Genomic DNA, 213,085 nt, shown 5'->3' with positions numbered 1-213,085 from the left:
TAAAATAGCTGTTTTTATTTGAATATTTCCTATTTCTGTGATACAAAGCTGCAATATCAGCAGCCATTATTTCATTTTGATTTTGTGCTGCATTTTCAGTTGTGCTGCTGATTATTTTTGTGGAAACTGTGATAAAAACTTTTTTTTTTTCCAGAATTCTTTGATGAATAGAAAGTAAAAAAAAACAAAAACATGCAATCACTTGAAATATATTTTTTTGTAGGTGGTTATTGCCCAGATTATCTTGATCTGACCAAACACAGATCCAGAATCCTCTGTTGCAGTCGCACGACAATAGTCGCTGTTGTATTTGCTTGACAGCTGGGACTGAAGGGCTTAGGCCACAAATTACCCAAAGTAAACGAACACCCCTTTCCCTCGCACACAATATTACAGAGCACATCTGTCCCACACAACTGCACTCCGGCTCTAGTCACGCTGTCCAGTGCCAAGGCCAAGATTCATGCCACTAAAGTGCTAGATTAAAAACTTATATAACACGTATTGGTTTCAGTGTATGGGATCCAAACATGAATTGTAGACTCGCAAAGAACAAAACTAGACTAAATCTGTGACGCTTTCACCCTTTCGGAACAAAGAAACATTTAAGAAAAACATGTGGTTGTAGAGAATAGAGAATAGGCATACAAGAATGCCTCCAGTATACTGAAAGAAGAGTATGATCGAAGAATGAACCAGCTGATGGACAGATGATGGATCTTTCATATGAAGAGAGCTGTAAGAGGGATACACGATGGGAAATGATGTAATGATTATGGCCTCTGGCCCATCATTTCAGTTTTATCCCTGAAACATCGCATGACAGGGTGTGTTATCCGCATAAATCTCTCTCTCTCTCTTATTCATGATACTGCGGCTTCTGCACAGCAGGTCAGACTGCAGCATTATTGGTTGATCGGGATCACGACCTCTCATTCTAATCAGCTTTTTCATAACACCATGTTTTTTAAAGTCACAAATCCCCAGAGACATGAATTTCCAGTAATTACTGTATGTAGCATTTATATATGAGAAAAGAATCACTTTAACAGCATAATACGTGAACCAGGGAGTATTTTAATTTAATTTAATTTAATTTAATTTAATTTAATTTAATTTAATTTAATTTAATTTAATTTAATTTAATTTAATTTAATTAATTTTTCACAATTGTTTAATTAATTGCAGTTTCTATGCTACATGTTTAAGAAAAAATATATTAAATAATCAAATTAAATATATATATAAAAAAACTGAAATCACAATAATATTATAACATTTATTATCAATCTACGTCTTTCTATAATTGCATGATCCTTCTATCAGTTTTATTTTTGAGGTTTTTCTTTTTTCTTTCTTTCTTTTTTCTTTATTGCATTCTCTTAAAAATAAGGTGGATAAGATGCTCTTGGCGTTCATTAAAAAAACTACAAGAACCAGAATAAAAAATGCGGATGAACGGATATGACGTGTCAAGCCATACTACGTTCTCACGTTCTATCGACTGACAGCTGCCGCTTTCATTCGCTCCAGGAAGTGACATTTCCAGTGAGTTCTATGTTTAATATAACACGTTGTTTAGTTTGCTTAGCGTAATCTCAATCTGCAGAGCGCTGCCGATCCTTCTGACTTGTGTTTTAAACAGTTTATTGCAGCGCAGTTAATCTGACAATCTTTTTCCGCGTGCAGCTTTTTGCTGTAGCAAGTTGTTAAATTACCTGATGATGGCAGTGCAGACTACAAACACATGTGGAAAAATGACCTATTATTTAATAAATTATCGTGATCAGTATACATTCAATGAAAAAATGCCAAGTATCACATGCATTATATTGATATGTGCTGAGTAAATATTTTTAAAAGTTGCAGTCGTGATTTTGACCCCATGAAAACACAGTTAGAGACTTGTGAAACATCCTGAATACAGACTCCTAAAAAGTCCTGTACTTGCATTGCATGTTTGATGTTAGACATAAGTTTCTAAATGTGACATTTATTCTTTCACAGGTTCCTCATGTTCACCAGATGTAGGGAATTTTCTGGAAAACTTCTCCATTTGAGCTGTATCATCTCCTTCAAAAACAGCAGATATCTCTGTAGTCCGCAGCTTTCTACATTCCATTTTTCATCCTCGCATTCATTTCTCGCTTCTCTTTTTGCATATTCCCCTGGCCCACGTTTGTCTCTTCAACACCCCCCTCCCTCAAGGTCTAGTTTTCCTGTACTCCTCCAGTCTGATAAAGTTATTCGTTATCTGTCTGGTTTCCCCCATTCTGCTGGACACATGGATTTACAGGGAGTCCTCGAGGTTCTCGAACAGCTTGCTCCACTGTCATTGGCTGAATTGTGGGATAATGTTGGCCTGTTGGTGGAGCCCAGCAAACCACGTCCAGTCAAAACAATCCTGCTAACCAATGACCTCACAACAACCGTCATGGATGAAGCTGTAGCGATGAACTGCGACCTCATCGTCTCATACCACCCGCCACTCTTTCGACCTTTCAAACGTCTGCTTCAGAAGGACTGGAAGCAGCGGTTGACTATCAGAGCAATAGAGGGCGGCATTGCCATTTTCTCCCCACACACTTCATGGGACAGTGTCGAAGGAGGCGTTAATGATTGGCTGGTTGGAGGAATGGGTAAGAAAGAACACTTTTTCTGTAGTCTGGGTCAAACAGTCAGAAAATCTTACTTGTGCCTCTATTCACAGGCAGCGGACAAGTGTCAGTATTAAGTCAAGCCCACTCCAGCGGCCCTCAGAAACACAGGCTTGAGTTCTCGTCCATGAATAAAGAAGAATTAAACCGCCTTTTGGAGCAGCTGAGACGCATAGAAGGCAGTGAAACTTTTCAGTGCTCTACAATAAGGTAAGTATACATTTGCAAGTAGTTTTGCGCATGATATGTACGTTAATACATTGATATTTATTCAAATACTGCTCCACATTCATCTTCAGAAATGAAAGTGGAGGGCAGCAGGTGAATCTAACTTGTAATAGTTCAGCCCTAACTCCTGCTGTGCAGATTCTGGTTTCAAATCCACATGCCAGCAAATCCCTGAACATCACACAAGTCCAGCAGGTGAGTAAATTTGATTCGTCAGAAAGATATTTTTAAAATAAATGAATTTTTTTATTCAGAAAAGATACTTTAAATTGATTAAAAGAGACAGTAAAGACATTTATAATGTTAAAAAAAAAATTATATTGCAAATAAATGTTGGTCTTTTGACCTTAATATTTATCAAAGAATCCTGAAAAAATGTTGCACTCTTTCTCTAACTCAAAAAATTCAACATTTATAAAAATAAGAAATGTTTCTCAAGCAGCAAATCTGCATATTAAAATGATTTCTGAAGGATCATGTGACACTGAAGACTGGAGTAATGATGCTGAAAATTCAGCTTTGATCACAGGAATAAATTATATTTCAAAATCTATTCAAATAGACAAGTCATTTTAAATTGTAATAATATTTCACAATATTATTTACTGTATTTTTTATCAAATAAATGCAGCCATGGTGAGTAGATGAGACTTCACAGTCAAATGGCACAAACATAACTGTGAACAGAAAATGCTAAAAACAGCCAGAAAAAAGCTAATATTATATATAATTGCACAGAGCATGTGATGATTCTTGTCCACTGATAATTATATATATATTTCTAGGACCATGTGTTATAAACACTTTTAATTGAATTTGATAATTGACATTGTGATATATCATTTTAATTTGACCTGTCTCTGTTTTCTCCTTTTCTTTCTCTTCTCTAGCCTCCCTTGTTGGGTTGTGGTCAAGGACGACTCAGTGTTCTGGATAAGCCAGTGTCTGTTTCCACAGCAGTGCAGAAAATGAAGACTCACTTGGGTTTGCCCCATTTGAGACTCGCCCTGGGGGACCAACAAACATTAGGTGGGGAATGAGAGTTATCCACCTTATTTGTAATGTAAAAGTAAATGTTTGAGTTTCAGGGGTGAGAAAGAATATTATGTAACATTGTTCTACATTACAGAGAAATATTAAACCATAGCAATAAGCCTTTAAGCGCTCAAGTGCACGCATAAAGCTGCTGCAGCGCAACGGCAAAAGTAATGATTAAGAATGTGTCCAAAAAACAGACGGGAGACTGTGAACATTTTAATAATTTAATAAATGTGTTTTCTGAGTCAGTGTCTGCTGCAAAGATGAAATTGACGCAGTATAGTGGATTTGTCTATTGAGAGAAATGCACGTTAAAGGGATAGTTCACTTTGAAATTAATTTTTGGTATGTTTTAGCTTACCTCAAGGGCATCCAAGATGTAGGTGTCTTTATTTCCCGCAGTAGTTTCAATTTTGATATTTTTAGGTCAAACCGTTCTTGTCTGTCAGTCATATAATGCAGGTCTATGGTCACCACCTCAAAGAGCATGCACAGAGAAGTCCAAATTAAACATGATTTAATGACTCGTAAATGTAAGTACACATTGATGGCCTAAGACACCAAACGAGCGGTTTGTGTGAGAAAACCAACAGTATTTATATCGTTTTTACCTCTTGTAACGCACAGACCGAAGCGCCGGCGCCCTCAGATCACTTGGACGTGGCTGTGGTTACAAGAGGTAAAAACGATATAAATACTGTTCGTTTTCTCACACAAACCGCTCGTTTCGTGTCTTAGGCCATCAATGTGTACGTACATTTACGAGTCATTAAATCATGTTTAATTTGGACTTCTCTGTGCATGCTCTTTGAGGTGGTGACCATAGACCTGCATTATATGACTGACAGACAAGAACGGTTTGACCTAAAAATATCAAAATTGAAACTACTGCGGAAACAAAGACACCTACATCTTGGATGCCCTTAAGGTAAGCTAAATCATATAAAAAATTAATTTCAAAGTGAACTATCCCTTTAAGTTAAACATGCCATGCTGTAAACTCGATACTAATTTAGCTTACACACTCCGCCCGAACACTTGTATATGCGCCTAATAATAGCGCACATTTATCTTCTTGGTTAATGTTAGAGCAGGCGGCCATGCAAAGTGGCTAACGTTAGGCTACTACTTGCATGTTTAAAATAATAAGCCATGTTTAATAATAAGCCAGGTCAATCAATGATAGGCGAACTTTTGGATTTCCTGGCTGACACAATTACCACATGGACCAGCCAACTGCAACCAACCAAGTCAAATTTGGACTGTCATCGACTAACATTTGGTCGACTATTAGGGGGCAGCCCAAGTAATCATATACAAACTGGTTTGTAGCACAAATAGTTTTACTGTTTACTGCACTTAGTTATTTCTCTAGTTATTTACCCGTAGACTGGCTAATGAATTGGAAGTCTCACATTCACAGAAAATAGCATTGAAAAATAAGAGTCAGACTGAACAGTGGATGTAACGTGTGCGGTTATCATCACCTAACGTCATTTTATATGATGTGCTAGACTCTATGGTGAAGACGGTTGCAGTATGTGCAGGTTCCGGAGCGTCTGTCATACAGGGAGTAAAAGCAGACCTCTACATCACTGGTACGTCACACACGGCACAGAAACAAACAAAAGCTGATGTTCATCAATTTATTGAAGTCCCAGAGTACAAATAATAACAGTACAAAAAATGTGCGATTAACCCAAGCTTATTTTTCACATGTTCAGGTGAGATGTCCCATCATGAGGTTCTAGATGCGGTTTCTAAAGGCACGAGTGTGATTCTCAGCGAGCACAGCAACAGCGAGAGAGGCTTCCTGACCGTATTCAGAAACAGACTGGCTGCACGACTGGGCGACACCATTACCGTATCCGTTTCTCAACGAGACCGAGATCCGCTACAGGTGATCTGATCTCAACCGATCACACAGCCATTTAGTCATGTTGGACTGAATATATGGATATCACAAGGAATATTCAGTTTCTGACCTTTAGTTTGGAAATGCAAATGTAACATTTTCCTATAAATAAGCAAAATAAACTGTCCTATCCAGCCTACTGTATCATATTTGATACGCACATTTCTATTGCACAGAGTACTACATGTTTTCTGTCGTCTGATTGATATTTTATGCGTTTTTAGTAAGTAAAAGGCCTTCAGATCATGGTTCATGTGTCTTTGCTGTAAGAACCTAAGAATAATGTTTACATTGTTAGTAATATTTCAAGATGAACACTTGCTGGACAGGACCTGGACTTAGGTTTGCTTGATTATCCTAACATCATTTTTTAGAAAAATCAATAAAATATGATACATCAGGCTTTTTAGGAATGTTTATGTGAAAAAAACCCTCAATCATCATTATTAGCGTTGCATTATATGCGTACCCCCTAAAACACAATTTTTTAATTCACTGGATTGAACTAACAATCTCCTCACTCACGTCTCATTCTCAGTTTGTTTTCACATGGCCTGTTAATCTTCACTGCAAATCAATATCAGTAGTGTTTACTGGAATGCTTCTATAGAACATAAATACAATTTGTAAATGACAGAAAGTGCTTTAATCCCATAATTCACGCAAAGCTTCATGGAGTGCAGGAAGAAGTTGGATAAAATTCTTATTCAAAGGTACATTTCATTATCTGTTTGGAAGGCACTGTTTATCATGGCCTTTGGAATAACTAATAAAAAGCTGGAGGTGGAGGTAGAGGGTGTTTTTTGAGGTAGTTTGACAGGAGGGTCGGGTAGTCTGTCAATACGCCTGTGGCTCCGACTGCAAATGCTGCTTCTATATCGCTCTCCTCATTGCACACAAACAGCTGCACCTGAGATGCCAAAATCAGATGAAATGAATGATTTTGCTTTGGGTTAGAACTGTTTTTAGATTGACACTACTGAGAAAATATTCACCTGCAAGCCCCTCTTGATCAAGTGGTCGAACAATGATTTCCGCATGGTCAACCTAAGCAAAGCATCGATAAACACAATCATACATCACAAGACACAAGCTGTTTGACTGCTCTATGTCAGATGAACGTCACTTACTTCTGAAGAAGATACACAACAAATCTGTTCTTCAGATAGGGTTCCTCTGGAAGATAAGTCCTGAGAGATCACAACTGCTGCATTAGTATTAGTCAAATGCAATGTATGGGAAAATGCTAACTTTACAACTAACAGTTACTAAAAATGCTCATTGGATTTGTTACTATATTTATAATAAAAACACATCTTTGTTACTTCATGTTAGCTCAGGTACATTAAATAATATTAACAAACTTTTGATTTTAATAATGTGCGGTATGTTGAAATGAGCATTAACTAAGATTAATTAATGTTTTGAAGTATTTTTCATTGTTAGTTAATCATAAACTAATGTAGTTAACTTGCGTTTACAAATGGAACCTTATTGTAAAGTATACCAAGAGTAGGCCTCATATTTATCAATAATTTTGGGTATTGAATTATGCTTATAATTAACAAATCTCTTTAAGATTAATAAATGTTTCAGAAGTATATTTCATAACAGATCAGGGGTCTCATTTACAAAACTGTGCGTAAAATCATTACTAAAAGTGTACGTGCGTCCGAAAGCAAAAAATGGCGTACGCAAACAAATACTCTGACTTCTAAAACCGTGCGTACGCCAGAACCTGCGCAGAATTCACTTTATAAATCCCAGTCAGCGGAAGATTGTGCGCACATGCGTCTCCACCCCGAAACAACCATATGTGGAGCTTACAACACCTAGTTTTACTATGCATATCCTCATCTGCATATCATTTGCATATGATTATTCATCCACGTGATAACATGATTAACGGTACAAGGCATTTGGAAAATATGAGATACGGATGTGCCGTCACATTAGTTACATTAATAAAAAATAATTTAGTAGCCTATATCCTTGCCTTGTTTTTGAATAAATAAATCAAATAGTGTAAAATACATTTCAGAGAAAGTTTTTCTCAATCTTTTCCACTTGCCAAAGAGTATTTTTAATTGATTTATATTTTTAATGGAAACAGATAGACCTTGTTGTGCATTATTTGCACGAAACTATTTTCTCAGACAATCTGCTATTATGATAAGCAATTATCTCTGTAGTTAAAAGATTAAAACACAGCATGCCAGAGGAAAAGTGTTTGAAAGCATTGCATCCACAACAAACATTTCTATTTATTGAATAGAAAAAAATGTTGTAACTTGTAATGATTTCATGCAATTTAAGTTAACTCCATTAATCGGAATGGCATATTTAATCTAAATGTTTATCAGAAGTAAAACATAGCTTTATTCATTTAAACTGTTATTGTGAACATATTTCACAGAACACTGTATTTATGATTATAATGAAGATTTACGGTTTTAGATAGGCTGCGTCAGTTTCACTAAAGAACAAAGGGATGGATATTTAAAAATGGATGGATGTTTGCTTCATGTGATAGGCTTGGTGAGTGAAATTATATTTTTATTATCTTTCTGTATACTGTATGTGTAATTTTCTTTAGATTTTCTGTCTAAAAGTGACCAAAAAGACATTTAGCTCCAGCTCACCATCGGTGTCCAAAGCGTGCGTGCGCACGGCTCAAAGTTTGCTTAAAGGTGCGCATATTCTCCCGTCAAGTTTTTTTTTTTTAGATCACAACCTTTGCGTGGAAACTGGCGTACGTACATTTCTAGGCCCGTTTTATGCGTACGCACGCTTTATAAATGAGACACCAGGTCTGTTAACTCTTTCCCCACCGCTGATGGAATTTCCGTTCATTTATGAGACGACTAAATAAAAAAGGTAATTGCGAGGTAATTTTTTATCGCACACTTTTGACTTTTTGTTCTCAGACTTGCGTGATATAAAAATTGTGTGATCTATGAAAATGACTTAGTAGTTGTAAACGCCGGAGGGGAAAGTGTTAAATATTATTAATAGATACAACTTTTGATATTATTATTGCATTGGTAAATACTGACATGGACATTGACGAAGATATATAAATGCTTTAGAAGCATTAGTAAATGTAGTTAACTAAAGTTATAAACGAAACCTTATTGTAAAGCGCTATCACAAAAACATACAGGAAGATTTCACTTCAAACCCACCAATAACTCTCAGAACGTTTTTAAAAAACGTAGATAGTTATGAAATTTCAATCCATCCCACTTTTAAAACTAGGCTATAGACTGACCTGTTGATGACCCTGGGCAGGTAGAACAGCAGGACACTTTCACCCAGAGGCACAAAGGGAAGGAGTCCAGTGTAAAAGAGCAATAAAAGCAGTATTCCACGCCTCATACTGAACAAATAGGGTATGGATGGGTTCTGCACACACACACAGAACAAAAAAATAAGATAAGCTTATAGCACTGTATAAAATGCTTGTAAATTTGTATGAAGACATCTCTGATTACTGACCACTGTAGGGACACATTACTGTACCTGCTTCTGACATTTAGCCATAACCTCCGACTCTTCAGAACCCCAAACTGTAATACTTTCTCTGCCATAGTGCTTCACAAGACAAGAGACCTACAGTCACATAAAAGGGATACCAAGTTATTATGAATTTCATTCGGTCAATTTTGATTCAGACAAGTAGGAGAACTAAATAAATCAATACAAATAAATATCACTGAAAGAACTTGCGATTCAGAAAGAGATTCATTGAGTTTATACTCGTGAGTTTCAAAGCCTTTTTGAAGGCTGCATTAAAATATCCAGCTTAGACAAACACCCGGATGACCTACTATTTCTGAAGTGTGCATATGATGGACACTTTACTATCCCATGAGGCCACAGGAGAGGATTTGAGAATGGTAGGGATAATAACTGATGCTGGTCACATGATAATGACAACATGGCGAATTTAGTACGTCCGGATTACATTCACACACACATTCATTCTATATAGAATGTCCTTTTTTTAGTGGTCTCGAATTAATTATTTATTCAAAATCAAGAGAGTGATTAATGTGATTTCTGACACAGCCATTGTCTCCGACTACACTTCTTGTGGTGTGTATTTCAACTTGTGAGTTTGAGAGACCGTTTCAACAAATCATTAAAAATACAAGTCATTTATTTGTGATGGATGATCTATATAAACATGCTTTATCAGCAATGTGAATGAACCAGTTATTAGACACTGAATATTGCAAAATCTATATCTCACCTTTTTAATGAGCAAGTCATTGTTTTCTTTGATCTCGATCATCATTGGCATGTTGGGAAATTTCTTGAAAACATCTTCCAGCAACACAAACTCTCTGTCTTTCCCTGTACTGTAGTGTCCTAATGTATTACAGATTTCAGATATTACTGTAAAGCACTTCATAGTGTAGAATCGTATTATAATCGACTTACCAACATAAAATGTGACCTCGAGTCGCTCTTTATAGAGAGGCAAATCCTGAAAGATACAAAGTAGGATTAAAAATCCATCACAAAGCATAGGGAGAAGAAAATAGGAAGTTGAATGTTAAAATGACTACCTGGAATCTAAGAGACGATATTGTTTTGTCACATCCTGTTTGTCTCAAAAGGTTTTTATCATGTGAAACCACAACGCAGCCATCCAGTGTAAGGTGACAGTCCATCTCCAGCATCTCAGTGCACGCAGCCACAGCACTATCACATCATCATACAAATACATGGTTAAAGTGGAGAAAAGGAGGAAGGAATAGAAGAAAAGCTGAGAGACTCACTGTGTAAATGCTTCCATTGTGTTTTCTATCTTCTCTCCAGACCCTATAGGCAAAAAGCATCAGTTTAGGTCAGTAATAGTGTTAAATGAATTACATTTCGTTCTGGGTCAATTTGACCCGAACACGTTTCTGAGTTACTCTCTGAGGGTGTTTGGATTTATGCATTTGGCAGACGCTTTTATTCGAAGAAATGTACACTGCATTGAAGGACTAAATTTGTATCAGTTTGAACATGAATCCACGATCTTGGCATTGCTAACGCCATGCTACGGTTTGAGCTTAAAAAAAAATAAAATATATATATATATATAATAAACGCATTGAATTTTAAAATACTATTTACTTTTATGAAAAAATAAATGTTTTAAAAATAGTTAAATATTGTTTTAAAAATCATTTTCACATAATTTTTTTTAAATGTGTGAAGTTTTAATGTTAAAGGTTTATGTTTTTTGTTTGTTTGATTTACACTTTACAAAAAGGTTTCAATAGTTAACATTACATTAATACACTGTAAAAAATGATCGTGATTTTAACGGTAAAAGACAGCTACAGTGAAAAACTGTTAATTGGTTAACAGAACCTTTCCTTACTATATACGGTAAATAACTGTGATAGATCTAATGGTACATTTCATGTAATTTTACTGTAAAATACCGTTAAATTTACAGTTTTTGAAAGTGAAAATGAACAACTCATTGTATAATTTACAGTGAAAAACCGTAAATTGACATTCCCACAATTTCCTGTGTGACACTTCGCATTTGATGTATTTTTGTTGAAATAACTGTTTCTTCGTAGTTTGCTTAGTCTTTTTCTAATCAGTTATGTACATTAGGGTTTTATGTGACTTAAAAAGGGATTTAATGTTGTTAAATTAATGTTTATTGCCTTTTTAAAATTTCATGTGTGTTACCACTTGATGGTACAAAACAGATATTAATACTTCAATAGGTCGGTAAATTAACATTATATCAAATAATGAAATACGGGTTATTACTGTAAATTTTAAGTTAAGTCTGTAAAACCTTGCTACCGTAAAATCTTGCTACCGTATTTTATACGGTAAATTTCTGGCAACCACAGCTGCCGGTATTTTACCGTAAATTGAACAGATTTTTTTTTTTACAGTGTACTATTAATGAACTGCACTTCTTTTCAACATTTACTAATACATCATTAAAATCAAAAGTTGTATTTGTTAACATTATTAGTTAATGAACTGTGAACTAACATGAACAAACAATGAACAGCTGTATTTTTATTAACTAACCTTAAAAAAGATTACTAAATACTGTAACAAATGTATTGCTAATGATTAGTTCATGTTAGTTAATACATAAAACATGGTTTTTGGTGAATTGTATTGAATCTAATTAGGGTCAATTTGACTCGAAACATAACGCTGGTACACATCATTTTAACAACACACTGGTTAAGTGTTATAATGTAAAAAGTTATAATCAATGAAGCTTAAATTCAGAAGACAGAAACTCCACTTGCCTCCTCTGTGTGAAATGTGTCTGCAGTGGAAGTCCAGCTTTTTCCTCTTATGAAGGATACATGGATTGTGTAGCAGGTACAGGGAACACACAACATACACTGCGACAGCCAAGCAGAAGAGAAGAATCCCACACAGTGCGTCCATTCTGAAACTACAGGTAATCCCTCACTATAACTGCACTTTGACTCCCAGAACCGGATATTATGAAGTTTGAGTATCTAGAAAGCAAATATCAGCAGCTCCTCAAAGTCTTCCACCTGTTTTATTGCTGCTCATGCTTGCTCTGTAGGTTTTATAGCGTTCATTCTGTCTAACTGAACACGTGATCATGCATGAGTATTGGGTGTGTGGTCAAGTTCAAGTGTTGATATCATAAAGTGCGGATTACTCAAAAAATGAAAGAAATGGGGTTTAACTGAGACCTAAGAAATCAAATCTCACATCTTATACTTCCGTTGAGATTGTGAAACTATGCTATTGAAAACCTTTTGTGTGATTCCATTAAAAGGCATATGTTTTATCCCTTATCTGAACTGTTGTGGTTTTTGTGGTCAGAGTTTCAGATAGTTTTAAAGACGCCACATGAATTGAACCTTCTGACTTGACAAAGTCCACACTTCTGCTTAGTAATACCAGGGCTGTTGGAGTAACACATGACAAACATTTTATAAGAACTTCATGAGACACATGTGAAGACATACAAAACCTAATCACATTTTTGTTTATGTCATGATGGCTGGAAAATTCCCCCCATGTCATAATGTTCAGTTATGGCCTGTCCCTTGTGAAAAATAACTTTTGAATAGGCTATATTATATTGAAAGAATACGTCAGTGCTTTACTTGTCGGACACTTAATTGCAAGTTATTTGTAATCAAATTAAAATGTATTATAGTTTAAAATGATATTAAATGAATAAGAGTGTTTTTATTTAAGTATGTTTATTTGTAATTCCATATCTACTGTGTATAGTTTTAACTAGTGTTGCTCAAAACTACATTTAATATTAATATTACATTAAACAAATTTCAAAGACAAATCTGTCTTTGACTAACATGCTAAAGCACATGTAAGTTATTGATTATAATTGTCATTGTATAGTGTGTATTTGATATTACAATTAAAGTTAATATATTTTAAGTTGCAACTTCATTACAAATGTTTAATTACATATTGTTTTAATAACAAACTACAGTTGAAATTGAAAGCAGGTCTTCATGTGCGTTAATCAACACTTCAAAATAATTGTACTTCTTTAAAGTATGACAAAAGATATTTAAACATGATGATTTCAATGTAGCCTAAGTTTTAATTTGGCATTAAAGTACAAAGTTTTTTTTTAAGAGGAACTGTCATCATGAAAGTGCACTACGAGTGTACATTCAATCAAAAATTAAGCACACTTCTTTACAAGGGATGTACAAGCTCTTTTAAGAATTTGATGTATTAAACACATAATTGCTTGGATATCTAAAATTAGCCTTTGTGTAATATGAAAGGTGGATCTGTAAGCATAGTTAAAGATATTTCAAACACCACACCTCTGACAAATATTTAACACAACACATTTCGACCTGAATATGAACTGAGCATATTGACTATCTTTTAGTTGGGTGATGTGTTGGACTGTACAAATTATGTTTTATAAATAAGCATTGAGGCTTTGGGCATTATCAAGTAAATGAAGTTTATGAAATGTCCCAGTATCATGTGTAAAATCAAACCTGGACATGTGATCTAATCACAGAAGAAAACTCAGACTGATCAGTTTACATGAAATCACAAAAGCTATGCTTTTCATCGTGTTGGCATTAAAGAAGTTACCAGGTCAAATTGACCAGATATTATAGATTGCAGCTCAATATTCTGTTAAATGTACAGTAAAAACCCGGCAACCGGTTTACAAAAAACTCAAATGTAATCATATGTGTCATGCTGAGACTTCTGGAAATGTGTTTTGACTGTTTTTCACTGTAAATTATATGGTAGTTCATGTTCATAGTTTTTCTTAAAAAAAAAAAAAAAAGTACATTATTTTAGAGTAAACCGATACCATGTGATGTTTAACCAGTTGTGACTGTATAGAGTAACAGGGTTTTACTGTAGCATTTTTGTAATTTATAGTTTTTTACAGTCATTTTTTTAACATAATTTCCACCAATTGATTATAAATCCAGTGAATACTATTTCCTATACTTCACTCATTCTACTGTAAGTTCAAAACAAGAACATCACAAGTCACATCATTTCAAACATTTTCATCAACACTGAGTTCGTTTTTTTTAACCAATGAACACAATGAAACAAGTTTGTCTGTGTAAGTGAAACTGAGGGACAATGTTTTCATATTTGAATATACTTTAAGCACTTTAGTTCAAAGTAACAATCAAGTCAAACAAGATACTTACCATAATCAACACTGGCCCGTTTCACCCCTTTATTGCTTCTATTTGTCAGTCACAACATTTCAAATATTTTCATAAACACTGACTTTTTAACAAATGAACACAATGAAAAGAGTTTGTGAGCGTGAAGTTAGACTAAGGGGCTTTCATATACCGCACACACGAATAATAGCATGTGTGTATATACAATTATGAGTGAACTTACCGTCTTTATATGAATTGTGAAGCTGCATATCAATGTCAAATTGACCTCCTGAAATCTAATGTAGGAATTAACAGGCACAGAAACTTTTTAATAACACGGTTAGCCGATTTAAACATGGTACAACTCACTCGTCTCCTTACACTAAAACGGCCTCGTTACGGCGAGTCTAGTTGTGCTACTGTTGCTTAAAGACACACACCTGGGCACTCATAAACACATTAGCTGCCATTAGGCCTTACAGTCCCTGTAAACTCTGAAACGGACACACACTGTGGACAGTAATGACATCCACCCCCCTCTGAGACACACACCTCCACTTCCCCTCGCTCTCACAGCCCTGCTTTATCACGTGCCTGCGAATGGACAACAAAAACAACAACTACAACAACAACGTTAAGGTGAAGCAGTCTGATCCGGATCTGTCAGAGTTTGGGACTGGCTGTGTAGATATTAAGACTCAGAATATGCCTTTTTATGGTACACTCTTAGAAAAATGGATCTAAAGATCACCAGATTAGGGTTCTTTGGCTTGTACCAATAGCAGAACCATTGTGGGGGGGGGGTTCAGTATTTTTTCTTAGCATTTTAATAATCTAAAGAACCTTTCGTACAATTGAGTTGTTAAACGTTCTTCATAGAACCATTGATTCCAATAACAAACCTTTATTTTTAGGTGTATGTGAGCCCTTTCACAATGTTACAAAGATGGAATAGATTTAATGTTTTTGTGACTAAGCATGTTTATTCATAAACCCAAGTAATAATTGCGAACTCTAACAATATGGATCATAAATTCAGTATCTCTGGTAATTTACGTGCTTAGTGGAGAGAAGTATATCCTCATCTTAACAGAGCTGCTCACATGTTCTGTTCAAATTCGAAAGAATACAAAACAATTTGAAAGCTTGAAACCAAACTTAACTTACAATATGAAAATTAAAATGTGTGGACATTTCAAGAAAGAATCAAGTACCTGTTGAGAGTGTGTTGATAGTCTAGGAAGGTTGAGCTCCAGAAAATCAATAATGAGGTGCTTTGAGAGGATTTGTTAGAGATTTAAAAACAAAAGGGCGGGAATTAAGAACCCTAAACTCAACACAAAAACGTTTCCTCAGGATGAAATGGTTTTAAATAGAACTATTATTATGTGTGAAGAACTATATCTTTTTAAAGAGGCAGTTTAGTAAAAATGTTTTCTTTAAAGAGTGTCATCGTCCAAAGCAGTTGTTTCTTTTTAAAAGACATGTGGATGGAGTGTCTGAACCCCAAGTGTTTACTTTAGAGACCAAACTGTAGCAGTAAGACCAAACTGTGTCGTACGCCTCCTCCACCTGCAACCCAGCCCTCACCACCAACTGAGCTGAGGTCAAAGGCCAACCTTAAACTGGACATCAAATCCTATAGTATTACATAACAATAAATCCAGTACTCCTCATCCGGTCAATGTTAAACCCATATATGGATAGCGGTAGTGGTAGACCGTCCATATGGTTGTGCCATTACATCATACATCATACAAGTTCTGGCATTCATTTTCATTTTGACCTTCCTCTTTCATTGTGGGAGAAAATCAGCTCAGTCAGCAGTTAAACCCATGAGGTCTTAGTTCTTCAAGAAAGACGAAATTCTGTTGTGAGCGCCTCACTCACATGCACTCTTAAATCATAACCAAAAATAAATGAATATAATATAAAACATAACATAATATACTAATATAATATACATTTTTCAAATGTATATAATACATGTATATTATACAAATATATTATGTATATTTACAGCATAGAATGTAATAGTTAACATGAAATAAAAATAAACAACAGTTTTACAGGATGTATTAGGTTTATGTTTATGTAAAATTTCTACACATACATTTTTAACATTTTAACAAGTTTTATAAATTAACATTAGTTTGCTTAATATGAATGAACATAAATTTAAAGTGAACAATAGTTTATTCATAAATTAACATTAACCAGATTAATAAACAATTTACATTCGTAGCATGATAGATACTGCATAACTAATCTGAATTAATTGAAAACAAATTTACTGTAAAGTGTACCATGACTGAATACAAATCTCCCCTATTTCCCTATTGTTTTTAATCATACTGTACTATCTCTGTTATAGCTCATAATTTTTACAAGCAATTTTGGAAAAAAAAAGTGCTGTACGAATATATCCTTGGGACGATTAGTTTTTCTCTGGAAAGATCTCTGGACAATTAGTTTTTCTACTTAGTTTATCTAAGCATTGAAAGACTTCAATGATCGTCTACATTTAATCCCTTTACTGTCTAGCAGAACTAGAAATATTATTTTTTGACTTTTCTTTGCTGTGGGCCAGTACAACGTGATGCAGAATCACAGATACCAGTCAATTCAGACACAACTCAATGACTAGAAACTTTGAATGATGAAGCAGGAATACTACATTGATGTTTTAGGTTTGATGTGCTAAGCAGTGTGTGTGTGTGTGTGACTAGTGTTTATTTAGCCATTGTGTTAAGACCAGAAGTGCTGGGCCCAAAAGATGGACCCTGAAGAAACAGAAGAGGGATGAAGTGTGAAGACCTCACCACCATTTGGTAAATGTGTGAAGGTGTGCTCACCTATATAATACACGAGGAGACAAACGCAGAGGCATTAGAAGAGAAGATACAGAAAGGAAAAGTCATCGGCGGCTCGAACAAAGACTTTGAAACAGTATTTCTGCATTATGAAAGCTCACTGAGCGAGGTGTTGATTTGATACTGACAAACTCAAAAGTGAAGCAAGGACAAAAGGACGTCTAGAAACATGCTGGGAGTGGAAATGTACCCTAGTTTGGCCCTGGGACCTCAGAGACTAAGCGACTGCTATTATAGAGGTAAGAGAGAGTTCAGATCTTTCAATGCAATGGAAAAAATCATAGAAGAAAGCAGAAATGTGCATGCATTTAAATTAGTAGCCTATGTGAGTGTTTGCAGAGATTTAATGGGAGAAAGTGAGTTGATTACAGCGCATCAGTTCAAGTAACAATCCTTCCAAAATGGGGTTTTCACAGCGATGCCATAGAAGAACTGTTTTGGGTTCACCAAACAGTTCTTAAAAGAGACATTTTTTCTTAGTGTAAGAAATATAAAGAACCTTTTGTGCATAGGAAAGTACGGAAGCGTATTGCATTCACTTGAAGAAAAAAATCTACTCTGTTTTTCTGAATTAACCAGTTAATTATCTCAGAATTACGAGATAATTTTTCATGGGAAAAAAGTTTTTGCTCTGTTTTTCTGAATTAACGAGTTAATTATCTCAGAATTACAAGATCATTTTTCATAGAATTTTTTTTTGCTTTTTTTTTCTGAATTAATGACTTGATTATCTCAAAAACTCAGAAATTCAGAAAAACAGAGCAAAAACTTTTTTCCATGAAAAATTATCTTGTAATTCTGAGATAATTAACTCGTTAATTCAGAAAAACAGACAAAAACTTTTTTTCCATGAAAAATTATCTCGTAATTCGGAGATAATTAACTTGTTAATTCAGAAAAACAGAGCAAAAAAATTTTTCCATGAAAAATGATCTTGTAATTCTGAGATAATTAACTCATTAATTCAGAAAAACAGAGTACATTTTTTTCTTCAAGTGAATGCAATACGCTTCCGTAGGAAAGGTATAAGGATGTTAAAATTTCTTCATGGAACCAAAGATGCCAATAAAGAACCTTTATTTTTGGTGCTTAGAACAATTAAGTCTCCAATATTTACCCCCGGTTTCACAGACAAGGCTTAAGCCTAGTCCCAGACAAAAATGCATGTTTAAGCTTTAACTGAAAGAAACTTGCACAGACATATCTTAAAATCAAGATGCACACCAGTAATATTTTTTCTAAGGCACGTTTATAAAAGCTATAAATGTCCTAATTGAACTAAGGCCTAATCCTGGCTCAATCTGAACCCTGACTGTGAAAATAGGACTTCTAGTTGAATGCCCAGATCCAGGCCACATCTGGTACATGTGGATTCCACGGGTACCAGATGTGGGCCGACACTATGGTACTGTCTGGGTAGAGATAATCAGTGCATTCGAAGAAATTTCCAGTATGTTTCCCTGATAAAACAATCATCAAGCCATTATCTAACACGTCTAGACTTCTGAGTCTAGCTCTTTAGGTTCCAAAATAGGCAATGCCACAGAAGAACCATTTTTGGATCCTCAAAAAAACTTTTAGTGAACAGTTTCTAAACTAACATTTTGTTCTCCTGTAAAAATACATTTTAATAATCTAAAGAACCATTTCCCACTATAAAGAATACAATGGATATTAAAAGCTTAGTTCTAACATACAGATATCACCCTCTGCTTGCTGTCTGCCCATCTCTCCTATAGATCGTGAACCCGCAGCACATGTGCCGCTGTATCCCACTACATGTGACATGGCGGCCCGTGGGCTTCCCGCTCGACTGCTGCCTCCTCCCGCCACTGCAGACACTCCTGGGACTCCACAGGATAATGTCAAAATGGAGCTTGAGAACGCATCACTGTGGAAGCAGTTCAGCACAGTTGGCACTGAGATGATTGTCACTAAGAAGGGCAGGTGAGCACATTGTGAGGAAGAATATATCCACCAGCAAACACTATGACACATTTGGTCAGTTTGGTAAAATGCCATAACCTTTCGCATCCTTCTCTGTTCCTCAGGAGAATGTTTCCACAGCTGCGAATGAAGCTGTCAGGGCTGAACCCAACTCTGCGTTACATTCTTCTTTTAGACATTGTACCTGTTGATTCCTCTCGCTATCGTTTCCAAGACAACAGCTGGCAGGTGGTTGGCGGCGCAGAGGCTCGGCTGCCAGACCGCGTCTTCATCCACCCAGACTCTCCTGCAACTGGAGAACACTGGCAGAATCGAAGCATATCCTTCCACCGGGCCAAACTCACCAATAACACTCTGGACGCACAAGGATATGTGAGTAAAAAGGCATCTTTCAATACCCGTTTTAAAATTCTCCATAAAGTTATCGATTCTATTATACTACTATTTTAAATTTTGGTAAAACTAACTTTTCAAAGGTGTTTAACAGTGTAATATGTCAGCAGTGTAATGAAATGGAATACTTTGTTACAATACTTTTGACACTTTCTATAATATACAGTGGCTCCAAAAACTATTTGTACACTTGAATGAATTTAATTGCATGGATAATAGGATATTAAACATAGATATCAGACCAGGTTTGTGAAAGGAAACAAATGAGGCAAGACTTTACTCAAATCTAACTTCCCTTTTCTGAGTGACAGTCACTAATGTTTTTAAACTAAATGTGCCACTAATGTTTGGCAACTGCTGAGTTTTCCAATGTTTCTGTATTCATTATTGAACTGCTTATCTATTTTATCATTTTAATAAAGTGCCATTTGGTGGTTTGATATTGTGTGACTTTAGTGCCCAAGTTCTTATTGAGCCACTGTATATTAACATTTGAACTGTTACGCACTTTAAAATGTTTGTTCATGACATAATGATAAATCTAATTATAAAGTGTTATTTACGTTTTGTTTTGGGTATCATGAGTTTATGTAAAACATAATTCCTCAGAACCTCAGGAATACCACAACTGTAACAGTGATTTCCCACACTCTTTGCCCTAAAGATCATTCTCCATTCCCTACATCGATACCAGCCACGAGTGCATGTGATCGAGGCCCGTGATGTGCTGATGTGGGGAAGAGCCCAGCACTCTTTCACCTTCCCAGAAACACAGTTTATCACGGTCACTGCATACCAGAACAACAAGGTGAAAGCAAAAATACATTTCTCAGATTAATATCAAATAATTTTAACACAATGAAAAAGCCACATATTTAAAATTGTTTTTCTTATTTTCTCCTAGATCACTGAACTGAAAATAAACTCAAATCCTTTTGCGAAAGGCTTTAGAGAGAATGGCATGAACTGCAAGAAGTTGGTTAAACACCACCAATATTAAATAATAATTCCCTAATAGTACACATTTCTTATTTAAACACAAAAACTTCTTAAGACATCTGGACTGAGAGCGGAATATTTTTCTGTTGTTTTCCTCAGACAAAGAGATGCAAGGCTGAAGAGGAAAATTACATGCAATCAAGAGGAATCTTTGGATATTGGTGAGGATAATTTACTTCAGAATCTATAATCTTTCAAAACCAAGACACAACTGAAACATAAAAAATACATGAGATTTATTCTGTTCTCTTCACAAATAAATACTTTATAAAAAAAAGTACTTGGTTTCTCAAATATTGCGTTCCTGCTTCCCTCTTTCAGAGTCATGTGACCCATGTGATTCCACTGAGCTCCTCCCACAATCAGTGGAACTCCCAAGCTCCGCCCTCTCCATTATAAACTCTGCCCTCCCAATTGCAGACTCAGGTTTTCACACAGAAGTACCATCCCTCCCAGATCAGACAGTCTCTGACCAACCACTTGTCCTTGGACAATCATTCTTGACCTCTGAGATTCCCTCTTCAATGGAAAGTCATCCACAGACAACCCCTGAGAATAATGTGAACAACACACTGATGGATGGGTAAGTCTATATGCTTATGTCTATCAAACACTTTTTCAATGTTTTTGAGCAGGGTTAAAGATAGTCTACTTTTTGTTACAGGTCTGGTCAAATGATGGACCTTCCTGGATACACATCAACTTTCCCAACTGCTCATCTCAGATCCTCATCACATGCCTCAGTGCCTTTGCATCAGTCACCTTCCATCTATTCCATGGTGTCCTCTACACAGAACTCTGGCCTTGAGCTCCCCCAGCCCTCCACAATTGCATCGCCACCCTCTATGTCCACATATTCCTCTATACCTTCATCAGACTATCCTGGTCTAAATTCCTCTACGACTATGCCCTCCTCTACGACCTCTCCCCCAGGCTCTTCGTACCCTCCCATCTCTCACTCCACCTCTCCACACCTTCTCTCCTCGTCATCCTACCACTCTATTCTTCCAACAGACCAATCCCAAGACAACCTAAGTCCCCATACACCTACAAATCCACCTTTCCAATCTATCCCCCCCTCTTCTTGTCAAGGTTCTGGGTTAACTATTGACCCTGGCCAAAATCAGGTGGACGACGGTGGATTGAGCTCATCCAATGAAACAACTCCTGCTATCCCAAACCCAACCCAAACAGCTTTTCCCTTCCCTCCAGTGCAGTCCTCAAATGACCCAGATCCAACATCCCCTCAATGTCAAAGTTTACCCCAATCTGCCCTAGCCTTCCAACCGGTGTCGCAGTGCAACCCTAATCAAATTCCCACCCCTTCTGACTCAAATATGACGCCAACTGCATTCCCCTTCCCTCCAGCAGCACAGTCCACCCCTAACTCTATGACAAACCCATCAGTCTTCCCATTCCCCCCTTTTCAACAGATCCCTAACCTCAACTTGAGTACCCCTGGATCTGCTCAAACTCCAACAACTTGTTCTTTTCCAGTTTCCCAATCCTCAGGTCTGTGCACTATTTCAGCAATTCCAAACCCAATTTATTCAACCGGATCCTTCTCCTTTCCTTCCACCAATGTTATCCATCAAGGCCCTATGCAGTCGGTTTCCAACACACTGCACCATACCACAGCATACCCGGTCCCCTCATTCCCTGCATCTCTGCCAAAACACACTACTCATGGCCCTCTCCAAAATCCTGCACCAACATCATCTCACACCTCTTACCCCTTCCCAACTTCTATCCCATCTGCTCAATATCCTCTTCAGAGTCTGACTCTGCCCTCATCTAACTCGATCTATAGTGTCCCTGCGATCCCAAACCCAACCCAAATTCAATCGACCTTTACCCAGTCATACCCTAATCCCTCCTTCCCTCATATTCAACCCCAAGTTGGAAACCCCACTCAAATCACCTCCCAGTCCTTTCACCCAATCCAAACCTCAAGTACCTCTCAATTAAATCCCCCACTTCCAATCTCAAACCATCCACAATGTCCTACCTCATCAAACGCATACCCTTCTGTAGCTCCTACTGAGATTGGCACCTTCTCACAGCTCAATTCTGCTGCCCCCTACTTGCCAGATATGGTACTGCACCCTTCCTTGCTCCCTCCTTTTGATCCCTCACTCTCCGCCCCTGCTCCCCCGTCTCTTTATAACGCTTTTCCTTCCTACTCACTCCGTCTTTGCCAGGATCCTCGATCCTCCCTGCATTTACCACTCAGGCATATTTATAGACAGCCACAGCATTCTCATGCTCAGGGGCCCTACTTTGACATTGGTGGAAGAGCAGTTTTCTGAAGATAAACAGAAAAATAACATGTATGGCAAAGTTTGCAAGGATACTGCATCAGTCAATTACTTTGCTCTGAAGATGATGGAAGCACTGCACATTATATAACTGCATTGGAGGCCATGTGAGACAAAAAGAGACAATCCCAAACATTGTAGTAGTTTAAAATGTAAAACTTATTGGTGTTTATGGTTGAAAAAGAAAATCTTAACTATGCTGCTCATGGGATTGTTAGAAATACATTTTATCCTAACCTTGATGAAGTTCAATAAAGCTGTATATTTCTAGTTCTTATTTCTCTTTGTATTCTTTAATTACAAAATAAAGTTTGAATGAGTTTAACTGTATTTTTTTTTATTATTATTTGCTTTTAAAATGTGTGTGTGTATACATCAAATACATATTCTATGGTGGTCAGGTTTAAGTTTTAAACACTTAAATGTTTGAATGTCATTGCATTAAAATGACAAAATGTGAAATCAGTTTGCATCCGCAAATGAACGCTGCAAGAACTTTCCAAGTCCCCTGGATATCCTAGCAAAGTAACCATAGATGTGGTTCATCACATTAACTATATGCATATCACACTAATATTCCTTACACTGTATACAGTATAAAGTCATTGCACATTAATTAACATACAATACAACATAACAGTGCTCTTTATTCCTGTCATGAAATAACATTTATTAGTAAATCTAATTTCATTGGTCAACTACCTGACTAATTCTTGAATGAGGCAAACTGTTACCAGGTTAGTTTGCTTTTGCAGATGCTCTATTCTTCAAATTGAAAAATAAAGAAACCTACTGAAACTCTTGGCAAAAAATTTGGATAAGGCTGCTGCATTTTGCCAGCCAACCACAAGTTACTTACATGCAATTGGGCGCAAAGAGTTTAGAAAGAAAGTAAATTGAAACATTCAAATTGGGACAGAACATGAAAGTGAGAATATCATTTAAAAATAAAAACAAATCAAACTGACATATCTGTGAAAACAATCCATCTCTCTCACACAGTATTTTAACCATCAGCTCTGAGTGTCAGTTGGCCTTCAGGGTTGATTCCAGTTCTGCACAACATTTGCTCATGGTCAGGTGTTGAGAGTGGGTGTGCGTTAGAAACTCAGGAACAGTCATTAAAGTCCAGGTGATAATTACCTCAACCCCCTCCTTCATTTTCCCACCTCCATTGATTTCTCTTTCCTCCTTTTCCATTTGGTGATAGACAAAGAGAGGGTTTAAAATAAGGTTAGGTAAACAGCGCTACACTCAAGCACAGGGTGCTGAGAGAGACACTTCAAATGAGTACATATTAGAAAATTGATATATTTTAATATATTTTATTTGAGTCTCACATTATCTTGAATTGACAACCGCGGCAAATACCACTGAATGTCCACAGAGATGAATAATGTGCTTCTGATGTGGATTTTAATGCAATATATGTTGCAAAGGAATATTTTGGACTGAGAAATTGTGCATTTTGATTCTAATGCAATTATATATAGTAAGAACAGAAACATGCATTAAGAAAGGGACAATTTTGTTTTTCATGCTCACTTCAATTCTAAATCATCATAAATGTCCACTAGAAGGCACTATTTTATATCCTAGAAGGATTTTCAAAGGCTAACGTGTCAAATGCATGGCAATCAGTCGAGTTAGGATGTATTAAAAGTCTTTTGCCACTTGCCCTTTACCCTGATTTTTCTCTCTCTCTTCTGACGTTTTTCTATCTGGCCCCTGTGATCTTTTCTTTGAGTCTGCGGCGGAGCTCCTGTCTGAGTAGATCTCTTTCTTTACGGATTCCCTGGAGCACAGTGCGGTTCTCCTGAGCCCTTCGCACCAGATATGGCAGTGTGTCGTCCACTGAGCCGTACGGCACTGACTTGTACACTGAGAAACCATGCTGGGCTGAGAAGAGAAGATGAATGTGAGGGTTGACGGGTGTTCCAGAGAGGCAAGGAAATGAATTCATTCAGTGCTACTGAATGAAATGAGACTCACCTAGAGTAAGAGAGACATGGTCACACATGCCCAGCAGCTGACCAAAACAGACAGAGTTTCCATCTCTGCGAAGCCCCAACTCTTCCATCCTGAAACAACATACAAATACACACTGATCTTCTTTACAATGCTGAAAATTGCCATTTTGCCATTTATGAAGGTGTACCGTGTCACTGCCCGTCTGACTGATTCTTCATTGTGAGTGGCCACGATAATCATATAGCGTTCAGGTTTCTCTGAAATGAGGTTCAGCATGATCTCCAGACATCCATTATAACTGCAAATAAATTAAGACATTTAAAAAAACTGTCCGTAAAATGACTTACAGGACTTGCGAAACACAAATTGCAAGGGGAAAAAGTAATTGTAGCCTATTAGATTAAAAAAATAAAATAAAATTGTGGCAATTATTTTCATTTATAAATAGTATACAGTGCACTCACAAAGAGTAATACACTGTAAAAAAAATCCCGTTGTTTTTACAGAAAAAAACTGGCAGCTGTGGTTACCAGAACTTTACCGTCAATCAAAAATACGGTACCAACGTTTTTGGTTTTACAGACTTAACTTAAAATTTACAGTAATAAACCATAATTCATTATCTGAGATAATGATCATTTACCAACCTATTGAAGTATTAATATCTGTTTCGTACCATTGTAATACACTGACAACCAACAATCATCAAAGCAGTGATGAGTCACATGATCAATCAAAGCTCATCACAAGCAATCTTCCACAAGAAAGTTAATACTATTATATTGAAGCTGCACAGTGTTATTCGCACACACATTAAACACCATCATGGTAACACACATGCAATAAACAGTCATTTAACAACATTAAATGTAACATAAAACTCTAATGTACATAACTGATTAGAAAACAACTAAGAAAACTAAGAAGAAACATTGTTATTTCAACAAAAATAAATCAAATGGGAAGTGTCACGCAGGGAATTGTGGGAATGTCAATTTACGGTTTTCACTGTAAATTATACAATGAGTTATTCTTTTCACTTTCAAAAACTGTAAATTTAACGGTATTTTACAGTAAATATAGTAAGGAAACTTTCTGTTACAGTTTTGCACTGTAGCATTTTTACAGTCTTTTACCGTTAAAATCACGATCATTTTTTACAGTGTATGGATCCAAAAAATCACTGTAAAAAAATGTTCATGACTGTTTCACAGTAAATCAGTCTCATATATTTCCAGGTTATTTATACCCATTGGCAATTCTCAATGATAATGTTTTTTCCATTTCTAATGTGATTTGGAGTCAAAGAATCACCTGTCGTTAGTGTGCTCCCATGATTCATGAATTGGATCTGTTCGCCCTTCTTTTTGGGCAAGTTTTCTCTCTTTGTCCATGTAAGCACCTCTTACGAGTTTAACCCCGATACAGAAACTCTGATCGATGGATGTCTGAATGGCATCAAGTAATAGATTCTTTGATTCCTGTGTGTGAAGAAACAAGTATATCTGTAAAGCTATTAGAGATAGACTGCTTTTTATACAGATTTTCTTTTCTTTTTTTTTTAACGACCACTAAATAATGAAGGTTCGTGGCAACCTTAAGGTAGCACTGATATGTGTTCCAGATCCAGGCGCTTTGTTGATTGAACTTCTTCATCATAGCCATGGTGATGAGTGACAGGGCAGGATTCATGTAAGTGTACTCAGCATCCACCAGGACACGGACTTTATTAACACTTGCCTAAACACATAGTATGTTCAGTCATTCCCAGCATTATCTTTCTTTTAGCTTTAACATGTTAACTTGTGCGTTTAAATTTGCACTCTAAACAATGCTGGGTTGTTTTAGCCCAAATTTTGGTCAAATATGGACAAACCCAAATGTTGGGTTAAAAAATGTAATTAAAAATTTTAACCCAACTTCAACTTTCACTTTCAACTGTACATTTTTTAATTACATTTTTAACCCAACATTTGGGTTTGTCCATATTTGACCCAAATTTGGGTTGAAATAACCCAGCATTTTTTAGAGTGTGGGTACCTCTCCTATTTTGTTGAGTCTCTGAAGGCTGAATAGTAAGTGTGTGTTTTCACTCTCAGTCAGACCAGGAAACACGACTTCCTATCGGTAAAAAATAAAACCAATAAGCAATAAGAATTAAATAAATAGCAGCAGAGTATAAGCTTGTGGTGTGCTGTACCTCTCCCTCCATGGCTCTCACAAGCAAGTTCAGATCATACTGTTCTGTCTTCAGCAGAGAAGTCAGCTTAACCTGAACAGGGTTTAATATAGTTAAATAATACTGCTAGCAATTTCTAATAAGAAGAAATGTTATTTGAGCATCAAATCAGCATATTAGAATGATTTCTGAAGGATCATGTGACACTAAAGACTGGAGTAATAATGCTGAAAATTCAGCTTTGATCACCAGACTAAAGTGCATTTTAAAATATATTCAAATAGAAAACAGTTCTTTTCAAATGTTATAATATTTCAAATTACTACTGTTCTTACATCTATTAAATAAATGCAGCCTTGGTGAGCATAGTAGACTTCTTTCAAAAACATAAAATAAAACTTTTGATTGGTAGTGTATCAGCCAAAGAACCTTAATCTTTGTTAATCCCAACTGATAAGAATCAATCTTTATATTGGGATGAGAGGAAACACCCACACACAGCTCAGGGCTGACTAGTGCTGTGATCTTCAGCTGCATCATGGGATTCTTGCTCCAGACATTAACGTGAGACATCAGGACACAATCCAGCATGGCTGCCAGGTTGTCTTCATATCGGTGTTCCCTGTAGATATAATGTGTGCCATAAATCAAAGTTAAAGTCAGTACTTGCTGAGAATGAAATGTTTTACAATCCCACCACTTAATAAATCAAACGATATTGCAAACTATATCGCATCACTGCAAATTCACCTAAAAAGTTATTGGTACAATAGGGCAAAAAAGCCTGAGAGATGTATAATGTGGAGCTCCAAGTGCAGGCTCACTGGGTCCCGTGATGCAGCTCAGCCTCTGGGCTTAGTGGGTCTCATGGTGCAGCTGCATATCTGGGCTCACTGGGCCATGTGGTGCAGCTCATCTTCTGAGTTCAGTAAAGCCCCACGTACGCTTCATTTTTTTACACGAATACATAGCATATGTGTAAAGCCGAGAGCAAAGGGCCAGGGCAGTGTTGCCATCTTGTGAACAAATTCAATTGTGCAAAAAATTCAAGGTGGAAGTTTAAAAATTTTTTTTTTATAAACATTAAACGATGATCTATGTTTTGTGTTTACAAAAAATATGCCCTCATAGAGGCAACAATACACTTGATCCACTCAATGCTATCCGATTTATTAAAGTGAGGTTATATTTTTATGGCAAAATCTGAATGTCTTACCCAGTGCTCTCTCCTAGGTCCTCTTCAATGGGGACGGCTAACATGGGGTGGAGCCCCAGCGAGCTCATCTTTTGCATGGAGTCCGCGATCTCACCTTCTGTTTCTCCGGCAACAAACTGAGCGTACACAGATGGGCGTATGACCATGGAGAAACCTCGCGTACCCAAAACCGTCCTCGTAAAGGTCATTAGCTTTGTCAGACAAGAGATAACGAGAAATGTTACCATGATGTTGTCCGTGGACCGTCCTCTTCAGGACTAAATGACCATAAGTACAATTTCAAACATCAATTACAAGTTATGATAACCATTCTAACCACTTAAATCATACTATGGCATATGTAGTCCATTCTATAGACTAGACCCGAATAGTGAGAACAAATAGTTTACGACAGGACTGAGAAAAAATTCACAAGTTTGTAATCATTGCCTAACATTGTTCATTATAGTTCTGCGTAACTATATACATGATGTTTACTAACCACATAACTTGTATTATCTTATTATCCGGCACCCGTGGCCGTGACAGCAAAAAATGCATTCTGGTCGCATATTATTGCCATATGCACATTACTTTGACAATCATTCTGTGAAGCTATACTTAGAAACTATGTATTGTGTAATGTGCTGTACAAATAACCTAGATTTAATTAGTAACTATGAGTGGTACTTAATAGCTTCACATTGATTCAGTAAGTGTGTTTCATTAGTGGTTAACACAAGGATCTAGATGTTGCCGATGTCCTCACCTTCCCACAGTTGTTAACCAGCACAGGGAACGAGCAAAGCCGGAAGACTCCGAGGGCTCGGATCAGCTCCCAGAAACTCTTGGCCTTGAATGCTTGAGGATCCTCAAAGGTCAGAAAGCCAGGTGATGAGGGCTTACAGAGGTCTAGATGATGTTTTGCCGTCAGGGACTGCGGGGAAGCCACACTCTTGAGCCGCACAGATGTGAAACGACTCAACACTGGAGGCCGAAGAAGAGAACACATCTCCACTGCTCTGATAATTGAGAGTTTTTTTTAATGAAACTTAAAGTGGTGAACAATTGATCCCAGCACAAATCTAATCTTAAGAGTTGCAGAAGAGGCACATTGCAGCTGTTCTTTCAGAAATCCTTTAATATTGTGCAATTTCAATGCGCATTCAGTTTAGATGCGTTGTATATGCCTGCACACAACCACATCTACCTATACAGACCAATACGATTTGGTTTCCACAGACAGACAGACACCTTTAAGCACATGGGAAAGAAGCAGAAAAATATTCCCTTTAGTGCACAACTCTACCACAGAAGTGGGGTGAAAAGGCTGAAATTGTCAGGAAATTGACAATATACTCACCTGTTATTATGGACGCCAAGACTAACATATGCAGGTTCTGTGCAATTTTCCAGTGCAAATAAACAGATAGGATGAGAGCAAATGAATGAGGCAGAGAGAGGGGAGGTTCGTTTTAGGCATGTTGGTTAATGACTGATGTGCCTTTTGAACTTTGGGACATTAAGATTGAGGGGGCAGATCAGCCTGATTTCATGAAAATGCGTCTCAATAGCACGCATTGTGTTTATCGTGCATATGATACGCACTTTATTGCGTGTAATACACACGCACCCCACAACACTAATCCTACCCAAACATATAATACACATCATACCAAACCTACCCATGCGTATCATATGCATGTGAAAACTCCATAAGTTGCATATAAATATATTCAATTTATAAATGATATTAAATATTGTGTTAAATTGCACGATTAACACAATATGACGCATTTAGTGTGACCGGGTTGACGTCGTGCCCTAACTTTGTGAAATATGACAAAATCAATAGCTACTTTTTAAATGTTTGACAAGTTTAAGAAGTTTTAAATCAAATTTGATAAACTGGATTTGGAACGACACTGATATAGACAGTTACTGGTTAATAACCACTTTTGAAGTCACAGCATGGTGAATTCATATTTTGAAAACGCACTGATGCTACAACTGATTGAATTAACAACTGCATAATTATTAGGATACATTAAAAAAAAAGCAGCAGAAATGAGAAGCAAGGGAACCGAGCAGATGTCAGACAGACCTTGGATCTTGGGAAGGAGAGGGATGTGTTAGACAAAAGACCGCTAGACTTTGTCCTGAGCAGTCGATACTTACAAACAAGAGCAAAAAATTAACTCCAAACACCCTTCAACTTAAATGAAAACATTCAGAAAACCAGATGCAGTTATGTGACTTTAACATCAGTCCTCTCTTTGTTTTACCCGCAATATATTAATACGCCTTAAGTCAAATTTTCTGTAACAAGTTGGAAGCATTGTCTGAAAGTATTGTTTTAGACTTTTTCTTCTGTGCGGTGAATTCATTTGACCTTAGATGTGTTCCATTAGTAATATTTTGTTTAGTGGTCACTGTGCTTACGGTCTTCTTTATTGGCTTAAAATGGTTTATCATATGGCTTGACATTTAGTAAATGTTTATATATAGGTCAAGAACTTGTGGATTTTGTGTGGGACAGTGTTTGTTTGAACACCTGCTTTCAGAAAACACATTTCCCACTCGGCCTGCCACGATCATGAGTTTTGTGCTGATGATTGTCATGCAAATAATTGCAATTCATTTCAATCCGTTGTAGTCACGTTGCTTGCAGTGTAAGCCTAAATCGAAATTGAGATAAAAAGTCCAAATTACAATAGCATAATTTTTTCTTGTGTCAGAAATGGACTCTCATAGACTGACGGGTGACTTTTTCAAGCAATGGTAGAGTAGTTTTTTCCATTACTTCATGTTTGCTTTATCAAAGCATTTAATGCAAATGAACGTTGTTAAACAGGTTTCCAGATCATTTTCATCTGAAACGGCACACAAGATGCTTGAAATATGCCAATGTTCTGAGAATATCTGCAGCCATTTCAATAGGAATCGCCATTGACCAACATTAAACTGCTTGGCTTGAAAGTGAATTCTGTGTGAGCTGCGCTTCATATATAGCTACACGTATACAAGGGACCTAGCCTGGTTAGAACCAGACCATTCTCAGTTGTAACTGAGTTATGGTCTGGCAAAGCGTCATAGACAAATCATTTCCAGAGGGGCGTCACCAACGGACGTCGCGGATAGACCTAAACCCAATCAGAGCGATGAAGGAGATGACGTATGCAGAGCGGCGGAGAAACATCTCCGAGTGTTGTTCTTTGCTGGGTTTTTAACAAAAAGGAAACGTTCAAATGGCTTAAAACAGACGCGATAGCTGATTCGAGCGAGTGATGTTCGACGGCGGCATCCATCTTTGTAATGTAGGCTACAAAATCTGCTTCAAAATCCCAGCGCTGTCATCATCGTATAAAGCCCGCCCCAACGCTTCTGATTGGTGCCTCGATTTCGGCGGATTGGAAATGGGCTGGAATGAGCTCTTTGCCAGACTAACTTTCAGAGCAAATCTAAATTTGCCGGAAGTTGTCTGGGTTTTCCCAGGCTACAAGCGACCTTTTATGCATGCAACATTTGACAGAAATTTTGCTTATGTGATGCACCTTAATTCAGCATACTGAAGAATGAAAGAAAATATTGTAGCCATAAACCAGTGCATGAGATTGAAACCTCAACACAAATGACTGATGGAAACTCTACTTCATTTTGACTGAATAATGTTTATTAATTCACCAGGTTGTAACACAAAAAACTTGATATTTCTTCCCAGCCCACTATATTATCTCCATAACTGCTACTCCAGAACCATTGACACTGTAATGGGCACAGGCTAATTGTGGTGCCACTTAATGCGTTAACAATTAAAGTTGGCTTATATGTTTTGGTGTTATCTGCAACTAAAGCACTGCAAAACAGAGGGTGAGGCTGATGTAATGCAACAGATCTGGAGTTGGTGGATGAAGAGCAAAGCAGAGGAACCCGCAGTCTGGTTCTGGAATGAAGCCGTGTTTGAACAGGTTGCACTGGGATCAGTATGAGCTCTGGTTCTGGTTCCTGTATCCTCCTCGCTGGTAGTTCTGTTTCTGCTGATAACCACCTTTCTGATCTATAGCAGTGACAGAGAACAGAAAGAGACGGCGATATTGAACTCCAGAAGTCATACATGTGGCATTTACTGTTCATATCACTGTTTACACTAAAGCTGGTTTGAGTTTCTCAAGGAAGAGAAAGATAGTGAGCAAGGAAAAGTAAAGGGGGCCTTAGAACAACCAGATGGAGAGTTGCCACCGCATTCATTGGTAAAGGTAGAAATGAGTGAACAGGTGAGTAAGATGAAGAGATGAATGAATGATTTAACATGTTCATAACCACCTCGTTGGTAACCACCTTGCTTCTGTTGGTAACCTCCCCTCTGGTCTCCAGCTGCATAGTGAAAAGTGTTTAGAGGACAAGCACTTTCACCAACAAAAGCACTTCAACACACACTTTTTCAGCAACATTTCACAGCAGCCGCGTCAAGTGACCACAAGCGACAAGCACACAAGTGTACAGTCTGAGTGTGTATGGATTGTCATTAGGGGTGTAACGGTACACAAGAGTCACGGTTCAGTACGTACCTCGCTTTTGGGGTCACGGTTTGATACGAGTTTGGTACAAGAAAAGGTTTCTTTTAATTTATTTTGAACTGACAGTAGTGTAAATTACAGTTTGTTCCAAATAGAGGCAATGGGTCTCATTCATGAAACACGAGCAGAACGAATTTGTGTAAATCGTGTGTAAAGTGGTTCTGGCGTAAATTTTCGGATTCATTAAAATGTTCGTATTTTCCAAATGTTAGTTGGTACACAAGAAATCTACACCTGTTCCCAGCCACGCGTAAATAGTGCGCATAACACCCGAACGTTTTGCTCATAAGGCTGCATTTTAATTCACCTTAATCGGGTACATATTTGCACAGCATTTTGAAAAAATATTATATATAGTAATTACATACGGTTTTTCTTATTATGAGAGCCAGTATAAAAGCATCTGCGATGGTGGTCCTTCTCCAGTTTGAATACTATTTTTCCGAAGTGAACTAATTCGTTTTTTGCTCTCAAGCTTAATGTCGAACCATTTTCTTCTCACTTCTGGGATGTTCGATTAACAGATGAAACTCCATTAACTGCATCTGTAATATGCTGCCAAGCTTCTTTTTTTTTTAGGACCCGATACGCCACTACGCTTGAAAATAAAATGTGGCGTTTTGAATGAACTTCTGATAATAAAACTTGAATTTCTGCATCTGAGAATTTTTTTTTTCATTCGCATTCATGTCATAATGGTGGTTGAGGAGATTCCCCCTTCCATGTGAAGCGCTTTGAGTGTCCAGAAAAGCGCTATATAAATGTGATGAATTATTATTATTATAATATATAGTTGTCAGTCGGATTTAATGGGTGGGATTTATGGTAATTGAGAATGAACGTGCAGGCGCATCCTATTTACGACTGATTGGAATTCATTAACACACACACACATTTCACTATCACATCTGACGTTTACGAAGTATTTGTGAATCAGGAGAAGAGTTTTTGGGAAGGTCTCTTTACGCGCAAATCACTCGCATATCTACTCGTATATTTACGAATGTTTCATGAATGAGACCCATTAAACGGTAGTTTTACCCTGAGGTAGTTGCTACTACAGCATCCTTTAGTGTATTAAGCACTAAGCAGTAAACACAATGTGCACTCTTGCGTAGGTCATTTTTTGTAGGGCTGATACAAATCAAGTTATTTGGTCACGATCAGCTACAAAACCGAAAAGCATTTTGTGTTATAAAAGTAAAAAAAAAAAAAAAATAGAATGAGAAAAAAAACTTGAAGAGTTTAGTTTTTGCACTCCTGTAGTCTTCTGCCTAGCTCCAGTGATCGGCACATTTGGATGATGTCCATTACCCCCCCTCATTATAACAGCAGAGATCAGTGTGTACACTACTAGCTAGCTCTTGCATGTCTTCTGAACTCTTGTTTTGGGTTGGTGCGTAGATCGTCCCTTCTTCTCCTGCTCTTTTTCTGTTGTGGCGGTTAGCAAACAGTCCAGAAACCCTTCAGGATTGTAGTGTGGATCACCTGTGACTGACTGTATTAGTCGTCAGACTGTATGCACCAAACTGTGACGATACCGTTACACCCCTAAATTGAAACATTCTTTCATGGTTGAGTGTTCAAATGGCTTCGTAAACGATAATTACCTCTCTGGTAGCCTTGTTTCTGTTGGTAACCACCTTTCTGATCTGTGTGAGAGAAAGAGGTTTAAGTCATGTGAAATCATGGTGGATATATATATATATATATATATATATATATATATATATATATATATATATATATATATATTTTTTTTTGATCACAAATGTTTCAACACTTAATATATTTTAAAAAGTAATTTATTTCTTTGATGGTGAAGCTGAATTTTTAGCATCATTACTCTATTAAATATATTCAATAGACTGATTATACTGAATTTTTAATCAAAGGTGAGCATAAGAGGCTTCTTTCAAAAACACAAAACAAATCTTAGTTATTTATTAAACCTGAATAAATCCTAATTAAATTATATAATATATAAAATACCCATTAAATATTATAGCATTTATATATAAAAAATAAATAAATCATCATTATAATTATCAGTAAATAATATATTATTTTTCTATTAATCATCGACTATGTTTACATGTGGACCATTAATGGGATTTTTTTTTTACAAATTTTTTTTTTTACAATAATCAGAGTAATTAAACTCTTCATTCCTGTTTACATGCAATTTTCATAATTCTGATTATTTGCCAAGAAGTGTGGTTATTTTTACCGCCGTTATTCACATACCCCAAAGCACAAAAGATACAGTAGGTGTTACTGGCCAGTTTTAATCCACTTAAATCAAATGCAAAACACATTTCAGCGCTGTGATAAACATGGCAAACATGGCGAATAACATAGGCGTACACCACATGGTTTGATGCGATTATCGATATACGATTATGAGCTTAATCACATTAGTGTTGCGTTTACACAAGGTAAAGTTTCATCTCAATATCTACAAAATCCCATTATAATCGCATTATGAGGGTGCATGTAAATGTAGTCGTTATTACCAATTAAATTATAATAAAATTACATTAAATTTAAAGAAATAAGTTGTCACTTATTCCTAACATATGGTTATTTTAACATTTACAAAACTAACATGTAAAATGATCTTTATATGAATGTCAAGTCTTGTTTTTCCTAACACCAGCATATCACGTACCTCTGTTGAAATAGCCTCCATAGACGCCCTGTTTGAGGTCGAAGACACGCTCGTTGTTCTCCACCAAGCCGCCCAGTTTCTCGGCGAGCTGCAGGGCCATGTTCTGCAGGGACGTGGGCTCCGTCCTGTGCATCACCACTGTCTGAGTCGGCTGGTCTAGAGATGCCTGACAGAGGAGACACAAATAAATAAAGCTACCAGTATGGATAGCGGATGGAATAGTTAACGTAAAAATGGTTGTTTTTCTTTTACCATGAGTTCTTCATTGATGATCATCTTGCTGATAATGCTGTGCACTGTTGGGATCTCTAACTCAAACATCTCTGACAGAGTCGCCATACTGTAGAACAGAGAGAAAGAAAGAAAGTGATGAAGAGCTGCAAAATCACTGGACTCCATTTAAAACATTCAAAAGGACAGTTCAGGCAGAAACAAAAATTGACATCTTTAGGAAATAAGGGATTTAGGTGAACTAAGAGTGAAATTATGCACCCAAATTCTGGCCATGAATATAGCACTAGGCTGTGTGTTGATCACATGTACCTGATTGAGTCATACACGCTACTGTAGGTGAAAAGGTAAGTGCGCAGCGACTCCTCCTGGATCTTCCTGTAGGTTCAAAAAACACAACCAAAAAGTTATTTGAATTTAAATGTAAATGATGCTAAAATGGTTTTAAGGAGAGTCTCTACCTGACGAGCATTTCCCGCACACACTGGGTTTCTGGGAACAGATCCCACACTTTGCTGTTCATCTTCTCGTTGATGATGAAGGAATGGCAGGTTCTCCAGTCGCCCATCTTCATGGCCTTGCTGGCGGCCACAACGTGCTCCCTCATGCTCTCAGGGGGACCTGAGGAGGACATGGGGGGAGAGAGAGAGAGAGATGATTTGTATTACTGAGATTAAAAGATCATTTGTATCTCCCATCTCTCCTCTCTTCTTTCTCTCACTCACCCAGCAGTGGCTGTCTCTCGCCCACCCTCAGCTGGTGGTGGAACTGTTTGCTGATCATCCTGCGGCGGGCATCAAACTCGTGGGCCGCCATGTAAGGGATCTCCAGCAGCATGGCCGACACCAGGTACACACACTCCAAGAGCTCCAGATTAATGTGCATGTGGAACGGCACCTAAAAAACAATGACAAATATTGAAGTCATAGCTCATCCAAAAACGAAAACTGCAATCACTTGGTAACCCTCATATCCGTTTACCATATTTGATGTGCTCTATTGCATGTGTATTGATGAATGTTTATTTGTGAATAAAACCTCAAATCTCTTCATCATATGAAGCGATTGCGTCTCTTTGGTTTAAATGGATTATTATTATTATTTTGCAAAGTCTTTAAGTACTTTTTGAAGACTGAATATATCGATTACTTGGACTTTCAATGGATGTACAAACATATCCTCCAACAAAAACTGTATTTAGTCAAATTTACCCAGCTACAAGCCTCAAAATTAGGGATGAATGATATTGGTAATCATATCATATCAATCAATAAGTTTGATTATTCTGACGAGTTTGGTTATAATGGAATTTTGACAATAAGTACTTACATAAATGTATACTTCAAGTGTTTTGCCATTTTAGGGCAGTGTTGTGGGCTTTTTAAGCAGGCAAAATGGTATATAATATAATATGTTCATAATATCAGCCACAACTAGAGAGCAACTATTTACTAAAGCTACTAAATTGAATTACTGGCTAAACTTTCTATATAGAACCTAGAGCTGGTTATTGACTGGTTTCAAAACCGATTTGATTTAGAAGATCTTGATTCGATTATATTCCAAACTTAATGCAATATTGATATGTTTTCTCAGGTAAGAGCACAATTTTTCTTAAGAAAAAAAAAAACTCCCAACTAATACTGTAAGCTATACAGGGTCAGTTGGTACATTATTATTAAATGTTAAAATTAACAGTCCAAACTATTGAATTAAAAATATAACAGCCCTTATAGAAACCCTTACAACTGTGACTAAAAAAAATGTCAGCCCTTCTTGGACGTCAGGCATTAAAGTGAACAAATTAAATCATATACAGTGTTTCCCCTACCATTGTTTTAGGGGGGCGGCCCGCCCCCCCCAAAACGACCCCCCGCCCCCCCTAAAATGCTGACAAAATCCAGTCATAAAAAAGGAATTTATGCGGAATTTCACGGAATTTGTCAATCTTTTGAGGAATAAATAGAAAGCAGTTCAGTACACTTGAAATCAAATCGCGATGTAGACAAGTGTGTGTGGATATTAAACCACAAAGACAATTTAAATACGAATCCTGCATGTTCTGTGTGAATGAATGGTGCAGCTGACGCGCAGTTTCATTTACCACACACACACACACACACTGAAGCACGTTTGACGCTTGCGCTGTTTTTTTGCCTAAATGAAGACTCAAATGCATGAACTTCCTCTCCAGGCTCTAGATCCACTCCGAAAGTCACTTCGTGATCATTTAACCGCTTCATTTGAGAAAAACTATCATCATGACAAACACACAGAAACTCAAAAGGTCTTCACGGCAACCCGTCAAAATAAAAGTTCGGTTTAACTTGACAGAAATATATTACCGTTGTACAGTAGAATTTAGATATGTCCCAATGTAATAATACTAACACTAATCCAAATAAATTATCATCAAAACTGAATTTAAGGAATTATCCATGTTTGAATTTTAACAGTAAAGCTCATTGTGCAGCACGTTATTTGACAAAAAGTTTATTTAATTTAATGTGATTAAAATTGATGATAAATGATTAAATTAGTGTTTTATGTCTTCATTTTATTACCAGAAAAAATCACAACACGGAGTTAGTGACATTTTTTTTCATATATTTTTTTTAAATGTTGTATAAGTTCAATGATTCATAATACATTATTTCAATTAATTAGACACTCTTTTTGATTGGCAAAAAATTTACACCATGTATCTGTAACACGCCCGCTCCGCAACACTAGCAGTTTCACCCCCCCCCCCCTGAAAAAAATCCTAGGGGAAACACTGATATATTGACCATGAGCCACTGCAATGATTGATTTCATAAGAGCGAACTGTCAGGTGTGTTGTGGCTGTACCTGTCGCCTCTTCTCGATCTTCTCCTGCTCAGCGTTTCTCTCCTGCATGTTCCTCATGAGGAGTCCCTGTCCCAGCAGCTCCTTGGCTCTGCCGCTGGACTGGATGTCCAGGAGAGCGTTGTGGGCGTCTTTGATCATGCCCTGACGGAAAGCACAGATGCCCAGCTGCACCATGGTCCTGTTGTACAGGATCTAAGAGATAAGAAAAGTTCAGTGAGGAAACTCAAATCACACAAACCAACTGTTCTTCAGAGAGAAAGTGTGTGTGAACCTGAACAGGAGGGTCGGCGTGCTGGATGTTGTCCTGTAAGTGGCTCATGAGCATGAGGTCTCTGGCCTGGTACCAGCGGCTGTGCAGTGCATGATGGTAGATGTGGCACAGGATGGCGCAGGTACGGATACGGTCCGTGCGGTCTTTGGAGTAGATAAACTTACACAAACGGTCCATGATGATTGCACTGTCCTCTCCCTCGCTCTCCTCCTGATCCTGCTCAGACTAATGGACAAAGAGACCTGAGGTTAGGAGTCTTAATGAGTGGACCAGTCAGCTGGAACCATCTGGTTCCTAGGGGTGTGTGATACTGACAAAATAAATCTCTATTTCTGGGCTTTTGTCGATAAGGAGGCGATTATTTCTGTCAGCGACAGCTGACTCCTGAAGCTGGTCATATTCTTCATATTCTTTGCGGTGGTCAGTTCCCAGCACTGACATAAACTTAGTTTTTTTTATTATTGTCACCTTACATTAATTTCCAGTGGCATTTTTATAAGGGCAATTTTTTCATAATGTTCTTAGACATATGCATGATCACCAATCAAACAAAACAAAATCCATTTTTGCACTGCAGAAGTGGCAGAGAAGCTGCTTCTAAAGCAGTATTTAGGTGCATTTACACTGCAAGTACAATACTATTCTGAATATTGAAAAGGATTTTTTTAAATGAAATGATCACTGTAATTTATTCAACCTATTAGTTCAAACTCCTGATTAATTCGAGAAACAAAGCAAGTGACTGGCTGAATTCGGAACCGCATACTAGCGTACTACTGCAATAGAAAGATAGGGTAAATGTACGTGAGTAGTATACTAATGCGGTTCCGAATTCAGGAACTGTGAATCATATGATTTGTTCAAAAACACTGATTCATTCTGTAACAATGATATGATAATGATAATAAGTAAATGCAATAAATACCAGTTTGCAATAAAAAGCAGCATAACAGTTTTTGCATGTTACATTAAAAATAAGGTGGATATCACATAGAAGTATTAACCCTCTGGGGACGGATTGGGCGGTACCGCCCAAAATGGCATACTTTTACAAATGTGTAATTATCTTAAAAACTATTAATAATAGAGAGGTGCGGTCTTTTTTGCCGTCTTCCTCAGATTCCGCTGAAAACAGTGATAACAGACTTACCCGGCTTGTATACACACTTCCTTGTTGCGCAATACCACTATGTCGAAGGCCAATGAAATCGATGTTGTTTGGCAGATTCACGAGCAACAACCAATGGAAAAATTGCCGATGGAGGAATATTTTTCTTACCCAATCAGAGGAAGGTTACCATGACGTATTCTAGCAAATCGGAGGACTCTGTAAGCCTTGCAAGGGGTGGTACTATATACGCAAACAGCGTTGAGTGGCAGGGACGACAGAAAGCGAACTGACGCGTCGAGTATAAACAATAGGGATGCACGATGATATCGGGACAACATCGGTATCGGCCGATAAAAGCTTAAAATGACCATCATCGGCATCGGCCGATATGAATATTTCTGCCGATGAGTCTTGCCGATAGGGTGGTGTGTTTCCTATGCGCACGTGACGACCGTGAACAAAGCATGAGCGCCAGCAACTTAAACTTCCAACGAGGGGTGTGCCGTGCGTCTCACGGTTTTTGATCGTGGACGATTAAAATGTCTCCACGATCTGCTTTTGAAGAAAAATCATAGTATCGTGCATTCTATCAGTTCAATTCTGGCGCCTTCATCTCAACATACTGTACAACGCGACGTACATTCACATCACATCACATGTAAACGCAGAGGTAGAGTTACACTCACGGGACACTGCAATTCACAAAAGTTCATTGTTTGCATGTGCGTCAAAGTCTTGCTTGGTAAACATGTCATTCACGTGCTGATGCGCTGTTCTAACATCCGCTTTTCTGAGCGCGTACACGCGACGCTCACAGGAACTAAAAGCCATCACAGCGCCTGCATACTGGACTAATCTTTCGAGTCTTATTGCGCTGATACTGTCAAATACACACAAGGTTTACATAAACAAAGTTGGTTATGTCTAAAGTGAAAGCAAACAGAGAAAATCTGCTTGTCAAATGCGTGTATATTAGACGCGTCGCGTTACTCGCGTGCAGTTCTTAAAGAGACAGTAATAATATTCTGCCGCTTGTCTTTAAAGAGATACTGCACCCAGAAATAAAAATTCTGTCTATCTAATGTTGTTTCAAACCTGTATTCATTTCTTTCTTGTGCTTAAATATACGATGGAAGTCACTGAAGTACAGCAACTGTTTGGTTAGCCACATTCTTCCAAATAACTTTTATAATTTCAACAGAAGAAAGAAACTTGAGAGAGTAAATGATGACAATTTAAATTTTTGGGAGAACTATCCCGTTAATGTTAATAAAACAACAAAACACAGAGGAAATCACTCACTGCTCTTGACTGAGAACATTAATAGAAGCTTTAATAAGCTTTTTTTGCACTTAAAAAAAATACAAATATATCGGTATCGGTATCGGCATCGGGCAAAATTAGTTTGAAAATATCGGCATATCGAATATCGGCCCAAATCCTATATCGTGCATCCCTAATAAACAAGGCTTTATGGAGCGAGAGCGGACAGAGATATGAGAGAGAGACAGAACAATTATAATATATATATATATATATATATATATATATATATATATATATATATATATATATATATATATATATATATATATATATATATATATATATATATATATATATATATACACATACAATTATAGCATTATTTATTGTTTTAGCACTTTTATGATGGCAAGCAGTAAACGATTTACGTTGGAACAAGCTCTGGAACAATTACTGGAGAGTGAGGAGGAGAAAGCTTTGCTTAGAAAATTCTAAGCATTCCTAAGAAAAACGCCTGGGACTATTTGTAAATAGTTACATTTTTCATTGTTCTTTACACATTTTATTTATCAATTACACATGTCTGTCAAGCAAAGGCTTTGACAAATATATTTTTTGTTCAAAAACTGTTCACTATTGTTGTGTGATTTTCAGAAATAAATGCCAAAAATTGAATTTCCGTTTTTGAAATTCTCTAGTCTATTGTACATTTTCACTCATACTTCCTTTTTTTAAACATATTACATGCGTGCTTATGTTAGCTTAGGGTCTTCTGAATCCATAGATGCCAAACACATAGTGTTCCATCTCCATTACATATAGTTTATAAGCCCAAATGTAAAAATAGAGAAAACTGACCAAAAAGAGCTTAGTCCCCAGAGGGTTAAACGAAAACTCATAAAGGGGCTTTTTTTTGCTGCCATCTCTTGAAATGCAGGGTCTTTGTAAAGGCATTCTGCTAGGCTACATAACGGTGTTTTTGTTTGTTTTTTTGCAAAGTGCGAGACATACACGACATTGTCATTTTCCACATTGTTAAAACAACAATTATGATATTATCTTAGATGATACATATCACACACCCCTACTGGGTCCACATCGATGGCGAGACACTCACTTTTGTCTCTCCCTGTAGGCCCAGGCTGCGACGGTGGGCTTTGTAGTCGAACTTGTAGTACGTGTGCATGATTCTGCGCAGGTAGACGCGACACACTTCCTCCGTGCTGCCTTTAGTCTCCAGATACTGCAGCAGGCGGTCAATGATGCCACACACATGGCTCTCATCCTTCAGGTTATCAACATACTCTGCAAGAGTGTGAGAGGAAGCTTTATCACGACACACGCTGTCCTAATGAGCTCAGAGGTTGAAATGTGTCTGTACTCACCCTGAGAGTGAGGGTCTGTGTTCTGCATGATTTTGGTGAACTCCTCATCCATCCGCTCCACCAGAGTCAGAATACAGCCACGTACTCGGAACGGCTGAAGAGAGGAAACGCAGTTCATAAACAGCCTTAACGGTCACATCAACTAAATTACACAAGCAAAAAAGGCCCATTGTCAAAAGTGTAGCAGTGTATAAAGCACTGCTGGAACATGTGAGGGGAAAACATTCTCCCTCATGGGAAACTCCCAATTAGGGCTGCAACATTAATCGAAATAAAACCGAAATCGCGACATGGCTAAGTGCAATTATCAAACCGCAAAGGCTGTGATAGATTGAAAATGAAGAAATTAAAGACTAAAAAATGATTACCGTATTTTCTGCACTATAAGGCGCACCGGATTATAAGGCGCACCTTCAATGAATGACATATTTTAGAAAATTTTTCATATATAGGGCGCACCGGATTATAAGGCGCATAAAATACTGCAGTCAAACGTTTGACTGGGTTTGCGTTATGCATCCACTAGATGTCAACAAATGTCAACAAAACAGTCAGATAAAGTCAAACTTTATTAAGCGTTCTGACAACTCCGTTCACTCCCATGGTAACGTTGTTCAAACGTTAAAGGAAAACTCCAGTCAATTTTAACATTGAGCTCATTTTTTGTAAATTTGGAGTGCTGTCAGTACAGAGAACAACGACACAAACCGGTGTTGCCTACACCGTGTTATCCTCTTTTTCAAATTTGCACCCTGTTGACTTAAACGGGAAAAGTTTTAAACCTGCTTTTAGCCTCTTAACAACCTTAATGTGTCATTACAAGTGCACAGCCATGTGAGTGAACACGGTGAATCTGACTCCAGTAAATGTGAAAGATATGAATAAAAATGATGTTTATTCAGCCAGCTCACATACCCGTATTTACTTCCTGTTTTCGGTCGAAGTCCACAGTAGGCGATTGTCGAGTGCGCGCGCGCGATCATTGGTAACTAAGCAACAGTGGAGACTCAGACTGTCAGCCGATGACGGTGCTGTGTGGTGTTCTCTATGTGAGAATATCAGCTCAAATGGATAGTTCGGATTCGGATAGTTCATCCGAATCAGATGTTGAACACGTGGAGGAGGTTTGATCGCGCGCTGCGCGCGCAAACTCGACAATCAACTACTGTGGACTTCGGCCGAAAACAGGAAGTAAATACGGGTATGTGAGCTGGCTGAATAAAGAGATTATTCCTGCCTTCGTGAAAGCTCGGATCACAGGAGACTGATATATCAGCCCAGGCATCCACGATCCATTGGCAGATAGTGGCGTAAGTCGCCCGGCGCTGTCTCCCCATCTTGGTGAACGTGTGTTCACCATCCATATATAAGGCTCTCCGCATTATAAGGCGCACTGACGTTTTTTGAGAAAATTAAAGGCTTTTAAGTGCGCCTTATAGTGCGGAAAATACGGTACATTTGTAATTGGTCAAAAGTTAGCATGAAATGCTGTTCACGTGACATGTAATACTAACCTGGTCAGAGATGGCCAGGTTCTCGCTGTCCTCGATGATGTTTTCTCCGATGAAGATGTTGTTGTTGTTGAACAGGATGTCCAGCAGCTCATCGATGCACTCCAGACACTTCTTCCACATATCCGCCTAAAAAAGGGTGAAACGGGGCATAATGTAAAGACTGGAATACACTAGAACACTTTTGCACATATTCTTGCCCCGATTTGCAGTCAGTCTGCAGATTTTGGCCAAATTTCGCATAAAATCGTGTAGTGTATGATGGGCACATACTGATTTTTTTTTTTTTGGGGCTTCGGGGTATGATTTTGTCCAGTCAAAGGATATTAAAGATATTTTTGAAGATTGTTAGTAACCGGACAGTGGACAGGCCTCACTGACACAATACTATGGAAGTCAATGGGGTCCATCAACTGTCCGCTTACTGACATTCTTCAAAATATCTTCTTTTGTGTTCAGCAGAAGAAAGAAATTCATACAGGTTTGAAACAACTTGAGTGTGAGTAAATGACAGAATTTTAATTTTTAAGTGAACTATTCCTTATTTTGAGCATTGTTTTCATCTGCCACGTGTCTCCTAACGAGGTGCATGTGTCTGCAATCAGTTCCTGGTGACTTTTGATAAAGTCTGTTAATGTGTGATTCTCAGTAATTTAGCAAATGATGCCCAGCTTTTCTCTGTAACAATATACAGAGCTAGCAAGTGCATGATGCCTAATCGGTTTCATTTCTGAAAGTTGTGTAGTGTATTACAGCCTTAAAGAGGACATATTATGCACTTTTAAAAAGTCTTGATTTTGTTTTTGGGGACTACTAGAATAGGTTTGCGGGTTTTAAAGGAGTAGTTTACTTTAAAATGAAAATTAGCCCATGATTTACTCACCCTCAAGCCATCCATGGTGTATGACTTTCTTCTTTCAGACGAATACAATCAGAGTTATATTAATAAAAACCCAGACGCTTTCGAGCTTTATAATGGGAGTGAATTGTAACCATCAGTTTGAAGCTCAAAAAAGCACATCCATCCATCATAAACAATCTCCACACGGCTCTGGGGGGTTAATAAAGGCCTTCTGAAGCAAAGCAACGAGTTTTGTGTAAGAAAAATATTAATATTTAAAACTTTATTAAGAAAAATAACTAGCATCCGGCCAAACGAACATATGGATTCGACTTGTGTAAAGCGCAACTTATGTGAGTGAAGCGACGTACTGCTGATATTTACGCTACACCATGATGCACTACGCTACTTCTGACTTCACAAGTTGCGCTTTAGGCGGAAGTAGACTGCGTATGTCCGCAAGTTTGAATTTTACTGTGTAACTTGTTAAATATGAATATTTTTCTTACACAAACTCATTGCTTTGCTTCAGAAGGCCTTTATTAACCCCCTGGAGCCGAGTGGATATTGTTTATGAAGGATGGATAAAATTTAAGAAATACCACGACCCTTTATTTTGCATACGCTTGGGCGGGAATTATTTAAATTAGGAAAATTGTGACTGGAAGAAAACTCAAGACTACAATGGAGGCGTTTCAGGGAGTTCAGAAACACTGACACTGATATAGAGAATAACTCCCGCTGGAGGGACTTTGTGTTTTGTAACTTTGCAGACCTTTTTCATGCTCAAACAGCAACATCACACACTAAAGAAAGCTGAAAATGCAAAAAAAAGCATAATAGGTCCTCTTTAAGCTGAAAATGCTTGATGACTAATGTAATACCACCAGCACGGCAGAGAGCTTCTCACCTTCATGAAGGCGGCTAGGTTGGGGTTGTAGTCGTATAGGGAGGCGATGATGTTGAACTTAATCTTGACGAGGATGCCTTCACCGAGGTTATTCTCATTAGAAATGCCAGCTAAAGCATGAAGGAGCTCGATCTGAGCAGCTCTGCATGACAAGAGAACAAATACATTTTTGTTGTGTTTATGCCTGTTAATTTTTTACCATGTAAAAACAAGCTGAGTAGCTAAACTATCTTTCAAATATTTGGGGTCGGTAAGAATTTCTTTTCAAAGAAAAAAAGACTTTTATGCAACAGGGACACATTCAATTGATCAGAAGTGAGAGTAAAACATTTATAATGTTATAAAAGATTTCTATATCAAATTAAAGCTATTCTTTTGAACTTTCTATTAAAAGAATCCTAAGGAAAAATGTTTTCTATAAAATTATGAAGCAGCACAACTGTTTTCAACATTGCTAATAAGAAGAAATGTTTCTTGAGCAACAAATCAGCATATTAATGAATTCTGAAGGATCACGTGACACTGAAGACTGGAGTAATTCAGTTTTGCATCACAGGAATAAATTACATTTTAAAATATATGAATATAAAAAATGGTTAAAATATTACTGTTTTTACTGTATTTTTGATAAAATCAATGCAGCCTCTGTGGGCATAAGACACTTTTTAAAAACACACACACAAAAAAAATCTTACCAGCCATCATTCTTTTGAACGGTCGTGTATATTAAAAATGATACATATTTAAAATGAGTTCTTATTAATACACTTTTCTTGTAAACATTCTATTTTCAAGTAGTGACTAAAAATATATATATTTCTCTTGCATAAACAAACTTTATAAAACTGTACTTTTCAGAAAATTATCATTTCATTAATCATGAGTATTGAGTGGTCCTACCATCTGCAAACTTTGGAGTCCATATAAAAGATTAAATTATATGATTGCTTTTGACATAAAATTATGACTGACCTGGACACTGACACGAGGGTCTAGCTGCTCAACACATTAAAAGACTGATGATGTTTTCATACCTGTCTGTTCCTTTCTTTCCTCTGGCCTGCAGGATCTCGCTGAGTTTCTTGACCACGACAGCAGTATTGATCTCTGTGCCTTTGGCGAACATCTTGGGCTTCTCCTTCACAAGCGGCGCGCCGCCCTTCACAGTCTCCCATCCTCCTTCCTCTCCATCTCCCTCCTCCTCTGCTCGCTCCTTATTCTTGTGTCTCTTCTTTCTTTCCTCTCTTTTGGTGTCGATCGGCTTGTCGCCGTCTTGAGCTCTGTGCGGGCAAAAGATTATGAAGTCTCAGTGGAGTTTAAAAGAGAAAAACAGTACAGGTGTGTGATATTGACAAATTTTTTTATTATATCTCGATTCCGTCAAGGACTTGGCAATAACTATAATTAGATGATACTTCGCTCAGTGCGTTAAGTGATATTAGAATAATAAGACACTGTTACCAATCAAATGAAATCAGTATTAACAGACAAGCTGAAAAAAATACGCGCTGCTCATGCTTGCGGTGTGAAACTGCTAGGCTACTTCTTGAGGTTCTACAGTAACCGTATACTATGGAAGAATAGCCAATTTGGTTTAGTCGATAATACGTGACAGATTAGACACATTTCGGTAACGCTTCCTTTTACAGTCCTGTTACCCATGTACATACTATGTACTTATTATAGTAATTACAATTACTGGGTAAATACTAAGTACTAACTCTGAACCTACCCCTAACCCATGTACTTACCTTATATTAGCCAGTACTTTCCAGGTAAGTACACCGTACGTACACGTAAGTACTGTAAAGGGAAGCGTTACCCAAATTTCTAATGAAAGTGCAGGTAGGCAGACACCGATTAAGTGCGTGACCATGCACTCGCACAAATGCGACCACTTCAAATTTAACTCGCACATTCTCAAAAAATGGTTGCATATGTCGGCAGTCTGGAAGCCTGCCCATTCATCATAAAGCTAATCCATACGACTCCAGTGGGTTAATACATTAAAATGCATTCAGAAGCTAAGAGACGGGTTTTTGTAAGAACAATATCAATATTTAAAAAGAATTGATGAACTCAGAAGCGCAAAGGATAGAGCAAAACAAAACACTGGTCACGCATTAGAAGTCTAAAACAAGATTGAAAGAAAAGTGTCAGAGGATTTCGAAATATGAGAAGAGGAGATATGTCCCACGCCGGGTCAGAGGTCACTCTTCTGCCGGAACTTGACTCTCTTGTGAATGCGCGTACGGCCGTTGCCGGAAGCCAGCGGTTATACTTTATAAAAGTTTTAAATATGGATATTTTTCCTTACAAAAATCCATCGCTTCACATCGGAAGGCATTTCTCAACCCACTGGAGTCGTATGGATTACTTTTATGAGGGATGGATTCGCTTTTTGGAGCTTCAAAAAATTGGCCACTATTCAATACCATTACATAGCTGGGAAGAGCCAGGATATTATTTGATATAACTGTGTTCGGCAGAGAGAAGAAAGTCATATAAACCTAGGATAGTCAATTATGGAATAATTTTAATTTTTGGGTAAGATATTACTTTAAAGAGTCTGTCATTCTTTGATTTGTTCAAATGGTTGATTTGTTCGGTCATTGAATCATTCCTTAAAACTCATTCAAACTGTTTAAAAAAAAGCAAAAACAGACAATATTGTGCATGAAATGCAAGTCAAACTGTCAACTTATTTATCTTTTTTTATAAAATCAATCGGACAGTCTCTATCGTGCTGATATTTGGGAAAAACAGCATTCGTAAATAGGCAAACTATAACAAAACTTGTAAGAGATGATGGCCCTGTATATTTAGAATTTCGAGCATTTTAAAAGGCCCCGAAATACTTGAAGTGAAATCAAAGAAAAAACTGGTGTGACGTCATTTAGAATAATATCAGGTTAAAATTAAGTTCGTTTGGAGTTTTTTTTTTCTGGAGTTTGAAACCGGAAAACTTTCCGGAAAAGTTTGCTCTGCGTGGTAAAAACCTTCAAACTACTATTTCAGTGAAAGATTGCACTCTCAAATCATTTTTGTTAGCTTCCTGCAAGGTGAGAGAAATACTTAAAGGGATACTTCACCCTGGAAAGATGAATGTGTATTTAAAATGGGTCATTTATGTAGAAGAAATGAGAAATTATTTTTTGAATTTGGAGCTTTTCTAGACTGAGAAAAGCCAGAAAATGTATTTTTGGCTTATGTGGATGAAAGACAACAACTCCCAGAATGCACTTGCTTCGCTGCCCCAGGAGGCCACGCCTACCGGTAACAGAGCGCAGTCTAGGCTACTAGTGAGTCTCCGTGATGAGTCTGCCCGGGATTTCGAGATCGCCCAAAATGTCCGGGATTCGGCTTTTACGTTCTACAGTCGTCATTCAGTATGTTTACTGTGGCGAGCAGGACGAGGCGAGGGTGTGATTACCGATGAGCGACACCTGTGAGACGCACCGGTCTCGTATCTCCCACGGAGGAGCGGGAATTTTCTTAGCAATGTTAAAACGGAACTAGGACTAGTTCGGCATCTAACAACTAGTCCAAGCTAGCTCAAAATCTGCGGACCAGCCCGGCATCCAACAACCAGCCAAGACGAGCTCACAATCTGTGGACCAGTGTGGCATATAACAACTAGCCCAAGTCAGCTTACGGTCTGTGGACCAATCTGGCATTTAACAACCATCATATGCCAGCTTACAATCGGCAGACCAGTCTAGTATCCAATAACCAGCCCAAGTCAGCTCATAATCTGCGGTCCAGTCCGGCATCCAAAAACTAGCCCAAGCCAGCTTACAAACTGTGGACCAGTCTGGCATTCAACAACCAGCTTAAGCCAGCTCACAGTTTGTGGACTAGATCTCAGTGGTCTGCGTGTAGCACAAACTGGCTACTAGTCTGTGGACCATCCTAGTGGCCTGCAGTCAGCATAAACCAGCTCTCAGTCTGTGTCCCAGCCCAGCAGTTTGCAATCAGCACATTCCCGTTACCAGTCTGTAGACCAGCTCAGTGGCCTGCACTCAGCACAAACTCGTTATCAGTTACCAGTCTAAAGTTTTAATTTTTTTTTTAAAAAATAAATAAAAATAAATAAATAAAGTTGCCCTCCGAAGAGGGGGGGTGGAGGTGAAAAACAAACAAAAAAACAATGTTAAAACGCACATCAACCAATCACTTGTTTAGCGTTCATGTAAACACTACATTCAGATTCACCAATCGGAATGAATTCAGTTAGATTGAAACAAAAGGTGTGCATGTAAACAATGAATGGCGACTGCAGAAAGCAAAAGCCGAATCCCGGACATTTTGTACGATCTCGACGGCCGGACATGTCCGGGAAAAAGAGGATGGTAACCCCTACTACTCAGCTTTCTCCACAGAACAAGAGCCTGCTAGCTTAGCCTCCAAAAAAGATGGCTGACACTATGTGTCCATTCTGTGAGTGAGATCCCACCCTCTATGGGCGGGTTGAGAAACATGCGGGACAGCCCCTACTACTGACTGCAGTCTTTAGCCTCTGGCCAAAAAATCCTCCGATGACGCAAAATGACGATTTTTGCGTCATCTGAGGATTTTTTCCAGACAAAAAATACATAAATCTCTCGTCTCAGGGGGATATAAGGGTGGAAAGCATGGTAATTTGAAAATACTACAGGTTTTCTACTAATACAAAGCTTAATGCTAAATCCTGAAGTATCCCTTTAATAATGTCAACATGCACACGTTAAAATAATTACGATATTGTCATGTAGACGATACATATCACACACCCCTACTCAACAGCTATGAAGCACATACTTTTTGAGGAAAACCGTAGCCAGTGATGCTGCAGTTCCTTCATTGTCTTCACTCTCACTGCCGCTGTCCACTGTATCAGAGGCCCAATCTTCACTCTCATTATCTTCACTGTCTGACTCTTCACCCTGACACAAAGACGAAGCGGTGAATCGTAAACACATGTTCATGGTAGTCACACAAAACATTTCAAAAAGTCGTTTTGGGGTAATTGATTGACAAACGTTGAGTGTTTGGACTTACAGCAGCACCCTTGAGAAACTTGCTGGCCTCTGGTGCTTTCTTCTCCTCTTCTTGAGGCTTCTTCTTCATAAAGCTCTTGGCAGTGACATCGTCGTCATCATCATCATCATCATCATCATCACTCTCCGAGGATCCTACACGTCACAGGAGCAAAGAAAGAGGAAATGAACAAGACATAAGACACACCATTACAATATTTCATAATACAACTATGGAAAATTGATAGCAGCTCAAAGATAAACAAGAAGGCTAACCACTGCCAATGTCATCCTTCTCCTCCTCTTCTTCAGCTGACTGCTCAGGGTTCTGCAATAAAAACAAAGCAAACATGAGACTGACAGCAAAACCAACAAAAAAAAAAAGACAATAAAACAAAAGCATATGGTATAAATTACTATTTTTTTAATTACACTAATGACAATTTAAGTACAAGACACTTAATTCTTATGAGAGAAAGGTTTCTTTGAAATTCTACAGGGTTTCTTAAGATCCTTTTTAAGAGCTACAGAAGTCAAATTATTATTTATTATATATAAACAATCTCAAAGTAAATCATATATCTCTTTTACTTAATTATATAGGCTGGTGCAAACATTCAACTGCAAAACAATAAGTTTCAAATACTCAAGAAGTTTTAGTCAATACATACATAAAATTGGGTTATGCACTAATATATTAATGAGTACCAATTAGAGGTTGATCAATACAGTATTTTGCTGATTCGAAAATAATGTGTTTAAAGAAAGGCATTGAAAAGATTATTGTGCTGATACTAGTCAAATCTACACTGAATGTCTTTTCTTCCTGTGACATTGCGGCCCAAAAAGCAATGTTGAAGTAAATGCCAGGTACAGTTTATCATGCAACCAAAATATCCAGAAAAAAACATTTTATGCATAATACAGAACTTTTAAATATAAACAAAACCGAAATTCATTAGGACTCTTATTATGACATGTCGATGCTTCCAGCTGCTCATTCAAAAAGATGGAGATAAAATATACCTTCTGGCGATCATCTACAACAAATGACAATATAATTAGGTTTGGTAAAACATGGTACTCGCGGTACATCAAAAAAGAAAGAAAGAAGAGATTTAGACCAAAAAACGAACGGTGTTGAGCTATAGAACAATGATTCGTTTTCTGCCGAATCGATGAATGTATCCAAACAGCTGCTCACGCGTCTAAAAAAACACAATATATTAAAGCGTCTCTGAACCAGAAATCGAGGGTAATGCAGGTATGATGTCATTGATCCGTGTCCTGGTTAAAACTGCTTATTTCTCTGGATTTAAACTTTCTTAGAAACATTTAGGATAATGCAAGTACACAAATCAACTAAATATATAACATTGTTCTAGCGGTTTTTGAAAATTTTGATCCAAAAATCATACTTTAAGACTTAAGGACCGGCTGAAACCCAGTAAAAATTCACAAACATGCTCATATACAAATAACATTTTGGCTACAGTTCAGTACCTCTTTATAGCTGACAATCTCTGTTTCAAAGTCCCTGTTGTATTTGCGGATCTTCTGGCGCAGTGTGCTCAAGGCTTTGGCGTTGTTTTTGTTCATCTTCTTCTTCCCCTCCTTGTCCTCCCATAGCTAAAATGAAAGCAAACACTGTTGAGTGCTCATGTAGAAGCAATTAAAGGGATACTCACTCCACCCAAAAATGAAAACTCTGTCATCATTTACTCATCCTCAAGTTGTTCCAAACCTGTATGAGTTTCTTTCTTCTGCTGAACACAAAAGATAATATTTTGAAGAATGTCTGTAACCAAACAGTAGATAGAGCCCATTAACTAGGGAAGTCAATGGAGCGCATCAACTTTTTGGTTACCAAAATTCTTTAAAATATCTTCCAGCAGAAGAGATAAATGTATACAGGTTTGCAACAAGTAAATGATGACTAGGGGTGTGCAAAGCAGCCGGTATTTGTATCTGTATTTGTATTTGTTGAGGGGGGAAAACTATTTGTATTTATATTTGTATTCGAGTAAAATTCAAAATAGGCCTAAAAATCCAGTTTGGAGTTGACTGGATTGTTGACGGGGGGGTGGGGGGTGACTAGCTTTCATAACGCACACACGCAAGGTCTCTCGCTCTCTCCCTCGCGCGCGCTACACGGTTTGAAATTGGAGCTCAGTATGTTCTGTATCGCATGCGCGTTAGATTCCGGGAGATTTTAACTAATTTCAGGGAGCCGCTATCAATAGAGACTTGGGATGTCTGCGTACCATATAACTCCCACAAGTGCATACAATTCGACACAACTACACAAGCATTTTTTAACCTTTTTAACCGAACATTAACGTTACTCTGTCAACAGCCTATTGTCTAAATTACCGAGCTAACAGAGCTACGTAAACAGAGCGAACATGAGAGCATCCGACTGCAGACGTCAATAACGCAGCGTAATGGAATAATCTCCTGATCAAACTCCGCTTCCCGAAAGTTATAAACTGCCTCCGGAACCCAGTTAAGGTACAAACATCTATTCAACCAAAATAGTGATGCAGTTAAGTGTTTTTTCTCGCTCAGCCGAGCCATCTCTGTTGCTGTGTCTGTGGAGCAGCCTGTGTCAGTCACCTCTTCCTGAACGTCACTCACTCATTCACGCACTGTGCTCTCGTGAGGAATCGCAGCTTTTTGATATAAAGTTTTTCAGGTTCCCGAATACAAATATTTTTTTTAAGTATTTGTTCGAAATAACTATTCGTAAAAAACACGTTATTTGTACCTTTCCGAATACCGTATTCGGGTTCGGCTCCACCCCTAATGATGACAAATGTAATCTTTGGGCAAACTATCCCTTTAATCATGTGACTTTCGATTTCCTGCTGGCTCCAGTATGATCTACGGACCTGGTTGAGATAGTCCTCCAGATCAGCTAACAGGCGGATGTAGAACTGCGGCACACCCTCTTTGTCCATGATGGCTTTGCTTTTGATAAATGCTCGACACAACTGCTCAAATTCCTCCAGACATTTGGATATGTCTCGGATCTTCATGGCATTGCGGATCGTCTTGATAAAGTTGGTGAGCTCCTCAAACCTGAAACGCAAAGGGCAGCGATGCGTTTATAAATGAGGTCAGTGTGAACGCTCCTTAATTCTCAAGTCCCGACGTTGTACGTTGGCATCCCGCACTCACCTCTTGTCCTTGGCACTGCGTACCACTCTTTTGGTGTCCTCCTCATCATCGCTCAGCAACAGGGACCTAAAGAGACACCAGCAGAGTTCACTACTGATCACATAATCACATAACGTCCCCTTTTCACATTTCCTTGCTTTTCAGACCCAGAAGACATCATTGATGGGTAAACAGGAGACGTACGACAAACTTGATTTTTCAATGCTATTTGCCCATTGTAATGAAAACATTCCATGATTGCGCATTAGAAGTCGACCAATGTATTGTTTTTTTTACCGATTAATCCGCACCAACAACAGTTGCTTTGTGGAACTATCAGCAATAGTTTTTAATATATCCAATGAAGACAATTACTTTGTTTATAACTAATTGTGGCACTTTACAATTGCAATGATGAATAGATTTTTTCTTCGAATTTTGTAAAATATAACAATTTATACTAAAAAAATAGGTCAACATGATTTACTTTAATGGTGTGAAATTATAGTGAATAATCATGTAATATATAAATATAATTTCCCTGATTTGGATAGCAAAATGTGGCTAAAATTTATACGGCACAATTATTGCAGTTCTCTCAAGTAATGAATAGATTGAATAACCGCAATCAGACGATTAATCAATAACTACGAAACCAAAACAAAATCATCCGTGTTATGATACTTAGCAATTTTTAATGCATTTTAATTCATTTTCATGTGCCACATTGTCTCAATATATGTTTTAAATGTAAAAAAAAAAAAAAAAAAAAAAATAGTCAAGTGGTCAGCAGTGATAAACCTTAGATAATGTTTTGTATTCTAATTTATTTTTTACAAAACATTCTTAAAGTTAAGTCAACACAGTTCATTTTCTAATAAAGTTAAGCACTATCAAATATTAAAGGGATACTCCACCAGTTTTTCTTATTAAACTATGTTATTCCCTTAACTAAGACGAGTTGATACATACCTCACTCGTCTCAGTGCGTGCACTATATCGCTCTGTATTGCCGCAAAACTATGTTAGCACTTAGCTTAGCCCATGCATTAAATATGGGCCAAGCAGAGAAGCGACCAAACACTTCCACGTTTTCCCTATGTAAACACAGTTACTCGAGTAGTGTAACTTGACCTGGGCTGGTGACACAAAATAAACCGTTGCGCTTTTCTAAGCGTTTAAAATTGATGACTATATTGTATGGCGGAATACCATAACAAGTGCTTTTGAGCAGTTCGACTTGGCGCAATAATATCTTCACTAGTGAAAAGTCCTCTTACCGGCTCCCGCTTCCTCTCCCCCTCCCTCTGACATTTCCGTCAATACAACCAACGTGACATGCGCCGGTAGTAGTAGTTCGAGCGGAGTTGACGAAGTAACAGGTTGTTGGAAGCTAGTTAGCATTCTAAACAGCACAGGCTCTCAATTTCGGTCGGCATCTGTTCGCAACAGTCACACTTGCACCACCAATTGCTGTTTGCCCGTGGTCTTTCGCCAGCTCCGGTCTGTTCTGGATCATATCTTTCTTTCCTCTCACGGTCCATAAGAGCTAATTCCTCCTCCGTGTACTCGGGTTCAAACAGATATGGCTCTGGGTCTTCTACAAAGAAGTCATAATCATCTACAAAGTCCGCCATTGCAAATGATCTGCAGTTTGCTAATAGCACAGGTAGTAAAAGCCACGTTGGTTGTATTGACGGAAATGTCAGAGGGAGGGGGAGAGGAAGCGGGAGCCGGGACTTTTCACTAGTGAAGATATTATTGCGCCAAGTCGAACTGCTCAAAAGCACTTGTTATGGTATTCCGCCATACAATATAGTCATCAATTTTAAACGCTTAGAAAAGCGCAACGGTTTATTTTGTGTCACCAGCCCAGGTCAAGTTACACTACTCGAGTAACTGTGTTTACATAGGGAAAACGTGGAAGTGTTTGGTCGCTTCTCTGCTTGGCCCATATTTAATGCATGGGCTAAGCTAAGTGCTAACATAGTTTTGCGGCAATACAGAGCGATATAGTGCACGCACTGAGACGAGAGAGGTATGTATCAACTCGTCTTAGTTAAGGGAATAACATAGTTTAATAAGAAAAACTGGTGGAGTATCCCTTTAAGAGATTTGTTTTATTTATTTATTCATATTTATTTTTTAAAGCTACCGGCCGAACAATTGGTTATCTGACATATTTGACCATTTTAGTTACTGGTATCAGCAAATCAAAAACAGACAATCTCTAGTTTCCACAACTTTACAAAAAGAAGAAGAAAAAAAAGAGATGGAAGTTAGAAGAGAGGAAGTAGTCAAATCTCAGTCGTTGTCTCAGAAACATGCTTGCATGCAAAGCAAAATACCGTAATAATAATATATATATGTATATAGTTTGCAGTGTGTGAAAAGGGTCCATAAAGAAACGCAGACTCACTGCTTATTGAAAGCAGTCCCGGTGGCTTTGGGGGTGATCTCATCGGCAGACGAGGATTCCTCCGACTCACTGTCGGATTTAGCGAAGAAACGGGACATAATAGATGGCTGCTAAAACTGAAATGAGAAATACAGAAATGAGAGTGGTCAATCTACAAGGCTTTGTTTAGAAGCAATTAGGCTAACCCTATAATAAAGCCTACAGTATCATATTTGATACATGAATTGCAAAGGGCTCTAAATGATCAAAACCGTGATGGTGAAAAACCTGTTGCAAACAATGTTACATGCCTTATTTAGTCTGAATGATAGTTTATACAAATAAAAGGCCTTTTAGTATAATTGTAAACATGTCTTTCAGCTTGGAAATCTTGACTGATTTTTCTAAAGTAAATGTAAGAATAACTATCTTTTATATTGTAATCAAAACTTGAGTTGACTTTTTTCTTTTTTAAATGCATCAAATTTGATCCATCAGGCTTTTGAGGAAGGTTTATTTGTACATGATCTCAATAATCCTTGTATTGCATTGAATAATGTAACTTAAACTACAGAGTTTTGATCATATAAAAACTAAGCATTTAAATAGAATCCTACTAAGACATATTGTTGACAGATATATAGTGACGACTGAAATGTATATGCAATATCTGCAAGTAGTTTGTTAACTTGTACACTTATTTCACTGACCTACATTACAAGTTATCAGAATTTCATCAACTTTTTGGGCATATACCATATTTTTACTGTATCATACAGTCGAGCCATAAAAGCCTGATGCATCAAATATAATACAAAACACATACAGAATTAAAGTTTCAATTCATTTCAATAAACTGTAAGAGAAAATAAATGTATCTTATTACTATTTATCATACTCCAGGCTTTACAGGTTTAAGGGCATACATGAGAAAATGACTAGGAAGTTTAAAACAAAGTCCTTATGTAGTTACTAAACTTAAAAAATTAATAAATATTTAAGAAAAACTCTAATCCAGAAACACATCAGATAACGCGAACGCTCCTGGCAGCCGCTCCATTTGCTGATGAATGAACTAACGTTAGACTCACCTCACTAGTTCACAACTGATAAAAGGCCAAATATCTGAGCATTCATGGATAAAAACTATAATCAATAGGCCATTTGGTGCGAATGGAAACATATGTGACGCATAATAAACGATTGCTCACTAGTTACATCAGTAATCGCGTAGACATCGACGAAAGCGTGCCGGCTGTGTGAGGCCTAACGGGACCGTGACTGCATGTGTACGCAAGTCCTACAGAACCGACAGGTAAAGTAAATGACAGAACGTACCTGTTATGTGCTGAAACGTAAGATTCCTCGTTTGTAATTTTCCCTTTGTGTAGATTTTAGATCCAGATTTGCAATTTTGTCAGCACAATTGACGGCGTGCGTCAAAGCCCTGTACTTCCAGAGAGAGAGGAAGCGAATCGATAAAAGCGCCAAACCTACAGGTCACGTGCTCTACCGCCACCGGGTGGCCTGGAGCAGAACTACACAAAATATACCAAATTATATATTTATAATATAAAACATTTTCTTATTGTCAAATAGTTTTATTACCTGACCCTTCAGAAATCGTTATAATACTATCATTCTATATATATGGTGATCAAGAAACATTTTAAAGTTGTGCTGCTTAATATTTGTGGAAACCTAGTGGAAAGGAAACAGATGCATTCCCCCCCCAGGATTCTTTGATCAATAAAAAAGGCCATGTTGATTCCAACTTGTAAAAAGCGTTCGCGTTCATGTCCTAGTCCTTCTTACAACTTGTAAATTTACAATTTTCTAAGAGCTCCGACTTGGTCCACGTGACCGCGGCAACATTAATTCCGAGTCCGTGAACAGCTCCGAGTAGAACGTCACGTGCTGTCATCTCGAAATTACGGTAATGATGGATGGCGTGTGAACACGTTTTAACGAACAGCATTTATTTAAAATTGAACTCTTTAGTAACATTATAAATGTATTTTCTGTCACATTTAATCAATTTTAATGCATCCTTGCTGATTAAAAGTAAATATTACTTACATTTTTACCAATCCCAAACTTAGTTTACTGAAAAATAGTATTGAATATGCTACACAAAAATGCATAAACTATATAGCATCTTTAAGGTTCATTAACTAATAGCAGAATAGCACAGAAGCCATTTAAAATAACTTGTCACTTTTGGTAGATGTAGATCAACAATAAGTCCTATATCAACAATAAGTCCTATAGAGAAAACAGTCAAGAGGGAAAAAGCAATTTGTAAGTCGCTTTGGATAAAAGCGTCTGCTAAATGAATAAATGTAAATGTAAATGGTATTTTAAATCACATTTGTGAAAGTTGTGTCCCAAAGTGATCTAATTATTTTTTTTACACACATTGTGTAACTCAAATTTTCAATTAGAAAAATATTTAATAGAGTGGATGAAATAACTGGACGGGTTGATCAGGCAGAACATCTGACAAATTGATGAGGAAAACCAGAAAAATCACATCTTAAATTCATACAAAAGTACATTTTATTTTCACAAATTAAAAATAAAAATCAACAATAAGTCCTATAGAGAAAACAGTCAAGAGGGAAAAAGCAAATTTTCTAAGTCCAGTTTGGTTTGTGTGTGTGTCGTGTTCATGTTTTCCAGTGTAGTTAATGTCCATATAGATTTATATATATCTTGCTGCAGTGTTTGGAGCTCTGCATCTGCAGTCGTTTCCTTCACAAAACTCAAAAGCTGTGAAACTGTGATGACTCGGTGAAAACAGATAACTGTAAACTATAATCAAAGCAGGAAATATGTCATACCCATTCTCTTACACATTTACAACTTGCGTGAGAAGAGAACGTACAGAAAGAAAATGAATAAAAATAATGTCAAACAACCTGTTTTAACCTGCCGTTTCAAAACGCAGCTTTCTGAGGAACACGTGAAACGCCACCTTCCCTTACTGCTATTCACATACATAATAAACTTCTACATCTACAGCATACAATGAGTCTGAGAGCAAGAGATTTCACAGCAGTGGGTGAGAATATAATGCCAATGTGTGTCTTGATGGCAAAGTTGAAGAATGTGAAAGTGGATGGAAAGTAGAAAAAAACTAAACGGAATATTATAGAGAAAGTAAAAAAAAAAAAGAAAGAAAAAAAAAGAAAGAAGCACAATTAAGACAGTTGGGCAGGGAAAGGGAAACAGAAAGAGAAATACAAGTACACACAGGGCACCACTTCCTGTTGAGAGTGCTTGCATCCTAAGGACACAGGAAGCTCACAGGAAGTAGTCAGCAACTGGCTTTTTGGAGGGAATGCCTCTCGTTTCTTGTGGAGCAGCTTCGAATATGATGAATTCTTTCTGCAGGTGCTCGTCAAGCTCCAAGATTGCCGCCACATTACCACATCTGTGACAAAGAAAAGGGGACATCACTATGTTAAATAATTACCAATAATAGAAAAAAAACCCGCCCAAAAACATAACTGTTGAAATAAAAAATAAAACCACAAAAAACATTGAAAGAAAACTACTCAAAAACATTACTCATATTCAAGGATTTCACTAATTTACTAAAAACTGATGTACCAAGTCAATAAAATAACACAAAACAAATCAATAGCGAAAAAGACATTAGGAAAAAAATTAAACAAAAACTATTGAATTAAAGGTGCTATATGTATTTTTTAGCGGCCTCTATCGGTGATGTTTCAGATTGCAACCAATTTTTACAAGAGTCGATCACTCATGGTACCGGCCACACTGAGACTTTCAACACACCGGAGAAAGCATCACACAACATGCTGGAAACTCATGTAAACTCCCACTGCAACGTTACAATAATAGGCTACTTTTATCAGCTTGACGTTGAACTAATACTCCATGCTCGTACCATGATAACGTTACATTGACTGCATTTAGCCGACATGTGGTGTTAGCACAAGGCATTTCACTAACTATTCGTGTAACTTTCACAATCAGGCAGCAATGTCAACATAGATGAATGTATAATATGATAACGAAAACGGTTAGTGACTAGACTGAACAATTTCAGTGTAACAGTAAGATCGTAGGAAGTAACATTACTGTACTGAACGTGTCTGGAAATGTGTATTATAAACAATATGATAGTAGTGGGATGAGTGTACATAAAATAAAAGTTACATCCTAAAGCACCTACTTTTTGTTATCCTGGAACAGTCTTTTGTATTCATTTCATGTCTCATGTATGTTGTAGTTTACCTTGCTATTTCATTACAGTTTACCATTATTTATTTCAGCATATCTGAAAACTTGTAATTTATCACAATAAAAATAGCGGAAGTCTCTCCATAATTCAAACGCTTTCCCGATGTTGATCCGTGTTTTCGTCCTAAGTCGATCCGATTCACGTTTGGGCCTGATGAGCTTCAGCATATACATTTTTGTTTTGTTTTGTTTTTTATATTAATGTGGAGTGTGTGTTGGAGTGTGTGTTGTGCTGGAGGCAGGAGTGTTTGGTGTTATCAGACTCCATGTCGTCAGCTGCAGTGCCGTCGCATAGACTGTATATAAAAAGGAGAGAGGCTCGGGAGCGCGCATGCACGTCACATCCGATGGATTTCGCAGAAAATCCGACCCGGAGACTTCACATAGAAATAGGAATACTGGCCTTCAGAGGTAATAGCAAAACCTGACAAGTGGATAATTGTAATGTGTGATTACAACCCCTTCACACACAGGCAATAAAAAAAGGATTCATTTTAGAAGAAAAGTTCCATATAGCACCTTTAAAAACAAAACAAAAACTTTTTCATTTCAGCAAGTTGCCAAAATTAAAACTATTAAAATGAAGACATAAAAAAAAAAAAACAAGATACAATTACTTAAACTTTAAAAGAAAAAACGAAGTCAAAATATTAATAAACACTATAATGGTAACTTGGATACTAAAACTAACGATAGTTCCAATAACAATGACTTTACTTTTCTTTTCTACATGGACACATCTCTAAACTCAGCAGCTGTGGGACATAACCCACCTGTAGCAGTAATTCGGAGCGGACCACACAGTGAGAACAGTCTCGTTGAAGTGCCACTTGTAACCTTCCATGACAAGCTGGTGCGCCCTGCAAATCATGTCGATGTCGTTGGCGGCATTGAACTGGGCCACGACGTCACTGCCGAACAGATATCCAGCACCTCGCGGACTAACGCCCCAGCCGGTGGTGTCTGAGTCAGACGGGGGATACATTCATATAATGAGATGCTGATGATGATGATGAAGAACATATCTGCGCTATTCCAGAAATCAGAATTACCTTCAGGATCAGACCACAAAAGATCACACATGGGCCCGTCATGAGGCACTTCCTGTTTCCTGTCGATGGTTCTGATCTGGTCCAGAGTCTGGATTGAGGGCGACAGGCCTCCGTGTACACAGAAGATCTGGGTGGGGGAGGGTCGCAAGATGAAAAACAAATCCAAGTCAGGCCAGTGTTAAGGAAACAAGAGATAAAGGGCTAGTTTACCCCAAAAAATTCAATTCTATGTAATTTTTTTTGGTTGAACTATCTCTTTAACAAACAAACAAACAAACAAACAAACAAACAGAAAGACTCACTTTTCCGTCAATGATGGCGGAGAGGGACAGGTAGTCGAAGATCTCTGTGCAGTACCTCCATACCGTGACCGAGCCGTATTTTCTCAAACACTCATCGTAAAAGCCGTACACCTGTGTGATCTGTCTGGACTCGTGATTTCCCCGAATCAGGGTGATTCTGTCTGGATAACGCACCTGCGAGGAGCCATTACCATACATGAATTATGTCCGATTATAACAGCGACAAGCATCACACTTCATTACAGACGTCCTATGAATAACACAATGACAGTACCTTGAGGGCAAGTAGCAGCAGAAAGGTCTCGACACTGTAAAACCCTCTGTCCACAAAATCTCCCATGAAGAGGTAGTTTGTTTCTGGAACATCGCCTCCCACCTGAAGGAGAACAGATTTTTAAACACTAATTTATTGATCAATTACTAATAGATTAGTCAGTATATTCCAGTTAAATAACCAGTACGCTTGTTTCCTAAATACGCAGCTCAATAACACATCTAGCATGCATTCAAGTAAATAACTGCACCACTGTTTTGATTCCAACTAAGGGTACATTTACACAACAACGATGTACTAAAAACTGAAAAAAAGTCATTTGTATTTTTTTGACAATGCTGTCAAAATGATCCCGTTCACACAGATCCGTGAAAACAACAACCGCTGTATTTTGCTGCCAGGCCAGTAGTCGGCGCTGTCCCTTTGTAAAGAAATGCTATGAAACACAGGCTGCATCTCGCCATGCAATGACTTTAGCCGAGTTTCCACCGCAGGAACTTTCCCCAGGAACTAGGGACTTTGTGTTGGTACTCGGTGTGTATCCATAAATATTTCCCCCTCAGAAAGTCCCTGCTTAGCCTGGTAATACCAAACTCTGCTACTTCGCTTTGCTTCGTAGACAGAGTCTGGCATGGCACAATTGAAAAGTGTTTTCTTTCTCCCGGGGTGGGGGGGGGGCGCTTGTCTGAAGTATAAAATCATTGGTTACCCATAAGCCAATCACACAACGTCTGGTTATGACGCGTGTTATTCGCCAGCTCAGCCGCATCGAACTTCCACTGTAAACACATGTATGATGCGAAAACGAAACCATCGAGCGAAATACCACAGTGATCATGGCTGACTGAGTTTTGCTGCCTCCTTAACCTGATCCTCCATGAGTGCAACCAAGGGGGACACAATCACAACTATCGCCGTGCCGGCCTTTGGCCTTCCCAGTTTCTCGCTGACGATCGGTAATAATTGATGAATTAAACTTTTCCCAAAACCTGTCGGGAGTAGCGCCACAACATCACCACCTCCATTCAAAATGTTTAACAAACACTCTTCTTGTTCGGGCTTCAGTTTGGAAATGCCGGGAATATTCTCCACAACAGAGCGAATTGCATCCCGTGTCTCCATATCCGCGGTCACAATCTTAAACTCGGTGCTTAGCGTCTACGTCACGGCTCTCAGCCCGCCCTCTGTTCGTTGATTGGCCGGCTGTTTTCAGGCCGGAGGAAAACTGAGACACATGTCGATGTCTCAGACTGAGTACAGAAGCGAACTGAAATAGAGCGGAAGTACGAAGTCTGACGCAGTAAGGCTAGTCCCTGCTTGCGAGACCGTACTTTTTCAAAGTTCAGGAACTTTCAGGGGTGGGACTTGGGCGCTAAACATGCTGATTGGTTGAGTCCACACAGCATTTCATCTGTTGCGGTGTGTGCAGTAACAGTTGTTTGCTATTCGAATCAACAATGGAGTTTAAAAAATACGACCGATGGACTGACGATGAGGTTCAGGCTTTATTAAGCTTAAATTCAGAGGATGAAATCCAGCGGGAACTGTAAAGTAGCGCGCAGTCCTACGTCACCGGACTATTCGCCTAATCTTCACAGTACTTTAGACCGCGGCGGAAACGCAGACAGCAACAGGTCTAGGGGAAAAAAAAAGTTCCTGGGACAAATCGTTTCGGGTCATTTTGGTGGGAACGCGGCTTTTGTAGGCAGCGTTTGCACACGGAGGTTCCTCACAAAACTGATTTTAGACAGACTGCTGAGGCAGCGTAACAGTTTAATGGTCTACAGCAAAATAGAGCGAGCTTTGATGAAAACTAAGCAAATATTTAATGAGATCATTAGTGGAAAACGTTGGTCAAAAACGTACAATTACACACAAACCGCAACTTTCAGATGCCATCTTTATTTTTCTAGCTCAACTGTCACAGAATGTGGGATATCAAAGACAGCGAAGGATACATCTCTGCTGCCTTCAAAAATCCATCAGATGAAGGCATCTCAGGAGGCAGGAAGAGTAGCTAACATTGGATTCAGACGTGTCTTGATGCCTTCCTACCTTGGAAGGCATCATTTGAAAGATTTGGACGCAGCCATAGTTGCGTGACTTGAGTTTCGTCTGTGTTTGATGACACTGCAGGGTGTTGCGAATAACACATTTTGAACTTTAACAGATATATCGTGCTTAGGGAGTAGTGAACACTTCATAGGGACCCTGTCAATTGGAAGGCACCCGGTTCACAGAGCTCTCGTCTAACAAGCTGATGATCTGAAACAGGCGTGTCAGATAAGAGACATACAAACTGTGCAGGGCAGGGAGACTTGAGGACTGGAATAGGGAACTTTAGAACTATATTATCACCCAACTCTAATCTGCTAAATCAATACAGGTCATTATTAACAATAACATCAGTATTTTCTGTAAAGCTGCTGTAAAATAATGTGAATTGTCAAAAGCGCTCTGCAAATAATACTGACTGGACATTCGGTGTGAAGCACTGCTAAATTTATTTAAAAAAAAAATCATTTCCATGCACCGCTTTACCAGTTTGTATTTACTTTTCATGAAAAATAACTTACCCTAAACAATTCTTTCAGGTCATAAAACTGCCCATGGATGTCACCACACACCTGAAGAGAAGAAAGCGCTTTTTACTTCTCATTTACATGATCACATCATTGAAGAAACGACTTGCTTTCTTGTGTGAAATATTAAAGATATTTTGAGAAATATCTCTGTGTTTGTTTTGTGGAAGTCAATAGTCACCAAAACAGTTAGGTTACTAACATTATTCAAAATATCTTCTTTTGCGTTTTGCAGAAGAAAGCTTGGTAACTACAATTAGGTCCCATTAGTTAATGCGTTAACTAACATTAATTATGAGCAATATATTTGTTATAGAATGCACCGTATTAAATCTTTTGATTTTAATAATGTATTAGTAAGTGTTGAAACTAACATTAAATATTGATAAATGCCTTAGAAGTACTTTTCATTGTTGGTTCATGTTAACTAATGTAGTTAAATAATGTTAACAAAAGGAAACCTGCTGTAAAGTGTTACGGGAAGCTCCTCTAAGCACCGATTGTGGACACTTACTGTTACAGGCGAGTCCACCCTCTGTACGTTACTCTCTTCTACAAGAATCTCTCTGGAACACACATACATTGGTGTTGTATGAGCTTATGATCAACATTAAAAGGCTTTTTAAAGCGACTGGTTTGTTTTCTACTGGTTGTAATCACCTGGCTTTGGCACACAGGGCTTTGACCTCATTTTCCTTGATGAGCTCACACCTCCTCAGCTGGTCGATCTGTCTGTCCAGATCACTCATGTCACCCATGGTGGATCACCGAGACCGTCTAGCTGTTTCCCCCTCACACGAAACCCGTGAATACAGCTACTGTAGGACTAACAGTGTCTCTCTGTGCAATCCAAACACAGACACATGCAAACAGACACACACACACACACACACACCAGATGAAGAGACGGTGAGAGGTGGCGGGACCAATCTGGGCACGGCAACCTGTTAGGAGTAAAGGAAACAGAACAGAAAAAAATGGTTTAATAAGGTCAATTTAACTATACCATATATACTAAGACTGATGTAGTGATGAAGTTAATTAAAAAATCTTGTAGATCTGTGACAATTTTAAAATATTGAAACAGCCCAAGAAGATTTTTCAATGGGCTTGGTTTCAGAAGTATTCATTTTAAAAGTTTTAAGAGTTGTAAGCCATGAACCAAACCAACCAGCTACGAGGAGGAGCACAACATTATAAACTTTGATTTAGGGATGTCCCGATCAGGTTTTTTTGCCCTTGAGTCCGAGTCCGAGTCATTTGATTTTGAGTATCTACCGATACCGAGTCCCGATCCGATACTTATATAATACATAAAAAAAGAATAAAGAAGAGAGAAAAAACAGATCCAGGATGTTCCTTATTTTTTATTTAATTCACCTTATTTTAACATTCAACAACTCTGTTAACAAACAGAGCACTTCTGTGAGGTAGCTTGAACAATCAAGTAATAACATCAAATCTTCACTTTTGGACTTCAGTGCAACAGTAAATATAGAAAAAGTCTAAAATAAAAACAAATAGCACCTCAACTTAAAATACCTGGCAGGCATGTAAACAAAAAATAAAAATGTTTTAAAAAAGTGTATAAAAAAAATAATGAGAATATATACATTAGGGGTGTAACAGTTCACAAAATTTGCGGTTTGGTTCGATACGATACAGCAAAAAGAAAGAAATGCCAGAGAAATTTCCTATTTATTAAAAGAAAAACTATTTTTAAATAAGTTTGAGTTTTCCTACATCTTGAAACTTTCAGGTTTATAAATGGGGGTAATCTTTGAAGGATGAACAAATAATGTTTTGGTAATCACATTAAGAACAACATTTAAATATATATTTATATAATATTTGAGTTTTGAAGTGCAACATTAAATCCATGTTCACTCACGGCACAATGTTTTTCCTGGTTCCCACGTCAGCGCTGTTTGATCTAATAGAGATCTACGGTTAATAACGGAGAAATGTGAATGCTTCTCACTAGATCTCACAGCAATGTTATTACTTCAGTGGCGAATTCAAATGTTTTCTTCACTTGATCTTAGCGCTGTGTAGTAACAGTGTCGTTTGATCAAGATCGGCTCGCGCTGCACAAATGTTGCTGGTCCGAACTGATAAATGGCCCGTTAAGCACAATATAATGAGAAGCGCAGTTTCGTTCCGCTTTCATTACGTTTGCCATTTGATGTTGCGCAACGTTGTGGTGATCGAGCCAGCGCGGATTTTGTCGGCAGGAAAAATGGTCCTAGGAATCGTTCGGTTTGTATGCGTACCGAACCGGAAGCCTCGTACCGAAACGGTTCAATAATTACGAATACATGCAGGCCTACCGTTACACCCCTAATTTACATATATCCGAGTCCTGATCGGGAGGTAACGTCCGATCGAGTCTGAAACCACGTGATCGGGCCCGATTTCCGATCGCGTGATCGGATCGGGACATCCCTACTTTGATTTGAAGCAAAAAAAGTTAGAAAATTGGACAAAAAGGCACAAGACTGTGAACTTAATGGATTTAATGAGGGGAAAGAACTACAATACCATGAAGCATGGCAAATTAAATTTAAAGATGTTGGTTGTGTATATTGAAACCTTTTTTTTTGTTGCAGAATCATGGGTAATATAGTTTTTACCAGATATTCTGCTGTCATGTGGTAGCCTAGTATTTGAGTTTATTGCCATATCAGCATCACCGGCTATTACATGGCAGATACATATTAAACATTTAACATAATGTCATAAATACAGTATAATGAAAACAAACATTTTATAAAATTCAACTAAGACAAAAAACAAACAAAAATAAGTACATGTACAAATTCTACATTCTATAAAATATTCTTTATATGTACTTGTGCACATTTTTTTAAAAGGTTTTTCTGGATCCATAAATAAGTCCTTTAAAGTTTGTCCTGATAAAAAGCGCCGTCTCATAACATTAAAAATTGGGCAGTCCAAAAGTATACGTTTTATAGACAAACTGCTTCTTCACCCTTCAATAAATGCCAATGGCCAATGGGTCAGTGGAGTATGACCTATCCCACACCTTGGTCGTGTGTGTCTTGATTTAAAGGGTAGACATCTTTTCCCCAACCAATTTATTTCAAATAATTTGTTATTTTGACATTCTTACCATTCTGCTCGCCATTTCTCTAATATATAGCCTATTAGTTGATTAAGGGATTTGTGTCCGAGGGTGGGGATTTAATTCTGCTGTCAGAAAATATTATTAAAAACCCCATGTTGAGGAAATAATGCGCACTGACGGCTTGAACAAAAGCTACACCATTGATTAACAAACTCGCAGCTCACAGTAGGTCGGGTTTTAACTGTTGCGATCTATTGCCTAAACCAATCGCGTGCGTTGGAGGCGGGACTAACTTGTTTGTTCGACCAATTGCAAACGGGGGACTGTTTGAAAACCTGTCAAGTTATTTTGCCATTCCGTGTGGGGATAGTAGTGACGCAGAAATTGCACTCGTTTTAGTTCTAACCGCGAGTAAGACATTATTCAACGCAAATGACGTCACAGTATGACGTCACGAAGAAGAGAGGCCAACAAAACGCTGTTTACAGTCATTTTAGGCTTTCTGAAAACAGTTACAAATGTTTAATGAGGGAGTAAAATCTGAATATCGTATGGTAGTAATCATCGTAATGAACAACGTCATGAGAGGATAAATAATTAGTGAATGAGGTCAATGGCCTTTGGTAAAGAAACCTGCTGACTATATGCAGCATAACTCAAGTTAAACAAGTTCTCATTTCACAGTCATACACGACCTTAATTTAAAAGTCAAACGAGTAAAACTAATCTAAAACGGGTAACGTTGCATTCAAATCACAATAGGATGACAGTTCAATTTGGTTTCTACTTTATCCGAGCGTTAACGTTAACACAGCTCTGTTTAAAATAAAAGCTAAAAGATCATTTTAAAAATCGAAAGCCTTTCTAATCATATACGTTGTCAAAATTATTATAGGGTCTGCATAACATGTAATAATAACTACTTGGTTTGGTTCGTTTAACTTACCCAATGTGACGGTGAATTAGACTGGCACAACTTTCCTGAAAACTCCCTGATGAATTAAATAACCTCTAGACAAATATGATAAACACACCACCGATAATTATTTATTTATCACGGCGTCCTAATGTCAAACTCGACCACAATTTCCAGCCTCCGACGAATCAATCCGGAATTAGCTGAGCTAACTAGCCTGAGCAGCTAACGTTAACGTTAAAGGCCTGAGAAAATGAGCTAATCTGCCTAGACATCTGCTCAAATACACGGCCAACTTATGCTTCTTTACCACGTAAACCACAACAGAGTTCAAGAAACATACGAGTGGGACCTACCTTTAATCACTCCGAACAGACCTGTAAAAAATAGAGCAATCAAAGGAATATAACGTCAGTTCGCTTTTTAGGGCTTCAGCCCGGCTCGTCGGTCTTTTTCTTCCACCACCCTCTCTCTACCGGCGTCAAGCGCCTCCCTTTTGGAAAGCCACACATATGTGACGTCTGCTGCTCCTAGTGGCGTACTTACATTACAGCTAATGACTCTCTGCTGCCTCCTTGTGGCGTATTTACATTTATTACAGCTGACTCTCTGCTGCTCCTAGTGGCGTACTTACAATATTACAGTTAATGACTCTCTGCTGCGCTCTAGTGGCGTACTTACATTACAGCTAATGACTCTCTGCTGCCTTCTTGGCATACTTACATATATTACAGCTAATGACTCTCTGCTGCCTTCTAGTGGCGTACTTACATATATTACAGCTAATGACTCTCTGCTGCGCTCTGGTGGCGTACTTACATATATTACAGCTAATGACTCTCTGCTGCGCTCTAGTGACGTACTTACATGTATTACAGCTAATGACTCTCTGCTGCTCTCTGGTGGCGTACTTACATGTATTACAGCTAATGACTCTCTGCTGCGCTCTGGTGGCGTACTTACATATATTACAGCTAATGACTCTCTGCTGCGCTCTAGTGGCGTACTTACATATATTACAGCTAATGACTCTCTGCTGCGCTCTGGTGGCGTACTTACATATATTACAGCTAATGACTTGTCTGCTGCGCTCTAGTGGCGTACTTACATGTATTACAGCTAATGACTCTCTGCTGCCTTCTAGTGGCGTACTTACATATATTACAGCTAATGACTCTCTGCTGCGCTCTAGTGGCGTACTTACATGTATTACAGCTAATGACTCTCTGCTGCGCTCTAGTGGCGTACTTACATATATTACAGCTAATGACTCTCTGCTGCCTTCTAGTGGCGTACTTACATATATTACAGCTAATGACTCTCTGCTGCGCTCTGGTGGCGTACTTACATATATTACAGCTAATGACTCTCTGCTGCGCTCTAGTGGCGTACTTACATGTATTACAGCTAATGACTCTCTGCTGCTCTCTAGTGGCGTACTTACATGTATTACAGCTAATGACTCTCTCCTGCCTTCTAGTGGCGTACTTACATGTATTACAGCTAATGACTCTCTGCTGCCTTCTAGTGGCGTACTTACATGTATTACAGCTAATGACTCTCTGCTGCCCTCTGGTGGCAGAGTGATATATGGCAGCTAATCAATGACTCTCTGCTGCCCTCGGGTGGCACACTGACATACTGTTTATGACAGCCAATGACTCTTCTTTTTATTAGAGCTTTCAACATTTAACAATAGCCAGGTGGTATATAAAGACAGTTTTAGAGAAAAAATACAAATACAATAAATAAATAAAAACTTTATTTTTAAAAAATCTTTTAAACAGATTTTAAACAGTCTTTTAGGTATTGCTAAACTTCTGATTCCAAAATTAAAAATAGTGGTTTATGACCACAATACTTACATTTATGTCAACGAAATTTTGCCATCCGAAGTAACAAATTAATCAAATAATATTTCTTATGGACAGACATGTCATAAGTAAAAAAATAAAATAAAAAGCCAAATAAAACATTTTCAAAACAAAGTTGAAAGCTGGGTATGACAGTATCTCTAACAAATGAGCAGAAATGTGTTTGAAAAAGCACAACTCCAAAATAAATGAAAAAATGTTTATGCATGTAGATCACAAAATGTACAAAGTATATCAATATCACAACTGAATCCAACAATGCCCTCTAGTGGCGGAGTGATCTATATAACAGCCAGCGACTTTCATTCCAGCAAAATTCATTTTTCAGCAACATACCCTCAAAAAACAACGTCTGCCTTAATTAATATAAGACCGTAACTGTACAAATATTAAAGCATTTTTTTCTTCATGTTATTATTATTTCATATTATATATATATATATATTAGATTTTTTAAATATTATTTTATTAATTACTTACCACCTTATTCTAATTCGATGTTTATTGTTATTTGTTATATTGTACATTCTGTCCCTCATTATTTGTTTTGTGTATAATGCTTTGGTAACGGTGCATGTAAACACAATCACGTTAAATAAAATTTTTTAAATGGACTCTTCTGCCCTCTAGTGGCGTTGTGATGTCTGTCACAGAAACTAAATACTGAAATGAAAAAGTGCAATGTTTTTTGTTTAAAACTTTTTTTGTATGCCTACAACATTTTTTTCCTCATACTTGTTTTTCTTCAAATATAAATAAATACAGACACAAATAAAGACGTACAAGCTCAGTTAAACGATTGAGAAAAAAAAAAACTTCAAACAACATAACTGAAACTGAACATAAATGAAACGTTGTGCTACAGCTGCGTACTTGTGCAATAGAATAATTTCATACAATATTTACCAGGCTGCATAGTGCTTGAATATGACAACAGCTGACAAATAAAGAATAGATGAAGAATGCCTTTGAAAATCATGATGTAATGAAATGTATCACTCCTTAACAGGCTTTTTGAGTTTGTTTCTGAGTTCCGCCATCATCAAGGGACTCCCCATGCTGCACAACACAAAATAAAGAAAAAACGTTAGTTCGGAACAAAATAAAATACAATTAAGAATTCAGATTGATATTTCAGGCCATACCCAGGATGCTTCGGGGGTGTCCATTTGGGTTTAGCTGACGCCGGCTCTTGTTTGACAGAATCCTCTGTTACTGCAACTGACTTTAGCTGAGACAGACACAGTTATAACACTACACATCAACACCTACAATAACTATACAAACATTTAAGGCCTAAATTTAAGATGTATGCAATTGTATATAAAATGTCCACTCATTTGGATACAAATGTAATGCACAATTCAAATACCAAACTAATAAACTAATATGACACATATTTGTCAGCCATACATAAATGAAACGGGTAAGATTTCTGTAATAGTACTAATAAATTGAATGCGTTTTAAATACACAATAACAGGTTTACATATTTATCTTCAATAAATCCAATTTCTTTCAATCTCATACATTTTAACTAACTAAATGTCGCTTGTAGCCATATTTTACCCATGTTCATACTTTTGAACTGAATAATTTGAATGAATGCATTTAGAAAATTTGATCATTTAAATAAAATAGATGCAAATAGTTAATTTAACAGAAATCTTGCTGTTTCGTACTCGCTTCATTTATCTACGACTGGCAAATATGCATCACATTAAGTTTCGCACTTTATGTTAAAATTGTATATGCAATTCAAATACATAAATCTTAAATATAGGCCTAAATATTTTTGAGAGTAATACTGTGCTTAGATCATGAGTTTCACACACGGTTTCTGTTATACCTGTGGACGTAGTGTGCGCTCTGATTCTCCTTCTTCTCTCGCTTTCTTCCCAAATTCAGTTTTTCTCAGAGCCGGCATCCCTGCGCCCAGGCCTAAAAATATATAATGGACTGATTTAATGTACTGATAAAATTGTAATGCACTTTTCATGAAGGTTTTATTGAGGTCAGTATACCTGGGAGTTTAAATCCGATCCCCCCTTTACTTGGAGCAGAGACTTCACATGCTGGAGGCTGTGGGAGACGCGGCTCGAGCGAGATCTTGTAAAGGAGCTTTCTGGGGTCTTTGGGTGGCCGAACTAGGGGATTCTTCACAGCGATTCGAGACTTCTGAACGCTAAAGTCCAAAGATGAGTCCTCAAATGCCTATGGATAAAAAGTCATGATAGGTTTAACTTTAGCCATGATGTAGGATCACACTTTAACTTCTATTATATAAATGCAGTAATCTTTAAAGGGTTAGTTCACCCAAAAATGATAATTCTGTCGGTAATTACTCTCCCTCATGTTGTTCCAACCCCGTAAGACTTTCGTTCATCTTCGGAACACAAATTAAGATATTTTTGATTAAATCTGAGAGCTGGATCACTCCTCCATAGGCTTCTTAAGGGATCGAAACTGACCGGCCCAAAAGTTATGAAAGACATCGTTAAAATAGTCCGAGTGACTACAGCGGCTCAATCTTAAGTTTATCACGCGACGAGAATACTTTTTGTGCGCAAAAAACAACAACAAAAATAACGACTTTATTCAACTATTCATTTCCTTCTCTGTGGGCCTTGAGATTTCACGTAGTGAAACTACGCAAAGGTTCTAGGTTGCACGTCACGCGCATCACACACATGACCAGCGTCGGCCAATAGTGAGCCTGCATGTGACGTGCAACCTAGAAGCGGTGCGTAGTTTCACTACGTGAAATCTCAAGGCCCACAGAGAAGGAAATGAATAGTTGAATAAAGTCGTTATTTATGTTTGTTTTTTTGCGCACAAAAAGTATTCTCGTCGCGTGAAAAACTTAAGATTGAGCCACTGTAGTCACTCGGACTATTTTAACGATGTCTTTCATTAGTTTTGGGCCGGTCAGTTTCGATCCCTTAAGAAGGCTATGGAGGAGTGATTCAGCTCTCAGATTTAATCAAAAATATCTTAATTTGTGTTCCGAAGATGAACGAAAGTCTTACGGGGTTGGAACAACATGAGGGTGAGTAATTACCGACAGAATTTTCATTTTTGGGTGAACTATCCCTTTAAGTCTGCTTAACTGAATAGATGATGTTTACTAACCATATAACATTATCTTTTAGCTGTATATAACTGGCATATGAACATTACTATTATGACTGATAACTGAATACCGCCTGATTGTAACATTGAAAACACAGATTTTCTGTAAAGCTGCATCGAAACAAAAAGCACTAGACAAATAAACTTGAATATATTAGTAGAGCTTTTACTCAAAATATTTAATATTACCTGTAGATCCAAATCAAATTGTCCTTCTATCTTCACCACTGGAATGTCTTTGTTCACTCTATCAAATCCTCTTTTCATCCCAGGTCTGCTGATTTCCATGAAGTCTTCATGACCGCTCGACTCTGTTTCCCCAGCAATGGCGTTCTGTATCTGGTCATGACGTCCATCAGCTTCATTTGTTTCACACTCTGGTGAACTTTGTGGCTCAATATGTTTAACAGCTCCACGACTTGCGTTTTCCACCTCCATTGTCTCACCTAATAACTTCCCTCCTTCTTCAAGGACAAATGCATCAGCTGGCACTTGTAATTCAGGTCCTTGGTCTTCATCAATCTCAGTTTTCTCGTGATCATTCTGGTCAACAATATTTTTCTCCTTTTCATCAATAAGATGTTCACCTGCATGTCTAAAACCTCCAGTGCTTTCTGTCTCTCCATGGTCCATCATGTTCATCTGCTTTTCCTGTTCTACATCTAGTCCATAAAGCTCAGATTGGACAGTTACTTCTGCGTTGTCTGGATCTTCGCTCTTCATTTCACACTTTTCATCCTCATGATTCTGATCACATTCTTCATCAATATCATCTTTTTGTTCAGTCTGCCCAGTTTTATCCAACTCTAGTGGCGTTTCACTCTCCTTACATTCACTGTCTGCATGTCCTCTTTCAGTCTGACCCTCATTGGATGAAACTTCTTCATTCTCAACATGTGTGTCGCTTTCTGTGTCACATGAACTGCTCCCTCCATGATCTGTCCCAGCACAAAGATAAGTTTGTTGATCAGCTTCAGTTGTTTTGCACTCTTGTGAAATAATATCTTGCTCATTTTGTTTAGCAACTTCCTTACTTGTGGTTTCCACCTCCATTATACTTCCTATCGTTTCACCCAATAACTTCCTTTCTTCTTCCAAAACAAATGCACCAAATGACACACATTCTTCGGGTCCTTGATATTCTGCATCACCAAGTTCTTCTGTTGAAAGTCCTTCCAAAGTTTCTGTTTCTTTTGCCAAGTTGTTTTCCATTTCTATCATTTCCTTCAAGACTTGATTCGTTATTTCTTCTACATACTCTAAAGCGATCTTCACCACATCTGTGTCCCGAGTCTCCTGCTCCTCAATGCATCGCTCAGATTCGCCTTGCAGATCTAGAGTTTCCTCCAGAAACTCTGCTGGGCTCAAAGTCCGTGTTAACACAGGTTTGGCATCTGTTTGGTCCTCTGCAACATGTTGTATCTCTGCAGTTCCAGTGATTTCAGAAACACTTGAATTTCCCAGTGATTCACTGAAAGTGTCCATTGTTTCTTGAGATGATTTGCTTTCTCTTTCTGTGAACTCAAGAAGCTCGCATATCTGTAAAGTGACATTTCTGGTGTTTGATGATTGACTTTGTGTCTCAAAAGGTTCTGCTTCCTCGTCTTCGGAACTGATCTTTATTTCTGTTGTTTCAACAATCAGCTCAGTTTTGAATTCAACATGCTTTTTAAGAGAGAACTTGGTGTTGTCTATTTCCTGATGTGTCTGACTTTCTGTTGCACCTGAGGATTCGATTGGAGTTTCAATGTCTTGGTCAATCTCCACAGCTTCCTCAACTGCTTTCGGTGTCTCGGGATGCTCAACAGAGCGAGCGACAAAAGTTTCTTTTTCTGGCTGCTCTTCTGCAAGACTTTGGGGCTCGGTTTTGATCTCTTCAAAACATCCCAAAGCAGTCTCTGGCCTTTTCCTCGATTCTCCAGGGAACTCACAAACAATCGGATTTGAAAACATGCCTTCAGTTTTTATGGCCATCACCACAGGCAATCCAGTTCCTGTTTCTGAAGTATTTTCTGGAGTATCCTGTTTTGAATCTAACTGCAGGGAGTCTTCTGATGTATTAACGGTTTCAAAAAACTCATCCAATACTGAAGTCATTTTCAGTTCTGTTTCAATGTTTAATATAGTTTTTTTCTTGGAAACTGTTTGCAGTGTTTCTGCTGACTCCTGGAACTCAGATTTAATCGTGTCTTGTTCACTCTCGGTTGCACCCCTATTTTCTGGAATCATCTCCTCAACCTCATTTTTACAGAATTCTGCAATTTCATCATAATATTTTTCCAATACTTTAAGCCTTTCAGGATTTGAAAGGCCATCAGCTTCCTCTGCAGAATAGTCCAACTCTGGTAGCAAATCTTGCACTGCAAGGACAAATGCATCAGCTGGCACTTGTAATTCAGGTCCTTGGTCTTCATCAATCTCAGTTTCCACCCGTTCCTTCAGGCCAACAGTTTTTTTCTCCATTTCATCAATAAAACCTGCATGTTCAAAACCTCCAATGCATTCAGTCTCTCCATGGTCCATCATGATCTGCTTTTCCTGTTCTACATCTTGTCTATAAAGCTCAGATTGGGCAGTTACATCCGAGTTATCTGGATCTTCTCTCTTCTTTGAACAGTTTTCATCCTCATATTTCTGGTCATATTCTTCATTGTTACCATCCTTTTGTTCAATCCGCCCAGTTTCATCCAACTCCTGAACAATTTCACTGTCCTTACTGTTTGCATACACTCTTTCAGCCTGACCCTCATCGGATGAAACTGCTTCTTTCTCAACATGCGTGCCACTCTTGCATCCTCGGCTTTCTGAATCACCTGAAATGCTCTCTTCATGATCGGTCTCAGCTGACCACATTGCACAACTGTAAGCTTGTTTTCTTGCGGTGTCAACATTAGGTTCATCATTCTTGTCGTCTTTGACCACATCAGTTTTTTCCCACTGTACCGAGGCCACTTGCACTTTGACTTCAGGCAGGGAACACTTGACCTCCCCTGTGCTTTTGTCATTATGATTAGATTTATTCTCTTCCTTCTCACTACTATTTGCCTTTACTTCTCTGTTAATCTTGTTTGCTGCAGTCAAGTCAATCTGATCTGATCTGGAACAAACATGTTGGTTTCCTTCATCTGTGACTTCCGGTCTCAGATATCTTGCCACAGCCCCTGACAGATAACCCTAAATCAGCAAAATATTAAAAAAATATGACTTATTGAAGATACCTTATGACTCATCAAGATACAAATATATATATAATTGTTTAATACATATAGACTAAGCATTATACAAACACACCAAGCGTAATCACACAGACTAGTCATAATTATTCACAACATAATCAATGAAACTCGTTGATTGTAAAAGGGTGCTGCATTTACTCACCCAAACAGTCCAAATAGTGCGACCAATGCGGTTCACCGAGGTTTCAGGCGCATCCATAGCCGATTAAATGAAAAAATATGAAGTGCTGACAGATCTATGAAGCTCCTTCGAAGTTCGATCTGATTGCGAATTCTTCACAACATTCAGACCATTACAAGCACATGTCCTTTTTGTAAGTTAAGTCTTTTAAAGGAAGTTGGTGACTGACTGACGGAGCTCGCATTTGTTCAGTTCGTGATGCTCATATGTCCGGCGTTTAAATGAGGAAGACGCGCAGTGTGAAGCTGCATTAACACCAGCCAACGCACAAGCACAAACACTCGCACGGAGTCGGTTTGTGGTGAGAAAAACATAAGAGTCATTGAGCCTGGCTGTCATGTCCAACCACACATCATTTCTGTCAACACTTCTCTAAAGTTTACCGGCTGTGTGTCAAATCCTAGTGAGCTGCCTAAATAGACGGCATTTTGGACAGGCGCGTTGTGCATTTTTGGGCGCTACAGGCGCGCAGTATTTTAGAAGCGTGCAGCATTCGGACGTCATGGTTGAAATCATAATATTTAAGCACCTTAGAGTCAGAAAGCACAAAAATGCTGTCTGGGAAGGAATCTCATTAGGTCTTGAAACACAAACACATTTTTTCTGCTGCAACAGTTACAGCTGCGCAACAAGTGCGAGCAGCTCCTAAAACTTCCGTCAAGATATTTCATCATATTATAGCTTTAAGATGTAGCAAATTATGCGTTTGGACAATTATCACTTTGTTTATGGTAGAAAACTAAAGCATTAAGTGGAGGTTTAATACAATTTCATGTGCACTGTTTGAATATGCACAAGTGTTGTGGTTGAGGTTTGACATCTAGGCTAGGCTATATGCTTCCTTGGACAAAATTAGTCACAGTTGTGCATTCATTCTTTCTTTCTCACATACAGTTTAAAAAAAACAAAAAAAAAAAAAACACATAGCTTAGGCCTAATTTTAAAGAGTTTATTTAATGAAAATGGATGGTAATTCAAAAGTGTGAAGTGAATGCTAAATATTCTGTTTCATGCATCATATTAGTGAAAAAAATACTTTTTTTTTTTTTTAAGACAAAATAAATATAACAGCAAAGGTATAAAGAATCAGGTGCTCAGAGTTGGGTGGACGTCCAGAAGGATGTAGATTTCTAAATAATCTTGATGGTCGTCAAGATGACACTTCCTCTGCAGGCTCTGCAAAACACAAATCTGACAAGTAAAGTTCACCTTCTAATCTCGGCCCCAGATTGCAGCCTTCATCTCATGTGAGTGTACATCATTTTAAACATATTTATCAACCCTATTGCACTGGAGTTCAAATGTTTAGAATAATTAATTATTTTTATGTTTTTCAAAGGAGTCTATTCAGTTTTTGCTGCATGCTTAGTATTATTTTTAGGATTCTTTGAGGAATAAAAAAATGTAAAAGATTTTAAAATAGAAATCTTTTGTAACATTATACATGTCTTTACTGTCACTTGAATCAGTTTAATGCATCCTTATTGAATACATTTAAAAAAAATCTTACCCCAAATTTTAAATACCACGGTTTCCACAAAACCTGTCTTAAACATTGATAATAATCATAAATGTTTCTTGAGCAGCAAATCATCATAATGATGTAGGATCATGTGACACTGAAGACTGGAGTAATGATGCTGAAAATTCAGCTTTGATCACAGGAATAAATTACATTTTAACATATATTCAAATAGGAAACAGTTATTTTATATTGTAAATGATATTTCACAATATTTTTACTGTATTTTTTATCAGATAAATGCAGCCTCAGTGAACATAAGAAACTTATTTGAAAAACATTTAATAAAAAGAGTTAATTATTCCAAACTTTTGACCAGTTTTGGCCCGTGTATATTTGAAAGAGTCTATACAAAACTGGAAATGCTAAATATATTTAGGATATTTGTGATTTAATTTGACAGTATCCTGTAAATGACTAACTTTACACATGCACAACATCTCGTACCTCAACAACAAGCAAGAGACACATTATTCACCTGTCCAGGTAAGGTACGCAGGCGAGCTCAGTGCAGGATGGCTAATCTCCACAGTAACTCTCAGACGCTCTCTCTTCTCTTTCCTCAATCTCACAGTGTTTATATATGATGGGTCTATGTCCTCATCCTCATCATTCTCTTCCACGTGCTCATTCGGCTCAGGCTGTTTGTCCTCTTGCACTGATTTCAGTCCTTCCACGCTTTCATTCATCTTTTCATATTCTGCATTATGGTCCACACTAGGTGGCCTGATTTCTGTAGAATAAGCCAAAACTTTGTTTTCAGGGTTGTTCTAGAATCCAGATGCTGAGAATTTTTCAGTCTACTCACCATATTATTCTAAGAAATATAGGCATACCAACGCATACTTACTGCGTGCATGTCCTCCTCTGCGACTGCCACTTTCCTGTCGTCCTGTAGTCCTCACCAAAGCACAAACGCTCTTGAGCACGAGTTTCCCCTCACTGTTTTTTCTCTCTCTCTCTTTTGACGAAAGCTTGGAGACAGTTGTGCCACCAGCCGCCCAGAGCAGTTCCGCCACAGGCTTTCCTCCAGAGAGGAGAACAGAGAATATTCCCACACCATCTCTGCTCCAGTGAACCGACAAAGAACGAGGGATTGAGGGAGCAACTGAGAAGAAAAAAAAACAGAGAAAGAAAGAGGTGTGAACATAAAATGTGTGCAGTGCTTGCATGTGCAATACTCCGATGCTCTAAGGCATTGTGGGTGATTGTCAGAGTGTTGCTTAATGGTTAAGGGGTTCTCAGTTGTTTTGAGTATGTTGCTTTGTGGTTGCTAGGCTTTGCTAGGTGATTGCGTCAAAAGAGCCTCTATGATATTCTGGTCTTTAGATATGGTCTTTCTTAGTTTTATCATCCAGAAGGTGAAAGTCTGATTATTCGAAAGTTAAAGGTGTAGTAAGAGATTTCTGAGAAACGTGGTTAAGAGCTGATTGGAATCAGCCAATCAGCAGTAGGGGGCATATCCACTTATGAGATAGACATATAAAAGAGAAAAGCTCAGAGGAAAATCACTGGAAAAAGAAGGGCTATGATCGGGCAAGAGGTTTAGCACCCACATTAATATTAGAAAAGCTTTCCAGCGCTGGAGAGAACTAAGCAGGAAGGCCTGAAAACAAAGATTGCGATGTTTCTACTCCATGCGGGAGTTACATTGGTTTTGCTGTGTTTCACAGAATCAAGCTTTGCTGTAATGTAAGCTATAGTAGCAGGACAGTTTTGAGTGCCATTGTTTGTCTGGAGCTGCTGGTGACTAACAACCAACTTCTTCTTGTATATACTCTTGTGTTCTGTTTGTTCATTTCTTGTCGTTCATTCGTCATCTTCGCTTTATTTTTCGTGAAGCATTATTTTGCTTTGCTTATGCTATGATAAAGGGACATCCACTCTTGCATTGTGTGTTCATGCATTTTGGGGGCGGGCAATGAAGGGAGGGGTGTTTTTGTTTGGGTTGGTTTCAAATATCAACAGCGTTTCTCAGAAATCGCTTACTGCACCTTTAATAACACTAGCAGTCCTTAACCTGTTAACTGTCACCCCCCTTTTTTTGCATAGACATAAAAATCACTATCCAAACTTAAATGGTTGTAATTCAGGAATGCTTTGGAATATAGACCTATGGCTGGTCTTGTTTTAAAGAAGACATTTTCCAGATTATTGTAGAAGTCTAGAAATTGTAAAAAATGAAACAGAAAAAAAGTTATATAAGTTTGAGTTTATGAAATTGTGTAATGTAAAAATATAATGATTAATATTTTATATAATATATATATATTACAAAATATATTTTTACTCTAAAACTGCAAGAAAATTAAAGACAAAAATCTGAACAAGTTGTATTCCAAATTTTAGGTTGATATCTCAAAAAATGAGCTTTCAGTAAGATTTTATTCGGGCACAGTACCCAACTTTTTCACTAGGTGAACACCAGACTCCATTACTGCCCATATAAGGGCGCCTCCATTTTCATATGTTTTGAGTGATCTGAACCATGTATTTCCATAATTTTCATATAATTTATGAAGTAGACATCCTATTCAGAAGTAGTATGGGTGGTTTGGCAGTATTTGATTTGAATTAAACCTCTAATAAATGCATAAAGACTACGTTATAGCGTTATAGCTCGCAGCCGCATAACAAATCGAGAATCCATACATTTTTCTTTATATTTAAAACATTTTCAGACCTTTTTGTCTCATAAAATGGAATTGGTGTTATGTTTTGAACTCATGGCATGAAAACAAACTGAGGTTTCTACCAATCTTTCATGATTTTTCATGTTTATTGTTATTTCAAAATAAAGGCCCAAATACTACTAATGAATATGAATTATTCTTGTTGCAAATTGATAAATTTCTGCTCCTCTGTAATTTATTTTAGATAACAGCCACCAAATATGAAAACTAGAGATTTTAAGCTTTCAAATGATATATAGTTTGGCAATATTACTTTAGGTTTTTACTAAGATATTATTGTTTTAAACATGCAATGGCAAGTGGTTAAGAGGTTAAAGTCCCTGTAAAGTCAAAATTAAGTATGTGTTCTGAGTTTGTCACACCACAGAAAAATGTGTTATTAGCCACCCAGCCAAATTTGACTGATAAAAAAAGCCGGCAAGTACATAAAATAAGCTATCAAAATCTTGAAAAAAAGCTCTCAAACGCTGGGGGCGTGTCCGCTGGCTGCGCTGAAACCACGCCCACTCGCGGGAAAGCTGCCGACGGTGATATTAACTGATAGTGCTTTCGGGACGGGGAGATGAAGGCCGAGGCGGGAGATAGTCGGTTTGGCCCCATTCACCAGTAACAGCGGATTATCATCGACGAAAGTTTATAAAACTATCCCATGTAAAATGATCGCTACAGAGGCGGGTGTTGGTGGTGATCCTCAGCTCTCCATCAAGGTGGCTCTTCAACAAAATTAATCCACCTCTTCTTGATGTGATCGTTTTTAGGAAATTTAAATAAAGACACCGATCTGTTTTGTACATGATCGCATCCAGGTAGCAGCCTACGCATTTCCTGTCGAAGGCATAGCTAGCTAGAAAACTGTAGGCTGTAGTAACTAATAGTACTGACAGTAACTCACGATTGAGCGCCGAACTGATGCCAATGTGCTCTATTGTTAGGGGAGGGGCCAGCCTCAGTGCGTCATCAAGTAGGGGCGTGTCCAGGAGCTCAGGGGCTCCAGTGCGTCATCGAGCCCCGTTTTAGCCCCGCCCAAAAAATCCGGAAAATAGCAATGGTGAAAAACTGTTTCACGGTCTAACTCCACAATTCAGTACTTCATAGTTCACAGTCTTTGTAATATGTTTTAGCAATACATTTCTAACATTTATAATGGGTTTAGACATTTTTTTTAGAATTGCCTTTACATGGGACTTTAACAAGCCGCACGATTGGCATACCTTAGCAAGTCATATTAAAATTAAGATGTATTAAACATAAAAATTGACATAAATCAATTTATCTCTATGTATGATATGCATTTACATTTCTTTTTAAAATTAGAAACTTTTTTTTTGTGATGGACAGTTAAATATTTACACACTACCGTTCAAACTTTGTGGTCAGTAAGATAAAAAAAGAAGAGATTATTACTTTTAAATTGATTAAAATGACAGTAAATACATTTATAATGTTCCAAAATATTTCTGTTTTAAATAAATGCCGTTCTTTTGAACTTTCTATTCATATATTTCTATTTAAAAAAAAATCACGGTTTCCTCAAAAATATGAAGTAGCGCAACTGTTCTCAACATTGCTAATGATAAGAAATGTTTCGGTAACACTTTACAATACGGGTGCACTAATAAGCATTAATTCATGCTTAACTAATGCACAGATAATACTGAATTAATGTGTAACTAATGATTATCTAAGCTATTAATTAATGATTACCACATTAGGAACTAATTACGAGTCTGTATGGTTAATGTATTATTTCATACATTCATTGTTATTAATTAAATATGTAATTCTGAATTAATTCCCTAATAACTCCTTTTTTAACTAATAGTGTTAATTAATATGTTAATTACCAGAATGAGCCAAAGCCTGGTATTTCAACTTCCAGATAATACAGGTACACTAATATGCATTAATACATGATTAATTACTTCATTGTTAGTGCAAATTCATGTGTAAATTACTACAATTACTAAATGACTAGTTAATAATGATGTGCCTCAACAAGTAAAGGCATAACATGATGATACCTTTGCAAATCAGACAACTGGAAGTTGAAGTGCATAGCTTTGACTAACTGTGGTAATTAACACATTAATTTACACTATTAGTTAATAAAATATGTTATTAAGGAATTAATACACAATGACACATTGAATTAATAGCAATTCATGTATTACTTAATCTATTAATCATATAGACTCTTTATTAGTTGCTGATGCAGTAATCATTAATTAATGGTTTAGTTCTTCATGAATCATACATTAACTCATGATTATCTATGCATTAGTTAAACATGAATTAATGCATATTAGTGCACCCGTATTGTAAAGTGTTACCAATGTTTCTTTAGCAGCAAATCCGCATATTACCGGTAGAATGATTTCTGAAGGATCATGTGACAGGAGTAATGGAATAAATGCATAAAAATGTTCAAACAAAGAACAGTTATTTTAAATTGTAATAATAATGATATACTGTATTTGATCAAATTAATGCACTGGTGAGCTGAGCATACAAGAGTTATTTTAAAACCATGAAAAAGATTATTCATTTTCAGAAATCGATTATTTTTGAGTGTGTCCTTTTACCCATATGAGCATTTCTCCAGAATCTCTCAACAGGCTTCAGGAGGGAGCAGTGTGCCACTCTGCAGACGATCTCCGCTCCCCTCGCTGTATCATCCAGCGCTTTAAGTAATGCTTTTGCTCGAAATGTCCTCGGCAGAGTTTGCAAAGGACCCCAAAGCTCAGCTCCCTCTCGGATTTCCCCTTCGCTGTCCTCTCCCTCCTCCATCTCATTCCCTTTTAGATGCAGCCATGTAACAGAGATTTCAGGGGGGTAGAAACCAGTTATGTCACAGGCCAGGGTCAAAGGTCCCTCCTCAGCAGATGGAAGGGGAGAGATGATTTCTGAAATGGTGGGCTTTTTTATGAATCCTAAAAAAGAGAAAAAAGTCAGTTATTTGATCAAACATTTGTTTTTGTTGTTAATGTATTTCCAGCATTGGAATGGACTGCTATGATACTGCTATGATACATACTTTACGTGATTGATTGTACTGTATGTTTGCAAATAAAGTTCGATATAATATATATCTAGGGTATTTTGCTTCAAGTTTGTTGTTTAAATGTCTCAACTCTGCATTCTGGATAAAATATTCCATACAGTGTGCTCTGGTTGTACTGTATACTGAACATTTTGGTGAACAATGAAGTAGGTCATCCAGCTATTTAAAAAAAATCACATACTGTGCAAAGTATATACTCTACTAAAGTGGGTGGGCACTAATGCACTCTATACTGAACACAGCCTTAAAGGGACAGTTCACCCAAAAATGAAAATTCTGTAATTAATTACTCATCCTCATGTCGTTTCAAACCCATAAGACTTTCGTTCAACTTCAGAACACAAATTAAGATTTTTTTTTTTGGATGAAATCTGAGAGCTTTCTGTCACTCCATTGACTGCTACACAACTACCACTTTCAAGCCCCAGAAAGGTAGTAAAGACATCATTAAAGTAATCCATGTGACGGTTTAACCTCATTTTTATGAAGCGACATGAGTGCTTTGTTCACGCAAAAAACACAATTTACCACGTTATTCACAAAATAACAATCTCCAACGCGCATTCTCGCAACAACGTCCGAAGATAAACAAAAGTCGTACAGGTTTGGAAAGACATGAGGGTGAGTAATTAATGACAGAATTTAAATTTTGTGTGAACTATCCCTTTAATCTTATTTACAAGAATTCAGTTATTTCATTCCAGTGCTCACCTCGGGTTTCCCGTGTGATGGGTTGTTTTAGGGCCATGTGGTGAACGGTGACCCACACCCTGGCTTCTCCTCTCTCCAGCTCTGCTTTGGGCAGCCTGCACTGGCTCATGGCTGAGAAGAAGCCTTCAGCATCAGGCCGAGGAGCTGCCAGCGCTGGCGGGACGGACACCGGGCTCAGCTCGCCTCCCTCACAGAACCAGCGGAAGGTGATGACGTCCGGATGAAAGTGAGAGGCCTGGGCTATCATTGTCACAACTCCTGGGGAGAGGGTCCGTTACTGACAACCTTTCATGATGCGTTTAAATAGTTTGAAATATTTGAATGTGTGTTCTGTATGTGATACCTCCTTCGTCGTTTGGCTCTGAGAACTGGATCTCTGAAACTTCCGGTGGTGCTAAACCAAAAAAAAAAAAAAAAGCTAATGTCCACAAATGTAAACATGATGAAATGAAAATATATGTAAACCTGCATCTTGTTTTATATGAGAGAACAAAAATGATTAACAGGAACCAGTAGCTGAAACCAACTGGAGGTGAACCTCGCCAAGCCTGGGTCAACATGTCTGGGTCATATTTCACTCTAAAATCAATCTACAAATAACTTTTTTAATCCAATTCTCATAACTGTAATGTAAAAACAAACAAACAAACAAATATATATATATATTGTTATATTTAATAGCCTATATATTTATAGACATATTGGTAACACTTTACTTGAAGGGGTGTGCATAAGACTGATATGGCACCTTCATAATCATGACATGACGTCATGAATATGAAGGAGGTCTTATGCATGTTTATGACAACTGTCATTAAGTGTCATTCGCTCAATTATGACATTTTGAATGCAAATATGACATTGTTTGAGATGTCTTTGTTATGACAACTTTGTTATGACAACTTGACATAAACCAATAGCCTACATCATAACCTGTCAGTGTCTTGGTAATGACAACTTGACATTAACAAGACAACATAAATTGTCATAAATATGTCATAAACATGACATAGCAGATTAATTATCAAACTTAAGAAACCACTTAGCTTTGTGGGTTAACATTACATTAAACTGTCATGTGGTTGGTTTTGACATTGGCTGTCATGAAGCCATTATAACTGTGTCATGAATATTTTTCTTGACCTCAACTACAGTGGTACAAATTGAATTTGTCATTGTTATAATGGCCTCATGACAGCCAATGTCAAAACCAACCACCTGACAGTTTAATGTAATGTTAACCCATAAAGCTAAGTGGTTTGTTAAGTTTGATAATTAATCTGCTATTTCATGTTTATGACATATTTATGACAAGTTGTGTTGTCTTAGTAATGTCAAGTTGTCATGACAAAGACACTGACAGGTTAGGATGTATTGGTTTATGTCAAGTTGTCATGACAAAGACATCTCAAACAATGTCATATTTGCATTAAAAATGTCATAATTGAGCGAATGACACGTAATGACAGTTGTCATAAACATGCATGAAACCTCCTTCATATTCATGACATATGTCATGTCATGATTATGAAGGTGTCATGTCAGTCTTATGCACACCCCTTCAAGTAAAGTGTTACCGAACTATTTATAATTCATTGTAGAATTTGCATTTATTATATTATATTTAAAAAAATATTGTAAGAAATCACCCTTTTAGAATAATTGGAGTTACAAAAAAAAGCGCATGTCTAAACACATTACAATAATGATATTGAGGGAAAATGTGATTAATTATCATGAAAATAATGTCTACTGTAAAAATCTTAACATTGATAAAAAGGCTTGAATTTCTTTGTGCAAAATATAATTTCTTCCATTTCTTTATTTTGGGGTGATATGAGACCTGGACATTTTTTTGAGAGATTTTTCCAATAGCTTCAAAGAAAATAAAGCAAGCTGCAGGTAAATCATGAGGTTAATGCATGGTGCGTTGAAGTCACAGGAAAGATCGTATTTATGAGTTGAACGCAAATTCAACGTCATCACAAAGTCGTAATTACGAGTGGGAAACTCAGAATTTTTGAGGTGGGGGTGTGTCAATGACAAAACATGTTGGATGCAATGGATGCAGCATCTATAATGGTAGATTTGTTCAAATTAATGTTTTTTTTTCTCTTCTCATTAACATAAAAAAAAAAAAAAAAAAAAAAAAAAAAAAACCTGATGCACTTTTTTATTCATCATTTAGTAGATGCAGATTTTTTAAATCTGTGAATTTTATGTAGAAAAGGTATCACTATATTTTAATACATTTAAACACACCTGACATCATAATTACGACTTCCAAACTTGTAAATACAAACTTCCCAGGAGATGCATCAATACACCTCAACATGCCCTCTGACCTAGAATAGTAAACTTGTCGGACACTCTCTCGGCCACAATCTTGTCTTTCTCCTTATACGAGATGTGGCATTTGAAGACTGCGCCCTTGTGAATGGACAGGTTGGGTATAAATGTGACCGAGGAGAACAGTTGTTTGTTTAGGCTGGAGGACGAGCGCGGCGGCATCTGTGTGTGTATCTTGTAATATCCCGAGGCAGTAGAGGGCAGCAGAGGGCCTTTCTCTGACATCACAGTCACACGAGAGTTACGAGGCGTGTAGGATGCTGAGTGAAAAGGACCATATTTTTTCTCTGTGTGTGAGAGAATGAGAGGATGAAACACATATACAGACAAACAGACGGTTTGAATTAATAATGCACGTTAATAATTTGAATAAGTTAAGAAATATCTCAACTTCATGTCAACAACTGCTTTTGTCCATTTGACTTAATGAAAGCAGTGTGAAAACAATTCATTTAAATGTCAGTTTCAAACATCATGGAGATAGTTTTGTTTCTACTATTCTGTGTTGACTAGTTCCAGATAACATGATTTCATTTGCAATTGTTTTATACAAATTCACAGCAAAATTCCTCTATCCATAATCAATTTATGTGTCATCAGATTTGATTAATAAACTGTAATGGCCAAATATATAATGGTCCTCTTAATAGTTAAGGATGAAGGTGAATACGTAGTGGTCTTAGTTGGCTGATACCTTTGTATGAAGTGTCTGTGATGGGCACATCATTCAGAAACCATGTCGTTTGTACCTTCTCTGCCAACCTGCCTTCCACACTGATAGTGACTCTGCCTTTCTTACCCACAATCACCCTGGGTGGCAGAACAATCGCTGAGATGTTCAGAGACTTCAGCTTCTCTGAGAAAAAGATATGCATGAGAAAAAAAAAATAGGTTTAAGTGTTAGCATTTCCATTCAGCTCACTAGCATTCTGCCATCATTTGTTCATAGTCACTAGTAACTATCCTGACCTGTCACATTAAAGATGAAATGGACTTATAAAAATATAAGCCCATTTCATGCTTTTAAGGGCTTGAACAAATCTACTATGATGAAATATTTGCAATTTATCCAGTATGTCGCTTTCCAATAATGTCATCAGAATGCACAGCTTCTTTTGAATACCTGCCAATGGAGAAAGATGCTTTTTTTTTTGCACCATAATAGTGCAGATTAAGCTTTTACATCCAGGGGTAGCACTAGCAGGGCCATACTAACAAAGAAAAGCTTGATACCTTGCTTCTAATAGAGTGACAAGTCACATTTACAGCTTATGTTATTGGCTCAAAATGTTTCCAGATTGGCAACGTTGTCACATACTTTTTAGGTATGAATCAAGCAACTCCCATTAAGATCAATGGAATTGCTAACAGAAAGCTTTGTGATAATATTTTATTAAGTCATTGGTGTGTAACCAGACTTACCATCCCTTCTCTTCCAAGAAAATCCCAAGCAGAGCAATAAAACAAGGGTGAGTGAAATGATCATCATCGCTACCGAAGCCTTGGCTGACTTATTCAGACCTTGGTTTTGCACTGAAAGAGATTAGAGCAGTAAATGTATAAAATATCCTTTTCTCCTGTACTTGTTTTCTATAACATTTAACACACTTCACCTTTAATCCAATTAAAACACAACACTAGTCGAATGATGCATTCAAGTCATGTCGGAAAGATTATATTTACGAGTTGAACACACATGAATGTCAACATTCTTTAAAGAATTAAAGGTTAAAGGTTTTCTTTAAAAGGTGCTCTAAGCGATGTCACGCGTTTTTTAGGCCCAAACATTTTTTGTCACATACAGCAAACATCTCCTCACTAACCGCTGGCTGCCTGTCCCCTGAACACACTGTAAAGAAACGTGATCTCTGTAGACAGCCCAGGCTCCACAAACAGCAACAAAAACAAACTGTGGCGACCCGCTCCACGAAACATAACAAACTGTTCCAGCCAATGACCGACAAGAAGGGTTTGGGGGGTTAGTGTGCGGATGAGGAGTAGGGAGGGTCTAGCTAGCCTCCGTTTTGTTTGACAATAGTTCGAACGTCAACAAGAAGTGACATCACCCATCGCTTAGAGAACCTTTAAGCCCAGAAGTTTTAATTTGTGTGTGAGTCAGAGTCAGTCATAATGGATGCATCATCTGTATTAATGGCAATTTAAAAAAATATATATATATTTTCTTGATTTATCATAAAAAACGCACCCAATGCACATTCTTCACCATTTTCTAGATGTAGAGTAGCCTGGGAAAACCCAGACAACTTTCGGCAAATTTAGATTTGCTCTGAAAGTTAGTCTGGCAAAGAGCTCATTCAAGCTCATTTCCAATCCGTCGAAAATCGAGGCACCAATCAGAAACGTTGGGGCGGGCTTTACACGATGACGACAGCGCTGGGATTTTGAAGCAGATTTTGTAGCCTACATTACAAAGATGGATGCCGCCGTCGAACATCACTCGTTCGAATCAGCTATCGCGTCTGTTTTAAGCCATTTGAACGTTTCCTTTTTGTTAAAAACCGAGCAAAGAACAACACTCGGAGATGTTTCTCCGCCGCTCTGCATACGTCATCTCCTTCATCGCTCTGATTTGTTTTAGGTCTATCCGCGACGTCTGTTGGTGACGCCCCTCTGGAAATGATTTGTCTATGACGCTTTGCCAGACCATAACTCAGATACAACTGAGAATGGTCTGGTTTTAACCAGGCTAGATGTAGAGTTAAAAAAAATCTTGTTGAATTTTATGTAGAAATGGTACATCGTCATATTGCTCTCACCAAAGTGATTTCAATACAGCTGACATCATAATTATGACTTTAACTTGCAAATAGAAACTTCCCATGAGAACTTGATTGCAACAAAAGTAAGCTAATAATGTCCAATCCTCCTCCTGAAGGGCCACATTCCAGCAGAAATCAGGTCTATCCCACCTTAACCAGCTGATCAAGCACACCTTAACCAACTAACCAAGGTATTCTAGATCACTAGAAACTTCCAGGCAGGTGTGTGGTGAGATATACTCTGCAGGAATGTAGTCCTCCAGGAGCAGTGAAGTGCAAGAAGGCAAGTGAAGTCCTTTCTCCCATACCACGTGGGTCATCAGTGGAAAGGTCAATGGTTCCATAGGCAGGTTCTTGCACATTGTGTTGCTGGGCCACACATTTCACCTCTCCTCCTCTGCTCCTCTCCTCCACACTCAAGGTGTGATACTGATGTCTCATATACATTCCATCCTCATTCTGGATGGACAAGGGAAGCTCAGGAAGAACCTTTCCATTCTGGATCCATAGAATGGATAGGTTGTTAGGGTAGAATCCACTGATGTCACAGGAGAGGGTGAGTGGGGATGAGTGGGAAGATGAGGGAACAGTTGAGAGAGTGACCATCGGGAGAACTAAAAAAAGAGAAAAAAAATAATGAAATATACTAAAAGTACCAGTAATAAATCTTAGCCACATATTACTAGTAGTCCATTAAAACCACATTATCTTTACATGAGTATGTTGATTTCCCTGATAAATAAATGACCATGAATAAGTAGTAGAATTTCAGCCTTGAATGGCCTGCAAGATTTTGGAAAGCAACTATTGCCTAGTTTAGGGGTGTCCAATCCTGCTCCTGAAGGGCCACTGTCCTGCAGAGTTAATCTCCAAACTTAATTAAACAGCCCTAATGATCCAATGGTTATTGTGTTCACGATTAGTACAAATTCCCAAGCAGGTAAGCTGGAGCAGGTTGGAGTCAAACTCGGCAGGACGTTGGTCCTCCAAAAGCAGGAGTGGACACTTCTGGCCTAGTCTGACTTCAGTCAATGAATATGTATTTGCAAAGTATTCTTAGACATCAGAAAATGAAACAACTGCTTCATAGGCATAAGTGCTAGCACAGACGAGTGAACCATCTTGAGACAGCATTGCATACTTGCATTCTGTCCCAAATGATTCCAATTGATGTTCATGTAGTCTACAATACAAATAGGGCAGGGTTCTTCAACTCTAGTCCTGTGGGCTTATGTCCTGCAGACTTTAGTACCAATCCCAATTTAACCCACCTGTAATTTGCAAGTAATTCTGAACATCTTGATTAGCTTATTTGAGTGTGTTTGGTTAGGGTAAGTGCTAAACTCAGCAAAAAACACTAACCCTCCAGGACTGGAGTTGAAGTGCCATATAGGGTGTCCCTGTGGCAAGGGGTGTGTGGTTCAGGACGGACTGTAACGGGAGAGAGAGAAAGGAGGCAAGGGTACGTAAGTAGGTCAAGGGCAAATGACGAACACCTGTCTTGTTGCAGTAATGGGCGTGGAGAGACCGGATATAAGCCGCTGTCGACTGAGAGACGAGAGAGAAGGACTGAGGACTCGTACGCCGCACGTGGTTTGAGTTTATCTGGAAAGAGTATTGGAGCTGATTGATTGTTTATTGTTCATGCTGTAGTTGAATGCAGCGGTGAATGTGCACTAAGGAAGAAGACAGGTTTGACTGGGACTCGTACGTTTATTCACAATAAAACAAACCCAATCAAAAGGCGCACACACAGCGCATTCACCAATGAATGAAGTGTTTAGGAATGATGTAGGAAGTTCATGTATGTCAAAGAAGAACAACCATAATCTATCCATTACATCCTGATAGTTTTCCCCCAATTCAGACTTGCAGAGCAAAACTGACAAGATGAAGAAGTTATTTCCTTCATCAATTGCAACTGATGCCTGAGACAAATCCCACAGCATAAGTTGCACAATTCTGCAAAAAACTTGCGACGTGAACTGATGAAGCCACTTGATTGAGTGGTGAAATGCATGCAACTGATGTTAAATAAGCTGAAAGAACTTGTACATGTTGTACTGTTACAGCAAAAGTTGCATCCTGTTTCAAATGAATGACATCTACCAATCAAATGTGTACATTCTGAATACCTATAATGTAAGGTGTGAACTCCTCAAGGATAGGTTTCACCAGGGCTGTATGTTGCACCTTACAGCCAAAGCTTGTGTTCTGGTCAGAGATTTCAGGGGTCAAGGTTAGCCAGCTGACTGCATCGTACAGCCCGTCCTCTGTACGGTTCACTTGCAGCTTTTGGGGTTCTTGGATCTTGTTTCCTGCTCGTGTCCAGGTAAACATGATTTGTGGAGGACTAAAGCTCCTTGCCCAACATTCGAACACACTTTTTCTTTTCAGGAATACTTCAGGTAAGATGAGGGAAACCAGTGGAGGAACTGTAAGAGATTTAGAATACAACTCTGAGGTTTAGCTTGTCTGGGATATGTATCTGATATTATATTTATTTATATGAATAAGTTGGACATTGGTCCAGTGTTTTTCAACAACAGCCACTATTTCATACAAGTGACCTATGTGAGATGCACTTGAGACTTACCAAGTATTGTCAGAGTCACATCTGTGAAGTAATCGGTTTCATTATAGTTCACCCTGCACTCATACACCCCTTGCTGATCTGGAGTGGCATTGTAAACAGTCAGTGGGAAGGAGCCAATGAAGGAAGCAGTTGTGTTCAAGAAGAAGCCCGGTTGAGTGTGATTCCTTGAGGCAATGACTAAACCACCGAAGGACCAGGTGATGTTTAAGAGTGAATCATCAACTAGAGGCGGCAGTGTAAAGGAGCAGTTGAGGAGAGCCGAGGAGCCCGGAGACACAGAGACATCTGCAGAGGAGCCTGAGTTTAAGAGAAGGCCAGAAAAAGATGAAAGGAAAAGCATTTAAATTTTCACTCTTAAAGTGGACCTATTACGTTTTTTTAACAAAAGTTTTAAAGATCAAAGTGCACAACAAATTATATTATTGTCTCTTAAAAGAAAGAATCGATTCTGAACTGCTGTCACAGTCTGAATTCTGAACAGTCTCAATTCCAGTCTCACTTCCTGTTGCATACCAATGTAACAATGTAACATATTAGCATATTTGCATAATGCCAGCCTATGGTCTTCATTGGGTGCCTGCGAACAAGGTCTACTTTGACCCGCCCTCAGACACTGTAGATGTAGCTGAGAAGACGCTGTTTTCAGTGCTGCGAATCTACTTTGCATGCACTTAAAAAGGATGGGGACTCGTGTTGGAATTGATTCAGTAAAACCCACGCCATTGTTAAAGTTCAGATCACTGTGTATAAAACTGCTGAGGAAGCCTCTGGAGCTGAAATTCAGATATGGTAGTAGTGATGTAAGCGGTAGACCAATCACAACAGACTGGGCCGTCTGACCAATCAGAGCAGAGTAGGCTCACGTTTAGACTGAATCTTTGAACGAGCCGTTTTCAGACTCTGAGAAATTAGGTGATGTGCAATGTATATTATGAGAACATTCATGTGTTTTTGACCTCGGATGCATGTAAACTTGTACGAGACCTCCAAAACAAAATTAGGAACCTTTAAAATAGCATAACAGGGGCACTTTAATAAAAAAACAAGAGGAGTAGCTCTAAGCCTGTGCTTGATTTAGGACTGCCTAAAAAATAAGGTGATAACACATTGATCAAACATCTGGATCAGACACTTAAAGGTTTTAAGAAAAGCACTTACGTTCAGGAGAACTGTCACTTGATTAAGCGCACTGCGAGTTGTTTTGGATCTGCTTTATAATAATTAACTAGGCATTCTTACTAGACCTCTCTATATGTGGACTACGCATGATATTATTATTCCCATGACTGGATAACACGAACTAATGCCTTTCTTGGCTTTTGTCTATCATTCTAAATTCAAACGTTCTTGCATTTCTGATTTAAAAGATGGCATGCTGTATTGACAACTAAGTGTGCTAAATAAACATGTACAATAAAAAGAGGAAATGAAAAAATAAAATTTTAATTAGGAGACAAAAACTTTAGAGGGCTATTTATAACAACAACAACAACAATAATAATAATTATTAATAAACACTTATGTGCCATTGTGAAATGTTTGTCAGTGTATTTAATGACTATTAATATTTTCCATTTATGAAAGGAGGCTGTGGAAACGAACAACTTGGACATTTCTGGTATAACATTTTTTGAATCACACAGTTATTGTTCTTCTTTGGGCAAATTTCCCCTTATCTTCAATCTTCAATAATGTAGAAAATACAAAGCATTCAAAACCACCAACACTGTCCTGCAAAATATTGTAAGCATAGTCTAGTTTTAAACTTTAAAATTCAGTTGAGGACAATTACAAAATATATAGCAAACATTAAATCACTTTTTGTCTTGGCAATGAGAACTTTAGAGAACCTTAACAATAGATGTAGTGTTGTTTGTGTAATGCGACGCATGGGCTATAGTACTCACCTGGCTTTATTAGGCCCAGCAGCCATAAATAGAACAGGACTTTAAACTTCATGCCGATTTACTGGAGTGCGAACATACTCCTTATCATTACTCTATTTCTTTCTTTCATTGCTTCTTGCTCTTTGTATTGCATACTGAAAAACACACTTATATAGGGACAGGGGACAGTAGGCGGGGATCAAGTGGGCAAAGGAAAAGATACTGAGTGCTTGTGAAAAAGGGGGTGTACCAACTTTATATCTACTGTTCAATGCAGTCATTCAGTTTGATCACTAAGAGAGAGAGAGAGAGAGAAAGTTAAATGGTGTGAAGAGGGTAAAGACGGGGTACTAAGAGAGGGAGAGAGAGAGAGATGTTCAAAGACACATTTAGGACAGTGGTCACTTAAAATTCAATCTGGCCTCCATCCAATGTTCTGGACTACTTTACATTCATGCTGTATAGTGACCCAACTCAAAATGGGGTTCACCAGTAATCTTGGGCCTCTGTTAAAATAACTGTACTTCCATTTGGAGGACACGGAGGAGACACCTTTTGCCATTCAACTTCATCTAGTTCTGTCCGTCTCCATCTGTGGTGAAACATTAACATAATAAAGAGTTTTAGAAGCTAGCACTGTACAATATTTACAGCTGTGACCACACGATAACCAGCTTTATTAGTGGATCGGAGTATTATTGTCCAGGAATGTGTATCTATAAAGATACAGTCATTTGTGTTCAGTTGAATCAGTGATATCAAAGCCTGTCGTATCTCAAAGGACAATGCCACAGATTAGATAAATATAGATATCACTGCATAACACAAAGCTTGCTTGTTGTCTTTTCAACTAATACTTTTCTCATTTACTTTTGAGATAATTTGTTTTATTCCAATGAAATTATGTGAAAGCCTGAATTTTGATAATTTTGTATTATGTTTTGGCAATATAATTAAACCATGCGAATAAAGCTCTGTTGATTCTGACTATCCATTCTCTTTCTCAGGTTCAGTTTAGAGAGTGTTTGACAATTTCTCTGTAAGAACCTTCGGAGAAACTAGAGGAAAACTAGAGAAAGTGAGGATGGATGATTGAGAAAGAGATATGGCAAAGAAAAAGAGTAAAAAGAAGATTTACAGTGACAGAAGGAATGAAAGAGAGAGAAAATAAGGAACACAGGGCCCCTCAGAAAGGAATAAAGGGGTCACTGTTTCAAAGCTTATTTTAACACTGTTGAATGTTAGTTCTCCTCTATGTAATATGAAGAATGAACACATTATTGCTGCAAGACAAACTTGTTTGACCAACTGAATTTTGGAAGACATTAATTACAGGGTTCGCGAAACTTAAAGCCTAAAAGATAAAATTTCTTATTAACTTGCTCGGAGTTCAAAACTTGGTCTTCCCCCCTTGCATCTATTTATCCACACTCAAAAAAATGATATGTTGGCTTTACTTAACTTTTTTATGTAAACAGGTTCCACCGGTTCCACATAACTATGTTTCGTTAAAGAAACATAATATGTTCATGTAACTTCAACATCATGGAATTTGGTCATTTTAAGCGACCCAATTAAACTCTGAGCTAATGAGTTAATTAAGTGAATAACTGAGTGATGATTGAGCATTATTGAAGACACCTGATGTTAACAAGCAGAATCTCTGAAGGAGAAAACCGGAATGTTTAAGTCACCATTATGGAGATAAGTATTTGTTTTAGTTGGGCTCTTGACCATTAACTTATTAACTTTAGATTTTGTTTGGTTGCTGTACATGAGTTATAACAGCCAGATGAACAATGAACTAAGGAGATCTGATGGTGTTGGTTGTGATTTAACATAATCATTATTTCACAATCATTTGACCTCAATCACTGAACTTATATTGAACCCAATTTCTGAGTTAATTTTACCTTACTGTCATTGTAGAGCATACTATTTTTAGCCTTTTCAATGAAATTCAAATGATCAAATCAAGAAATAAAAAATACACTTCTTAAAAAATATCCTGAGTAGGCACACACAGACATCAAGAATCAGCATATGAATCTCAGCAATGGTGACAAACAGATCATAAGCTCATTATTTATTCATGCAGCAATGCATGATGGGAGCCATGAATGAGTTTTGATTGGTGGCACCCAGAATGCACTGCAACATGCTTTAAATTGTCACCATTGTTGAGATTCACAGGCTGATTCTTGATGTCTGTGTGTGCCTACTCAAAATATTTTTTAGGAAGTTTCTTTTTTATTTATTGATTGGATCACTTAAATTTCATTGAAAAGTCTAAAAATAGTATGCTCTACAATGCTGCTATTATTCATAAGGTAAACTTAACTCAGAAATTCGGTTTAATATAAGTTCAGTGACTCAGGTCAAATGATTGTGAAATAATGATTATGTTAAAACACAACCAACACCATCAGATGACCTTTGTTTATTATTCATCCGGCTGTTATAACTCATGTACAGCAACCAAACAAAATCTAAAGTTAATACGTTAATGGTCAAGAGCCCAACTAAAACACACACTTATCTCCATAATGGTGACTTAAACATTCCGGTTTTCTCCTTCAGAGATCCTGCTTGTTAACATCAGGTGTCTTCAATAATGCTCAATCATCACTCAGTTATTCACTTAATTAACTCATTAGCTCAGAGTTTAATTGGGTCGCTTTAAATGACCAAATTCCATGATGTTGAAGTTACATGAACATATTATGTTTGTTTAACGAAACATAGTTATGTGGAACCGGTGGACCCTGTTTACATAAAAAAGTTAAGTAAAGCCAACATATCATTTTTTTGAGTGCCATAGATGCCTTTACATTGCAAAGACAGGGTCACGTTTATAAGTCGCATGCAAAAAGATTGATTTTACCACAATACATGGCTGGTTTTGATTGACCGTCAATGGAGAAAGATGCATTTACCCAAATAATACAGCATCTACCAGCAGGGGATATCAGCTAACCAGCCAAACCTTGACCTTGTTTGTACACTAAAAAAAAAAGGTGTAGGATTTACTTTAAAACTTTTTTCACTCAGAAATTGCTAGTAAATTGCACAAATAATTACAAAGAAATGGCAACTACCACATTAAATTAAATATTACATTATGATAGACTGAAATTGTAGGCTATTTTCTTTTTAAAACATACTCCAATCTTGGTTTTATTTACAACTTTGAAAAATCTTTTGTACAGTGTATGTTACTTTAATGCGTGGTTTAATAACACACGAGTGGTTTCATAACTCTGAATCACGTCCTGATTTTGCATATGCGTTCCTGGGTCAACATATTTTTTGTTGAACCAGGAACAACATTCCTTTCCGAAAATGTAATCACAACCAAATCCCTTCCCCTAAACCTAATGATAGGTGAAAGATAGTTGAATAACACTGATGTAGAAGCACCAAACCCTTGTTTTAAGTCTAAACTTGACATAAACTTGCCCCACAAATGTGATTTTGATGGTTGATTGGAATATTGTTCCAGGATCAACAAGGATGTTGATCCAGGAAAATGTATTAAGTGAAATCAGGTTCTGATAGCAAGTCACGTCTCCTTAAGATGCGGAAAGACTTGTGGAATCACATCCAGTCATTTATTAAATGTATTTATTTATTAGATGCTTTATCCAAAGCCATTTATGAATGAGAATAATACACACAGAAGCTAAAAGGTACACACAATACAACGATAGCTACTATACTGTATATATGTTCTTTTTAGAGGTACAAAGTATAAAATCTTTATGTTTCCAAATCAGACATCAAACACAAGCATTGCTATAATGTGACATCAAATTGCATTGACATTGTGTGCATAAACCTATCAAATATTCTTAAAAGAGTGAATGCACCGGACTCATAACACAACTTATAACTCATAAATATGGACAATATGTGTCATGATTCCTGTCTTGTGTTCCACTTGTCTTGTGTGTACTTTTGTCATTTCCTGTCTTGTGCTAAGTTTTGTAGTCCTATGTAGTTTTTCATGTTGATTCGTCTCTCCAGGTGTATCTTGTTTCCTCATTATCTAGTTTGTTTGCCCCTGTGTATTTATAGCCCTTGTGTTTCATTTGTTACTTTGTCAGTTGTTGGACATGTATGGTTGTTTCTAGTCCGGTCCTTCTTGTGGTTTTATTTCTTTGTCCCTGGAGTTCTTTATTATTTGTTCTATGTGTTATTTCGTTAAAACCTTGCAGATAGATCCTCGCCTTAGCCTGCTTTCTCCAGCACGTTACACTATGTCCCAGGGTTTGATTTTTAACTTCAACATAAAATCTAAATCTAAATGTTAAAATGAATCACAAAAATATTAAACTTTAAAACCTATTAAATCTAGACTAAGAGTGAAAGTAATATAAAACATTTAAATATTTGTTAAAATTATTTAGGCTAGCTATACAATGTTTTCCCCCACAAATTATAACTGATCTCGGATGTGGCTTCATTTTCATCACAAAATATAATATTACATAGAATATCATAAAATCATTTGAAATCAAACTCTAGTTGTGTCAAGTTGTGAAAGTATTAATTCTGTGTATTTAATGTAAGTTTGAGCTATTACAAGCATCACTATGCATTCTTATATTTACAGGAAGTAATGAGACGAGTCAAACCTGTTTTGAGATGTTTGTCATTGACGTCGTACACGTCAAACTGGGGATTTAAAGATAATAAAAGAGGCAAGGCACCTCTCTTTCACAACACTTCCCTTCAGCCATGGAGTTGTCAGTGATCTTGATCAGCTCTTTCGCCATGATGAGTATGGAGGGTGAGTTTCATCATGAGTATATACAGTAGGTCGAGTCAGATGTTTAATGTGAATAGATTTCCTTGAGATTCACTACAGAGCATCATTTTCTTAATCACTATTTTGCTTTCCATGAATATCAAAACATCCTTAAACTTGAAAAGTTTCATGTCTAGGATTTCATGTCTTTCTTCCTTTCTGTTGAACTGTCGTTTAGGATTTTTTTCCGTTTTTTGTGAAAGTTCGAAATTGTTTGCTCTTTTCTCCGCAGGTTCAAATGCGCAGCAGACCTACGGTAAGAGCAGCACAAGATAAATCATACACAAGTTATATTGTGGTAATAGGGCTGCACGATTTTGGGGAAAAGTTTCATTGAAATTTTTTAATTGTGATTATGATTTAAAATGTGATATGGCTAAAATAGGTTTATTTGTATAATTTAGCCAGAATTTTGTGATCATAATCAATATGGCAAAAATAATAATAAATACTATTATTAGGGGGCCAAGCACCGAAGGTGTGCATAGTGTATCCGTTAGTTTTCCTCTTAGGTCTAGGTACGCCATAGAACCGCTTGCAGGACAATGATGTAATTTGGTGCACAGATAGAGGACAGTTTGAACATTAACCACAGCAAATACCTACGGAATCTCTAACTCAATCCTCCAGCGCCAACAACTGTCTGAAGTTGCACTTACGTTTATGCTAATAACTTTTGAACTGTTAGAGCTAGGAAGAAATGGTTCTGATGTTGATGGTTGATTGGAATATTGATCCAGGAACATGTATTTAGTGAAATCAGGTTCTGATAGCACGTCATGGCGCCATTCCTCCTTCCGATGTGGGAATCACATCCCAGTCATCTTATGGCTCAAGACGATTCGATTGCACCGTGATTTTCCGTCATGAACATTTTCCCGCCGTTAAGAATTTTCCAAAAAACCTACTTTTTCTAATTCCTCCTAGATGGTTTGTCCGAATTTACCAAAATTGGCACAGATCATCTTTAGACCATGCTAGCAAAAACGTATTAAAGCAACACTAAGTAAGATTTTTTTACCTTAAAATAAAATCGTTCCAAAATCGTTTCAGTGGTTCATTAAGTTGTAACAGGGTGAAAGGCACTTCTGGATCCTATATCTGCTATAACCACGCTATGTAAGATTGCCAGATCGGGTCGCGTTTCTGTAGTTCTAATGAGACAACTACAAATTTGACTTGCTTTACATCAAGCGTTACAATAGTCATTATTTTGTTTTTCTTCGTTTCTGATATACATCATTCGCAATACATCAAACTTTCATGAAATCATGCAACATACTCTACCTTGTCTGTGGACATCGTTCATTCCAAAGCCGGTGCTGGATAAACAGCGAGCGTGCGTGCGACAGTAGGATGCGCTAGGCTAAAGTATTTACGACAGCGGTAATGGACAATTCCGCTTACAACCTGTAGGGCGACCGCAGAGGAAAAGTTACTTGGTGTTGCTTTAAAAGCTATTTGATAAACGAACCCATTCTCAAATAACACACGAACGAATTTGATGAACAGCACGCCAAATTTACACAAGGCTAAAAACCCCAACGCTTTGGCATATCAAGACACATCTTGGTAAGTGTCATCACAAGTAGAGGAAAAGTTACTTTTTGACATGTGACGTGTCTTCGTCACATGTCAAAAAGTAGAGTTGTTAGAGTTGTTCCGATTCCGATACTAGTATCGGAAATGCCGCCGATACCAATAAAAATGCTGGCATCGGTATAGAGTACTTCTACCCATGTACCGATCCGATACCATTTTCTTAAACAACATATCTAGTTATGCACGCTAGCTTTGCATAACGCTGCAAATCGGAGATCAATTCTTCTTCGCTGCTCTAAACAGTGGTTGCTTGTGGCGACACAGGAAGTTGTGCTGTTGCCACAAGCAACCACTGTTTAGAGCAGCGAAGAAGAAAACGCGTGCGCGCGATAGCAGTATGTCCGCTGTTTAGCAGCATTTCAGACTGGACCAACCAGCCAGGAAAATGGCGACATGTCTCGTATGCCATACTGAAATTTCGAGGGGTGGAACAAGTATTAGCAACTTCAACACGAGTCACTTAAGCATTTGAAGACGCGTCACCCCGCAGAACACGATGGCAAGGGCAGAGAAGAATGAGCCGCGCCAGAATCATCAATCTCTGAAAGCTTCATTCAAACAAAGAGAAAAGTTTTCAAAAGACAGCCAACGAGCGATAAATATAACCGACAACATGTATTGAGTTTATTGTTCTGGATGACCAGCCACGGTCAAAACTGAAATGCCGTTTATTTAACAAAATTGTTTATGGACTTTAAATTATAAAGAGATTATTTTCTTATATTATTCATATATAATTTTTTAGATTCCTAGATTTATTTGTTGCACTTTTTTTATGCAGTTATATAGTAAAACTAAAATACCTTTTTCAGTTTACAGTATTCGATGTGTGGTTGCATTTTAAGTTCTTTTTCACTTAAGAAAGATAAATAATATATTGCTGTGAAATGTATGTCAGATAATAAAAATACTCTAGTTCACTCTATGTATTTGTTCATGTTTAATTAAGGGATAAGTCTGAAAGACGCCATAAAATAATTATATCATTTCATACAGGGCTAGTATGAATTGCCGCTGTATAGATACTGTACACACCCAGGTATCGGATCGGTACTCGGTATCGGCCGATACCCTGAGTCCAGGTATCGGAATCGGTATCGGGAAGGGAAAAAGGGTATCGGAAGAACATCTCTAATCACAAGCATGACCTGAAGAAGCTACATGCAGTGTTTCGGCACAGTGCCATTTAGTGGTCAGAAGATTTGTACAAAAACATGTACCTTTTTTTTTTTTTTTTTGCTATAACCTTCTGAACGTTTTTTTCCATGCAGGCCATTCTGAGCATTGGCCATTTAGAATATTGATGTAAAATGCTGTATTTTATGATTGCATTAGTGTATCGTTACAAAACTCTGTCATTGGGACCATGCCCTGAAGGTACTCAATAATGTTTTGGAACAGTGCCACCCTCTGGTCAAAATTCATAATGAAACCACAAAAAAATAAATGCTAATAGCTTTTGATTTATTTTGCCTATTTTAACGAAACTGGTCTTGATAGATAGATTACTTGAGTCATACCAAGAACAATGAAACCAGTTATGCCATATTCAGTCGAACTTGCTATAGGCCTACGCCATTTTGAACTTCATTGAAAACCTACTTTTTCAAACTTCTACACTGTTGGCCCGATTTTCACAGAAATGGGCAGAGATCATTTACAGACCATGCTGGCAAAAAATGTATTAAAAGCTTTTTGATTGAACAAACCATTCTCAAATAACTCATTAATGAAATTGATGGGATGGTGGCAAGCTGATTCTGAGGCTGTAACTCTGCAACGCTATTATTGACACTAAACTATACGGTATATGTCAGAGTATACCTCCTATTCCCTCAAACAGGGCGCTATTTGAGGGGATTTGTAGTTGTCACGTTATTGAGTGCACTTATTCAATCCAACACTGCACTGCAATAACAAGTGTAGGCTACAACCGATGTTCGCTCAACGGCTGTCCGAATTCGCTCACTCGTTTTCATTCACTCCTTCAAGTGAACAGTGGACTAACGTAGGGAATAGTGAATGAGTGTTTAGGGAGCGATTTCGGATTCAGCTATTGTCTCCTCACACTGACCACACATCAATTTGATTAAAGGAACACACATCTATTAATCAGAAGTGATAAGCAATTTTATCGTATTGCAAGTGATCGTATTTTATGATCTATAGCCTGCATAACTATCATGATTTTTGTGCCTGGCCCCGACAATTTCTAATTTATTTAATTATTAATTCAATTAAAAATGAATTTATTATTATTACTAAATTAAAATATAAAAATTACTGAATAAAAAACAAAGAAATATGACTACTGCATAATTTCACTGTAAAATAAAAACAATAGCCTATAAGAAAAATAATGATAGCCCAATAATAAATATTTTTTTTATTTAATTTTACATTACACCTGTAAAATTACAATACTAATACATTTGGCCATCTTAATTCCAGGCTTTTCTCTGAAACATGCAATCTACACAAATATTTAAATAGCAGTTTTTGCGATTTGATAATCGCACTAAGTCATATCACGATTTCGGTTCTATAGTTGTGCAGCCCTAATTTGTGATCTATAAATGATTGTCTGCAGATTGTGGGGTAGCTCCCCTAAACACACGTATAGTGGGCGGCACAGACGCCCCTGCGGGTAACTGGCCCTGGCAGGTCAGTATACATTTCGATGGCAGACACATCTGTGGGGGAACCCTGATCAACAACCAGTGGGTGATGACGGCTGCTCACTGCATCGTCTCGTAAGAAGGATCGCATGATTTTTTAATAACTTTTTAACTGTTTCCATAAGCCTGCTTACAAATGTACTGAAGCTTTTCTGTAGCGCAAAGCAAATGTTTATTTCCAACTGTCTATTGCAACAGGACTAACATCAACAGATGGACGTTGTACTTGGGAAGAGAAACCCAGAGCACGTCTGTTGCCAACCCAAATGAAGTGAGAGTTGGTATTCAGTCCATCATCGTCCATCCAAAGTACAACAACAGCCTTAGTAATAATGACATCTCCCTGATGAAACTGAGTGAACCTGTGACCTTCTCTCCATACATTCGTCCGGTCTGCCTGGCATCTAAAGGAAGTGTCTTTCACAACGCCACAACTTGCTGGGCTACCGGTTGGGGAAACATTGGCAAAGGCCGTGAGTGTCCCAAAACTATAATACACAACTTTAAGATATGTATTTTATGCAGTGTTTTTTTATTTTATTATAGTTTTAGGTGTATGTTAATTTTTGTTAATTTTTTTTATTAGTTTATTTTAAATATTGCTATTTACTTTTAATTTATTTTTATTTCTGCTTTAGTTTTAGTTAATTGCATGTTTTTTTTCTTTCCAGTTAATAATTTTAGAGCTTTAAACTTACAAGTCAACATTTCTAAAGTTTTTCAACTACTACATACATACATATGTATTACATACATAACTAACTAACATTAACTAACCATGAGCAATATTTGTCACTGTATTTGTTAATCTTTGTTAATGTTATAAAAATAAAGCTGTTCATTGTTTGTTCATGTTCACACAGTGAAAGATTTTAATAAAGTATTAGTAGATGTTGAAATTAACATTAACAAAGATTAATAAATGCTGTATAAGTGTTGTTCATTGTTAGTTCATGCTAACTAATGTAGTTAACTAATGTTAAAGTCCTTATTGTAAAGTGTTACAGACATGTTTTTAGTTTTTGGTTTGTGTGTAGTTTAATGCAGGACTTTTACAAGTTCTAACATGTAGAAAAACACCTCTGCTTTAATCAATTACCCTGCATCCCCATAGATTTCATATTTTAATATCCATGCATATGAAGATTTTAAATCATACAGACTGAGAACACCAGTAAATCTCACAAAACTTAGGAATTTACCCAGGGCACATTTCACCCCAAATGAAAAGTAGAATTATAAGAAAACCATTTATTCAGAACCATTTTCATTACTGTAATAAAAATGCAAAGTATTTATAAATCATGTTAGGATTTATTTTACCCCATTTAATGCTGATTGAAAACTAAATTTATATCAGAAACTTATAAAAAGCATAAAACTGCAAGTGTAGAAATCACTGATCTTTGTAGATATAGATCAGTGGGCAGAACGATCTTTTGGTAATTACGTGAGATGGGCTTCAGCTCTGCTCATTTGCATGGATGAATCTGATGCTTTAAAGCATGTAGCCATGGTTACAGAGGTAATCATCTTAGAGTTAATGTCACTAACGACACCGAAACTCTCCCAAATAAGTAAATAAATAACAAAAGAAGGGAAAAAAGATGATTCTCCTCAAAAATATGTCTTAAAGCTACATGAACACACGAGCAGCCAAGATATTAATGTAATATAAATGTAATCTCCCAGCCTGGCCAAGCTGGTGTTCAGCTGGTTTTAGTTAGCTATTACCAGGCTGGAAGACCAGCCAACCAGCTTAGGCTGGATATGCGCTTTTTTTCAGCATGGGTAAACATGTCATTCACTCACAAACACTGTCTCTGTGTATGACAGAGGCGTTGCCGGTTCCTAAGACACTGCAGGAGGTGGAAATCCCAGTTGTGGGCAGCTCACAATGTAGCTGCCAGTATAGGAATGTGGCTGGTATTACAATCACACCACAGATGATTTGTGCAGGGAGAACAGGCAAAGGAATCTGTCAGGTGAGTCAAACAAAAAAGGACAATTCTGTCATAAAATATTCTAAGAAACTCTTTTTTTTATATATATATTGTCATGGTTCTGTCACTTCTGCTTTAGTTACTAGTTCTGTGTGGTGACAGAGCTATGACATTTCCTGTCTGTCGTGTTTATGTTAGTCTAGTTTCATGTGAGCACATGGCTCCTGATTATTCCTGTGTCATGTGCTTTCTGTCTAATTGTTAGCTTCTCCCTTCTCGTTATCTGTTTAGTAATTAACATTCCTCACCTGTTGTCTGTGTTTCCTTTATAACCTCCTTTGTGTTTTCAGTCCGGTGCTGGTTCGTTTGTCTAAGTTCCTGTTTCTTGGTCCTTGTGTTTTTGCCTTGTTAGTATTTGTTCTGGTTTTCCCCCCACGCAGGAGTTTTGTTTGTACTTTGTATTTTGTTTAGTTGGTTAATTAAAATCTTACCGTTGTTTTCCTGCAATTGAGTCCTCGTTTATGTTTCCTGATTATCACGTGACAGAACGAACCAGCCTAGAATGAGGACTCAGCGGAAAACATCATACCAGTCACCAGAACCTTCGATTACCTGCCCTCAATATGAACGGGTTATGAAATTCAACGCGTTGGTTTCTCTCCATCAGGAAGGTATGAATATCCGAGACTTTGCCCTAAGATTCAGCTCAGCGGCTGAGGGACTGAGCCTGGGGAAGATGGCCCTCAAGGACCTGTTTAATTTTGCACTTGACAAACCACAGATGGGGGTACTGAAGGAGTTCGACTTCTGGGGTTTCATCAATGCTCTGGATCCCGAGAGTAAACTTCCAGAGTGGCCAGTCATTGTATTCCCAGAGGTGGGGTTGCCTGCACCGTCTCGTACTGATCATCGCAGGAGGAAGAAAACTTCGAGGGTTCCAGAGGGCTTTACTCTCCCTGCTAAGACCTCAGGGGTTGTAGAGGAGCTGGTAGAGACTACCCGCTCACGAAAGCGGAGGAAGAAGAGAGTTCAGGTCACGCCTGATGATTCAGAGAATGTTCCCGTCACGTCTGATGATCCAGAGACTGTTCAGGTCACGCCTGATGACCCAGAGACTGTTCAAATCACGCCTGATGATCCAGAGACTGTTCAGGTCACGCCTGATGATCCAGAGACTGTTCAATTCACGCCTGATGACCCAGAGACTGTTCAGGTCACGCCTGATGACCCAGAGACTGTTCAAGTCACGCCTGATGACCCAGAGACTGTTCAGGTCACGTCTGATGATCCAGAGACTGTTCAGGTCACGTCTGATGACCCAGAGACTGTTCAAGTCACGCCTGATGACCCAGAGACTGTTCAGGTCACGTCTGATGATCCAGAGACTGTTCAGGTCACGCCTGATGATCCAGAGACTGTTCAAGTCACGCCTGATGATCCAGAGACTGTTCAAGTCACGCCTGATGATCCAGAGACTGTTCAGGTCACGTCTGATGATCCAGAGACTGTTCAGGTCACGTCTGATGATCCAGAGACTGTTCAGGTCACGCCTGATGATTCAGAGACTGTTCCCATCACATCTGAGAAACTAGAGACTGTTCAGGTCACGTCTGATGATCCAGAGACTGTTCCCATCACATCTGAGGATCTAGAGACTGTTCAGGTCACGTCTGATGATCCAGAGACTGTTCAGGTCACGCCTGATGATCCAGAGACTGCTCAGGTCACGCCTGATGATTCAGAGAATGTTCCCGTCACGTCTGATGATGCAGAGACTGTTCAGGTCACGTCTGATGATTCAGAGACTCTTCAGGTCACGCCTGATGATCCAGAGACTGTTCAGGTCACGCCTGATGATCCAGAGACTGTTCAAGTCACGCCTGATGACCCAGAGACTGTTCAGGTCACGTCTGATGATCCAGAGACTGTTCAGGTCACGTCTGATGACCCAGAGACTGTTCAAGTCACGCCTGATGACCCAGAGACTGTTCAGGTCACGTCTGATGATCTAGAGACTGTTCAGGTCACGCCTGATGATCCAGAGACTGTTCAAGTCACGCCTGATGATCCAGAGACTGTTCAAGTCACGCCTGATGATCCAGAGACTGTTCAGGTCACGCCTGATGATTCAGAGAATGTTCCCGTCACGTCTGATGATCCAGAGACTGTTCAGGTCACGCCTGATGATTCAGAGACTGTTCCCATCACATCTGAGGATCTAGAGACTGTTCAGGTCACGTCTGATGATCCAGAGACTGTTCCCATCACATCTGAGGATCTAGAGACTGTTCAGGTCACGTCTGATGATCCAGAGACTGTTCAGGTCACGCCTGATGATCCAGAGACTGCTCAGGTCACGCCTGATGATTCAGAGAATGTTCCCGTCACGTCTGATGACGCAGAGACTGTTCAGGTCACGTCTGATGATCCAGAGACTCTTCAGGTCACGCCTGATGATCCAGAGACTGTTCAGGTCACGCCTGATGATCCAGAGACTGTTCAAGTCACGCCTGATGACCCAGAGACTGTTCAGGTCACGCCTGATGATCCAGAGACTGTTCCTGATGATTCAGAGACTGTTCAGGTCACGCCTGATGATCCAGAGACTGTTCAGGTCACGCCGGATGATCCAGAGACTGTTCAAGTCACGCCTGATGATCCAGAGACTGTTCAAGTCACGCCTGATGATCCAGAGACTGTTCAGGTCACGCCTGATGATCCAGAGACTGTTCAGGTCACGCCTGATGATCCAGAGACTGTTCAGGTCACGCCTGATGATCCAGAGACTGTTCAGGTCACGCCTGATGATCCAGAGACTGTTCAGGTCACGCCTGATGATTCAGAGAATGTTCCCGTCACGTCTGATGATCCAGAGACTGTTCAGGTCACGTCTGATGATTCAGAGACTGTTCATGTCATATCGGATGATCCAGAGACTGTTCATGTCAGGTCTGCTGATACAGAGACTGTTCATGTCAGGTCTGCTGATACAGAGACTGTTCAGGTCACGCCTGATGATCCAGAGACTGTTCATGTCACGTCTGATGATCCAGAGACTGTTCAGGTCACGCCTGATGATTCAGAGACTGTTCCCATCACATCTGAGGATCTAGAGACTGTTCAGGTCACGTCTGATGATCCAGAGACTGTTCAGGTCACGCCTGATGATTCAGAGACTGTTCCCATCACATCTGAGGATCTAGAGACTGTTCAGGTCACGCCTGATGATTCAGAGACTGTTCATGCCATATCGGATGATCCAGAGATTGTTCAGGTCACGTCTGCCGATCCAGAGACTGTTCATGTCAGGTCTGCTGATACAGAGACTGTTCAGGTCACGCCTGATGATCCAGAGACTGTTCATGTCACGTCTGATGATCCAGAGACTGTTCAGGTCACGCCTGATGATTCAGAGACTGTTCCCATCACATCTGAGGATCTAGAGACTGTTCAGGTCACGTCTGATGATCCAGAGACTGTTCAGGTCACGCCTGATGATTCAGAGACTGTTCCCATCACATCTGAGGATCTAGAGACTGTTCAGGTCACGCCTGATGATTCAGAGAATGTTCCCGTCACGTCTGATGACCCAGAGACTGTCCAGGTCACGTCTGATGATTCAGAGACTCTTCAGGTCACGCCTGATGATCCAGAGACTGTTCAGGTCACGCCTGATGATCCAGAGACTGTTCAAGTCACGCCTGATGACCCAGAGACTGTTCAGGTCACGCCTGATGATCCAGAGACTGTTCCTGATGATCCAGAGACTGTTCAGGTCACGCCTGATGATCCAGAGACTGTTCAGGTCACGCCTGATGATTCAGAGACTGTTCAGGTCACGCCTGATGATCCAGAGACTGTTCAAGTCACGCCTGATGATCCAGAGACTGTTCAAGTCACGCCTGATGATCCAGAGACTGTTCAGGTCACGCCTGATGATCCAGAGACTGTTCAGGTCACGCCTGATGATCCAGAGACTGTTCAGGTCACGCCTGATGATCCAGAGACTGTTCAGGTCACGCCTGATGATCCAGAGACTGTGCAGGTCACGCCTGATGATTCAGAGAATGTTTCCGTCACGTCTGATGATCCAGAGACTGTTCAGGTCACGCCTGATGATCCAGAGACTGTTCAGGTCACGCCTGATGATCCAGAGACTGTTCAGGTCACGCCTGATGATCCAGAGACTGTTCAGGTCACGCCTGATGATCCAGAGACTGTTCAGGTCACGCCTGATGATCCAGAGACTGTTCAGGTCACGCCTGATGATTCAGAGAATGTTTCCATCACGTCTGATGATCCAGAGACTGTTCAGGTCACGTCTGATGATTCAGAGACTGTTCATGTCATATCGGATGATCCAGAGACTGTTCATGTCAGGTCTGCTGATACAGAGATTGTTCAGGTCACGTCTGCCGATCCAGAGACTGTTCATGTCAGGTCTGCTGATACAGAGATTGTTCAGGTCACGTCTGCCGATCCAGAGACTGTTCTTGGGCCGTCCGAGGGGGTTTCTTCACCAGGGTTGCCCGAACAGCTTGTTCCGCCCTGGTCATCTGCACGACCTGCTCCACCTTGGTCGTCTGCACAGCCTGCTTCGCCCGGGTCGTCTGTACAATCTGTTCCGCCCTGGTCGTCTGCACAGCCTGCTTCGCCCGGGTCGTCTGTACAATCTGTTCCGCCCTGGTCGTCTGCACAACCGGAGCCGCACTGGTCGTCTGCACGGCCTGCTTCGCCCTGGCTGCCTGCACAGCCTGTTCCACCCTGGCTGCCTGCATGGCTTGTCCCGCCTTGGCGGCCTGCACAGCCTGTTCCGCCCAGCCCTCCCATCCCATCCCTCCCTCCCATCCCATCCCTCCCTGGCCTTCTTGGACTTTTTGTCGCTATGCAATTATGGACTGGTTTGGGTTCCCTCCCTGTTTTAGTGTTTCTGATGTGGTTGTCTGGTCTGTTTGTTTTCTTGTGTGTTTTTGGTTTTGTTTGATGTCCCTGAGTTGGGGATGCCAGGTGGTGTCCCCTTTGAGGGGGGAGGGGGTAATGTCACGGTTCTGTCACTTCTGCTTTTGTTACTAGTTCTGTGTGGTGACAGAGCTATGACATTTCCTGTCTGTCGTGTTTATTTTAGTCTAGTTTCATGTGAGCATCCTGTGTCATGTGCTTTCTGTCTAATTGTTAGCTCCTCCCTTCTCGTTATCTGTTTAGTAATTAACATTCCTCACCTGTTGTCTCGTTACCCTCCTGTGTGTGTTTCCTTTGTAGCCTCCTTTGTGTTTTCAGTCCGGTGCTGGATCGTTTGTCTAAGTTCCTGTTTCTTGTTTCTAGTGTTTTTGCCTTGTTAGTATTTGTTCTGTTTTTTCCCCCACGCGGGAGTTTTGTTTGTACTTTATATTTTGTTTAGTTGGTTAATTAAAATCTTACCTTGTTTTCCTGCAATTGAGTCCTCGTTTATGTTTCCTGATTATCACGTGACATGTATTCATATATTTAAAAAAAATAGTAAACAAGGACTGGGGCTGTCAAGCTCCAAAATGAGAAAGAGCACCATATAAGAATCTTAAAGAAGTCCATATTACATTAATTACAAGTTGTGTAGTAAGTTAAGTGTTCTGAAGCTATATGATTGTTGGGAACAGACCAAAACACTATTCCTTTAAGTCTCTCTATCTTATTTAAAGTTGGCACGAAACAGAAGTTGCGATAGACTTTATTTTCACTATTGTGAAAAAAAGTAGGGCAGGACTTGATGTTGTCCATGGGGAATTTAATCAGCGTACCTGTCAAGTCAAGTCATCTTCATTTATATAGCGCTTTTAACAATGGATTGTTTCAAAGCAGCTTTACAGAGATAAACATATAATTTAAGGTAACAGATTGTTTTGGCGTTATAGCGGTTCTTGAATAATGTTACTTCCAGCTAAAGTTAACTTTGATTGATTCACCTCCGTCGAAATGATCAGACTTTAAACGCGAACCTGTGATTAACGCTGACGGCGTTCACATGCTCATTCAGAATTCTATAGTTATGTGCTTTTTAAAATATGTGCGCAGGTTTGTAATTCATACAACCCAGCCTAAACAAACTACTTTTCTTGCCTATAAATTTTGATACAGAATTTTGTTTTATTTTATCACTTCGGGGTACGCGAGCCGGAATTCACACCTGTGGCAACATTGTGCACGTTTTGCAACAATTTCAAAGTGAAATGGTGTGAGTGGTGCTAAAAGTATGTTTAGTTTTTTTTCCGGAACAGATAAACGTGAATATGGCAATGTTTTATTATGTTGCAGTTTGTACGTATCACAGCAGTTCTGAATTGAAATGTCCAGTGAGTGGCGCTAAAAGATTAATGCTCCATTACGTTTTAAAATAACGTACACCTACACTATACCCTGCCCTAAACCCACCTGATAGTGTTAACAAAAGCAAATGCGACATAAAAAAAATGTAATTGTAACCATGGTATTTTAGCTTGTTTTTGAACTTTGAGCTCATACATCGTGACTCATCTTTCACGGGATTCGTACCTGAGCTCTCCGCGTCTGAAGTACAATTCTGAACCAGCTGAGCTACCGAGCAAGCTTGATATATTAGCAAAAACGAACATATGGAGCTGTTTAAGTGATGCAAACTCCAAAATATATTAGTTTACAAATCATACACTATAGAAAGTGTTTTGAGGTAATAACATTGTGACCTATTTGTACAAGGAGCCGCGTGAAAACAAGTCTTTATTAATCCATAATCTGCCCCTGTAATCAAGTGTGTGTGAAAACGATTAAAATGGCTTGCTGTTTTGCTGCCTATGGTGTTCATTTCTTTTAGAAACTGCAGTGATATGTACGTATTGGTACAGTGGTATATGTTGCCACAGGAACGTTTTCCCAATGAGCCTGTGTTGCAGCCATTGGATGTTTGTGTTTTGCTATTGGTCGATCTCATGTAGTTGACAGGTTGTCCTGCCTTTGTGCTATTAAAGGGGTCATATAATGCCATTTTTGTACAAGTTAATATGAATGTTTAGGGTCTAAATGAAAACTTTGAATTATACTTTTATTAAAAATTCTCATTAGTATTTTAAGAAAACACTCATTTTACCTGGTCAGAAACAGCTCTGTTTTCAGCACGCCGTTTCAGTGCATATGCCTTTAAATGATCATGAGCTGTGCTGACTCCGCCCCTCTGTTCTGAGGGCGTTTAGACACAACGCAAGTGTTGCCTTGACAACAGTTGAGGGTATATTTTGGAGTAAGAATGGCAGCGGGAGTCTCTGAGGACACATCTGTGCAACCGTATCAGTTTGAACCGGAGTCGCACCCGGAACAAGATGACGGCCGCAAAGAAGTTCGACAATTAAGGCTCGAACAGGACGTTTCTGAATGGTTGGTTAACGTAATGTCACTTTGATCTATTTTTGTATGCACTGGCAGGGTAGAGTAGTGAGATACGAACGCTGTGTGTTTACTGATGTATATGTTAGTTCATTGACAGATTGATGTTACAACTAATGGTCATGAAAAACTTTTTTTCGCGATTTGCAAAGATTAATATAAAGGTTAATAAAAATTTGCACTCACTTCTTCTGGAGGTGCAGCAGGGACACGAATAGTTGGTACCGATTCTTTTTTTCAGGAGCAGCTTCTTAGCAAAACCAGCTCATACTGACCCTCGTCAGAGCCGGCCCGAGCCTTTTGGGGGCCCTAAGCAGAATTTGATTTGGGGGCCCCTCCCACTACACGGAGTCACATGTGCTTGACGATTATTGACACAAATTACACGCACTAATGATACATTATAAATTAATACAGTGAGGTTATGTATAAATACAAAATAAATACTTAAAGGTATAGCGGAGGATTTTCTTTTTCCTGGTGGGTAGCCTATACTATTGGTCCACCTAAGTGTCAATCATTCTGGTGATAAGTTTACGTAAGGCGGTCGTACGTGCTCGTCCCTATGTAGTTTTCGCTTTCTGCGCATGCGCACTTTCAGGTGTATTATGTGTGATGAGTTACGGTTTCAGCCATTCCTTTGAAAATGGCTGAGGGTCGAAAGAGAAAAAATGTATACGAAGTGTATGATAAGAAGAGAAAGGCCGCAGATTATAGAAACAAGACCAGAGTGATTTTGGGTGAATATTTCACGCGCTGGCATGCGCTAAAAGCACAGGTTGGGCTTCCCACTGATGCTGCAGTCGTGAAGATTCTACTAGACAGGTAAAGTTTGTCATGCTATTTGGAGAAATCCATTTTAAATCACTGCTAGTAAAAGTTTAATAGGCGTTCCCTCTCGGGAGCAAATAGAGTGTTGCGCATGTGCATTTTAAAATAAATTGGAGAGGGCGGGTCTTCTCTAAAATTCGAAAAGATCCTCTGCTATACCTTTAATAAAAAATAGATAGCCTACTTACATTTTTTTTTTTTTTACTTTTACTTTACTCTTTTACTAACTCTTGAGAAAACTGAGAAATCAAAAACATAATAAGAGCAAGGGTTCAACAATGACAATTATTGTTGAAAACTGTAAAAATATTATTATTTCTCAACTGTCTCAATACAGTGTAACTGTCCACAAAATCTTTTTTTTAAAATGATTATTATTGTAACAGACTTTGTTAGATTGTACATGACAGAATCCAACAAAGTCTGTTACTATAATACCGGTAATGATGTACTGGCGCTCGTTGTATATGTGTGTGTATGCAATGTATTTTTCCCCGCTGGGCTTGCCGTAGATAGGAATGGTTCAATTGCTGCACAAAACATACCGTAAGTAATCATGCAAACATACTTTTATCTTGCTCTTTTTTTCTCCTCCTGTGTCATTTTCTTCGTTCTATTTTCGGCACCAGAGCGATACGTCCTTTTTTGTGACATGCCTTAACATTACCGCGAGTCCGCGACTATGCGCAGTTGCGCACCAATTGTCTATGCACTCGCGAGGTGTCTAGATAATGCGCATGACTTAAACGCTGGCAGACACAGCAGCAGTTGTAGGGAGGTATATTGATCAGAATTTTCAGAATTTTTTTGTCTTTAATTATTCATTCATTCATATTAATTCATTCATTTATGTCACTTGTTTAAGTTATCTAAAAAAAATATTTTTCTATTTTTCGACTCGATTGGGGGCCCCCAAGCAGCCGCTTAGTTCGCTTATGCCTCGGGCCGGCCCTGATCCTCGTTTATAAAGCAGTCTGCTGAGAAATGATTCGCGCAAACATGAAAGCATTGACGTTGCTCTTGGGGAATATTCCCTTCGAAAACAAAACTCATCCACTGCGTCTTTAGCGGTTCGGATTTAGGAACATCAAAATGACTGCTGTGTTCGTTATTAGCCTACACCCAAGAACAGAACACCACAATCGCTTAGACGCCATTCTGCTTCAGCGTATCAACAATGGCGGACTATGATGACAGCTCACTGAGGAAGGAAGGAAGGAAGGGAGGAAGGAAGGAAGGAAATTATTTTATTTGAAACAGGGACAATGCACAATAAACATTAAACTTGTTAAACAAGAGAATATGTCTTGGGCCAGGTTGTAGCAACATTTGCTAATTTGCACCTGTAGTCCCTGGGCAGGTATAACAAATTTAAAATTTAAAATAAAATTGCACATGAGTTTGAAAAGAGTGATGTCCATCATACAGGTATACAGATTAACAATACAGAAACAGGGAGACCATCAGCCTATTTACTCTCGGTTTCACCCCTCCCCAACAAACACATAAACAATATAGCAGCATCTTAAACACATTATAGCACAATTCAACTCTAGACAATCATTCATAGACAACACACACACACTCACACACATACAATCTTAACAATGTGTGCAAACTTGCTTACTTAGCAACCAACTCTTTGACAAGCCAGAAAAAGTGTGAAAATCTGTGCATACAATATGTTCCGTGGGAAGGGTATTCCACTGTCTCATGGCGATACTTGAGAAAGAGGAGCTCCAGTGGCGGTTCTAGCCCATTTCAACTGGGGGGGCCAAGCTGGGGCCAGTTGTACTGTTAGAGGGGCCAGTTACATTTATACCTTATTGTTGTCATATCATTTTCTGCACTGCTGCAGGCATTAACAGGCAAAATACCGTGTTTATAATCATTCAACAATGTATTTGCATTTCCATTATATTTTTACATTTGCATTACATATTCAGTATTAGTCACAGTAACTGTAATAGACATGATGTCCTTCTTTCTCTTCATTTTGAGAACTATAGAGCAAAAGCAATGGGGACCAAGAAGCTTATTAATTAATTTACTGAAAATAACTGACTTGATATGTCTAACCGTTTACAGGGTTCCTGCACACTTTTTAAAGTCCAATTTAAGGCTTTTTAAGACCTAAAGAAATCAAAATTAATACCGTACATTAGGGGTGTGCAATATTGACAAAAATATATTTCAATATTTTCAACATTTTGTTAATAATTAGATAATATTTTACTGATTGTGTTTTTGTGCTGGTGCCATGGCTGGTTTAGGCCTGTTGTTGACAGCTGACTCACGAAGATATTCATATTTTTCATATTCTATGCAGTGGTCAGTTCACAGCAGTGACAGAAATACATTTTTTAATTAAGGGGCAATATTTGCCACCTTAAATTGATTTCCAGGGGCATTTTCACCTATATATGGACATTTTTTTCTAAACTTATTTAGAGTTATGCATCACCTTTTATGTCAAATACTAACATTCAAATTATACAGTAATTATACTTATTTATACAATAATACTTAATTATACAATAATTATACAGTACCACTGTTACCAGTCAAATTAATTAATTAATTCAATCAAAATCCATCTGTTATGTGGGGGAAGGTGAACCCAGGCGCAGACAGCAGATGCAATGAACACAGGATTTATTGATACAAAAACAGGAAAACAAAACCCACGAGGGGGCAAAACAAGACAGAGTAGACCACACCAGACTATGACTAGAAACTAAGACAGGAACAAAATAAAGACACGAACAGACACTTCTTGAATAACTGACTTCTCTATGAAATACTCACTGATAGAAGCACACAACGTCAAACAATGAACCGACACAGGACAGCAAACACAAGGGGATTATATGGGGAACACTAATGACGAGGACAGGTGAAACTGACTAGACACTAATCACAAGACGAGGATAACAAGGGGGCGGGGTTACGAGACGAGACAACACAAGCACATGGTCCAAATAACAGACCATGCGCTTGTACATAAAACATGGGTCTGCCATGATCCTGCCACAAGACCAGAGAAAACAGAGACATGATGGCAGAATCATGACAGAACCCCCACCCTAAGGAGCGGCTTCCAGACGCTCCTCAAAGGGAAACTAAACACGGGACATGACAGACTGTGACAAAGACACGAACCAACAAAACATGGAAAACACTAATAAAGGCAAACATGAAAAAACAATAACAGGGTTAGGGTGAAACATCAAAAACAACATACAGGGTAGAGGAGGTGGAGGAAACACAAAGTCTTTGGGAGACAGTCCAGGGTGGATGGGCGGGACAGGGGTCTTGGGTCTTCGGGACGAGGGCTGAGGACGGGGAATCCGGGGGGACTTGGAGGAAGACGCACAAGGACGGGGCTTGGGCGAAACTGTCCGGGGTTTCGTGGTGACAGGGGGAACAGTCCGGGGACTAGTGGCGACAGGGGAAACAGTACGGGGACAAGTGGCGACAGGGGAGACCGGGAAAACAGATGGGGATACTGCATCTGAGGGAGCAGCAACAGGCTCAGACATAGAGGACACAGAGGATGAGGTAACGGGACTCCTGACAGGGGACATGGCAGGCGACAGGGCAGGACTAGGTGGAGCGCTCACGGCGACAGGCTCGGGTGCGACGCTCTCGGCGACAGACACGGGTGCAGCGCTCTCGGCGACAGACTCGGGTGCCGCGCTCTCGGCGACAGACTCGGGTGCCGCGCTCTCGGCGACAGACTCGGGTGCCGCGCTCTCGGCGACAGACTCGGGTGCCGCGCTCTCGGCGACAGACTCGGGTGCCGCGCTCTCGGCGACAGACTCGGGGGCTGGGGACAAGACAGGACAGACTGGGACCTCAAGGATCTTGGCGAGATGAGACAGGTAATCTGACAGGGTCTTTGCAGCAATGAAGATGGGCATCTCCTGACGAGCAGAAACAGCTTGAAGAACCTCTTTAGCGGCTAGATCAGCCGCAACTCTCGCAGTGGAGGACTCTGGGGCAGCGCTTGCTGAGGCGGGCTCTGGGACAGCGCTTGCTGAGGCGGGCTCGTGGACGGCGCTTGACGGAGCGGGCTCGTGGACGGCGCTTGACGGAGCGGGCTCGTGGACGGCGCTTGACGGAGCGGGCTCGTGGACGGCGCTTGACGGAGCGGGCTCGTGGACGGCGCTTGACGGAACGGGCTCACGGACGGCGCTGGCTGGAGCGGGCTCAAGGGAAGACAGAGACGGAGGAAAAGAGGCTCCCTTCTTCCTCTTCTTTCTCTTTGACCGTGAGGCAATGGTCACAGCAGGGCTCGCAAACGGCTGACAGGGCTCAACAGAAGACGAGACAGGAACAGGGAAGACAACTTCTGGTTGGGTGAGCTCAGAAGACGATGACTCCGAGGGGGAATCCCAAGAAACCCGTCTCCCTCGTTTACCTCGGAGGTCAGCGGGAGTCACAGGAGTCGAGGTGGAGCTGGCCTCGTCCCCAAGCATCACAACACCAATCATGCGACCCTCCGGGATCACTGGCAGCGTGCCGGGAGAAGACGACATGGTGGTTACCTGCGAATCCTTCCTAGACAAGCAGGCCACCATCTCCTGGAAAGGGCGGCGAACGAGTCTCTCCCGTTCAGCCAGAGAAGGCAGATCATTCAGGCCCGCGATGAGGTATCGATTGACCAGAATCTCGGGCAAGAAGAAACGCCTCTCATCCACGATCCGGGCATGTTCTCTCAGGGACCGCTCACCCTGGGGAGAGAACGGAAGTTTGCCGTTCCTACAATCGGAAATCGCCTCCTGCCACCAATGTATAAGATCGTCAGAATGATGGTCGATAGGCGAAGGCATACTGTCTGCTGGGTTCGGTATTGGTCGGTTCATTCTGTTATGTGGGGGAAGGTGAACCCAGGCGCAGACAGCAGATGCAATGAACACAGGATTTATTGATACAAAAACAGGAAAACAAAACCCACGAGGGGGCAAAACAAGACAGAGTAGATCACACCAGACTATGACTAGAAACTAAGACAGGAACAAAATAAAGACACGAACAGACACTTCTTGAATAACTGACTTCTCTATGAAATACTCACTGATAGAAGCACACAACGTCAAACAATGAACCGACACAGGACAGGCAAACACAAGGGGATTATATGGGGAACACTAATGACGAGGACAGGTGAAACTGACTAGACACTAATCACAAGACGAGGATAACAAGGGGGCGGGGTTACGAGACGAGACAACACAAGCACATGGTCCAAATAACAGACCATGCGCTTGTACATAAAACATGGGTCTGCCATGATCCTGCCACAAGACCAGAGAAAACAGAGACATGATGGCAGAATCATGACACCATCTTTGCAGTGCAGAGGTGACACAGAAGTGGCATTAATATATTTACACTCCATTTACAATTGCATAAATAAAGCTATGAGATTTTTTTCAAATCAATATTTAAATATGAAATTATTTCTAATTTTAACGTTTTAATTAAAGGATACTTTAAATATGAAACTAAAACCGCCAGTAGGCGGCGGCAAGTCCCTGTAAGAGGGATTCATTCATTCAACCGATTTGTTCAAACGGCTGATTCATTCGGGAAAGAAGCAAGTGATACGTTCAAAACACGGATTTCAGTCAAGAAATCATCGCTGTGTTGCATTGAGACTCACTACGGTTTCATTATGAAATTCTAGTCGGCGAAATAAAGGGAAAACAAACAATATTGACAATATTGTGTCTAAAAAGTAACTCCCAATGTTAACTTATTGTTAATTTAACTGTTGTATAACATAAATATCACAGTTGCAATTGTGCACGGGAAAACGGCACTCTTGCTGATGTGATATTCTAATATAAGAACATAATATGATATAAATATAAGACAAAAACTAATTTGGGGACATAGCCTACCTATGAACTGCACACAGCAGTGAAAGGACGATAGACAAATGCTATGTCAGCTCACAGTGCCTCGTATACCGTAAAACTTCAAATAATAGCCGAGTCCCGAATAGACGCCTGTCTCTTATACACGCCTGGTGTGGCTGCAGGTTTGGGTAAATAAAGGCCGGTCTCAAATAGAAGCCGGGTCTGTTTTTTAGTTTCGGGTTGTATTTTATCTTCTAAAACCCGTCAGAGCGTCCGCTTGCTGCGCTTGACAGAACGAGCAGAGAGAGAGAGAGAGAGAGAGAGAGAGAGAGAGAGAGAGAGAGAGAGTGAGAGAGAGAGAGAGAGAGAGAGAGAGAGAGCGCCCCGGCCGCGCGCGCGCAGTCACGTCTTCAAACAACACGAGCGCTGTCTTGCTCTCTATCCCTCGCGCATATTAATCAAAATCAATTGACACGATAGTAAAAGGTTGGAAGACCGCAGTTTCACGTGGAGCATTTGGAGATTTTTAGAGATTAGAGACTCTAGGAACAACATCTCAATGAACAACATCTCAACACTAAATTATAAAGGCCTGTCTCATATAGACGCCTGTCTCAAATACAAGCCGGTGCAGTTCGACGATTTGGGAAAATAAAAGCCCGGGCTATTATTTAAAGCTTTATGGTAGTTAAAACAATGATTACAATATCATAATAGACAATACACATCGCACACCCCATACGCACATAAAGAATGAACTTACAACTGAACTGACATTTACCAACTTTCTTCTCTCCTCTCTCGCGTGCAGGAGACAGGCGTTATTCTGCCGCGATTCCCGCGAATGTGATGCGAATTGTCACGTGAAAATGCAAATCCACAAAGATAGAAAAATAAAAAATAATACGCATACAACGATAGCAAAAAACAGCTTTGTAAAAATTATTTCAAACTCCACATTTAGGGGGGCCACAAGGGGGGCCAAGTAATGATCGCCTTGAGAGACCAATCTACTTCGAGAGTATTAAAACGAGCCAATGCACATTGGCATGCGATAATTGCATCAGCTGCTCTGCTTGCAGCGCGAGCATATAACGAGCAGCAGGTGTGTCGCATATTGTCTTTTGCTTCGGAGCCGAGCGGTTCTACTGTTCCTGCTCTACAATCTTCTGACAGTGTTGAACTTCTAAAGAAGAAAACGAGTCTGCTCTTCAGGAGAACGCCTCTTCAAAGCTGGTGTTGGTGTGACAGCGCAGACAGCGCTGGCCGCGATCTCACAGAGAGCCGGCAAAACAGCTGTTTTCACAGCTCAGAATGTTGCGCCTTCAATGAGAATGTGAGTGCTCACATCAGGCTTGCACTATCGTCCTGTTTGTGTAGCCGCGGTCATCCCTGGGTGCTTCAGCACCAGAGAGAGCAGTTTTCCTGAAAGAGCATACACGGTTTGACACTGCGTCTTTTTCAAGACGTCATTCAAACCGTGTGTTTCTGGATGCGGTCGTTTCCTATCCTCATGTGACGGCCACGATCACTGTTTCACATGCCTGGGCTTAAGTGTGCTGAAGCTGTGCTAGTGGGTGGTTATGTTCTCTCTCAGAGCATGACCACGTCGGCACGTTGTTCGTTTTGCCTTTCTCATTAAGGTTTAAGTGATCAGCGTGCCGTGTGCCGTCGAGCTGCTGGCTGACAGCGCGGGTTGTCACGGCAACCCAGCGCGCGTCGTCCGGCGCTCTAGATGCGCGGTCGAGACTCAAGTGCCTCAAACGAGGTGGAGTCCCCTCGCCTATGCCCCGATCTAGTTCTTTTTTTGGTGCACCAGAAAAGGGCTACTTCTGCGTATAGCCAGGGTGACCGGAGGATTATAGTGAGGGCTTCCCCGCCCGGTAACCAATCCGTGTGGGCCCCTCACTCCTCTATCGCATCGCAGACATGTTGAGACTCTGTTTGTGGGTGGTTATGTTCTCTATGAGACATCGCTCTATGAGAACATAATCACGTCAACACGTTGTTCGTCTTGCCTTTTCATTAAGGTTAAGTGATCAGCGTGCTGTGTGCCGTCAAGTTGACGGCCACATTCACTGTCGCGCATGTCTGGCAGCTTCTGGATGGGATGCTGGTCATTCTCATGATGAACCTAACATTTCATTCGGGGCTCCAGGGGAGGATTAGACGTCGATCGCTGCATCAGAGAGAGGGCTGTTACGCTCTGGAAATGAAGATGATGCTGAGCTCCCACTAAAATGGTGCATGCTCATGCTGAATCAGATTCAGACTTGACAGCCATGCTTTCCCGGGTTACGAGGGCGCAGTGCAACGTGTAATCGCCTTGCCCCGCCCCGTGCCTTCCCGGATGTGTGAGAAAAACCTTTTGCAGTATGGAAGCATTTTGGTGTATGGCATACCAAACGTGCCAAAAGCTGCAAAAAGTTTTTCCTCTCTCACTACCCTCAATGGTGGGGCGGCGGTGCTACTGCAGGCCGCCTCTTCCCTGCATGCGACCAAACAGTCATAATGCATGAGGGTAGTTCTGAGTCGAGGTTGAGCTGCGCCTGGTGACTGACCATGTTTAAAGTCACAGCGCTGGCCCTCGGCCAGATGATGTCCACCCTAGTGGTCCAGAAGCACCCCCTGGCTAAACCTTGCAGAGGTGTGAGACATCGCCAAAGTTCGCTTTCTCGATGCCCCCATCTCACGAGGTGGCCTTTCGGCGACACTGTGGGAGACTGTGCCCAGCGGTTCTCCCCAGTTCAAAAGCAGGCTGAGGTAACCAAAAGCTTGCCACAGTGTGCTCCCTGAGTCACTGGTGGGCCCTCAGTCTGTTTGTCGCCAAGGGTGTCAGTCCCCTGCAAAAAAAAAAAAAGAAAAAAAACTCCGCCACAACAAGTTCTACTGTGACGTTGAGCTTTCGCAGGAAGACGGCACCACCCGTCTCAGCAGCCTGAGATGGGCGACCCAGAGTTAGCTGCTCTTCCCCGGACGAGGGCCGGGTGGATAACTTTTGTTGAATCATTCTGTTCCGCCACTGGCGTCTCACCAGCGGTACCAAATTCTCAGCAAAAGCAGCTCTCTATCTCTGGGTCCCAAGAGAGCGAGGTTGGCGGTGTGCGACGCTATGCCTTGCCACCCTCTGCCCGCTCTTGCTTCGCCAGCGGTAGCTGATGTGCTCGAGGCCGCACCTATGCCGTCTCACTCATCCCCTGCCGATCGGTGGAGTCAGGTTAGTGTTGTACACTCAGACCCCACTTCGGGCCGCTATGCCGTCCAAGTCGGGTCCCTGCATTCCGCCGCGCTGCCCCACCTTGGGTACGTCTGTCGTGCCGTTGGTCCCGCTTGTACGGTGTCTGGGAACCTGGCTAGTGCTTCCCAGCCCGTCTCGCTGGCTCATCCGTACGTCAGACTCGGCTATGCGATTCAGTTCGCCCGGCGTCCCCCGGCCTTCACCGGGCGGAGTTTTGCAGTCCTACTGGCGAAGGACGCAATCGAGCCGGCCCCTCCAGCCGATATGAAGACCGGCTTCTACAGCCCGTACTTCATTGTACCCAATAAAAGAGGTGGGTTACGACCTATCTTGGACCTGCGTGTCCTGAACCGGTCCCTTCTCAGGCTGCCGTTCAAGATGCTTACGCAGAAACGCATTTTCAAGTGCATCCGTCCCCAAGATTGGTTTGCAGCGATCGACCTGAAGGACACGTACTTTCATGTCTCGATTCTCCCTCGACACAGACCGTTTCTTTGCTTTGCGTTCGAGGGACGGGCATATCAGTACAAAGTCTTACCCTTCGGGCTGGCCCTGTCGCCCCGTGTCTTCACGAAAGTCGCGGAGGCGGCCATTGCTCCCATGTGTGAGCGTGGTGTTCGCATTTTCAACTACCTCGACGACTGGCTTATTCTCGCCCAGTCGAGAGAGCAGTTGTGCGAACACAGGGATTTGGTGCTCAGTCACCTCAGCCACCTAGGGCTTCGGGTCAACTGGGAAAAGAGCAAACTCACCCCCGGGCAGAGGATCTCTTTTCTCGGTATGGAGTTGGAGTCGATCAACATGAGAGCGTGTCTCACCAAGGCCCGCGTCCAGTCAGTGTTGAACTGCGTGAGTACGCTCAGACGCAGAACAGCGGCACCACTGAAACTGTTTCAGAGGCTCCTGGGGCATATGGCATCTGCAGCCGCGGTAACGCCGCTCGGATTGCTTCATATGAGACCGCTCCAACACTGGCTTCACGATCGAGTCCCGAGATGGGCGTGGCAGAGCGGCTCGTGCCGGGTTCCAGTAACCCCGCACTGTCGCCAAACTCTCAGCTTGTGGTCGGACCCTTCGTTCCTGTGGGCAGGTGTTCCCCTAGAACAAGTGTCCAGGCACTCTGTGGTCTCCACGGATGCCTCTATCACCGGCTGGGGGGCCACATACAACGGGCATGCAGCTTCAGGTCTGTGGACGGGGCCTCAACTGCATTGGCACATCAACTGCCTCGAATTGTTAGCAGTACATCTTGCGCTGGGCCGCTTCAAAACGTTGCTACAAGGCAAGCATGTACTGGTCCGTACGGACAACACTGCGACCGTTGCGTACATCAACCGTCAGGGTGGTCTACGCTCCCGCCGCATGTCACAACTCGCCCGCCATCTCCTCCTTTGGAGTCAGAAGCATCTGAGGTTGCTTCGTGCCGTTTACATTCCGGGCCTGCTCAACCGTGCAGCCGACGAGCTCTCACGGCAGCAGGTGCTACCGGGAGAATGGCGACTCCATCCCCAGGTGGTCCAGTTGATTTTCAGGCGCTTCGGGACCGCACAGATAGATCTGTTTGCCGCCCCGGACACGTCTCACTGCCAGTTGTTCTATTCCCTGACCGAGGGGACCCTCGGCACGGATGCTCTGGCACACAGCTGGCCCCGGGGTCTTCGCAAGTATGCGTTTCCCCCAGTGAGCCTTCTGGCACAGACCTTGTGCAAAGTCAGGGAGGACGAGGAGCAGGTCTTGTTAGTTGTGCCGTATTGGCCCAACCGGACCTGGTTCCCGGAACTAGTGCTCCTCGCAACAGCCCCTCCCTGGCCCATCCCTCTGAGAGAGGACCTGCTCTCTCAGAGACGGGTCACCCTGTGGCACCCGCGTCCAGACCTCTGGAAGCTCCATGTCTGGTCCCTGGACGGGACGCGGAGGTTCTAGGTGACCTACCCCCAGCGGTAGTTGACACCATCACTTCCGCTAGAGCCCCCTCTACTAGGCGCCTCTATGCATTGAAGTGGAACCTATTCGTTGATTGGTGTTCCTCTCACGAGGAGAACCCCCGATCTTGCTCGATCAGAGCCGTGCTTTCCTTCCTGCAAGATGGGTTGGAGTGAAGGCTGTCTCCCTCCACCCTTAAAGTGTATGTTGCCGCTATTGCCGCACATCACGACGCTGTTGATGGTAAGTCTTTGGGGAAGCACGGCCTGGTCGTCAGGTTCCTGAGGGGAGCGAGGAGACTGAATCCTCCTCGCCCACTCTCTATACCCTCTTGGGATTTGTCTCTGGTCCTTTCGGCACTTCAGAGACCACCCTTTGAGCCTCTGCAATCAGCTGAGTTAAAAATCTTTAAAAGTTCTCCTGGTTGCGTTGGCCTCTATCAAGAGGGTAGGGGACCTGCATGCATTTTCGGTCGACGAATCGTGCCTGGAATTCGGCCCGATAACTCTCACGTGATCCTGAGACCCCGGCCCGGATACGTGCCCAAGGTTCCTACATCTCCCTTCCGGGACCAGGTGGTGAACCTGCAAGCGCTGCCTTCGGAGGAGGCAGACCCAGCCCTGGCTTTTCTCTGTCCCGTCTGCGCTCTGCGCTTGTACGTGGACAGAACGCAAAGCCTCAGGACCTCAGATCAGCTCTTCGTCTGTTACGGAGGCCAGCAGAAGGGAAAGGCTGTCTCCAAGCAGAGGATGGCCCACTGGATAGTGGATGCCATCGCCTTGGCTTACGAAGCCCAAGGCGTGCCTTGCCCGCCCGGGTTGAGAGCCCACTCCACTAGGAGTGTCGCTTCTTCTTGGGCGCTGGCACACGGCGCCTCGCTGACAGATATCTGTAGAGCTGCGGGCTGGGCGACACCTAACACGTTTGCTAGGTTTTATAGCCTACGTGTTGAGCCGGTTTCTTCCTGTGTGCTCGCTTCAACCAGCCGGTAACACCGAAGTTTCCGCTCTTGTGTCGGCTTGCTGCGCCACTCCCCTCCACATGGAGCGGATACGTGCGCTTTCTGCTCCAGTCGAGTTCCCCATCAGGCGAACCCTGTAGAGTTCCTCCGCATCCCTTCGGCAGTCAGACGTTGCGGAGCGTCCGACGCCAGGTCTAGTGCTCGTATGCTGTGTAACTTGTGCTAGACTGGGTTCCATATGTGGTGATCCCTGCGGCGATCCCATATGCGTATTCTTCCACGACCAGCTCCCTGCGGTGAGCCCGTGTCTTTCCCCTGGCAGAGCCCGCTCTGCCGTCACTGCCTGGTGTTGTCTCCCCCTTCTCAGGCTGGAGCCACCCCAGTGACATTCCATATGTTGCACTGCCCCTTCGGCCAGTCCATATGTGTATTCTCCACATGATACCTCCCTTCGGGCAGGATGTGGCTCCGCAGCGTCCCTCTCCCCTGGAGGGGCACGCTTTCCCAGTGTTATCCAAGAGTTCCACTGTGTGGGTTATAATGGAACAGCAGTTCGAACTCCCTCTACGCAGGTCTTCCGCCCCAGCCAGTTGGGGGTCTGAGAGTCTTGCGTAGGGCGCTGGATGTGGCAGCAACCGTGGCGTTTTCCATGGGATCCCCTAACGTCGTCACGTCGAACGTGAGCGACTGAAGGGGAACGTCTCGGTTACTGATGTAACCCTCGTTCCCCGAAGGAGGGAACGGGAGACGTGACGTCCCGCTGCCACAGTTGCTGACCATCGCTGTACGGCCGAACACGTCTCGGCTCCTCAGCGTAAAACAATATGCGACACACCTGCTGCTCGTTATATGCTCGCGCTGCAAGCAGAGCAGCTGATGCAATTATCGCATGCCAATATGCATTGGCTCGTTTTAATACTCTCGAAGTAGATTGGTCTCTCAAGGCGATCCCCTAACGTCGTCACGTCGACGTCACGTCTCCCGTTCCCTCCTTCGGGGAACGAGGGTTACATCAGTAACCGAGACGTTTTTTTTATCATTAATCTTGAGGCAGTCTTTATACAGGGATTCTATGGGTTTAATGACTGTCTTACATGCTTGAGACCAGGATGTAATACAGTACAAGAGGTGGGAAATAATCATCGCATTTAAATATGTACTGGATGCAACAGTGGTGAGAGAATTTCTTATGTATCTATAATTTAAAGTTAAATTTCAATTTATTGCACATATTTTTAACATGACCTTTAATACTAAGTGTCGAGTCTAGAGTTACCCCCGAATTGCGTAAAAAAACCCCGTTAATACCAAAACCGTAAAAAACTGGTATTTAAGACCATTTTTGAGACATTTTAACAATTATACACATATCTTGAGTGATTTATGTACCCATTAATCAACAGTGGTGGTTAACCTGCAACATGGCCTTTAAATGCATCTACATGTTTTATATATATTAAGGGCGTGGATGTGTTGAAACGCTGCTGTCAATCAACAATCCTGGGAGGGGCGTCCGTTTTACGAACGGCTCAATTTGAGCCAGGGGAAAACATATAAGGAGATTAAAACAAAAACACTGGATAGATTTTTATCATTATATGATGGTTGTGTACAGACACTGCCAACACACATTTTAGTACAATCAACTTGTAAAAGTGCATGTACCATTATATGACCCCTTTAAAGGGTTAGTTCTCCCCAAAATGATAATTCTGTCAGTAATTACTCACCCTCATGTTGTTCCAACCCCGTAAGACTTTCGTTCATCTTCGGAACACAATTTAAGATATGTTTGATTAAATCTGAGAACTGGATCACTCTAAGGGATCGAATGGAGGAGTGATCCAGCTCTCAGATTTAATCAAAAATATCTTAATTTGTGTTCCGAAGATGAACGAAAGTCTTACGGGGTTGGAACAACATGAGGGTGAGTAATTACTGACAGAATTATCATTTTGGGGTGAACCATCCCTTTAAAAACGACATCAAAGATGTAAATTATTTTGATTAAATATTATTAGACACATGAATTATGTGCATGGATAATTAATTTATAATAACTACTGCTATATTTCATTAAAAAGGACGGATTTCATGGTGACTTTAAACAACCCTGCTGTTGCATGTTCACTTGTGTTGATTCGCTGTCTGCTCTCTGCTTCCCTCTGCAGGGAGATTCTGGAGGTCCGATACAGTGCAAACAGGGTTCTGTGTGGGTCCAGGCTGGGATCTCGAGTTTTGGGACGAGCCTGGGCTGTGCCATAAAAGATTTTCCAGAGGTGTTTGCACGTGTCTCCGAGTTCAACACTTTTGTCACAGACAACATGCAGGGAGCCGCCATTGGCCTTGTGACCTTTACATCCAACGGCACAGACGGCAGCTTCACATGCTCAGCCACACTTCACTTCTCACTCTACTCTAGTTTTATCATTCTCTTCACTGCACTCATCTCAAACTTCCTCACACATTCATTAGTCACTTAGTCACTAACAACAGACTCAGATATGCATGCAGATCTGAACTAACAGGTTAAGGGGGAAATGAATGTGTGACAGAGAAAATACACAGTGAAATTTTGAATGACTAGAAAAAAGGCTAAAAATTCTAAAAAAAGTTTCTGGAACAAAATTTTCCAGGTTTTTCAGATACATTGTACATCTGTTTTCCTATCTGTTGTCCTACACTGAAATTTGTTTTTAGCCAGTTCAACTTGAAAATGTACTTCATGTGGTAACATATACAATGGGTTTGTTGAAGTGAAATAAATGATTTAAGATGACTGATTATAACTGAATTCAACCAACCTGAAAAAAACAAGGTTTTACTGAAGCATAACTGTCAGTAGATATAACCTGATTTCTCCAGCTAAAATTACTTAATACGTTGTTATGTTCTGGGCAGGTTTATAATCAGTAAATTAGTCAGTCTGTGATCTGAAACAGCTCAAATACAGAACTTAATTAAATAGTTAATAAAATACATTTCATATTTAAAGGTGAACTATGCAGGTTTTTTACCTTAACCGAACAGCTTTGGAGTTATTGGAATGGTTATATTACTTTTTTCGGGTTGAATGGTGGTCGTTTCGCACCCCAATATCACATGTGAGCGGAAAAAACACACTTGCAACTTTGAGCCGGCGGGCCGCCGGCCGCAGCATCAGGAAGTGTCGCGTGATATCAGGTCTCGCGATGTAACGAATTGCTTTACGGCAAAAAAAGATCTGATAAAATTCTGATAAAATGAGCATCAAACATAAATAACCCGGCGCCGTATACATGTGGTGTTCGAGGCGCACATACAATACAGACTGCCGACAGTTAAACAGCGCGCGCGCAGCTCTTAAAGGGGCCACACCTTATAGCTTCCATCCTGTACCGGTATACAGGGGGGCATGAGCCATCTATTTACGACAGTACAAGTACTCCACAGCAACTCTAGGGGTCGCTGTTTGACAAAAACGGAATTCTTGCATAGTGTGGCTTTAAACTAATATAAATTGCAACATTCAAAGTTGCTAACATTGATGATATAGAGATCACAAACTTGTGAAGGCAATCAAACTCTATGTGTTGGTAGGTTGGTTCTTTATTCTTTTGCCAAATAAAGAAAATATATTGTGAAAAAGAAAAGAACAGATTCAAAACTGTCAGGGTTGCAGCCACAGAAACAGGACAGAGAAGAATGACAGCATTAAATGGGGGCGGTCTGGAGGATTTTATCTGCTTGGTCAGTTACTATGATACTTATTTTCTTTAACATCATCGTCAAATGACAGTGTAAAAATGACTACAGGAATAACAGCGAGTCAGAGAAATGATTGATCACACTGTGTACGTGACAGAACAGACAGATGATCCAGTGGACGTGTTTCTTTAATAAGCGTGGTTGGCCACATACAGAGACTCTCCCGCTGCAGCTCCGGTGTCTCCTTTGGAGACATATTTACCGATGGATGCTGCGCTGTTGTTCTGTAGAGGAAATCAACACATGAGTTTAGTAAAATACAGGAACAGTGAGCTGCATGTCAGAAATGTTTGCAAATAATGTCACATCGTTCATGCTGAAAGCGAAAATTCAGTGACTCAACTAAATAACAGCCAATCTAAACACATTTGATGTTTAATAGAGTGTAACAGTCGGGTTCCAGAAGTAAAAATCCCATTCATTTTTTCCCAAAGGGGATTCGATTTTTAACACTAACTTATTACCCACTGAGCAAGCGACGTCTGTGGACATACAAAACAGGTTGATATCACGTCCGTCCGTCCAGGCCATAATCTGAACGTCCATTGACATCCAGAATTAGTTGATTAATGACAATGAGAAATTATGTCCAATCTGGCTATAATCTAAACGTCCACTGACAGCCAGAACTAGTTGAGAAAAGACGTTCATACTGGCTATAATCTGGACGTCCGGTGACATCCAATATTAGTCGATGAATGACTTAAAAAAATATGTCCAATCTGGCCATAATCTAAACGTCCACTGACAGCCAGAACTAGTTGAGAAAAGACGTTCATACTGACTATAATCTGGACGTCCGTTGACATCCAGAAATAGTCCATAAATGACGTGAATAAAGATATCCAATCTGGCCATTATCTTAACGTCCACTGACAGCCAGAACTAGTTGAGAAAAGACGTTCATACTGACTATAATCTGGACGTCCGTTGACATCCAGAAATGGTCCATAAATGACGTGAATAAAGATGTCCAATCTGGCCATTATCTAAACGTCCACTGACAGCCAGAACTAGTTGAGAAAAGACATTCATACTGACTATAATCTGGACGTCCGTTGACATCCAGAAATGGTCCATAAATGACGTGAATAAAGATGTCCAATCTGGCCATTATCTAAACGTCCACTGACAGCCAGAACTAGTTGAGAAAAGACGTTCATACTGACTATAATCTGGACGTCCGTTGACATCCAGAAATAGTCCATAAATGACGTGAATAAAGATGTCCAATCTGGCCATTATCTAAACGTCCACTGACAGCCAGAACTAGTTGAGAAAAGACGTTCATACTGACTATAATCTGGACGTCCGTTGACATCCAGAAATGGTCCATAAATGACGTGAATAAAGATGTCCAATCTGGCCATTATCTTAACGTCCACTGACAGCCAGAACTAGTTGAGAAAAGACGTTCATACTGACTATAATCTGGACGTCCGTTGACATCCAGAAATGGTCCATAAATGACGTGAATAAAGATGTCCAATCTGGCCATTATCTAAACGTCCACTGACAGCCAGAACTAGTTGAGAAAAGACGTTCATACTGACTATAATCTGGACGTCCATTGACATCCAGAAACAGTCAATAAATTACGTAAATAAAAGATGTCCAATCTGGCCATTATCTAAACGTCCACTGACAGCCAGAACTAGTTGAGAAAAGACGTTCATACTGACTATAATCTGGACGTCCGTTGACATCCAGAAATAGTCCATAAATGACGTGAATAAAGATGTCCAATCTGGCCATTATCTAAACGTCCACTGACAGCCAGAACTAGTTGAGAAAAGACGTTCATACTGACTATAATCTGGACGTCCGTTGACATCCAGAAATAGTCCATAAATGACGTGAATAAAGATGTCCAATCTGGCCATTATCTAAACGTCCACTGACAGCCAGAACTAGTTGAGAAAAGACGTTCATACTGACTATAATCTGGACGTCCGTTGACATCCAGAAATGGTCCATAAATGACGTGAATAAAGATGTCCAATCTGGCCATTATCTAAACGTCCACTGACAGCCAGAACTAGTTGAGAAAAGACGTTCATACTGACTATAATCTGGACGTCCATTGACATCCAGAAACAGTCAATAAATTACGTAAATAAAAGATGTCCAATCTGGCCATTATCTAAACGTCCACTGACAGCCAGAACTAGTTCAGAACAGATGTTCATACTGCACTGTAAAAAAAATATCCTAATTTTACAGTAAATAACTTCCTATTTTCAACATTGTGGTGGCGTTCATGTGTGTTCAATTCGTAAATACGATCTTTATGACATGTCTTGAATGCATCAATAGCTCTATTTTAGGGACAATCCTTACAAACAATCATTGCTAAAATACATTACAGACTGTCACAGTGAGAAGATCTTTGTCCTTTATCAATGCTAAAGACCTAACCACTGCAGTCAACACCTTGGAGTATCCATGCTGTTAAATAAAAGTCTGTAGACAAGGGTTAAGGTTAGGGTTAACCCCTTAATTTCTAACCCCCGGTTTCACAGACAGGGTTTAGATATAAAGCCAGGATTAGGCCTTAGTTAAATTTGGGCATTCAATTATAGCTTTTAAAAATGTACCTTAGAAGAAAAAAACATTACTGGTGTGCATCTTGAGACAAAACAATGGCACTGACATAAGATATGTCAGTATAGCCTACAAGTTGCTTTCAGGTAATACAGCTCAAACGTGCATTTTAGTCTGGACTACAGGCTTAAAGGAGAACTCCGGCGCAAAATGAACCTCGGGTGTAATAACACATTGGTACAGACTAAATCGTTCCCTGAGATTTGTTTTCATGATAATCGAATGTAAAGAGTTTTATCTCTAAAAACAGTTTAGCTTATAACGCTAGTATGTTGGGCATAGCGTAAGCAAAAAGAGATCGCTAGTTAATACCACCAACAAGGCTCAAATTAGCCCCACACTTACACGGCAGCATAATGAGGGTCCTTACATGCAAACCGAAGCATTGAGAACTTTGTAAGTGTATAGACAGTTTAATAAGAAGATACTTTACACGGACAGTACAGTTAGCGCATACAGACAGGAGCCATCTTGGAAAACAGTCTCGATCAGTCAAACCACGAACACGGTGATACGTGAGCTGAACTGTGACTTGGAATCTCATACGGTCCGTTGTTTCCGGAAGAAAGCACTGAGCGCATAAGAGAAGCACTTAACGCAACAGAGAAAATAAAAAAATAAATATAATTTATCTTATCTTCAATATCTACACGTACTGTTCGCTCACCCTCGTGGTTCGATTGGTCGAGACTGTTTTCCAAGATGGCTCCTGTCTGTTTGCGCTAACTGTACTGTCTGTGTAAAGTATCTTCTTATTAAACTGTCTATACACTTACAAAGTTCTCAATGCTTCGGTTTGCATGTAAGGACACTCATTATGCTGCCGTGTTAGTGTGGGGCTAATTTGAGCCTTGTTAGTGGTATTAACTAGCGATCTCTTTTTGCTTACTCTATGCCAATATACTAGCGTTATAAGCTAAACTGTTTTTAGAGATAAAACTCTTTACATTCGATTATCATGAAAACAAATCTCAGGGAACGATTTAGTCTGTACCAATGTGTTATTACACCCGACCCGAGGTTCATTTTGCACCGGAGTTCTCCTTTAAGCCTTGCCTGTGAAACCCAGGGTATTATGTTGTAACTTAATTATGCCAATGTTAGCAAGTGTTGCGTTGGACAGAGGGATTAACCCTAAACCAACATGTTGTGTAACAGTACCACAAAGCATGTTGACATTTATTAGGCATTAGAGTGTTTCTAAAGGAAAGGTCAAGAATTTGTGAAAGTGCAAAAGGGTCATTATGGGTCACATGAATGTAACTCTAATGTCACCACCATGATACCAATCCATTAGTTTTTCACAAACGTCATACAGAATTGTATATGAATAGATATGCAGTGTTTGCTCTGTTTAATTATACTGTTTGCTCTATTAAATTGCTGTTTATCAGAACAGTGATAAATAAATGTTATATATATATGGTATACAAGTTACTGTTTAATCTTTCATTTTTTATCTTTCATTTTTTATCTTTCATTTTTAATCATGCACTGCAATGAAAACACATTTAAACAATTGATTAAATATAACAGCCAGCCTACAAATACAACTAAATAGCACGTGTATATTTTTTTTCCTATTCTTTCTTTTAAAACATTTCATATTGTCCTGTTATTGTAATGTTTTCACACTATTGGCTGTCTCTCCGAGTAGTTTTGAGCATGATTGGTTATTCTGACTGTCATCCAGGAATCTGGCCAATGACAACTATGCGCGCCTTTACCAGTCAAGTTTGAATACGTCAGTTGAAGTGAGTGGGTGTGTGTGCTGCTGCTCGGGACCTACTTCGGTTTTGTGGCTTTTACATTGTTTAAAACATGGATTATTTTACATCGGACTGCTAAATGTTTATTTTGAGCGAGTTGCGGGATGTAAATGAAGAACAAACAAGGAATATGGACAACAATGGACATATTGCAATCTACGGAAGGTAACGTAAATAACTTTTTATTTTATACAAATTCTAATACATCAAAATATAGTGTATTAAATTGAGAATCTAAACGCGATTAGAGAAATATTGATATTAGTACGGTATTCCAATGTATTAGGCTAATTATGTGCTGAGCTAGCATGTGTATTGTCAGCTAAATTAGTTTATGATAAAAAATAAAATAAAACTCAGCATTGGAGCTTTACAATGAGTGAACTGAGAACATTGTCTCTTTAGACAGAAGAACTCGAACCACACTCCTTTACTCGAGTCTAGAAGAATCTGCAAACTAGGCTTTTAAATTGTTGATCGCGGGATTTAACGTTAAAGTTAGGCCTAACGTTATTGTCTTGGAGCTGGTGAGTCAATTTTGCAAGCTTTTGCAAATGTCTCTGTTAGTAGCCTAAGTAAAAAGTTAAAACAAATAGCTAATATTGCTGTGTGTGTTTCCTTCATGATCCAGGCATTTTGGGAGTAACGTTAAATATTATCCAGCCACACGATCTTCAGATGGTGAGTATTGTCATAAAATACACGTGAAATAGAGGCAGAACATGGACACTCTGCTCAAAGGCACACTGGTTCAAACCCTCCAGACAATGTTTTATCTTCTATCTTCTTGAGTTTATACAGGCCTAGCTGACCCAAAAATAAATGTCTAACTTACTTTTGTGAAACACAAGAATGTTGGGAATAAAACAACTGTATGAGAAAAACAAAAACAAATAAGGCATTTCTCAAGATATCTTAATTATGGTTCTACATAAGAAACTCATACAGTTTCAACATGAGGGTAAGTAGGCTAAATAATGAGAGAACTTTTCTTTTTTTTTGGATGACCTGTTCTTTTAAGGACATTTGCTAAATTAACCGGTTTTTATTATAGTAAAGGTGTAGAAACCATGTTTTTTTATGGTGGATTGATTACAATAATTTATTACCATTTGGTTAGTGTCACAAAACATTGTTAATTTTAGTAAGGGTTCTCCAGATTTATATAACACATAACCTGTATAATTTATTTAAGGAACACATTCAAAATGGTCCTATGTCACCCAGATCAATAATCTATTAACGCACTTTTTAACTTTTTTTTTTTTAGATCAAGCATTGGAACAATGTTTACGGAGCAGAACAGGCACCAACAGAGAAACAAGTCCATCACTAGTAAGTATCCATTGCAGTATCTAAAACCGTAGTCAATTTTAAAGGCACAGTGCACTCCAAAATAAAAAAAAATCTCTTTTTTCCCGTGCCATTCCAGATGTATAGACTTTCTTTCCACAAAGATTTTTTGAAAAATTATCCATTATTGTAAGCCAATATAATGCAAGTGCATGCACCAGAAACTTCATACAGTACAGCCTGCTGTGTTGTTCACACAAGATGTTTTCTGCATTTATCATGTGAGCTTTACAATGCTCTTGGACTTTTTCGACCTTCCGCATTTTGGTGTCTATTCACTTGCAGTATTTAACACAAACACAAGAGATGGATAATTTTTCTAAAAGTCTAGTTTATTTTTTCTAAAATGTGTTCATCTGAAGAAAGAAAATCACATACCCTTTCGGACGGCATAAGGTAGAGAAAATAAAGGGGGTATCAGTTTACTCTCCTTTAGCTACTATTTATAAACCTTACATGTGATTTAATAAATTTACAATTAAAGGGGTGTTCCAAGCAAACAGCTATGTGTGTTTATATTAGGGGTGTACGATTCAGAAAATGTCACGATTCCGATTTTTAGGCTCAAGATTCGATTCAATAGCGATTTTCGATGCAAAAACGATTCTCGATTTAAAAAAACGATTCACAGTATGTAAATGTAGTTACTTTTCCTATGTAGGTATTAGGGATGTGCATCTCCATAACTGAGGCCGATGCGATACGCATGTCGATGCATAGCCAACGATACGATACATTAAAGATAGGCTACATATAAGCAGCTACCGATGCAATGCGATTCACTATTATTACGATGCGGTGCGATTTGATTTCAACTCAACGCGATGCGATGTAATACGATGCAATGGAGAAAAATATGATGCTATGCAATTCAATATTCAATTCTTTTATTTATTTTGTTCATATTTTGTGCCATCTGACTTTTAACGCATGGCTCTTTCACATACAAAAGATTTGGTTTTCAAAACAAAAAAAACATAGCGTTGCGACGTTCGTCTGTTATAGGACAACTTAGTTTGAATAAACGAGCAGACACTGCTACTTGCTCTACATTTATTTAGAATTAACAGCCAGACAACTAGCAGTGACTTGAGCTTTCCATTAAATGAATCACACACAGTAAACAAATCCTTAAAGACCCACTCCGATGAAAATAATGTTTTTCTAGGTGTTAACATGTTCTTGTGGCATTTTTCTGATGTTAGAGGACATATCTTGAGAAAAATAAGCTCAAAGTTGTATTTCTGAGTATTTCTACATTCAAATGGCTGTGAATCAGTAGCAGACGCTAAAATGCCGGCTAAAATAGACTGGAGTTGTGACGTAGTAACTGCACTGGGCGTCTCCACACGCGATGTCTTGGAGTGAAATAATGATTGGTGATCGGTGATAACTTTGATTAACTTCGGATAATAATAATTAACGTGTATATAATACTGTTGCCCCACCGGTGTTGGGGTGTAAGCTAGCAGGAGAGACAGAGCTCTCAGCAACGGGCAGGGGGAGGGTCGTCTCCGTGCCAACGGCTCCGCCCACAACGCAGAGGCGAATTGCTACTGCCGCTCTGCTGAAGCGAAGTCCCAGAATACGGCACAGGTTTTGTGATTTTGGCTAAAAATGGCATAATCATAATTTAAAGACCACTGGGAATGTTTAAAAATAGCTCAAAATATGATCGGAGTGGGACTTTAACAAAAAAAAATCAAACAGGCCTATTCTGGTGGGTGCGGTGATGCGGTGGTGTAACATGTAAGGCTGGTGCTGCCAATAAGCACCTAAAATCTGTCACAAAGAACCGGCAAAAGTAATGATTATGAATATGTAAAATATAGCAATGAGATATTTTAATTGTTTATTAATAAACAAGTGTTTTCTTTGCCAGTGTCGGCTACAAAGATGAAGTTGACGATGCTGACTCACGATCTTCGCAGTAGTCAACGCGCCAGAGAGAAATACACAATTCATACGGATTATCTGCTTATTACATAAGCAGAGAGCAGTCTGTAGTCTGTTTTCTTACGTTTTGAATTGTTCTGTTTAAAAGTAGACCTGTCTGTGAGGCAAGTAGGCTACCTTATATGCTGAGTTTCGGTTCATTTATGAGACGAGCTCCAGTTCACGCGCCGGCGCCTCCGTGTTTATCGTCTGCTATATTTACTTCTTATTTATTAAATCCAGGCAATTGGTTGATGAAACATTGATTAAAATTAACATACAATTAATACAAAACTAAATGCACTTTAAAGAAAGGTTTTGTGCTTTCTGTTTGGTGTGTCTGTGAAATTTTTAAAGCATCTTTTAGTGCCGCGTTCAGAGCGCTCATGTCCGTAACATTGTTTTTTCCTCATAAATGCAAACACAAATTTTTTTTTTACAAATTTTTTTGTTCTGTGGAGACTACAGTTAGGCCTACTCATAATTTGTATTCTGAATACGTAACGCTGGTATATGTATTCCGTTACTCCCCAACACTGATATTAGTATAACCTTATCTGCAATATATTTTAATAACACGGTTTTGGCGGTTATAGAGTTCTAATGACGGTGTTCAACTATAACCATCGGTCTCACGGTTATATAATAACCGTCACACCCCTAGTTTTAACATAAACAATAATAAAAATAAAAAACCTTTCACAAACAGGTCTTTGATAACTCTATTCAAATGTAAATAAATATATATGTTAGGGGTGTGACGGTTCACAAAATTCACGGTTCGGTACGTTTTTGATACAGCAAAAAGAAAGAAAAGCCAGAGAAATTTCCTTGATTTAATTTTTTTAATAATTTTTCATCAAAGTATGATAATTTTTTACTTTGAGCAGTGATGGAGCTACACTTGACTCTTCTTAGGAGCATATAAAACAAAAACAGCTCCTTGCTCCTTGAAAAAAATTAATTGTAATATTGTAGTAGTTATAAACAAAGGTTTATTTTATTTCAGATTAACATTTGAGGGCAGCAATTTTATTCATAATGTCGAAATAAAACCGACGTAACGTTACTTGAAAGCATTATAGCCTACTATTCCTGCCAAACTTCCATGGTTACAGTTAGTAGTGTTACTACAGTAAATCCATGGTGAATGTTGCTGATCTGTGGGCACTGGATAGTTCATTCATGGCACAATGTTTATTCCTGTTTTCCACGTCAGCGCTGTTTGATCCGTTAATAACGGAGAAATGTGAATGTTTCTCACTAGATCTCGCTGCGATATTGTTACTTCAGTGGCAAATTCAACTGCTTTCTTTACTGGATCTCTTAGTGCTGTGTAGTAACAGTGTCGCTTGATCAAGACGCTGGATTGGTCCAAACTGATAAACGATCCGTCAACCACACAATAACGAGTAGCGCAGCTGCAGTTTCGTTCCGCTTACATTACGTTTGCTATTTGATGTTGGGCAATGTTGTGGTCGCGGCAGCGTCTCTTACATTATGAGCACGCTTGCCACGCCCCTACATTTTAAATAACGAAATTTTGGTCAGCAGGAAAAATGGTCCAACAAACCGTTCGGTTTGTAATGCACACTGAACCGAAAGCCTCGTACCGAACGGTTCAATACGAATACGAATATATATATGTATATGTGTGTGTGTATATATATGTATGTGTGTGTGGAATGCTTTATATCAGGCTTGATGTAATTTTACTTGATTTGTGATTTAATAACTGTTTCATTTCATTGATTCGAGTACTAAAATTTTCTATGCATCTCTGCTGCAAGCTAAACCACAACAGTGGCGTTTGTATTTATTTATTTTACATGTGTATTTTTTTGCTTTGATTGTAGCTGCTGTCATGAAATGGGACCCAGCTGCAACAGAGGCCCAAATAAAGTCTGCAGCCGATCATCTGAAACATGCCCCCGGGAGAGTCGGGGCTTGCCGCTATAAATGAAGCTTGTGAAGCTTATAGCAGCCACATTTTGTTAATTGATATGTTATACTGTTTTAACAACATTTTATAGATTATTTAAAGGGAAATTGTGTTAATTTATAACTTTACTGTTCTGGCTTTTAAGTTTTGGTCCAGTAGAACAAAATAGTAATAAAATATATATTTTGAGATTTAAATAGTTGATTTCTTGGAGTGATCAGTTTGGTTTACAGGCAAATGGTAAGCAGTTTATTACAATTATATTGATAAGATATACAAATGCAAGACTTGTATATACACTACACAGTTCCCGTATTCAATTGAGTATTCAATATTATCAAAATTCTTTCAAATCTTATTTAGGTCTATGGTCTGTGTGTCTGCAGTTTCATGACACGACAACCATTAACAATGAGTAACTGGGTTTTTCTCAGTGAGAACTAACTCACTGCCACTGTTTTGAAGTAAAGATTTTTTAAAGTTGGATCCTTGCAAAATGCACAAATGAGATTTCCGTTTCAATATGGGTCTTTAACAGTCTTCTTTGACATTTATACTACAGAAAACGTGACTAATACAACTTTTATTCTGGCTGCCTTTAGATGTCTAACAATTACGTCTGTAGCATGTCTTTAATTGACGTCTAAACAATGTCCAAAAAAAATTTATAAAAAACGTTCATTCTGGCTCCTGTGAGGACGTCTTCTGGATGTCTAACAATTACGTCTGTAGCACGTCTTTAATTTACGTCTAAACAATGTCCTGAAAAGACGTATAAAAACCTTTCATTCTGGCTCCTGTGAAGACGTCTTCTGGATGTCTAACAATTACGTCTGTAGCACGTCTTTAATTTACGTCTAAACAACGTCCAGAAAAGACGTATAAAAACCTTTCATTCTGGCTCCTGTGAAGACGTCTTCTGGATGTCTAACAATTACGTCTGTAGCACGTCTTTAATTTACGTCTATACAATGTCCAGAAAAGACGTATAAAAAACTTTCATTCTGGCTCCTGTGAGGACGTCTTCTGGATGTTTAAAAATTACGTCTGTAGCACGTCTTTAATTTACGTCTATACAACGTCCTGAAAAGACGTATAAAAAACTTTCATTCTGGCTCCTGTGAGGACGTCTTCTGGATGTCTAACAATTACGTCTGTAGCACGTCTTTAATTTACGTCTAAACAACGTCCAGAAAAGACGTATAAAAAACTTTCATTCTGGCTCCTGTGAAGACGTCTTCTGGATGTCTAACAATTACGTCTGTAGCACGTCTTTAATTGACGTCTAAACAACGTCCTGAAAAGACGTATAAAAAACTTTCATTCTGGCTCCTGTGAGGACGTCTTTTGGATGTCTAACAATTACGTCTTTTAGACGTATTATAGACGACTGTTTGCTCGCTGGGTAACGGTCCCTATTAGGCTATTTTAAAGGCTCCTAATTTTGTTTTGCAGGTCTCCTACAATAGGTTTACATTCATCCAAGGTCAAAAAACACTTTCATTTTCTCATACTATACATTGCTGGATCACCTCTTTTCTCACAGTGTCTGAAACGGTTCGATAAAGGATTAAGTCTCTCTTAACCCCTCCTTTCCGAGAGCCTACTCTGCTCTGATTGATCAGATGGCCCAGTCAATTGTGATTGTTCTAATGCTTACAACTTGTGTCGGGAAATAAACATATCATCGCTTATATTCCTGTGCGAGTCCTCATCCTTAGTGGATTTGCTTTCGCAGGAAAGAACCAACATGAACCAAACTATTCCAGTCTCATCTACAACTACAGCGTTTGATGGCGGCGGGTCAAAGTAAACATCATTTGCGGGCAGCCAATGAAGACCATAGGCTGGCATTATGCACTTTTTTTGTTCCATCATGTAGGTTTGTGCAGAAATCAAGTCTGGAATTAGTGACGATTGGTTTCAGGCAGTTTAGAATCGGTTCTTTCTTTTGTGAGACAGTAAATCCAGTTATCATGTACTTTGATCTTTGAAACTTAGCAGAGCTTTTAACTTCACAAAAAGCTATATTACACAATATATTGAAGGTAATATCTGAAAAAGCATAATAGGGGCTCTTTAAAAACCAAATAACTGTGACCTACAAAGTTGTTAATTGATGGTATATGGTTTTGTTGAAGCCATCAAACCACATTATTTCAATAGGTAAATAATCATGTTTGACAGTAGAATTTCTGGAGAAAAACCACATTACCCATGATTCTGCAAAATCTCCACCAATCGAAATCACCAACAAATCATGCCAAAAGAACACTTTAGTGCCAGTCTACATCCATGAAGCACTCTGAATTAATGAAGTTAGTCTTCATATGACCTCAAACTACTTAAATCCATGCATTAAACGGAAGTTGCGGTAATATTTTCTTCCCTATTGGGACGTACAGTATATCCAAGTGAATCGACTTTTTGAACAAGAAAAAATTTAGTGTATCTCTAGATAATCAACATCTTTAAATCAATACTTTTATATTTCTCAATCGTTCTTTTTCTTTATAATGGTTCATACTCCATACCTTTTTGCTTCTAATCAAAGTTTGTAATGTTGTGATTCACCTCGTAACTGGTTGGTTTTGTTCATGTCTTTGTTCACTCTCTTAAAATGCCTATGAGAAAAATGAACGGGGAAAACCCTTCCAGATCTAAGGCAGCTGAAAAAGCGGGCAGCTCTCGATACAGTGGGATTTTTAAACCAAACGGTTGGGTTTGTCTATATTTGAACCAAACAACAAAACAACCCTGCATTTTTTAGAGTGTACGGTGATTAATAATGACATTATGTAGAGTGTGGTTCCAACTGTAGGTGGGGATATTTGACAGCTGCTATTAGTGGTGTGTCATACTTTACTATGCAATGGGGCCTAAACATGCACAAACCTCAAATCATTTATAGTAAGAGGAACTGCAACACTGATCATAACTGTTAAGTGGAATTGTAAGGTTGTTTACGCACTAAGGCTCTTTTGACAAATTCCTCCTGGCAGGCCTTGCCATTCTCCTTCTTGCCCCCCCAGGCTTTGAGCGCGGAGGCTTGCAGGGCACGGCCATAAGAGAAAGTGAGGGCCCAGGGTTTGTTCAGGGGACACTGGTTCATGGCGCTCAGATTGATTGAGGCCTCCTCCTCACTCTGGCCTCCGGACAGGAAGGTGATGCCTTTCAAGGAAGAAGATAATAAAGGTTTTAGTTGTGCCTCCTTGTTTCGCAAAAAATGGATACTTCAGATAGAAATGAATTAACTAGTAATTGAATTGTGGCATGTTTTGTGGTATCATGCAAATATCATATCGCTGGCTAAGAGAATCAGTGTCAGAACATGTTCAATTTACACCAGTCACATTTAATTCAATTTGCATTCAATTTATAGTAGCCTACATGAGTTGGAATTCCAGATATAGGGCCCTATTTTAACGATCCAAGTGCATGGTCTAAAACGCACAGAGCTAGTGCAGTTAGTGCGTGTCCGAATCCACTTTTGCTATAGTTTAACGACGGGAAAAATGGTTGGCGCACCCGGCGCATGGTCTAAAAGGGTTGTCCATATTCTCTTAATGAGTAATGGGTGTGTTGTGGCGCACATTACTAACGCACTCTTTAAATTAAAAAAATATATATTGCGCCATTGACTTTAGACCAGGTTTTGGTTGGTCAATGGCACAGTTTATTTCAGTTGCCTCAAAATAGCAACGCGTCAACAATGCGCCTGAACAAGCCTCGTTTTCAGACCAGCGGTCCATGGGCGCACAAATGGGCGCAAATGCATTTGCTATTTAAACAACGTGGCGCAGGACATGAAAATTATAACTGCGTCAGGCTGAAACTAGCAAAAAACACTTGCGCCTGGCGCTGCATTGCACCGGGTGTATGATAGGGCCCATAGTGTATGTTTTAATAAGACGATGAGCTGTATCAGTGTGTGTTTGCGGGGGTGTTCGACTCACCGGGAACTGCAGGGGGAACTGTGCGACGCAGGGCGGTGACGGTTGCCATGGCAATTTCCTGAGGGGCGTACTTGTGGGAGCAAGAGTGACCAGCGGTCACCATGTTGGGTTTTAGCAGCGTTCCCTCCAGGTACACGTGGTGGTCTGACAGAGCCTTGTACATTGCTGCCAGAACCTTCTCTGTCACATACTGGCATCTCTTCAAGTCGTGGTCACCATCAGGCAGGATCTCAGGCTCCACAATGGGCACGATACCATGCTGACAGAGACAACAGCAATGAATATTAATAAATCGTGAGATACCTTGTGCATATGAGTACTTCTTTTACAATTCTTAAGGGTCACAGACAGAAGGGAATTTTTTTAATTTTAATCGCAATGAAATAAAATGAAATAAATATAGTCTTGAAAAAATAAATAAAAAAGGACTGTATTGATTGTTTACATCAACAAAAGGTGCATTCAGTAGTTTGGTGATAATTAAAATTGTAGTCTGTTATTTTTTAAGTCATCTGAATGTTCTATATACTCACATGAGATAAAGACTTCTCATAATAGTTTTCTATAAAATGTGTTTTAATTTTATATGGTGTGAAACATGAACTAACCAAACGGTAACACTTTACTTGAAGGGGTGTACATAAGACTGACATGACACCTTCATAACCATGACATGACATATGTCATGAATATGAAGTAGGGTTTATGCATGTTTATGACAACTGTCATTAAGTGTCTTTCGCTCAATAATGACATTTTGAATGCAAATATGACATTGTTTAAGATGTCTTTGTTATGACATCTTGACATAAACCATAACATCATAACCTGTCAGTGTCTTTGTCATGACAACTTGACATTAAATTAAGTTAAACTGTCATGTGGTTGGTTTTGACATTGGCTGTCATAAGGCCATTATAACTGTGTCATGAATATTTTTCGTGACCTCAACTACAGTGGTACAAATTGAATTTGTCATTAAACAGTTATAATGGCTTCATGACAGCCAATGTCAAAACCAACCACCTGACAGTTTAATGTAATGTTAACCAATAAAGCTAAGTGGTTTCTTAAGTTTGATAGTTAATCTGCTATGTCATGTTTATGACAGGTTGTGTTGTCTTAGTAATGTCAAGTTGTCATGACAAAGACACTGACAGGTTATGATGTATTGGTTTGATGTAACAAAGACATCTCAAACAATGTCATATTTGCATTAAAAATGTCATAATTGAGCGAATGACACTTAATGACAGTTGTCACAAACATGCATAAAACTTCCTTCATATTCATAACATGTGTCATGTCATGATTATGAAGGTGTCATGTTAGTCTTATGCACACCCCTTCAAGTAAAGTGTTACCAAACAGACTCACCAACAGCAGTTATATGGAGCAAAGTGAAACTGAACAATGAAACACAAGGGCTATTTTTATACACAAATGCTGCATTCCTGTTCGCCTACTGCAACCGGATCTGGGCCGGTACTATGTTGTTGTCTTGGAAACCATTATAAAGAAAATTACGGTGGCCGAGAGAGCTCAACGCGCTGCAACTGAAGAAAACGCATGCAAATAGAAGAAAACACATGCAAATAGAAAACAACGCGTGCAAATAAAAAAAAAAACACATGCAAATAAAATAAAACGCATGCAAATAGAAAAAAACGCATGCAAATAGAAAAAAATGCGTGCAAATAAAAAAAAACACCTGCAAATTAAGAAAACATCAACATCAGTTTCACAACACACGTGTGCTCCAAATACTCACAACACCACCAATTACATAAACGCGCTGCAAATAACACAGAGCACAACGGAAACGTTTCCAGGGGAACCAAATAAGTGACGAACCGGCTGGGACGTGCCGGCATAGATATCCATAAATCTATGCGTGCTGGTGCTTACAGCTTAAAATTATACTTTATTTATTTGTTAATTTATTTGTTTGTGCAAAACATACAGAGATTACATTTTTTATGACATACAACTTGTATACAATGTACAAAATGTATTAACAATATGTTCAATGTCATCAGAATACAAATGAGAAAAGAACAATGAGCTGGAAACTAAAATAAATAAATAAAGAAGATAAAGAAGAAAAACATGAAGGAAAGATATTTATCTATACATCAGTTACACTGTTCAAATTGTTTCATGTTATTACATTTTCAAAATTTTAAAGTTGAGACACAGATATATAACGCATATTTTAAAAGCTTTTTTTTGTAAACTAAAAATAAAAATGTATTTGCATCCGTTATGTTAACAGCATCAGATTTCTGTCGTAAGACCAGCTGATGGACACCGTGCTGCGTTGTCATGGGAACATCCCACGTTGTCTTTAGTTGCTCCCTTCATCAAGTGCGTTCCACACGGCTGCCTAACAGCACACTAGAGCCTTGCTCACTCCAAAAGGGCTCTGCAATCTGCCCTTCGAAGGGAGTATGGCATAGGGAAGCTCACGAGCAATAAGCACGTCTCAGCCGGGTTCATCACTTATTTGGTTCCCCTGGAATTTGGAAACATTTCCGTTGTGGTCTGTGTTATTTGCAGCGCGTTTTCTGTATTTGGTTGTGTTGTGAACTTTTGCAGCGCGTTTCCTTATTTGGAGCACACGTGTGTTGTGAAACTGATGAAAATGTTTTTTTTAATTTGCTGGTGTTTTTTTTCTATTTGCACACGTGTTTTTCTATTTGCATGTGTTTTTTTCTATTTGCATGCGTTTTTTTTTCTATTTGCACGCGTTTTTCTCTATTTGCATGTGTTTGCTTCAGTTGCAGCGCGTTGAGCTGTCTCGGCCACCGTAGTAGAAAATGCTTAAAGGACAAAATTAATTAATAAAACATACTGTGTACATGCAAGCAGATAAACCCAGATTATGAACGCAACACACAAATTTTCATGTTAAGTGTTTTGTTTTCCAATAAAAAAAACAATTGAAAAAAAATTCCTTACAAAATTTAGGACATTTAGCCCAATTGGGCTCATCTGCTTGCGTGTATATAGAAATGTATAACATCAATAAGGTGTATATTTTATTTCATCTTTTAATATCACTATCAGTCACATGAAGTGCTTTTCAAATGAAGTGTGTTAGAATGTTTTTAGTAATGGAAATACTGCGGCATCCCTGTATATGGAACAAAAGTGCTTGCAGTTTGTTCACATATCTTTGTTTTTCTTTTGAGTGGTGGATTGAAACAGAAAGAAAATTGACAGCAGTGCTGCAGCTCTTTGGATGTTTCGCGCACCAGTTACGGGACTGAAAACTATGAATTGTGTTATGTCGTACTTGATGATCAAAGCAAAAGTGGTTGTAAAGTGTCTTACCATCTGGCAGATGCTGGCGTAGCGGGCGAGCACATTGGCATTCTCAATAATGGCAAGACGGGAGGGAGTAGTGGGAGTGATCTTCAACACGCAACGCCATTTAGCAAAGTCAGCACCATCTTTTTTATACTGCGCGCAACGCTCATACAGCCCATCCAGACCTGAGATGGACATTAATATTAAAGTGTGAACATTAGTGAAGAGAGAGAATAAAATGAATAAATTAAAGTTAAAAAGAGTGAGGTTACCCTGTGTGGTTGTCTCTCCGTTGGTGCCGGCCAGAGGTACAACACCCTTGTCCACCTTGATTCCTACCACCATTCCTCTCTCTTTAATCAACTCAGAGAAAAGCTTGCCATCATCAGTCTTCTGATAGAGAGTCTCATGGAAAAGGATGACTCCACCGATGCAGGGCTTGATGCGGTCGTCAGCAGTGAAAAGCAATTGACGGTACAACCTTCTGTTCTCCTCGGTGTTCTCAGCGTTGATGCTCTGGAAGCGCTTTGCAACACTGCCTGGAAAAAAGAAAGCCACGAAATAAAGTAAGAACTCCTCATTTGGGTAAACTATCATTTTGGAAGCATTTTGAGTCTAAAGTGTACCTGTGGACTCATCAGCTGCAAGAATTCCCTTGCCGGGAGCAACGATCCTCTGAGCAATATCGCTCAGCTCTTTCTTCTGATCAGGGCTCAGGAATGGATACGCGTGAGGCATCTTTACTGAAAGGGGGAAGGTGAAATCAGATACAAAGTTCATAGCCAAATAAAAAGTGCTGTATTAGGACTGTACTACACTGATGGAATCAGTCGGTAATGTTGTGGAACTTTAAAAGTAAAATACTAATTTCTGCATTATCAAATGGATGGTTGTTTTCAAACAGGTTTCCTGAACATCTGCCAATGGTTGTTCAAACAGATCATTTCACCCAAGATTCACTTCATTAGTTGAGTCATGTGGGGCTAAAAAAAATAGCCTATTTGTAGACCTCAGCAGTCATGATGTATTTTTGTAGGCCAACCCTGAAGTTAGCGACAAAAAACAAATAGATTTTTCCATTGGCTTTTGGGTTATCACAGAAAATAAGTTCCATGACAAATAAAAGTTTATGATTCATACATGTGTTGTTCATCAAGATAATCTGCACAAATGCACACACCTTTGAAGCCTAAATACAGTCACCAGAAGTAAAAAGTTAAAGTTAAACAAACTACACAAACTTTAACCAAGCTGGAGTCCACATTCAGCCCATTAAAGTGGCCACTCTGACCAATGACGTAGCCCAGATAAAACCCATGAGTGTGGCCCATGGACATGTTGGCTGGGTACTAATGACTCAAAGCGATGTTGTGATGAGGAAGTTGAACTATATTTTAAACTAAATACAGGATATTTTTTTCTCACAGATATATAAAAAATGTCCGCTATTGTCAGAGTTGCTTTTCTCTTTCCTCTAACAGTTCTGCTTTTTTTTTTATGTATAGGGAAGTATTGTGACGATACGCTTAACTCGCTCTACTCCATCTTTCTTTTCTTTCCTCACAACGACTGTCACTTGCTTTCTCTTTCTGTCTCCCTCAAGAGTTATATGAGTGTAAAGCCTTGCTCGAGGAGGCCTAGTCTCATTGTTGACCTTTATGTGGAGTATGTGGGACAAGCTCTTTTGCTGTCACCCCCTCCATCCTATCTCTGCCATTTTTGACACTACTGCCTAACAGTTCAGACTATATATAAACTAGCAATACCAGCTGCACTGGTGCTGACCAGCTGCTCTTGCATGAGAGTGACTGCAAATAAGATAAAAAAAAAAAAGTATCTAACACAATTTGTTGTCTTTTGTTTAATTGAAGCCTGGAGTTCATTCAAATCATATTACCAAAACAAACAAACAAACAAACAAACAAACAAACAAACAAACAAACAAACAAACAATCAAGCAAGCAAACAAACAAACAAACTACACTGCATGCCTCCATAGAGTAATTGATTACTTCTAAGTAACCCTCAGAGACCCAAGCATTGATATCGATGATATATTATTCTATTTTTAAATGGTTAAAATAAAACACAGAATGTGAAATAATATTATATATTACATTAAATCTACTCCTACTAGTGCTGTCAATCGATTAAAGAAAATAACTAATCTATCGTCAAATTTTCTGTAATTAATTGCTATTAATTCTGTAATTAATTAATCACGCATATCATTAAAGTTTTTAATATATTTTTATGTTGTAATAATTTCACAGTTAATCTACAAATTAATGTAGAAACAACATATTTATAAAAACAACATAAAGACAGTATATTTTAAATATTTTATCTAACAGATAGGAAATATATATATAAAAATAAAGTTATCAAACACTTCACTTAACTGTGTAATAATTTAAATATGGATTAATCCTTATCAGTCAAGAGCAGTGAGTGATTTTCTCTTCGTCTGTCGTTGTTTGATTAACATTAATGACAGACAGCAGGTTTATTAGGCTTCTGTCACTTTACGAACTGAAGCACATGACAAGGATCCGACACACTTCCGATGTCCTCGCAACTCTTTACGGTCATTTAAGACTTTATTTAACTAATTTAAGAGGATACTCGACAAACTGGGCATTTTGGCATACTTTTGTGCAATTTTGTCCATTCAAGCACGAAAGAGAACTCAATACGGCTGGTGTGCTGTCTGGAGTGGTTTTCTGTGTGCATGAGTCCTGTGTGTGTCTGTCACATGGACAGGAGATTCACACAGACAGTGTGCCAGTACAGATTTAAGCTTTTTTTTTTGCGTCTTATCGCGCATGAATGGTTTAATAGGAGTTGAATGAATGATAGCGTGATCACACACCGTAGCGCAGCCAAAGGATGACGAAAAAAAAAAAAGATGCTGTGTTAATTGCATTCATATTAATAGCATGAGTAAACGAGTTTATTTTGGTCTTCCATATTCCATATTTAAAGGCCTACAGTACAGTTGACCTTTATAACAGCAGGCTGAAGGATGCAGGCCAGATCAGTCTTCTGACACTTTATTAGACTATTTTGAATCATTCCTAATAACATTACATATATTTAAATATCTAATTATGTCTATTTAAAATCTATATTAAAATTAAAATCCCATATTTAGATGGAGATTTTTATATATATATATATATACATACATATACAGTATATGGCAATATCCCATTATAAGGAATATTGCCATTTTTGTCATTAAACGTGAATCATGTTTGATCTAAAACAGTCAGAATTGACTATATTGCAGGCAGATTCAAATTGTACATATTTTCCAACTGAAAATTATGTATTCCTAAAAATATTAGAAAAATCAATAGTTTAATTGCTTTAAACCAGTGTTAAGTATAGATCTTGCACCAAAAGTCACACATAAAACGCCTTTAGATATGTAGTCAGCCTTTTGCAATATTTAGCACTAGTGCATGATAACATATATTATAGTTGATATGGTAAGATGCTTTGTTGCAGTTATGATGTCACTTTAGACATCACTATAAGACAACTACTATAAGTAACTTTGCAAATACATGTCAACTAACTTTCATTAGAGTATCACTAGATTGTTAGTAGACCGATAGGGTTCAGGTTAGAATAAGTTGACGGTCTTGCAAAGCTACAGATATTAGCAGATATTAAGCAGACAGTCTACTAATACTTTAATGACTGCTAGTTGACATGTAGTTGCAAAGCAACTTATAGTTAGTAGAATGTAGACCATCTAAATAAAGTGTTACCAAAAAGGTTCTGTCTGTTTTCAAAGTAAACGTTTTGTAATCAGGAAGGACATGAACATAACTCCAGCTTCCTCCAGCTCTTACAAGTGTTTTGCACTGATAAAGCCGCCACAGTGTCCTGTTATTGTTCTCTTAATAACTACTAATTAGAACTGTGTTAGACTTTAATCTCAATGTCTTCTCAAGACAGAATTTAGATGTGCTTTAAAATAATATTCTTACCTCTCTTGCTGAAAGGAGAACAGACAAAATGGAGCGGCCCTTGAAGCGAGGGAGAGAGAAAGAGAGAGGAGAAGAAAAAAGACCTGGCTCAGACCACGGCCAACCAACTGCATGAGACTGTATTTATCCAGCATTATGACCCCTCACATTCAGCTGTCCTGCTAAAAATAGCTCCATCCTGACACTGGAGAAGAGTGGCAACATTCCCAAGCATGAAAGAAAGCGAGGGAGACAGATAAAAGAGAGGGGAATGAAGTGTGTGTAGGGTAAAAAGACTTACAGTTGAGTGTGTTGTGGAAAAAGGCTGCAGGGAGACATCTAAAGAGGGACAGATATGAAGAAGTTGGCTAATACAAACAAGTGTCAGAATCTACAGCATGCACTTTTGTTGGAAACTTAATCTGACAATAGCAGCATGTCGACCCTTGACCTTTCAGTGGCTTTTGGACAGCTGCAGGTCAGAGCAGTGGAGTAGGTTGACCCTGGCTGAGGCTCTGGATCTTTTGTCAGTAGCCTGATTTTTTTTTGTAATGAAAAGTTATTTTCAAATGTGATAGAGCCAGATATGTTCACAAGTCATTTTTTGGAAGTCCAAGTCAAGTCTCAAGTCTTTGAGCTCGAGTCCAAGTCAAGTCTCAAGTCTTTGAGGGGAAAGTTCAAGTCAAGTCTCAAGTCTTTTGCCACGAGTCCAAGTCAAGTCTCAAGTCTCTCTTGCCATCTGATCTGTCCCCTGCTGAGAGACACGAATTTGGAAAGTGCTGAGAGACACGGAAAAATGTGAAAATCGTGTCCGTGTACACGAATCAATAGATTTTAATTTCGTGACTATTTCACGAACTGCCGTGAGTGTGTTGCGACATCGGATTGAGAATGAGAATGTGACGTCACGCGCATTGCATTGTGGGAAGGCGTCGCCATCTTGGAAGGATACGCTATCCGTTGTCATGGTTACTTCAACAGTGAGACCGAGAGAAATAGCGACAGAGAGAGAGAGAGCAGCTTGATATTTGTTTGCATTTTTGCGATAAGGCCCAGTTTCTTGGGAATAAATGAAGAAGGGGGAAGCAAAAGGAAAGCGGCTCTATCGGGAGAGACTAAATAACAACACCAAGCAGCGTTATTTAGAGAAACTACTTGACATCAACAACATGGACCCGTACGACCTGCTACAGAATGGACGAAAGACCCAAAGCACCACCACCATCAATTACCTGGTTTATGGTATCAGTGCCTAACGTTACTGCCTACACAATAGAAAGAGTTCAGAAGCTTTAAGTCATTAGGAGCTTATGAACAATTCTGCTGCGGCTGGGTACAAGACTTAGAAACTCCCAAACCTGTAACGTTAAGCTGCGAGAGTTCAGTCATACTTGATATTTCAGGCCTCATTCATATGTGGAAATAAATCTGATATGAATCAGATACGTGCATTTGCACCTGTGCGACCACGTGCGACACCGCTGATCCTGGAGGCCACGATGGAGCCGCAGTGACGATGGAGCCATAAGTGGGGAGACACAGAGCGCAGCAGACGACTTGCAAGTTTATGGTGCAGGCGAGGCGACATCTGACTGCGGTGGAGCGGGAGGATCGAGGGATCCCGGTGGTGCCATAAGCCTGATAATCCCAGGGGGAGCAGAGGGTGAGATGAGCCAAGACGGGGGAGTCTGGATGATGGGCCGTGGTGGAGTGACGGGATCAGCGGCTGGAGGTGGAGCCAGGGGACACCTATGGAGGGGGATAGGGGTCCAGGAGGAGCTGTATGCCGGAGGGGCCCGAGGTGGATCCATGCCACAGAGTGGAAACTAGGCAGACGAACTGGCTGAAGTTTGAAGAGAAGGTGGGTGGAGGCAGGACGTAGAAGACTTGGAGCTGGGCAGGACCGGCGTAGATGCAGGAGAACTGGAACTGTCTCCTCTCTGGGGACAGGAGAGACAGGGTAACATTCTCTTCAAACAAAAACAACACAGATGGCAGAGGCAGCTCACACTCATGGTGGGATTGTGGGCGGGGCTGTAATCCATACCCTCGAACTCCAAGAGCATTCGCATTTGCACTGTGTTGCCGGCTCACACACCTGGTCAGATAGCCAGGCTTGCTCTGCTCTATTCTCCAGCGTAGGCTTGTACATTGCGGCAGACTTCGGCTTACTGTCTGTGTTGGGCTTAGGCGTTTCGTCCGAAAGAGGCAAATGGCCGGACCCTGGGTCGCAGGCTGTGAAAACAGATCCTCCGTGATGGAGATTCCAAAACGAATACCAATAATGGCCTTGGTTCTGGGAGGAGGCGAGGTATTGCTGGTGAGTTCATACTCTTTTGAGGGCTTCGTGTTCTGTCACTCGTTACCAAAATTGAAGTGACCATCGTATGTTCCCTGCGCTTAAGGACTTGTGGAAGGGCCCTTCGTAAAGGGGTTCAGTTGTTCACTTTAGTTTGGAAGGCCCTTCAAATGGCGTCCCCTTCCCAAAGTGCCCTTCAAGGGTGCAAAAATGGCGTTTGGAATTCGCCCATCGCTCGGTTTTGCTTCTTTTTCACCTGTGTTTTGATCTGGAGATTCTGTTCTCTTTAAGAAGATGTGTAATAGCGCCCCCTAATGTATTACGGTGAAAACGCGGATTGCCAGAAATTTCTGTCAATGGCGAGGAAGCTTTGTGTCATAAAAATGGAAAATTCTGTCAATGGCGGGGAAAGAGTTAATATACAGGTGTCAGTAAGGGACATTTTTACTGTAAAGTGATATGCATTTATCAAATTTATTGTTAAAGTGATTTTATTAACGATGTTTCACAAAGCTAAATATTAGGAAATTGACCCACTTGTCTTGCTCACTAAAGCTATATTTTATATTTAAGTAAGGTATTGCCAAAAGGGGAGCATGAAGAAACATGCCTTACAACATGCAGTTTTACCTAATAACAAATAAGCCTTCAGTTGGTAAGTATTTGCAATAGACAGTATTGAGAAAGACTTTCAGATGTTTAGGGTAACCTCTCCATGCTGAGCCTTATTTATCTGTATTTTGAGGAATAGATTGGTTTTCAGCTGTATTTTCAACCAACTGGTGACACTATTTCATTGTATACAATACTTTTCTCTAGATTTTTTTTGGCAAAGTTGTATAAAGTGATTACCATTATAAGGTTTTTGGAATTTCCGTAAGCCTATAAGAGCATGTGCGGGGGTTGCATGTATTCATATATGTTTAAGATTTCCAAGCTGCGAGTGTATGCGTGTATGAGATAAAAATGTGAACGATTCAGTGTTTGACGCAGTGGGCAGAAAAAAGAAAGAAAGAAAAAAGTCAGCTAGGCCATTAGACAGGAAGACTTGAGTGTGAAAGAGAAATTCACTGCTGCTGTGTTTGCAAGGTTAAAAATTGCAACACCTCATCTAATATATATATTTACACATCCACGGTATGACAAAAAAAAAAACAGTGCATCTCTTCAACGGTAATATCTTTTAAGCTACAACGATCAATAAACTCTTGCTATGTGAGTGTCAGTGACATTCATTTTTTCATCATGAAACTTTCCACTGATCAAAGAGATGTATTTTCTTTTTCTCTCATCTTTGCAGATGGCCTGACTAAGTACATAGGGCAATTTGTGTTAGTTTCCACTTTGCTGTGGTCTTTTAACACATCCTCAAAGACAATGCAATGTTTTTATGTCTAACACAACACTTACAATTTGTATGCCTTCAGCACAAATGCATTATTAATGAGATAGGACAAAAGGCTTCACTGAGAAACATTAAAGAGTGACATGGCAGATTGAGATTGTTTGATTGTGTTCATGTTAAGATAAATGAAAGCCGAGATCATATTTAATAAATGAATAAATTCTGATGTAATGGGAAAGAAATATTTATGTCAGGACACTTTTTACACATCTAAAAGACAATCCAAAAATGTGGGTAAACGATGTAAGGAACTAGAAATGAAAATACACAGATAGAGGAAGTGGCCTTGTAGCTGTTATTAATTATGAGAGAGAAAAACTTAACTCATCCACATGCCATTAATGTTCCTTTTATGCACATTCAAACATTTACAGAGTTTGATAAATGTTTTTAAGCAACACCCAATTTAAGAATTTGATCAGACTCTAAGGAGTGTGTGAATGTATCTTGCTTCTCTCATATCAAAACAACATTGTTATTATGACTAGTGTATAATGTAAGTCTTTATTAATCCATCTGGTTATTTCCCAGTAGTGAGATGAAAACATAATGTCAGTTGTGATGTACAATAAAACATTAACCCCAGGTTTCACAGACAGTCCCAGACTGAAATACATGTTTGAGCTGAACTTGCACTGCCATATCTTAAAACATGTCAGTGCCATCGTTTGTTTTCAAGATGAACACCAGTAATGTTTTTTTCTAAGGCACGTTTAAAAAAGCGAACTGAACTAAGGCCTAATCCTGGCTTGATCTAAGCCCTGCAAGGCCTAAAAATCAAAGTGTATTCCAACATGTCAGTGGGAAATGTACAGACTCATATACAGTATTATCCTCTCATGCAGTTACAGATGCAGAATTTTGACTGTACTTCTTCTGCGTGAGATGAGCACACATTTTTTTTTATAATTTCTTGGGTCAAGAAAGAGTCATAGTTTGACATATAAGGTAATTTCCTGGTTCATTGCAATCTTTGATTTTATCTTTCAGGACATCATTTTTGCTTAGTTGTTCTGATACGTTAAGTCCACATCCTCTGCGATATTTGTTGTCCCTCCTTAGTCATATGCACTGCCTTTTTCATCTTTCTCAATAAATATTCTTGTTCTATGTTTGCTTTTCATGTATCAGGCAGTTGGCACCTTTCATACCACTCCTGTCTCGTGACCCTGATATGACCATGGACTGGGATTTCTGCATCTGTTTGTACCTGTTTTGTGGTAAGATCAAACAGTGAAACAGTATTCCCGTTTTGATGATCAAGGTTTTTCAAATTGTCATAAAAACGGCACAGTATAGAGTAGCATCTGTTTTGGAAATATTTATAATCAAAAGTATAATGTGTCGTTAAAATTCGAATGATTTTGTGTTTATACATTCAGCTGTTTTTGATTGTCTTGGTTGTTTATGTTAGAAATGAGGTGAAAGACTGCGTAGAGCAGGGTGAATGAGCGCTTTATTAATCATGAAGATGTGGGCTTGCAAACATAAGTTGGTCACAGGCGGCCCAATTTAGTCCCTTTATATGACAAAGAAAACCCCCCATAAACGGGGACACAAAAGTGCCAGCTACTTCTGTACATGTTTTATGACTGTGTGGATCCTTAGGTGTCTCTGATAATCCTATAGTGATCATGTTTTTATGTAGTTCTTCCTGCCCCTTTTGAAGGGCTTCAGACTGAAAACAGTGACCAGAAGGCATTGGCTCCGACAATGAAGACTATAGCTGCAAAAGTAGTGGGTAACGCTTCCTTTTACAGTCCTGCTACCCATGTACATACTATGTACTTAATATAGTAATTAAAATTACTGGGTAATAACTAGATCTACATGTAGATCTGCAGATCTACATGGAGCTTCATTGGTCTCTTGCCAAAAGAGACTTTTGCAAGATTCAGTTTTGTTGTAAACTTAAATCCAGTGATATATTTGTTTATTCAATGCATTCATTTTAAATTAAATCATAGTAGCAATTATTAGTTATCGAGTTAGTTAGTCTGATTATTTCTGATGAGTTCTACCGTTAGTATTTTTCTGTAGTAATCCCAAATGAAATTCTCTAGAAAATGAATATGTCATTGCAAACATGATGTGGAAAGCAGGCGATGCTGAGAGCTGGTGGGAACAGAGCAAGGCCGGTATAGCACGAGCGTGTCCCTCCCGTGTTTCAGCACCAATGTAACAAGGTTTGTTGATGAGGGAAGAAAGAGGCGGAGAACAGCGAACTTTAATTATACATAACTTTAATTATAAAGTAAACAACAAAACGAAAGTAAAGCGGCAGCACTTCTCGGATGACTGCCACATAAAGTAAAATAAAGCACCAACATGAAGTCCAGGCCTGGTCCTCTCTCGTTTTCCACTGTCATCACTCCTCGTTTTATCCTTCCGGAGCTCCTCCGTGGGACTCGAGACCCCAGTGGCTCGCAGGTGACACTCATTAACACTAGTGTCATCGGACTTGCTCCGTTCCCTCAGCTATCGGCCCTGCCCCGCTTGCCACATATGTTAAAGATTAGCACCCTGACAATCATTTTGTTCAGTGCGCTGATGCATCTTCTCCATTGACTTTCATTCAAACTCTCTCCTTTGTTGATCATTCCAAGATGGCAGCACTGTATAGTGATTTTAGAGCAGCCAAATGCTTATCAATACACATGCTTGTTGTATTCACAGTCGGAAAGTCATGATTAAGTATCTGAAAATAGCATATTAAAACTTAATGCTCAGTAAAAATGAAGTCACAGTGACTAGAAACTATTATTTCACAGCATCGGTTTGGCAACTTCCTTATCTGAGTAACCAGTCTTCCTCTTCGCCTCTCTCTTTCATTCTGTCATCTGAGAAGTCAAACAGTCTTTTTCTGTTTGTTTCCAATGTCAGTTAATCAAACAACATGTTGTCTTTATAAAACCACTAGGACAGGATAATTACTTGCACCTAAAATGATTTATTATAATGAATAATTTAAATAGTGAGATTAATCAATTAAAATATTCACAGCCCCAAAGATCAAACCAAACAAGTGTTTGTACATGAAAAGGATTATATTTGGGGATCGAAATCCTTGGCATCAAAAAGTGTGAAAAGCTCTGAAATAACATATACCTAAAAAGATATGAGAAATAAAACAAAACAAATGTGTTCCAAATATGATGCAAGTGACATATCAATAGGATTTTAGTAAAATAAACATTCAGATTTTAGTTTTTCAATGAAAGTGTTTGCTTGTTTGTTTTATTTCTCATACCTTTTTAGATAATTGGCATCAATTTTAGACAGATCTGTTAAATGGTTTTCCATATATTTTTAAGTAAATGGGAAACATTTTAGGTTACAAATCTACAGTAACCTGTTCTGTGAGAAGGGCAACGAGACACTGCATCAGCCGCAGCTCAAGTTCCCATTTTAAAGGGAACCTATATTTGAAGAGGTTGTTCTGCATTATTAAGCAAGTCACAGTTCTCATGCAATATGGGGAGGAAGAAAGATCTTTCTGGAAATAAAAAGCATAGTGCAATTGATTTCAAAATGCATGAAAATAATTAATATTTTGTGAAAACTGAATAGAGATTATCGAATTGTCAAAAGATTTGTGAATGATTTAGAGCACAGTCAGGTGGGAACAGGGTGGCCATTCACCAACCATCCAGAAATCCATCCATCTAGACCATCCATTGTAGTACGCCATTCATTAGTGAATAAAACTAATTAAAAATCCATAAAACCCACAGTAAATGTTTCTTTTTGTGAACTTTGGTTTGGGGTGTTTGAAATGCACAACTATTTAACAGATCTGTCAGATTGATATCAGTTATCTAAAAAGATATGAGAACAAAAACACTTTCTTTGAAAAACTAAAATCTGAATGTGTATTTTACTGACATCCTATTGATTTGGAACACACACATAGGGAAAACAATATAGTATAGGTTGGGTAGGGGGTTGTTTCCCCTCCACAAGCTTTGCAGAAAGTTCCAGAAAGCTCTACTGAAATACTGCTAGCGTCTCTCCTCTGCAGCTTCTGCCCTTTTCTCAGACAATTCATTTTTTTTGGTTTAAAAATGTTTAGATATTACTGAAAAACAAGACAAGGAGACCAAATAAGATGTTTTCTAAATTATCATTTGTTTTTGTGTTTCAAAACATTCGCAATCTAAGCTGACTGACCCTAAAAATGAACATATATTTATGTATGTGTTGGTCTGCATCATTTAGCATTTCAGTCAGTGCTGATGTTCAACATCGACCCTGTGACCTGGAAATACTTCACAAGAAATAATGATGTTGGCTTTGGCTACAGAGTCATACAGAGAGATCCATCTAGGTGAGAGAAACACAGATTATATATAGCTTGGGAGGGAGGTTTGATTGTTAAACTGATTTAAATCAACCCAATGCAATTTAAACATGAAATAAATTTGAAACCTAACACATGTTTTTCTTTACTTTTCCATAGTTTGCTTGTGAGTGATCCTTTAGTACAATACAGCAGCGATGCAAGAGGACAAGTTTATAGTTGTGCAATTTCACAGGAAACTTGCCTGCCGGTGACAATTAATGGTATTTAACTTTTCACATCACACATTTTACATAATAAGTCTGATCTGACATGTACAATCTAACCGATTTTATCTATGCAATGAAAGTGCCTTCTGAAGCTGTTAACATGTCTCTTGGGCTTTTTATGACTAAGGATACACAATCTTCTAATTCAGTGGTAAGTTATATGCTCATCCTGACATGAAAAAACAACAACACACACTATACAGATTCTTTAGGCTAATGTTAGGCAGAATATTACAATTAATATGATTTAAATACTTGGGGCTATCTGTAGAATTCCAAAACCCTTGTTATTAGCGATAAGCTGAACTGAAGCACAGTTTTTAGATATACAAAGATGGTGCACTCATATTACTAACGATTAGGAGAAAGTGCAACACGCAATATAAATAAAAGACCCGATTGCAGATTGCTAAAGTCATTTTGTTACTGCAGCTGCCGTTAGAAGCTCTGTTTGCTATAGAAAAAGTCATTGTTATGAGTCACATGCTTAGGACCGCACATGCGCATTGGCTGGTCTAGCCTGAAAAATAGGCTTCTTAACACTATTTGAACATAATGAACAACATTTATTGAGACAGTTGTTGTAAGATTTCATTGGTGATTTTAAATATGAAATTTAATCGTAAGCTTGGTGAACAGCTTTGGAGAATTTGATGTTTCCCTCTTCCAAGATATACTCGCATGACTGAAATAGCTGCCTGAGAGGTGTTTCGTTACAAGCACGTTACACATTAGCAATAAAAAAGTAATTATTAAATGAAAATTCTTACATTTAGCCCCTTTAGTTTATGTTTATATTCATTTTATATATTGCTCTTCTATACTTGTGTTTTATGTGCTTATCGATAAAATGAAAAACTCTCACTCCCCCTCAGGTTTGTGGTCCAACCATTCCTAAGGACTGCAAAATAATTACTACCCTCAATGGTATGTGCTTTAATATCAGTGGAAACAATGTAGTGAGTGCACCTATACCACGTGCTTTGAGAAGTAAGTCAAATGAAGAAGTACATAAATCCCTGTGCTTTTGCATTTTTGTTAATCTAATCATATGCTAAACTCCTCATTCACAGGCTGCCCTCTAGAAATCGATATTGCTTTTCTAATGGACGGCTCTGAGAGTGTAGAAGACCCAGATTTCATTAGAATGAAAACTTTTGTTATAACCATAATCCAGAGTTTTTCCAAGTGCAATTCTCAGGTATGATGTTTTGAGGATTCCAGAAGGATCATTTTTACCTGACTCATAAAGTGTGGTTCACATTGCAGCCCACCACCAGTTTAGACAGGAACAGGACTGACATGCACAGATTTTCATGTGTGAATGTTTTCTTGTCTTTTAGTTTGCTGTTGCACAGTTCTCCACTGATAATGAAATTCACTCCAAGTTTGAAACAGTTAAAGACATTCATTCATGGAGGACAAGAATAGGAGAGATAAAACAGCAAAGAGGATGGACCTACACTGCAAAGGCTATAAATAAACTTATGTACGACACCCCTAATGTTATCAACATTCTAGTATCTCAAAGATCCTCTTCAAAATGTATTAGTGCAACATTCATTTTCAAATCTAACATTTAAAGTTTTAAAAATTTACAGACTTTCAGCTGTTTGCAATGAACAAATCAAACAAAAGTAATTGAAATAGCTCAACACGACAAATGTTTCAAGTGGTGTCCGCAAATTTCTACAAAAATGCAACTTTTAATGACTTAATTTCGATTACAACTGTTTTATTTTCTGTGTTCAAATATAAGAAATACAGTAAAGTGCATAAACAACTGTACCTCTGCTGTACACTGAAAAAGAAAAAACCCATTTGGTGTAGAAACAATTTTCAACTAGAAATTGCTAGTAAATTTTACAATTAATAACACAAAACAGCAAGTAATACATTTAATTAAATGTGAAATTTTAAAGTAGAAAGACTGAAATAGGATTTACTTACAGTATTTACACACTGTAGCAATCTGTTTTATTTACAACTTTGTGTATATGCATATGTAACTTATAATAGCAATCCTGATTTGTCATCTTCAAATGCTTTTCTTATTTTCAATGTACAGGGATGAGCTCTTCATAGCTGAAGGAGGGGTGAGGCAATCATCAATTAAAATCTTAATTGTTATCACTGATGGTAGATCAAATGATGAACCTCATCTCAGAGGTGCTGTTGAAAAGGCAAAAAAGAAGAATATCATCCGATTTGCTGTTGGGGTAAGATCCATGCATCAAAAAAGGATGCAACAGCACACAAAAAGTATAATTAAAATAGTCCCCCAAAGAGAGTATCCATTTTGTCAACAAACCACTCTTTTAAGTTATGTCTTTTCAATAAATCTTTTGATCCAGTACAAAATACTTGTGTATTACAAGAAGGTCCAGTTATACTTAACATTAACGGTTCACCTAACATTATAACAATGAGCAATACATTTGTTACATTATTACATGTTAGTTCATTATAGCTCAGTTCCATTAAATAATATTAACAGACAACCTTTAAGTTTGTAAATGTATATTAGTAAATGTTGACCAAGAACTTAGGGCACTAGAAAACATGAACAGAACAACCAAACATAACGCAACGAGAAGTGACAAAGAACTGAAGGAAACACAGAGCTTAAATAGACAGAGCAAACCAATCAATGAAATGAATAACAGGTGAACTTTACACGTTCACACGGACTATACAAGTTACATTACTCCCCCCCCCTGGAAGGCACATCCCTGCACCGTAAAAATTGTCCAACTGAGGGAGGGTGGGGTCTTAGGTGGGGGACGGAGTGCAGGGATATGGGACAGGCAGGGCCAGGGTGGAGACGAATGTGGGAGGAGACAGGGTGGAATGCCCAGCAGAAGGGCCAGGATGCAGGAGTTGTAGGGAGGAGTCATGGAGAAAGCTTGAGAGGCGTACTCAGGGTGACGAGCGACTGAGATGGATCCGATGGTAGTGGAGACCCGGGGCAAAGCTGAAGAGTTGACGGGACCGGCTACATCGAAGGTCCTTGAGGGCAGGGCGGAGCCGCAGCGATGAGCAACCGGAGCAGAGCCAGGGCTTTGGAGGACTGAGGCAAAAGCGGAGCGACCTAGGACCAAGGTGGAGCTGGAGGGAAGGAAGAGCCCGCAAGAGCCATAAGGGTGGAGGGATGAGGTGCAGCCGAAGGCCCGGAAGTCCATGGCGATGGTAGAGCGACAACTGACCAAGGCAGAGACAGAGGGGAGAAGAACCCCACTGGAGTTGCAGGGACAAAGGTCCCGGGTGTAGCCGAGAAAGGCGAGAAGCCAAGGTGGCACCGATTGCTCAACAGGCTGAGGTGGAGTGACAGGCCCGGAGGTTCTGGGCAGAGCTGTGGTCGACACTCCAGGGCTGAACTGTTTAACACATGTTAAAGCTGAAGGGCAGTGCAGAGTAGACAATGCAGGCAGGACTGGAAGACTGGGAAGTGCAGACAGGAATTTCACAATTAACTCTTTAGGAAGACACAGAACAGACAAATCTCTCGTGAATGACACTCTTGGCTGACACAGAACAGGAAGGTATCTTCTGAACGACCCTTCTTGACTAACACAGAACAGGCATACAATTCTTATAAGGCAGACCCGAAACATTCAGAGGTGGTGGGAGTGGGAGGTAGGGTGAGAACACTGACATCAATAACATGGTGCTGGGTGACAACACAGGCTCAGTGCATGGGGGGACAGGTGTTGCACACTCATTTGCAAAGTCAATTAGCAACTCTTCCTCTGCCGCAGTAGAGAAGGTAGGGCTCCACTCCATCCCCTCCACCAAAATACCTTCAGGGACTGACGATGTGGCCGGCTCACACACCTGGTCAGATGTTTCTTCGGGCTCAGGCTCCAGGGCGATTTCTCGCTCAGGCATCCGCTCTGGTACTGGTATCGCGGCAGGCTTGGACTCCACGTCTGTGGTAGGCTCAAGCTTGTCCATCGCTGGGGTGGTGGCAGTGGCTAGCACACTGTTTTCCTCCTCACTGTCTCAGATTGTGAATGGGGAACTGTTGGGGAGGAGTATCCAATCCACATAGTCCTTGAAAGTCCCTAGAGGATAGTTTCCGGGCAAGCACGCTCTCATCTCCACATTGAGGCTTGTCCGGAAAAGCACACTGTGGCAGTCGTAATCATGGGACGTGATGGCAAACGTCCAGAATTGCCAGTGTATGCCACTCTAGGGACTGGCTCCCCTGCGAGAGGAGGATGATTCTTTTTGCTGCTGTATCCATTTTGAGGTCAGTTCTTCTGTCATAGTTGGGTTGCAGTAAATGAGGGGTAAAGGATCTTAACTTTTATTAAAACTAAGAACTCAGGGCACTAGAAAACATGAAAAGAACAACCAAGCATAACGAAATGAGAACTGACAAAGAACTGAAGTAAACACAGAGCTTACTTTAATAGACATACCAAACCAATCAATTGAATGAATGAATGAATGAGGCATTTATATGGCTCTTTCATATGTACTACTGTACACCCAAAGCGCTTACAATTATATCAGGGAATCTCTCCTCAACCACTACCAGTATGCAGCTGGATACAATTAAATTAATAAGTTGAAATTAATTTGCCTATAACTGGCACACCCAAAGTAACTAGGTCAACATACACAAGCACGGAACAGAAAAGAACCAAACCAAAACAGAATATACACGTTACAATTTTATTGTAAAGCATTACCAAAACTTGGTTAATTTTATTATATTATAAGCTTTAAACTCTAGTCCCCATTCATAAACAGTGACCATTACAGCAATCACAATGTCAGAGTAAATGATGACAAAGATGTTGTTTTTGGGTGAACTAATCAGTCAAGAAAGTTTAATCTTCAGATGATTTTTAATTTTTTTTAACCTTTATCTTTGCATCAAACAAGATATAATAAGATGAAATGTTTAAATGGCCCAAAAATGCCTGTCTTGTCTTTTCAATGATCAAAGATCGGTGAAGCTTTTGATGATCCACGCACAAAGCAACAGTTAGAAATTATTGCATCTGCTCCTGTTGCTGAACATGTGTTTAACGTGACTGACTTCGACGCATTGGACAGTATCCGTGAACAACTGGAAGAGAACATTGCAATCGAAGGTGTGTTTACTGATAAGAGCAAAACATTTGAGAAAATTGTAGATGAGAGGAATAAGGAAATTTAATTGGAAAAGTAGTGTTACAATAGTGCTGAACAAACTTGCTATGCTTGTATTTGCCATGACCAAATTACAGCCAAGCTGAAATTCATTATAACAGAGTGAAATGTGATATCACTTCTTCTTCTTCTTCTTCTTCTTCTTCTTCTTCTTCTTCTTCTTCTTCTTCTTCTTCTTCTTCTTCTTCTTCTTCTTCTTCTTCTTCTTCTTCTTCTTCTTCTTCTTCTTCTTCTTCTTCTTCTTCTTCTTCTTCTTCTTCTTCTTCTTCTTCTTCTTCTTCTTCTTCTTCTTCTTCTTCTTCTTCTTCTTCTTCCATTTAAATGTAATAATGTATTTTCTTTCAGGAGTCCAGTCCACTGGTGATTCTGCTGAAATGGAGTTTGCACAAGATGGATTTAGTGCAGTGTTTACATCGAATGTAACTAAATACTTCAAGGCTTTGTTTTGAAAACCATTTTTTATTTAAGCAATAATTTAGGCAGCCAACAATGCAATGGATACTATGTATCACTCTCCTGAGATTGAATAGTGAAGATTATTTTACATATACACATAGATTGCAAATAATAATGTTGGATGGGTCAACAATACTTTAAAATAATTAAGATTTTTAAAATATTTTTGAAAGAAATCTCTTCTGCTCACCAAGGTGGCACTTATTTGATCAAAATATAGTAAAACAATAATATTTTTAAATATTATTACAATCTAAAATAATTGTTTTATATTTTAATATACTTTAAAATACAAATTATTGAATTTTCAGCATCATTACTCCAGTCTTCAGTGTCACATGATGCTTCAGAAATCTGATTTAGTGCTCAAGAAACATTTCTTATTAGTTAATAATAGACAATACCAAAATAGAAAAGTGGTGTAGAGGGAAAAAAATACAAATACAAATACAAACCTCTTTATTTAGGTAAGCCTGATCATGAGTTCTGTGGGAGCTTTCCAAGGGAAGGGCGGATATCAAGAACAGTATCAAAATGACCAATCATCAGACTTCCATGTGGGAAGTGAGCAAGATAGTTACTTGGGTAAGACCTTGCTCAAACAGATAAAAATGCATAAAATTGGCCATACATTTATTGAGGTCATCTACAATCTAAATAAAAGGATACTGTAACAATGATGCCCAAAACAATGTACTCGCTTCCAAGCCTATATCAATACAAACAAGAATATTCTAATGAATATCTGAGTTGCTTTTTCCATATAATGAAAACATGTTGTGACCAGTGGTTGTCTGATGGTGAGTAAATGATGGCTATTATATTTTTTTGAGTGCACTAATTTCTTTAAAGATTTGATTATCTTATGTTTTTTAAAGGTTATTCAATGACAGTAGCAACACGGTCTAAAAAAAAGTTTGTGATTCTGGGAGCACCAAGATACAGGCATAAAGGACAAGTGAGCATTTCAATAATTGGAGTTAACAAAACAAACCTGCTGGTGGAGTCACCCAAGGTACATGTGAATCATATTTGTTTAATTTGTTTGATAAAAAGTGCAAGGTACTTGAATCTTAACTTAGTTTTGTCTTTTTTGCAATGTATTGGCCGTTGCATTTTGTTGTACTATTATCAGGTGTTCTTATAGCATATTGGGCATAGGATTTGATTCTGAAGAGACCTTTCCTTTTTTATTCTTTCACAGTCTCAGATTGGTTCATACTTTGGGGCTGAGGTCTGTGTGGTTGATCTGAACTCTGACGCAAAAACAGATCTTCTATTAATATCTGCACCAACGTATATAGACTACCATTCTGAAGGCAGAGTTTTTGTGTACTTTTATTCTCGGCAGGTAGGTTAAAATATCAATTCCATTTTCTAAATTCCAGATTCCTTTAGACTTTATTTAGTCTTTTAAAAGTTTTGTGCTTTTTCTGTTTTTTTTGCAGCCATACTTCACTTTTTCTGTGGTGCTGGTGGGCATGGCAGGTCAGAGGGGTCGGTTTGGCTCTTCTCTGGCCAGTCCAGCAGATCTGAATGGTGATGGTTTCATGGATGTGCTGATTGGAGCTCCTTTAGAAGAGGATGGACAGGGCAGCATCTACATCTTCAATGGCGGAATAGATCAAATAAATCCCAAATATTCACAGGTCTGCCAATTTTAGTACCTCACCTTGTAACCTTTTGTGGACTGCCACTTATATATCACTTCTTTATGACATTTGGCTTGACCTAAAACAGTTCCCCTTTCTCTTATTCTTTGTGTTATGTTAGAGAATTACTGGATCAGCTGTGCGCTCAGGTTTACATTTTTTTGGACTTGCTCTTAGTCAGTCCTCCCTAGATCACAGTGGAGACAGTCTACCAGACATTGCTGTTGGATCAAAAGGAGCAGTTTTGCTTCTTAGGTACAGTACTTCCTGTAACTTCAGTATACACTCTCAAAAATAATGGTTCCAAAAGTGGGGTTTCTCAGCGATGCCATAAAAAAACCTTCCCTAAAGAACCTTTCAGTTAACAGTCCATATATTTTTCTTAGTGTGAATAACATTTTAAATATCCAAAGAACCATTTTCCTCTATAAAGAACCTTTTGTGTATTGGGAAGGTTCCATGGATGTTTCTACATGGAACCATCGATGCTAATAAAGAACCTTTATTTTTAAGAGTGTATTTACACACACATTCCAATCTAATAGAATGAACTGATTAATAATAGTAGACATCCAATAAATTCACAAACAGTAACATACAGAGCTCATGGTCCACTCTGATCCATTAATTCGTTATGTTTCGCAAATGTGTATTTTCCTACAACATCCAGGTCCAGACCAATAGTGTCTGTGGATGTGAAAGTAACCTACAGCCCATCCAAAATTTCAACAGTTGAAGCAAACTGCACCAGGCCACTGGAAAACACCTTGACAGTGTGCTTCAAAATGAGTGGATACAAACAAGCTTTAACAGGTTCCCCCAAATGTTATCGCAGACTTTGTTATTTTCAATAAATAATTTGAATACAAATATCATAAAATGTTATTCAATGCCATTTCCAGATTTGGCTGCAAATATTAGCTATAGGTTCAAGCTGGATGCCAAGCGACATAACCACCGAGCATACTTCTTACCCAAAAATCGTGTCCTCAGTAATGTTGTAAATGTTACACTAGAGGAGGTATGCAAAGACCATCCTTTCCTTATAGAGGTAAGTCATGTATTAATTCTTTTGTAGCAGCAAACAAGCCATTTCTAATTCTATAATATACATACAACTTTGAATAGTTTTAGCATGTTAATGGATTTATGAATATGACCATTTTAATGTATTTGGTCATGGCGGACTAAAACTGCTACGCTGCTGCTGTTGCAGCAACTATGGATTTGCTACTGGATATAGATACATAGACATGCTGCTGTGAGATTGTAAAATTTGCTGCTGCATGAATAGGCATACATAAATCTCATAGCAGCCTGTGCTATCTAGAGTTTCATATGTGTATGTATGTAACAATTTATAAATTGTTCACCTTGTCCAGTCTTGCACAGAGGACTCTCTCAACCCACTGCTTAATGAATTAATGTTCACTTTTGAGGGTCTGCCCTCCCAAAGTCTGGAGAACTTAAAGCCTGTTCTCTTACCATGGATTAAGAACACTACATTATGGATGGTAAGGGACACATATTTAAAGTTAACCTATATTGTCATAAAGTCAGCCCTTCATGAAGTTGCTTCAAGACAGAATTAGTTGTCATTATTAGTAGCAGACCTACTGTGAAACATTAGTTTCTACTGTGAATTAGTGTGAGTAATCGTACACTCACTGGCTACTTTATGAGGACCCTCTTTTGCCCTCAGAACTGCCTTAATTCTTTGTGGCATTGATTCAACAAGGTGCTGGAATCAGTGATTTGGTCCATATTGTCATGATAGCATCACACAGTTGCTGCAGATTTGTCAGCTGCACATCCATGATGCAAATCTGCCGTTCCAGCACATCCTATTGGATATATACGCTGCTCTAGTGGATTTAGATCTGGGGACTGTGGAGGTCATTTAAGTATTGTGAATTCACTGTCATGTGCAAGAAATCAGGTTGAGAGGATTTGAGCTTTGTGACATGGTGCATTATCCTGTTGAAAGTAACAATCAGAAGATGGTCCACTGTGGTCATAAAGGGATTGACATGGTCAGTAACAATTCGGTGGCATTGGCATTGGCGGTGGCATTTAAACGATGCTCAATTGGTATTAAGGGGCTCAAAGTGTGCCAATAATATATCCTCCACACCATTACACCACCAGCAGCCTCAACCATTAGGTAGGATGGAGCCATGCTTTCATGTTGCTTACGTCAAATTCGGACCCTACCATCTGAATGTCGCAGCAGAAATCTAGAATCATCAAACCAGACAATGTTTTTTCAATCTTCTATTGTCTCATTTTGGTGTGCCCGTGTGAATTGTAGCCTCAGTTTCCTGTTCTCAGCTGACAGGAGTGGCACCGGTGTGTGTCTTCTGCTGCTGTAAGGTTTGACGTGTTGTGCATTCAGAGATGCTGCAGACCTTGGATGTAACAAGTGGTTATTTGAGTTCAGTGGCGTAGGCAGAAATTGTATTTTGGGTGGGCCAGTGAAAATGTGAGTGGGCCTATAGTTTTTCATAGAAAAAAATGACTTCAGTAATAATTAACCTTAGAGAGTAGAAAAATTAATAGACAAACTGCAAAAACAGTTACACCTTTTTTCCGGCAAATCATCATGTTCAACCAACAGAGCTTAATAAAGGCTGGACAAACCAGTGTAGACAATAACCTGTCTATTTTATTCAGCAGTGCAAAGACAGTTCACCCGAAAATAAAGTAAGCTAAAATAATAATATCGCAGCTAGATCGGCGGGTAAACCCGCGTCAGGCTGATCGGGAGAGAGGGAGCAAGAAGCAGCCGCCACCAGCACCTGACTAGCCTTCTTGTGGGTTAATGAGTCTGATCTTCGAAGAACTGGGCTGTGTGGACTCGGTAGATGAAGGCAGTGGTGTGTCTTCTCTTCTTCCTCAACTCTTGCTTTTTTCAAATAGCACATTAAAGAAAGTTGTTTAGCCATTATTGTGGCCCCGACGCCGCTGTGAGTTTTCCTGTCGGAACCCCCAGCAACCATAGCAACCAATAACGTTCCGGAGAGAGTCTACAACTTGCTTCGACAGTTCCATTTTTATTCGGAAAACGAATTAAACACACACAGCAGTCAACAATAAATCAGGTATTAATATATTTTCTTAAATACATTTGAATAAAAATAAACTAAAAATGTATTTTTTATCAAACTTGCCTGGGCGGGCCAGTGAGTAATGTGGGTGGGCCAGTGCCGCCCTGGCCCAATACTGGCTACGCCCCTGTTTGAGTTACTGTTGCCTTTCTATCAGCTCGAACTATCCTGCCATTCTCCTTTGACATCCGGCATCAACCCTAGAGATGGTTGTGCATGAAAATCCCAATAGACCAGCAGTTTCTGAAATACTCATACAAGCTCATTTGGCACCAACAACCATGCCACGTTCAAAGTAACTTTTATCACATCTCTTCCTCATTCTGATGCTTAATTCAAACTTCAGCAGATCGTCTTGACCATGTCTACATGCCTAAATGCATTGAGTTGCTGCAATGAGATTGGCTGATTAGATATTTGTGTTCAAGAAAAGTTGAACAGGTGTACCTAATAAAGTGGCCGGCGAGTGTACATGGGAATATATGTAAAAAAAAAAAAAAAAAAAATATAGCTGCGAGCAGCGATTACGGGCCCAAGCCGGTGGCACCGCAACCCCGGTGCCTTTAGTTACCTAAAGGCACCGGGGTGGCGGTACCACCGGCTTTGGCCCTTCATCGCTGCTCGCAGCTATATTTATATATATATATATATATATATATATATATATATAAAGCCGGTGGCACCGCCACCCTGGTGCCTTTAGGGTTATTGTGCACGACGTGCAAAAACGTAACCCTGCTTTGACTGTCGAAAAGAAGTGTGCTGTAGAGCTTGTATCAGTGTGGGCTCTGCAAAAGTGTGCATTGAGGGCACATATCAACCACAAAGTATGCGAGAGCAACCTTCTGAAAGGTCAGGTCTACATCCAGGTCTACATCTGCCGTGTGTTTACATCATAGTAGTGAAGTTTGAAGCAATCAGGTGATTTCAAAGCTTTTTGAAAGTGACAGACTTCCTGCTGCCAGTTGGTGGCGCTATAACCGGGGTGGCGGTGCCGCCGGCTTTGGCCCTTTCATCGCTGCTCGCAGCTATATTTATATATATACACACACAAACACACACACACACACACACACATATATATATATATATATATATATATATATATATATATATATATATATATATATATATATATATATATATACATAAATATATATATATATATATACATAAATATATATATATTGTTTTTTTAAGAGACAAGACAGAATATTACTTGCCTGATCTGATTAGAAAAATAGTGTTTGTGTGTGTGTGTGTGTGTGTGTGTGTGTGTGTGTGTGTGTTTGTGTGTGTGTGTGTGTGTGTGGCGTAATTGAACAATGTAGACATAAAAACATACTCCGTCCTTTTGTTCATACAGGACATTATTCAAACTGCAAAGTGTTTACTTATATTTGTGTACACTTGCAATAAAACACAACATTGTGCTTTTGTCAAGCTATAAACTCTTGTCAAACTGTAAACTACAACTGTCACCCAACCAAAATCTCTTACACACACACACACACACACAGTTTAAAAGCAAAAAATATCAAACAATCCTATTTAAAAACAGTCTGTGGGAGCCATCTTTTGGACATTCATCATATCGCATTGGTTTTCATTTCTTGTCATCAAACAGAGCCCTAATCTGTTTATTTTTTCAGTTACACATTCTACATTGATTAAAAAAGAAAAATCAAATGTGTTTTTATTTTATACAGAAATAAATAATCTATCATTCAGATGAGAATAAAGTTAGTGTTAGTTCAAATTTTAAGGAAAACAAATATATGATCTGAAATATAGCACATTCATTTAAAATTCATTCAGGTTCAATTACCAAACATACAATCTTAATGTAATTTAAAGCAAACAATACATTTAAAATATATGGGTTGTATGACTATTTTTTAATATAAAAAGATATATATCCAAAAAGACAAGGCCTAAAGTTTAACAAGGGTTAAACTCTTATCACTGTAACAGACACAATCACACACACAATCACACACACACACACACAAGTCAAATCACTTACATTTTACATGCAATATTGACTTTTTTTCTGTTTCAGCAGCGAAAATAGTTAAACAAAGATCACAGCAGAACCATCGCGCATCTCACAGCAACGCGTTCTCATTACTGAATGATTCAGCATTTTGAACGAATCGGTTGACTCAAAGATTCAATGACCAATCAATCCATAAACATCTATCTCATTCATGAATGACTCAGTCGTTCAAACGAATGAATCAATGACTCGCTCATTAAGACGGTCGCCTGGCGACACCTAATGACGGTTTAGTGTTATGTTTAAAAGTATCATTCTTTCCAACGATTGTTAATTAACTCATATTTGAAACATAAGCTATATTTATATATATACATACATATACACACACATACACAAAAATAAAATAAAAACACATTTGAAACGTGTTTGCTTACTAAATTGTGAGCTGAACGAAAGTTGCAGCAAATATCAGCAACAGGAGTCAAATTTCATTAATCACGAGAGTGAAGAGCTGACTGAAAAGATGATGATGGAATAGGCTATTTTATGTAAAAACGCCTATTTAAGCGAATCTGTCATTGTATTCTTTTATTGTTGTGTTTTCCGTGAAAAATAATAGACTATTGAACTCACAATTCAAGCAATCGGCCCCCGAAATTGCACTAATTTTAGTGACACTAAAAAGTATGCGGCTGCACTGGCATTCATAATGGTGCGCGTCCATGGCGACGAGCGAGCAGAACAGAGCGAACGTTTAGTTAATTTCTACTTCCATAGGAATTCATTCGAGCGCCACCATTTCAATGTCTGTGCGGACGTCCATATTATACTTTCGCTTTCAAGTTAGTGTTTTTAAACCCCTCAGCGGGAGGTTTACACAATTGGTTTACACAATCACACGTTGATTAACCGGTGGGAAAATATTCCCATAGTAACATCCCTAATATATAAATATTTATAAATTCAATAGGCCTACCTGATTTTGAACACAAGAGGGCAGTATAGCACTATATATGATTTGGATTATTATCATTTTTGACTAAACAACCATTCTGGCTGTTTTTAAACTTAAAAATAATTCTTAAATTGAAAAAAAGGAATAAAATGGGTTTAGTTCTAATATTTGTATAATTTTATATAAAAATAAATGGTGTATAATTACATTTTAGAAAGATATGAGACATGCCCTGATTCTTTTTTTGACATTACTTGAATCCCTCAACCATAGCAAAACCGTTTGAGATATTCAATATCTGTTCACAATTTAGCATCTTCAATGTATTTTCATCATGTTGAAAAAGTTTGGCATGAATAAAATAAACTACTTAGGAGGAGTAGCTAAAAACTCAGAATCTGAAATCCACATTCAAACCAAAATATCTGACTTCCTGTTGGTCGTAGCTAATTACGGTAAATTAGAAAGTTGTCCGGCTCGAAGAGTACAATATACATATCGAGTTTTGTTACTGTAGATAAAACTAACCCCCCCACTTTTGTCAAAAGCATTTAGAAAGTGACACACTTCCTGCTGCCAGTTGGTGGCGCTATAACTTTGACTCACAATAGTCACATCCATGTGATCGGCCTCTTACAGCGAACATACTGTTGAAGTTTCATCAAGATCAGTTAATGTATGCAGAAGTTATAACGCACTTCTTGTTTGTTGTTTCTCGCCATAAATTCGTTTCCTCGCCACGGCCAAACCGTTCGAGATATCAAAAATCCCCTCGCAAACTTTCATCCTCAATGTCTTGACTTCATGCTGACCGAGTTTCGTGCCGTTTGTTTGAATTCTCTAGGAGGAGTATTTCACATTCCATTGCGTGTGTTTTACCAACAACCCTAAATAGCCGACTTCCTGTTGGGCTGGGGTAAAAAGTAAGAGTGTGAAGTATATATGAAACGAGGAGATCTACATGTGTACCGAGTTTCATATTAGTACATGCAAGCGTGTTTGATTTATGGACCATGTTTTCGGACCCCGTTCCAGGGGGCGCTGTCGAGCCCCCCTGCCACGCCCGGGTACCATCTTCAGCCCGGCCCTGATGGCCGCGGGTTCTGACATGTGTGCAAAGTTTCAGGAGTTTTTGAGCATGTTAAGGCCTCCAAAAGTGTCCAAAAGGTAGCAGAAAAATAATAATAATAATAATAATAATAATAATAATAATAAATATAGCTGCGAGCAGCGATTACGGGCCCAAGCCGGTGGCACCGCAACCCCGGTGCCTTTAGTTACCTAAAGGCACCGGGGTGGCGGTACCACCGGCTTTGGCCCTTCATCGCTGCTCGCAGCTATATTTATATATATATATATATATATATATATATATAAAGCCGGTGGCACCGCCACCCTGGTGCCTTTAGGGTTATTGTGCACGACGTGCAAAAACGTAACCCTGCTTTGACTGTCGAAAAGAAGTGTGCTGTAGAGCTTGTATCAGTGTGGGCTCTGCAAAAGTGTGCATTGAGGGCACATATCAACCACAAAGTATGCGAGAGCAACCTTCTGAAAGGTCAGGTCTACATCCAGGTCTACATCTGCCGTGTGTTTACATCATAGTAGTGAAGTTTGAAGCAATCAGGTGATTTCAAAGCTTTTTGAAAGTGACAGACTTCCTGCTGCCAGTTGGTGGCGCTATAACCGGGGTGGCGGTGCCGCCGGCTTTGGCCCTTTCATCGCTGCTCGCAGCTATATTTATATATATACACACACAAACACACACACACACACACACACACATATATATATATATATATATATATATATATATATATATATATATACATAAATATATATATATTGTTTTTTTAAGAGACAAGACAGAATATTACTTGCCTGATCTGATTAGAAAAATAGTGTTTGTGTGTGTGTGTGTGTGTGTGTGTGTGTGTGTGTGTGTGTGTGTGTGTGTGTGTGTGTGTGTGTGTGTGTGTGTGTGTGTGTGTGTGTGTGTGTTTGTGTGTGTGTGTGTGTGTGTGGCGTAATTGAACAATGTAGACATAAAAACATACTCCGTCCTTTTGTTCATACAGGACATTATTCAAACTGCAAAGTGTTTACTTATATTTGTGTACACTTGCAATAAAACACAACATTGTGCTTTTGTCAAGCTATAAACTCTTGTCAAACTGTAAACTACAACTGTCACCCAACCAAAATCTCTTACACACACACACACACACACAGTTTAAAAGCAAAAAATATCAAACAATCCTATTTAAAAACAGTCTGTGGGAGCCATCTTTTGGACATTCATCATATCGCATTGGTTTTCATTTCTTGTCATCAAACAGAGCCCTAATCTGTTTATTTTTTCAGTTACACATTCTACATTGATTAAAAAAGAAAAATCAAATGTGTTTTTATTTTATACAGAAATAAATAATCTATCATTCAGATGAGAATAAAGTTAGTGTTAGTTCAAATTTTAAGGAAAACAAATATATGATCTGAAATATAGCACATTCATTTAAAATTCATTCAGGTTCAATTACCAAACATACAATCTTAATGTAATTTAAAGCAAACAATACATTTAAAATATATGGGTTGTATGACTATTTTTTAATATAAAAAGATATATATCCAAAAAGACAAGGCCTAAAGTTTAACAAGGGTTAAACTCTTATCACTGTAACAGACACAATCACACACACAATCACACACACACACACACAAGTCAAATCACTTACATTTTACATGCAATATTGACTTTTTTTCTGTTTCAGCAGCGAAAATAGTTAAACAAAGATCACAGCAGAACCATCGCGCATCTCACAGCAACGCGTTCTCATTACTGAATGATTCAGCATTTTGAACGAATCGGTTGACTCAAAGATTCAATGACCAATCAATCCATAAACATCTATCTCATTCATGAATGACTCATGCTGCGTCCCAATTCGCCTACTTATACTACGCCCTAAAAGTATGTACTCTTTTTGTGAAGAAAAAATACATACTTTTGAGTGTGTAGCAAAAGAGTAGGCAAGCTTTGGGACATACTACTTCGTCATCTTTAACGGACAGATCTGTCGCGTGAATCATATCACCGTAAACTGCCCTGTCAATCATCTCGTCACAGTTAAAATCCTCCATTCAATCTAATATAACTTCTTACCATTTCGGAGATAATTGTTGTCGCACGTTCATCTGCCAGTCATGGGTCTTTCATGCGGAGACTCTCCTCATGTGTTTGGAATTTGAATATAATAATGCATTTAAAAGTTAATGGCTAAACGTATCTTTGCAAAAGTTCACAATGCTGCTGCAGATGCAATATAATGTGGACAACATTGAATAAATACTTTTTCGTCAGGTTAGATACTGATAATTAATCACTCAAACCCCTTTATCTAAACCTCTCTACATAACCGTCGGACTCGCGCGTCCTCCATGTCTGTAGTTTTTGAACACTTTTCATTCGTGTTTGTAGTTCTAACCGAACCCTCGTCCAACGCGCGATGGGTTGTGGGCAATATCAGCCGTTAGAGTGCGCATCGATCTGCACTTCGGATTCTGACCGGATATAGTAGACCATCCGGGTCTCATTGGGACACTCATTTCAACATACTACGATTTGGGACGTACTAATTCTATTTTCGAATACTATTTAGGACGGATAGTATGCGAATTGGGCCGCAGCATATGTCGTTCAAACGAATGAATCAATGACTCGCTCATTAAGACGGTCGCCTGGCGACACCTAATGACGGTTTAGTGTTATGTTTAAAAGTATCATTCTTTCCAACGATTGTTAATTAACTCATATTTGAAACATAAGCTATATTTATATATATACATACATATACACACACATACACAAAAATAAAATAAAAACACATTTGAAACGTGTTTGCTTACTAAATTGTGAGCTGAACGAAAGTTGCAGCAAATATCAGCAACAGGAGTCAAATTTCATTAATCACGAGAGTGAAGAGCTGACTGAAAAGATGATGATGGAATAGGCTATTTTATGTAAAAACGCCTATTTAAGCGAATCTGTCATTGTACTCTTTTATTGTTGTGTTTTCCGTGAAAAATAATAGACTATTGAACTCACAATTCAAGCAATCGGCCCCCGAAATTGCACTAATTTTAGTGACACTAAAAAGTATGCGGCTGCACTGGCATTCATAATGGTGCGCGTCCATGGCGACGAGCGAGCAGAACAGAGCGAACGTTTAGTTAATTTCTACTTCCATAGGAATTCATTCGAGCGCCACCATTTCAATGTCTGTGCGGACGTCCATATTATACTTTCGCTTTCAAGTTAGTGTTTTTAAACCCCCCAGCGGGAGGTTTACACAATTGGTTTACACAATCACACGTTGATTAACCGGTGGGAAAATATTCCCATAGTAACATCCCTAATATATAAATATTTATAAATTCAATAGGCCTACCTGATTTTGAACACAAGAGGGCAGTATAGCACTATATATGATTTGGATTATTATTATTTTTGACTAAACAACCATTCTGGCTGTTTTTAAACTTAAAAATAATTCTTAAATTGAAAAAAAGGAATAAAATGGGTTTAGTTCTAATATTTGTATAATTTTATATAAAAATAAATGGTGTATAATTACATTTTAGAAAGATATGAGACATGCCCTGATTCTTTTTTTGACATTACTTGAATCCCTCAACCATAGCAAAACCGTTTGAGATATTCAATATCTGTTCACAATTTAGCATCTTCAATGTATTTTCATCATGTTGAAAAAGTTTGGCATGAATAAAATAAACTACTTAGGAGGAGTAGCTAAAAACTCAGAATCTGAAATCCACATTCAAACCAAAATATCTGACTTCCTGTTGGTCGTAGCTAATTACGGTAAATTAGAAAGTTGTCCGGCTCGAAGAGTACAATATACATATCGAGTTTTGTTACTGTAGATAAAACTAACCCCCCCACTTTTGTCAAAAGCATTTAGAAAGTGACACACTTCCTGCTGCCAGTTGGTGGCGCTATAACTTTGACTCACAATAGTCACATCCATGTGATCGGCCTCTTACAGCGATCACACTGCTGAAGTTTCATCAAGATCAGTTAATGTATGCAGAAGTTATAACGCACTTCTTGTTTGTTGTTTCTCGCCATAAATTCGTTTCCTCGCCACGGCCAAACCGTTCGAGATATCAAAAATCCCCTCGCAAACTTTCATCCTCAATGTCTTGACTTCATGCTGACCGAGTTTCGTGCCGTTTGTTTGAATTCTCTAGGAGGAGTATTTCACATTCCATTGCGTGTGTTTTACCAACAACCCTAAATAGCCGACTTCCTGTTGGGCTGGGGTAAAAAGTAAGAGTGTGAAGTATATATGAAACGAGGAGATCTACATGTGTACCGAGTTTCATATTATTACATGCAAGCGTGTTTGATTTATGGACCATGTTTTCGGACCCCGTTCCAGGGGGCGCTGTCGAGCCCCCCTGCCACGCCCGGGTACCATCTTCAGCCCGGCCCTGATGGCCGCGGGTTCTGACATGTGTGCAAAGTTTCAGGAGTTTTTGAGCATGTTAAGGCCTCCAAAAGTGTCCAAAAGGTAGCAGAAAAATAATAATAAATATAGCTGCGAGCAGCGATTACGGGCCCAAGCCGGTGGCACCGCAACCCCGGTGCCTTTAGTTACCTAAAGGCACCGGAGTGGCGGTGCCGCCGGCTTTGGCCCGTAATCGCTGCTCGCAGCTATATTTATATATATATATGTATATATATATAAACAAGCCGGTGGCACCGCCACCCCGGTGCCTTTATATATATATATATATATATATATATATAAACAAGCCGGTGGCACCGCCACCCCGGTGCCTTTAGGGTTACTGTGCATGACGGGCAATATCGTAACTCCGCTTTGACCTTTGAGATGTGTGCTGTAAAGCTTGCATTGGTGTGGGCTCTGCAAAAGTGTGCATTGAGGGCACATATCAACCACAAAGTATGCGTGAGCAACCTTCTGAAACCTAAAATGAAAAATGAGACACCCTACGGTCTCATGGACATAATGGACACATGAAATAAGTACACAAGTTTGAAAGTTATATGAAGTGTGGTGTGGGCTCTGCAAAAGTGTGCATTGAGGGCACATATCATATGCGTGAGCAACCTTCTGAAACCTAAAATGAAAAATGAGACACCCTACGGTCTCATGGACTTAATGGACACATGAAATAAGTTATGAAAGTTAAATCAATTGTGCCAAGACAGAATATTACTTGCCTGATCTGATTAGAAAAAAAGTTTGTGTGTGTGTGTGTGTGTGTGTGTGTGTGTGTGTGTGTGTGTGTGTGTGTGTGTGTGTGTGTGTGTGTGTGTGTGTGTGTGTGTGTGTGTGTGTGTGTGTGTGTGTGTGTGTGTGTGTGTGTGTGTGTGTGAAACGTGATTGAACAATGTAGACATAAAAACATACTCCGTCCTTTTGTCCATACAGGACATTATTCAAACTGTAAAGTGTTTACTTATATTTGTGAACAATCGCAATAAAACACAACATTGTGCTTTTGTCAAACTGTAAACTACAACTGTCACCCAACCAAAATCTCTTTTTTATTTTATACAGAAATAAATAATCTATCATTCAGATGAGAATAAAGTTAGTGTTAGTTCAAATTTTAAGGAAAACTCTGAAATATAGCACATTCATTTAAAATTCATTCAGGTTCAATTACCAAACATACAAATCTTAATGTAATTTAAAGAAAACAATACATTTAAAATATATGGGTTGTATGCCTATTTTTTTTATATAAAAAGATATATATCCAAAAAGACAAGGCCTAAACAATACATTTAAAATATATGGGTTGTATGCCTATTTTTTTTATATAAAAAGATATATATCCAAAAAGACAAGGCCTAAACTTTAACAAGGGTTAAACAATCACTGTAACAGACACAATCATACACACACACACACACACACACACACACACACACACACACACACACACACACAGACACAGACACAGACACACACACAAGTCAAATCACTTACATTTTATATGCAATATTGACTTTTTTCTGTTTCAGCACCCGCTCATTAAGACGGTCGCCTGGCGACACCTAGTGACGGATTAGTGTTATTTGATTATACACTCAAAATATTCCACAACAAATCCTTTAAATTTAATGATATTCAGAACAGAACACGAATAAAAAAATAACTATAATAAAGCCAAAACGAAATAATTTAAAACAAAAGTAAAAGTAAGTGGTGTTAGGCTCACGTAAATCTCTCTTTAGAATCTAAATGTTGCAACATTTGCGATGTATTTGGATGCTAAACTATTCTTTATTACAGGCTTTGTACTTCACTCACGTTCCAATATCGACGGAAAAAATCATCCTCTTCACTTGTGCAAAAATGTGCTTGGAAAAATCACAGTGGAGCGGTGCTTACTGTGAATGATACAAATTGTACTACTGACTATTTCAACATAGCAGTGTAATTTGTATATGTTAGGTTGAATGTTTTATTATTGTGTGTGTGTGTGTGTGTGTGTGTGTTTGTGTGTGTGTGTGTGTCAGTGTGTGTGTGGGGGTCTGGGTGGCTCAGCGCGATTGAACAGTGAAACATACTCCGTCATTTTCTTCATACAGGACATCATTCAAACGTCAAAGTGTTTACTTATATTTGTGTACACTCGCAATAAAACACAACATTGTGTTTTTGTTAAATAAATTAAAGTAATACGTCCCCCGAAATGGCGCTAATTTTAAAATGAAACTAAAATGCTCACGGCTGCACGGGCATTCATAACTCTGCGCGCCCACGGTGAGGGACGAGCAGAACAGAGCGAACGTTGTTTAGTTCATTCCTACTTCCATAGGAATTAATTGAAAAAGCTCACTCTACTCTGCACCATTATTAATGAATTGTGCAGACGTCCTTATTTTACTTTCGCTTTTTACCTGATTTTGAACACAAGAGGGCAGTATAACACTATGTATGATTTGGAAAAAAAAATTTTTTGACTAAACAACCATTCTGGCTGTTTTTAAACTTAAACATTATTCTCTAATTGCTCTCACCATGCCCGTTTCTGAAACTCTGCACATGTCTACTGTCTAATAAATGTGATGTGTCTGTCGGGTTTCATGCAATTTCAAGTATGTTAAGAGTCTCAAAAGCATCAACAAAGAATAATAAAGTTTGATGCGTTGCCACGGCAACAGTATCTAAGATATCAATAATCCTTTCTCAGGTCTACATCTGCCGTGTGTCTACATTATACACATAAAGTTTGAAGCAAATTGGGTAAAAATAAGAGGGTGATTTCAAAGCCTTTAGGAAGTGACACACTTCCTGCTGCCAGTTGGTGGCGCTATAACTTTGACTCACAATAGTCACATCCATGTGATCGGGCTCTTACAGCGAACACACTGCTGAAGTTTCATCAAGATCAGTTAATGTATGCAGAAGTTATAACACACTTCCTGTTTCCTTTATTCGCCATAAATTCGTTTCCTCGCCACGACCAAACCGTTCGAGATATCAAAAATCCCCTGGCAACTTTTCATCCTCAATGTCTTGACTTCATGCTGACCGAGTTTCGTGGCGATTGGTTGAATTCTCTAGGAGGAGTATATCGAATTCCAGGGGCATACGCTTCCAAACAAACCATAATAGCCGACTTCCTGTTGGGCTGGGGTAAAAAGTAAAAGTACAAAGGATATATGAATCGATGAGATCTATATGTGTACCGAGTTTCATATTATTACATTCAAGCGTGTTTGATTTATGGACCAAGTTTTCGGACCCCGTTCCAGGGGGCACTGTCGAGCCCCCCTGCCACGCCCGGGTACCAGCTTCAGCCCGGCCCTGATGGCCACGGGTTCTGACCCGTGTGCAAAGTGGGCAGTATGACCCTATGTATGAGTTGGTGTTTAAACTAAACTATCACTCAAAGAGCCCCGCCCCCCCCCCCCCCCCCCCCCTCCCCCCCCTCCCCCCCCTCCCCACACAGACACACACACACACACACACAAACAGAATGGCAGGGGGACAAGAAATCCATTCAAACTACAATATCTGACTTTCTGTTGCTCTGAGCTAATGACTTTAAATTAGAAAGTCGATTGGCTTGATGAGAAAAATATGCGTGGCAAGTTTTGTAACTGTAGGTAAAACGAGCAAAGTTATAACACACTTTATGTGTCCTTTTTTAGTCATAAAATTAATTTCCTCGCCACGGCCAAACCGTTCGAGATATCAAAAATCCCTCCGGAATTTAGCATCATCAATGTCTTGACGTCATGCTGACCGAGTTTGCTTGAAATCCGATCAATTCCCAAGGAGAATTAAATAGAATTTCAGGGGTATGCGTTTCCAAACAAACCATGATAGCCGGCTTCCTGTTGGGATGTCGTAAAACTTAGAGCACGAAAGTTGTTCAACCCAATGAGATCTATAAGTGTACCGAGTTTCATATTATTACATGCAAGTGTCTTTGATTTATGGACAAGTGTTCGAATCCCAGTCCAGGGGGCGCTGTCGGTCCGCCCTGCCACGCCCGGGTACCAGCTTCAGTCCGGCCCTGATGGCCACGGGTTCTGACCCGTGTGCAAAGTTTCAAGAGTTTTAGAGGATGTTAAGGGCCCCAAAAGCCCCCGAAACCTTGATCAACAATAATTAAAAGCTTTGTCACTCAAACAGACACATCGCCCTCCCCCCACAGACACAGAGGTATGCAGAGAGAGGGAGAGAGGGACAGAGATTACTCCAAAACATCCCATTCAAACCAAAATATCTGACTTCCTGTTGTTCGGAACCAAAATCTGTAAATTAGAAAGTTGTCCGGCTTGATCTGAACAAAATGCCTACCGAGTTTTAAGATTGCAGGTAAAACTATGAAACTAACCCTCTCACTTTTGTCAAAAGGTGGCGCTACTGAGTCCCTGCACCACGCCCGTTCCTGAAACTTTGCACATGTCTACTGGCTAATATATGTGACATGTCTGTCGAGTTTCATGCAATTTCAAGCATGCTAAGAGTCTCAAAAGCATCAAAAAAGAATTTTAAAGTTTGATGTGTTGCCACGGCAACAGTATCAAAGATATCAAGAATCCATTCACAGGTCTACATCTGGCGTATGTTTACATTATACAGCTGAAGTTTGAAGCAAATTGGGTTAAAATAAGAGGGTGATTTCGAAGCATTTTGAAAGTGACACACTTCCTGCTGCCAGTTGGTGGCGCTATAACTTTGACTCACAATAGTCACATCCATGTGATCGGCCTCTTACAGCGAACACACTGCTGAAGTTTCATCAAGATCAGTTAATGTATGCAGAAGTTATAACACACTTCCTGTTTCACGTTTCTCGCCATAATTTCGTTTCCTCGCCACGGCCAAACCGTTCGAGATATCAAAAATCCCCTCGCAATTTTTCATCCTCAATGTCTTGACTTCATGCTGACCGAGTTTCGTGGCATTTCTTTGAATTCTCTAGGAGAAGTACTTTAAATTCCATTGCATGCGTTTTACAAACAACCCTAAATAGCCGACTTCCTGTTGGGCTGGGGTAAAAAGTAAGAGCATGAAGTATATATGAACCGATGAGATCTATATGTGTACCGAGTTTCATATTCTTACATACAAGCGTGTTTGATTTATGGACCAAGTTTTCGGACCCCGTTCCAGGGGGCGCTGTCGAGCCCCCCTGCCACGCCCGGGTACCATCTTCACCCCGACCCTGATGGCCGCGGGTTCTGACCCGCGTGCAAAGTTTCAAGAGTTTTCGTGCACGTTAAGAGCCCCAAAAGTGCCCGAATAGTCGTAAGAAAAATAAAAGAGGAGAAAAAAAAAAAAAAAAAAAAAAAATATAGCTGCGAGCAGCGATTACGGGCCCAAGCCGGTGGCACCGCAACCCCGGTGCCTTTAGTTACCTAAAGGCACCGGGGTGGCGGTACCACCGGCTTTGGCCCTTCATCGCTGCTCGCAGCTATATTTATATATATATATATAAAGCCGGTGGCACCGCCACCCTGGTGCCTTTAGGGTTATTGTGCACGACGTGCAAAAACGTAACCCTGCTTTGACTGTCGAAAAGAAGTTTGCTGTAGAGCTTGTATCAGTGTGGGCTCTGCAAAAGTGTGCATTGAGGGCACATATCAACCACAAAGTATGCGAGAGCAACCTTCTGAAAGGTCAGGTCTACATCCAGGTCTACATCTGCCGTGTGTTTACATCATAGTAGTGAAGTTTGAAGCAATCAGGTGATTTCAAAGCTTTTTGAAAGTGACAGACTTCCTGCTGCCAGTTGGTGGCGCTATAACCGGGGTGGCGGTGCCGCCGGCTTTGGCCCTTTCATCGCTGCTCGCAGCTATATTTATATATATACACACACAAACACACACACACACACACACACATATATATATATATATATATATATATATATATACATAAATATATATATATTGTTTTTTTAAGAGACAAGACAGAATATTACTTGCCTGATCTGATTAGAAAAATAGTGTTTGTGTGTGTGTGTGTGTGTGTGTGTGTGTGTGTGTGTGTGTGTGTGTGTGTGTGTGTGTGTGTGTGTGTGTGTGTGTGTGTGTGTGTGTGTGTGTGTGTGTTTGTGTGTGTGTGTGGCGTAATTGAACAATGTAGACATAAAAACATACTCCGTCCTTTTGTTCATACAGGACATTATTCAAACTGCAAAGTGTTTACTTATATTTGTGTACACTTGCAATAAAACACAACATTGTGCTTTTGTCAAGCTATAAACTCTTGTCAAACTGTAAACTACAACTCTCTCCCAACCAAAATCTCTTACACACACACACACACACACAGTTTAAAAGCAAAAAATATCAAACAATCCTATTTAAAAACAGTCTGTGGGAGCCATCTTTTGGACATTCATCATATCGCATTGGTTTTCATTTCTTGTCATCAAACAGAGCCCTAATCTGTTTATTTTTTCAGTTACACATTCTACATTGATTAAAAAAGAAAAATCAAATGTGTTTTTATTTTATACAGAAATAAATAATCTATCATTCAGATGAGAATAAAGTTAGTGTTAGTTCAAATTTTAAGGAAAACAAATATATGATCTGAAATATAGCACATTCATTTAAAATTCATTCAGGTTCAATTACCAAACATACAATCTTAATGTAATTTAAAGCAAACAATACATTTAAAATATATGGGTTGTATGACTATTTTTTAATATAAAAAGATATATATCCAAAAAGACAAGGCCTAAAGTTTAACAAGGGTTAAACTCTTATCACTGTAACAGACACAATCACACACACAATCACACACACACACACACACACAAGTCAAATCACTTACATTTTACATGCAATATTGACTTTTTTTCTGTTTCAGCAGCGAAAATAGTTAAACAAAGATCACAGCAGAACCATCGCGCATCTCACAGCAACGCGTTCTCATTACTGAATGATTCAGCATTTTGAACGAATCGGTTGACTCAAAGATTCAATGACCAATCAATCCATAAACATCTATCTCATTCATGAATGACTCAGTCGTTCAAACGAATGAATCAATGACTCGCTCATTAAGACGGTCGCCTGGCGACACCTAATGACGGTTTAGTGTTATGTTTAAAAGTATCATTCTTTCCAACGATTGTTAATTAACTCATATTTGAAACATAAGCTATATTTATATATATACATACATATACACAGACATACACAAAAATAAAATAAAAACACATTTGAAATGTGTTTGCTTACTAAATTGTGAGCTGAACGAAAGTTGCAGCAAATATCAGCAACAGGAGTCAAATTTCATTCATCACGAGAGTGAAGAGCTGACTGAAAAGATGATGACGGAATAGGCTATTTTATGTAAAAACGCCTATTTAAGCGAATCTGTCATTGTACTCTTTTATTGTTGTGTTTTCCGTGAAAAATAATAGACTATTGAACTCACAATTCAAGCAATCGGCCCCCGAAATTGCACTAATTTTAGTGACACTAAAAAGTATGCGGCTGCACTGGCATTCATAAAGGTGCGCGTCCATGGCGACGAGCGAGCAGAACAGAGCGAACGTTTAGTTAATTTCTACTTCCATAGGAATTCATTCGAGCGCCACCATTTCAATGTCCGTGCGGACGTCCATATTATACTTTCGCTTTCAAGTTAGTGTTTTTAAACCCCCCAGCGGGAGGTTTACACAATTGGTTTACACAATCACACGTTGATTAACCGGTGGGAAAATATTCCCATAGTAACATCCCTAATATATAAATATATATAAATTCAATAGGCCTACCTGATTTTGAACACAAGAGGGCAGTATAGCACTATATATGATTTGGATTATTATTATTTTTGACTAAACAACCATTCTGGCTGTTTTTAAACTTAAAAATAATTCTTAAATTGAAAAAAAGGAATAAAATGGGTTTAGTTCTAATATTTGTATAATTTTATATAAAAATAAATGGTGTATAATTACATTTTAGAAAGATATGAGACATGCCCTGATTCTTTTTTTGACATTATTGTCCTCGATCAGAGCCCTAATCTGTTTATTTTTTCAGTTACACATTCTACATTGATTAAAAAAGAAAAATCAAATGTGTTTTTATTTTATACAGAAATAAATAATCTATCATTCAGATGAGAATAAAGTTAGTGTTAGTTCAAATTTTAAGGAAAACAAATATATGATCTGAAATATAGCACATTCATTTATAATTCATTCAGGTTCAATTACCAAACATACAAATCTCAATGTAATTTAAAGCAAACAATACATTTAAAATACATGGGTTGTATGCTATTTTTTTTTATATAAAAAGATATATATCCAAAAAGACAAGGCCTAAACTTTAACAAGGGTTAAACAATCACTGTAACAGACACAATCACACACACACACACACACACACACACACACACACACACACACACACACACACACACACACACACACACACACACACACACACACACACACACACACACACACACGTCAAATCACTTACATTTTAGATGCAATATTGACTTTTTTTTCTGTTTCAGCAGCGAAAATAGTTAAACAAAGATCACAGCAGAACCATCGAGCATCTCACAGCAACGCGTTCTCATTACTGAATGATTCAGCATTTTGAACGAATCGGTTGACTCAAAGATTCAACGACCAATCCATAATCTGTCTCATTCATGAATGACTCAGCCGTTCGAACGAATCGTTTGAACGAATGAATCAATGACTCGCTCATTAAGACGGTCGCCTGGCGACACCTAATGACGGTTTAGTGATATTAAAAGTATCATTCTTTCCAACGATTGTTAATTAACTCATATTTGAAACATAAGCTATATATATATATATATATATATATATATATATACACACATATATATACACACACATATATATACACAAAAATAAAATAAAAACACATTTGAAGCGTGTTTGCTTACTAAATTGTGAGCGGAACGAAAGTTGCAGCAAATATCAGCAACAGGAGTCAAATTTCATTAATCACGAGAGTGAAGAGCTGACTGAAAAGATGATGACGGAATAGGCTATTTTATGTAAAAGCCCCTATTTAAGCGAATCTATCATTGTACTCTTTTGTTGTTGTGTTTTCCGTGAAAAATAATAGACTATTGAACTCACAATTCAAGCAATCGGCCCCGTTATTGCACTAATTTTAAAGTGACACTAAAAAGTATGCGGCTGCACTGGCATTCATAATGGTGCGCGTCCATGGCGACGAGCGAGCAGAACAGAGCGAACGTTTTTTAGTTCATTCCTACTTCCATAGGAATTCCCTCGAGCGCTCTGCACGTGGCCATTATCAATGTCCCGTATTTAAAAGCTCTCGGTCCTCAGTCACATACCAAATATATGTATAATGTATATATAAATATAATTTTGGACACAAGAGGGCAGTATGGCCCTATGTATAATTTTGTGTTTAAACTAAAAGAGCCCCTCCCCCCCTCCCCACACAGACACAGACACAGACACACACGAATGGCAGGGTGCATTCTCTCTGTCAGAGGGAGAGGGAGAGAAAATTCTCAGAAACATCCACATTCAAACCAAAATATCTAACTTCCTCTTGGTCTGAGCTAATGACAGTTAATTAGAAAGTTGTCCGGCTTGATCTGAACCATATGCATACCTGTGTCTGTCGAGTTTCATGCAATTTCAAGCATGCTAAGAGTCTCAAAAGCATCAAACAAGAATATTAAAGTTTGATGTGTTGCCACGGCAACAGTATCTAAGATATCAATAATCCTTTCACAGGTCTACATCTGCCGTGTGTTTACATTATACACATAAAGTTTGAAGCAAATCGGGTAAAAATAAGAGGGTGATTTCAAAGCATTTAGGAAGTGACACACTTCCTGCTGCCAGTTGGTGGCGCTATAACTTTGACTCACAATAGTCACATCCATGTGATCGGGCTCTTACAACGAACACACTGTTGAAGTTTCATCAAGATCAGTTAATGTATGCAGTAGTTATGACACACTTCCTGTTTCACGTTTCTCGCCATAATTTTGTTTCCTCGCCACGGCCAAACCGTTCGAGATATCAAAAATCCCCTCGCAAACTTTCATCCTCAATGTCTTGACTTCATGCTGACCGAGTTTCGTGCCGTTTGTTTGAATTCTCTAGGAGGAGTATTTCACATTCCATTGCGTGTGTTTTACCAACAACCCTAAATAGCCGACTTCCTGTTGGGCTGGGGTAAAAAGTAAGAGTGTGAAGTATATATGAAACGAGGAGATCTACATGTGTACCAAGTTTCAAATTATTACATGCAAGCGTGTTTGATTTATGGACCATGTTTTCGGACCCCGTTCCAGGGGGCGCTGTCGAGCCCCCCTGCCACGCCCGGGTACCATCTTCAGCCCGGCCCTGATGGCCGCGGGTTCTGACATGTGTGCAAAGTTTCAGGAGTTTTTGAGCATGTTAAGGCCTCCAAAAGTGTCCAAAAGGTAGCAGAAAAATAATAAGAAGAATAATAAATAATCCTAAGGAAAACAATAGGGCCTTCGCCCTTTGGGCTTGGGCCCTAATAATCCTAAGGAAAACAATAGGGCCTTCGCCTTTTCAAGGCTTGGGCCCTAATAATAATAAATAATCCTAAGGAAAACAATAGGGCCTTCGCCCTTTGGGCTTGGGCCCTAAAAATTCTTATTTTTATTCTAACCTCATATTACAGTTAAATTATGAGATAAACTGTGGATCAGACAACCTTTGTGTTGACAACCTCAAAGTGGACTTCAGCTTTGATGGGTAAGTTAATGGTGAAGCCACAAGTTAATTTAACTGTCATCAAACATAATTCTTTAATGCTCCACCCACCAGCAATTGGCGGATGGTCGTGTAGTCTCTGCCCTAAAATTGGTGCAGTTTAACTCTGCGTCTCCTCTGTTTCTGTCATTTAGATCTACAAACATAGAGGTTGGGATAATGCAGGAGCTCAACGTGACCGTGTTTGTAGAGAACAGAGGAGAAAACTCATACAATACTCTCTTCACCCTCAGCTACCCCTTTGGACTTTCCTACAGGAGAATTATGCCTCGAGTGGTAAGGCAGGACGATGTTCATGGCATGGGGTTAAAAACAGCAAGTTAATTGTTTTACAAGTTTAGTAGTTAAAGTGCATGATTTTCTTTGAGGAATATCTATCCATCTTTCAAACTCCCTGTCCAATTTAGGGTTACAGGGATGCCAGAGCCTAAATAAAATATTATACAGTAGGCTGCTACACTATATGATCAAGAAACCCATTTTTTTTTCTGTTTGAGCAGGGCAGAGTGGATTGCCGTTCTTTAGATGGCATGCAAGGAGTTTCAGCAGGGGAGACCATCTGTCGAGTCAACAACCCTCTATTTGGAGGAAACACTTCTGTGAGTTGAAATCTATGTGAACAAACACACAAACAGCTGTCACTGTATGTTACCGAAAGTGTAACCACACATAAAAACCCACAACACAATGTAGAGATGCGTTTGTGCAGCGCAGAACGGCTCTCTCGTACTGTATGACGTGACAGACAAAGTCGTCCTGTCTGGTTCCGTTCACACAGTTCGGGTTTTCCAATAATGTGGTCCTGAAAATGTACAGATGTGAGTTCTGTTATAGAATGTGGTTGTCACTCCCATAAATAACCTGAACTGTGAGTGAACAGAACCGGGTAACACTTTAGAATACTGTATCTTACTTACTGCATAACTAATAAGGAATTATCAAAGAACTAGTAGGTAATTCTTCATTAACTACTTATTCACTGCTGTTAACTACTAAGGAAGATGTGTTAACTAATCAGTATGTAATAGAATTTTATGATTGTGTTAAGTTACAGTTAGTTAATCAATAACTAATGAATTCTGGCATACCTCCTGAAGACCATTAATTATCTACTAATTAAGGTTCAAGAAAAATAACTAAGTAGTAACTAATGAACAGTCATACAAAACTAACCTCAGATTAGTTTTTATATTTTGTATACAGTACTGTGTGTGTCTGTTTTCCTCAGCATAGAATGCCATTGAGTAAATTCATGTATTTTAGGCAACAACTGAGGCGAACTGAAAATATAGGGAACTTATTAGTAATTAATAAATAATTATTAGATAATTCACCAGGAATTATTTATAATCTGGAACAGTATTCTAAAGTGAAAATACAGGGAACTCATTAGTAATCAATAAAGAATTATCAAAGAATTATCCAGGAATTAGGCTACTTTTAACCTGAAACAGTGTTCAAAAGTGAAAATATAGGGAATTTATTAGTAATTAATAAATAATTATTAGATAATTCTTCAGGAATTACTTAGAACATGGAACAGTTCTAAAGTGAAAATATAGGGAACCCATTAGTAATTAATAAAGAATTATCAAATAACTATCCAGGAATTAGGCAACTGATAACCTGAAACGGTGTTCTAAAGTGAAAATATAGGGAACTTATTGGTAATTAATAAAAAATTATTAGATAATTCTTCAGGAATTACTTATAACCTGAAACAGTATTCTAAAGTGAAAATATAGGGAACCCATTAGTAATTAATAAAGAATTACCACATACTTCTGACTCAAATAAAACTTACTGTTAAAAAAACACTATTAACGTAATCACCTTTGTAAAATACACGACAATGACTCGTTTAAGCTACATGATATCTTCCTTTATTTCAGATGATATTTTGTTTTAACATGTATACTGCCTACATTTAAACTTGTTTAACAAACATTTATAATCAAAAGTTCAACCTTTAAAAGTAATTCAAGTAATCAACTGTTCTCGCGTCTCCACGGTAGTGTTGCTGGATCTCTTGCGGGAGCTGGGCTCGTGTTCGGCGGGGAAACTGCTTAACTTCAGACCGCCACCCTGCATTTCACTGCCCATAAACAAACAGTGCACAGCTCTAAGAACATATTTAACATCTGATGTAAATAGATTTACTATATTTATGAATAAAATAATTTGTTTGATGCAAGGGATCAGGCGTTTCCATCACGCAAAAAAGAGGCTTACTGACATCGCGTCCTTGTATGTTGCCTTGCATAAAATAAAATGATTTACAGCACAGTAATGATTTTAGATTAAATAAAACGTACACAAACCTGTTTTTCGCAGAAGAAATGCACCAAATCGGCGGCGCTGAGAACTCTCTAGAAGAGGATGCAAATGCCCGCGCTCTTGCATCACCAAATCACTGTAAAATGTGGCCTACCATGATATTGCCGGAACTTGAATGGTGCAAAATAAGTTTAAAATGTATAAGAACTAAGTATAATAATATGCTGTTTACTTTTTAAGTACTTTAAAAATTAATTACCTTTGTACTTTTACTAAGGTAATTTTGAAAATGGCCTAATTATAAGTGTACTGGAGTAATATTTTATTGGGGTATCTTTACTTTTACTCAAGTACTTGATTTGTGTACTTCTTCCACCACTACAATGCTAAAAAAAAAACTGGATTATTGTAGTGACTACTGTGTATGACTGTTCATTAGTAGTTACTTCATAGTTATTTTTCTTGAACCTTAATTAATAGATATAATGGTAGTTCTTCAGGAGGTATGACAGAATTCATTAGTTATTGATTAACTAACTGTTACTTAACACAATCATAAAATTATATTACATACTGATTAGTTAACAGCAGTGAAGAAGTAGTTAATGAAGAATTACCTACTAGTTCTTCAATAATTCCTTATTAGTTATGCAGTAAGTAAGATACAGTATTCTAAAGTGTTACCCAGAACCGTATTAAGGACTCAAAAACAGTACTGACAACTGTGTTCTGTTGCTGTGCTAACGTGGCCTTAATGAGTGACTGAGAAACTCAAGGGTTGAATTCTATCTGGTTAAACTTTTAACCACTGGCTCACCGCGGACTTTTGGACCCTAATATAGACACACATTGGAAAGTTTTTTTAAGCATCCTCTTTGTTTTTTAAAAGTTTTATAATGATTATTTCTTACCTCATTGTTGCAGGCCGTGTTTCACATTATTTACAGTATTAATAAAGAAAGTCATTTTGACCAAAAGGTGACATTCAATGCATCTGTTACCAGGTATGGTGTTCATTTTTACTTTTATAGTCAAGTGGTCTGTAGTATGTTCAGTGCTAATTGTAATCTATGTCAAATGTATTTGAATTTCATTTACATGCATAGTAGCACAAACTAAAATGTTCTGTCATTTCCAGTGGAAATACAAATCACTCTGAAAACAGTGAACTATTAAAAACGAGAAACATCAGTGTAAAACATGCAATCTATGTTGCCTTGTTGAGGTCAGTGCTTTTATTTTTGCTGTAGTATGTTTAGAGTTCTGTTTTTGACATTTGACATTTTGCTTTTCTCTCATTTCTATTCATAACCTCATCTACTGTGTTCTGTGTTTCTCCTACAGACATACGGATTCCAGCATTTACATAAATTTCACGAGTGGAAAAAACAATCTGGGAAAACCAGTGAAACAGATATTGGAGGTGAAGATGCTTCTTCCTTTATTTCACCTCATATCCGTACTGAAACAAAATCAGTTGTCTGTATCAATAAATCTCCCTCTGTTTATGTCTCTAAGGTGAAGAATGAGTTTAGAGAGCTAAATTTAACAGTTTTCATTAGAGTACCTGTAAAACTGGGAGCTGAAAACATCTGGGCTGACAATAAGTTGAAGGTAAAAGCGTATGCAAAGTATGAATCAAGGAGAAATAAACAAGAAGACCTTTAGCGCAAATGCTTTGTCATTATTGTAGTCCATATTTTCGTGGTCCAAATGTACATATTTATGCACTAAAATTGTCTGTCAAACCTGGACAACATACTTTTTTGGCCGAAGACAATACAAAAATAATCAATTTTGTTCCATTGAAAAACGTCTTGTGAGTTTGGATTGGCATGAAGACAACAGTATTTGTGGGTGAACTATCACTTTAAGTGTTACAAATATGTTTTTCTATATAAAAGATTCCAGATTGCTTTAGGGAAGAAGATGAACAACCCACCACTAGTGATTTTCTTAAAGTGCTCAAAAAGAAAAATGTATTTGTGAGTAATTTTTAACTTAATCATTTATTTATTACCTTTTTATTTGAAATTTTGAATAAATGATATACTTTAAATGTAAATAATTTGTCAAATTAAACTTGTTTGATTTGAATTCAACACTGTTAAACATGTTGTAATATGTCTTTCTGCCAGAACTGCTCTGTGGCGGTGTGTGCAGTGTTCAGGTGTGATGTGAATCTGATGAGAAATGAAAGGAAGTTCTATAATATCTCTAGCAATGTGAGCTCTGGATGGATTGAGCAGGTATCTGAAGTTACTGGGTGTTGAAATCTTTGTTAGAAAAAAGATATCTTCACAATATTTATTATTTTTATAGATCGGGGCTAGGTCTGCTTCTTTTGAGTTGGTCAGTACAGCATCTCTGAATTATGATGAGGACAAATATACGTACTTCTCTGATTCTCTCAGCTCTGCACCAGTTTGCGAGGTAAGGAATACTTTACTAAAGCCTGTTATAATTCTCCAGCTGTTAGTGACATTTATAGCAGACTTTAACTGTCTACTAGAGATAGAGTTGTATATTCCATCTAATTGGATGAAATCTTTGTGTGCATGTGAAGGTGAACACTCAGGTGGAGGTCTATGAAGAACCCAGCCTCCTAAAGGAGGTCATTGTAGGAGTTATTGGAGGACTGTTGATCATCTCACTCATCACAGCCACCCTCTATAAGGTGCAATACACCAGCCTGTTTATAATTCATAAGTAGAGAACTTTAACAAAATATATTGCGATGGATTTTCACGATTAATACCGTTCTGAATTATAAGACATCCGTTCAGGACATCAATATAATCCCGCGGTAACTAAAGAGCCTATCCTTTAGTCGTGTCCTCAAGAGTTAGGTGATCAGTCTATATAAATTCGTATTCTATTATAGAGATAATAGATTTCCCCTTTATATTGTAAGTCTACCTTTTGCGGTACTCTTCAACCGTGTTCACACTATAACAGTTTGTAGTACATATATCACTCTATATGTTTACATGTTATATGCTGCCTCTTTGGCTAGGCTGTTTGATCAATCAAATTCAACAGTGAATTATTCTTATCTCAAAAGAATTCTCACCCCTTGATGTTGGTTCTCCCCAGAAAGAATCTTCTTGATTCAGTTGAAGGAAAGTGAACAGCACTCAATGATCCAAGGTCCAGTCAGATGATTATAATAAATGTAACAAAATTTATTAAAACAATCAAATGAAAAAGGAATACTTGTTACAGATCATAAATGAGTACTAACTAACAGATAGATACTAGCTAGGCTTGAAGCTTCTTGCCTCTGACAAATGCTGGCGTGTCAGAGTGTTGGTTGCAAGGAAGAGCGAAGAGTCCGTCTGACTCTCCTTCTTTTATAGCCAGGTTTCCACCGGTACTGGTGGTAGCTATCAGCAATTTCTTTCCGCAGATAACAGCAAACACTTTCGGTAGCTAACAGCAAGCACTTTCGGTAGCTAACAGCAATCACTTTCTGCAGCTAACAGCAAGCATACAGGTCCTTCTAAAAAAATTAGCATATTGTGATAAAGTTCATTGTTTTCCATAATGTAATGATAAAAATTAAACTTTCATATATTTTAGATTCATTGCACACCAACTGAAATATTTCAGGTCTTTTATTGTTTTAATACTGATGATTTTGGCCTACAGCTCATGAAAACCCAAAATTCCTGTCTCAAAAAATTAGCATATCATGAAAAGGGTCTCTAAACGAGCTATTAACCTAATCATCTGAATCAACTAATTAACTCTAAACACCTGCAAACGATTCCTGAGGCTTTTAAAAACTCCCAGCCTGTTTCATTACTCAAAACCACAATCATGGGTAAGACTGCCGACCTGACTGCTGTCCAGAAGGCCATCATTGACACCCTCAAGCAAGAGGGTAAGACAGAAAGACATTTCTGAACAAATAGGCTGTTCCCAGAGTGCTGTGTCAAGGCACCTCAGTGGGAAGTCTGTGGGAAGGAAAAAGTGTGGCAAAAAACGCTACACAACGAGAAGAGGTGACCGGACCCTGAGGAAGATTGTGGAGAAGGACCGATTCCAGAGCTTGGGGGACCTGCGTAAGCAGTGGACTGAGTCTGGAGTAGAAACATCCAGAGCCACCGTGCACAGGCGTGTGCAGGAAATAGGCTACAGGTGCCGCATTCCCCAGGTCAAGCCACTTTTGAACCAGAAACAGCGGCAGAAGCGCCTGACCTGGGCTACAGAGAAGCAGCACTGGACTGTTGCTCAGTTTTGCATGTCATTCGGAAATCAAGGTGCCAGAGTCTGGAGGAAGACTGGGGAGAAGGAAATGCCAAAATGCCTGAAGTCCAGTGTCAAGTACCCACAGTCAGTGATGGTCTGGAGTGCCATGTCAGCTGCTGGTGTTGGTGCACTGTGTTTTATCAAGGGCAGGGTCAATGCAGCTAGCTATCAGGAGATTTTGGAGCACTTCACGCTTCCATCTGCTGAAAAGCTTTATGGAGATGAAGATTTCATTTTTCAGCACGACCTGGCACCTGCTCACAGTGCCAAAACCACCGGTAAATGGTTTACTGACCATGGTATTACTGTGCTCAATTGGCCTGTCAGCTCTCCTGACCTGAACCCCATAGAGAATCTGTGGGATATTGTGAAGAGAAAGTTGAGAGACGCAAGACCCAACACTCTGGATGAGCTTAAGGCCGCTATCGAAGCATCCTGGGCCTCCATAACACCTCAGCAGTGCCACAGGCTGATTGCCTCCATGCCACGCCGGATTGAAGCAGTCATTTCTGCAAAAGGATTCCCGACCAAGTATTGACTATTGAGTGCATAACTGAACATAATTATTTGAAGGTTTTTTTTGTATTAAAAACACCTATTTTATTGGTCGGATGAAATATGCTAATTTTTTGAGACAGGAATTTGGGGTTTTCATGAGCTGTATGCCAAAATCATCAGTATTAAAACAATAAAAGATCTGAAATATTTCAGTTGGTGTGCAATGAATCTAAAATATATGAAAGTTTAATTTTTATCATTACATTATGGAAAATAATGAACTTTATCATAATATGCAATTTTTTTTAGAAGGACCTGTATATATGTCAGAAGTAGGGCTGTCAAATGATTAATCGTGATTAATTACATCCAAAATAAAAGGTTTTTTTTACATAATATATGTGGGTGCACTGTGTATAATTATTTTATATATATAAATACACACACATGCTTGTATATATTTAAGAAATATTTTCATGTATATACTGTATATAGATTTATATATAATTTATATTATATATAAATATAAATATTTTATATATAAATAAGATTTTTTTCTTAAATATACATGCATGTGTGTATTTATATATGTACAAAATAATTATACACAGTGCACCCACATATATTATGTAAAAAAAAAAATTTATTTTGGATGTGATTAATCGTGATTAATCATTTGACAGCCCTAGTCAGAAGATAACAGCAGGATATGTTTTAGCTAGCGGCAGCACACCCTAATTCTAAGTATATAGGAGGTGAGATAACATCAACAGTGTACTTGGAAACTGTGAAAAGCAGGGTGGGGGTCTGTGCAGCCTGTTCATGCTTAACAGCAGCTTTGTGGGTTAAAGGTTCTTCCCCTCAAACAAGTCATACATAGTTCATACATTGACCACAATCATTTATTTTATTCATTTGTACATTTCAAATGTCTATATCCCTTGATAGCCCAGATATTTCTTTTATTCTGGTCATCTTTTGAAATGGGGCATCAGAGGAAGCGATTTAAATGTCACACATATGAGCCATCTAAATCACAATATAATGATGTCTTTTCTTTTTCTCTTCTAGTCTGGGTTTTTCAAAAGAAAGGCCAAGCAGCAGATAAAGGATTTAACACAAGAAGCTGATGAACTGGAATATCTAGATAGAAATTAATGCAGCATCGATTTATTACTTTTTTTCACTTCTAATGCTTCCATCAAAATGAACAGATGTACAAAAATGTAATAGTCAATTGATTCAAATAATAATGATTCATTTCATGATTCTTTGTTTCTAACATAGCTAGGATAACCAACACATTCTCATCCTTTGGCGTCATAGGGGTGACGCCATATGACATTTCGTCGAAATCTTACGCACATGGCATCCTTTAGCGTCAACATAACACGCACTGTTATGGGTAGGTTTAGGTCTGGGGTAGGGTACGGTTATGACGCCTTGGGATCTGCGTCTCATATTGACGCTAAACGATCCCATGTGCGTTGGATTTAGACAAGCGTCACCTGTATGACGCCTTGGGTTCTGCGTCTCATATTGACGCTAAAGGATGCCATGTGCGTAAGATTTCGACGAAATGTACAAAGTGTCACATGTATGACGCCAAAGGATGAGAACGGGCTGGGATAACACACACACACACACACACACACACACACACACACACACACACTAGAGAAGGAGTGTTGATTACTAAAGAGGAGGACTCAAAAAACATCAGCCAGTTTAGAACCATCTCCTTGCTGAGTGTGGAAGGGAAGATTTTCTTCAGCATTTTAGCTAAGCGGCTAGCTGATTTCTGGAGAATAGATGTATTGACACTTCAGTGAAGAAAGCTAGCATACCAGGCCGCTTGGAGCACACCAGAGAAGCTAAGGAAAATAAGGAGGATCTGGTGGTACTGTGGTTATATTGCCCCTCAACCCGGTGCTGAAAACACTGCAGAGGCACCACGCGACTACAGCCGGAGAGTTACTTCAGGCTCAGGCTTCAGGCTCGGCTCAGCCCCGGCACATAAGCCTGCTCGTTTGCAGTCAGTAGCCTACTGGAAATTATGTCACATACAATTTGATGAAAGTGATGCTTTTGAAAACATATTTCTGACAATAAATGAAAGATTTTTGAAATGGCATGTCTATTTTGTCTCGGCGGAGCTGAGATGAGAACAATCGGAACACGGCCGTATTTTTGTTCAGCTACTTAATCTCGTTGTCAGTCGACCATGATCGCGCACCGCTCGCGCATGCGCATCTGACACGGATAAATGTACGCTGCAATAATGAATGTTCCTGGGAGACCGTGGTTGCGCGGGATGTGGATGTTCCAGAAAGTGCCCTGCATGGCCTTTAATGACAAGGTAAGGAAAATAAGACTAAATCAAAATGAAATAACCAGGACTAGGTTGACCATGTGATTTTTCTCAGGAGATGTTTTGAGCATTTTACTTCAGATACCGGATTATCAGCAAACTGCCAAGAGAACTGCTAATTTAACGTTAGCTGGCTACTTAAAATAAACTAGCAATCTATTCACTCAGCATATTTGTATTTGATCTGTGTGAATTACAGAAATATAAGTGTAACCCTTTTCTTAACCCTAGTGGTTAATTTAAATGTTAGCCAAACAAGAAAATCTGGATTCCCGGCAGTTGAATGGTGAATTGGCCGGTATTTTTCCCTTTAAAAGAAAAATTAAGTAAATTATCTTTTTTTTTCCCTAAAGCCTACCAATTACACAATACGTGTACTAAAATACTAAATTAAATAATTCTTATTTATAGTTTCCCAGAAGTCAGTACCTTGTTGAATTAATTAATTTACCAAACTCCAAAAAACACCAGAATTCAAATGTTAAGAATAATAAAAAACAAATATTTATTTTACATTAATAACCCCCTTTAAAATAAAAAAAAAACAAGAAACTACTTATTCTCTTGTAAATAAAATGTCCAACTCAACTTTCCAGCCTCAGAATTGTTTGTTCTCTCCCTTATGTTTTTTCCACTTGAATTTATACCTTTTTAACTTTCCTCCTGAAACATGTACAGCAATAAGGAAAATAAAACAATATTTCCTTCAAAACAAATTAAACACACTTGAAGATTCACAACAAAGTTTTTCTCTTTCAGTATCGTTATGCAAATCAGTTGCGAGTCAGTGACGCAGTCAAATATACGGTCGTTCGTTATCGTTGGGGCCCAGTTCGTTGGTGCACATTTACAGCTGATGAATTCAATGTAGGGCTACATTCAACAGTCCCGAAAATGAGTTCACTTACGTCCATCCGACGAAAACAGCAATGGTGAAGTCACTTACAACAAGACGAACAGTTTCACACGAGCAGTCCTGGACACGCGATGAATGCAGCTGATCCACGTCCCACGACGACGAACCAAACGATCTTTCCAGTCCCGGATAATTTCCGAAGTCCACCACGAACGTCCAATAACTCCGACACAGTTATTGACCAAGGATTTGAATGTCACTAGCTGTTAAGCCCTCATGACACACGTCTTGACTCAGCGCGTTGACTCAGATCACGGAGAAAATAACAGAAATACAAAAAAACACTTCAAATAGCTAAAATAAAATAAACAAAGCGTCGTTTCTCTACACTTTGGGCCTTATATCAAATAGAATATATTAAGTCTCCAAAATGACGCACTTCTAACTCAAGCAGTCAAATTTTTATCGTCTTCTCATGCCATGTGCGATGCTCCTCCCCCTTCACGTAACTAACGTTATGACGCAAACTTATCATGCTCAACAGTCACTGGCCAGCAATAGTACATTTACATTCAACACTATTCTCATTGGATATGAAACAAAAACATGTAGTTGCATCACATTGAAACAAACAAATAAAATGAAAAGCACAAATTTCAACATTTTAAAAATACTTTTTTTATATTTAGGGGTCCCTACATAAGACTTGCTAGACCTAAGTTACTTTTAGCTACCAAGCTCTGTGGTTAATGAAAATTAAATCAACCATTTATTCACCAACTTTCAGAGATAAATTGAAATGAGTGGAGCATATCCACCCAAGAAGAGGAAACTGACTTACTTCACTTCTAACACTCAGACATGCTGTTGAAACAGTTGCTGTAAGTAGTGCAGAATGTGAGAGAGGTTTTTCTGAAATGAATGCAATTGTTACACCTTTACGTTCCCTGCTGAGAATTGAAAATGTGTCCTCTCTAATGTTTGTTAACATTGTCGGCCCTCCATTAGCATCTTGGGACCCCACTAAATTTGTTAGAAAGTGGGTAGCAAGGAGGAGATCTGCAGAGCACCTGGCGTGTAAGAAAAGGCAGACTAATACTGAGGTGTTTGCATACCAGCCATTGTGGGAAGTAATGAAGTTATAGATGAGTGATGAGTTATAGATGTGTGTTCTCTGTACTGTTTTTAAGAATGTGTATGAAATTAAATGTAAAATCAAAATTAAATTACAAAGGTAAAACACAAATAAATTCAAATGTTGATTGTAAAACTAACCAGTGTTATCATCATTTTTATATCTTAAAGCTGCAGTCCGCAGTGTTCGCCATCTCTGTTCGAAATCTGCAATTGCAGTTATTCGCGGAATTATCAACTTTACGTGGGTTGTGTAATGAGGCAACCACTGGAGCCAGAAATCAAAACTTTGCATTTTTATGTGTGTGTGTGTGTGTGTTGTCGTAGTAAAGAGAGAGAATGGGAGAAGGAAGTTTGTATGAGGTGGACCTGGTCACCACAGACCCAAATCTTCTCAGCTGTTGCTACTGTCATATGCTGCACTGTCTCTCCATGTGGCACATTATGTTTGGCACATTGTATGGGTCACTATATCATAACAAGGTAATACAACGTGTAATCAAGTGATGACTGATTAACAGTAATGTAAATGCTAAATGTCCTAATACCTGTTGCAAAGTAAATGCTCTTAACCTTGCAGTTTTTCACATATCATGTAATACTCAATTTCTCCATTTCTTTGCACAAAACTCTCCAGAAAGTGCTATTAATTTTTTTTGCCCCCGGACCCCCCTAGGGAGAGCACCCCCACATAATGAATCCCAATTTAACCCCTGCTCCAGACTCTAACTGAACTGGTGCATTGATATAAAATTGAATAACCCCAGATAGAAGGGTTAAATTAATGATTGATGGTTCGTGCAGGTCATGTCTTATAAGTGCATAGCTATAGAAACTTGGGATTTCATCATCTCACTCTTATAACTAATCCTTTCCTCACTTTCTTTCTTTCTGCAACTCGTGTGAATGTGTGTGTGTGTGTGCGTGTGTTAGATATTAGTTTTATCTGTTAGAATAATCAAAAAAGTCTTGTTTGTATTTTAAAAAGAAGTGTTCTTGTGTTATGTGCTTACAAATTGAATGTTTTAAACTGCTGATCTTTTACCTTGCTAATAAATAGTGTTTTCACTACAGTTTGGAGATTTATGTCTGCTGCAGAGCTGATAGTTACGGCCACTTCAAATTAGCGTAAAATAAGTGACTCTTTCAAAATATAAATGATAAATTCTCTTTGAGCTAAGCTGACCTGTTTCCCTTACATTGGTTTCTTTTGTGTATAGCAAAAATCTTTTGCATCTATTTTTAATATAAACAATAATAGACCATTGCACCTTATTACGTCGCACTATATGTGCATAGTTTGCCCATTTGTTTATATAGTTTGCACTTTTGTATGCTGTCTGTTACTGCTGTTTGCACCTTGTATTGCGCAGGTTACTGCAAATAAAGAACAATAACATAACTTTATGAGTAATTTCACTAAAAGTAACTGTTTTTCAACATCAATCAGCTCCAACTCCAACATAATCCACTCAGTTTCAGTCGCCATTGTTTGTAGTATCCAAACTAAAAAACAGCGGTGAAGAAACTCAACACAGTGGAACATAAGCCCTATTCGCACGGGATTAGTATTATCTTGGGACCTCGTGTGAATTTGAAATTACCCACCCACATCTGAATTTCGTGTGGCGCATTCGCACGGGATAACCGAAGCCTGTGATTTTACTCGAATTTACTGACTTATCTCCCGGATATGATGTCATTAGGCCATTGCTTGGAAATGTTTTGTCGTTATTATATGTCTAGCTGTATGCTTTATCATTAACAGAAGAATTGTCCTTACCGTATGCTGCTATGCATGTCATTCATCTCCATCTACCCAGGTAGCAAAGAATTCTGGCCCAGATTTGGCATGTGTCTGGCACAGCTGGCATTCATCCGGCACTGGCATACAGCATGTGGGCCAAACATGGCCCGGGTTTGGCAGAGATGGCACTGGATTTAAGACGGCACCCAAGACATGGGCCAGATATCAAATGGAGTATTTGGCCCAGATGTCAAATATAGATATGTGGGCCATATATGTATGGCCGATCTTGAGCCACATTTAAAATCATTTAAAAATATTTTTGAGTAAAATCCCAATGTTTTCCCATACAGAAAAGTAATATATTCACATATATGTGAAACACTGTAAAATATATTTTACAGTGAAAATGTTAACATGTTATTTAACAATGTTATGCATTTTAAAAATATATTTTCAAAATGTATTTCAATATATTTTACAGTGTTTCACATATTTGTGAATATATTACTTTTCAGATAGGCTTCTCAAAGGTTCAACATGTTTTATTATGCAGTTTTAAAAATAATGAATGAAATAATGATATAAATAATGTAGACCTCTTCTGTATTAGAAAAATAAATAATAAATAAATACTTCCAAATTGAACAAAAAATGCTCTCACAAACTTACAAAAACTCCCTCTTTATCCTGTTTTTCTTCCGCATCCTCTTTGTTTGCCCATCTATATTTTGTTGTAGAGCTGATCTTTCCCAGCAGTTTTTTGTTGCTTATCAAATAAGCATGAAAGTATAATGGCCCAATGAAAAATAATGAAAACCAGGACATTTTCATCACTCTATAAAAAACAGCCAACACAGGACGTGAAAACAGGACATGTCCTGGGAAAACAGGACGTCACCCTAAGTTGTGGCGCGTTTGGTCTGCGCAGCTGCCCCGGACCGGTGCCGCACCCGCAGGCGGACTGTCACAGTCGAAGCTACAGACAAGTCTGGCGCAGAGTTGGTGCAGATCTGCATATTGAGTGCGACTGCTGCGCGAATCTACTGATTCGAAAACGGACCTGGCACAGATGTAAATGCTGTCTGGGTAAGTTTCAAGCATTATTGTTCACCATTATGATCAGGAAGTAACTCTCATAATACAATGAAATGGATAACTATATAGAATTATATTACACAAAATCAATGTTTTAAAATGCTTATTGTACTATACCTTAATGTATCATTATAAAACGTATAAAGTATGACGTTTCGTGTGTAATAATGCCGTTTCGTGTCTAAGCAAATTACGCTCCAAAACGTTAGGTGGCGTTACTCGGTTTAGAACGTAACCTCCGCCCCTCACTTCCGGTCCTGGCGCTGGTGTTAGAACCTAAGCTCCGCCCCTTACTTCCGGTTCTGGCGCTGGGGTTCTGAAACTGGTGGTGCTGCGGGTCTGCAGCTGGATACTATTGGTTTTGGCGGAATAATTGCAGAGCAATGCAGACAGAACGCAGAAGTATAAATGGTTGTTGATGGCACAGTGGATAAGACACATGCCTTTGGTGTGAGAGACCCGGGTTCAAATCCACTGTGAGACACCAATGTGTCCCTGAGCAAGACACTTAACCCCTAGTTGCTCCAGAGGCGTGTGATCTCTGACATTTTTATAGCAATTGTAAGTCGCTTTGGATAAAAGCGTCAGCTAAATGAATAAATGTAAAATGTAAATGTATAAATGCTCATCTCCGTGTGGGCTAGTAAATATTACTGAAAATGGCCGATTATGCATTTTATATTGTAATATCTGTGTAAGTTTTGTTCTGTGTAAAATAAAATCTGGGTGTAAATGGTCCTCTTTCTGACATAAATGCAAAAGTAGCTAGTACAACAGAGCATCCTGTGGATCAAGCACATCAGCATCTTTGTTTTATTTTCGTTTCATCTTCTTTTGTATTTTGGTTAGGTCTAGATTTCTCTGCAGTTGCTGTGTGTTGTAAAAAAAAAAGAAAGAAAAAAAGCTGAATATCTATTCAGCCAACACTACAGCAAGCTGGAAATACCGTAGGCTATTATCTGCCAAATTGCAGATTCGACAACTTCTTATGCAAATGACTTTCATGTGCAATGCTGCCTACAGATGCCCTGTCCAAATACCCAAACTTGCCTTCTTGGCCACCTGAGAGTGCGTGCACGCGACAGGAAGTACGTAATTATTTATTTATTTATTTTTTTAAATGCAAAGAAAAAGAAAAAGAGCAAAATGCAAAAAATAAAAAAGCTCTGTAAACACTTGCATTTTTTGCAACACTATAAGTGTGTCCCATCAGGTAAGCAAATGTTCTACACACACTTGCAGTCTTTACGCCTACTTGAACACTTGGGCCAAATACAGGAAATCCATCATGTAAGTAGACAAGTGGTCAAGTGCAAAGACCCTGGGTGCTTCTCAATATCCCTCCTCGTTTCCTCGCTCCTCCGTCCTCCGACCTGGAAACCGATCGAGCTCAGCCATCTTGAAGGACATCTTAATTCTCTAATTGCACCGTGAGGAGGCGAGGATCGATGAGTGAGGAAGCTTCCAGAGGAGCTATGAGCGAGGAGACACAGGTGTTTCCTATGCGGAAGTCTTTGTTGTCTAGAAACCACACACATATAAATTCACCTCCCCCTTCACACCTGTCACAATCATTTTAATTTATGCTTTACCTTTGCAGTGTAATTAAAATTATATATCACACATATATCATCGGGGCATCTTACTTTTATCTTTATTATTTCTTAATTTCTTAAATAACCAAACTTTTTAACAACAGAAGGGCAGATCCTTTGAGCGCAGCTGATGACGCAGTGAAGTGACGCTCGAGTGATCAAGAATATTCCAATATAAAAAATACAATTTACTTTCTTTCCTTGCAGTCTTCCCTCGCATCCTGAAGGGGGTGGAGCTGAGACGCGAGGAAAGGAACGAGGATATTTGGACAGGGCTGTAAGTCACCTCCAGTAAAGTGCACACTTGTCCAACATATTATAAGTTTTCCAACGCAGCACGGATGTTTTGTACTCGTTCCAATATATTAATTGTAGCCTACGGATTTCGCCTGTAAAGCGTACTCGTCCAACATAAAGTTTGTGAGGGAAGGGCATAAAAATAGTAAAACGCGTCAAACAGTTTAGAAATTCTCAACTTTATGCACATAAGGAGTAGCCTGACTTCGTCATACTCATATTCTAGTCAGAATGTGAGTCTGATACTGCTCCATAAGGCTTTGATTATGAGGCGTGTCTTAATCGAACCAGGAAAAAACAAAACTCTGCACTCAATTGGATAGACCTACAACCAATCAGAGCAACGCAGTAAGTGACGATGTTGAGCGACAGTTGTCAACAGAACTGAACGGCACTCACTCTGGAAAAAATATGTTTAAAAAAAATGAGTGTTAACGACCTTTGCCGGTGTTGCAAAAATTATTTAAGGATTCAAGGAGTACTTGCAAACTCGAACAATATTTTTGAAAGAAAGAAAAAAGGTGAATGATGAACAAGTTCTCCGTTTAGGATTAGATCTCGACAATAAAGCCTGCAAATCTTCTCGCATTTGTCGGTCATGTCTCAATTTCATATAACGGTTGGAGCGCGACTTGACTAATTTTAATAAATGGAGAGACGACGAAAGAGACCAGGATGAAGAAGCGTGTTCATTTGAGTCTTCTGAGAAAAGAGACCGGGAGCCTAACTTACCCCTTCCAAAACGCCCAGGGCTCTGAAGAAGTTTTGCCCCAATCCTTCAACTCCTACCGGTACAAGAACGCCAAAAAGCATACATGAGGTAATAAGCTTTTTATTTAATTTTTACCTAAGGAGAAACCACAATGATAACTGGGGTTCCCTTTCGTAGTCACTCCGAGTTACGTCGGATGAAGGAGAATGGGGGTTTCGCCAGAAAGCCTATCATCTTCGAGTATTAAAAAACGAGCCTATGGCAATGAAATGCCATGGGTCTGCGGAATTTGCATAATGTATCTCCGCCCCACCGCGTGGGTATTTAAGGAGAGACACCTGCAACAGCAGATCATGTTTTCGCTTCGGAGCCAAGAGCATCTCTTCACTCCACAAGCCAAATCCTGAGTTTTCTCAGTGACTACATCTCTTCGAGACGAGCGAACTCTCCGGTGTTGGTGTGACGGCGGTATCCAGCGAGTTTCACATTGCCTGCGAGCTGAGCAGTGGTCTGCCAGTCTGTGTGTTCTCCCTGGTCGCTTCAACATCCGCAGAGTTTTTCCTCTCACTAAAGAGCTGCACGCGGCACGTCTTTTTAAAGACGCGTCTTTCTAAATGTAACCTCTAGGGGCCCTGTCACAACCAGACGCTCGCGGCTAAGCGACCGTAAGGATTTTAAATGTTTACCAGCAGGCTATCCCGATAAAGGGAAATAAAAGGAAAGAGAGAGGGACTGGAGTATTATAAAAATAGAAAATTTATTTGGTTCTCTGAATAGACACACAGAAAACCGACATTCAGGCCTCTGGGTATCAGAGTCATGGCCGGGGACAACAAAATCCAGGATCAAGGTGTTGGGATAAATAAAAAAAAAGCAACACTCAAACACAGAATAAATAGGGCACGTCACAAATCACATGCACAAATATAACCCCAAAAAATAATTCACATTCATAAACCAGTGGCCACACAACAAAATTGTTATCCCCCCCCTACCCAGGATATTGCACCAACCCAATGGCCTAAGATACAAACATTACATATATCAACATGAAACATACAGCAACACACGCGGGAGAGACTGAGAGTTTAGACCTTTCTCCCACACACACTCGGACACACGCGCACAGCTGAATCCTAAAAAAACAAAAGCACAGGAAAAACAGTGGCCAGGATAGCATATGCCGCTCCTCCTGCAAAGAACAATTACAATGTTATACAAATGATTATACAGGTCGGCATCAGAACTGTGCCTAATTTGTAACCTGTACATCAATGGGCTGGGAATTACTTAAGCTGTAAAAGATCTTCAATTTAAACAAGCAATCGGAGCAGGGCAAGAGGCTAAAGTAGCCTATATTACTAACCTGTATGAACAAACCACAGCGTCAAGCCAAAAATTTGGTTATTTATAATACTGTAGCGATCGCTTTACTCCGTCTGATTTTTACTCGTACATTCCCAGACCAACTATAATACAAAACATAGCAAATCAACAGAACTACATACGTATACACAAACGTTCCATAACAAGGATATCCAAACGTGAGGGAGAAAGGGAGCCAATAAACTTACGTTCTCAGCACAACAAACGCTCTCGGCAAACTTGTAGTAATCACTCCAAACCCGGAACTAATAAACAAAACATTAGTCAATAAAAGTTCATCACAGCCAGTACCTAACAAGCAGAAAGACCAAACGCTGCTCATCAATAAAACAGGAGACTTACATCCTCGTTGAAACACGCCAACACAATTCGCAGCCGATGAGGGCTCGCGAAGACAGGGAACTAGCAGCAGCCACAGCACTGCGTAGCCGCACAAACACCAGATGCAGCTATGAAACAATGTAATAGCTTGAAATCACATCAGATATGCCAACGAGGTTTTAAATACCAAAGAGCCCACCATACATTTCAGCATGAACTCCGTCAACTTGTACACCCAGTCAAGAGCCCAAGGAAGCAACAATCTGTAACAGCACAAATCCGGAAAACCGCCAGCTTGCTGGATTTAAAGGTGTAGCGCCAAACAGCCCCCACCTGATTTCAATCAAGGCGCAATTCTCACTGACTACGCCCCACCTGCTACATAAAGACGATCTGCCCGTGTTTTTCTGAGTGTGGTATTCTGATAGATTCAGCTGATGGGCGCGAGCGCTGTTTTGAGTGTTTGGGCTTTGATCGCGCTCAGACAGCGCTCGTGGGTGTGTCACGTTCTCTCACTGGGAACGTGACCATCGCAATGTAACGGTCGAGACTCGATGAGCTCAATGAGTGAGAGTCCCCTCATCCACACCCCGATCTATTTTTCTCCACGTGAGATAATACTTCGGCTGGTGGCCAGGGTGACCTAAGACGGCAGGTTTGGAACTAAACCGACGAAAAATTCCTCGGTCCACACCCCGTCTTTCACATTGCAACCTGCGTGGTCCCAGGTGAGTTCGCCGGCCCGCTCGCGGGCCCGCGGTCTCATTCGGTCCCCCGGCTGATGAAATCATGTATCACCGCATCACAAGGTGAGCTGGAGTCCTCTAGAGATGATGGCTCGTCTGTGCTGCCGTCCTCAGATGTGCTAACATAACGAGTTTGATCCAGAGTGCACAGCTATGCTTCCCGGGCTGCCGCGAGTATCGGGCTTTTGTGGAACCTTCTGCCATGTCCCGAGCACTTAAGGCTGTTGATTGGTTTTTGGGGGTGGCGAACCCAAATCCTTTCTACCCGGACGTGCATGAAGAGATCATGAGATCGTGGAAGTCTCCTTGACTTTTCACGACTGCTCAGTGGCCTCTTCCGCCTTCTCTGCCCTTGTAGAGGCCACGGCCTAGGGTGCACTGGGGTTCCCCCTGTGGAGTGTTCTGTGGCAACACTTATGTGTCCCCACAGCGCCTCCACCTGGCGTGGCGACTCTTAAGCACCCCTCCAATGCCTGTAGGTTCTTGTCTACTCCGGTGGCGGGGACCTATAGAGCTGCGGGGCAGGCTGCCACCTGACTGCGTGTTATTGCCATCCTCCTGGGTGTTCAATGACATGCACGAGGGTAGGGCTGATTCAGGGCTCATCCTTGAGCTGCCTGCCGTCACCGACCTTGCTCTCCGAGCGACGTAGGTGACCGCACGCTCCCTGAGTCAGGTGATGTCCACATAGGTGGTCAGACACCTCTGGCTAACCTGGTTGATGTGCGCGAGGCTGAGTGATTTCGCTTCCTCAACTCCCCCATATCCCAGGTTGGCCTCTTCGGCGGCGCGGTCGAGGACTCTGCCCAACAGTTCTCGGCCGCCCAGAAGTGGACTGTGGCTATTTTGTCTGACCCCGCGGCTTTGCTGCCTCCAGCTGCCGGCTCAGACGCCTCAGTCCGCTTGCTGCCGAATGCGCCCTCCTGCGACTTCCGCCCCCTCCCGCCCGTCCCCCAGCAGCACCGGGCCGCGCCGTGGAGGTGGTCGCGGGAAGGCGCCCCTGCCCGTACCGGTCCCGCAGCCCCGCCAAGGCCAAGCTTGCGGCGCTCCCGTTACGGGCAGCTCAGATCAGCTCAGTGGTTGCAGGGCCACTCCTTCCCCCGGTGGAGGGCTGGGGGAGAATCTTTTCTAAACCAAAGAGCTGCATCCCATCTCTGAGCCCTCAGAGGGCCGGACGACAGTGTGCGACGCTCCCGGGCCTTGCCGCTCTCGTCCCCCTCTGTCTCTTAGGGCGCGGATGACAGTGTGTGCCGTCTCCGGACCACACCACTCTCGTCCCCCTCTGTCGCCAGACCCCTGGCAGAGCAGACCCCCGTGGAACGCTGGTCCTTCCCTGGTCTCCTCTGTCAGGACGCGGAGCATGACCGTGCCCCCGCACTGGGCCGCTATGCCACCCACGCCTGGGCCGGTCACTCCGCTTCGCTGCCCCTCCGGGGGGACGTCTGTCGTTCAGATGTTTCCGCTGGTTCAGTTCTTGGGAGCTTGGTTAGAGCTTCCCTACCTGTCCCGCTGGGTCGCCCGAACTATCAGGCTCGGCTATGCGATCCAATTCGCACGGTCTCCTCCCCGCTTCAGGGGAGTCCGTTTATTTTGGTCGGTGGCAATGCCCCGATCATGAGAGCGGAGGTTGCCACCCTGCTGGCGAAGGGTGTAATCGAGACTGTCCCTCCAGCCGAAATGAGGTCAGGGTTTTACAGCCCGTACTTCATTGTCCCCAAGAAGACCGGTGGGTTACGGCCAATCCTGGATCTACGCGTCTTGAGCCGCTCCCTTCACAGGCTGCCGTTCAGGATGCTCACGACCAAACGCATTTTCGAATGCGTGCGGCCACAGGATTGGTTTGCAGCGATAGACCTGAAGGACGCCTACTTTCATGTCTCCCTTTTACCTCGACACAGACCGTTTCTTCGGTTTGCTTTCGAGGGGCAGGCATACCAGTACGCAGTTCTCCCATTCGGGTTGGCTCTGTATCCTCGCGTCTTTAAGAAGGTCGTCGAGGCAGCCCTTGTTTCCCTGCGCGAACACGGGGTTCGCATCCTGAATTACCTCGACGACTGGCTAATATTAGCTCACTCTCGAGTCCAGGTTTGCGAACACAGAGACCTAATGCTCCGGCACCTAGCCCGTCTGGGCCTTCGGGTCAACTGGGAGAAGAGCAAACTTTGCCCCGTGCAGAGGATCTCTTTTCTCGGTATGGAGATAGACTCGGTCGCCATGTCCGCGCAGCTTACGAGCGAGCGCGCACACTCACTGCTGACTTGTCTTCGACAGTTCGAGGGCAAGAGTGCGGTCCCACTGAAACTTTTTCAGAGGCTCCTGGGGCATATGGCATCCGCAGCCGCGGCAACGCCACTCGGATTGCTTCATATGAGACCGCTTCAGCTGTGGCTTCGCGATCGGGTCCCGAGGTGGGCATGGCATCGCGGCACGCTCAGAGTTCCAATAACTCCGACCTGCCGTCAGTCCTTCACCCCGTGGCGGAACCTCAGCTTTCTACGGGCCGGAGTTCCCCTAGAACGAGTTTCCAGGCATGTTGTTGTCTCCACAGATGCCTCTGCCACGGGCTGGGGCGCCATGTGCAATGGACATGCAGCCGCGGGCTCCTGGACAGGACCCCAGTGCCTCATGCATGTCAATTGCCTCGAGTTGCTGGCAGTACGCCTTGCCCTGCACCGCTTCCACGCGCTGCTCCAGGGTCAACACGTACTTGTCCGTTTGGACAATACCGCGACAGTAGCGTACATCAACCGTCAGGGTGGTCTACGCTCTCGCCGTATGTCGCAACTCGCACGCCACCTCCTCTTATGGAGTCAGAAGCACCTGAGGTCCCTTCGTGCTATTTACATTCCAGGAGTGCGGAACCTTGCAGCCGACGAGCTGTCACGGCTCCGGCCAACCTCTGGCGAATGGCGACTCCATCCCCAGTCGGTCCAGCTGATATGGGACCAGTTCGGGGACGCACAGATATATCTGTTTGCCTCCCACGACTCATCCCATTGCGCCCTGTATTACTCCCTGTCCGAGGGCACGCTCGGCACGGACGCACTGGCGCACAGCTGGCCGCAAGGCCTACGCAAATATGCGTTTCCCCCAGTGAGCCTTCTCGCACGGACTCTGTGCAAGATCAAGGAGGACGAGGAGCAGGTCATATTGGTCGCCCCATACTGGCCCACCAAGACCTGGTTCTCCGAACTGATACTCCTCGCGACAGCACCTCCTTGGCCAATTCCTCTGAGGAAGGACCTCCTTTCTCAGAGACGGGGCACCCTATGGCACCCTCGTCCCGATCTTTGGAGACTCCACGTGTGGCTCCTGGACGGGACGAGGCAGGTTTGAGTACCCTGCCACCTGCGGTGGCGGCTACCATCACTACCGCTAGAGCGTTGTCCACGAGACACGTCTACGCGTTGAAGTGGAACCTCTTCGTCAACTGGTGCTCTTCTCGGCGAGAAGACCCCAGGAGATGCTCGATCGGTGTCGTGCTTTCCTTTCTGCAAGACGGGCTGGAGCGAAGGCTGTCTCCCTCCACCCTGAAGGTGTATGTGGCCGCTATCGCCGCTTTTCACAATGCAGTTGAAGGTAAGTCTCTGGGAAAGCACGACCTGATCATCAGGTTCCTGAGAGGAGCGAGTAGACTGAATCCTCCTCGCCCTCCTCTCGTACCCTCTTGGGACCTCTCAGTGGTCTTATATGCCCTGCAGAGGGCTCCCTTTGAGCCTCTGCAATCAGTGGAGATTAAGTTCCTGTCAATGAAGACAGCGCTCCTGGTTGCACTGGCCTCCATCAAGAGGGTGGGGGATCTGCACGCACTCTCCGTTGACGAAGCGTGCCTGGAATTCGGGCCGGCCTGCTCTCACGTGATCCTGAGACCCCGGCCTGGATATGTGCCCAAGGTTCCCACCACTCCCTTCCGGGACCAGGTGGTGGACCTGCAAGCGCTGCCCCTGGAGGAGGCAGACCCAGCCTTGGCACTGCTCTGTCCAGTACGCGCCCTCCGTGCTTACGTAGACAGGACGCAGTGTTTCAGGACCTCAGACCAGCTCTTTGTCTGTTATGGTGGGAAGCTGAAGGGAAAGGCTCTCTCCAAGCAAAGGTTATCCCACTGGATAGTGGACACCATTGCTTTGGCATACCAGCAGCAAGGTCGACCGTGCCCCCTTGGTGTGACCGCCCACTCCACCCGGAGTGTGGCATCCTCTTGGGCTTTAGCGCGTGGCGCCTCGCTAACAGACATCTGCAGAGCTGCAGGCTGGGCGACACCCAACACTTTCGCCAGATTTTACAATCTCCGAGTGGAGCCAGTCTCCGCCCATGTACTGTCTTTTTCAAGCTAACATGGGAGCCGTTAGGTGTCTCGCTTGCTCGCCATTCCAATCCACGGACTGGATACGTGCGATATTTCCTCAGGTAGCCTTCCTCTCTGAAGCCCTGAGTTCCTCCAGCACTGTTGACGCTGGCGCCAGTGTCTATTGCCTGTGCGTCGGCTAGGTGCCTCCGTGTGCATGGATCCTCCTCTGAGTAACCCCCACATGTGTATTTCCACTGTAAGCCTCTTTGAGCATGTGTCTTTCCCTCGGCAAGCCACCTTGCCTCTCCTGGAGTTGAAAGTTGCCACCCCACGGGCTGGTCACTCCAGTGTTCCTCCATATGAAGCCCCCTCGGCCATATGTGTATTCTTAAGTCCTCCCTTTGGGTAGGCATGCTGCGGCATATCTCCCCTGAGATATGCTTCCCAGTGTACCTTGGTATTCCTGTGTTAAGTAGGACTCCTTCGTCCGTGCCTATACCACGACAGGGAGGGCAGACTTCGCAGGGCACTGGAAGACAGCTGTGAAGGTGGCGTGATTACACGGGGACCCCCATTCTCCGTCATCCGACGTAACTCGGAGTGACTACGAAAGGGAACGTCTCGGTTACGGATGTAACCC

The 213,085-nt window shown here is 39.4% G+C and overlaps 11 protein-coding genes across 17 annotated transcripts; 4 read left to right on the top strand and 7 right to left on the bottom strand.

Annotated features, from left to right (window-relative positions):
* Window positions 1-1,482: 1,482 nt before the first annotated feature.
* Window positions 1,483-5,998, top strand: nif3l1 (NIF3 NGG1 interacting factor 3-like 1 (S. cerevisiae)). The gene is made up of 7 exons (XM_056246035.1): window positions 1,483-1,548; window positions 2,008-2,639; window positions 2,711-2,867; window positions 2,957-3,080; window positions 3,776-3,914; window positions 5,438-5,521; window positions 5,648-5,998. Exons 2-7 carry the CDS (start codon window positions 2,015-2,017, stop codon window positions 5,830-5,832), a joined length of 1,314 nt encoding a protein of 437 aa, XP_056102010.1. The 5' UTR covers window positions 1,483-1,548; window positions 2,008-2,014; the 3' UTR covers window positions 5,833-5,998.
* A 602-nt stretch (window positions 5,999-6,600) lies between these two features.
* On the bottom strand, window positions 6,601-19,252 carry gdpd3b (glycerophosphodiester phosphodiesterase domain containing 3b). Of its 2 annotated transcripts, XM_056246038.1 has the most exons (11): window positions 19,148-19,252; window positions 12,129-12,227; window positions 10,626-10,668; window positions 10,413-10,548; window positions 10,285-10,330; window positions 10,094-10,212; window positions 9,361-9,450; window positions 9,110-9,243; window positions 6,969-7,028; window positions 6,834-6,885; window positions 6,601-6,748 (listed from the first exon to the last, which is right to left on the bottom strand). In XM_056246038.1, coding segments are annotated over exons 1-11 (924 nt in total). In that variant the 5' UTR covers window positions 19,149-19,252; the 3' UTR covers window positions 6,601-6,604. The 2 variants fall into 2 exon arrangements, with proteins under 2 accessions (XP_056102013.1, XP_056102012.1); XM_056246037.1 differs by lacking the exon at window positions 19,148-19,252 and having other exon boundaries at window positions 12,129-12,358.
* tbx6 (T-box transcription factor 6) lies at window positions 17,541-23,358 on the top strand. The gene is made up of 8 exons (XM_056246045.1): window positions 17,541-17,610; window positions 19,111-19,318; window positions 19,423-19,690; window positions 20,376-20,519; window positions 20,616-20,686; window positions 20,810-20,871; window positions 21,032-21,293; window positions 21,375-23,358. The coding sequence occupies exons 1-8, from the start codon at window positions 17,541-17,543 to the stop codon at window positions 23,017-23,019; spliced, it is 2,730 nt and encodes a 909-aa protein (XP_056102020.1). The 3' UTR covers window positions 23,020-23,358.
* A 1,108-nt stretch (window positions 23,359-24,466) lies between these two features.
* Window positions 24,467-29,538, bottom strand: prodh2 (proline dehydrogenase 2). Its single transcript, XM_056246034.1, has 10 exons — window positions 29,143-29,538; window positions 28,395-28,585; window positions 27,674-27,800; window positions 27,200-27,271; window positions 27,040-27,120; window positions 26,596-26,739; window positions 26,314-26,480; window positions 25,187-25,297; window positions 25,021-25,109; window positions 24,467-24,927 (listed from the first exon to the last, which is right to left on the bottom strand). The coding sequence occupies exons 1-10, from the start codon at window positions 29,383-29,385 to the stop codon at window positions 24,746-24,748; spliced, it is 1,407 nt and encodes a 468-aa protein (XP_056102009.1). The 5' UTR covers window positions 29,386-29,538; the 3' UTR covers window positions 24,467-24,745.
* Window positions 29,539-32,024: 2,486 nt separating this feature from the next.
* On the bottom strand, window positions 32,025-58,055 carry eif3c (eukaryotic translation initiation factor 3, subunit C). 2 transcript variants are annotated; one of them, XM_056246026.1, is made up of 23 exons: window positions 57,911-58,055; window positions 56,594-56,709; window positions 54,196-54,261; window positions 53,907-54,096; window positions 52,519-52,644; window positions 51,292-51,343; window positions 51,038-51,171; window positions 50,798-50,922; window positions 47,032-47,277; window positions 45,998-46,139; window positions 44,250-44,375; window positions 42,736-42,829; window positions 42,468-42,655; window positions 38,974-39,198; window positions 38,703-38,894; window positions 36,578-36,749; window positions 36,314-36,473; window positions 36,165-36,230; window positions 35,874-35,961; window positions 35,622-35,787; window positions 34,561-34,602; window positions 32,697-32,747; window positions 32,025-32,430 (listed from the first exon to the last, which is right to left on the bottom strand). In XM_056246026.1, exons 2-23 carry the CDS (start codon window positions 56,689-56,691, stop codon window positions 32,354-32,356), a joined length of 2,826 nt encoding a protein of 941 aa, XP_056102001.1. In that variant the 5' UTR covers window positions 56,692-56,709; window positions 57,911-58,055; the 3' UTR covers window positions 32,025-32,353. The 2 variants fall into 2 exon arrangements, with proteins under 2 accessions (XP_056102001.1, XP_056102002.1); XM_056246027.1 differs by lacking the exon at window positions 32,697-32,747.
* Window positions 58,056-59,520: 1,465 nt separating this feature from the next.
* ppp4cb (protein phosphatase 4, catalytic subunit b) lies at window positions 59,521-69,527 on the bottom strand. The gene is made up of 9 exons (XM_056246039.1): window positions 69,418-69,527; window positions 65,718-66,001; window positions 65,572-65,623; window positions 65,052-65,102; window positions 62,476-62,577; window positions 62,202-62,375; window positions 61,900-62,026; window positions 61,621-61,810; window positions 59,521-60,008 (listed from the first exon to the last, which is right to left on the bottom strand). The coding sequence occupies exons 2-9, from the start codon at window positions 65,813-65,815 to the stop codon at window positions 59,879-59,881; spliced, it is 924 nt and encodes a 307-aa protein (XP_056102014.1). The 5' UTR covers window positions 65,816-66,001; window positions 69,418-69,527; the 3' UTR covers window positions 59,521-59,878.
* A 2,248-nt stretch (window positions 69,528-71,775) lies between these two features.
* si:ch211-136m16.8 (uncharacterized) lies at window positions 71,776-78,007 on the bottom strand. The gene is made up of 7 exons (XM_056246033.1): window positions 77,446-78,007; window positions 76,241-77,241; window positions 74,257-74,992; window positions 72,960-73,149; window positions 72,785-72,876; window positions 72,081-72,166; window positions 71,776-71,994 (listed from the first exon to the last, which is right to left on the bottom strand). Exons 1-7 carry the CDS (start codon window positions 77,500-77,502, stop codon window positions 71,931-71,933), a joined length of 2,226 nt encoding a protein of 741 aa, XP_056102008.1. The 5' UTR covers window positions 77,503-78,007; the 3' UTR covers window positions 71,776-71,930.
* Window positions 78,008-78,540: 533 nt separating this feature from the next.
* On the bottom strand, window positions 78,541-95,249 carry si:ch211-180a12.2 (tyrosine-protein phosphatase non-receptor type substrate 1). 5 transcript variants are annotated; one of them, XM_056246028.1, is made up of 13 exons: window positions 95,104-95,249; window positions 93,197-93,493; window positions 92,736-93,035; window positions 90,909-91,214; window positions 89,243-89,353; window positions 88,515-88,676; window positions 87,817-88,107; window positions 85,815-85,865; window positions 85,472-85,729; window positions 84,282-84,629; window positions 79,857-80,114; window positions 79,485-79,739; window positions 78,541-78,660 (listed from the first exon to the last, which is right to left on the bottom strand). In XM_056246028.1, exons 1-13 carry the CDS (start codon window positions 95,153-95,155, stop codon window positions 78,635-78,637), a joined length of 2,715 nt encoding a protein of 904 aa, XP_056102003.1. In that variant the 5' UTR covers window positions 95,156-95,249; the 3' UTR covers window positions 78,541-78,634. The 5 variants fall into 5 exon arrangements, with proteins under 5 accessions (XP_056102003.1, XP_056102004.1, XP_056102005.1 ...); XM_056246029.1 differs by having other exon boundaries at window positions 85,472-85,726; XM_056246030.1 differs by lacking the exon at window positions 87,817-88,107.
* A 4,573-nt stretch (window positions 95,250-99,822) lies between these two features.
* On the top strand, window positions 99,823-128,897 carry zgc:123217 (uncharacterized protein LOC641414 homolog). The gene is made up of 6 exons (XM_056245788.1): window positions 99,823-99,874; window positions 100,125-100,148; window positions 104,085-104,247; window positions 104,371-104,645; window positions 106,009-106,157; window positions 128,496-128,897. The coding sequence occupies exons 1-6, from the start codon at window positions 99,823-99,825 to the stop codon at window positions 128,805-128,807; spliced, it is 975 nt and encodes a 324-aa protein (XP_056101763.1). The 3' UTR covers window positions 128,808-128,897.
* Window positions 128,898-129,892: 995 nt separating this feature from the next.
* aldoab (aldolase a, fructose-bisphosphate, b) lies at window positions 129,893-151,051 on the bottom strand. The gene is made up of 7 exons (XM_056246036.1): window positions 150,944-151,051; window positions 147,569-147,685; window positions 147,215-147,481; window positions 146,967-147,127; window positions 143,631-143,889; window positions 142,646-142,845; window positions 129,893-130,295 (listed from the first exon to the last, which is right to left on the bottom strand). Exons 2-7 carry the CDS (start codon window positions 147,678-147,680, stop codon window positions 130,200-130,202), a joined length of 1,095 nt encoding a protein of 364 aa, XP_056102011.1. The 5' UTR covers window positions 147,681-147,685; window positions 150,944-151,051; the 3' UTR covers window positions 129,893-130,199.
* A 4,710-nt stretch (window positions 151,052-155,761) lies between these two features.
* LOC130080441 (integrin alpha-X-like) lies at window positions 155,762-197,178 on the top strand. The gene is made up of 32 exons (XM_056245787.1): window positions 155,762-155,846; window positions 158,845-158,953; window positions 159,086-159,189; window positions 159,276-159,346; window positions 160,071-160,185; window positions 160,269-160,396; window positions 160,539-160,684; window positions 161,264-161,414; window positions 164,153-164,300; window positions 164,704-164,777; window positions 165,282-165,485; window positions 165,602-165,618; window positions 165,667-165,829; window positions 166,019-166,165; window positions 166,263-166,463; window positions 166,588-166,721; window positions 167,137-167,279; window positions 167,369-167,517; window positions 167,849-167,980; window positions 188,774-188,847; window positions 189,000-189,141; window positions 189,366-189,468; window positions 191,623-191,645; window positions 192,067-192,146; window positions 192,281-192,367; window positions 192,487-192,565; window positions 192,661-192,756; window positions 193,047-193,127; window positions 193,281-193,391; window positions 193,465-193,575; window positions 193,709-193,819; window positions 196,966-197,178. Exons 1-32 carry the CDS (start codon window positions 155,801-155,803, stop codon window positions 197,050-197,052), a joined length of 3,567 nt encoding a protein of 1,188 aa, XP_056101762.1. The 5' UTR covers window positions 155,762-155,800; the 3' UTR covers window positions 197,053-197,178.
* Window positions 197,179-213,085: the final 15,907 nt, after the last annotated feature.

The sequence above is a fragment of the Rhinichthys klamathensis genome, unplaced genomic scaffold (assembly GCF_029890125.1).
Source record: "Rhinichthys klamathensis goyatoka isolate OS25496 unplaced genomic scaffold, OSU_Roscu_1.1 h1tg000035l_1, whole genome shotgun sequence".
Taxonomy (NCBI): domain Eukaryota; kingdom Metazoa; phylum Chordata; class Actinopteri; order Cypriniformes; family Leuciscidae; genus Rhinichthys; species Rhinichthys klamathensis.
Note: the sequence above shows the minus strand (reverse complement) of the source record. Positions and strands in the feature narration are given on the sequence as shown.

Coding starts and splice junctions, on each gene's coding strand:
- si:ch211-136m16.8 (XM_056246033.1), bottom strand. CDS start 77,502: ATGGATGCGCCTGAAACCTCGGTGAACCGCATTGGTCGCACTATTTGG. Junction 73,150..74,256: donor AATTTGATTTGGATCTACAG/GTAATATTAAAT, acceptor TTTTATCCATAG/GCATTTGAGGACTCATCTTT. Junction 72,877..72,959: donor GATCGGATTTAAACTCCCAG/GTATACTGACCT, acceptor ATATATTTTTAG/GCCTGGGCGCAGGGATGCCG.
- prodh2 (XM_056246034.1), bottom strand. CDS start 29,385: ATGTGTTCTCTTCTTCGGCCTCCAGTGTTGAGTCGTTTCACATCTGTG. Junction 25,110..25,186: donor GTCAGACGGGCAGTGACACG/GTACACCTTCAT, acceptor ATGTTGTTTCAG/GATGGAAGAGTTGGGGCTTC. Junction 24,928..25,020: donor CCATGTCTCTCTTACTCTAG/GTGAGTCTCATT, acceptor TTCTCTTCTCAG/CCCAGCATGGTTTCTCAGTG.
- gdpd3b (XM_056246037.1), bottom strand. CDS start 12,273: ATGGACGCACTGTGTGGGATTCTTCTCTTCTGCTTGGCTGTCGCAGTG. Junction 10,669..12,128: donor ACACATTTCACACAGAGGAG/GCAAGTGGAGTT, acceptor TTTTGCCTATAG/GGTCTGGAGAGAAGATAGAA. Junction 9,451..10,093: donor ATGACTTGCTCATTAAAAAG/GTGAGATATAGA, acceptor ATGTGACTGTAG/GTCTCTTGTCTTGTGAAGCA.
- ppp4cb (XM_056246039.1), bottom strand. CDS start 65,815: ATGGGTGACATGAGTGATCTGGACAGACAGATCGACCAGCTGAGGAGG. Junction 62,376..62,475: donor TGCTGCTACTTGCCCTCAAG/GTACTGTCATTG, acceptor GGCTCCTCGCAG/GTGCGTTATCCAGACAGAAT. Junction 61,811..61,899: donor TTTGTGGTCTGATCCTGAAG/GTAATTCTGATT, acceptor CGTCTGACTCAG/ACACCACCGGCTGGGGCGTT.
- tbx6 (XM_056246045.1), top strand. CDS start 17,541: ATGCTGGGAGTGGAAATGTACCCTAGTTTGGCCCTGGGACCTCAGAGA. Junction 20,520..20,615: donor CTGCATACCAGAACAACAAG/GTGAAAGCAAAA, acceptor ATTTTCTCCTAG/ATCACTGAACTGAAAATAAA. Junction 20,687..20,809: donor AATGGCATGAACTGCAAGAA/GTTGGTTAAACA, acceptor TGTTTTCCTCAG/ACAAAGAGATGCAAGGCTGA.
- zgc:123217 (XM_056245788.1), top strand. CDS start 99,823: ATGGAGTTGTCAGTGATCTTGATCAGCTCTTTCGCCATGATGAGTATG. Junction 99,875..100,124: donor CGCCATGATGAGTATGGAGG/GTGAGTTTCATC, acceptor TTTTCTCCGCAG/GTTCAAATGCGCAGCAGACC. Junction 104,248..104,370: donor GCTGCTCACTGCATCGTCTC/GTAAGAAGGATC, acceptor CTATTGCAACAG/GACTAACATCAACAGATGGA.
- si:ch211-180a12.2 (XM_056246028.1), bottom strand. CDS start 95,155: ATGAAGTTTAAAGTCCTGTTCTATTTATGGCTGCTGGGCCTAATAAAG. Junction 89,354..90,908: donor TTCCACTGATGACCCACGTG/GTATGGGAGAAA, acceptor AATCTCTTTCAG/TGCAAAACCAAGGTCTGAAT. Junction 80,115..84,281: donor CTGGAGAAATGCTCATATGG/GTAAAAGGACAC, acceptor TTTTCTTCTCAG/TTGCTCCCTCAATCCCTCGT.
- aldoab (XM_056246036.1), bottom strand. CDS start 147,680: ATGCCTCACGCGTATCCATTCCTGAGCCCTGATCAGAAGAAAGAGCTG. Junction 147,128..147,214: donor CGGAGAGACAACCACACAGG/GTAACCTCACTC, acceptor TGTCCATCTCAG/GTCTGGATGGGCTGTATGAG. Junction 143,890..146,966: donor ACGCCAGCATCTGCCAGATG/GTAAGACACTTT, acceptor TGTCTCTGTCAG/CATGGTATCGTGCCCATTGT.
- nif3l1 (XM_056246035.1), top strand. CDS start 2,015: ATGTTCACCAGATGTAGGGAATTTTCTGGAAAACTTCTCCATTTGAGC. Junction 2,868..2,956: donor TTTCAGTGCTCTACAATAAG/GTAAGTATACAT, acceptor ATTCATCTTCAG/AAATGAAAGTGGAGGGCAGC. Junction 5,522..5,647: donor AGCAGACCTCTACATCACTG/GTACGTCACACA, acceptor TCACATGTTCAG/GTGAGATGTCCCATCATGAG.
- LOC130080441 (XM_056245787.1), top strand. CDS start 155,801: ATGACCATGGACTGGGATTTCTGCATCTGTTTGTACCTGTTTTGTG. Junction 161,415..164,152: donor TCATCCGATTTGCTGTTGGG/GTAAGATCCATG, acceptor CAATGATCAAAG/ATCGGTGAAGCTTTTGATGA. Junction 192,566..192,660: donor CAGTGAAACAGATATTGGAG/GTGAAGATGCTT, acceptor TATGTCTCTAAG/GTGAAGAATGAGTTTAGAGA.
- eif3c (XM_056246026.1), bottom strand. CDS start 56,691: ATGTCCCGTTTCTTCGCTAAATCCGACAGTGAGTCGGAGGAATCCTCG. Junction 54,262..56,593: donor GGGACTGCTTTCAATAAGCA/GTGAGTCTGCGT, acceptor GTGTCTCTTTAG/GTCCCTGTTGCTGAGCGATG. Junction 36,474..36,577: donor CGAGAGACAGCCACTGCTGG/GTGAGTGAGAGA, acceptor TGTCCTCCTCAG/GTCCCCCTGAGAGCATGAGG.